Raw genomic sequence first — 288,358 nt, forward strand, 5'->3', positions numbered from 1 at the left:
AAATACAGTCTCACAATCTGAACTAATAAACAAATCAAGGAAAATATTTAAAAATCTCTAGCACAGATACAAAAGTTGCTACTTCATAGTGATTAGCAAAACACTAAGGAACAATTAGATAGCAATGACAACGATAAATAGTAGTTCGCAACCATTGAACCAACTTGTAAAAATACATATAGGCTGACTTCAAAATAAACACTTCTGGTGAAATGAAATGTGATAAAAAAATTTAATGGCCATATATATTTCTTCAAATTATGCACCAAGAAAACTTCCACTTGAGAGATTAATGATGGGTAAAAATCCAAACAGGATTGATTGAAACAGAATTAGTTAGGTATTACAGTTCCTGCGCAACAGTCTTATAATAAATTAACATCAAGGCTCAATTAATACATATATTTTCAAAAATAATTTGTGAAAAAATTTACAAAGACATGGAATGGCTTTTCACAGATGCCCATACTAAACAAAAGCAGGATTGCAATAAATCATTGACAAACCACAATACACACTTAAATAAAAATGACCACAGACAAAACTTCTAGAGTAAAAGATCAGCGGGAGCTTAGTGACACAAAAATGAGATATGCAACACTGTCTACTGTAAAATATTAGGTGATGCTGATTGCTAAACTCCAAAGAAATCAGAGAGCAAACCGGGGAGCAAAAGTCTTCTTATGTACTCATCTACCCAGAAGTCAAACCAGACAAAAACCAGAACACCCATACCCCCTTTACTAGTAGTAATGGCAAACCAACTGACACTAGAAAAAGAAAGAGCAAATTCAGCTCTAGAATATCATTACTAATCCTATCATAAACTTTTAAAAAAGAAATTGACTTAATTGCCTGAAAAACTAATGTCTGCTGACATAAATCAGTTTGGACAACCAAAAGTGGCTTGAATTTGCAATAGTGCAAATTTCATTAATCAAATTTGAAACAAAGATCTAAGTAGATGTGTCAGTAAAACGCATACCATATTTGCACTTTTATTAAATGGTATATTCTCATTTCACAAGGTTATAGCATAGGTATATGTTGTTCAACTAAGTGGATGTTAGATGCTCCATATTTCTAAAAGGTTCAAGGTTCAATGAGTTTAATTTCAATTATGGAGCCCAACCCCTTATCACACTAAGGGTGTCTGCCCTGTTTGCCCTCTCTGTCCTTGGTATGTTATCCGATGAACTACCTTAAATATGATAAAATCATATACACATGAGATATCTAATGATAATCATGTCATCATCAATTGCAATTGCTGTACACAAAAATATTATGAAGTCATTAAAATTGACTCAGAATTAATTTAACTATAAAAATATGCTCATTCATAGATTATTTTAGTATAGGAACTTTTAAATCTCACATAATAAAAGATCTTTTACTCAAAAACACTTCACATTCCGATTTAAGAAATGATCATCATCATTAGATTTTTTTAATTCATCGGAAAATCTAATAAATTACATTTATGAATAAAATTCAAGTAAAAGTTGGATAGCATGGGATACTTGGATTTTATTTCCTCTCCTTGAAAAAAGGAACTAAATATGCATAATTTTTCTACGGTATAATAGCTCACACTGACAGAAGTTTGGGATCATGCAAACACAATGCCACCAGCAAAGAAGGAAGGGAAATTACTCATTGGGAAGAGGACTTGGGGAAAATACTGCAGTAAACTTACTAACATACACTTAGTGATTCAACCCAAAGGTTGCCTTGGATAGATGAGGGCAAGGCTCACCCCAGACTAAATCACAGGTATGTGATATAACACATTCAGGGTGCAGGGGCCAGTTACTTTTCTTGGGCCACATGCACTTTTGAGTATTTCATGTGGGGGTGTCTAAAGGCATCACCTAGAACTTGAACCTGGGAACCTTCAATCACCAACCAAGTGCTCTATTCATTAGACTACTGTAATCCCACAGTTATCAATGAAGGGAGTAAAAAAAACATCAAAACTGGTAACATGGATTATGCATGAACCCACAACAAGGCAGCAATCACAGATCATCATCACATAATGTTTTAATGATTACATTGCACCCTTATATATTTATGAAACATCAATCACAGATAAATTCCACTACTTTCTTCATCTAAAGAAAAGGCAATCAAATTTAAAAATATATATATATATATATAAACCCAAACAAAGGTCAGCCAATATCTATTCCTACAGGTAACAATTAAATACCTTCATACATATAATTAACATTTGAAGTATATATGTACATTACCATGGATTTAAGAAAGACCAATAATGACAGGTAGGAATAACCTGAGGTAGAAAGAAATTCAATAAATATTAAACCTTAAAAAATTTTGTTAAGCCTCAGGTGCATTAATTGGATGTTATTTTTTCCAAGGCATGCATATAACACCGATTTTTTAAAATTCAGACATAGGTTTAATAGTTAAAGAGTCTAATTTTCGATCTTGTCTGTAAAGTCTGTTTTCAAGGGATACAACACTGTTCATGTGTAAAGTTATCACATCAAAGAGCATAAGTCTTTAATCTACACACTATTTGATTCAAGTGTATTGTCAAAAATAACACTTAGTGAGAGAGAGACTTCCAAGGGTCTTGTGAGATATGGCCAACATGTCATATATGGAGGATAAGCATCCCTCATGTCCATTTTCAGATTGACAATGAGTCTTTCCGGAGAAAATGACTATAGTTTCACCTTTACACCATTGTATACATGCAGCTAGTCATGTATGGTGAAGTATTCACTGTGTACACACATTAATGAGGCAGAGAGTGGCTTTTGAAGAAAAAAGATCACTCCTCATCCCAAATACTAGTTACTTCCAATTAAAAAACAATATGATTTGCTCAAAATATTTTTAAGAATAATATTTCACATGAAGTAACCAAACTGGTACTTAAAAGGAGGCATCCTTCCCACTCCACCAGTCTCTTTTCCTGACGAGTTTCTTGATAAAAACTTATGCTCTCTTTTTGAAATTTTCATGGTGTGTAGTAGTCTCCTGTCATCCTATCTTCTTTTAAATAAGAAAATACTGCTCAGTATTTTCTCGATTTTTTCGACATTCAAGATACAGGTAAATGTTATAACGGTCTATTATAAAATTACCTCAAAACAAGACAAAACATAACCCACAGAGCAGGATTGATGATTCCTCAGTTAATGAAACCAACATAAAAAGAAAAAAATGCTAGCACATATATACCTTCTTTGTAATGGTTCTTAGTCAGAATTTTTAAGTATGACACCGCTCCATTAATCTGTAAAAATTGATGGTTCATTCATAACAATATTCCTTTGAATTAGTCTTTCACAGAATCATCTTCTGTCAGTCTTAATTGTCTTCGTCCAATGAGTTCCAATGGCCCACAGTAACCTGTATAAATTTTAACTTACAATATTTACATGATGAGCATATAGTATGTAATCGCAATTGAAACTAACAAATGATCATGCAATAAGCTACAACAACACAAGTAGTATAAATGAATGCATACACACTTGGCCCCATTAGTACAACCTACTGAATGTTATCCGTAGAGTAATACATACCAACACCCAAAATGCCAAAAAGATCCAAACCCATATTATATCACAAAAATTTTACATTTAATAAACCTATCCCTAATATGTAATGATGCTTGACTAGATCAAGAATAAGTAGGGATCTAGATCAGCTAATTCCACCTAGATTGAATTGCTGAATAGCAATGCCCTGAGTATCAACTAGGCAAGCAATACTTGAAGGCCACTTCCTATTAACTGACACAAACTTTCATGACTAGATGGTCACTGAAGCACACTAAGCTGCATTGTAAATACATCATGAGAAAACCATATTAAATTTCATCTGAAGTATGAATCTAAATAATATGAAATAAGAATAATTATAGTCTAATCACCAGTTGATTCTCACCACAAGGCTTGTAGGCTCATAATATTCCATTTTACCAGCCTGTGAGCTGCCTTCCTAGTATTCTACCGATATAACCTAAGAATTAAGCATAGGGCTAATTGAGATTTTGTAAAAATGACAATGTCCATGAAAAAGTGAAAACCCCAACTCAAAAGGGCATCTATCCACCTAACCAAAGAATATAGCTTTGGCAATAATTGGAAATTATTTGTTTTGCCTTGCATTTCCTGTTTACAGACAACACGTCACATAAAGTAGTTACTGGGAAGAAAACTATAATTGAGCATTTATGAATTGGATTAGACTTGAAACACTATATTCCTCTGCTTTATCAGATATTCTTCTCTTGAGAAATGGAAAAATGTAGTGTTATTGATTTTTGGTTAAACCCTATCACAAGTATCAATTAAAACATTTGTTCACAAACCCACAGCATATAAGTTAGTACATACACAAATGCTGAGTTAAAGCAGAGCACAACTATGTAATTTGAAGTACATAAAATGAATAAGTCATAGGTGTTATTACTCAGTCCAGAGATGAGATCAGTGTGTTATTTTGCCTTTTCCCACCATGAACATGAATGTGCAGCACAATTAGTACTTGCTCTACAAAAGATATATGTATCCAGTAAGAGAAAGAATATCCAAGAAGCAGTAAAAAACAGGGAAGTTTAAATATTATGAAAGCAAGGATAACCAACTTCAAATGATCTTGACTACATCACCTCTGCATGAAAATAATTGCCTGTATAATTTTGTTAAGCTCCCAAAACTATGAGCAAAAATGTACTGAAGAATCCTCTTAAGACAGTATCAAATGAAATCTTCCTAAAGGTCAATGAAGTTCTTTAGAAGTCACATTTTTAGAACGGAATGCCACAGATAACACAAAACCTATTTCCACAAATGTTCACAGGAGACTCAGGTACACAAAACCATTGTCCATGAGCCTATAGCCAGCACAGCACCCCAAGTGCACAATATGAGTTTGCAACACAAGTTTATCTGTTATGAACACAAAACAAAACTTCAATGCAGTTTGGAATCCAATGGTAGAATAAGTAACTGTGAAAGACATTAGCACCAAACCAACATTGCAATGCATTCCCACATTCTATAACATCTACTAACGGCCTTATAGCACATTCAGTTTTTGCACTTTAGCCAATATGATATCATTTCAAAATATATGATTCGCAGAGCACTAATTGGAGCGCAATAATATCCTTGGTGACACTTCACGATTTCTTGGTAAAATATACGCAACATTACCTGAAATAAGTTGAAAAAAAGGTGAGCCAAAATAATAAGAATGTCAATGTCAAAAATGTTCAGAAAATAGGAAACAAAAATAAAGAAAAAGACAAATTTAACTTAAAGAAATCAGTGCAAGGAGTTAAACAGGTGTATGTGTCTGAAGTACAGCCTGAAGTGACAATCAAAAGTGACTAAGAACAATTTGACAGAATACCAATATCCATGACAGAATCAAATAGGCACCTCAAAATATGCAACATCAAATGACAATATTAAAGGACTCATTATAACACCAAATCAGAATACAAAGTTTAAAAAAATTTTAACTATGTATTTGATTTTTAGCCACTGCGTAATGGCTATTACTGCGCAGTAGGAATGTATTTCGAACTAAACATGGCTTGCCAGATGAAATTGTCAAGAGACATAGAATGAACTAATGAAAGTAAGGTTCAAGCAAACAATATCCATAATGTTCCATCTGGAAATCCCTAGTTTAACTATAATATCACAATCAGAAGACTTTCATTTCACATTTAAATATTTCCTGACACACAAATATACTGCCATTGCCATTCTCCTATGAGTGCTTTCCTATAAATAATAAAAGGGGAACGTAGCCCAGGCAACTTGGAGCTATTTGCACTTTTCCAAAAACTGTCAATCACATACCTGAACAAATACTTTACTTACAATGATAATAGTAAAAAAAATCATCTCATTTCTGATTATGTTACCTAAATATGAAGAGATGTTGCATAACTACCAAAGAAATGCAACTAAATACTTCAACCTATACATAATATTCAAATTAACAATGAATAACTTTGCAATCTAAAACACTGTTAAACCCTCTACCAAGTTTAGAGATCAGAACAGCAAGAACTTTTAGTTTGAATAATAGATAGCACTGATTCACAGAATAATTTATAGCTGCTCATTCCAAACTAGTGAAAATAGAATTGGCAGACATTATTGAACCCTGAAATTTTCCTTTGATGCTATTTCGCAGGAGAAAAACCATTCGCCTTGACTGGGATCTGAACTTAAATTCACTGCAGTTTATTTTATTAGCTCCATCACTAGGCTACCAAGAGATCTCCTTATGTGGAGATTTACAGGCACGCACAAAGTTGTGGCTTAATCCTTAAGACAGTGGCACTGTATGCAGAAACATGCACGTGGTCTTATAGAGCATAAACCATCTTGTCCTCTAAAATCAACAAAATTATTCAAAGAAAGAAGATACATTGGGAGATCAAGTGGCAGAACACATGACAAAAATTCGGAAGATCCATGTTCAAATCTAGGTCAGGGTGAATGATTTTGCCAGTGTTATTTTCAGACTTTTCCAGTCATAAGTATCACAGCCATTCAGTCAAACAAAGAGTTAGTCACAGTGCTGTGTTCACAGTGCAAAGTAATGACAGAAACATATGCACCTTTGTTCATTTTACGTGCTCAGATAAAATACCTCCAAAAGAAAGAAAATATCAAAGAGAGCTACGTGCAATAGTAAAATCAACTCAAATGAGTCTTCCCTGAAATAGGAGGTGAAATTATGAAGGCAGAAAAAGAAGTGGTACTAAATATAAATCATACTCAAAAGAGGACAGTAATGTAAGAAGGAAACATGAATGCAATAAAAACCTACGGTTTTAAAATATCATTATCAGCTGGGTATATCTCCATTGTTAACATCAGGACTGTAACACAGTTGCACAGCCATTTGAATAGGTATCATAATGTCTCCAATCACAGGTCCATGAATTGTTTCTAGCCGGGGAACGGCCATATAAACTAGAATATACACAAGCAGAGTATTATTTGTCCAGCACAAAAATAATGGGTACAGTAAATATATTACAATAGCACTTAAATTACAAGCAACATACACTAAAATAGTACACAAGAAATAAATAATGAACTTTCATAAAGAGATATTTTCACCTATGTGCCATGAAAATATAAAATTACAAATAAGGAGTTAATCTTGAAGGAATATCATCTTCATTTCAATTCAAAAGAACATCCACTACCAAAGAATTTATGAAAAAGACAAAGCATGCATATAATCCAAAATAACAAAAAAAGGTAATATTTATCAATACAAATCACTCATTTCCTAACAAGATGATATTCAAGGAAATATACAAGTTTGACTTCGTTTCACAAACATACCTTGAGTGAGTACTATGAATATTCACATCCATTCCAGTACCATTTACATACAAGACTCATTACAATAAATTCACTGATTGCATCTCGCAAATCATCTCAAATTATCCTAGATTTTATGAGAAACTCTGGTGAAATAAACTATTACTGTTAAGTCAAGAGGGTGTAGCTAGTGAATTATTATATAGCAAATAAATTAATATTCAATAACATTTTGAACAACTTGTGCGCCAGACAAAGTATTTGAAACCATCTCATCAGAACTTGAACAGTAGACCTGCTTGCAGATAAAAATAAATTTCCAAAAGACTTCTTCCAGGATAATCCAAAATTTTCTTTACATGTTTATTTCTCTTATGCAGAAAACAGCTCTAAAAGTATGGATTCAACGTTCCTAAAATTTTTAGTTTTATTAAAACCAAACTAATAATAAGTAGTTAGAGAATTCTTTATTGATGCAAATAAAAATTTTGTGAGCCTCTGACACATATATTTTGAAAGAGTACCATAAAAAATTGGAAAACTATTCATTTTCTTTACAGGAATTGAGCTTAAGGACCATTTCTACAAGCTTATTGCTTCTTCTGAAGAACAATGCACTCTTATAATGGCATGGAAATCAGTCTTTATATGAAAATTCACCATCATGATAGAGGAATTCATCTTGTTCAATGACATTGCCACTTTTTTCTGAGGCTCTTTTTGCTCCTAGACCACCATTTCACAAGTCACCGCTAAATACTTTGTTAGTAGGCTGTCACTGTTAAGAGGAGGAGGGAAGTATGGAAGAACATTACTTTTGACAGAATTCAAACAAAATAATTGCAGATAAAATATATCACAATTACCGCAAATAGACTAAAAGAAATATATTTTCATACTTATGAGAACCCATCAGTCAACCATTGCCGTAAGGAAGCCTAAAACTAGAAGCCTTAAATTGATATGTTCATAGTAACTGATAGGAAAAAACATGTGTATGATACAAGCAAGAGAAGATCATTAATCCTGTTGAATCCATGTATGTATACATATAAAATCTAATCAGCCCATCGATTACATATTCTACTGATATGTAATAGTAGATCATAATTCTAATAGAAATTTCAAACACTCAAAGCACCTGTATGAATAAACATGAATTTAAATTTAGGACACCATTCCCTTAATACACTTAAGGTAGGAAAGTCAAGGTAGATCAAAATATTTTCTAATTATCTCAATAAAAACTATACTCATACAGCCAACCCACGTTCCCAACAGATGAATCACAAAACCCAACAGTATCATATGGAGTAAATTAAAAATAAAACAACATTTAATTAACAACTCATTTTATTTATGTCTTATCACTCTCTTGGCATTAATAGCAGGAATATCACATGAAATCCATAGTGTTTAAATTGACTAAAATACTGGTCAGGATTCCATTCAAGCACATCCTCAATTGAATGTGCACAAAAGCTCTAATATCACATGCTCAAAATGCCTTTCGAATGTTAGACTAAATGCACTGAATAACTATATAAAAATCTTTACATAAATTAACAGGAAAACAATGAATAATATAATGCTGAAAAAAAATCAGCCATAATAGATTGGTATGCAGAGGAAAGGCATATAAATAGTATTGCGCATGGCTATGAATGGAATACATTAGAGAGCACTTAGTGCACTACTGACAAAGACTCAAAAAATATCAGTCACCATGTATATTTGGTGATGATAGCTGAAAATACTGAAAACTTGTTGTGCAAAGCCCACTAGGGCATCAGGGTAACAAGAAATTACTCTAAATTTACAGAATAACAACTCTAAAGTCCAAATAAAAAATACAACACAGTCAATTCATCAAGTATATGTTTTGGAGATATGATCATTATTACTTACGCACCAAGAACTGTTTTCCTAATTAGAATTTTTGAAGTATTTTAAATGCATATGGCGGATATCATTGAATACTTCATAAAGTTGAGTAAGAAAGGACTTTAGTATTTAGATGTTGCTTAATGTTATATTCATCACAGATAACAATCTCATTCAGCAGCACACAATTCCCAAATTTCTCCATTCCTGAGCAATAATGACAGTTGAATAAATACATTCTTTGAAATAATGCAAATTACCCAACTTGGAAATGAACATTGTGCTTGACTTCACAAACCAATGTTTTCAAAACACCACAAGTGGGCATTGGATGACAGATGGGGGAAACAATACAATTATCACTAATGGATATAAATTAAGGATGAGAGGCATGGTCTGTCCCATCTGTTTGGACAAAGCACTACCCACTGCTAGGGACCTGAGCATATCTTACCCCCCTGCCATCACTGTGAATGGTTGACTGTGACATCAACGTGCCACAAGTCACCCGGTTGAGCACCATGCGCCAACCTCTCTTGCTTTCATAAAAAGCATTAGACTGTTGGCTGACAATGGAGCTTTCATGAAAACGAAAACCACATCAACAAGGATGGCAGAGGTCAGAACCTCATGTCCTGAGCACAGCCGTGGTTCATCCTATATTCCCCATATTTGATACCTGTGTTGTGCCAATAGTAGAGCGCCACAACAACAAAGAAATGCCACCACTGATGAGATGATCCAAGGTAGTCAACTTTTCCTGGAAGATAAAAATATTATACAGATCTTTTTTCCCAACATTTCAATTATAATAAACATTTGAGTGGCAATTATAAGTGTAAATGAAAGAGGAAGCTCAAGCAGCTCAAAAAAGGGTAATTTGTTAACACAGTCAGGGCGGAGCACGTCAATTGATGTGGTCCCATCCAAGCCGAGATATGGAGCATGTCAATTGATGTGCTTTGCCGGACGGACGGACGGAGGGGGCCTTTCTATGCCTCTGTACGTGACTAATATCCACTTCCGAGTCTTCCGATCGTGTGCATGGCCTTCAGCAAGCTTCCCTCTTTCGACCCATGTGCACAGTTTGAAAACAACAGTATTGGAACGGAAGTTATGGTGCGAAAACCTCTCTCTATTTTTCTTTCTTATTTTATCGGCCGATTCTTACGACATTCATGAAAATCGGGCCCACATTGAATGTATTCATGGTTATTTTTATAACAGTTTCTACCTCAGCTCAATGCCAAACTAGTAATTATGCATAGGCAGTGGTAGATCATTGGGGGGGGGGGGGGGGGGGGGGCAGGGGGCAAAGGGAGCTACAGCCACCCCCATTGGGGCGAAACGCACACCAGATAAAATCGAAATTTTTGCGCATTCCCACTTGCACAAAAGTATGTATTTAGTTATATTTTCCGATATATTTACCTGCTTCAATGAATTGAAATACAAATGAGTTTAGTAAACTAGAGTAAACTAAGGGCCTATTTTATATGCTTTTGGTATACATATTACAATCAGATTGGCAGATACAGAGAGGGACAAGGGGAGGAAATAGCCCCCCCCCCCCCCCCCCGGGTATGGACCCCCACTACTGTTGGGAGGTTATCCCCTACTTAGCCCCTGCTGTCCCTATCCTGTACCCGCCACTGTGCATATGGAAAAGATAACGATACAGAAAAGGTCAAGGAAGGAAAAGAAATTTAAGGGATTAGCCAATGAGCTGATAGACATGAAATCAAACGAATAGTATTCATTCGTAAATTCAAGCACAAAGAAAGCAGAGAAAATGTAGGGGTACAGTTTTTTCACCCTTTATGATAGGCAAATTTTATCATCATCAACAGAAAACCTAAGCACAGCGGCTTGGTGACTTCAACCAGATGTCTTCCAGCTGTACAGTTCATTTTAAATATCTTTGCGAAAGAGAGGCAAGCCCAAGCTTTTGGGGGGTGAGGGCAGGCGGACGTGATTTCCTAAAAACCAAACAAAATGCGATAGGCAGAGTCTAGCCCCCAGAACATTCATTTCCTTTCAGACCACCATGGAGTAAGCTTCGTGAGTAAGCTACCTGTGTTGCCAAGTGGGAAGAGTGTTTTTGATGCAGTCTTTCATTTCCATTCACTGACAAAGCCTTTTGAGAAAACATGGCAACGCCCGCCTCTCTCCCTCCATCCCAAATATTGCAGGTCCCAACTCCTGTGGCAACACAGCTCAAAACATTCTGAGCTGCCACGACTGACCAGTTGCAAAGATATTTAAAAAATATCATAGTAGTATAGATATCTAAAATATATTAACCGAGTTTCAAGCACTTTCAGCCACAAAATTTAACCCAAATGGCTAAGCGAGTTGGATTCTGGCTGTAATCCACCTTGAAAATCCAATGTGCAAGTCAAAATCCTGTGGGGCAATTCGATAGCAAGTTGTAATCCAGCCAAAATAGTATAGTTTCACTCATTAGATCATTCTAACTAGATTTCAGCTTAACTCGTGGATGTACAAACTGAAATACAGCTGGAATAAAACTTGCCATTTGAGTTGATGAATCTAGTCAGAATCCAGCATATATGCTAAGTAGGAAGGGGGCAATACTCTCTCTCCTACATTAAAACTTAAATATGAATAAGATCTTAATGTATAAGTGCCTTACCTGAAAACCATCGCTCTGGGATCTTCGATATGTAAATAAAGAAAGCCAATCCACTAATAGCATACATTCCCAGAACGCGGGGCAGTAAAAGCTGAAAAACAGATTTAATAGCGTTAGTTGGAAATCACACAACAAAAGGTGAATAACAACAGGTCTCACAATTATTTGCTCATAGACTTGCTTTCATGGAATCAAAAATTCCACCAAGAGTAATACTGTATGGCAAGGTTCATTAAGGCACGGCCAAATTTGCTACCATATCTTACCTCAACGATTGGGTTCTCCCATCCGCCCATCATTATTGTCCAGTGAATGGTGGGCAACACTCCATATGCAGCCCAACCAACAAAAACCAACAGCTTCATATTGGCACTTACATTAAAACGAGGCACTTGGAGAGCCATTGCAAATGCGAATATAACACAGACTGTTATCAGATAGAATTGCTGCCAGTCCTGAGAAAAATATGTAAAGATACATTAGATACATTTTAATCCCTGAGAATTGAACATTTTGATATCAATAAGTTTTTATGAATATGGGGACAAACCATAAAATTAATTTATCACTTGCCACGTGAAAAAAGACACATAAACTACCTTACCAATTAAAGGGGTGTATAACTTACATCATAATAAACACACTGACTTGATCTCTGATAGCTCAAAAGAGAAGTCTCTCAAGTGTCACCACCAGATCTCGTTCAAATTTTTTCTTGGTGATAGAAAATGAATACCTATGAGATGTAGTTTTGGTTACAGCTCAATACTTTTCAAGATATTAGTGATGGAAAGTACCAGAAAACACATAAATTTATGCAACCCCCAGCAAAACAATATGCCCTTATACACCTTTGCTGGGATAAAGAGCAATGACAGTGTATTGTTCTGAAACAGGATGCATAACTTTACAAATTTCTCTAATACATACTTTCTGTCGCTAAATCTAAAAAAAGGCGACTGTAACCAAAACTACATCTCATGGGTATCCATTTCCTGTCATCTATATTTTATTCACTTCATGTTTGCAGGTGAGCTTTCGTGAGAGCCTGGACACTCTAGGAGGGCTTTGCTGATGGGAGAGGGGCAGTGCGGAGAGAGGAGGAGCAAACTTAACGTTGCCAAATGTACATGGCCGCCCTACTTTGTCACTGAAAACGTGTGAGTCATGGGTTGCCTCAGGTATTTTGGCCCGAGACAATATACCAACTCATTTGAAAGGTATAGGGTGGTTTCCTATTATTTTTTTATTGCCTAAATCGAAAGATTATTATTCCTGGAGTACGTATTTCACGCTCTTAGATTTTTAAATGACGATATCTATTTTTCGCGATTAATGAAAAGTGAAAAATTTGAAGCTCGCGAAAATGCGACAGCTAAGTATGAATGCTGGGAAAACTCCGTGTGACATCGTTCTGGCTCCCGCTGCTGCAAGTGAGGTGACCTTGGGGTGAGGCTTTGAGCGCTGATACGACGCAGGATGCTAGCAGGTAGCAGAGTACCCTGCTAGCTGGTAGCGCTTAGCTTAAATAAGGATTATTAATACCTTATCAAACGAAGGAAACTTTCCGGCCTTCATCATCATCAAGCCAGTTTTAATAGGTGATTATTAAGACATGTTTCCCTGAGCTCTGTGCCTCATGCATGCATTGGTAACCTCAGACGATGTAAAACTCCTATCCTCTCGTGTCGAAACTAGGTCCCTGTGATGTCACGTGGACTGGCATCGCATGGGCGCCAATCTGGCCTTTTTCAAATGAGGATAAAATTGACCATTGCCATTCGCCTAAACCGGTATTTCTAAAACCAAATAATTTGTATATTATGAATACACTAATGGTGGGTAACAAATTGCAATCAATGCCTTTCGTTTTCTTTGATGAAGGAAACTAACCTATTGAGGATAATCCTTTCACAGAAGTCCACAACATTGTCAGCTACCGCCCTGAATGAGACACTGTTGGTGAAAGGCATACTTGGACACATACAAGGAGAACGCGTGCGGTTTGGCAACACTGCTCCACGAGCAGATTCACGATGTTAACTCGACGGAGGTCTGAGAGCGACTGACCAAGGCCACGCCCACTGTTTGCTGATTGGCAAAGCAAGAGTCACTAGTCGATAATCTTTCCTTCCCTCCCCTCCACTTGCTTTAGCCGCACCAGCTCACCCACACAGATAAAATGAACCAGTACATATAGCAAAATTTGACCGATATCTGGTGGTGATACTTGAGAAACTTTCTTGGTCAGTCACATTCCCTTTAATTGGCATCATGCACATTATAAGAGGAAAATTTCACCGAAAATCCAAACCGTATAATACTTGTGACACTCATGTCATTTTGAGCAGAAAAATATTCTACATTTTGAGTTACACACTATTTAAAAATGTGCAATTAATGTGCTGATGAGGTGTAGGTAGACTCACCAGCATAGCAAAGCTGATGACATGCATTTTTCAATATTACTTTATCACCAAAATAGGGTAGTTTCCTTCATCGAAGAAAACGAAAGGCATTGATTGCGATTCGTTACCCACCATTAGCGTATTCATAATACACAAATTATTTGGTTTTGGAAATACCGGTTTAGACGAATGGCAAGGGCCAAATTTTATCCTCATTTGAAAAAGGCCAGATTGGCGCCCATGCGATGCCACTCCACGTGACGTCACAGGGACCTAGTTTCTACACGAGAGGATAGGAGTTATACATAGTCTGAGGTTACCAATGCATGCAAGAGGCACAGAGCTCAGGGGAACATGTCTTAATAATAACCTATTAAAACTGGCTAAGGTCGGAAAGTTTTCTTCGTTTGATAAGGTATTAATAAACCTTATTTAAGCCAAGCGCTACCAGATAGCATGGTACTCAGCTACCCGCTAGCATCCTGCGTCGTATCAGCGCTCAGAGCCTCTCCAAGGTCACCTCACAAGGCGGGAGGGGGAACCAGAAATGTGTCACACAGACTTTTTCCCATCATTCCTTCTTACGCGTCGCGTTTTCGCGCGCTTGAAAATTTTCACTTTTCATTTAATCGCGAAAAATAGATATCGTCATTTGAAAATCTAAAAGCGTGAAATACGTACTCCAGGAGTAATAATCTTTCGATTTAGGCAATAAAAAAATAATAGGAAACCACCCTATTGGGTCCTTAGGTTTGACACAAGAAAGTCTGTGGGGTATCTTTCAATCCAAGCTTTACTCTTATTTAAACCTCTGTTCTGCTGTGCCACACAGCCAGTTTCATGTCTTTTCACTGGTGTGAATGACAACATGCTGACATAATCATACAATCAGATTTCATCCAGAATTTTCCAAATATAATTATGTTTTCTCATATTTCATACAGAAACATCTCAAAGCAAGCTTTACAATAGTTTAACGGTGTAAAAAATTAAATAATAATAATTATTCAATTGACTTGAATGTAGTCTCAAATCAAGAGTTCCAATATTTAATTTGATGGAAAATATAGATGCAAACATGGGTTAAAAACAATGCATGTGAAGAGAATTCGCATCTTTTGCAATAAGAAAATAATTACTTGATAATTTAATCCCAAAAAATATATAGTTCAACTCCAAAATGAAAGTTTAATTCCTTCTTTGAAAACTTTTGATCCCTCAGACTTGCTTCGCTGATAACAGAATATTCGATCCGTCAATCTACATGCTGCATCCATAGTAACATATGAAGATTATTATTCCATGACACCAACACTGACTACTTAGGTGGCATAGATGGCTTTGTGCTACCCAATGCCATGGAGCAAACAGTTAGGCGCAGATACCAATGCACAGCTAGCTGGATTTATCCTAAGCTATTTCACAAATCTGGTTAAGTAACCTGCTTTGTGAAATAGGTCAGGATAAGATTTATCCACAATCAGAGTACAGTACTGGCAGATAATATGGGGGCATTAGGTTTAGCAAAAGTGACCTAGTAACAGAATGAACCAAGCACGTTGACATCAAATAACGTATTTGCAAATAACAGGTTAACAGAGGGAATTATTGTATTAAAATGTGACTTATATGACAGAAAAGAAGTTGTAGTACAATGCTAGCAGGGTTGTCTCTGTTATCCATGTTGGTGTCGTTGATGAGAGTCAAAACAGAGAAATATTGACAGTATGGAGGGTTTTTGATTTAAATGACTTTAAGTTTCATTTAAACGGTGTTAAAAATGTAAAGCAAGTAGAGAAAATTAACCACCCAAAAACCATACCCTTGAAAATCCACGGGGTCTATCCTCACTTAGAAGTTCGAAAGGTATCCAATGGGAGTTGCCACTTTTTTACGGTGGTGAGGAGATAACAGAGGCAGCGGCGAGAATAACAATACCTTGCAATGCCCTCAGAAGTACCCCCATCATGAAGTCTACCATCAACAACAAAACAATGTAAGTCAGTCTACCAGGGGCACTGTGAGCTCATCTAATGTAAAAAGTAGCAAAAAGAAAATCATACATAATACTCACAGGATAGCACCAAAAGGCATAATATACTCCAGACATATAAATTGCGAGGAGGCTAAGAGCGATACCAAAAAGGTCAAATGACAGGAAGCATATATAGTCCTTCTCAGAACGGCAAGAAAATGTGTGGTACAAGGAAGACAATATCATACATGCCTGGAAAGAAAAAGTAAAATTAAAAACCCAACATCGTATACATGGTCCTTTAAGGTCAATAATGACTGTACAATATAATACACCACAATAACTCACCTGGAAGCAGGCAAGTAGAAGTCCAACTATGAGCTTGTCTAGAACAGGTGCATGTATATTCAGCAATACTAAGTCATAGAATGATAGACCAAGAAACAGCATCCAACCGAAAATGTGGCTCCAGATATTTATTGTTTCATTTGTCCACCAAAATATACTGTGAATATTACAGCAATAAATAGCTTGTAGACATTAAAATTGGGCACTCAAAAACTTAGTAGCTAATAAACTTACCTTTCTAAACACATCTTTGTGCTAAGACATCCTCTATAACCAGTCCTGATGTAAGGATTGAATTTCAGGTAGCTAGGAGCATCATTATAAGTAAGAAGAACGGGACATGTATTATCATGGGTAACTTTTTCATCTCGAGGTTTGCTGGGATCCAATAGGTTGTTTGCCTCTTTCTCAGGTCCGCTCTCACCCTGAAACGTAATAAGAATATTTTATTTAGTATTGGAATATAGTTTCAGCGATATAAATCAAGCGCTGGACAATGATATAGGAAATAAGGCCGGTGTACCCGATAAAACCGAAGTCGTAGATTGCCGATATTATCCAAACTAAACATCCTGCCATTATGAAACTATATCATTTCCTTTCGTAAATAAAATGTTGAAAGTACGTAAGCGAGAGAGGAAAGAAACTACCACAAGCTTAAACCATTTTGTGCCACTGAAATCCATACTCTTCGCCTTAGAAACACCATTCTGCACCAAAAATTTCTCTGCAGTCGTCTGCGTCGTCTGCTACGGATATTACGCATATCAAGCTTCGTGCGTTTCATAAACGCTTGTGAGCTAGCGCCAAAAGCGGCCGTTGGTAGCGGGTAGACAGGGAAACATTGTCGTGCACAGTCATTTGTTCTCATCTGTGTCTTTTACTTGTGTTTTGGTCAATATATAGTGAATTTGCCATGAGATCACTTAATTAACAAGTTATTAGGCGCTGTTTTCCCAAGAGATAAGGCTATATTTACGTACTCAAAATGGCCACTGCAGACGTGAGACAGAGTAAGTCTATATTGGTATTATTTTACTGTTGTCGGCAACTTCCTGAAAAGTTTTTCACTGTGATTAATTACCCCATACTTGTAATACCTCTCTGTTTATATTCGAATGATGCTTTTCCAGATTTTTGTATTTGAATTTTTTTTTGAAAATTTTATATGCATATGGACTTGGTATGTTTTTTCTTGGACCCACAATTAAAGTAGTGTTGGTAAGGTTTTCATGGAGTTCTTTAATCAACGAATGGTACTTTAATGAAAACTCCTTTTCAAACGTGTATTTCAGATAAGCGTAGATCTGAGGATTCTGCTGAAGTTGACGGACCACGCAAAGCACCAAAAGACGCTGAACCAGAAAGAAAGACCATCAAATTGTCTGCGCCAATCGCTCCAGTGGGCACTGTCAAGAAAGGCATACAGATCAGACTGAATGCTCAAAATCCGTCTCCTCCAAAAGTAACGTCTAAACCGAAGTCAACGTCCGTTGCTGCTGCATTTTGTCAAGATGATGACGACGAACCGGAGGAAATGCCTCCCGAAGCTCGCATGAGGATGAGAAATATCGGCCGAGACACACCGACATCCACTGGCCCCAATTCGTTCGGTAAAACCAAAAAAGGCTTTTGTGATACCAAAAAAATGTTCGAAAAGAATTTGAATCGAACTGCTGAACAGCATGGGAATGCGAGTAATTGATAAGTCGAAAGTATTAATGTTTTTACTGTTAATTATGTGGTGGACATACTTTCGTATTTCCTTGGAGAATGTAATATTAAGGTAAGCAGCTGAAATCCTTGTTTCAGTCTGTTATCTCAATTCAAAAGCCTAGCACTGTTCTGAAGCTTACTGAGTCATTCGTTTATAACTTATATTGAAGCGTAAGTCGCAGTTTGATGGAATGGTGTATCAAGATGTGTGTTCTCTTTGTTTTAATCATCAGGGTAATTGTTCTCATATATTGAAGGTTTGGACATTCCACTGACTGAAGAAAATTTGCGTCTTTCCAAATGATGTGGAAACAAAAATGTGTGTCAATGAAATCAATGAATGCATATTTGTTTGTATTGTAACGTAAAACATTTTTATACATAAAGTCCTTATCAATGCCTCACCCACTGGATTAAGCATTTTCATTTGAGTTGTGTTTGTCACTTGAAATGATATTAATTGGATATGCATATGATGTAAATTATTTGTTATTGCTTGAAGCGATGCATTATAAAACGTGTATTGTGGTGCACATTTTATGCTCTTTACTTTCATGGTTCATTTTTCCATGCTGGGACAGTCATGGAAGTATTTGTTAGTTCACCTAATTATGTAATGGATACTTCTATGAAGTATTTAAGAAATATCTAAAAACCAGTTACTTTTTTTACTCTCCAGTGTTTGCTGGTTGATGTGGTGGATTATGGATAGTGTGGCTGTCATTTGATTTTTAAATCTCATAAGAATTTGAATATTATTTTCCCAGGTGCACTTCCTTTGATAATCTAATGTAGCATTTTATTTTTTAAATCAGATAATTATTTCAAAGGAAAGGTGCGTAATTTTTTTAAATATTTCCATGTAGTAGCTATGTGTCATGATTGCACATGAGAGAGTGGACTGCATCTCTCTTTCCTGGGTGATCCATTCCACCAAGCGTAACTCCAGATTGAATGCAAAAACACTTCAATTATGTGTAACCTGAGAGTATCATCTGTAAATGGCTTTGTGTAACATGTATTGGCTTGAAAATGATTAGAATCGAAATAGTTGGTTTTATTTTAAATTCTAGAAGGATGATAAAGTTTAATTTATGTGGAATAAAGAGATTAATAAGAATTGGCATTTTATATTCAAATGAATTTATTGCTACTGTTAAATACCATGGTCACATTTAATTTGCTGTTAATATGCTGCCAGATCTGATTCATGCAAGTAATGTTCAGTGGTAAACGTTGAAGTTAATGGAATTAAGAAAACCACAGCAATATTGGTAGTTTTTTAAGAAATCCTATCATGAAAATGTTTTTTGAAAACTTTTCCATCGATTATTTGAATAGTAATCTTTCACCACCTCTGTGCTGACTCATATGATGCCTTATTGAGTTAGGTAGTATGATATATAGCTAAATGCTTGTATTAGTTGTTTGTGGTGGTAATGTACACTCTCAGTTACGAAATGCCAATGTGTTGGACATTTTTTGTTGGTGGCATAGGTGTCTTGTACTTGAAACTCATACTATTCGCATAGAAAAATGAAGAATGGCTGACATTTTGGAGGCCTCTGCTGAAAGCTAACACTGACCTCAGCTGCATTGTTGATGTTTTCCTAGGTAAATACTTCATATAATCCTAATATGTATTGTAACAAAGGATGAATGCAATGGGGCACTTTTTCTGACTATCACGTAGCACTCGTGGGCAATATGATTAAAAGTCAGGGTATCATATAATAATATAATTATTTTCTATTGAGATTCCAATGAAGGGAAAATGTAATGCATAGTTAAAGGAATAACTGCTACATTAGCTGAGGATAATGTAAAGAGTAGCCTCATGACATATAATGTAAATTACCCCTTTTGGAAAATTATAGCTGGAGAGATTTCCCAGGTACATAGGGCTAACACCTGAATCCATGCCTACTTAATGAATATAAAAACTAGGTCTTAAATTTTCTACTTCTATAAGTTGATTTGGGTGACTGATGATGATTCAGGTTAAGTACCTAAAGTTTGTTGACATTCAGATCCCGTAGCATTAGAAAAATGAATGGGATTGATTGTTGACAAATGTTATGACACTTAGTCTGTAACTAAGGTGAATTTAGGTAACTTTAAAGTGGTGGGCCTTATGGGTAGAGAAGTACTAGCATCATCCTGCCCTCAAAATTTACGTTATCATGCGTCAAATGTAGAGTTATATTCCCCTTGAGAGACATATTTATTTAATTGCAGCTCAATGCAGAATAAGTGATTTTAATTTACCGTTAGTTGCATTCTTCGTTTCTTACTCATCCCTCTAAAAACAATACATGCTTAGTCGACATAAACTCTGGTGGTGCTGGAGTTAAGGCCTCGCTTGCTAAATCCAGAGGTCACTGTTTCCAATCTGCCTGGGTGGGTTTTCCACAGGCTATGAATGTGTGTGGAGCTGTTCAAACCAGCAAGTTACTTCAGTGTAAGCGTTGCCTAGCAAATATAGACAAATTCCATATTATTATACTTATGGAGACTATTGAGAGGTCCTAGTCATGTGTGGATGGAAGCTTCTGAGGGTGGGTCATGTTCTGCTATACATTTACTAAAAATAATCTTATTTCCCTCGTTTATGTGGTATTCCTTCTCATTGTCTCTGTTGGTTATTTTTTTAAATGCAAAGGTTGGACATCTTACTTTTATATCCTTTTTTCACTAAAAGATTTTGCCAAAAAGCTCTGATTAACCCGAGCCTGATTGATAACCAAAGATAATTCTCTGATATTGGACACTATCTTTCCTAGTTACAATAACATATCCAAGAGACATATAATAGACTCATGCTAGCAAGAAAATAGACTGTTACTACCTCTAAGCAAGGATGCACCTAACCAACAGCCACAACGTGTTATTACTGCAGAGAGTTGAAATGGAGAATACAATGCCAACAAGTCTACCCTTCCCATCAAGTTTAAGGAAGCAATTAGAATAGCCGTAGAGGAAAGGACCTCTTGGGGGAACATATGTGCCAGGGCTGGAAGCATTTTCGCCTTTGGCTGCTGTGAGTATCTCAGAAAGCTATGTTAATTAATGATGCAATAAAGGCTTGCTAGTGGTTTTGTGTATCCACGTGTGTCATATTGCATATTTGTTCCATATTGCTATACATACTTCAGTTAATTTTTCTTCTTGAGGTAGTGCTTCACTTGTTCATTGGAATGCACACCACTGAAGAATGGGTGCAAAAGAAATGGAGAAAGAATGTGATGGAAACTATTGTCAAATCTAAAATGATTAAAATTACCAGTTATTGATTCCCCTTTTTTTTTAATGTTCCATTTTGGCTTACCCTTATATTAATATGCATGATTGGTGTCCATCGGTAATTGTTTTTTGTTTCTCAATGAAAGGCATCCACATGGGACGAAATGTGGTGCATGAGGTAACTAAGTGATATTTGGTTTCCATGAATTGAATTTCTTGCCTCCGGAAAAATATTTTCTCTCAGATTTAAGGGAATTTTCCCTTCTCCATGCACACATGAAAGTTAGGAGGGGACTCTGGATTACTCTCACACAATAGTACTGCCCTTAATGGTGACAATTTCTACATGCTACTTTTGGCTAAGAGAAAAGTTAAAGTGAACTCTCTTTGAATAGAATAGCAGTTTGGAAGTATATAAGATAAATGTACATGCATACATTAGTGTGAGTAATGACGACTTAATAATTTTCCGCACAATATTTTGATGGAGTTCTTTGGAAAAATATGAAGTTGTCATTATTCTCGCTTAGATGACAATATTCTACTAAGTGCTGGTGATGGTTGAAGCAAATGTGAGTACATATTTGAATACATAAACCTTAACTTCCTGAGCCCATATGGAGAGTTAATCACTAACTTTGCCAAAAGTTTTGGGTTTAAATCACCATCCATGCAGCATTCAAACCTATAGTATTAATGTATTGCCATGTTGAAACCCACTACTAATGCCAGAAAATGTCTGAATTACTTCTCATTTTAGGCATTTTCGTGTAGAATTTTAAAATATTCCTAAATAAAGTGGAAAAACTCGTTTTCCCTGCTTCAACTTAAAAACTCTTTTAAATGGAATAATAGAGTTTACCATGCAAAGAATTCAAAATTTGGTGATGGAATATTTACCAAAATATTCTATCACCAAAAGGGAACTTGAATTTATAGAACTGTATTCATAAGAGATCAATCTCATATCCAGTAGACTGTGTTAAAATTCTATCTTTTCACTTCTGCCTCAAATTAAAAGTACATTAATCTTCCAATAATATCATACTAATGCCTCATATTGTTTCTGGAGAAAAATATGTGGATCATTTTCCTCTTAGAATGGTTTACTATTTCTCTAGCAGCAGTGAATTTCATTCTGCTAGTGGTTGCTGCATTGCCCAAATGATGGCACTGGATTCTTCCATCCTTCCCTTCCGCACCTGTCCCTATCCCGGTGGCGTCAGTGGACTTCTAATAAGGAGGTGCTGCCTTCCTACTGTCCTTACCCCTTCCTAAGGAGTGTATCCCCATGGAACCCCCCCAGGATTTTGTTTCTGTAGTCTATCTACATAGCTTCTTAAAGTTGTCACATCTTATACATTACTGACAACTTTTGATTTTGTCAATTAAGCATTTGTTTTATTGCATCTTCCATGTTATCAGGAGGATAGCTATCAATGAAAAGATCGATTGTAATTTACAATCAGAATCAAACTGAAATAATAGAGTATAGCATACATGCCTTGTATCAAAAATTAATGATCAATGACAATATGGATAAGCAAGGTTTCTCACGCTTCAGCCAATCCAATTTTGACTCAAATATTGCAAAAAGTGGCCTCATGGAGACCAAACGTGAATTAGCTTCCATTCGGGTTCAGTTTTTTATATTGTACTAATCATGTTAATTTATGATACTCTCCCACTCTCTCTGTAAGTTTCAACCATAGAGTGAAAATTTTGATGCTCTCTTCATGAAATATTTTGAAAATAATTAATGTACTAAATTTTAGTTACAAATACTGTACATAGTCATACTAACCTTTTAAAATAATTGCCTATGCAATAAAGTTACCTGGCAACAAATAAAAAATTACAAAAGACGCACAAACTTAGCTACCTATTGCCAAAATTAGCTCTCCAATGAAAGTTTTTATCGCGTTAACTTAAAAAACAATGCTTGAAAATAATTTATGAATGTCTCAAAGCCTATGTATATTGGACCTCTGACGCATCATCGCTGCAAAGGTTTTGCATCTCACTAAGCCGACTCAGTAAGTGATGGTCCGCCCTCTTCCCCAAAAAAAAGGACCTTAATCCACCCCGGATGGCCAAGTCTGAAGAATTCTACTCACGCATTGCACATTGCCTACGCTACAGGAAGTTCCCTTCACAAAAAATTAGGAGTATGCCTAGATCCGCCTCTGACACAGTGTGATAAGCCCTGCATTTAAAGTATTTTTTCGAATTTTTATTATATGTATCCGTTTATTTACAAAAAATACTATTTACTCCTTGGGAGCCTCCATCGTGCGAAGAAAAACGTCATGATATGAAAAAAATTACGCGGATATTCGCTCAGAAAATCATATCAGGCACGCACAAATAAATAAAATGAAAAATTTAGGCAAAAGACAAGATGCTGTATTTGGTCTTATTTTTATTCCTTGCGCATGATCAAGGGATCCACATCACTCTTTCAGCACTTCCTAATCTTTTCCTTGTCACTCTTATTCTTGACATCAAAGGTTCTCCATGTCACAATAGACGTATCTCCAGACGCTGTCTAGCAGGCGACGGAAACGGATGGGGCGACCAATTACCGATGATGTGGCGTGATTGGAGCAAGAATGGCGGAGACCGTCGCGACACTCCGACCTCGTACGTTCGCGACAATAGGTGCCCGGTGATGTCCCAAGACCCTTTGCTAAGATTTTGACCTCTCTAACCGAATTGACGTAACTGATTCAAGCCACGTCCTTTCTCAGGCCAAGAATAACCTCGCCCAATATCTATAACGGAGTTCGTACTCCCTGGAGATGGGACTCGTGGGGTGGCATACGTGGTGTTCAGGGGGTGATCCAAGGAGAAAAATGGGCGATCCCCCAATGTCATCATAATCCAAGAGATATAATTTTTGTTATAAATTTTGAAGGTGAGTGTCCAAGAGCTTACCCAGGATCAAAACTAGAGGGGGGAAAGCAGAGTTCGTTCAATTTGTAACACAGAAAAGGCTAAGGAAACCAAAATTTCAAAAAATTATAACGGCGCTTCATTAGTTTTTAAAATTATTTCCTCGGAAAAAATATTTTTATTTAAATTACATGTCTCATACTAATATCACTTGTCTTGGATTTAAAGAATTTTTTTTAACTTTCTTTAAACTAAATTTAATTTTGCTTCTAGGGGGAGGCAGCTGCAGTTGGAACCTAATTGTGAATTTTACGGTTTTAATTTATGTGCGCATATGCTGATAAGTTATCAATTCCATTACGCATTCTGTAGGGTCACAAACTACGCTCGATATTATGGCCTCAGGCCCACGGATCCCGTATTTCTGGGGGATGCTCTCTACTTCACCCATTCACATTCCTCTAGATTCGCCACTAACACCAGTAAGCCAGCCACTGAATAATTCATGAACGTTGACTGAAGTTTAGTAAAAATCATTCGTTTCTTAGTCGCACTTGGTTTATTTTTGTTCGAAGTACATCAATGCAAACAAGGGCGTACCCAGGATCAAAACTAGAGGGGGGCTAGTCGTGGTCGTTCAAGTTGTAACACAGAAGAGGTTATGAAACCAACATGTCAAAAAAATTATAAAAGCGCTTTATTAGTTTTTAAAATTATTTGCTCGGAAAAATATTTTTATTTTAAACATGCCTTGATGTAATATCACTTTTCTTGGATTGACAGAAAATTGGTTCACAAATTTCGTTTTGAACTAAATTTACTTTTGCCTCAAGGGGGGGGCTGCCACCTGCCCCCTCCTGTCCCCCGCTGGGTACGCCCATGAATGCAAAGATTGTTATTCTAGTATACAATATAGTATATAGAACGGTAAAAAACACGATGAAATGTACCAAATGGCTCTTCTATTATTAGTTTTCTATTCGAAGTAAGAGAAGCCGACGACTTCACGGCTAACGCAAGTGAAGGGATTTAGATAAAATTTCATCATCATGCTCAAGTTGAAAAAAACAACTGAAGGGCAGCGCGCTGTATTATTTCATGCGACAAACTGGTTCTAAACTAGGCCATGAGTTAGGAATAAGAAGAAACGCTCTTAAATCTAATGGAATAAAACACTACAATAATCGGGGTGTGGGAAAAGGTGTTCTTACGCTTACATTGATTGGTGAGTTTACACTTTCAACTAAAAATACTCTTTAGAACATAATCATTCCTTCAGGGGCAGCTTATTTTCGAAGATTTTTGTTTAAGGGTGACCAAAAGCTTCATTCAGGATTTATACCGTTTGAACCCCTAACTAAACGCAAAAATCTTATGTTTTTTCATCTTTTATGGCCTACAACAATGTGCGCAAGCAACAAAACTATTCCTAAGTTCACAAACCAGAGTAAAATAATGGGATATGATAGAGAAAAATATGTTTCGAAAAATTTCGGTTGACTCTAGCGAACCAACAAAATATCGGTTCTTCAGATAAATTTAGTCGTAGATTATGATGTAATTTATGGCTTAAATTTTTTAAACATAGATATGATATACAAGTTTCAATTTGGTAAAAAATAGGAAAAATACATTATTTTTAAATTTATCCCTGGCAAAGGACTATAATTTGAACTATAGCTATAGGATATATTCGGGATTTTCCGAACGTCTGTGAACAAAACATTCGGTCCATGAAGGATGGCAAATCTATGGAACTGAAATCTTGAAGCCATAATCGTGAGGTAAAAACCTTTTACTGCGCTAAATCGGCTAGCATCAAATGTTGCTTCGCGTATTTCATCCTCAAGTTTTATAGAGTATTTTCCATTGTATTCTAAAGGAAAGTATCACGAAAAATTAATTTGTGGAATTAGTATTTCGTTGCCTCTTCCTTTATCGTCATGTCTCCATAGCTATCCATGACAGAAATCCTGCAGTTACGTCAATGGCGTTGATGAAACCCCGAAACATTGCAGTAATGCATTTGTTGACAAGTTTTACCGATGGGCGCAGCAAAATTCCTTTTCACCACTAGCGTTCTATCTCTCCGGCGAGAAAACCTGTTTACGCATGCAGTTATCACCTCTGGTCATAGCGCAATCCTTGTGCAATGCGTTCACCGAGCGGCGAGTTATCTGAAGAGTTTATTAACTAACGGTTTTCCACAATAACAGCGCAGCCATGAGCTTCGAAGAACCAGCAGAGCACAGAATATGGCCAATTTCGTTTTATCCAGCTTGCCGTTTCAACGCATTAAGGACCTTATAGCGGCATCACGGACCTTCTCCTCACTCAAAGGAGGTTTGGAAAGTCGTACCAAGAAAGAAGTCTTTTGACTTATTTTTTTCTGCCAGCTCTCTCCTTTCCCAGTTCACTTTCTTGCTCCGAATACTATTACTACTTTCGCTCACAAATGGACGCCTATCGTAGCCACATTCATAGCCTATGTATCATTCACATGAAATTACCATCCAACTATTGCGAAATTGTGGAAACATTTGCGTTAAATTTGCCGTGTCTTCGCCCATATCTTTATTTGATCATCAATTTCCTACCCCAAATCAACCCTCTCACTGTAAAGAACAAATCGTGAAAATTCATGATATCCAATCAATTTTAGCGCTCCACAATATCGTAATTACCGACTGTGATCAGAATCCTGAGGCACTGAGTACTTAACATTACGGGTAACGAAGGAGAGAATAAACAAAATCCAATCAGTAGTTTTGAAATAGGTTCCTGCGATCAGTGATGCTTATCATGCAAGTCATTCGGGATATATTCCCTCATTCTGCTTGAACAAAAGATTTTACCGCATAGGCATCACTGGTAGTTGGAATGTATATATTACCACTGATTTTTCTTTCTCTCCTTCGTTATCTGCATTTGAAATTCTACACGACTACTTTCTTTTACTAGACTCTGATCGCAGTTGGTAAAACATGAAGCTGTAAAACAGTTTATCGTTAATTATTCACGATTTGTCCTTAGCAATGAGGGTGTAAGATTGACTGAGATGGGCCATTTTTTGTAGCATTGCAGTTAGGCTTAAAATATTGTTTAATTCCCGCAAATATTTCCTTTGTTGAAATTTGAGGTTAAGATATTCGGCTTGTGCATATAATTTCGCTTCATAAAACATATTACCCTGCTTAAAATATTAAATTGCCTTTGGTGATATTTTTCTTTAAAAATTAGCGGTAGCACCGATCGTACCAACGCAAGGGGTTACAGAAATCTTTGATTAAGAAAGACAACAACGTAGTTGCTATAGATTACTTGAATATTAAATTATGCATTTTCAAGATTTATTATGCTGATACGGCCTTCGAAAGTCAAGTGAACTTTAAAAAGATTTAATATTCAGAAGTGAAGATAAAGAGGCGTATGATTGCATTGCTTTAAGAGTTCTCATCCAAGTAATTGACTAGTTTAAAACTTGAATGGACAAATTTTCTATGGATTTTCGACCTCGGCAAGGTGGAGGCTCTGCTGCCTTTCTTGATATCAACTACCTCTCCGAAATTTTGTTTTGCTCCAACGATTTAAATGCCGCAAGGTGGCAATCAGAGCGGATAGGGGGAGTAACGCTTAGGTTGGGCGCACTGCAGGAATTAAATTCAGTAAGCGCTTGAACTAATGTAATGCGATTCCGACGGGAAGAAATTATTCTTCCGTCCAGAGAAAGTCTGGGTTTCTCTATATATAAATCAGAATGGAAAAGCTGGGTCTTTTCCCAGTGGACTGAAATATGCTTCCATCTAAGCAACAGAATCACGAGGGAGTGTGTCTACTAGTACCTTGCAGTTTAATGAGGTAAAAATCGAAAAATATGAGGCTGAAACTGAGATAAAACCGAGAGAACTTTAGGAAAAATTGTTTTCTGTCTGATAGAAAATTTTCTCTATCAAATTCAAGAAAAAATAGCCGGGGAAAATTTACCCAAAAACGATTCGTGAAATTATCCATGCCACTGTGGATCCAGAATTTTATGATAGTTATCTCTTTCGGTTTTTTTTTACAAATAACTTCCGCTGTATAATCCTTCACTTTCACTATTACGAAGTCTATTTTACTTTTAGATCCCTTTTCTATATAATAGGCTTCAAACAACTATTCTCATCGTGAGCGTCATTATTGAATACGGCCTTCAAGGGAAAACAGATGAGAATCTAGTTGCATGCACTGAAAATGCGATAAAAAATATCTTATTCAGGTGAAAACACAATGTTGGCAGGAGAAATATTACCTCAAAGGGGAAATTGAAATTTATTTGCCTGTTTCCGAACGGTTGGTAAATACTTTTGCCATATATTAATTGCAACAGAAGTCTTTTTCCGTCAAGAAACTTGGCTTTGCAATTATCTCCAAATATTTTTATTTTCACCGTAAAGTCGGAAAAGATAAAAGAGCACACGCTTATGACTTCCTGCTCGGTAAAAAAAATTTGCGGAATCACAAAAAACGCTCATTTTTTTATTTTACCGGCTTTGAGCCACGAAAAGACTACCTTTCACTGATTTCAACTGCTCCGTTTACACATTCTTTACCATTTTCTGTAAAACTTGGCTTTAAAAATTTAAATGGTGATTAAAATTAAGTTATATCATTTTTTACGTAAAAAGAAAGTGAGAGAGATCCGTGGGGAGTCTCTCAAATAACTTAATTTGAGTCTGCTTTTCTTTACCTACATTTTCGTGAAGATTATGCATAATTTAAGGAAAAGGCTAGTTAGGGTTTGATAAAATGCTCATCGTACTGACATGATACAACAGTAAAACAAATTATTGAGTTCGAAAATATTTCCGAGAATACTTTACCCTCTCTGATCTTCCGACGCAAATGGATGGATGATATGAATAAATTTTAGTTTTTGATGGTAGTATTAGACCGCTCTTGGGGTGCAATAGAAAGTTGTATTTTCTATGTATTAAGAAAATATGGCAAGAATTACCAGCCTAAAATAGAAGCCATGTATGGAAATCAACTGGCGATTGTACCTGGGCATTATTTCCTGTCATCATATTGCGAAGAGCACAGTTAGATCATGAATCTCAACTGTTAAATTTGTGGGTTATACAACTAATGTTTTGTGATCAAGTAAAAGAATAGATTTTCCTCAAAAATGAATTCATATATCTATGGTAACGGGAACGATGTGTACCTTAGTACACGAGCCTTATTATTTATTCTCAAATTAAAATTTCCATCATAACATCGTGTCTGGGGGATAATAAATAAATTCGTGCATAACCTACCAATCGTTTTCGGTGAAATTTTCACCCCCAATCCCTGTTAGTTGACTACTGTGGTATTTTTCGCTACCTTCGTATCCTCCGACCTGTAATGTTACCTCTAAAATTGAAACATTCTATGAAGATATGTGCTTATTTATAAAGTTTATTTTTAGGGATAATTTGAGACAGGGACGCAGCTAGGAGTTAAGGCTATATTTCAGGTTCAACAAATACTGGGAGGTCTGTGGGGTACGGAATACCCGTCACGGTAAGTGGGAGGTACGGGGGCCCTCCCCCAGACAATTTTTAAGATAAATGGCTCAAAATAGTGAGTTTTACGGATGTGTGAACAGTTTGATGTTTTGTTTGTGAGTCATCCGTCCCCCTAACATTAATTACAAAACCTCTCAAATTAAAGTATTTTTATAAAAATAATTCTCTGAGCTCTGAGGGGGGTTTGTCCCCCCCTCGCTGCTCCACTGATTTAAAATAAGGCAGAGCAACCTAGCCAGTTAAATGGTACGTTACAATATTTTCACGGGATTTTTTTGAGCACGATCAATTTCGTCCTTACAACAATATTCACAAGTAACAACTAACTGCGTCTTGCTCAAATAAGTTAAGTGGAAACATTGCCATGTTTCATTTAGCTGATGTTAATAGCCTCCACCACATCGTACCTCATACCATACAAGACAACCTAACTAGGTTAAGGAACTATCCAATCACAATCGGGACACCCTGATGTATATACGTACATTTTAAAATAGACACAATTTGAGAGGAATTCAAAAAGTTTTTTCACAGTACGTGAAGCACTAAAGTACATCGAAAAGAACACACAAAATAAGCTCAAACGCGAAGACTTTCGACGTCTCCCTGCATCATATTCAAGGCCAGGTTCTTCTCCTTTTATAATTATACGGTGAGAAGCAAGAACAAGTGCGTTACTTTGAGTGATTCGGTGATCCTTATAGCTGTTATTCATTAGCATTGCTAATAAGGGAGCCCATACTTTCTTTCACTCTTTAATTTTACGCCTGAGGTCACTTCACAGACTTTTTATCGGTCTTGACTTTCCCTTGGCCGCATCTTTCCCTTGCATCAGTGGGGTAGCCAGGAATTATATTCGAGGGGGGTCCAAAACCAAGGGGGGAATTTTTTTTAAAAGATAGGGCGCTAAGTAGAGGGTTTAGAACTAATTTTACACTATTCACTATCGAAAAAACTTCATTTATGAAAGAAATATTTTGAAAATTCATGATTTTTTTAATATTTTGTTTTCTTTTATCAAGTAAAGTAATTGTGTTTCTATATATTGCGGGGGGGATCCGATCTCACCGGACCTCCCCCCTCGCTACTCCAATGCCTTGCATCCTCCCACACTCATCCCAAAACCAGGCCGTCTGAGATGGAGAGTAAAACAACGTTTTCGGGGTCAATGAGAGCGAGATGTTCCAAATTATTTCGCAGTCTACGCCCAGCACCGGGATCAATCTAAAGCTTGACTCACACAACCCTCCCTCATGAAAAATCCCAGCAATTACCCGCGCAACGTATTTCAGTGATAAGGGATATTATAAGTCTGGTCGCTGTACTGTTTTTACCCTTTAGCTATCCGTAAAATTTTACTTTTCATGGAACTGTGAGCCCAAAATTCACTGATGGTCATCTTTTTATAATTTCTATTCACATTATCTCCGCAATATTATCACTAAATGCCATTCCATATCAATACTAGGGACTAATTTAACTCAGTTAACACAGCGTCTCGAGGATAAATGTTTTCATTTCTGTTGCGATGAAATTGTATTACTCCTATTAAATTCTTGTTGCTGGGTAAGGGCGTACCCATGATCAAAACTAGGGGGTGCAGGCCATGGTTGTTCAAGTTATAGGTAAGATTTAAGCATGGAAAAGGTGAATGAAACCAACATTTTAAGGAAAATATAACAGCTCTATATTAGTTTTTAAAATTATTTGCTTGAAAAAATATAATTTTCCTTAAAGACATATGCTATTTCTGCTTCTTGGGGGGGGGGGGGCAGCTACCCCCTCCTGTCCCTCGCTGGGTGCGCCCATGTTTCGGGGGCTTCTATTCGTAAACACGCTCCAGCCAACACTTTTTCCTCACGTCCACGGCTCGAGTGAAATCCGCCCCTTCTCATTACACGCGCCACATTTCTCTCTCCCGCCCTCTCACTCCCCAATCGACCCGAAAGTTGCTCTCCCCCACCGCCACCCTCTTGACTTGACTCTCCTCTGCAGCCTTTCAACTGCATCCCGCTCCGTTGCTGCGCTGCCGGCGGATAGCGCGGTTGCAATCGCCCGCGCGGGTCGCTCCCAGGTAACAGGAGCGACGGAGTGCGACGATGAGAAATTTGACAACGCCGCCGCGCGGGGTGGAAGGAGGGCAAGGTGGAGATTCGTGGGCAGGTGAGCGTGGGGAGTTCCATTCGTCAAAACTAGTGATGAGTCGATTCCACTTTTCTTCGATTCCGATTCTTTCAAATCGATTCCCGATTCCAATTCCATCGATTATTCTTCATATTAGCATGTGTAATATTGATTTGTCAGTTGCATGGCTGTGATTAAATTTTAAGAATAGAATGGATGGAAATATCAAAGAATATTAAGTGGCCCAAAGAGTATGTTTATTAAAAATAGCAAATAAATATTATAGTAATATATCGTGAGGTCTTTTTAAAAAGATAAAACACTTATATTATTTCGGGCATACATAGTTCACTTAGATACATGGCACCATGGCTCAGGTGTGAGGCGGCCTTTATACCCCAAGCTTATCGTCTATTTTCAAAATATTTATCTTCCTGGCATCAATGGAATCGAGAATGGAGAAAAATGAAGAAAGGTTTTTCGGGATTCCCACCGGATGGGATATTTGATACGCCGGGAGAATCTTAGATCCTATATTCATCTTATCATTCATATTTATCTTCCTGGAATCGATGGAATCGGAATCGACTTTAGGCGATCGATCCTCGATTCCAATTCCGTGTCATAGAATTGGTGGAATCGAGAATCAAACACCTGAAGTCGTTTCTCGATTCCATTTATTCCAGGAAGATAATTATTTTGAAAATAGACGATAAGCTTTGGGCATAAAGGCCACCACATACCTAAGCCACTGTGCGCTGTGCATTATTAAGTTAAAAACTTGTGTTAGAAACAGTTAAAGTGTTTATTATTTTATTAAATCTGAGGATATAAATCAATAATATTAATTCGCTGTTTTAAAATAATATACACTTTGGGCTACTTAGTCGTTTTTGTTATTTTATTCCATTCAGTTCTTAACTTTTAATGACAGCAATGCTATTGACAAATATCCCACCTGGTGGTATGAATAAGAATCGGTGGAGTCGGAAACGAAAAAAAGTAGAATCGATTCATCTGAAAACCTCGGGAATGAAAACGGGCGAATCTTGCGCCGCTCAGTTTTTAATTGGCAAACTCGCGAAAGGATATGCCGAGGGTTTTCGTCGGAAGAGGGCGCTGAATATGAGCGCCTGATTTTCCAACACAAGGGGAGTACATTGAAGAGGCCCGAATCCGACCCGTGGAATCTTTATTTGTGCTGCCACTATGAGTTGTAAAGCGTTTCCAAAAATGTTCGCAGCGTGTGCGGAGCGATCAATTTATTCTCAATATTTCCAAAGGCCGTTTTACACGGGGCAGGTAATTGCGCAGGTTAGAAGTGCATTTCTTTCTCAATATGCCGTGGAATTGCGCAAATTCACGAACAAAATTAGAAGAGGGGCTAAATGCCATCTCACGTCCACGTATTCTTCATTTTGTTGTTTCAATTCACCGCTTTTCACGACGCAATTTTGACTGCTCCTTCGTGCACACGTCAGATTGTGCTTCGAGTAAAATGGCCTCAACAGGGTAACATCGAAAATGGAAGAAATGACACGGTGGAAAGGATCCATAATAGCAATGAATAGACTTATTATTAAGTCTCCCCTTTAAGACAAATAAGTTAAATAATAAGATAAATATAGGATCTAAGATTCTTATTAAATTATTCTTGTTTTCACACTTGAATAAAAGGTCATAATTTACTGAATGTAAAACTTCATTTAGGTCATTCTGTGATTTTATCACTTTTTACGAGATTGCCTATCTCAATTAATATAAATATTAGGTCAGATATGAATTTTATCTTGTGAAGTTTTATTGATGGCTACACAAGGTTCTGTATATTATCTTCATTAGTTTTTCCAAGGTTGCAAAAATATAACGACTTATGGTCAGGATTGGAAAGTGCCTTCGAACCCGAACCTACGCTCTTTATGACCTGAATGCCTTGTACACCCAGTGCTGCGGTACTAGGTCAAGGGTGGATTTGGTTTTGGGAAAAGTGGTTGTAACAAAAAAAAATAGAAATAAAGGGGAAAGAAGAGTCCGCTTTTTTGTGACGGCAAATCCGGATAAGGACACGATAATCGAATACGCTTTCAATCTTTCTGGTGGGCTGAAACACTGGACTTTCTCTTGAAGTGAATAATTCTTTACACTGACACTGGATAAATATACCTAGAGGCATACATCCTTGAATGATTAAAGTGAAGTTTATATTTATATACATTTACGGGACTCATTTCAACACCATTAAATTTAGTAAGCACCATCAAAAGTCAGCGATCCGATGATTGAATTGATGCAGATCTTCACTGAATTCTCCTACCAGCTGATATTTTAGCATTTACATAATTCTTGTACCTTACGCCCTTTATCAATATCTTATTATCGTTGGTATACAAATACATTTTTACTATGAGTTAAATTCTTTGGAACCTCAGAGATCTTTTCTAGAATGAAAGAGTAAAGCAGGAGAGTATTTACTGAAAGGAACACCCTTAGGGTTTAAAAACATCTCCTCTTCGTGAGGCGGTCTAAAAAGAAAATGCGATAATTCAGAACGGCTGATAATTGTCAATGAATTATTCCATATCTTCCCAGAGAAGGCCCTCAGAATTTAATCTTTGGTGCCTAACTAAACGGATGGTTTCATATAAGCGTAATGATTAAGTGTCATCATTAGCATTCATGGACAGGACTCTATGTAGATGATTTTTGATTATGTGATCTAATGCTGTAACTCAAAAAGTTACGAATACTAGTGGAAGAATAAATTTATCACCACCGTGCACGAGGAATATCTTGTCAAATATTTTTTTTTTATCAACACGGAAGTTTAATTTTTAAGATATTGTTAAGTCGATCCTGGACATAATTCCATTAATTTCATTCAAGACTCTTTCCCACCATGAAATACGTTTATCCTATAAAGAACTGTGTATCTAAAAGCATCTCTCAATGTATTTAAATTGTACAAGAAATGTTAGAATGGCTCAGGTCTTGTCAGGAAATGATTTCGGGTGGAGTGGGCTTATTTTTATGAATTTCATGAATAATTTTGATTAATTTAAGAAACACAATAGCCCATTTAAATCCCGTAAGAGAATAAATTTTAAAATTTCTTGGATAATTCACTTTTACTTATACCACTACTTTTAATACATTTTTAATAAAAAAGTATTCTTATTATTAAGTCTCCCCTTAGTCTCCCTATAGTGAATAGTCCAAGAAATCCTATAATGGGATACCACAAGGTTAAGAATGAGTTAGTGGATTTAGACCAAATTTTAATGCCCAATTGACCATTTAATCGAGAGATTTTTGAAAAATGTATTAACGAACAAAATAAGGTTTTTATACGAACTTCATTTTTTTTATTAAAAATTATCTGCATAGAGTTTTTTCCACGAATACTAATGAAAACACATAATAATTAGGGGTTTCATTAGCTAACCAATGTTGGTCTCATTGGTCGCACTGAATTATTTTGAGAAGGATGGAAAGTTTTCGGGGAGAACTTGAGTTCCTATAGAACCCTCTCTGGCTACTTGCTTAACCAAGACCAATGCTTCGACGTGAACATTTTCTCATGGAATTTATGTGAAATACAGCCCATTTTCGATGTAGCGAATATTGTTGGGCGAAGGCAAGAGCCCCGCCTCAGTCGCGGCATGTGTCATCGTCGAAGAAACTAGACCGAGCGATACACCTGCTCGCGGTCCGAGCAGACCTTTCCCAACAGGCTGCATCCGTGGACCGCTCCGTGAACCACTGGCTCAACGATGGAGATACACGGTCGTCGAATCAAGCTAACGGTTTCCCCACGCCACTCTCATGTCCTCTCGGCCTTTCCTATGAGAGAGAGTTTCGAAAAGCGGAGCAATCTGTGTAGTTGGAAGAGGGGAAAAGGAAGAAATGGATGCCTAGAGAGAATTTTATATCTGGCGCCCGACAGGTGGAACTAGTCTATGTTAGACGGGCTGTTACGTGAAGCGTCTGCACTTTCGCACCCGGAACTGAAAGTGACACCGGAACTATGTAACATAGCATACCTATGAGCTCAATATTACAGGAAACAAGTGCAGTCAAGATATGACTTTAAACTTTCTCGGTTTTCTTTTAGGAATTTCAATGAGAGACCCCTTTGTGATGACATAACCACTGTACAGGTTGATAATTTTATAACACATATGTTTATTATGATTGATGATTTAAAACATTCCACGTTCATTAAAGCAAAACGTTTTGTCAATACTAACGGTACGGGAAAGAGCTACATAGACTGATAAAATAAATTGCATTTTGCTCAAGGAATAACCAGAGAAATCAAAACTCTCAATGATATGTTCTAGAGGAGAAATGGTTAACTGAAGAGTTTCGTAATATTTTGATTGCAGTCGTAATCTCAAAATTACGCCGGATAACTCTTTGTTCCGAGGAGACCAACGAATTGTTGTTGTGGTTGAAAATATTCTCGAATATGCAAAAAAAATCCAAAAAGTAAAAGAAATCCCACAAAAATTATTAGACTGTAAATCTGTAGAATTTTTGGGTCACAGTGCAATATTTCCCACTATATACCTACGCGAATTTTCACTTAACGAACGAGATAAATATGACTTCCATTTACCGAAATACAAGTAACCAAAAGCGTATTCTAAAAATGTTAAAAACGTGTATAAAGCAAGTTATATTATTCCCAGCAATCTGTATTATAATATTGAGCACAAAATTTCGCTTTACACGCGGCAAGGGTTGAGCAACAGCGTAAAATTGGAATCGGTGCTGCTTTTACTAAGAGAGCGCGAAGGAACCCGGAAATAAAAAAGTCTTAAGCTGCTCACAATCAGTAGAAGTTGCTATCTTTCAATGATGAAATATAAAATTTCAAATTCAGTTTGATGAGACTGAAAAACAGTTTAGCCTAATGAAATCCATTGCTTCATTGCAATTAGTTCCCCATCTTAAAAATCTAAACGATTGGTTATTTCCTTCAAATTTGTTTGTATCAAATGACCTAAATATATTTTATGATAATCAAGCACTCAATCCGTATTTTATAGTTCCTCTGTTTTTTCTTTGTAATGTATATGATCAGCCATTAAACAAACGTTCAGTAAGATGGCAAATGGAAATCCGTCAGCATCTGGATCAGGGTGAAAAAAATGTATTTGCTTATTATGATTTTTAATCTGATCTACGTTTGAAGCGACATAACGGCTCGTGGCACTATTTGCCCGTGGAATAAAGGTCGATATATCGGCTCGTGGCACCAAGTGGGTTAAAAATGTCAAAAAGAAGAAATACGTAAATATAAAATAGTTAGAAGAGCGCAGAGGAGAGTCCAGTCGAGGGAGTTAAGTCTATTTACGGATTGTTAACTTAATATAATAATGATGGGATAATAAACGAAATCTGAGAATAATAGAACCGTTCTTAAAATACATGGAAGTGTCAGAAAATTTTCTCTGCGCTGTAAATTTCACTATCGTTAAAATATAATATGTGAGCTCCTACATGGCTTATCGTATGCTTATGGCTTATGGTAGAAGTGCTGCTAAAAGTCCACAAATCAACATCATTTCGAACCAGGATATTCCGACTTCACGCCGAGTACTTCACAATATAAAGCATGGTGAGTTCAATTCGAAAATGAGAGATTATAGTGCGAGTCTAAAGTCAAGGTGAAAGATTTTTCATCTGTGGAATTGTCCCGCATTGAGTGCACTTGCACCGATCTCCCTATTGTTTACCAGTGTCCAGTTCGCTTCTTCACACAAATGCCCTGCAGTGGAACTCAAATAACAAAACTAAGTCAGTGGTGACAGGATGGAGTCATTTTTTTGTTAATTCTCTTACTAATTTCTGGATGCCCAATAGTGTGTATATCAAAAAGTAGAATATTTACTTTTGTTCCTAGATTTTTGCATAACGAAGAAAATTCCTCTACTTTTCTAAATTGTCCATTTAGGCGACATCCTGTACACTTGTGTTGAGCCAATCACATGGGCGAGAATCACAGAAAATGAGATGAGATAGCGTTTAAGGATATTATGGTGAAGAATTTGGGTGAAGCTAAGAGAGGGCGTTTATTACAAAGAAGAGGATGTAGAATGCGCTGGAGTTCTAGAGTAGTTATGGAGAAGGATAGCTATATAATGGATGCAATGAGGAAATAATGAGGAAGCACTTGGCATGGTTAGTGACTCAAGAACCTGCTGAAGGAAAAAGGAGATGAAGCAGATGGTTGATGCAAATTATAAGGAACAAAAGGTCGATGAAAACTTTGATAATTGGCTGAATATGTGGTAAACGTGAAAGGGTAAGCATAATTCAACGCTTCATAGCGAAAGAGTACGATGGTGAAAAAAAGATATTTAATTTTTTTATTAATAATATATAAAACGAAGGCATTAATTGGCCGTAGAAATGGGGTGACTGTTAGAGAGAGACTCATATCTCATGTAATTTATATTGAATTTAACATAAATAAAAACAAAAATGGAACCTCGGCTTGGTGATAAAAATAACAAAAATATAATTAGATTCCATATTTACGCCTCTTATTGAGAGATATGATAACTTGGCCGTTGGAATGGAGTAATTGTTTCATATAATTATTTGAGACTCATATCTCATGTAATTTATATTGAATTTAACATAAATAAAAATAAAAATGGAACCTCGGCTCATGGATAAAAAAATTTAAAAATAATTAGATTCCATTTTTACGTTTCCTCTTGAGAGATGCAATCCCTCTGAATCACGCTGTGTACTTCAAAAGATATGAAGAATTGAGGAGCACTCGTTTGCGTTCGTGCCTAGCCTCATTTTCCGAGAAAGCGATATGATTGAAATTACTCGCGAAGGGCAATCCTTCCAATAAGTTCAAGAATGCAGTAGCATTCATCCAGCTATGGTGGTGACCCAATGACAAGGTAAGACCGGGCAGCGGACAGCACATTCCCGGGGGAAAAATGCCGATGCAACCGAAGTGGTGAGTGCTCGACTGGTAAAGAACAGACACGAGGCGGACTCAGTATTGAACTCACGTAGATTTTTCGCTTGAATGAGTGACCCATAAAACGAATAAGCTGTCAGATTTACGAAAAACATTCAAGTCTAGCTCAAGGAATTCCCAGGCTGAATTATTTTCAATTCTTGATCGCAATTATCTCGTCCATTGAAGTGCAACCTTGAAATCAATCCAGCGAATCGATAATAACTTGGCAGTGGAATGATAAAGGTCAAAGATGCAGGTAAAAGTGAAGAGATTAATTACAATGTTTATTTGTTCTCTTTTGAACGACTCTTAAATGGGAGGAGTTTTTGTAGGCGGTTATTGAAACGTATCAAATAAAAGTACATGCTTCGACTTCCACAGTACCAAACTGAAGTTGGTGCTTGACTTCAGTTGTTCACTGATTCATATTGATATACCGCTCTATTTTCTTGCATGCCTTTCTCAAGCTAATTCGCGTAATTCAAACTGTAAATTCAGTTATTATCGGCCTGATTATATTGTGAGATAACAATTAAATACGTTTATGAAAAGTGCCCAGGCTCAAAATGCTATTGAATTATAAGATTCTTCCAATGCTTTTGCATTCCATGAGATTCGTTCTACCATGCTCAAGCCATCCGATAGGAGAAGATAGGACCTTCTCCAAGCAGAGCATAAGTTGGGGTCGGAGTCATAGAGAAATAAATTTCTCTCGCTGCCACGATTTTAAATCGAACCGTAAATCGAATCTCTTCATTTGCTCCACCCATGACAACCACTTCATCACTCAATTTTACAACGTGATAATGGGAATTAAAAAAAATATTCAATGCCTTTAAGAAAAACAAAATCAAAATACTTTCCAGACCTTGATTTTTAATTTTGAAATTCTTGCTAAACTTTTACAAAATCAAATGAAAAAAACCCACCCTCTGTAGTTTAGTTTCCATCATATAGCGCAATGTTTGATGAACTCGTTTTACTGCAATGCACATGGCATATTTTAGCTCTGTTTCTTCCGAAATGTTCACACGAAAAGCTGCACTGCAAAGCTAGTGCACTGCATCAAGTATATCATGGTATGCGAATTCCTGATGTAGGACTAGCTAGCGTCAGTAAAAGCTCTTGGCAGGACTTTCGACTTCTGCATCGAACCGGTCATTTTAACATAGCAGAAATTTCAGCTGCTCGAGGCGTAATATGAGCTGCACCATCACATACCACCACATAGAAAACTTACACGGTATTAATTTATCTAACTCTAAAGTCGGATGGTGCCATGGGAGCGCTGAGCGATCACGTCAAAATTATGAAGAAAATTGACATCGAAATTGAAATGCATCGAAATTTTGCTGAGATTCTGGAATGGAATGGAATATTGTAGCGAAAATTTTCAATTGATTATTATTTTCGCAAGGGTTGGTAGAAAATAGGGAGTGTTAAAAAATCAAATGTGAAAAATTGCGGTAGATTATGGTACGAGGTTAATCCCACGAGGCAATACAGATAGGGACCTAGAGTTGTCACAAATAATTTAAGATAGCAGCCCTAGCTTCAGTAGTGTTTCGGATCAATCAACACACGCGTAATACACTCCCAACAAGCCACATAGAGACTGCGTCATAATAGAAAAACCACTTAAAATAAATAAATGTGGGTTGCATAATAATTAGGGTGATTTTTCTGACAGCAAATATCATTCACGAATGTCAACTTTTTATTGAAAAGAAGTTGAAAGAAAACCTTGTTATGGCATTTAATGATAAATTTAAGCTTTAATTTCTAATCAAAGTTTATCTATAGCCTTGAAAAAATCCCAGTTCGTAGGGCTAAAGCACATAAAATCAAAAATACTCTCATTATGGGAATTTACCTCGATCATTAGAATGCAGTAAATTGCACATTTCTGAAAGATCTACCCAATCTACTGGATATTTATCCTCCCCAAATCACTTAGAACTACAACTTTATGGGAGACAATATATGTTAAGATTCTTGTTTAAAAAACGTCTATAATCTGCGATGAATCACTCTTTATATGATTAATTTCATCAAAATTTACTTTTAATAGAGGATAAAACTAGCCCATGGATCATTTTAACTCATTTAGTAACTTACAAAATCTCCGTTCTAATCAGATTTAGAAGTGCTGAAATATTTGTCGACCGAGGTAATGTTTTTCCTCTCCAAATCTCTTTTTAATCAGTTTAACTAGAAACAGATATTTTCAAACAGTTTCGAATTGTTGAATATATTTTCTACCTCTTCATCTCGGCTAATTAGTTTGACAATTTCATTCCAGTCAATAACTCAAGAGTATTTTTTTCAAAATCCTAGATAATTTTACACTATCTTTGAGTTCTCATTTGTATGACCAATTCAAGTACACGTCAAAACGTCGAAATGTCAGATGCAGAGGAGAATAAAATGTATTATATAAGAGTGAGGAAAGCATAAATTCGAAAGTTTTCGTTTCACAAGCGAAAAAAATAAAAATATGTCAGGTGGATATTACAGAGCATAAAAATTAAAATATTTCCTTTCAAATATCAAAACTGATATGAATTAGTATAAAAATAAGATGGACATCGTTCTCAAAGTGTAAAAATTTTCAACGCGTGTTATAAATTTTCTGATTTAGAAGCTATTTAAATTCCCATTAATATTTTCTATTGATTTTGACAGTTTAGTACCAATTATCACTATTTATTATTTCATTATTATTTGTTAAACTCTTTTTGCTTTTAAATGTATTGAAAATAATTTTATTTTTCAGATTGTTTAATTTAATCTTTGAGCTAACTAAACTTAAAGTTTCAGCAGCATCCTATTCTCATGTTTTGACTGGACAAAGAAACAACTTTTTGGCAGTAAGGCAATCTGTTATGGTATGAAAATGGTGGCTCAGTATTTCTATAGTTTACTTTAAATTTACTGAAAAAGAAAAATTTAAAATCAAGCACAAATCAGGAAGATGATGTCACAATTAATCAGATATTTTGAAACGCCATTTTTGTGAAAAACATATTGTGGAATGATTACGCGAGAATTAATTGAGGATTATACAGATTTCGCTTTTTGTAAAATTTGAGAGAGGTATGAAAATTGGGAATGTCTAACACTGAAACCCTTTACGAACCCTTTCACTGCGATGCACCCCGTCTCCATCTTCAGTGTCATACCCGACGTCTCTGTCGTCGCAAGTGAGCTTCACCTCACCACCACCAGAGGGTTCACAGATGTCTCCTCCAGCCTCCACCTCTTCCGGTGAGGCGTTGAGAAACTGCATTTCTGGAGACATTTCGAGGATCTTCTGTCGATGGAAGATGTTCGCTAAAAAAAAATCGACGCTGCGACTGCGATTCGATGCGCTGCGGGGTTGTGGATCCTGTATTTTTCAATGTATTCCCGTAGATTCACTCTTCTGGAGGAACTTGAAGGGACGAGGTAGCCAACAGGAAAAGCTTGGGAGTTAATGCTATTCGCTCCACCACGAGAAGCAATTTGATGATTCAGACAGTGCTTTCTATGTCAAAAAGGACAATTGATGAAGAGGTATATCAGAGGTGTGACGAAAATTATAGACGTGAAAAACGAAACTGATATACACAGATATTATTACAACGCAGAAAGGAAAGGGACGAATTTTTGGGGCACTAAAAAAGGAAGAACACTGGTTTAAGATGAAATTCGGATCGGGGTCAGAGGAGTATGGAGATGAAAGTAAGCAATCACAGAGCCGCGGCCTCGTCGACGCTGTGGCGCGTTGATGTCTCCGGCGAAGCGGTCAATTTGGCAGCACTGTCTGGAGCACAAACACCACTTCGCCTGGGTCGTCGACACTCGCGATTGTTTTCGCTCTTTGTTCGAATGCGTTCGGCCACCTCTTCGTCTCTTCTTCCTCGTTCCACGGTGCCAACGCTCTCCGGAGACGTCGAACTCCTGCTAACCTTCGCCGTACGCGAAGGACGGGCGGAATCCTCTTCTTTCCAAAACGATCACTTCATCCGGATGGTCTCCTGGGGGGTGGTACAAGGGGGCAGATCTTCTTTAAGCGGGATGGAAGCCTTTTGGTGATACTCCGTAGGTTTACAGACGAACGTCTCTCGAGCGCTGGAAAGGGGGTCAGTTCCGCGAGAGAGAAGAAGCAAGGAGCTGCCTGTGCAATGACCGTAGCTCCCCACTATGCAGGAACGCTACTGGGGGCAACGTCCACGGTTCTGCTTAGTCTGATTACCGGTCGCAACGTGGGCGGGAGGAATGATGAGTTTTTAGATCTTATTCGGGTTGGACGAGGGGACGAAAACTGCCTCCGTGCGTGATGGGTACAGATATTGAGTATCCACTTGTCTCCCCTTAAGGAAATTTTAGCCTTCGAACAAAAAGGTGGGCGTAGTGAACTGGAGTGTCATAACTTCAAATCTTCTTGGGTAAATAACGCCGGTCACAGTTTGTTCCTCCTTTAATGTGCACTTAATTCCTCCCGTTCTCTCGCCACTTCAATAGCTCTCTATCGGATAGAAACCTAAGCACCCAAGTTAGAAAGGTAGGTGTTGAGAAGCTGCCGCTGGGATATTTTGGAGAGTGAAATCTTCAGCGTCCTCGGCGATGAATGACTCCTCCCCGGTAAATAGCGCCGGAGATTGCTGATTCGTCGCCGATTTCTGTCAACGCAATCTCTTCCGTTCGGTCGCCAACAATTCCTTCCCACACGGTTGATGTCCGAAGCTGACCCCTTCCACTGGCTGTCGTCGACACACGATCGGAGAACCGTAGTTGCTCCGACGGCAACTCAGCGGCGAGTGTGCCCCTTGCCGACGATGGGGAGCCGAGACTCGCGGAGGACGGTTCACTTTCCCTTCCGCAACTTCTCGCGGAGTGGGGATCAGGGAGGGATGGTATGGGGAGGATCTCGTTCCGCTAAGGGGTGGGAGTCTGTTTCGATACAGCCGACTTCGTAACTCCCCACCACTCATCTCCTCCGCCTTTATCATTTTTATTGGTTTGACATGGTTCTGACTTCGGTCACGTTCATTTAGAGAAAAAAACCTCAATTTGTCATCGCATCATTCATAACTTTACAATTTAGTCAAATTATGCATTGAGGTTTCATGGATAAATATATATTATTTATATCACTTTTTGTTCATGAAGCAAAGACTTCTTTTTTTTTCTTTGAACGAGGGGACGAAAACTGCCTCCATGAGTAATGAGAACAGCTATTATTATTATTATTATTTAAGTATTCATCAGATCAAGGTAGGTTTACATGGAGTACTTAAGAAGCATTCTGAGAGCCTCCCCTTCCTTCAAACACTCCATTCTTCAATTCATAGTACTTAAGACCTACCCAATTTTATTCTACTTAAAAATCCTATTCTTTTCCTTCCTCTCCCTCGTTTACCCAACATCCTACCCTCTAAAACTGTTTTCAACATCCCATCCCCGCTAAGTACTCGCTCCATCCATACCTCCTGTCTCCTCCGTATCTCATCTAAAAACTGCTTCTCTTCACCCACCATGTCCAGCACTTCGTCGTTCCTACTCCTCTCCATTTACTTTACCTTCTCCATTCTTCGCCACACCCACATCTCGAATGCCTTCAGTCTTCTCTCGTCCTTCTTCCTAAGTGTCCACGTTTCTGCACCGTAAAGAGCTGCACACCAGATCAGGCTGTTCGCTAACCTATTCTTTAAACTCTTATATAACGATCCTCTTAGAAGCTCCTTCCTGTTCATGAACGCCCCCTTTGCTAACGCAATTCTCTTTCTTATGTCCTTCCTGTTTTATCCGTTTACCTCTAATGTGCTACCCAAATAGTTGAACTGACCTACCTGCTCAAGAGTTTCCTCATCTACTTTTACCTAAATTCTGACATTCCTAGCTCGGTCACATTAGTTTAGAGAGAAAAGTTTAACTTCTACCTACATTCTTAATAATGGTAGGTGCAATTTAGTGAAATTATGGATTAGGGTTTCTTGGACGAATATCTACCGATAATACCACTTGTTTTTTTAAACAAAGCAAGGACTTCTTGTTGTCTTTGCACGAGAGGATGAGGGATTATATCAATTGTATTAATTGCATCAAGAATGAGTCAAAATCACTAAAATCCAATACATATTTTAAGCCCTCACAAACAAAATCGACCCTGAAAATATGCATTCACCAGCCTCATATAGATATTAAGAATTAAGAAAATACTCTTGCTAAATCTGCCACGCTTGGATACGTGGACATACCTGTTATAGTAGAAAAACCTCAAAATCTTACGTTAAACTCTGCCTTATTTGTTTTTATATTGTTTTTAATGTCACAATGGATGCTGTCTGAAGTGCGATACAAACATCTAAAACCTCGATTTTCTCTTTATGACGAACCGTTTATTTTTTTCCTACTCGTACCTATCCTTTCGCAATATTCTCCGAGACAGTTTTTTGACGCTGCATTCGCTTAAAAATCATCAGCGCTTCCCCTCAATTTCTTGAGTCCGCTATCACTGAAGAGCGGAGATTCGTAATGCCAATCGATTGTCGACATTAACATATTCAACATTCCAACAAGTATTTTGGTTCAGCGGTGTTTCTTACCCTCAACATCAAAACTGACAAAAAATGGTAACACATGCATCCTCTCTCTTGAGCAGTCAATTGTTATCTCTTTTGTTCATTTTTTTGTTTCTTTTTTAATCAAATAACACATTCTCGACGAAAATTTTCACCATATGCTTTTCGTATCATCAGAACTTATGTGTAATTCAGCCAAAATTTTATTAAAAATATACCCAAATCTGAATATTGTTTATCCTGGCGAATGACTTGGGACTGGTGTAAATTTTATCATTGCAAATTAATTCTGCAATTCCTCAATCCAAAAGTTTTTCTGAGGCTAAGAATTTGAAACAGACAGTTTAAATGTTACAGTTATTATTAAAGATGCGTTTTCACAAATCAACTAGCGCTGCAAATGGCCTCTTGATATCGCCATTTGGTAATTAAGGAGAATTCCTACAATGCCTCAATCCAAAAGTTTTTCTGAGACTAAGAATTTGAAACAGGCAGTTTAAATGTTACAGTTATTATTAAAGATGCGTTTTCACATACAACTAGCGCTGCAAATGGCCTCTTGATATCGTCATTTGGTAATTAAGGAGAATTTTCAATCTTTTACGTACTTCTCTTTTGGGGTGGCCGCAAGGGAAATTACGCAAAATTTAGGTCATGGTTATTCATGTCTGAGTCGTTGTGGAAACTCGCTCCATCCACCACTTTCTTCTACAAATCATTTTCTCCCTCTCTCCACACAAGTACATGAATTGTATCTGTCCTCAACACGATTTGAAAACACGGGAAAAATCAGCAGGGTATCCTACAGCGATAAAATAGAGTGATTCACGACAAATTTCCGTTGCCATGGGAGGTAGTGGAATAGGTGGAAGCGAAATAAATATGTGCCCAAATATAATATTATAGTTAATAATGATTGGAACTGGCATTAATTTCCCCGGAGGAGAAGACTAAATTTAAACGCAAAAAAATCATCATGTCTTTACTCATGAATGATATTGATTACTCTTTACTCACCCTCTTACTAAATTTCAGTTTTTTTCTGACATTCGCATGGTGAATGTAAAACTAATTCTGAGTATATTATGGTTTGAGTCGAAAAGATCAGTAACACAGGAATTCAGTTCCCATTATCACAAGGGAAATGCTTAAATTAGCCTTCCAGATCCGCCTAAGTATTTAAAATGAATTAATTTGTGGATCTAAGAGCTGTCTATCGTGTCAAAACGACTGTACTGAAATTCAACAGAAAAAAACAACGTAGTTCTTGTTGACTATTACATTGAAAAATAATTCTGTAACCATGGCGTTTATTCTAAATACCTGTACTTGCATTTCAATCGCGTATTCAACGCTCTCATGTCCATAAATAAAATTTCATCCACGCCATCCACGAGAAAAGTTTTTCCCAAACGAATTTGGACAGCATATTCCAAAACTTGTTTTGTCAACCAGAAATCATGTTGGTTAAAACTCGATTAAACTCAAAAACCTTGGAGAGAAGATAATTTATTAAGTGGATGCCAAGAGAGGCCGTGCAGGAATATCAATGGATACGTTATCGATATCAGATTAAAGAATGCCCATTCTATCCCAAATTGAAATCTTGCCATTACGATCCAACGGATCACTTAAAATGCGTAACTTTTTGGGGATGTTCCAAAGAAGAAACTCCAAGCCATTGTCTACTCTTGACCTAGAAACCTGCTCCCAATCTGATACCCCCCCGTATCAGTCCGCGGCTTCACGTAATGTCGTCCACATTAAGATACATAACAAAGCTTTCGTGCCGGAGGCTTGAATGAGCTTGGTAGACACCCAGGAACCAAGTTCGCCGGAGTGCTCTTGCACCTTGAGGATGCGAGTCGTAGCTCATTTGGATGGGCTCGCCATGCCGAACACGTGGGGGGCGATGGGCGTCGTCGCCAAAACAATTGACAGTGCAATCGCGCGTTCGGATAAAGATCAACTTTCACCGCGGCGTGTAACATTCGCGGCGTAATCTCGTAACGTAACCTAACGGCTCCGTTACGTAAGTGGGATTGGATTGGGCCACCAAGGGCTTTGCCCACCGCGTCACATTCACGGGCTTGCCGTATGTGATGCAAATCTCGCGCCACCAGGACTTAATGATGCTGAAAACAGAGAACGACTTTCGACATTTTTTGCAAGCGGTACCAAGCGACAAAGAGGGGGAATTTATGTGCTAGAGATGGAGCTGGGAAAAATACAGGCAGAGGAGTATTTGAAATACAAAATACCACTCCAAATGTATTTGAAATTCAAAATACAAAATACCTTTCACTTGGGTATTTGAAAAATCGAAGCACAAAATAGTATTTTAAATAAGTACAAAATACGCTGTTATGGAACATGCGTTAGCACGCTATGTATAGTTGCAAGCATTCTATTCTAACGAAATAGAAGTAATCTCTGAAGCATAATATTACAGAAATGTCATCAGAGCTATTTCAAAAGTATTTTACAAACGTAATTTTTATTTTAGAGGGAAAATTCCAAAAATTTGTATTTGAAATACATGCTAGAAGACACATTCAGGTCATGTATTTGAATACCAAATATAAATTACAAATGTGTTTTAAATATGTATTTTAAATTTCTTTTCTTTGAAATGCTGCACAGCCCTGATTAGCGAGTATTCTTTTTTCATCACCACTGGTCAACAATCCTAAGATTAGTTCGACGCAGCTTTTCACTCAATTCTCCTATCGGCTAATCTTGTCACACCTACATGTTTATTCTCTTTCATATCATTCTTTACCTGTTCCGTATATTTTGTTCGAGGTCTTTCTTTCCTCTTCTTCCTCACTTTAGAATTTTAAGGAACAGTAATTTCAGAGACCATTTTACAAGACTCTCGGTGACTCCTTCAATCATAATAATCTTCGGTAAAACGAATCAGGCTAGACCTCCGACAATTAACACGCATTATGCTTGTTTTCGAAAAAAATGGGTTGATTCCACTAGTTTCACTCGAATGTCGTAAATTTTATTGATGGCTTTAATGTCATAAATTTGATTGATTTTATCTCAAATTTATTATGGCATTCATTATTGACTCAAAAGTAAATGAATCGGCGAAGAATGAAAGACCAAGTGATTGCGTGACTTAAGATTTTTTTCCTCTTAAAATAGCCTCTGTTTGGAAGCTGAGATATTTCTTGCCAGTCAGGTATATGAATGTAAGTTCATGTGTACCCATTAATAATGTTTCCTTACACTTTCAAAAAACTGCAAAAAGACCTAATTTTTTCGTCCTTAATAGAAAGTGGAGCTCACCAGGTATATATCAGCGAAATGCAGGCTAAAGATGGCCGAGAAAGGCAACTTATTCCTTTCACTATTTGGCCCAAGGCTTCATAGGAAAGCTTGCCGAGCGAGCAGTATCATTTCGCCTGAACTCAACATATGTAAGCTAGCAATCGCAAATCCCCAGTCAAGTGCCAAGATCAACTTTCTAGGTAACCATTCTACATTTTAACCGAAAAAATTGAAATTCCAATGATTTATTACTGTTATTATGCATTGAAAATCTACTCATATTTAATATTTGAGTGATAGAAATCATGAAATATGATATAGCATTAGGAAAGTAGAGGGTAATGCAAGAAACTGGTAGTTGCCGATCATTCCCAGAATTTTAGAGGTGTACTTTACAAAAAATAGGCCAATATCTTGAGTACATCTGAAGCACATTATTGCAGCAGTGTTCAAACCCAATAGCCAATTTCCACTCACGTTGACTTTGATTGCCAATGAAATAAATTCAAATAAAATAAATAACCTATAAATGCATTCAATTAAAGGTAAAGGAAAATTACTTTCATTCAGTCCTTGGGAAGTTGAATAAGACTTTAAAAACAAGTCCATTTTTCATTATTTCTACGATATATGCCATCTATAAATTTGAAACCAGAGTAAGCGTGCATTTTAACTCCGCCTTGTTTTATGTATTAAGGCCGTTTTACACGGGGCACGTACTTGCACAATCTGACGTGTGTACGAATGCACAGTCAAAATTGCGTCGTGTGAAGCGGTGAATTGCTGGAACACATGCGAGAATGCGTGGACGTGAGATGGCAAAATAGCCCCTGTTCTAATTTCGTTCATGCATTCGCGAAATTCCACGCCATTTTCGAAATTAATGCAGTTCTAACCTGCGCAATTCCGTGCCCCGTGTAAAACGGCCTTTACAAGTTATCGCTGAGCGCACGAGGTCAAGGCAAGAAAATAAATGAGTTGTGAAAGCGCTATAAAAAAAACTCAATTCATCGATTTAGGCTTTTAATCAATCCATCGATTTAGGTATTTTTGTCCAAAAATATTTACCTGTCTTCGCAGACTCTACCTACACCCACCAGTATTTCCTTTCTTCTGCTCGCCATTGTTATCCATCATTTTACCGGAGGAATCTTTCTGTCATACCCAAAATCCTTATTCTCATCATGATTTAAAGCAGGGGTCTTCAACTATTTTTAATGCAAGGGCCAAAAATCGATTTCACATCGTCCGGAGGGCCACAGTACTCCACGTTACTTTACTACCACGTCAACAAAATAAAAGAAAACATAATTTCAAAGTGCAATAATCTTTACTGGTTAAAAAGTTAAATCAACCAATGCGATTTTTGACATTGTTTATTTTTGACGAGTTTGTCCATATTTGGTTTTATTTTTGTGCGGTGAGGAAAAGTGGACACTGAGGAAAGAAGACGAGAGAAGTTTGAAGGCATTCGAGATGTGAGCGTGGAGAAGAATGGAGAAGGTGAAATGGACGGAGAGGAAAAGGAACGACGAAGTGCTGGATATGGTTGGCGAGGAGAGGCAGCTTTTAGATGAGATACGGATAAGATAGAATGTATGGATGGAGCGAATACTTAGCGGGAGGGGATGTTGAAAATGGTGTTATAGGGTAAAATGTTACGAAAACGAGGGAGGGGAAGGAAAAGAATAGGATTTTAGATAGATTGAAAGAGAGTCTCACTATAAAGTGAAGAGGGAAGTGCTTTAAGGAAGGGGAGGCTCGCAGAATGCTTCTTAAGTACTCCATGGAAACCTACCTTGATATGTAGAATACTATAATAATAAATATTTTTTCAGCCTCTAGGAGCCGCAAGAAATTAACCGGCGGGCCACATGCGGCCCGGGCGCCGCGGGTCGAACACCCTTGATTTAAATAATGCCTCCCTAGTGGCCCATATTATAAGCAAATACATATCTTTAATTAGCTAGAGATCCATACAAAACCTTAATACCACCTATTATGGGTATCCATTGAAATCACCCATTTACTGGCTGGGTATCGGAAACACACCCAAAATAAATGCTAAATTCGGAATTGATTCTATAAATAAGTAAAAGTGGCAATAGGAATTTTTAACCTGCAATTTTTTTCTTCTACAGCTAAATAATGGTTGCTATTAGTATGTTGAAGCAACCAATGCCAAAGAATATCGCCTTCGTGGAATCTCCAGAGTTAGAGGAAGAGCAATCGTCCTCACTTCTTGACAGCCAATGCCACAGCAGACCGGAAATGGTCTTAGCCCGAGGCCATCCGGAACTAACCTACGCTTCAGCCGTCAAGTTGACACGTGGCGATGACCCTGCGCCCGATACGTGAGATGGTTATAATCCTGGCTTGTATTGAACGTAAGAAGCTGCGCATTCTATTAACTCATGACTTCGGGCTAGATAGACGATGAAACTCAATTTCAATGCCTCATTAACTAATGCGAAAACAAACCTACAATTTTAATCGAAGCTCAAACTGAAGAACTAGGAAAATATATTAAATATGCGTCAGGCTATTTTCCAATGACTGCAGTTTCTTTATCGCCAGATACTATAGTTTCCCTGATTTGTGTTATTTGATAAAATGATACGGTACGGTAGCCATTCTCCGGAACTGAATGATACCAATAAGGACAGCCATTGCCCTCATAGTCTTCGATTACCACTAGAGTAGCTCTTAATGTGGACAGCCACGGTCCCTTCAATAAACACAATGTGTTTAATGGGGAAAATATCTTAAAGATTAATTTCTTTTTTTTTCATTGCCACTGCATTTATTTTTGTTACGAAATACGAAAATTTCTTAAGACATGCGTTTACATGTTTACGGAAAAGCCTTATGCAAAATCAAGGATAAGTTGACTGTGGCGTTAATGATTCGTGCAAACCTCCTCATGAATTACATAATATCTTACGTAGTTCTCAACTCCTGCACAGCTACTTTCAGTATGATGTTGGGACCAAAATTTTACCATTTAACAAATCATTTAGCCTTCAGTGATCGAAGGGTAGTTCCTTTCATTTTATACGCTGTAAAACCGCTTTTTCGAATCGCTCGCCTGATCGCCTCTTTGGTCAAGACTCTGTGGTAAATATGAGCTATAAAGAAAATCTACTCATGCGAGCGATTGAAATTGTACAATCCGAAATTACGTGATGGGTTGTGATGATTCTGATGGACTGATTCTGACCATAACACAGATATGAAGATAGAGGCCCAATAAATAGAGATGTGGAGACAACAGTTCCGTTGAAAACTGTATACTGAGAGAATCAACAATGATGATGATAAGGCTAGCGAATAGGAGAGAGGTCTCAATATTGAGCTAAGATTCTGGTTTCTGCGCAGCCACCTTTTATGCATATTTATTCTGATGTCTGGACCAGGAACTCAAGCTATCGCTTGAACCGGCGCGTCATCGCCGGCAATTCGGCCATGAACTAGGCCGAAACTCGCTTTCTCTTCACCTCCCTCAAAAACCGCTGGACCCGAGGGCGCAGAGACATATCTTTTTTTCCCTTTTGAGAATGCCTCTTGAGTAACCTTTCTTCGGTCTGCATTTTGAAAGTGTTTTCGCACGTGCTACCGCTTCCGTTTGCGTTGCATTCGCAGCTAAAATCCCGGTCTTTAAGTAGATTGGTCCAAGAGCCTTAGTACATGTCAAAATTAAGTACATGAAAACTTCAAAATAGGTATGTCCTCTTGTTGAACCTCACCGAATGGCGGTCACGAAAATAGACCACCCTTCGAAAATAAAATTCATCTTGTCCTTTCCGCACTGAAAATATATTCCCGACCCTGATTCCTGCAGCTATGCAAATGAACATAGGAAAATAATTTTTGTATTCTATTACTTGGTTGAACAAATTTAAGCTTAATACTTTGCAAAGACTATCCGTGCTTTATTTTCTGGAAATTACATTTGGAAATCCGAATTTCTCCATAGCCTCTTCTAACGAATCTTTAGCAAGAATGCTACCATTGTTGATTCATGGTAGAATATGGATGCCGTTTAAGAAAAACTGGTATAATCTTCGAAATGCTTAAAGAATCAGGGGAAAGGTAAAACTTAGGTTCACTATCGGCAAACGTTTTGAATTGCAGTTCTAGACTAGTTGAGCGAGGTGCGGGAAATTCAACAGAAGATTCGAAGGAGACATAGGATTGGGAGTTAGATATCTTAGGGGAGGGTTTTTAAAAAAGCCATAAGAGAGAAAAGAATTTTAAGTAAACGAGGATGGGGAGAGGAGGAAGAGAATACATGATTCATGATTCATAGGTGGAAAATGATAGTGAATAGGCCTCACCGAGAATTGAAGAAGGAATATCAATTTAGAGAGAGGGGCAGGTGGCAAATTCGCAAATTCTCCTTGTAATTATTACTTTAATTTTTTCATTACTTAAGGTTTGGAGAAGAATGAAGAAGAGGAAGGAGAGGAGGACAAAGTTATTGGTATGGTGGGTGAGGAGAGGCAGCTTCTAGGTGAGATAAGGAGGAGACAGAAGGTACGGATGGAGGGAGTACTGAGCGGGAAGGGAATGTTGTAAACAGTATTGGAGGGTAAAATGCTGGGTAAACGAGAGAGAAGAAGGAAGGAAATTGTTTCTTTTTTTTAGATAAAATGAAAGGGATTAGACCGTATTGTGATTTTAAGAGGGAAGTGCTGGAAGGAGGGGTAGGCTATCAAAATGTTTCTTATGTTCTTCATGGAAACCTACCTTAATCGGTAGAATGCTTGTGTTATAATATAATTGATCTTCTGCCTATGAATATATCGTAGTCGCATCCAGAGCCCTCATTATTCTTACTCTGACAACAAGAGAGGGCGATGCGATGGGCACAAAGATTTCGACCGAAAAATGGCCAGAACGGCCGCTTTTCACAACGGTGGTCCACCCGTCACTTCCGCACACCTCGAATATGGAGCAAGAACAGTGGAACAGTGGCAGGCAACAGTCGCTCCCTTTCTCGTGTCGAAACAGCCAGCTTCTGAAAAATCTGCTCTCGAGCATGCACGGGCAAATGCAATTCCAATAACCCACCTCCCCTCTCTCTAAATTGCTATTCCTTCTTCAATTCTCTATGAGGCCTATTCACTATCGTTTTCCACCTATGAATCATGTATTCTCTTCCTCCTCTCCCCTATTCTCGTTTACTTGAAATTATTTTCTCTTTCATGGCTTTTAAAAAACCCCCCCTCAGAGATCTAACTCCAAATCTTATGTCCCCTTCGAATCTCCTGTGGAGAGTGACTCGGATCCAGTGTGACTAATACTTGACGAGAGTGTTGGCTAGAAGTCCTACTTGAAGCTCATTATTTATTTTCTGCCTTAGCTTGATTACTATCTATTGTGCATAAATATTTTTCAGACTTCGCAACGGGTGGTGTTTTCCCTGAAATTTTGATAGATGCATGGTCCATCATCTCCTTGGTCTGTCCTTTCAACTGTGTCCGTATTCGCAACGGGTACATCACCAGGCAACTTTCTAACTTTAACAACACTTAATTTCAAACACCATTTCATTTCATCAGTGGGCAATTTAGAAAATGATGGATTCGGATGATAGCAAATCATAACATTTCCAGTTTCCCTGGAAATGGTGAAATTTCTTTTTTGATGGGAAAGAACATCAGTCATATTCAGGCAAATAATAACATATTCAGTATTATTGACCTTATAATGAGCAGTGGTGAATGGTACAGCACCAACCGACACGAAACCCAAGTAATCTTTCTGCATTTAATTCGTAAGAATAATTTTTAATGATTTAATATCTATCGTTTTTTAATGGACACATCCTGCCACCATTTTAGCCATTTTACGCATTTAAACGTTAAAATTGATCTATTAAGTGGAGATATAAGCGAAAAAAGAGATATCCATAGCGTAACAGTAATCATTTACGACTCTCAAAATATTAACTTGTCCATGAAATTGGAGTGAGGAAAACGGGATTTTTTTAAACTTTCCATTCCTATACATTTTACTTCCACCTTCTTTTAAATGGCAAATATTTTTCCTGAATTTCGTTATTCATCGTAATCGAAAAAACAATTAGAAAAATTTCTACCCTTTATTTGAACTTCTCTAGACATTCCTCTTTCAAAGCATTATTAATTTCCGCTCTCTAAAACCTTATTATCAAATAAAAACCATGAAGCTGTGAGGGGAGACATAAGGATAGTACGGAAGAGAGGTGTAAATAAAATAGAAGCTATAGGAACGTGTTTTAGGTGGAGGATCATTATAGGTGGACCAATAGATAAACTAGTGAGCGAGTAGTGAATCAAGTTCAAAAATATCGAGATCCATTGGAAACAATTTAAAGAGGGAAAGTAGAGTTCATAGGGTAAGAATACCTAATCTTGGACGATGACATCCTACAAAATATATTGTGACGAAAAATTCTGGTTAAAAACAGGGAAGAAAAAAGCCAAGGACTCACTCTGATCAAGTATTGGCAATGGAAATGAAACGTGGTACCTCATATATTAGGGAGTTGAAGAGAATGGAATAAAAAAGAGACTTTTTGAATGCTTTTTTATAACGATGAGGACAAATATTTAAAAGAAAGGGAAAAAGGATTTAAGCAGGAAATGCACAACAGAAGATTCACGAAATAGCATGCAGGCAGAGAGATTCACGAAATAGCACGCAGGTAACAGGGAGACCTTGGGCCTCTCGGAAATCGTCTTTGAGAATTCAAACTTTCTCTTGAGTCAAGGGGAAAAATGTCTCGTCAGATCGGCTTTTGTGCGCACGCACGGTTACTCCTATCTTAAGACATCGAGGCAGGTGCGAGAAATTGGTCAAAAATGGATGTTGAGACCTATTTCGGTTGATGCTCTTCCTCCATTCCCGTGACCAATGCGATGCTCAAACCTTACACCACATGCGGAAGTGGAGCTCTCTCGATAATGGTCGCGGAAATAGTTTGAAATTTTCCTATGCTAGCGGATGACAAACAAGTATGTCTAAATTTTTATTGCTTCTAGGCAGTAATTGACCAACTTTAGTCAGCGAGCCACTTTTGGATTTGAATGACAAAATATTACTGGTGGGAGAGGGTGTACACTATGCAGACTATTGCAAACTTCGTGGCCTATGCTGATACATCGGTTTTCAACCCGGGTGATTTTTCCAAATCATGTATGATTTAAGTGCGATGCTAAGTTTTTTCGAAGACTTTAGTTTAACCAAATCATTCTTAAAGCATACCTTTTCTCTGCCTCTAGTTACGATTTTACGGGAAAAATAATTTCTTTTCTAAAGCTTCCAGAGGAAGAAATTTGAGGCTGAATATAAACCATTTATGAAAAAGAGCTGATGAGAAAATCGTGTTGCATGAGTGCAAAAAAATACCGATAATTTTATGTCTAACAATTTTTATAGCAATGTTTTTACAATAATTTATAGTTAAATCAAAAACAGGAAACATTCAATTATAAATTCGCAAAAAAAGAAACTATAAGTATGGCACAAAATATCAAAACTCCACTGGATACATATTCTTTTAAATTATACATCCATTTTCAGTTGAAGTCCTGTTGTAGATTTAAAAGTAAACCGAAAAGTTGGCCAACATTGCATTTCAATTTTTTCAAGACCTTCACTTCAAGATATTGATTTAATATTAAATATCATAATAATAAAAAATATATTAAATATAAAATAGATCCCGACCTATACTCCAAGATACAAATCGATATTTAATATTAAATCAATATCTTGAAATGAAGGCCTTGAAAAAATTTAAATGCAATGTTCGTAACCTATACTTCAAGACACTAATAAACGTTAAACACCAAGGTCAAGAGAAAGAAAAAACTCAACTATTGAATAAGCTCAAAAACTATTGAACATAGGGGTCAAGTTAAGGAGACAAAAAAAAACTCACTGAATTTAAGACTCGCGAAGATGGAGTGGTATTGGTATTTGAATATCATCTGATTAATTATTAAGCATTACATTTACTTATATTTTCTAGTTCCATCAATAATACCGAAGTTTGAATTTCAATTTTGGCCTCAAATTTTACGCACGGCGCAGCCACCTTGAGCGTTCTTGTATGTTATTTACACTGGAGGCGCACCGCGAGAAAGTGGGTCTGCTGGATGAGGCGCCCATTTCGTCATGAAAGGGGGAGAAGGGGCGGGAAGACGAGCCGATAGAAGGGATGGGCCTGTTTGTTTACATTCAGTCTTCCAGCCGTGCTGGGACGACCTTACTGGAAGACGTGAATGGCTGTAGTGAAAAAGGTCTAAGGGATTCACCCATATAAAACCAATGACCACGCGCATCATATTACAGTGGCCAGTAACTATAAAAACTGACGATGATTGTATAATTGAAACATGTGTAGTACTCGGTTAATAAATTGTGGACAAAACAATATCTTCGTTTATCATTTGCTTTTTTATTATTAAAATCATCGTCATTGACTATACTAACTCAAAAAAAACGTTAGTTTCTATTAGCACCTGAGAATGATTGTATCTTATAACAAAACTCATTTAGGCCCTCAAAGAGAATGCATTAATCCCTCTTTTGCATATTTATTTTGCATTATTCGTGACGAATTATTTCCTCAAAACTTGCGTAATCATCTTGAAAATGTTCAGGCATCTAGAGTAGATTATTTTTCAATGTTTACCTGTACCTCAAATATAAAATGTCACATCTGATAAAGAACTGAAGTAAAATTTTAAATTTGACACGCAGGAAAATGTGAACAAATGGCTGTACTTTGTATACTCTAAACATTTCAATATTAGAGCGTTAGTTTTAATGAGAGATTTTTCGCGGAAAGTGACATGTTGAAACGGAATTAATCGTCCTCTGAACACTCAAATAACTATTGTAGTAAAAGGTAGCTGTACTTTTCCACAAATATTTCAATGCGTACGACGCGTTTCGGTTAACAGAGCCACCATCTTGTACCAGATGATGGTTCTGTGAACCCATATACGTACCACGTATTATAATAACTGTTGAAAAGTGCAACTACCTTACCAACATGTCTAAAACATGCCTGAAACAATTGATTTACTCAAATAACTCCTCATGAAGATATGCTCCGATGGAGCTCAGGGGCGCAGCTAAGAATTAAAGCTGAGGGGCTTTTAGACGCAATTAATACTGGGGATCTGGAATACCCGCCAGGTTAAGCGGGAGGTGCGGGGGCCCTGCCCCAGAACATTTTTAAGATAAATGGTTCAAAGTGGTGAATTTTACGCCTTTCTGAGGGATATTTTTTTTAATCCATACACTATTCTATAAGTCATATAATCCTATTTAGTAAAATTGTTTAAAATACAAACATATCTCTGAGCACTGGGGGGAAGGTGTTTATCCCTCAAAACCCCCCTCGCTGCGCCACTAATGGAGCTAGTACTTACGGGAGAAGATGTTCAAAACAGTGTTAGAGGGTAGAAAGTTGGGTAAACGAGTGAGAGGAAGAAATAAAAAAGGATTTTTAGATAGAATGAAAGGGAGCAGGTCTTATTTTATTTTTACTTTATTCTCAAACCACCGGATACAGCTCTTATTGGCCATTTTATACCGGAGTGTTCAACAAATGTAACAAGTAAACGTACACAAACAATCATGCTCTGGACCGGGGAAACCTACCCAGGTGGGACTCCAACCCGCGACCTCTTTTTAGGCAGGCGAGAACGTTACCCCGCCGCCACCGAGGCCGTAATTTGTTTAGAATTGAAAAGAGAATAAAATAATGGAAGGGGAGTCAACCAGAATGCTATTTAAGTACTCCATTGAAACTTACCTTAAGAGGTATACTTAATTAATAATTATAACTCACAATAGTATAACCCCTGGTATACGTGGGAGCATACGAATGAAACCGAATTAAAGTCACTCCTTGATTTAACCGCCGTGAACCAGGCGTCGCAAGTGGCCGCCAACTGGAAATCGGCTCTTCCCTTTCTTTCGAAAGCAAGCCACAAAACGACGAAGACGGCGTATTACGTTGCTTTCTCTTCCGACCCCGATTCCAGCTGCCCAAAAGGTGCGGTGGGAGGAGGCTGCAAGCATAACGCCCTCCCTACGCTGTATTGTCAAACCTTGCCTTCTCACACCAAATCGTCCCGCTTCCTCAAGCAACTTCGCGAAATATTCGCCACTCATCACGGTCACACAGAGAAATAGTGAGAGAGGTGGCTACGCTGCAGCCTAAAACTGATGCCAACAATAAAATCCGAACTTCAGTAATTATAGGGGAATAAAAAACTTAGAAAATAGAATACTTACATAAGTATTCTATAAAAATTCTGATACTTCCTCTTCGCGAGTGATAACTTAAGCGAAATAAAATGTCTAAAGGCCGTTTTACACGGTACACGGAATTGCGCAATCTGACGTACGTGCGAAGGCGCAATCAAAATTGTGTCGTTTAAAGCGGTGAATTGCTAGAACACATGCGAGAATGTGTGGATGCGAGACGGCAAAATAGCCCCTGTTCTAATTTCGTTCATGCATTCGCGCAATTCCACGTCATTTTAGAAATAAATGCAGCTCTAACCTGCGCAATTCCGTGCCCCGTGTAAAACAGCCTTAACAACAGGAAACAAAATGAAAACAAACGCCAACGTCGAAGTCAGCTTCAATCATGTAAACAACAGGCGACAAACTTTTCATCTCCACAAAAAACTTTGTGGTGAGGAGCTTGCACTGGACCACAAACCTCATGTGCCTCATGAGTAGTGGTGCGTATGCGCAACCTCACGCAGGTAGCTGAAAACTATGTCATGTGAGGGTTCCTCAGGTGAAATTGTAAACAGCGTGAAGTCAGTGGACCGGGTTCATGTTAGGACCAACTGTCACTATGTTGTAACGTGTACAGTGGCGTATCTGTCTACGCATAGAATTTTGCTTCTGCGCATGGCGCCTGTACTGAAACGGCAAAATTCCCCGATCACGTGATGGAGCTGGGTCTGTTTGGCTGATTACGACGATAACTTTTGTTTCCATGCTGTTAATTTCACCAATAAATTTTCAATTCAATAATATGTTTCTCCCTTAACTATAAACTGTTTTATCAAACAAATTTATGATATGATAGATTTAAATTTAAACTTTATTATATTCCACACAGTATTTATTAAACAAACTCTACCAGTTTTGACCTTTACAGATCATTATCATGAGTAACAAGAATTATTTAAAGAGATAAAAGAATTCTTTTACATTTTGATAATGAAATGAAAAGGTCGAAACTGGCAAAGTTTTTGAAATAAATAATACGTGGAAAAAAAAACAAATTTTATTTTTTAATCTATCTTGTCACAATTCCACGAAATTAACTAGCGAACTATAGATATTATTATTCGCAAACAATTTCTATTTTGCTTTTTGAAGACGTAACCCAAAGTCTTAGATAAATTTATTATTTTATCTCAAACAATTTTTCTTTGCTGGGGCAGAATAAGCTAAATGTTGATGGAGATGGAAAATTTTTGACGGATGAGAAGGATCTCGAGAAGTTAACGAGGGGGACCTGCTTTCTCGTCATTTCCAAAGGTTTGAGGGCCTTGGTATTTTCAGAAGCACAAGTGCCGACATGAAAAAAAAATGAATCCTGAAGGTAAAATTACTGTCGAGGTCGCAAAATTTCAAACACAGCGAGCTTTCTCCCGCATCATCGATTGCGAAAACTGTCCTTCGTTGTTCACTATTTCGCGACATTATCGCGTCACCGTTACCTCATGTTGGCCGAAACTTCCCAAGCACGATCAGGAGTGACATGCAAGCACTGTTTGCGGATATTATTCATAGCGTATGTAGCGTAATGATATGTATATGGCGTATCGTGGTCATAGTAATGAAGGTAGTGACGAGGGTAAATGTCGTGTTTTCCACTTTTGTTAAATATCGATTTGACCATGGTAGAAAACCAAGCCAAATAACGACAGTACAGTTCGCTCAACGTCCGCAGAAAAATAACGCTCTTTCAGTCTTAACAGGAAAAAAATTAAGGCTTTTTATCGTGGAACTTCTATTTGAAAATGAAAACAGTAAACTGGTAAACCGCTGACGTGAAGGACGAGATTCCTAGTGGTAATAACAAACGATAGAATCTTAAATTTAATACCAAATTGGTATACCTTCAACAGTTAATTATTTAACCGACCGTGGATTGATTGACAGGAAGTTATTAATAAAATAATAAGGTCCAACTTAATTCACACATCGGTCAACTTTCATATACATATCAATCAACAAATATCGGTTTAGGATCTACTCTAAATCCAAATACAATACATGGAAGCAATTATCCTAAGGTCTACTCCTTTCTACCTCTACATTTATTTCTAAAATGTTTTTGCTAATGCAAAAATTAAAAAAAAAATTATTTACGAAGCGACTCAAATTCAAATTATAACCAAGAAAAGCGATCATGGAGGAAAAATTTTGAAATTTTTCCATCCGAGAGAGTTTTTTGCAGAAAAAACTTTATCTGGCTTCCGACATATTTACCATGGATTTAAGCTTTCAAATCTTCACTTTCACTAGGATTCTAATCCCTGAGAATCAGCAAAAGCATGTTGGCATTAAGTAAACAGCATAAATCTGAGATTAACAAAATTTTCAGTTTTTATCGTACTTCGGTCATTTTACTCTTTGACACTCATTTCATGTGTCTCACATTTATAAAAAATATATAATTTCAAACTCTCTAGTTAGGCTGAGACAAAGTCATGGCAAAATCTCACATTCAACTATCATGATAATGTATCGATATAAGCTCAAAGTGATTATAAGACGGAAGAGTAATGCATCCAACTGATTTATACCATAGCAAACCCTCAAAAATATACATACTTTAAGTTACAAAATAACATTCAAATGCCATTGATAACTCGAAATAGAGTAGCGTCCCCTGCATTAATTAAGAACAAGGAAGAGTGGCTCCCGAAGTGATGAAAGTATTTTTGTTAATGGGAGAAGAAAACCTGTTCTCAAAAAACTGATTGATCAATTTCAGCATTCCAATAGTGAGGAGGAAATCGCTATAATGATATCATTAGATTTCCCTTCCATCGTAACATAGTAATTTGACCACCAAGATTTTTATATTCTGATCATATATATTGCGATACGTTAGTACGATGTATATGCATTCTTTATAACGGTGGAAGACTGGTTGGAGCATAGAGGAGTCATCCATCGGAATATTACATCAAAGCAGATGCAACCATACGGTTATATTCTATCAATGTGCCACAATATACTAAAGACGGCTCAGGAAAAATTTTACGCTTGATAATAAAACTTTTGACTTTTATTGCGCGAAAAAATGTGATCGGTGAACACTTAGTTAATTTTATAATTTAAGGATAAATAAATACTGTATAGAGCGTTGAGAAAATAATTATAAACAAAGAAGAGGGAAATTAAAAGTAATAAAATGCGGACAATGTCTGAAACTATGGAATGTAAATCTATTAATCGTATACGACAAATTATCATTAAATATGATTGGATAATTATCATAATTAGTCAACATAGCCCATTTTATGTTAGATATTGAGCAAATCATCAGTTATATGTAAAGCCTATCTATCGTCGGTTAGTGAAAAATGACGTATTTCATAGCACCAAATATTTATGGAAAATACATTAATGTTATTATAAATGAGCTATAATGTATGATTCCTTCACCATTTTTCACAAATAAAGACTTTTAACTGATGATATCACCCATATTAATAATATAATTAGCTAAAATATGACTACTTTTACCAAATAATCTGTCAGTGAATCGGCCAAACGGTCACGCGCGCTAACAGGCAAGTGAAATGAAGGACGAAAAGTCTTGAAAAATATTTGTATCGGGCTCTTTCTTTGTAAATTTATCACCATTAATACCGCATTTAAATGACTCTCAGTAACTTTACTATTTTGAAATATTATTGATAAGTATTAATAAAAATTTAAAATAGAATCCAAAATTAAACATGTACCTAAGGCCTTTCTCAATTTTCCATTCATGAATATTTCCAAGGATGATTGAAGGTTCACAGTTCTGTGACCTCAATCGGGTACAGTGCTCAAGAACTTCCGTATGCGATGACTTGCAGCATTTTTAAGGGTCAGGTATCAAACGGTCATGAGCAAAGTTTCTCCTTATCCTAGAAATAATTTCTCAAACTAAGAAAGAAATCATTTGATTCCATGAGTATGATTCCATTTCCATTCCCTAGGAAATACGATATACAGACACTTTAAAATAATATCATTCAATTCCATTTAAAATAGACCTTTAATGCCGTTTCCTTCTTTATAAGAAGAAAAAAATGCCTATTTTGATTACAATGTTCAGAGTAATCTTCTTTTTTTTTGTGTTTTCCGCGTAAGTTTCACCTCTGGCTTTTCCCCTCTCGTACTGGAGACTTCCTCAGTATGTATCGGTTATGTAATTGGTAAAGAAACAGTAACGTCTATGAAAAATATCATCATATCATTTTAGGTTATTTCAATGATCCGCAATTGTAATAAATGGTTCACAAAAACTTCACCCAATCAGTAAATTAATATTTTTAAATCGTGTGTTCCTCAATTTTTTCTGAGATTTAATTAATGACGGAACTAAGACAAGGCTTGGTGGGGTTAATGTGGAGATAAATAATTTAAAGATGGCGAATATTAGACGTTTTACGAGCAATCAGCAACTTTGTATATTTTAAAATAGATGTATAGGAGTAAATGGTACGGAAAAAATATTCTTAAAAAACCTTTCAAGGCATCAATTAACTATGGCGTGATGGATACGTGTTCAAGTACATAAAAAAAAATTCGGACGAAAATAATTTTATTTAAATACATATGATTTGCATTATGCATGATTTGTATATGCATCTTAAGACAAATTAATAATTAAACCACATAGATAATTCTAGACGCCAACCAAAATACGATTTTATCAACCCTGGTAAAAAAACCTTAAGTTCTAAACGCTTACTTATAAACTCCTCATAAAAAATGTCTCATATCTGTACTCATTTTCATGCTCACCAACGAATGGATTAATAAATGAGGATGCCTTCGCATTACTAGCCCATTTAAATAATCCATAATTAAAATTCAACTTACTTGTAATTTTTGTGATCAAATAAAAATCATATTTTGAAATGTACTTACGGCAACCACGTTCTCATTAAAATAAAAATAGCCTGCACTGGACAATAGGCCGGCCCTTATTTTTCAGAATTGCGAAAAGTTACGTTTTCCTGGTCTCAAAATGATCCAAATGGTGTTCATATTCACGTGTTTAAATTTGGTTACTTTAAAATAACGGCAACCCGTGCCCCAAGGGCCCTAAGTACTAAGGACCCTCAATTGAGTTTTTTGGGGCCGAAAAAGCACTATTTCTATGTAAAACGTAAAAGTAAAGCCCTTTAGGGCCGATTTTCTGTTTGTTTTAACCTATCTCTAAGCGTTTAGGAGATATCGCCCGTCGTAATGCAATTTCCCCCCTAGGGCGCCACCCCGCACCGCGGCACCGCTGAGGTATGTCCCGCACCACTTACTAGAGACTTCTCCTCAACCCCCTCCCCTCCCTCGGCAAAGACTTTGCTCCTGATGACAAGATTTACATGCTAGTGGTACAGTATTGAATAGGTTGTTCCTCTTGTGTCATGATAAATGTTGTTAAAGCCTATAATGTAAATTTTAACCCTTCAATGCCGTCCTATGTATTGGGTACCGACCCCTTAAACCTTGATTTTTTGCCGCCAAACGGCCGCGAACCATTCCAGCAGGCTTTGTTCCAAAGTGCTTTTTATGTACAAAATATTATAAGCATGTGATAGAAATGTGTCTATGAATAATAAAGGAATGAAGGGATTGAGTAGGGCTTCCAGGGCTCCAACAGTAGATAGAAATATTCAAGGAGAAGAAAGGAGGTAGTAAGTTCACGGATGTAGATCACTGTGGATAGATAGAGATAGTTCTTGTGTATAGTGTGCAAAGGATAGGAAGAGCTAAGTTTTTTAGGATGTAAGGAGAAAAGTGGTGAAATAAATACTTTATCATGAACGTGACGTTCATTTTAAGAATAGACCAACAAGGAAAGGCATGTAATCAAGACTAAATCCAGGCATTGAACTGGTTGGAACAGAAAGTGAATAAATACTCGGCTCAAATTTACCGACAGTGAGAGAAGTACTATGTGTTTTCTCTATCTCCTAATGGGTTCGAAATTTGTAAGACTTAGTGCGAGAAAAACCATGAGAAATGCGTCTCATCCATAGTATAAAACTAGAATTCCTGTTTTTACGGAAAATAAGGCGATTGAAAAGTTAGAAAAATGACGCAAAGAATGGATGAACGTGCAACGGCATAAAGAGAACGCGAACTACGGTGGATATGAAGAGAAGAGAATCTTTCGTAACAAAACTTGATGATTTGCTTGACATTACAAGGAGCGGTACCATTGAATTTTTGACGCGCGAGGAGGAAAGTGCAGTTAATCTCTCGGATAAATGTGCTTGGGCTGAAGAAATAAAGTTCTTACGCAAATAGAGAGGAGAACGAAATGCAGTTATTGGTGGAATATATTTCAATATATTCAAGAAGAAATGAAAAGATGTGGTTCTCCGCTCCTTTTTTTGCATTAGCTCCCATCAGAGACCCGTAGTTCCTACAAAGACTTGTTAATTACGAAAGTGTTAACCTAGACATAGCGAAAGCAGCACAAAAGAGGTTTTCAAACTACTTGTGGTACATGAGTGAGGAGTTGGTAGGCCTGTCCTTCTTTGACGGATCAATTTCTACGTGTGAAAAAAAACGTGATACGCCGTATGTGGTCATGTGTAGGAAAATATGATCCACCGAAGAAGGCATTATATAAACGTAAAGACATGACTAAGGTATCTATACCAAATTTTGTCACCACTAATTCGAGAAAGCTATTTAATGTATTGTAAATATGCATTGCATTCTTTGATGTGAACATACGAGAATGGGATGAACATACAAGAACGATTTGCAAATTATTCGGGGTCATCAAGTGGGAAATGATTGTGCAGCGAGAGGAGTGAAACTAATTCAAGATTATTGGGCAGTCACGTTGAAGGAAGAGAGCTTTCAAAATTTATTACTAAGAGTGACTTTTCATCGCAATACAATCCTTACGTGCGGAAAGGCACTTTCATTTCCAAATGTAGGATGTCAGTGAAAAATTAGAAATACAATGAAAATCTATTTTATTTTGGTTAATGTACCGAAATTCATGGACAGAGTGAAAATAAATTGATCTCTTGGATTGGAAATATTGTTATGGCAATTAAATTCTTTCTAAGGTAAGCACATTTCTTCAGAGGCTAGATCTTGACATCAGGAGCAAAGTCTTTGCCGAGGGAGGGGAGGGGGTTGAGGAGAAGTCTCTAGTAAGTGGTGCGGGACATACGTCAGCGGTGCCGCGGTGCGGGGTGGCGCCCTAGGGGGGAGATTGCATTACGACGGGCGATATCTCCTAAACGCTTAGAGATAGGTTAAAACAAACAGAAAATCGGCCCTAAAGGGCTTTACTTTTACGTTTTACATAGAAATAGTGCTTTTTCGGCCCCAAAAAACTCAATTGAGGGTCCTTAGTACTTAGGGCCCTTGGGGCACGGGTTGCCGTTATTTTAAAGTAACCAAATTTAAACACGTGAATATGAACATCATTTGGATCATTTTGAGACCAGGAAAACATAACTTTTCGCAATTCTGAAAAATAAGGGCCGGCCTACTGGACAACCATCAAGAGTAACTTAATCACTCAACTGATTTGTATACAATTAATGATACCGGGATCGTCAATATTCTAGCGTCATCAAAATTTTCATAACTATATTCATGCCAATAAATACAGCTTCTCCAAATTGCGTAGTGAAATGCCTCCTTTGGAGAAACGATTTGAAATACCTAGCTGGAGACTTTCCCAATATTTACTCAGACCAACTTTGATTTAAGTGCGCAGAATCTCGAAGTTAAAATAAACCGGACAAATACTCACAAGTGCACGTGGGTGATGCTTTCTATTTCAATAGCTCTTGCGGAACTAGGCGTCATAGCTGAATCCAGTTCCTGCCGAGCAAGAGGGAATAAACTTTCGCGAGAATGCCAGCCGAGTAGGTACACAGAGTAAAACTTGGATTTTAACAGCTGGCCTTACTTTCACTTTCCGTACTATTGTACTAGATATCTCTGTCCACACCCTATCCTCAGGAAGTAACATTTATCAAATGCATGGACTCTTATCAGGCTAGCCTGCCCTGCTCTAGACAAGGGTCATGAGTGACCCAATCAATTAACTGAATTTAATTTTAAAACTTCCATCTTATCCCGCTTTCGAAATTTTTGCAATAAAATATTATTCTGTAATATAGGTATTATGCGAGCAATAAAACTATTATGAAAGCTCTGAAATGCCTGAAAATTAGCCATTCATTTAATAATAATTGCTTCTTTTGACTGAAATTTAATGTTTGGGTCGGCTTTTTACTTTATTTGAGGTAGAAATCGAGGATAAAGTTTGTAAATCCATGTCTACTATCTCATTTGCGGTGAAATTAATTATTTTAATGCTAAGTAAATCCACGCCACATATGCTGGCCACATATGCTGGCCTGGACCGGGAATCGAACCACAGACCTTTGGATTTAGATTCAAAGCCAACAATTAGGAATGAAGGGATTTTTTTGCCATAAATATGCTCAAAAACTATTTGATGGAGCCACGACGTGTGTAAAATGAATTGGTTTTCTAAAATACCTAATAATGAGCATTTAATTCTATTTACTCCTTTAAATTGCGGCATCTAAGCCTTTGCTAATTACACATTACAGTAAACTGTTTCGTGACTCAAGTTTCCCAGCATAGACCGTCGCCGTGAGATAATTAAAGGAATCAGGTGAGACAACCAACTTTGCGCCAATATTTTGGAATTGTGCCTGCAGCATGTCAAGGCAATGTTTAGATGTGCTGATGGAAAAAGCATACTTCTCAAGTGATACGGCAGGTAGTAAGTAATCATCAGCAATTGAGATAATATGAAAGGCAATTATGGTAAAAAATATAATTAAGTTTCTTTCCTTCTAACTATGGTGAATTCATGGGAAGAAGAAGGTTACCTCTTCTCAATTCCAAGAGAAAACGTATATTTTCTGAGACTAAATATTTAACACTCTGAAGGCCGAGAATCATTAGTAGATGACGCGCTTAATTAAACCACGACGATCTATTGAGATAAATAGTACATATAATTTTTTATGGATAAATTCTCCCTCAGAAAGACTAAAACTAATACGTTAGCACCAAATTATGATTGGCATTACCCATCCGAATGTTTCAACATACTCTTTTCCTTCTTAACCCACAGAATTTCTTTGATTTCAAAATTTCTGGAACCATTACTGTAAGTTAGCAAAATTTTCCAAAGCGATGATTATTACTGCATTTTTAATTCCTTTTGCATACTTTCGAATGGAATACGAAAAAAACATTCGTCAACGCTTCATCATGCTATGGGGCTAATAACAGCAGATTATCTTCAACGAGTTGTGAAAAATAATGGAAAATTTGTTAATAAATTTGAAAATATGGACTTTAAACTATTATGTGAAGACGCAAGAAAAATTCTGCAAGGATACACCAATAACTGAATTGTATGTAACTTTAAAAAATTTTGCCTTGTTTTCAGAAAAAAATTGTTCTTGTATAAAAAAAATGTACTTGTAAAAACGTACTTGTAATTAAAGAGTGCTAAATGCTGTGACCAATAAAATGTATGAAAAAAACACCAGTTGTATGTAAGGCATTCCTTTGAAAAGCACTAAGTGAGTGAAAAAATTTGCATTTTTCAAATTAATGTTGCACTTTATAACATTACATAGTTGAAACTTAATTCGGCTTGTCTTCTCCTAATGATTCTCATCCCTGGAGAGTTACATTTATGGTCTAAGAAAATAAATCTTTTCTTCTGGACTAGTCACCTCCTTCCTCCTGACATATTCTTCATGCTGCATGGAAGAAATTTCACCATATTTCTTAACATATATACCTTTTACGTGTTGCTACTCCCCCCAAAAAGTCTTACTCTGAACCGCCTCTGCCTGCAAGTGCAGGAAATAAATCAGCTCAGTGCTGACATCGGTATGGAAGACGGGAAAACGTTACAATGTCGGATTGCTCGGTAGTAGAAAGTTCTTGCTTCTCGCAGTAGGGAGCCACAGGTCTGATCACCCAGGAACGTCTGGGAACTGCGTCTGCCTTTCTTCCCATCGACACGTAGGCACCCACGAAAGGTTTTCAAACATTTCACGCTTCGTAATTCTGCGACTACTTCCGCCAGCGTCGAAAGGAGGGCAAAAATACCGGGCGTGTGAACCAGGGGGCTTGATATACATTCGCACAAGACACTCGTCATGCCGTTTCCCTTGAAGATAAGCAATGTTTCAGGGCGCAAAATGGAAACGGTTTCTAGTGTTTTGGTGACCCAAAAATTACGCTCTCAAATGGCAATAATTATTTCGGTTCGCAAAAAAAAATCCATAAAATGTAGTATTTCCTGATTCCCCATTAGTGGTATCCATGTGACGTAAAATGAACACTTTCCTACTGTTAAAAGGGTAAATATCGGTGTTTTCAACAAATTCAAGCACCAATTCTCAATTCAAACTTTTAATTTAATATTTTCTCATCGCAATTATTGGATTTCTGCTTACATTTTTGTCTCCGTTGGTCCATCCTGAAGATGGTTTTAGGCCATTTCATATCCACGCTGCAAATAATAAGCGCCTATTTTTGAAGATGAAGACGTAAAAACTCTCGTTAATCCTATCATAAAAATTATGTTATTTTATTCTTTCCCAATATATATTTTTTCTATAAAATGGCGCTACTTCTGTATTTTTAGAATATTTTAAACAAATAAATAAAGACGCCACGAAAAAGGTAAACATACTTCTCGAGCGAAAATAATGCGCCCTCTTCAATTAATAATGATTTGACAGAGGATTTACCTTATGGGTACCATTGCAGTTCACGTCTCCTTCCGCTGTCAGCCGCTGTTCGACGCTGGACAGCACGGGTTCCGTCTCGGCGATATCTCCTCCCTTAGAATCCAGGGAACTGGGAGCTTGTAGCCTCATGGTGTATGTTTCTCGTTCTGCTGTTGGTGCCTTTTGAAATCAACCACTGCTCACTTCACCGGGGTTTCACCGCTCTTAATCACTCTTATAATTACACTCTCTTGTCCTCTGCCTGGCTTCCTTCGACTTCTCCTGTTACACGGAGCGGCGAAGGAAAATTCCTGATAAAGGTAAAAGAGAAAAGAAATATTAATATGAAAATACTACATTTTAGTTTAAAGACATATTTTCATTAGCCACTTCAGTTAATCTTCCCTGTGTCAATAAAAAAATGCCAGTGAATGGCAGTTTTTTTACTAAAATTAAAAACATCAATTTGAGTAATTAATCAGGCTGACTTTTCTAGCTCGAAATACAGGCAAATGTTGATTATGGCCCAATTAATATATCCTGAATATTCGGACTTGATGGCGTAGGTTAATTAGCAATTCGTCATGAAAAAACTTATCAATAGGAAAAGCTCCGTCCTTTGATGTTATTAATGCTATGAGAAAGTATTTATCCTGTAGGTGTTATTGCAGTTGACGCTTATTTTAGGGTGATAAAAGTACTGTTTTTAGTGTTAGTAGCGTTAATATATAGGGCGGTTCGACGCATATTACATTCTGCTAATATAGCCCAGCATTAAGTAAGCTTAGTAACTACTCTAAGCTCAAGGTACTTTACCGGGCGTAGTTGTTGCGTATTTGGCCCTAAATAGATTGCGACGCACTAGAAAACAAATTGAAAGTGCGTCTGATTGATTAGCATATTGCATAAAGAATAGCGAGCTCTAGAAAGGCGCTTGGGATATGCTTCTTATTCACTTGACTGCCTCATTAGCACAACATCCGTTGATAGGAGTTAACATAGTCTTCATGGTGCTTGATGTGTTGTGAAATTAAATCCTGTTATCTAACAAGCGTTCCCCGCATTTTTTTCCGTCACCGTATCAATAGAGACCTTGAAACGCTAAGCGATTTATCTCAATTATTTCCCACGAAGTACAACAAAATATGTCACAATATCAAGTTAGATCAAGAGGTATCAATTGAAATTTGAGCCGTTGTACGACGCGAACTGAAATATGAAAATTGTTCGAGGTAACTCGATTTTTGTTCCCGTGAATGATTTTTATATGATTGAGAGGGATATTATCATTTTTCCGCATAAGAATATGATCTGTACTATCTCAAAGTATGTTTGTGTTTCTCATCGCTTCAAAATGAACAATTTTGCGAAATATTCGAGGCGCATTGGCCGGAAAAACTGCTATATTACTAGTACTTTCACCCCGTCCTCAGGGCATGCATGACCTGATTGCAACTTAGCCATCTAATCCCAGGGGCACCAGGACAGCATTCTAGGCAAACTGTACGCAGACTGCCAGATTGGAGCCATGCCCCACAGTATAACAAGATCGTAAAGATAGAATTTTGAGGGGTATAGGTGTTCAAACTCACCCGAAATGTTTGGGACATATGGCCATAAGTGTGCTCCCTCCTAATGAACGTCGTCTAGGTGTACTCTTAATAAACCGCCTCCTAAAGAACTCCCTTGAATTTTCTGGCTACAGTATTGCAGTTAATCCCTTCTGTGCTAAAATTTAGCATAATTTGGTTTTTAGGAGCTATAATTTTTTATGTGCCAGCAAACAAAATTCATAGCAGTGGCATAGTAGTTTTTATCTTTCCAAAAAAAATTATATCATAGTAATTCTTGTCAGTTTGCCGATTTGCTTTCTTATAACAATGCCATCGTTATTTTCTTCGAGAACTTTTTTAAACTGTGGTGCAGTATTTACGGGTAAAGTTTACGAAGACAGAAAGCTACATAATTAATAGGTGATTTGCATACCAGTTTTTAAACACCACTTTACTATTTACAGGCATTCATCACAAAGAAGGAGGCTTTAAGAGAAAGGTGGGTCGTAAAGAAACACCAAGGCTACAGACTTTCACTGACAACGTATGCTAGAGAGTCTGTTACTTTTTAGCCTTTTTCACTTCCATTGTGTTCCTAGACTCATTTCACCGACAAACTGTGATTTTCACTATCTTGGTGGATAGGCAAGTGAGCGCGACAGGCCCATTCAAGCGCGGGAAAAATTATAGGAATATGCGGGCATTGAGCACCATAGAAGGAAACGAGGATACCCCATCCGGAGAGAAGTACGGCCAAGAAGCCGTACGGCGATTCGCTATATTTCCGAGCAAAGCGCTAAATTGAGTGCAAGGGAAATACAACAAATTTAGAAAATAATTTTCCTAACATCATATTAATTGGATCAAATAGCAATTAGGATAATCAATCACTGGGATTCTTTGCGACAGTTTAAGCACTCCAAAAATCACTATAGCAACATTCAAAGCCTCCATATTTTCGCAATAAAATATTAGCTCCGATGTCTTATTATGGCTACAGTTTATCATTTTTTTGTTTATTCATTGTTTACAAATGAATATTTTTATTATTAATACGAATATTGTTAATCTAGCTTAGAGGCATGTATGATTTCCATTCGACCGGTCTTTCATCGTGACGTATGACTAGCTTATAACTTATGTTATCACCCAAAAAGTTTCAGGATATTTGGAATGGCGTCATGTCAGCATAACCTTCTATATTAAATACACAAATTCTTCCTCAGCATTTTTCGGATGCAACATTTTTGTGTTTGCAATGCAGTAAAGTATTGACTTGTTTCTATTTCATGCACCTTGAAAATTTCGAGATGGTTGCTCTAGTTTTAAAGTAAATGAAAATAGAAAAAATACTGCCAACCGAGAGGGTTTGACGCTTCCTTTTAAGCTGGTCCAATTCACGGTGGACAGCATTCGACGTTAAATTGAGTGATCGCAGTTGTCATGATACAGACACAGGCAGTATATAAATCCACTGAAGTGCAAGGCCAAAACTTCGGTAGAGAGCAAAGTTAACAAGAAATTAGTGTTCGGTTCCCTTCTCCTCAGAATGAAGAAGAATCGCTTTAAAAGCATCATTTAAAATAGTTTTCAACTTCTTTAAGAAAACTACATCAATGCAAGATACTAATCGTGATGGTCCATAGATTTAAACTAGGCTCTATCGTGAAGCCATTGATACCGTAAGTATTAGAGAAAACTTCTTTATAGATGATGGCCTCTAAATAATCCATAAGTGGAGACACTCACTTTGTAAACATTTTTCCACTGCCTTTCTTTCCTTCACCCCGGATCCCTCTCCTAAACATTCCACCCAAGATATGTTTAATTAACCAACACCAGAAACGAGGACATCGCATCCTTCTGAAGAAGTGACCAGCAGAGGTCATCGGGGCAATACCTGATTAGCATGAGGCAAAACCGTATAAACATGCATATCATCATGAACCGCAAAAGCTTCGATGAATGCATTAAACCACAATCGCCACACAAGTTTCTTTCAACTCTTTCTACAATACGTAAAAAATGACAATACTAAAGAATATTCTGATGCTTAACAAAATCAGCCTACCGATTCACTAAGCTATTCTCCGTAAGATATTAGTTTTTTAAAAACTTTTTGGGCTCTGTCGCCGCGTTAATTTAAAGGGTGGCGCCAACGTTTCCCGACCGATGTTGGTTGCTTTTTCAAGGGAAACTTCGGTAGGATGCTGGTTTCAAGGGAGAGAAGATTCTCTTGAAAAAGCGATCAGCATCATTCGGGAAACGTTTGGGCCACCCGAAATTGGACGCAGCGACATAGCCCAAAAAATTACCCGCGAAATTTTTAACGAAGAGTCACTGTAAGGTGTCTGAAGATAGGTTCCGTCCTCCTTCACATAGCGGTACACAGTCGAAAGTGCACGATGATAAAGTAAAATACGAGGTAAGTATCACATTATGCACTGCTTTCTGGCGACACAATGATAGTCCGTACTCTATACTCATGGTTGGTACCTACCGATTCCTCTCCGCTGCGTGCGCGCGACCTATTGAGCGAAAAAACAATTACGACGAAAGCCGCAATCTGCGAGATGCGACCGTGAAAGGCACATGCTCACTCTCTCCTCACTCGGCCCCTTTGAGAATTAAGGTTTCGGAGTCGAAGAGCGAGCGCGGAACGCGAATCTTTTCGCGGCGCAAAACTAGGGTAAGATGACAACGACGACAATAGGCGAGCAAAAGTGCACTTTGCCAAACGGGTGAGGGTGAAAATAGAACGTTGTGAGGAGGTAAAGGGGATGGGGAAGGGACAGGATGCTGCGTCTCCGCTCCACGAGTACTGCGGCACTGTGGGATGGGAATTGACTTTGCATTCAAAGTACGCATCTCATGAGCGCATCTTGGATATTTGGTCGGAGACGCATGTCAGTTGGTGCGTAAATATTAAGAAAAAACATCACCTTACCCCGGATTTGAATGATGATGGAAAAAATATCGGTCGAAATCGATTTTTCGAGGAAACGATTTTTCAAGTAGCCGATTTTTTTCGATCAATCGATTTTTTATCGAATTAATAACCTCGAATTTACAACAATAATCGAAAATTGAACAAAAAGATCGATTAATCGAAAAATCTATGGCTCTCTTAAAAAAATACAGTTTGTAAATAAACATGTTAATTATTCAATCGAAAAACACTAAAAATAATACTTAAGAGTCGTAGAAAAAGCCTCAAAAACTCTACTCAGAATACATGATTAAATTATTAGAAGTAAATATAAATGCGCGCATACTAAAGTTTTGGGATAAGCGCTTTGAACCATTTGGCTCCATTAAAATGTTTAAAAGATCAACTGTTAGATGCTTTCTTGATGATGGACAGAGGGCCTTTCCAATTTTTCCGGCCTTAGATAGAAGTCTTTCATTCGGGACGGATTAATTTATCAAAGGCTAGTAATAACGCTGCTGACATCAATGATCAATGGTCAATATCGAAGTTGAAAATTCGTGTTTAGATCCAAACTCGAAGATAATGGCTCGATCTCGATTTCCTCGATCTTAAACTCTTATAACTCGATTTTCGGTTTAAATTTTTCCATCATTAGACTACAAGTGAATATAGTGGAGGGTTGTGATCCTAAGAAAACACCACTGTGGGTCGAGAAAATTAGGCCATTCAATGTGAATCTGAAGTATTGTATGCTGCACGAATCCGAATTTTATTAAAAACTTTCATAATTACAATAATATTCTCGATTTGTGAGGAAAAATTGCCATCGATAATACAAATTATTATCTTACCAGTATTAATAGAAATATCACTCTAGTATGCTTAAGATAACGGACGCGGTAAGGTTAGGAAGAAGCTACAGGGAAATTAAAGGGGAGGTCTTGGATAGAGTAAGGTGGAGACGACTTTGGTGTTTGGGACATGCCAGTGTAGAGCAGAAAACCATTTGCTGATGATCACTTTTATGAATAAGGCTTTGTAATGATATTAAATCTAAGAAAATAGACAAGAAATGAGGAGGGGGAATAGAGACATATATCCCCAACTAGATATATATATACATTAGGGTGTTGCTTATGTTGCGATTTTCGAATTTATTTCGGAACACCCCCTCATTTCATGCCAATTGGTGAAAAAATATCCTGTTAAATATTATTGCAATTGGATAACGGGAAGACGTGCCGCATCGCACTCAAAGTTGAGAAATTTTAGTCATTTTTGGCTGTTTTTTCGGATATGAATGGCGATAAGTAGGCGCTGGTATTTTTCAACTGATTTTCTATGGTAACCAACGATACATTGGACATTTAAAATGCTGCACCAAAAATATTTCCCAATTGTGAGCAGTGGATCCCGAGATAAGGCCTCAAGAATGAGCGCGTGCCACTCCAGGTAGACATTTTTGGTGGCACGCATATACCTTCTTTCCCCTGCATACAGAAAATACGTTTGAAAAAATCTACAATAAGAATTGAAGAAAATTCGTTCTCTTCATTCAATTACATCCAAATAAAAAAGCTTCGGGAGCATTATGTATTTTTACACGAAGGAGAAAGATGTGAAGGAATCGATTTTGGAGAATACAGTGACATTAGTGAAGCTGCAAACTCATACTAAACTCATTCTAAACCCTTCCCCCTACTCCATGCATTCGTTTCCTGGCTGCGTCACTGTCCTTGAACACGTTCTCGAACACAATGACGACCAGTATAGAGAATCATCTCTAACGCTGTGTCCTGCGGTTGAAGAGAAACTCAAATGCACTTCCGGGCAAAAGTATCTTTAAGGCCAGCTGCGCCGTAAAATCAATTTCCTCGGCTACGATAGCTATTCAGAAGTGCAAAGCTCGCAACGCGTTGCATGGGAGCCTTATCAAACCAAGGGGGAACCAAATAGTGGCATCGGTATCGATAAACGGGTAGCTATGGCTCTGCGAACTTTTATCGCGGAAAGGTGTTAAGAGTCGAGTCTTTCGTTAAATATTTAAACCTTAATGGCTACCTCAATTTATGCGTGTTAGGTATGAATAGAGCTCTAAACAATAAACTAAATTTTTCACTTCAGGCAATACAAAATCGTAGGTCGATGCACGTGCTGTTCTGCCACAGGATTAAACAAACAAAGGGTCGCCTGATATCGTAATATTTTTCCAATTTAATTTTGGATTAAGGACATCATCAATATTTTAGAATCTGTTTATTAATGGAAATGATAAAAGTATTTTAGGAAAAGTTCTCTCAAAATGACTTTTTTACAAGTGCTTCAAGTTTTATGCTGTACAAAACACATGCAAGCATCAAATTCTGCATTTATTTCGGGTTTCACACGTGTTCCTTAACATACCACCAATGCGTCTCATGCCTAATAATTCAAGACATCGTGCCCTACATTTTGCTGAGAGGATATGGTACCCCCAAGAGAACTCACCGCATCACGCTATTATCAAGATGACCTTGATAGTGAAAAACTACATAGAGTCAATGCCAGATACATATGGGTTCATATCTATGTGATGAGCTAATCAAGCTGGTCCAATAGTTCGCATAGCCGTATCGCAAGTGACATGTGGCTCTGTACTCACTCCCATTTCACACACGAGCAATACTCGGAGAAACTAGATCATAGTTTAACACCCACATAAACATCTCATTCGGAATCAGTACTTTACGACTACTCGTAACCAGATAGGTTTAGCAAGGTCGTGATATCCACAAAGACAATTGGCAGCATAATGGATAAATAATGTTTAAATTTGATGTGATTTATATTCATTGTATCTAAGTTGTGCACGCCTGAAGAGAAAATAGTATGACACACGGGTAACACGAATAAGATATGCATTGATCAATATTTTTCAATTAGTATTTCTCAATTAGAACTTTATTTTTGTATTTTTTTTAAGATATTACCGTGGTGTTTTTTCTTCGGCTTTCGAGGGGATGTTTTCGTTCAATTCTCAATGCAATTAATAAGAAAAATATAATTAATCCGTAGTGAAAATTGATTTCATTTGCGGCTCTGCCCTAGAACCTTTACAAATTTAATTAAATCAAATTAGAACCTTTAATAATAGTGATATTATTTTAAAAAAATGATAGTCCATGGGACATTTACTACCTGGAAAATTCAGTTGAGTAAAATTATTTAAGTCAGAGGAAGCAGAATGATAAACGAGCGAAAGCGAATAGTTAAAATATTTCATCGCACCAAAAACTAAAAAGTATTTCGCTGCACCTCTGGAAATTGAATTTGAGATTATGATTTTTCGCTGTGGAGAGAAAAGTATGCTGTTCAAGTTCGATTTTCCTCTTTATATATTTTTATCGTTAAACTGATAACAATAAGTTAGATGAATTTTTAAATAACGATTGCGCATAATCCAGGTGTGTAATGTAAAAAAAGCGTCTTTGATTTGGAAATGCCTCGCAAATCAACTAACTTCCCTTTCCTAATTGCACACAAACTTTTACACAAGACTTAAAATTAATCGCAAAAAATACTTTGATTCGATACCTCGATTTTTTCCACCATGTTATGAGTGAGCGATAATTTTCTAGACACAAGAATGCCTATTTGTTCCCAAATTTATACTGCACCATTAAACTCCCACGTGGTTAGCCCTGAAAAAGATGCGTAACTTTCGCCTTACATCTACATAATACCCCGCAATATGAATTCAATCCTTTTCAACAATTTATTTTATAAATGTATATTTACAAAAATCCTTAATGAAATGAAAAACTTTGTTGCGTTCCGCCAATCTATTTTCAAGTATTGGGGATGACGGAGCTGCGTTGAAACTAGTCGTACCAAAAATAAATTAGTGGTATACAACGTATGCAACAAAGTTTTTCATTTCATTAAGGATAAAATGAATTTCCACAAAGTAGAAGTTGAGACGATTGGGATAATGCATAAAAATATTAATTTATCATTTGGCCTATATTTAAAATGTAAAACTTAGCCTCTGAGCCGAAATTTTCAAAATCGAGACACAAATCGTGTTCATAAGGGCTTACTCTATATAACCTGAAATTTTCAAGACGATATCGTAGCTTTATGGCAAGTAATACGTCACCAAAATAATACCGGTCAAGCAGAAGGGATGCATTACATTAGGACATGAGAGGATATAGCGCTCTTTTTTAGCATTGACTTCGTACCACACAATTCAGCGCAAAAAATTAAACGACAACGATGTCCTCCTCAAGGATTGCCGCAGGCCACGTGTCGATTGGGTTAAGTAGTGCTTTAAAGAGTTGTGCCCTTGGACTACGCTAGCGTTTATAACGGAAGGATATTTCGCCTGGAGTCGCTCCAAAACCGCGTCCTTCGCCAGAATGGCACGGATAGAACGTAAAGAATAGTGGTTTTGATATTTTAATACTAAAAAAACATGGGTAAAGCTGTGTAGTTGTTAATATTGTTTCAATAATGTATCGATAGATTGCGAAAACATTTTCTTTGACATTCTATAAGATGAATTAGTGTCAATAACATATTTTATGTATGCTTTTTGTTGAAAATGAAAGAAACTTGCACGCTGAGAAGTTTATCCTTCACTATTAAAAATTTAGAAATATTAGAAGCTGATTTGAACAATAATCATACATTAATTTATCGGTAGCGTTTGCATTGGGTTAGTAAGATTCATAGAATTAAAGCCGCGTTAATTTTTTTATCAGCAATGGTCACAAGCAAGCGGCAGATGATAGCATTTTTCGAGGTCTAACATCATTGCATTAAAAAATAAATTGTAAAAAAATGCGATTTTTCAGTTGAATTTTCCCCATTTTAAACTATAAGTTATACTTGGACCCTTCTTCAAAATGTTTCATTTTAAGATGCCATTAATACAATCACCCAAAAAAGTTTTTTTTAATACTCAGTTGTCATAATCTCTGCAAATAAATAGAACCACGACACATTCACAATTGTTATCACTATTCAAAATTTCCTCACTGCATTTCATTCTTTCCGTCCCATTCCCTTTCAATTCCCCGGTAATCTATTTTATTATTTTCGCTAAAATAATTGTTCAGAAGAGATCATTCTCAATACCCTTAGGTCGTCATTTCAAGCAGCATCGAAATAGAAAATTCTGTAGAAAAACACAGGAACCCTAAAACGCAAATGGCGGAAGTGTTAGAGGCTAAGGGAAATACGCCCACGTTTATCTCCATGCATGGCGGTTGCGTAAGGATCGACCTTACATAGATCCATGCTGTTATTATCGTATTGCGAGGCAAGCGATGCAGCTCATTCATCCTAGTGCAGTACGCACTAGTGGTTGGCACACGGATAGCTAGAGTCGTCGCTAGTCTCTTGCGGCGCGAAGATGAGTGATTTGTCGCCTTGTGTGTCCCGCCAGGATTTGGTGAGGTCCCTGGAAACCCTGACTGGGAGGAAAGATGTGGTTCTCTTGGATTACCACGTGAAAAGGGCCTCCAGTTCCGTGGAGGGGTTCGCATCCCTGGTACTCCGTGTCGATGTCTCCTACCGGCTACCAGGGGAAGACAGGGTCCACCCCCACGTGTTCATAGTGAAGACTTTGCCCCAGACCCACCATCACCGGGAGATGATGGCGAGCAGCGGGATATTCTCCCAGGAATGGCTCTTCTTCAGCCGCGTGGCACCCCTGATGATCAAAGCATCGGCTGGTCGCGTCCAAGTCCCGCTGCCAATATGTTACCACGGTTTCTGCACTAAAGACGACGCCAGTTTTTTCCTGGAAGATCTTGTGGCGGCTGGATACCGTGGAGTGAACCGTTCTTACTTCACGGAGGGCTTAGATTATGCCCACAGCAGTGCTGCGATGAAAGCTTTGGGCAAACTTCACGCCCTCTCCGTGGTGGCAGAGAAGTTACTGGATCCTGATAGTGGAGGTTGGGCCGAGTCCATCCGAAATTTCGACGAGGATAAAGTCTTCTATGTCCAGAGACCTGGCGAGCCCCGGTGCCCTTCCCAGGACATGATCGAGGAATTCCTCAGGAACTTCAAGGAGATGTGCAGGGAAACGGAGGGGCTACCAAAGAAGGCCGTGACCTGTGGAGCGTTGGATAAGGTCCTCGACGGAGTATTCCCGTTTTTCTGCAGGATGAGACAGACTCCGCCACGAAATAGACGTGTAATTATCCATGGGGATTGCTGGGTGAACAACATGATGTTCAAGTACGTGAAAGGAGAGGATGGGGCCGATAAACCTGCAGATGTGAAGTTCTTCGACCTGCAGATGACAAGGTGCGGTCATCCGAGCACGGATTTTCTGTACTTTCTGTACATGAGCACCAGGAAAGCGGCGAGGGACAAATACTTCTCTACTCTCGCCGAAGATTATCACAGGTCTTTCGCTGAAACCTTTGGAGCACTGGTTCATGGACCGCCGCCGTATTCCCTGGACGAATTCAAAAAGGACTTGACCGGAAAGTACAAGCTTTATGGCCCTATAATAGGAATCATTCATTCCCCTATGATCATGCTCGGTGACGACTTCTTGCTCCCCAACGCCGAAGATTTGACGGATGAGATGATGAAAGACATTTTCCAATCCGGAGGTACGCAGAAAATCATGCATCGCTTCCGAAATGATCCAAAATTTAGGTCTATGATTGTGGACAACATGATGGAATTTTTAAATTCAGCTCTACCCAATGGACTAGAGTCTGTGGAAACATCACCTATAATACTGAACTCAGATATTTAATCGAAATTTATGAAAATGTATACATTTCAATGACAACCTCTGCCAAACTTCAAACTTAAGGCGCACTCTCCATTAAATAGGTACCACCATTAATAAAAATAAATAGGTTGAACGTAATTTAAGTGCAAATCTTTACAAATTTTAGCATAAAATTTTTCAGTATCGTTTTCAACATTTTGTAAATTATCTGCAGGTAATTTTGTGTTGCCAGAGGAAATGCACTATCATGCAATGTTTTCTCTTCTTTTTCCCGCCACAGACCTCGGCTCTATTGTTGACTATGCTGGGGCTAGTTTCAACATTCCGCTATCAGCTAGCTTCTTTTTTCCGTTCTTATCATAAATCAATAGAAACTAGATGATTCTATCATTTTCTTCGTAAAATACTTTGAAAATGGCAAAATACCTTGCTTTTTCGTACTTGCGGAAACTAAAACTCCCTTTTTTTAATGATAAGGTAGGATTTTTAATATATTTTATATGGCATATATTGACGGACAGATGTTATGCTACATTGTGTTATGTATTACTTCTTTAATATTGTTGCCGACTCACGCAATACTTCTTGAGTTTTTCTGTACGTATTCACTTTCTTCATCTGTTGCCTAGTATTAACTTATTTTCACTTTCCAATAAATTGTTATTGCCTATAAGTACATTTAAGGCTGCATTTTTCCTTTTTCAACACATTTAAAATCAACTCCAATATAAGGGCAAGTGCTATGATGTAGATATATAAGTGTGAAGTTGACAGTTAGTAAATGCAACGCACTAATGTAAAGAGAGTAACTTTATCATGTGGCAACACAGATAAGTATAACTTCCACAACTATACTGAAATCTGTATGGACAAGAATGTACGAGAATAAATCAAACATATCGTCCACGAGGTCATGCTTAACTTTTCATTCTTTAAATCTGGTTCCATAAGAGCAACAGGGGAAAAGTATAGGCATCTTCAATCCTTTGATCTTTATTCAAAGATTAAATATCTACTTAGTTGTAGCTGTTTTTTTTTTCATTTATATCTCACTCCGTATATTCAATGGGTCCTCTTCTGGGGTTCATTTAATTGTTTCCTCCAAAAACACTACATTTTTCATCTATTTCCTCATTATTTCCAGGAAAAAAATCCAAAACTTGGTATCAGAACCTTAATGATATTGCACTGATTACAATGATTTTTTCTCTACTCAGAGTGGCGCAGCGTTGAAATTGACAAAAAATGGCGACGACTCGGACAGTGTTTCTCTCAAGGCGCACAATCCCTTTCCAATAAATATATCCTATAGAATAGCATATCCTATTATATTCAGAATGAAATGCATATTTTTACATGGAAATTTTATGTTGAATATAAGTGTTTTGAGGAGATGCTCTACTCCAATGCCTAATACAATAGTCCTACTCCAGTATATCATGGAAGCAATATTTTTTAATCTATCAACTATAATGTCATTCAGCAATAAATTCTCAGAAAATTATGAACTTTTAATTGATGAATGACTTTATCAGGATTACTAACTTGTTTCCAACCAGCTTCCTGAGAATGCATGATGAGAGGGATGAACCAAGTGGGAATGTGTGAAGCCTTTTCCAAGAAATTATGATTTCGTACTTGGGAAAAATGTGCATTGTGCACTCTTTTCTTTTGTGTTAATTTTTTAACTTGCAGATTCACCTTCAATTGATAATAACTTTTTAGGAATAAAACTTAAAAAAAATAACCTTGCGTTGGTAATTTACTTTTCCTAGAGCATTATTTCGTCCTATATGAAGAACAGGGTAATGATTAGCTTGCGATATCTCACAAAACTTATGTACACGTACAGGTGTTTGAGAAAAATTTTCCATTCGTGGCAGTGAAATGTATAGTTTAATGCATGATGTTCCCATCTCCCTCCGTTCACGTTTAATCTGAATAATATGGTATAGCGTGGTTGTAACGAAAATAAATGAACTCTTATAGTAGGTCTTGACTACTTCAATCATAATTGAATGATTTTTCAGAGATTCTAGAGATCATAATTGAATGTTTTTTTTATATGGTATAGCGTGGATTTAACGAAAATATAAAACTCTTACAGCAGGTCTTGACTACTTCAATCTTAATTGAATCTTTTTTTCTAGAGATTTGATCAACAAATTCCACAATGTCTAAACATAAAATCTCATGTGTGTGAGTGATTAATATGCAGAAAACACCTTCAATATTTGACGAATTGGTGGTTTACACTTGAATGCGTGGACCAAACCTTCAGTAACACATCCACTTTGAAAATAAGCAATGTGTGTAGATTCCTGCTAACAAGGAGACATCGCCAAAGTGATGTTCGGGATCTGCATGCGGATGTTATTTTCTGAAACTATATAGGTAAGGTAGAAAAAGTGTCACGGCTTTCTTCCACATAGGCCCGGGTTCGAGAGATATTCGCTTGTAAAGATTTCGCGCAGCATGACATCCCTTGAGTAATCGCTCCCTCTTACTTACTGCCGTGTTTTTCTCTCTTCTAATTTTTGATATCGCTGTTACATTTTATCCCCATTCGTTTAATTTAGTTACTTCGCGATTTTTTAAATTTAATATAAATTTATGGATTTTAAACGAAACTCCGAATTGTGCCTTACCACGGCGATTACTCAAGGGATGTCATGTTGCGCGAAGTCTTTACAAGCGAATATCTCTCGAACCCGGGCCTATGTAGAAGAAAGCCGTGGCACTTTTTCTACCTTACCTATATAGTTTCAGAAAATAACATCCGTATCCAGATCCTGAACATCACTTTGGCGACGTCTCCTTGTAAGCATTTTTTCACAAATATATTACGCACTTTAGGTATAATAATGGTAGCGGACGTGAGTTGGTGGAAATCTTGCATCGTAGGAGTTGAAGTAATGAAAACTTTTCTTTTTCTTCATGGTTATTTATTTTGTCCGACGATGGTTTCGTTACAGCATAAAATTTTCAAGGTGACCTTAAAAATTTAACAAATTGAATCTTTGAAAGCATAAAACCCTGAAAATTTTACGCTGTAACGGAACCATGGTCGGACAAAATAAATACCATGTATAAAAAGAAAAGTTTTTATTTCTTCAACTCCTATAGAAATTAGGTGCTTTCAAAGTTAGTTCACAGTGGCTGCCAGAACACTGAATTTTCCAGTTTACACGAGGCTTTCTTTCGTTTTGTACCTTGAGAAGAAAGATAAAACTTACTTCAAACTTCAAGTCCCGAGCGATCAGCTATCGCTTGGCATCGGTGGTTAAGACGCGAGCTTTAAGCGATCAGCTGCTCCGGGCAATCGAGCTTCAAGGACAATGGCAAACAAACATTTGCAAGCGCGAGAGAGCTAAATAGAAGGCAGAATCATTGCCCAAGTACAGACTGCGCATTTTCCGCGGCCTCAGAGCCTGTGTACTCTCAGTAGTACCAACGAAGCAACGCAAATCTTATCATTATTAGGATAGCCCAACTGAAACTTACCTAGGAAATCTTTGGAGGATCGGGTTAGGAGAGCGTTTGGCTTCTGATTAAAGGGTTTTCGGTTCAAATTATGGGTAATATTCTGATATAATCATTCAGCAATTAAAAAGTTACCATTTTAAGAAAATTTATTGCTAAATAACATTATAATAGATTGTATTAAAATAATGCTTCAGTGTCCTTCTGGAGGAGGATTTTTGTGGAAGGATGTTTTTTTTTCATCTCAAGAAATTCATAATTAACATCATATTTCCAAGAAATTGATCTGGAGTGTAGCTCTTTACGGTGCGGAAACGTGTACACTTACGAAGAAGGTGAGAGAAGACTGGAGGATTTAGAGATGTGGGTGAGGAGTAAAATGGAGAGAGCTGAAGTGGACGGAGAGGAGGAAGAACGACGAAGTGCGGCACATGGTGGGTGAGGAGAGGCAGCTTTTAGATGAGATACGGAGGTGTGGATGGATGGAGTACTTAGCGGGAAGGGGACGTTGAAAACAGTGTTAGAGGGTAGAACGCTAGGTAAACGAGGGAGGGGAAGGAAGAGAATAGGATTTTTTTAGGTAGAATGAAGGGGAGTAGGCCGTGGCGCCGACTCCATGGGGCCTGAGGGGGCCGGAGCCCCCTCAAAAATTCGTTATGTGGCTGTGTGAAAAAAATTTCTCAGGCTTGTCGATTTTCCCCGGAGTGCCCAGGTATCGAGATTTGAGTTATCAGGGTTCTAATGTTGATCATATGACTCTTCGAAAATGCTTAAAAAACTTAAAACTCACTACTTATAAAATTTCCCGGGGTAAGATCCCCGGTTTGGGCCCTCCCCAATATATTTTTTAAGGCGGCATCCCTGGCCCTACTGTGAATTGAAGAGGGAAGTACACGAAGAAAGAAGAGGCTGCCAGAACGCTTCTCAAGTACTCCATGGAAACCTACCTTAATCGGTATAATACTTGAATTATTACCATATTTCCATGTATAAATATGCATTTCAAACTGAATTTAATAGGATATTGAAGACAATAAACGCCAAAGAATACCTCAAAGAGCCAGGGAAAATAAGTGGTCCGCTATAATGAATGTATGCAACCCACACTCCTGTGTTTTAGTCCGGGATGAGCTATACCCTTGCCTCTTCAAATCAACGTCAGGTTGAGAAACTGTGTGCCTGAATTGAAGCAGGTATTCTGCTGGCGAAGGTAAGCCTAAATATGATATTATAAGAATTGCTACGATCTGTCTTCGCGCCCACATTAAAAATATACTTTTTGATTTGTAATGAGGTCCATTTTTTCTCATCATTTCTGATAGTTGTGGTCCTTTTCTTTCTCTTCCCCCATTACCTCGAATTATTTTCTCTTCCACTGATGGAAATATGTCGGTCGAAATTGATTTTCCAGCAATCGAATTTTAATCTAAATATCTCGACTCTCCATCAAAAATCGGCACTTGAGCCAAAAGATCGCTGAATCGAAAAAAACGGTAATCGATTAATCGAAAAAATTGGCGGTTCTTTAAAAAACTTATGTATCAATAGTTTTTTATTGCTCATACGAAAAACACTCCAAGCACACATTAGAGCAGCAGAGACCTACTCTACTTGAATAATTCGTAGTAAAAATTTACGTATGCAAGCACAAAAAAGTTTTGCGATAGCCGCTTGGAATCATACGGCTTCACTGAAACGTTTAAGAAAGATCAACTGATTACGATGCTTTCTTCATGGCCGAGGGCATGCTTTCCCAATTTGATGGGCCATAGATGAAATTATTTCACTCAGTGGCGTAGCCAGGGGGGGTCCGGGGGGTCCAAACCCCCCCCCCTCCCCCCGAAATATAAAAACACTATTATTTTCCTTCATACAAGAAAACAAAATATTGAAAAATCGTGAATTTAAAAAATATTTCTGTAGCAAATGAAGTTTTTCGATTATAAAAAGGGTTAAAATTAGTTTAAAACCCATTATTTAGTACCCTGTTTTTAAAAAATTTTCGCCCCTGATTTTGGACCCTCCCCGAACGAAATTCCTGGCTACGCTACTGCTTTCACTCGGGACGGATGACATTATCATAGGCCGATAGTGACGCAGCTGAGACCAAACGAAATGGTCAAGAACGAAGTTGAGAAATCAAGTTTGGGTTGAAACTCGAAGATCATGGCTAGATCTTGCTTTCCTCCATCTTTAATTATTAAAATTCGATTTTCGATTTTAATAGAAATGCCAAACTATTCCTTGTTTCTTAACGTCCCCATCCATCTCACACTATCCACTTTTGTCTGCACACCCATTTCTAAAAGGCTCCGAGCTTACTTCCATGCGTCGTCTACAGTATTCACGCTTTCATAGTCCATAAATCACCTCACCCTTTATGCAGCCCCCCACGGAGGGAAAATTAATCCAATATTAGTATGGTAATGATGCATTTTCTCGCGAGAGCATGGTAACTTATGTAAGTGGGTAAAGCGCTTGTCTTCTGATCGAGAGGTCCCGCGTGAAGAACTCGGATAACCCCAAAAAACAAATTCCTTGAAGTGCGAAGTGGCCAAGGTAGAATAACTGCTCCTCAACTCCTACCCCGGCTAAGTGAAACACCTGTGACTTAGTGCGGGGTGAGCTCTACCCTCACATATCCAAACAAACGTTTTAGTTGAGGCACTGGCTGATAGAGGGCATTTTCTGATTTTCAATTCATACAAAAATGAATACATCACCTTGCACCAGACCGCGCGAGTGAAATGCCAAAGTTAAAGTGATGAATTCGATCACTGTAAGCCGATCAACAGTATAGTAACTATGGGGGGTTGAAGAGATATATCCCCCCCCAAAACCCCAGGAAAGTAAAAAAACTATTTAACACTATTGTCTAGTTTTGACATATAATAACTGCATCTGCCTAAAGTTAAATTTTTGGTCCCAAAATTATATAAAATGTATTTCCAGGCATGCCATTTTTTTTCCCGGTCCCCCCGGTGGCTGGGGGAGGGGGGGTGGCCACTCCAGACTATCCCATCCCTCCCCCCCAAAAGCATATTCTTAGTTACGCCACTGCCGATCAAGTATTGATCGAGATTTAAAAAAACTCACATCGTCATCGGTCGACAATTCTGAGATTGTTTCACTCAACTCTTCACTCATTGTTCCATCAGCTTATCTATTCAAACGCTCGAAAGTCTTCTCTATTACATCATTCGCCACTTGTTACAAATGAGGGGGTGTGAAGCTAAGGGGTACAAGTGATTTTTTTCTCAACCGAATAAGGTAAAGTTAATAGTTAGAAGAAATACACAAAAGCTTAGTTGCCAAGGGTTACAAGCGAGTCTCTGATCTGTGCGGACATCGAGTGGAAAATCAAATGCACTACTAAGTATGTAATTGATCTCGTTTTAGTTTTCTATAGCTAATTACGGTGCCTAATTCTGTTTGAAAACAGAAATCACTTGTACCCCTTGGCTTCTCAACCACTCATATACTTCATACAAGACCCTCGTTTACGGTCTCTCCAGGCCTCTTGTCCTTTGATTTCATCAGACCATCAAATCTTATGATGCGGACAAGTGCGGTCTTGAGCTGTCCACTCCTTTTCTTTGGATTTTCGGAATACTTCACTTCCCTCTCACTCTTCTTTGGACTTACTCGTTACACACTCTGTCGATCCATTTCATCATAATAATTTGATCAATTTATGGCAGTACCACATTTCGTTATAGTACCAGCTTTGGCTCTTGATTCCTCTTCCGCTGCTTTCGTCCATGCTACGCGGCCATAAAATAGCAAGCTTCAGATTTCGCTAATGATGAACCTTTTCCTACTAAGCTTATACTCCTACCTATAGAAATAGTCTTATATTTTTAAAATTCTGTTAAAAATGATTACTTTTCCAAGTGTCATTTAGGGCTCAAAAAAGATCTAGGATTATGATCATTGAAACATTTAGGTCACTATTTGTACCACTCTAATTAGTAATACGTCTATTGTTCCTAAAACTTGCCAAAATCTCCAATTTCATCTATTTTGTACGTATTCGCCTGTTTTAAACAAGATACTACGTGAAAAAAATGTGCTACAGACAACCAATAGGTTACCTCTTTACCTAACCAAGAAAATAAATCGCACTGCAATGCTAAATAGCTTTGCTTTGAATGAGTATCATCTACGATTCCAGCTTCAGAATAAAAACTTCACCATATTGCCAGCACACGTATTCACTGCAATGCGCTCCCTTCTGTAAGTGCTCTTTGTCTGTCGGCAAAAAAGATAATCCGTTCAATTTATCAATACTTCAAGTTCCATTGCAATATCAATGGTAAAAATAGAGTTTTCATAATCTTTTTATCAAGGTTATTCAACCCATATCTAGGAACTAGGTTCAATTGAATTGTCCATCACGCAACCATGCGTAATAAAACAATGAATCAAAATGTTCGATTACATTATAAATGTAAATGATGGATATTTTTTATTTCTCGTAATCTTCAATCCGTCGAAAATAAGTCGGGAAAAATGGAGAAATAACATTACCGAAAATATAAATATGGAAATTAGCATATTGGGTATTACATGGACCTGAATGCCTACCTTGATCCCGCTGCATATGAATAGTTATTAGTGGAAAATACCGAATATGATGCCCAGAGGAAAAATAATAATGATATCAAATTGAGAATGAATGATAGCGGTAAAACGTCCTCAAGCTTACGCTAAAATTTAATTACAGCATCGTTTTTATGCTCACTTCTTGAACATGATGAAGGGTGCTGGAGCATCTTACAGCTGTTGCAAATTTTAAAGCCGTGACCAGGCAATTAAGATTCGTATTGGTACGAGAAAATTTGAGAGCGAACATAACCGTTTCAGAAAGACGCGATTAATGTTTTAGAGGACTGATGTTTTAGAGCATGAAATATCAATCCCAGTATGTTAAAAACTCATATTTGTATCATAAACACAATTTTGAAGTATTTATTCCAATTTGATGCATATCAACTAAATTTTTATGCGCATAGTTACAATATGCTCTATATAATATCACTTATATTACCTATAGATGTTTCAAAAATGAATGAGTTGCGTCTACTGTCGATAAATATTCTGCTATAAAAATACTGCCTATAAAAATAGGTCATTCTCCATCTTTCCTCGTCTCATTGCTATTTTTTATTCTGTGATAAAAAATATCAGCCGTATGCACATCATCGATGGCTCATCATACCTGGTTATCTCTGACTAGTTTGGGCCTTAAAAATCTACGGCTTTTCTGATTAGATATTTTATTGATTTAATACTTTGCAATCGATCAAAGAAAAAAGGTTTCGTTTTTCTATTCATTAAGTTCCTTGCTCGCAAGCTTCCACTTAATATTGTGAAAAATAAGTTTAGAGAACTTTTGACTAAATAAATGTAATCATTCTTAATTTCAATGAAAAGACATCACCAACGTAGTGAATTATTGAAAACTCTAATAAAAATCTTCCTTTTAGACAAAATTAATTACGAGTCAAATTATATTCTTCTAAAAAATCACCTCTGAATGGGTTTTATTTCCTGAAAATCCTTTTGAAAAATAAAAATCTGCCATTCGAGTCATGATAGTCAAGGAAATAATTTGTAAAAAAAACTATAACTTCCTGCTTGTAACGGGAGGAATATAATATTTTTTCCTCCAAAAATACTTTTATTATTTTCCTATTAATTAGAGAAAGTATTGACATTTTTTATCTCAATGTTTCATTCTTCCCATTAGTGGCGATTTGAGGAACAGAAAAAGGGGAATATCACCACCAAATCCAAGAGAGACCTATTCCCATTGGCATTAATAATTCAATACTCGGAAATTGAACGCTATTGGTATGTTATGTGAGGAGTCTGCTCCTGGATAGCTGCCCCATATTAAGAAAAATAGAATATTCATTTAAATATAAAAAAATATTACGCAGAGAGCATTAATTTCCTCTCTAGGCACTCAATTATACAAAAACATTTCCCAAGTCACATTAAATTTTCCCTCTCCAAAATATATGCCTCTATCCACCATTCCATTACTAATAAAGTCGCAACGCATGTAACTAAAGCTATTTAATTATAATTAAAAAGTATAATAAAACTATAGGTAAAGGAAAATGTATTTCATTTTTATTAGCAAGTATATTTTAAAGTATTTGATTTTTGCCTCATTTGTCCCTTGGATGAATCGCCTGATGACCACCAAGTAGCGCATGACCCGTTTTAACAAAGAGCCGAGAAGGAAATCATCCTAAGAACTGTAACTGTATCTTATGTGAGGGATAACTGGGCATCCGCAGTCAAATGAGCATTTTTTTCGCGCCTATGTTAGAGAAACGGTCTCGCAGGCCGTGGCCGCTGGAGATGGCTCGTGTCATGGAGTTCGCATAATTTCCGCGAGGTAGCGACACGTTTTACGAATGACTCGCGAGTATTCGCTGAGAGCAGCGCTTTCGTCGGCGGTGGAAACTCGATTTCCCCCGAGTCATCCCGAGGAGGAGGTCAACGATACAAAAGACGGAAAAAGAGCGCCCGCGGAAATACTGTTCCCGTCTCTATGGTAACAGTCTCGTTCTTCCCTATCCTACCTTGCAGTTCGCCACAATCTGGCGGCCTCGGAGGCACGGTTCAACGGCCTTACTAGGAGGGAGTCTCCCAGGTAATCATATCCTTTCTGCAACTGATTTCGGGGGGAGGGCGGAAGCCTAGTCGGTACGGCGTTGGGCTGCGTACCGGGTAGCAACTTCGGTGAATCCTTGATTGTGCGACAAAAACGCACAGCGAATAAAGCGCAAATACCGATATGTGCGAAGAAAGCGCACACGGGCCAATTTGACTGTTTAGGTTAGGGATTACGTTACAAGGAAAAGAATACTTGAGCCGCTTGTAGGGAAGTCATCAAGCAATACAATAGCTAAGGTAGGTACATTCTCTCTCCTATAAAAAGTTGCCATTGGCAAAGCCAAACTTTCACCGGTTTTGAATAAACCTATTTATTCTGATAAGACTTTAAATATATTTAAAAAGTTAACAATAACGAAGTTATAATCATTTTGAATTTAAACACACCTAAATGATTTAAAACAAGTTAGTACATAATTATTTAGCCAGTCCAAAGCCTGTATAAAATGTGATGGGAATCAGAAACTTATTAATTTAACAATTAATTAATTGTTGAAATGTCCAGTGGCGTAGCCACAAACAGTATGCACCTCGTATTTTCTTAGTGCGAAAAATTTCTTATTTATGATGAGATAGGGCTATATTCCATTTTTAACTCCAAGAGGGTAAATTGTGCGCTTTCTTCGCGGTGCGTTTTTTTTCGTGACACTGAATCCTTTGAGTAGGTAGCCCCAAAGCGAAAATCCCACAAGAATGAGGTGGGCCAGGGAAAGTAACTAATTTACCCTAAATGTGTTAATCTCACGCGCCTGACGCTTATTCCGGCGTGTCCTCCACCCTCACCTTTCCTAGACAACGTAAGGGTTGAACCACTGAGAGAGTGGACGACTAATTAATTACCAAGGGGCGGCATTGATTTTGAGTGAGCCGCGGAGTGACGGCGCGCCGTTTAAAAAAAAAGTCCAAGAGTGATTACTTTTAAGTTAATGGAAAATACATTTTCCACGTTTAAGTACATTCTAATAATGCACGAATTTTGAAGTTGGAAAAACTCTCATTGCAAAATTATTGCTTCATAAACCGCACTGATTTTAGGGAATAACATGGAACTTAAAACATTCAAAATATTACTATATTAATTATATTAGGGGTTACGTTACCAGGAAAATAATGCTTGGAGCTGCTTTTAGGTGAGTCATTGCGATAGTATTAAAATATGTATATACCTATTACAACATTTATTACAAATATGTTTACGTTTTTCCATTGATCTTTTTTAAACGCTATGGTTTTCACCTTGGAAAGTATCGTACAGAGAGTGAATTATTCGTATTAACTATCCAGGCGGAACTTATTCACGAAAACTACATTATAGAAATGCATATAAATTTTGAAAAAAAAGTCGTCTAACATATTTATGCGACCCGGCGCTTGTTGTTACGGGAGTTTTACCCACGTGAATCTCATGGATATAATATTTGGGAGAGAATCGAGCCTCCTACTCTCTGTTGCTATTCAGATGCAGTCTGTAGTTTTGGGGGTCGTACATTTGGTCGAGCCCTATCAGATAAGACCGTAATCTGTCCCGCTCTGATAGGCTCGCCTCGCCTCTCCAACCCTTCTCCCTCCATTTTTCCTTCCCATCTTCCTCCTCGTTTCACGATGTCACTTCCAAGGAATTTGGCACTCCGCACTTATAAATGCAATTTTCTAATTCCTTATTCCCTTAAAGTCTTGCATTAATATTTTTATTATGAAATTATTGTAACAGATTAAGGTTGGTTCCCATGGAGTACTTAAGCATTCTGGGAGCCAAGAACTTCCCTCTTTAATTCCCTATACGGCGTACTCCCTTTTATTCTATCTACATATCCTATTCTCTTCCTTTCTCAGCCTCGTGTACCTAACATTCTACCCTCTAACACCCTTTTTCAACATCCTCTCCCCACTAAGTACGCATTTATGATTTGAATCGGATGATACCCAATTTTGGGCTATTTTTAATAAAACTTCCGAAGATGGGATAGGATGCGAAGGAAAATTTGAACGCCAATGAAATTTGTAGAAATGAAAATCTCCGCAATAAGGAAACATAAATTAATTTTCAATCAAATTCCAAAACATTCTTAGAAAGATGGGGGAAAAAACCATGAAATTAAATAATACGACGTTGCTGAATTCTTTGATTACATTTCAGTGGATGAAAAATATGCATTGCTTTTTCACTGCTTAAGGGTCGTTATGTAAGTAAAGATGAGACGGAAATAGCTATTTTTACTTTCATCGGTATTGGCAACCTGTCTTCGGAAATTTTCACTTCAGCCAATTAGTAGCTCAACTGTATCACTCTTCGATTATAGGTACTTTATCATGACCGGAGAAAATAGATTTAGATTTCTGATTTAGTTTTTTTATTTGCCCAGAAGATACATTAAAAAAGATATGCCATGCTAGTACATAAGTTATGTCATGAAAAAATATATGAAAGTACAAACTAATGAAAAAATATGTGTAAGTACAATCTAATGAACAGAAGAAGAAAGAGTAATTTACAGAGTACTCCAAATGAGAATATTAATGGCTATTACCTTGCTTAATTACTGAGCAGTATTTTTTCAGTTGAGGTAAAACACGCTATAAAATTACTTGAACTATGCAATAGGTTTTCTTTGATAGGACTATCGCCTTATTCCATTGACATAGATTAATAATTAGACGACAGTGAATAGCAATTCCGTACTTCTAAATATCCTGATATATGCAACTTGTTTTGCTTCATTTCTCACTACCACATTCAGTGAGTTAGCCTATTAAGGTCTTTGGCTATCGTGTAAGACACATACGCGGGGGTTTCATGAAATTAGGCTATGTATTTCATTAAATATGATTGAAAATTCCCGGTTATCCTGCATCGTCAAATTTCATCAGACACAAACAGACTAATCAGGCACTAACTAAGTTAGGCAGAAGTAAAGAAAAAGTATGTTAGTGCTCATGAAGTATTATTTGTCTGCTGTAAAATCATTTTTGTTTGATGCGGCACCGCTTTTCCTTGGCAAATGATATGGCCTCATTGCACCCGCACGGCACATACGTCCTGGGAATAATGACTAATTAAACTACCGCAACGTAAGACGAGCGATGATGAACCAGCTGTTGACCGCTTTTTCTCACGGCAACAGGGTCATTTGGGGAAAGCGAGAATACAATTTCAAGCATTATAAGACGACATCAGCATGCACATCAACAAAATAATTGGCCATAAAATGGTCGAGGAAATTTCTTTGTGAAAGAGGAAAGTACCGTCGCGAAATCTACCTTTTTTGTAAGTTGAATACTTTATCTCACCATCGTGAATCATATCACATTAAAAAGAAGTTTTCTGGATTGGCTGGGAACAATACATATCGTTGATAAAACTGCTCAGTGATATAAAGCTGGCTGAGATGAAAATCATTACGCCTTCTTTTGTAAAAGTTTATGAAGCCAATATTTGATCAAAGTATCAGGATGCGGTATTTTGGAATCAGCTAATAGCTTTACGGTCTAAATATTATGTTGCCTTCTTTGAAAACTGTCATCATAAGTTTGCGAAATGATTTTTGATGAAATATTATAAGACCGATTTTTGTGGTGAGTTGTATTAGAACTATTTTCCTATCTCAAAATTTTTTATTGCATAATACCCTTTTACTGCGCACTTATACGTGAAACATGCAAGAGCGATGTTTTTAAATTATCGCAAGATAATAATTAAAATAGTCTTCCCAAAAACCATTTGACATCCGTTGAGCGTTGGCATAAAACACTACATGGTATTCTGTCAACTGGCAAGAAAGCTTCCCATTGTTATGGCCAATTGTCTACACTGGACACAAAGAGAAATAAAGTAGATTTTTTAACCGCGGATAAGCCTTGACGAACATAATTTCAGTGGCACTTTTATCTCCACCTAGAAATTACCCAACCCGATATAAAATTCCTCCTCGGTGGCGGTGGGGTAAAGTTCTCGCATGCCATACCAATGGTCGCAGGTTCGAATCCCGCCTGATTAAGTGGTCCCTATCCAGGGCATGGATTTTTGTGTCGTGCTTTGTTAATTCTTCCGTTGTAAAAGCCGCTTAAGTGTTGTTTATGGGGAAGTTGGAAATACAAAAAAAACCTACTCTCTGATACGACAGGACAGGTTCATAATCATGTGAGTTAATTTTTTTTCTTGCTATCAACGAGCTTCTTGGAATCTCAACGTGCATTTCAGTACTAAAGCTTTGTGGTATTTAATTTTGTCGTTCAAAGAACGGAAAAACCATTCTCCTGTAAAAACCTACTGTATGTCACAGGTGTTTTCAAAAATAGTTGTTTTTCCTCTTCAATCATGAGCTAATCGTAAAGCAGCCATTTGAATCGCAATTTCAACTAGTCCTTGCGTGTTCAATTTGCGTCACAAGATATGATTCATTTACGGTATGTCATAAATATGTTGATAGTGATCTTTGTCTTCTTTTGCTAGACCTGACTAACAAGGGCTTATTAGCAAGAGTAATTTGTTTAAATGAACCTTTCTTTTTACCGTCGCAATACCCATATTCTAAAGAAATACTCGTAACACATTATTAAAAGCTCTTGCAAAACAAAAAAAAACACGTAGGGAAGTCCAGGTTGTTGAGAAACGATCTTAATGGAATAGGGCAGCCAAAGCGCTCATTAAATAATTTACTGTCTCTTTTGGAGTCACACTCACAATAAACGACTGCACCAATACGTCACGATTTGCTTCTAAAAATTTCCTCAATAAATTCTCGTGATAACTTTTCATATTTAAAACTTACTTCTAAAATTCTCTTACCCTTCATGCGTAAATAAAATGTTCTAACCACAAAATGAACCAGTGGGTACCATTACTTTTTCAGGGTATGTTATTCATATGACGCCACATCGAACACATGGAACACGCCACAGTAAAAGTAGAAGAGTAGAGAAGCGTCATGAAAAATTGACAAGAAGACGGAACAACCTTACAGGCCATATCTTGAGACATGATGGCCTGATGAAGACAATCGTCGAGGGACGAATAGATGGCAAGAACAGAAAGAAGCAGTGGCGTAACTATGGGGCGATGAGGGGTTAGATCCCCCCCTAAAACCTCACAGAAATTAAAAAAATATTTAAAACGGTAGTCAAGTTTTGACATATAATGCTGTATCTGCTGTAAGTTCAATTCTTAGTGCCAAAATAACATAAAAATTATATTTCCCGGCAGGTCATTTTTTAAAAATTTTACCAGATTTTTCCCTGGGGAGAGGGGACGCTACCCCTCCACATCCCCCCCAAAGGCATATTCCTAGTTACACCACTGTAAAGAAAGATGTGTGAGAGAATAAATACGTAGGTGTGACAATATTAGCTGATAGGAGAATTGAGTGGAGACCTGCGTCAAACCTATCTCAGTATGTTGACCAGTGATGATTATGACGATGATGATGACGCCAAAATAAGTTCTTTTGTTGATTTTATTACGACATATCCGTTATTGCAATGTTGAAGATACTTGGAGAACGGTAATGTTAGTGACATAGGCATTCGCTGGCACGAGAGAATTGATGACGGAGACCTTGAGCAAGCATATTAGAAAAACGTTTGCGAAGAGTCTCAGCGTTGTCTCGCTGCGCGATGGAGAAATTTGGTCTGTGAAGAAAGATGGCGAACATGGCCGAAAGACGTTCACAGGAAAATAGAGGGCCAAAACTTCTTAATGAACATCATTCTCGTAGGAAGCCTTTGCCTAACGTCAAGACTTTCGATTTTAAAACAGGAGAATAAAAATTAACGATACACGTGATTTTGTCCCTATTGGATAAAAATTTATACCAATGAATAATCATACCGATGTCACGAGTACCGACGGGTCTCAAGAGCGACTCCCTCTGTGTGGTATCGGAAATTGAATTTAACATGAAAATTAATAAATCATAACTACCTGGGATTTATTAAATAAATAGCATTTTACAATTTTTATCCGAGTATAATCATCTAGGTTATAGCCATAACGATGCTTCTGCGTCATACTTTTTTGTAACTCCGTGAAAATCTTTAAAATTTTCCTCGAGTTTCATTTTGGTTTCATTGGATTGGTCGCACAATGGTTGAAATAAACAGAAGCTGTAAGTATTAATTGGAAGGATGGATTAAATATCTAACTGGGACTTTATATCCCCTGAGACATGGCAGTCCTGAGACCGGTGCCTTACGATTTTTTATGCATGTACCGACGCTCGTGAGGGTAAACTTTATAAACAATGCGGCGATAGTTAAAATAACGCTTATTCAGAAGTGTAATGTTTTTCACAGAAGTGTAATGTAATTTTTATTTTTGTAAATAGGGTAAGTTTCCTTATAAAAGACACCACACGGTCAGTAACTGTAACCAATCAGTAGTATTCTACGCATATCCTAGTATTAGGTCATTATAGCCCCTTTTCCTGTCTTAATACTGTGGAAATTCAGCGTGAAATAACTTCTGCAAGTCAAAACATAAGCATCTAACTGCAGCTTCATCTTTGTTTTAGCCAGTGTTGCAATTGAAAACCGGCTCTAACAAATATATTCCAGTTTTCATGCGGATTCTTTTAATGGATGCAGATTTTTTAATTGAAAAGAACTCTTGGTGGAATGCCATAATTCTTCCTGTTTAATTCCCCTCGCTGACCTGGCGTAGCTAGACCAACCGGTTTAGAATAATATGATATAAATTTAAATACAAGCCATTTTTCGTACCGCTTGATTGTTTAACCATTATCACAACATTAAAAAGCGCGCATAGCAATGAATAATCATACGGGTGTCACAAGTCCCGACGGGACTCAAAAGTAAATATCTCGGTGTGGTACTGGAAATTGAATTGAGATTGTACCAACGATCGGCATTTCTTGTTGCCTCCAACATTGCCCTCATAATCACTCTATAAAAGGTCATATCAATGTTATATTCCATGATACATATCTACCACTGCTTAAGTTAGTGGCCTACCCTAATAGCCACTAGCGAACAGAATCCCTTAATTCAATATACAGAGAACTAAGCGGTTCAGCGTTAATAAATGAATATTAAATAGTATTTGAATTTCACAAATAGAATATAAATAGAATTTAAATATTTTAACTAGCCGCTCAACCATTTCCTTTCTCATATCTAGAAAACTTCCTTGAGGAACCTTGATTGAGGAACCACTTAATACCCCTCCTAAATTGATAAAAAAGAAGTTATAAGATAATTTTTGAGTAAATCGATCGATTTCAACGAATAAAACATAAGTAAACACTATGGAAGAGTCTCTCTGACTAATAACAGGAGTCATACGTTTTTACTTTCTGCAAAAATGTAAATCATTGTCACTTTTGTTTGGAAGCGAAACTGGTTTGACCACCAAAGAGAAACCAGTAGAATATAGTTCACCGTTCCGGCCTTGCAGCACTTTGCGATCCTCCTTCGCCACTCATACGAAACAAATCATCAAAAGAAACAACGCATACATTTTTAGACTGGAAGGCCTTCCAGGTTAGCTTATCGCTTGAGAACTAAAAATTAAAAGGAATAGGTATGTGATACGTATAAATGCAAGTATAAAATAGGTCATTAACACGCAGTTGAGTTTTACTAACGTGATATAATAAGAGGTATTTCATTTATATTGAATACCTTCATATATTTTACAGCTCTGTCACGGACAAACATTTGATACTGCCGCGTAAATTATATTAACGTCAGTATATTATATTTATTTTTATTGTATGCTATGACAAATCATCTGAAGTTTTTTTTTGTCTCCCTAATGTGCGATTCTGTTTTTTTTTTTCATTTTTACTTGAGTTTATTTTTATTTTCTATGTATTTCTTTGCTTATTGTTGCAAATATAATTGTACCAAGTGTTTTTTATTTTTTGTGTTTCAGCAGGAATTGTTGTATTTTTTATTTGCTCTTATGGGGATACCCAGAGTATTGATAAACTTTCATTCATTCATAGTAAACAAGACTGAAAACGGGATATCAGTTACTGAGCGATAACTAGGTCGGTTGAGGAAGAATTTTGGGGGTCAAGGTCGACGGTGAGAAGGAAGGCGGCTGAGAGCATGCATGGGAGACTTCAACGGCCGAATGACCCCGCAACCCTATAAATATTCAACTCTTGCTAAATTTTCATGTTTTTCGTGAAAGAAAAGCGCAGCAAAAAGGTAAAATTTCTTTTGCAATATTTTTTATGGCTTTTCTATAATTGAGATGTCTTTTGATCCGGCGAAAAACAAGTTGAATTAATTCTAGTACACCGAGACTTGCCACGGTGATAACTTTACGGTATCAACCGCACTGCACAAGCGTGCGAAATTTCACAGAGGAATACATTATTCACCTTGACCGGGATTTGCACCTGGATTCCTCGACTTCTGGCTGAGTGATCTAGCCCATTAAACCACCAAGTCAAGGCAAATGATTTTTTTTCTCTTAAAATAAAAAGAACTTTGTACTAAGTTTCAAAAGGCTTGGAGCTACTCTGTTTCATCAATCTCTTTCCCCAAAGACACTTACTTTCATATTACTTGTATGTAAGTTTAGAACTTTGTAATTTACGAGGTTGCAGAAAAAAATAATAAAGAGTTTATGGTTTCATTATAATGGATGTACGCTACACAGCAATTTTCTCCATCGTCATGCATAAGCGTCTGAATCCTGTTCAAATAGATTGCTTCACGTATGCAGACCAATTAACTTCCTTATTTCACCTTTTTTCTTTGTCTTTCTTCATAATACAAGGAGAGATTTTTCAGTTTAACTCTTAACAAATAGTGTTCACAGTTTAATTGTTCTAAAGGAAACAAACTTTCATCACAGGTTTTTCTATAATTCGCTGAAGTGGATAGTTGTATTCTCCTTTTTTTATTCACGTGGTACTCCTTAGAAAAAGTAACATAATCTAGCTTTATTCTCAGATGTGCGACTAGTTTTGAAACAACCCGCATGCTCATTTTGCTCACTCTTTGTGGATAACACTTGAATAGCAATCCACCCGATCAATTTTCAGTTTCTACTAATAAATGGTTACTAAAGTTTCAGCTGAAAACACTTAAAAGTGACCCTAGTAATTCCTTCTCTTCTTCAAACTCCTCTGTTTCTCTGTCGAATTTAAAACTATTTTCAAAACCTAAAAGAATAAGACGTGAAGTTAAAATCAATATTTGGATAACAGTGACTAAAATCAGTAACTCAAAGACAGAAGCATTTATAAAAAATATATTGTCTCTTAATCGTATGTTAAAATTGGTAGTTCTTTTACATTTGGAGATTAATTATATTACTACTTCTACGATAGCATAAATTTTTAGCAAAGTGTAGTGTATAAACTACCACAGAGCTAGCTGTATAATCATCTATTTAGATGGCTTTTATTTGCTTACAACTGACACCGGAATCCAACTCATGCACCCAGTTTTTTTAGTAGGTCGGCACAACTCATTGCCTACTTAATTCCACCCACAAGCTTCCTACCCATCCTTAACTCGGGGTTTTTATTTGCCGATAATCTACTTCTCAATGATGTCTCTTAATATTGAACGATACCTGAAACTTTTTCCTTTACAACTTAATTTTCAACTCACCTTTATCTCAGAACGAAAATATCCAATTTAAAGTACACTTATATGTGCTGCTATTTATCAAATCGCGAAGTTAAATGTGTGTCTCTGATTCTGCGTGCTAAAATCTTAAAGTCATCATCTCATTGAGTTCAATAAGATTATGAAGATGAGTCATCAACATCTTCTTCCCACGCATGAATCTGGCCGTGACACTGAAGTATGGAAGTATTCTCACCGTCAATCAACCTCCTTCCCCTCTCCTTCGATCTTTGAGCACAATTTACAGTTATTCATACAATACACTTAACAAATCTCTCACCTCATTTCTCGACAAGTTTCTTTATTTAACTAATCCCCTGCTTCGTATTTTTATTTTGCTTCACATCCTCATAATTTTCTCTATCATAGAACATAATGTATTCCTTCCGGTAGGAATTTTACAATCACGCTAGTTTACAATGCTTACCTCACGTTTTTCATTTTTATGTTATTTTTGTTTACATTCATGCTTAAATTGGGTACATATCCTCAAGGGACAAAAACTAATCACCTTTACAATTACGAAGCAGAGCATTATCCGAGTAATTCCTGGCAGTTCTTAATACTGATAATAATCAGATATTAAATCCTACATTTGACGCTTAAACAAGTCAAAATTTCAAAAATGGCATAAGTATTTGATTAAAAAGAGCAAAAAATAATTCTTAGTATCGATAAAAAATTTGACAATTTGGTATTAAGCGATTCTTATGCAACCTGGGATTTTTTGCGTATAACTTTACTTAAATACTAATTAAAGTCGGCAATACACTTGGTTTCTTTAATAAAACGAGCTGATAGCATTTAGTGCTTCCATCCTGGTTTATCTCCATGCAATTTGCTAATCAATTATCTTGTTCTTTACTAACTTTACATACTTCCAAGTGTTCTACTTTCACTGAAAGTGATTAGATGTTTCATATCAATTTTAATTTAATGAAACGAGGTTAAATGTTTCAGTGCATCTACTCGATTCCATAGAAATTTTATGATGGACACTGTTCATTTAATTAAGAGTAGAGAGTCAACAACCTCTCCTCCTCCACAGGGAGTGCATTTTGACCATGACACTGAAGCTTCAGGAGAAAGTGAGGAGGCGAGGGGATGTACCGCGATCATTCAAAACACAATCACCGCAGACTTCCCACCCCGAAGGGCCAAGGCGACCGACTTCCATGCGAAGGCCAAAACTGTGAAGCGCCGACCAATGACCGCTCACGCCGAGAATCACGAGGACTCGGGTGACCAATCAAAAGGCGTCCCTGCCATGTGAGCTTCGTTCGCGCCACGCTCTCCGTTCAATAGCCATCTTCCCTTTCATACTTTCCAACGGTCAGGATAATAGCGAGATGAGACAGTGGAGAGAGGAAAGATATTGTTGGGAGGACTTGGCAGGAATGAGGGCAGATGTCTGCTGTAGCCTGATTGTTCGATTCCCAAAGATGAGCACGATCGCCAAGTCGACTATAAAACGGCATCTATTCAATGAAGTCCGTGAGAATGAAATTAGAAGTGTCTTCAGAGGCAGATTTGGAAGAAAAACTTGTCGCTCTTTCTTTAGAAAGCCTCTAATCGAACAAATTTTCATCGACTCCTCAGATTTGGGGTTATATTTTTCCAAGTAATTGCCTTTGTCAAACACAATAAAGAAATTTTACTGGAAAATTGTGAAAAAATGTTTGTTCTGCTTCAAGATTGTAACTTTCAATAATCACAGCAACTGCTACTTTAAGTAGAGTGCCAGATTTGGGGTTATACTCTTTAATTAAAAAATAAAATATTAATAAGTTCAACAGATTCAGGCTTCAATTGGTGGAAGTTAGACATATTTAAATAAATGAAAGATTATAGCACTTTTCAACAAATTTTTTTACTGCATACAACGCGTTTCGGCTCGCAGAGCCATGTGTCAGGCCTTGTACCAGATGATGGCCTTGTGAGCCGAAATGCGTTGTACGCAGTAAAAAATTTTGCGGAAAAGTGCTAAGATCTTTTATTTATTTAAATAAAATATTAATAATCCCCTTGGTGTAGTTTACAGCTTATTAGACCTTGATACCTGAATTGGATAGTGTAACTAAAATACGCTATAGCCACTTTCTTTTCAGCTAATCTATGCCACTGCATTTTTTGTCGATCTTTTTCTATTTTAGTTCGTTTAAGTTCGTAACTCCTAGTTTGGGGAGCCGTGCCCTAGATTGATAAATCCGCTGGGCACACGGACCTTACCGGTATAATTTTACCACGACCATACCTTGTGTATACGCCTCGCTCGGACAGCTACGGAAACGTGGCCCCAATAGGTCATGTTTCAACTGCGGCCGTCCAAGATCACCAAATGTATTCACCATCTTGGGTAATACGCGGGCTCGGTCGTCAGTCACCGCTATGCACTTTGGCTCGAACGTTCGGAAGTGAAATAGAATCATCTCGCCCCTGTGATCGCGACAGTATTTATGTTGAGGCAGGACATGTTAATCCTAACTCGCTAAAATTAATTAATCTCTGCATCATCACGCTACTAATGATTTGATTTCGTTATGGAAGAAAGTGAAGGAGGGTTAATAAAATTAGAGCAAAAAATTAAAGATTTCAGTGGCATGGCACTCCGACCATTTTCTTACAAACGTAAGAATAGTTATTAAAAATAATTCAAAATTAAGCATTTTTAGTGTGTAGATAATGAATGAGTGATGTCCGCTGTAAACGAGGATATACACTTTCATGCTTTTCGAAAGCTTGAAAAAAAATCATGAAGGACGATAATGATTCTATAACCTCCTACTTACGTCTGGGAAAAAATTGGAAATAACCTTTTTCCAAAACAATTACGATCTATTTGAATCTCTTTTGTGACCTTCAAATAGCCTAGTCCACATAAAAAGAAAGCTAAGTGTATAAATTCAACTGATTCAGGCGTTGTGTAGTGGAAGTTCGACATACTGAAATAAAAGGTGGTTGTACTTTTCCTTTATCGTACCAGATGATGGCTATGTGTGTTAAAACGCGTCGCACGAATGTGGAAAAGTGGAACCACCTTTCATTTCAATACTAAGTATATAAGCTAATATTATCATGAATATTTACCCTTTTTCATCAGGTCAACACCTACTCATGGACACCTTGCCTCCTGGGATTTTGCCAGCTATTCCGGCCCACATTACTGACCACACACCTTAAGCATTAACTTTACAATGAACATATAATGGGTATCGGAAACTCCGTGCATCAAAGACGGACTTCCGATGCTTCCGACTGACCTCGATGTGCCTCCTTCCTCTTCTGCTATTTCCTACCTAGCTTACCTGTTCACCGTCACTTTCCTAGTTTGCCTTGGTCGAGAGTGAATGCTATCAAGAATATACTGAGACCTGTTGGAGCTGTTACGCAATGAGCTGACTCTTGTGTAGACTATGGGTTCCGGAAAACATTTATTGGTCGGCAAGAAGAGAATTTTCATTTTACAGTAGGAAGCAATAAGAGATTTTCTGATAATATAAGTATTTTAGAGCATGTATTTATACAGACGTAATTCTACCTAACTACCTACCTTTAGAATTGGCAACCGGGCATCTTGAACCAAATGCCCCCCAAAAAATACAAAATGATATTCCATTTGCAAAACATGCAAAAGAAAAAGAAACTTTAACTCTGATCTTAAGAATGAATCAGCCGAGCAGAAATTTAGAAAAAAATATTAAGTAATTTTTTTCTTGGAAAACGAAGCAGATCAATAATTTGCTATTGATGAGAGAATTATCTACGATGTTATTAAGCCAATTGATTTATCCCATTGGATGCCCAGGAAAAATATTCATCCGACACGAACATTTTCGAAAAAACTGGAGATACCTATTATTCAAAATAATAGATTCAATTAAATCCTTAAATTAATGGGAAAAAAGAGTTATAAACTCCTTCTTATGGATTATTTGCGCTAACACGATATATTCAAATATTTTTCAATTTTTGATGACGATATAAGTACCTACTCGTTCTGATCTTAAGATTTATTATTAAAAAGAATTTACAATGATCAAGCATTTATTGTGAATACAATGTATAATTTACGCTGTCAATGACGATACATACTTTCATGTTATTCGAAAGTTTGAACAAAATTATGAAGGATGATAAATATTCTATAATACCATAACTTGATCTTCCATAAGCAAATTTACATCGCTGCTCTTAATTAGGTCAATTCTCACTGCGACCGGAAGATAAGCGGATTGGATTATGAGTTGAGCCCTTTATAAGCATCTAAGCAGGAAATATCCCCGCAAGAAGGCTTGCTTATGGACAGGAAGCAATATTTGCATGTATTCATGAATGCCTCCAACCCACATTGCTCCATCGAAGGTTGCGACACTGTTTTGCTTTTCAATAGGTTAGCTCTTCGCCTCGGAATTAGCCCATTCATAGTCCACGAACAGGACAGAACTGTTTCAAAATAAATGCCACTGGTTCGACCGGCAATAATTGCACGTCTTACCCGGGGAAGGACGATGAAGATTCACAACTCCTAAGGTTGAATTTCAGGGACAGCTTTGCGTTTTAATAAATCCAGTGAAACACAAGGAGCTAAAAAGTCCGCGCGTGCAGTCTATTTTTTAGGTTTTCTTTTACTTGAAGCTATCATTCGGGAGGTCACATCGATAACTTTGATATAAAAATGAACTAATGATCAAAAGTTCCTGAAGTATAGGTTTAATAATGCAAAAAGTGTTTTTCCAATATATAATGTAAAAAAAACACATAAAAAAAGAGACACTCACAAAAACTAGCAGACATTTCAACGGGATGACCTGGTATCGGTGCCGAAGGTGAACTGTACCTTCGACACCGAAGATACAGTTCATCCCGTCATACAGGTCATCCCGTTGAAACGTCTGCTAGTTTTTGTGTCTGTTTTTTATATGTTATCTCCAATTAGGATTTCGAACCCTCAGATCTTAAAGCGCAAAATTTTTATCCCTTTTCCACCTTTAATTTGTAATTATTATATAGTTACTAGTGATTTACCTCTGAAAAAGATATTTTTTCATAATCTTAACTTCTACCTCTTAGAACCTCGTCAAGAGCATTTGAGCGGTTTTGCATGATTTTAATTCACCTTCACTATATTATATCCCTCCTCAATTCTGGAACACGATCCAGAAATTCAGCATAAAAACCCAAGGCCTATGCTTACTCTTCTTTTCCACAGAGTATCGAAGTGTTCAGGTTGGCATTCATTACACGTTTCCCAAACTCTTTTTCATATTGCATTCACACAATATTTTTACTACGTCTTTCCTTTCCTCTGACAAGAAACCACAACTAACCGTAAGCTTATCACTCGTTGGAATACATTTAATTCTTATTATGAAATGCAACCTTATCTGTACTCTTTAAACTTCCACAAGGACTTGTACATTTGGCATTGCCATTTGCTAAAATTAAGGGCAGTAGAAACAGGCAACGATAATGGATATCATTCAGTCAATCCGTGCTGATACTCATGAGAATGCATTTATGCAATGAAGCTGATCGCTACAATGAACCTACTGGTGCACATAAGAAGAATAAATCCAAAAATATTTTATTCTACTTCCAGAGAAGCCGATTCGTTATCTACTTCAAAAAACGCAGATTCGGTTCCTTAACAGCTTCGTTGTATAAATCACTCAGGGTGATATTGATAAAATCACACCATTTCAAAGAAAATGGATTACCATTTTTCGCAAAAGCAATTGTTAGCACTCTAAAATATGATGGATAATCCGTATTATCAGCAGAATAAACACTGATTGACCTACGCAGATGTCCTTATTTTTGCATTGACTTCTTCTTGATTACTGATAAGAAAATCTTAAAATAAACCTCGAAAGTGAACTCTTCGATCCCGTGAAATGCCTATTGTAAGAGTATAAATTACCAATGAATTTGCACGCATGGAGTACCTATTCTAGTGGTGACCAAGAGAAATAATCCTGTTTTGCACTTGCCCCAGAAAACTGCAATCATTTATTACCATTTCACTACGCCCAAGTGTTTGGTCAATTTCGTTCTATATGGTGTTCCTTTTTACTTTTTGTGCAATAAAGATATCATAGAAACTTTCCATGGGAAATTCTTAGAACTTTATGGAATTGCACTCCACAAAAACCGCACGTTGTCCTACTTTGGCTGCACAAAAGAAAGTGAAACTCTAGACTCGACGTGAACGCGGCGTCCTTCAAAAGCCCAATTATCCCTTTAATGGTTCTGAGAAAACCACCTTATGACACTTTTTAAAATGGGATGGAATATCACATACTACACTACATAGAATGGGATGGAAGCTGTGACACAGTACGTACATTTTAAATTTTTGATCAAAGTAAATTGAGACATAGACGGTGGATTGAAAGGCATTGAACTACTTTTGGACATCGATGGTTAAATGCCAAACACTCACGCTTCAATACCCCAGTGAAGGGATAAATATTCTGTGAGTAGGGGAAACTTCAAAATATGGGTAAATTTTTACGATAAAAAATTCTCCATATATCGTATATTTTGCCGGTGAGTGTGCATATACCTTCTCTTTGCCCTTGCAAGCTTAATTCATCATTAATATAGTTGAACGTCTCAAAAGCGATCATCAAGTATTTAGAAAGCCAAAGATGAGAGTTTGTAGGTATTTCGGTGGTGCCCTTCGTGAAAATTGTAAAGCACAACAGGAAATACTGAAACAATGACCATTCATATAACAAAGTAATCAAGAAAAATTGCTTATATCCGACGACCTTCCTGGAATACGCCATAGAATCATTTTAAAAAGAACAACGAAGTATGTAGAACGTGCATCACACAATCTAGCGATTGATATAATATCTGCAGAGGAGGAAAAAAACAAGTTTTCTTCAGACGAAAAAAATTGTTTTCAATGTTTCCAGCGTTTAAAAACACGTTCAGTATTTTAACTTGACATATCTCGGAGTGACTTTCAAAGTTGACCAGAATCATAAGGGATGATTATAATATGTAAGTACCACAAGATTGCAAAAATATCTTACACTTTATCTTGACGTCAAGACACTATGCTATCTTAGATGCACCCTGTAGCCGTAAGCATTCGCCGGGATAGGAGCCCGTCATTAATAGGCTACTGTAGACGCGCCGTTCAAGTTCAAGGCGATAATAAACTGCCAAGCTGTTACCACATCATTTTCCTTCGTGCGTCATCTTATCAACGTTCATTACAAATCCATAATATCGAAGACAAAAACTGTAGGAAGCATTTGCGTCGTTATGATGCCCATTATCTCGTTCTCAAGCTCATATGGCACTTCCCAATTTATTGGATATTGGATTGTGGTCCAACTGGCACACACCAATTTCTAGTCCAATATCCTTTTCACAATATTAGACGCAATTTCTTGCCCAATTTAGAATAGGTTCTATTTTCTCGCGGCCAATCTCTAATCAGAAGTCAGTTATGTTGACTCCTAGTGGCCAAAATAAGAAGCTCTTTGCAAAACATTAGGTTTGGCTGTAAAACATTGTTTTTTTTCCGAAAATTCGATGAAGTTTCTAAAATGTTGTCGAAAGGAGTTGGTTCACTATTGGTTGAAGCGTACAAATCACACGAATACTTACACAAAATCATCGAAATACAATGGCGTTCTCTAGCGGGGCATTAGAACACTATATCCGGCTAATATTCGAGCAAATACGTGTCGTACGGTACGTAATGCCCAACATTTTAAACAGTATTGCACGCCGATTTATTGACCAATAAACTGGAAAGTGTCATATGGGCTTCACGAAGGCTTCCGCGGTACTAGGAAAATACATCACTTTTATTCATTTTTATACGGTGTTCACTCATTTCAGACAAGCGTTAAAATTAATCATCTTGTACATCTATCTAGTAAGTAAAATTGACCAGCCTTTGGATAAGAAAATTGACTTCTGAAAATGAAAGCAGCAGATGTTTAATAAGATATTCTGAACGATGAATTTTGGATACTTCGTGAAAGAGATGATACATTATTTTTGTACAATCATAATAGATTTCACCGTAAAAATTACCAAAAAATATATTTTTGAAATACTTGTGAGTCAGATATGCATGAGTTAATCGAAGCGCAGATAAACTACAAGAAAATTGACATATCTGACATGAAAAGGAGAAGAAAAGGAGGACTGCAAAAAAAACTATTTTTTGTAATAAAAAATTATGCAATCATGCATGAGTCAATGGAATGCGCAACGAATGCCTCTTATAATAATCTCGGTTGTGAAATAAAATAAACTGCGGAACTATTAAGATAATAATAAATTTACAAATTCAGGAAAGGAATTTTCACATTTGAACTAGATGCGTTCTCATCCTCGTACCAAACAGGAAGCAGGAATCACTCTTTCTCTCAATGACAGACCTAGATTCCCTCTTCAGATATTACGCTCTGCAAACCAGGGATATGCATCACACAGTTTCCTGCCTTTTAAGGCAAGCAGAAAAGGTCCCGTAAAAAAAAGAGATACTTCGGGAACACTTGACCAAAACATTATTACACGATATGAAAAACTTCCATACCGCACCTCAACAGTGCCACCTAGTGCTCATGTATTTGGGCCACTATGTAGTTTGGTCAATTATTCCTATGCCGTTTTTTATGAATTCTTATGATGAGTTGAAATAAAATTCTAATAATTTATAAAGATATAATTATGTTTAAAAATATTGATAAAACTTGTGGAAAAGTGCAATTGCATTTTATTTTCATGTCTCGAACATCCACTATATAACGCCTGAATCAGTTGAACTTACTAAATACCGATGATTACCTTCCTTAGGAATGATGTTTTGATTGTATTTGAAAACATTTTCAGTCATAGAAACAGCGATCTTGACTCAATATTAATGTAGGTGGCTAATGGCTATACAGTTTAATGCTAGCTGAAATGTTTACTGAAGATTTTATTCTTCCTTCGCTGAAACAACTGAATTAACAAAATAACCCGTAATACGTCTCAAAGTCCGTTTGACAATAGGGCAATGCAGCTAGTATAACTAGTGTTGTAACTTACTAACAAGAACTAGCTTACAGGTAAAATTTCAATCACCACCCCTCACAATTCTCTATGCCTTTCGAACGTCGTCTTAGTCTATTTTTAAAATATTCAAGAAAAACATGGATGCAACTAACGTGGTTTTACAATTAGTGATAAAGAAATAATTTTATATCCTTTCAATAATGGCGATAGTGATGTCGACTCATAAATTTCCACTTGGTCTCGGAGTAAACGAGAGAACAATGGGAACAAATCAAAGAATGTCTTGTTTTAAAGACAGAGGCGTTCTAGGTCCTAGAAAACGGATTCAATGGACCTTGAAAGAGCAGTGAAATCTGGTATCTAGCAATAGAGAGAGCTCAGCGATTTGATGGCTAGGGCTAAAGCGTCACGGAATATTTCTTTGTTGGGCAACACTGTTAAAACTTGCTCATTTAAAAAACGGTGAACTAGCATATAACTAGATAGTGGGATTCAGAAAACCTCAAATCTAGTCCTAGTGAAATTTCATGCTGTGTAGTATTAGAAAAACCATATACTATTTGAACGGAGTGTAGTTAATAACGTCGTCTGCAGGACTTGTGTCAGGAAAAAATGAGCTAAGTTAGATAGAATAAACCATTGATATTCTTGAGTTTCAAGTAGGCATATTTATGAAAAATCATTATGAAAACTCAAAATGTTATTTTTTGTGAGTTTCCAAAACTTACAGTTGATGGAGAATAAAAAATTTGCAAAACAACGCAATTTGGAGAATTTCCATATAAGATTTATATTTCACTATATGAATGCTTTTTTACCACCGCGTCTCTTTTGCAGAGGCAGCATTTGAATGGCGAGGTTTGTAAGTTTCATTTCGCACCATCCTTCTCACAGCTCCTGTCATATTCTAATAGTGCACCAAGATGTCTTCAGGGCCATTTCATCTCAAATCAGGCAGATAGTGCAAAATCATGTCAGGTGACCATCACCGATTTCTCTGAAATTTATATATGTTAAAGCAGTATCCTTATGATGAATAACGATGACTTTATCTCTGCTCAGAACTGAACCGTCATAAAGTTACCGCCCATTGAACATTGCAGTGTCAGGCCTCAGAGTAAAAAATGAAAAATCACATAAATGCTGATTACTAAAAAACCATGGCCCATAAAACAGTGGTTATTCTTTTATTTTGAAGAAAATTCATTTATGCACATTATGGCATAACTTGCAAGTCATTTGAAGCAATAATAAACAAATAGGACTTGTTTAAACAATAAAAATTAGTCATTATTTAACAATTTATTACTAAAAAAGGCCACCTTTTATTTTCTTTAAAATTTCTCAGCGGGTAGTTTAAATGTTCTGCTTTCAATTAAAAAAATAAAAAAAGGTAGTATTTTTATACTTTTTGTTTTAAGGCATGTCAAAGTTAGGCATGTTTACGACTATTTTACACCAAGATTGCATACCTTCAAGGGGGGAAAATGCAGTTTCATTCTACTTAGCATTCATAACAGTGAAAATTTCATATCTGAATGATTGGTTACATCTCTTGACTGAAAGCAAGTCCAATCTTGTTTACTTCCATGGCATCCAATGTGTGCAAAAACCCACTGCTACTGGCTGGAAACGGTGAATGAGTCGCAATTTGCACAGAGTATTTTTCAATGGCAGTTCACGTAAGTCTTTCTTCTACTTTGGGCCATGTGGAACATTTCGATGGACCATGTGGATGCATAAATGAGACACTAATATCATTCTCTTCTAAAGACACTGCAGTGATTTGTGAAATCAGGTTTGACCAGGTTTTTCAGAAACACACAATGAAGTCATTCATGGTGAGATTTTGAGCACTGTACGTCATTATATCTGAATTTGTTAGTGTCACAGCCTGTTTGATTGTGTGGATTACAGAGCGAGCTTTAGTTATCCCGTGTCTGTTAACTACCAAGACATGAAACTGTTGACGCCATGTACAGGTGCTACTTTCACCTAATTATTTTTTGTGTAAATTGAGCTTGTTGAACAAGATTGGACTTGCTTTCAGTCAAGAGATGTAACCAATCATTCAGATATGAAATTTTCACTGTTATGAATGCTAAGTAGAATGAAACTGCATTTTCCCCCCTTGAAGGTATGCAATCTTGGTGTAAAATAGTCGTAAACATGCCTAACTTTGACATGCCTTAAAACAAAAAGTATAAAAATACTACCTTTTTTTATTTTTTTAATTGAAAGCAGAACATTTAAACTACCCGCTGAGAAATTTTAAAGAAAATAAAAGGTGGCCTTTTTTAGTAATAAATTGTTAAATAATGACTAATTTTTATTGTTTAAACAAGTCCTATTTGTTTATTATTGCTTCAAATGACTTGCAAGTTATGCCATAATGTGCATAAATGAATTTTCTTCAAAATAAAAGAATAACCACTGTTTTATGGGCCATGGTTTTTTAGTAATCAGCATTTATGTGATTTTTCATTTTTTACTCTGAGGCCTGACACTGCAATGTTCAATGGGCGGTAACTTTATGACGGTTCAGTTCTGAGCAGAGATAAAGTCATCGTTATTCATCATAAGGATACTGCTTTAACATATATAAATTTCAGAGAAATCGGTGATGGTCACCTGACACCCCTCTGCCTGATTTGAGATGAAATCCCCCTTCATTCACTTTCGAATCTCATAATATTAGTCAAACTACCTCAACATGCGGTTTCACAAGCCCTTAGAATGCCGAAAATATTTCTTGCCGTGGACTGAATATAATACGTAGGGCAAACTTCGATTAAGCACTTTCAAGGGCTGATTGAGTCCTATACACTATAGTGCTGAAGTCTTAACCGAGTCATTCCAGCTATGAATGTAACCGAATGCTTTCATTACCACCGCGCCTCTTTCGCAGAGACAGCATTTGAACGGCAAGGTGTGTAAGTTTTGTCTTGCATTCTACTTCTCATAGCTCGGTCAGCTCCGCCGTTCGGCATTTCGTACCAACAGCAGTTTTTCTGACTATGCCTCCGAGTGGTACCAGTTAATCTCACTCCATGGCTCGATACTGCGTGCCTCTCGTATCACAATGCAGGTTTTGAGAGCTCCAAGATTTATTCTGTTCAGTCCTCACTAGTTAATTGCGGATACAGAAAAAACTCTAGGGGGGGGGGGGCACAAAAGATATCTTGAGTTACCTTTACTTTCATCCTAATAAAAATAATCAAGTTACATGCAGAGTTTACGAAAATTTTTGTCAAATTTATTACGCATGTGTACAAGACAATGCCATCCTATGATATAAAAAAGTTATAATTGTGGTTCTGCAATGTTTGGCAATACGGGCGGGGGTCCGCAAGGGGGGGGGCGCCCCGTGCGCTCCCCATCTGCATCCGCCACTGTCGTTAGTGCAAAACATTTATAAAGACAGATTTTCCATCTATACTTTATAATTTTGGAAACATAATCTGATTGGGTCTATGAGCCATTGGCTAATCAAACCACGAAAAATGCCGCTTAAAACATTATATTGCATTCACTTTTTCAGAAATAAATGTCTAATTTCTCTTTTAAACAAAACTATTTGACTAAAAATACTGTGAGTGGTAAGGCAACATGAGTTCAAACCAAGATCGTACATAAGAGGGTAGATATCCGATACCCTTTATCGTCCGCCGATATCTTAAAAGTTCTTCCCAAATGAGTACTGCCTATCCATCTACTATAAATATCATCCCACCTTAATTTCATTTAAGCATCACGCTAGATTTATTTACATATTTCATCATCGTCATCAGTGATCCACAATCATTAGATTGGTTTGACGCAGCTCTCCACTCAATTCTCTTACCAGCTTATCTTTTCAGACGTATTTATTTCTTCTTTTTCACATCCTTCTGTACTTGTTCCATGCATATTCTTTGCTCGAGATCTTCCTTTTACCTTCTTGACATCTACTTGTCCCTCGACGATTTTTTTTATCGGGTCACCATGCATCAAGATGTGGCCTATAAGGTTGTTCCGTCTTCTTATCACTGTTTTCATGAGGCTTCTCTTCTCTCCTACTACTCTTAGGACTTTCTCATTACTAACTTGGTCGAGCCATTTAATCCTCATCATTCTTCGGCAAAACCACATTTCAAAGGCCTCTACCCTTGAATTCTCTGCGGCCGTCATTGTACAAGCCTCACTTCCGTAGAGAAGCACACTCCATATATATTTATTTATTCACGGTATTTCCATGCTTAACTGCTTACCCACAGCTTACATTGATCTTGCCTTCCATCACCCAAAAGATATAATCCATGTATGCTACTGGTTAAAACACTAGTCGAGCTAAACTGTTCCTGGCTCAACATTGAGGAAAAGTACATTTAACATGCTGAATAAAAGAATCCGTCGGTAATGTTACACTAATTACATAGCAAAACCCGGATAGTTCAACGTTGCCGCTAACAAAATCTTAATATAACTAAGGAATTACGTTCCGTTGAACATGAATCCCTAGCATTGAAACCGATAGGGTATTAATAAACTCGTAGGAAAATTATAGTGTGGTCTTTTCTCTCGGCAGCATTCTTCATGTCAAATCCACATAGGTATGCGATTATTCCGTAATTTACACAAATATACCGCACAAAAAATAACATAAAAAATATGACTCGGTGATTCATATTGATATAACTTCTGTCGTCGTTAATTAAATGGGTAAATCCGTCGAAAAATCAAAGTAATCCCTTGCCTGGAGATAAGTGGCCTCGTTCACGATGGCAAGCAAGCTTACAAAGACTTTGCACCCATGAGAATATTCAATGCATGTGCAAAAAAGCGCCCTTCCCAAGTTCAAAGACCTAACTCTATTCTTACGAATGACTATTTCCATAGAAAAGACAATAAGCAATTGTACGTTCGTCGTGAGGAATTGTCAGAAAGCGCCGCAACCAATTTTTTTTAAATCTTACGACTTGATTCCTGACGTTTTTTCGTGAAAGTTTAATTGACATGTGTTGATTGATAAGTTCATTTGCACACATCTACCCCGATTTAAGGGATTCATCAGAAACCGGTCTTACGTCTTTTTGCGGTTGGTCCAACGCCAAAAGTTATCTGAAAATATTTTCTTCGAGAGTTAAACCAATTAGAAGTATCTGGTGCAGAGTACTTTATAGATGAAAACACAGTCAGTATGAGTAATTTTACGGCTAGCAACACCTCAAACATTACTATCTTCATTGCCGCAAAGGAGGTCTTTGAGCTTAATTAAACGAGAGCTTCGAGCGAGAATCAACATTGCCATTTCGCAATCTAACCCATGTTGAGATTGTTTCAAACAATTACAATAGCACATTTTCAACCAACCTTAATTACTTAATGTCTTTAAAATTCAGAGTGTTAAATACAATATCGAAGAAGCTAGATGGCCGAGAAAATCTGTTTTTATCGTAAGTGCAAAGTGCATCCAAAAATGTTTAAGTTGCCACAGTTCAGTAACTAAGAAGTTGCGGCCCCATTTTCATGGGAAAAAAATGCTTTAAAATATCTCCCCTACCACCTCCTGAAGTACAAAAAAGGGAGAATGGAATGTTATCTGATGTAAGGTCTGAATTCAAGTCTATTCCATTCTCCCTTGATATCTCCCCTCCATTCGAGGGTGGGCAGAGTATATTGCTTAAAAATAATAGTACGTATTTGGGGGTTAAAATTAGTTTACTTAGTCCCCCTTTATTTCAAACTAAATAATTCTTATTGGGAAGTTTAGCTGGGTGCATCTTCCATTTGATGACTCTGGCCTGTCTTCCTCCCATTTCTTCATGGTTTCTTTTCTTAGAAATTTTTTGATGTTTTTCACAATTATATTCTCTGAGCTCATGTCAAAATATTCCCAGTTTCTCCTGTCCGCCATTTTACTTGAGCCATTCTCTCTAACACTCTGCATTTCATAAGTGGGGTGTTAGCGATAATTTGAAGGGCATCAGTGGAAACAGTAGAATAAGCGCCGGTGATCGCAAAGAGGGCCTTTTGCCTCCCAAATAGACTCCTCAGCATAGTTTCTCCTCCTCGCCGCTTCGAAGGAAGGGCGATCTCAAATTTCCGACGCGCAGAATTTCCCGCGCTGGCCTCATTCGTCAGTCGGGTGAAACTTTGCAAAATCATCATCAACCGTCCGTCACAATCGAAATTCGAAGAAAATGGAACGAGCAGGAAGAAAAAAAGAACTTTCCTAGCCTCGCAAGCCCACTGATTTCCGTGTGTCTCGATCGCACGAGGTCTACGCGCCATGACGAAAATGATGCGTCCTCCAAGACTGCGCTTGGCAAAGAAAAGATATTTTTGGGTTTCACTGGTATAGAACGTATTATGTATCCCCATTCCCGCAGCATAAAACATAGGAATCAGTGGCAGATGCAGACAGGGGCGGATTAGGGAGTGGGGAAGTGACGACCCCCCACATAATTTCTGGTGACATTGAAAAGATGGTAATTTTTAAGGTTAGTCTCCTATTTAATTTTTTACTTCACCAGCTCTGCAGACAATGTTTAAAAATAATTAATGAATACCTAAAAGCTGCTTGTGTACGCCATTCAGACATCAGACGCGAGAGGTTGCATGCCTCCAAGGCGTGCGATAAGTGATATTAACTCTTTGCCCCCAAAACATCCATCGAAAACAACGTCTTAAACCGCACATGGATGCAGGTATAAAGTTGAGTTGATTTTTTTTCCCTTACTTTTTCGCTTTTATTTTAAAGAAAATTATCCTGGTTAAATCATCTGAAAAAACAGAAGGAATCCGAGGAAAAATCCGAGGTTGCTGGGTCAGCTTGGTTTAATAGGACTGTAGCGTTTGTTTTCATGTAGTTACTTCAATTAGACATCTAATTGAATAACTACAGAGAAGGAGCATGAGGTTATAAATAAAATCTATTTGAATATTTCATCACCTACGTTTTCGCACCTTCCATTGCAAGTTGGGATTACACATTTGGTCACAGCTTTTGGTTATGCGCAGCCACCTCGAGTGATCTTGTTCCCATACGTTTACGGTGAGGTTAGGAAACCGTCGTAAGGTTATGGAAAGGAAACCTCGCGCATTCAGTTGAAGGCTTCACGGGCTATCATACTCGAAACAGCAGCAAAAGAGCGACATCATATCCACTCTGAAAAGCCCTAAGAATGTGGACCTCCAGCCCTTTATGAAGAGAAAGCGCAACATGAGAAAGAAGATGATGTGACGCGGGGTTTATCGCCGGGTTTTTTTGCCTATCCTCCGAAATTCATCCAGCCTTGACCTCTTACCAACACGCTCTTCGTGACACAGTCTGTCCTTGGTCTTAAACAATAAACAAATTAAAGGTGTAAGAAATTAGTTAAGAATTGATCATCAACAGTTGAAAAACGTCCAAAACATCGTTGAAAAACGCAACCTGTAGAAAGCGTGCTTTAATAAAACTAGGAAAAGCTTACTTTCCGCCATTGACTTTCACCCAAGTTCGAAGTACTAATTCCTCCAAGTTCTATTTCAGCTGCTATTTATACATCTATTGCTTTAATAGTGGCATTACCTATATTAAATTTGACCTTTTTTCAAGACTTTCATGCTTAATAAAGTGGTGGTTACCGGCGCTACTTTTTGAAATTTGCTGAACATACTGAATGAACAACCTAAACTTTGCTTTTCCTCAGAATTTTTTATTAAATCACCACCATGGTTTCAACGGTTAACGTCATCTTCTGGATGGATCAGATCGTCGAAAATATGATCGTGATTTAATAAAAAATTCAGCGGAAAAACATAGATAAAGTTGTTAATTCAACATGAATGTCATTATTAATTTTTAGAGAATAGTAGAGAAATTAAATACGCCTCCTCTCTTTCGGAATTCATGTTTAAAACTCTTCTGACACTAATTAAAATATTTTCATCGGAAACACTCCCAATCTATTTCACCCATTTAATCGCGACAACTTAGTTGCCAAGGCTGGACATATATATTTCTGTGCTTCCTACAGAAAACGTTATTTTTTATGATTTAACACTTCAAAATATCCATTCATCAAAAGAAAACTCCCCGCATTTTCTTTCAAGCAATCATTATGGAAAATACAAAATATAATTCACCTAGAACCATAATGGACATTAATAAATGCTTGTCGTAATTTTCTTTGTGCATTTGCTTATTATGAGTAAACGGTCGGTTTTCTCACACCCCCTGCCACACGCCTCTTCAGGCGGTTTACGGAATAGAATGAAGATGCATATGAAGATGTAGATTTTGAAAAACTATTTTAACTCTTTAATTTCTCTAATTTTAAAACGAATTAAATTAACACCTGATGTTGCATTAAAATATTTCTTACGCTCTCTAATACATTTCTACTGCCTTTTCCATTTGTGTCATGCTATCTCCACCTATGGAAGCAAGACCTATTTTTAGCATGACTTTGCCATATTTGTATTCCTACGATTGTAATTCGGAGACGGGGAAGGCATGCGTTCAGTGCTTGCGAAGGAAGTAAAAGATGTGTCAGATGAGAGATTTGCACAGTAGGAAAATGTAGCGCGAAAGCTAACCTACCGTTTCACTTATTAGCCCCTAGTAATGATGAGTTATCAACTTCTCTCCGAGAGCCTAAAGAAAGACGGACAGAAATTGAACAGTAAGCGAAATACGGGGGGTGGGGGAATTGAAAATGGGTTACTGGCAGAAAATGATGTTGGTGAGAGAAAGTGAGTAGTTCATACGCAGACCTAGATTACATTATTAAGCTGGAATATCAGACTAATTTGTTAGTAATTAGCGCTTGCGGGACCGAAAGTACCGACGAATCAGGACAGAAATTTAAAAAGCAAATCAATTAGAGCTCCAGATGAAGGCCAAGTATCTCAGGAAGGAATGGATACATTTTTTGTGCAGTTTACAGAAATAATAGCTCCCAGTTTACCGCCACCAAGCAGATACAGCGGCTCCTGTTATATGTGTCAACTCTGTCAAAGGCCTATTCATCGGTTCAAGTTTTTACAATAATTTTAATAATTAGTGCGTTATTTTTTCCTTTATAAAAATAGTATGACCTCCAAATTTCTTCATTTTCTTAAAGCGTCAAATATCTTTTACTTCACCGAGAAAAATCTGGGAGTATTACATCAAAACTTGCATCAGAAATAGCAAAAGAGATGAAATCCTGCAAACTTCCCGAAAAGAGCCTGGATAGTATAAGCGTCCCACTCAAATACTTATGGCAATAAATAAAAGGTTTAAAGCCGAAAAGATGTTTGTTATTATTCTATCGCACAATATCAATAAAATTTATTTGGAATAAATCGTGCTCACGATGAAAACAAATTAAAAGTAGAGTGCCTCCATAATAATTTCTCAAGAAAATAAAATCATAATAATTCAGATTTCTACCGATCGAGGAAGGCAGTGCTAGAAAGACAACCTACCAGAGTTTGACTCGGTGATCCCACAGAGATTTGGTTGCTATGGAACTACGCAACTGCATTGAAAGAAACAGAGAGTAAGGAAATATGGAGCACCGTATGTGTGGCTATCTTATGGCTTGCTGAACTCATTCATCACCCCAATAATATTCACCGCATATTTCCTTGCTTTTGCGACTTTATAGGCAAAAAAAGCCATACTTATAAAGCTAAGTGCAAAATTAGCTGCGTTTTTTTATATTTAAAATAGTACAAACAAGTATTTTAAAAAGTACAAACTATATAAATTAGGGAATATTTTTAGGATCACCCAGTGTACTCCATCATAAGAATAGAAAGAAATTTGTGCACAGCTCCAACTATTTTTCTCTTAATTTAATCAGGGTGTTTCGTACGAAGCACAAACTATGGCACATGTTATCCTGCGTCATAGAAATAAAAAAAATAACTGGGTCTCCTTTCCATTTTCGTTTCATGAATTTTTACTAAAGCAATTTGTCTCTTCAAATTTTAAATGCGCCTCAACACGTACACAAGAATGTAAGTTAAAATACATCCTGAAAAACGACCTTTAGGATATAAATTTTGTCTGGTTATTATGAGAAATACAGAAACGGTTCATAGAGGTAGAATAACAGCCAAAGGCAACAGGAGTGTGATAGAAAGGCAATTTATGAACTTTTCTATTCTGTTAATTTTAGTTCATTTACTACCGGGATAGAGGTGATTTAAAAATTAATTTTGCCTAGGATGTGGAAAGCTCCATGATTTAAAAAAAACACAATCTACAATATATATACAAAAAATAGCAATATTTCAAAATGAATGAGTCTTTGAATGTATTTTGTACTCATCCAGTATATCAGTATACACCTAATTAACGAAGAATATATTTTGATTAACAGCTGCAGAAAAATGCTACATTTTTATCCTTCGTAATATGTGAAAAAAAAACCTCAGACAGTAGTATGAATCTTTCCACGAGATCGAATTAAAATTCCGCTCCCTAAAAATTCACAAGTAAATGGGAATATCAATGGTAAAGGTTAAATTCCTCTCTAATGTTACCCACGCGTGTCAGCCTTCCAGCCGGTATGCATTTCAAAGCAATCCACCTTCATACAAATTAATTCCTTGGTCTTATTTTATCATTCAATATCATCCTTGTAGAAATAGGACTAAACTGCTCGATTTTAAATGATACTCAATGCCGAACATGGAAGCCGATAATTCCCTTCAGATAATCGTCACGAGGTCAACGTTAGTAGTATCCCTGGGACTTTGGAACCAGGGGGTGGGGGAGTTCATTGACCGCTACGTCATTGGGTTTTTGGAACCAGGGGGTGGGGGAGTTCATTGACCGCTACGTCATTGGGTTTTTGGAACATGAGGAGGTGGGGGAAGGTCATTGACCGCTTGTGGGGTGGGGGAAGGAGTGGGGGGAAGGCAAGGAGGCCCTTACGTCGTTTGAAAACGAGGGGGGTGAGGAGAAGGGGGAGGGGTTGAGACTGTTTGTCGCCATAGCCTATACCTCACCTGTGCTAAGTGGCCAGAGTGGGATGCGCTAGGTCCCCGCCTCCACAGTTGTTCTATGGAACCGAGAGGGTGTTTTAAGTGGTTTTGGAGCCGGGGGGTGGTTGGGAGGAATTTATTGTCTTCCCTGTAACTTACCGCGTTTTTCAGGCACCACCCGGGCCTTACCCACACGTTGGCATGTCACCTCTCAGGGTCCAGACTCCTTGGCGTCATAATTTTGTGGGACGGGAAGCCCCTCACGCGTTTGCAGGTGCTATTAGGCAAGCGGCCGTTATTTTCCCGTTGGAGGAGTATGGGAAAATGTCGAAGGTTGGATGTGGGGTTGGGTATGACGGGGGATAAACAAACAAGACACAGAAAGCAGAGAGTTCTGTCAACAGTGCTTTATTTCCTTAATTTACAGATCGGCTAATTCCACATAGCTATTATATCTGTGAAAATTTCGGCGCTACATCTGTCGCAAAGAGTGCACGCGCAACTACGGTTGATGCTAACACTCTCTACTGTGAAGGCGTGGGCTTGGTTATCGGGTGAAATTTGAGGGTATCTATCAGCCACTTCGGCCATTATGGCCTCTATGCACTCGGTGCACGCCACGCAGGTACACTGAGTCTGCGAAGTAGTGGGGGCTACATCGCAGCTGAGGAGTAGGTCCGAGTAATTTCCAAGTCTCGGCTCCGACACCTCGATCTGCTGGCATTCCCACCCGCCAGCAGGCTCGTCGACGATTATGGTGTTCGCCGTGCTGTTCAGCTCTCCTACGTCGGGTGTCAGATGCGCGGGGGACCAGAATCCATCAGGGAAATCGCGGTCCGCCGCTACCGGTGTGGAGCAGTGAAAATTATCTCTCTCTCCAGATGGCGACTCCTCAAAATCCGAGTAATCGGACTCCCACGACATATCGTTGACTATGTTCAGCTGAAATAAATGTAATAACCCCCATTAATATAAATAATAAAATATAACGGTGGATATATTTTCAGAGAAAATAAGAGCGCGATAGAGTACCCCCGATCGGGAGGAGTGTCTAGGCTTACCTCGTGCTCGATTTCATCTGAGCTGTCGAACTCCGAACTCCACGAAAGCTGTCGGGCGATCCTAATCTGAAATAGAGATATTATTACCAAATGATTTGAATAGCAATCGTTATCTAAGTCGATGAATGTGTGGAGAGGATAGGACATGGTGCTTACCTCGTGTTCGATATCCTCGTTGGTGTACTTCGGCGATCCAACGTAACCCATGGTAAATAGTTTCTACGGTGCTCGGTGCTAGCGAAGAGTGAGATGCTTCCGTGACCGTTGGGTAGCGCTGAATGACGAGGGTGGAACTTTAAGCACTGATCAGGAGTTTGTGGTAGGGAGAGGAGGGGGTGGAAACGGCGCTCGTCATTGGTCCTTTTCAGGTATTTTTCAAAATCACGCTCAAAAAACGGTTGACAGACCTGTTAATGGATATTCACATGCGTTGTAGAGACCGACATAGGTTCCGCGTCTAAAGTCGAGCTTTCATGGGTCCACGCAAGAAAATGAAAAAAAAAAACTATGACGGTGTCCCAAAAAATGGAATGTTCGGCGGGGTGGAAAAAAAAATCTTGTGGAAAATCAACGAAAACCAATCTATTCCATCTCCGACCACTAGTCGCTAAGAGGGTTTTAACTTACACTGGCGAGTGCATTAATAAAAAAAATCACCTGTGGAATAGGCGAGGAGGTTTACTTTTGACAACATAGTGGAGCGGTTGTTTGAAAAGGGAGTAACAGCTCCTCTGAGGGTTTTCTTTTGACGGCATAACGGATGGGGGTGACTCGAAATCGGCGTGAGAACTCCTCTTCATTCCTCTTGAGAGTGAGAATATTTTCAAGGAGGCGTCGCCCCCTTCCTTTTCTGGTGTTTTCAAAATCTCGCTCTAAGACGGTTGACAGAACTGTTGATGGATATTCACATGCTTTGTAGAGAACGACATAGGTTCCGCGTCTAAAGTCGAGCTTTAAAGGGTCGACGCAAGAAAAAAAAAAACTATGACGCTGTCCCAGAAATGGAATGTTCGGTGCGGTGGAAAAAAAAATCTTGTGGAAAATCAACGAAAACCAATCTACTCCATCTCCGACCACTAGTCGCTAAGAGGGTTTTAACTTACACTGGCGAGTGCATTAATAAAAAAATCACCTGTGGAATAGGCGAGGGGGTTTACTTTTGACAGCATAGTGGAGTGGTTGTTTGAAAAGGGAGTAACAGCTCCTCTGAGGGTTTTCTTTTGACGGCATAGTGGATGGGGGTGACTTGAAATCGGCGTGAGAACTCCTCTTCATTCCTCTCGAGAGTGAGAATATTTTCAAGGAGGCGTCGCCCCACTTGGGTTTCCTATATAAGGGGTAGTTGTCGTACGGTCGATCACTGTATTTTCCGAGAGTTAGCGAGAGATACTCTGTTCTCTGTCTCCACACAGCATTTGTGGGCAAGACTTTTCTCATCGGTGATAAGTCCGAAGTAGCAACTCTAGCCTACGCACTCGCAAGCCGCAGAAGTCAGCATCACCGTAGAGCAAGGAGCTTCTAAGGGGTTTGACCTGAGAGATCGGAGTTCTTACGGGGTTCCGGCTGGAGACACCACTACGCGAGGGAGGAAGCCGACCTGATTGGGGCTGAAAGCCGTGAGTTGTGTTTACAATAAGAAATTTCATCTTTTCGGTGGGGGATTTAAAATCGAGTAGGCGCAATGGAAGCAATTTTTGCGTGTGTACCTGCAAAGGAAATAATTCGCGCCCACCGTGCTGGAGCGTATGACACTGTCTCTCTTTTAAATGTCGCGCTGGACGGTTTAGTTCATCGCATGACAGTGATTAAGGAGGAAGTGGACATGAGCGACTTTGTGAGACTAGTGGGGGACGTTAAGAAGGCTCAAGACGCATCCGTTTCGGAGGTGGCTCGCGAGGAAACTAGCGATGCTAATCAGGCATTGGCTCGCGGCATCGACTCATCATTACCTCTATTAAATGAAGAGTCATTTCTTCACACCCTTGAGACTGGTAACTCTAGCAACGTAGTGGTGGAAGCTTCTCATGCTACGATGAGACCGCCAGCGGCATTCGATGAATTAAATTTAAGTCAAATGGCGAAGGATGTCGCTTCGCGTGACGATCCACTGGGATTCGAGGATGGGGATTCTGTATTTAACTCTCAAAACTTGGAGAGTCTAGAAAATAAATTTATTCGCGATATGGAGGAGGACATCCCTGTACTCACCGGCGAGCTATGGAGCGAGGATAAACAGCTGGAGGGATTTCCAAGTGAACGTTGCGCCTCACCCCCTAACGAAGCAGGGCCGCCTTTAGATCATCGAGACGCTCAGTGGGGGCGGAAGGGGTGAAAACAAATATTTCACCATTATTTCTGAGAATCGTAGCAATCTCAAAGGTTTTCGCCTCCACGGACGCGAAATAGCGTGTGTGCTGAAACCAGTGCCCGAGAATGGAGACCCCATTGAATGGCTCCACGAGTCTTTTGACGCTCTCCTTTCAGAACTCAAGAGTGGAGTACCTCAGAGCAGTAGAGCCGGACTAGCAATAAGCAATTCTGAAAGCCCTGAGAACCCGATTTATATCTCTTATCGACGAGCGGACCAGCTTTCCGCTGAAGTGATATGTAAGAGTGTTGAAAAGGTGGTTCAGTCTAACGAGAACTTTATATTGAGGGGGGTATTACGAGTTACGTTTACTTACGTGGAGATGCCGAACGGCGGTCGACGAGATAAAAATCGATTGTGCACGTTTCACGAGTTTTGCAGAGGAAAGAAATCGATCGTTGTGATTTCAAACGACGATAACCTCTGTTTAGCTAGAGCATTATGCGTTGGAATCTCGCGTCACGTGGACACTGCCGTGATTTTTAAGGCAGTAAAAAGGGGAGGGGGTGTACAGACTGCGAGGGCCCTGGATCTGTGTAAGGGGGCGGGGGTCAACCTTTTGAATGGCGGTGGGATAGAGGATCTAAACGCTTTTCAGGAGCATTTAGAAAATTATAAAATAACCGTCTACGGGGATCGTAGGGGTAGAGAGGTACTCTTTGAGGGTCCCTCTACACTCGCATCGGATGGACGTGCTCGCAGGTACATCGATCTAATTTATGGGGAGAGGCATTTCAATTACATAGCCTCTCTCAAGGGAGCATTCAGCTACGACTACTACTGTAGGAGTTGCAGAGTTGGTTATAGCAACCAATATGCTCATAAATGTAGGTCCGAATGTCCCAGATGCCTCGCATCTCCCCCGTGCGACGCTAGCATAGCGAGTGTGACGTGTGATTCGTGTAAAAGGAAATTTTACGGGGTCGGTTGTTTCGCGAAGCACCTAGAGAGGAGAGGGAGCGGAAGATCGGCTTGTGACATAATTAAATACTGCACGCTCTGCGAAAAAGTCTACAATGTGACTAGTGTGAAGGGGAAGCATGTATGCGGGGAAATATACTGCCACGCCTGCAAGAGTAGACACGAAGCCGGTAAAAATTGCTTCATGTCGCCGGTGGCAAAAACAAACGCGTCCTCGAAAGTAAAATTTATTTATATTTTTTACGATATCGAATGCACGCAAGACACCCCAATGCTTGGAAAATCGGGAAATTTTCTCCATACTCCAAATTTCCTTGTAGCGCAGAAATCATGTGAGACTTGTATCGGTGCGGAATCTCTAGAGCATTGCTCAGGCTGTGGAGAACGCCAACTGATATTTAGCGACTGCGATCCGGTGGCGGAATTTCTGAAGAGTCTGGTGACACTGCGGAAAAAGGGATTTAAAGAGCTTATTTGCATTGCCCACTATGGGAAGGGTTATGACAGCCACTTCGTCATTAAGACAATGGTGGAGAAGATGGGCTGGACACCATCAATAATATCTTCAGGGGGTAAATTGATGTGTATCGAGTATGAAGGAGTAAGATTTATTGACTCAATAAACTTTCTCCCCATGCCGCTATCAAAGCTCCCGTCGGCACTAGGCTTGGACGAGTCGTTATCAAAAGGTTACTTTCCCCATCTGTTCAATACTTATGCGAACAGAGACTACGAAGGACCGATGCCTGCGCAGAGACACTACGGCGTTGAAGGAATGTCACGCCAAGACGCTGGTAAATTTAGCGCTTGGTACGACTCAATGGTTGCTGCGGATTATGTTTTTAGAATGAGATTGGAAATCCGAAAATATTGCATCCAAGATGTGAATATACTGCGCATGGCCTGCAGCAAATTTAGAAAAGACTTTTTAATTTTAAACGAAACTGATCCCTTTCGCGAGGCACTAACGATAGCCAGTGCGTGCATGCGTGTGTTTAGAAAAAATCACCTAAGAGCCAGGGAAATAGCCGTCATCCCACCAGGTGGCTACCGCTGGGGGGACACGCAATCGCGTAAAGCTATACTATGGCTTTTGTCGGAGGAGAGGCGACGGGAGATAAAAATATGTCACGCTGCTAATGGGAGAGAGGTAAAGGTTTTGGGAAGAAAGGTCGACGGATACGTGGAAACAGCTACGGAGATAGAAATCTTCGAATTTCACGGTTGTTTTTTTCACGGATGTCCTAAGTGTTTTAAGAATGGAAGTGAACCAATAGCCAACAGCCCCTCAGAAACAATGCGCTCACGACTGGAATCGACAGAGAGGAGAATGAAGTTCTTCACGGAGAGGGGGTATACCGTAACGCAGAAGTGGGAGTGTGAGTTTCAGAGGGAGATCGATCGCGACAGTGAATTGAGAACATTTGTGACCGAGCATCCGATTTTTCAGGAAGCTCCTTTAAATCCCCGCGACGGCTTTTACGGGGGACGAACTAACGCGGTTAAATTGTATCACAGGGTGAACGAGTCCGAAGGGGAGGAGATCCGATACATAGACATATGCTCGCTCTATCCCTTTGTGAACAAATATAAACCGTACCCGGTGGGTCACCCTGTCGTGTATGTTGGTGACGATTGCCCCCCTTTAGAGGAAGTGGAGGGACTGATAAAGTGTGACGTTCTTCCTCCAAATGAACTATATCTCCCTGTTCTACCCATGAAGGCAAATGGGAAGTTATTCTTCCCTCTCTGTAGAACTTGCGCCTTGAACGAAAATCAAGGAGTTTGTGGCCATGATACAGAGGAGAGGAGCTTAAAGGGCACCTGGGTCACGGACGAGGTGAAGAAGGCTGTCGCGATGGGTTACAAAGTTCTTAAAACACACGAGGTGTGGCATTATAACATCACCAAATATTCTCGAGAAACGGGCGAGGGTGGACTATTCGCCAGCTACATTAACAAGTTTCTGCGTGTTAAACAAGAAGCTAGCGGGTGGCCTACGTGGTGTACCAGCGATGAGCAGAAGGATCGGTATTTACAGCTATTCCACGCTAGGGAAGGAGTCGCCCTCGACCGAAACAACGTTGAATATAACGCTGGAAGAAGATCACTAGCCAAGATATGTCTCAACAGTTTCTGGGGAAAGCTAGGTCAACGCGATAATCTGACACGCACGACAGTAGTCCGAAAACTCGACGATCTCTACACGCTGTTATCAAGTCCAAACGTCGAGGTGCTTCGAATGGTCGAAATTAACGACGAAGTCCTCTACGCCCACTGGGAAGAGGTTGCCGAAGTCGTCACCCCTGCTCCGAGTAGCAACGTTGTTTTAGCCTGCTACACCACAGCCCATGCAAGACTGGAGTTGTATAAATATTTGGAGAAGCTGGAACGCAGGACCTTATACCACGATACAGACTCAGTATTGTTCACGCAGCGCCCCGGAGAGTGGGAGCCTCCAGTGGGAGACTACCTCGGCGACATGACTGATGAACTCTCGCCCCTAGGAGAGGGGTGCTATATTTCAGAGTACGTATCTGGTGGTCCCAAAAACTATGCATACATAGTTCGCTCCAAAATTAATCCCGAATTCGAGAAAAGAGTGTGTAAAGTCCGTGGTGTCACTATAAATTCCTCCAACGACGAAGTGGTGTGCTTCGATACTTTAAAATCGATGGTCCTCGAAGGCGCTCCTGGGCGGCGACTGACATATAAACATAGAATATACAGGACTAATAAGCACGAAGTTGCCACTCGAGAGGAGACTAAACTCTTCAGAGTGGTTTACACTAAGAGGAAACGTGACCTGGACTACGACACCCTGCCATACGGGTTTAAAAAGCGGAGATCTGATGGCAAATAATGTGAAGAAGAAACCTTAATTTTTATTTAAACATTTTTTTATTTACGTCTACATACACACTTATTCCATGCACACCTCTTCCTTATTTTTTTTTATTTTTTTTTTTAAAATTTTATTTATTCACTTTATTTCTTATTTTATTTATTTATTTTTTAATTTTATTTATTTACTTTATTTTTTATTTTATTTAATATTTCCACACACGCACACGCAGAAAGTCACACCTAAATAATTCTCTTTAATTTTCTATATCAGTTATTATTTTGGTCCTCATTTTTCTTTTCTTTATTTTATGTATACATTTATTATTTTTAACCCATTTTTCCCTCCTATGGATCGCCACCTTGTCGCGGTGGAAGGGCTTAAGAATTCCTCGTAGGGGGAGTTCAACTAAGAGTGGTCCACCATTCGTTAAACACACACACACACACACACACACACACACACGCGCACTAACACGCACACCGGTTTAAAGAGAACACGCGGGGGTTGCTGTGATTTGATAATCGATAAAAGCGTAAACACGATCGTCGGCAGCTTATTCGCTGAGATGGAGCTGCGACTGAAGCATCCGTTCTGCGCGATAATTGCGGGGCCTAGCTCGTGCGGTAAGACGTGCTTTACGAGTAGACTTATAAAATTTTCAAAAGAAATGTTCGATGTATCGTTTGCCGACATAATTTGGTGTTACGCGGAATGGCAGCCTTCTTACGAGCCTTTAAAAACCCTTGGTGTCACATTCCACGAGGGACTGCCAGACATGAAGAGTATTCCAGCGTCAAACGCCGCTAAATTAATGATCCTAGATGATTTAATGATGGAAAGTAGTGATAGAGTAGTGGTAGATTTATTCTCCAGGGGTAGTCACCATAGAAATATAAGTATTATCCATCTTACTCAGAATCTGTTTCATCAGGGAAAAGGGGCAAGGGATATTTCACTTAACACCCACTACATTGTATACTTTAAAAATCCTAGGGATAGAAGCCAGATTTTGAGTCTTGCTAGACAGATTTATCCTAGAGATATCAGATTCTTGCAAGATGCGTATGACGACGCAACTGAAGAAGCTCACGGTTATTTATTCATTGATTTAAAACAATCCACACCCAACGCATTACGTTTTCGCACCAGAATATTTCCAGACGATGCGCATCATTATTTCTACCAGCCGAGGAAATGAAATGGAATGCGTCGACGCTAGAATGATAATAAATAGAACCGGATACATGGTAAATGTTTTAGTCGCCATGAAGCAGAGGATAGCTAAACACGTCGATATTCTCAGCTTCATTGCACGCTGTAAGCCCTCGATACGAGCAGCAGTTCTCAAGGCGGCGGACCATGGGCTCACCAGATCAATTTGTGAAATCGTTGATAACACATTGAAAGGGAGAGTGGATTTAACTGTCGCGCAGAAGAAGCGTTTAGCGAGGCACAAAGCCCTACTACGCAAACTCGCGACGGGAAGAGGTTGCTGGCAGAAAAAGAAGAAATTAATTGTGCAATCGGGAGGATTCATTTTACCGCTACTCTTACCAGTGATAAGTGGTGTTATTTCCAGTATTATAAGTAATGGAACACGCTAAGAAAATGGTGCTCGTTCCTCATGAAGCCGTGCATCGCATGAGTAACCCTACCGTTCCGATGACGAGCAACGCTCAAGCACTATCTGCTCTTGACAACGAGATGGAGCGAATTTTACGCACACCCTTGAAATCGGATAGTGAGAAATGGAACCTATACAAACAATGCCTACATCGTTTTCTACACTTCGCGGGAGAGGAACGGAAACCGCTAGTCTTACCGATAGTGGAAAAAGAACTCACTGCCGATGATGAAAGCTCCTCCCCTCTTGGGGTAGAGAGTCGCATTCCCCTTCGGTCCGAAATTCTTAATTCAGTACCGCTGAAATACAGGAGAAGGGCAGAACTTCTATTGAACAGAATCTCTCTGTCAGATAAAATTAGCTGGAGCTCTGATGGAACGGTTACCATCAAAGGTGGTGTTATTCCGGGGTCCAATATCATAGATCTAGTTGGGGATATAATGAGGGAGCGGAAAAATTCAAACCCCATCGGTAACGCCTCCTTTGCGTCGTTATTATTGGAAATAAACACGCCACTTGAATATATAGGGAATCGCCAGCGGCTCCATGTCATTAGTGGATACACGCCGGGAGTGAAAGAAAGTAGGGTGGAAAGAGCGCCGTTCATGCGTCGTAGGACTCAGAGTTCGCCAAAGAGTTCTGCCCCCGCTACGGAGAAGATAATTCAGCGTTGGACCCCATATCGTTTCAAAAAATGAAAAAATCAGTGGACTTAATACTTCGAAATATTTATTACGACCCAGCGCATCCTGCGTCATACTCCGGAGCGGAGAAGCTGTGGAAAGCTGCGCCTCCGACTGTGTCGCGGAATGACGTCAAAATATGGCTCCAGAAACAAGATACATACACGCTTCATAAGCCGCTAAAGCGAAAGTTTCAGAGAAATAGCTATATTGTCGATAATATGGATGATCTATGGCAGGCGGACTTAAATGATATGAAGCATATAAGAAATCAGAACGACGGATTCACTTATATTCTCACCGTTATCGATGCATTTAGTCGCTATGCATGGGCGGTCCCTCTGCGCTCAAAGACAGGCGCAAATGTGACAGAGGGTTTTTATCGAATATTGAAATCAACGAAACGAAAACCTCTCAAACTCATGACCGATAAGGGCAGCGAATTTTTAAACAAAACATTTCAGGACTTTTTAAAAAAGAATTCGATTGGTTATTACCACTCTAATAATCCAGACACCAAATCATCGTTAGTTGAACGCCTAAATAGAACTCTTAAATCTCGGATGTGGCGATATTTTACGATGTACAACACCAAAAGATACGTTGACGTCCTCGCGAAGATCGTAGACGCCTACAATAAATCAAAACACTCTAAAATCAAGATGGCTCCGGTGGACGTTACCGATAATAATATTCTTCAGGTGTGGAATAACGTCCACGGCGCTGCGAAGAAGAAGAAGAGCGTAATAGCACGCCTGAAAGCTGGAGATAGAGTGCGAATAAGTAGAGAGAAGGTGTCATTTCGCAAAGGATACGAATCGAACTGGAGTGAAGAAATATTTATAGTTGAGAGAGTTATTAAGAGGCGCCCGCCAGTTTACGAGATAAAAGATTTAGAAGGCGAAATAATCGAAGGTACTTTTTATGAACCCGAGTTACAAAAAATTACTCTATCTAAATCGAGGAAATTTAAAATAGATAAAATACTTCAAACGAGAGGGAGGGGGGTCAGAAAGGAAGCGTTAGTCAAGTGGAGAGGATATCCCACCAAATTCAACTCGTGGATTCCTGCTTCATCGATAAAGAAGTTATGATGCCTGAAGGGTTCTACCTCACGCTCCCCAGTAACAGCTCTATGTCTAGTCACGGGAGCAACACAACATCTAAATTTACATGCCTTCTGCCTAGAAATATCTCTCTGGACGGGCAGTGGGAGGTCTCTCTCGCCGAGATTCACTTCCCCATGACAATTTGCAACGTTTATGGTAAACAGCGCGAATATTCCGTTAACCATGCTAGTAGCAACGACTCTTATTACAGAAAACTACCGGCGAGTCACTACTCATCTATCGCAGATCTCGTTGACACATTTAACGAAGATCTAAAGAAGATTTCTAGCTCTAACGACGTGAAATTTTCCTACAACGAACGGGGAGTTATTACAGTTGAGGCGAAAGACACAGTTGTTACCCTATCCGAAATTTTGGCGTTGCAACTAGGGTTCGAGCCTGGAGGTGACATTGTGGAGCAGAAAAAAGCTAGGCGCAAACCCGACCTCGATATCGGCTACCCGTCTCAGATATACGTTTATTGCGACATCGTCGAGCCGCAGGTAATAGGCGATACTGTGGCCCCTCTCCTGCGAATAGTTAGTACGGCGGCCGAGAAAAAAAAATTCGGGCTCAACGTTAACCACGTTTTCAGCAGACCATTCTACGTTCCTGCCATGAAGAGAGAGTTTGACACGATAGAAATAGATTTAAGGACTCACGCGGGTCATCCCATACCATTTCTTTATGGGACATCAGCTGTAGTACTTCACTTTCGCAAGCATGGGAGCTATGGTAAAGATGAATAACAACTGCGATCCTTACACTCGCTACTACCTAAATCAGGTTGGAAGTGGGGTGGGATCTGTTTATCAGGGAGTTAGCTATCAAAAAGGTCACGGTATAGGGAAGTTTCTGGGAGGACTCTTTCGTTCAGTGCTACCATTATTGAAAAGTGGCGCTCGCACCGTGGGTCACGAGGCTCTTAGAACCGGGATGAATGTCGTTGGCGACTTGGCCTCGAACGATGCGCAGCCTGTAAAAAGGGTGATACGCAAACGCGTTCTAGAGGCTGGAGAGAATCTCATGAGAAGGGCAGAGAGTAAAATACGTGGCATGACAGGGGGTGGGTATATTCAGAAAACGCGTAAGAGGAAGTCTCAGTCGAAGACTACCACTCGTGGCAGTAAGACATCTACTTCAAAGAAGAAAAAGAAGAATACATCGGCGGCACTCTCGAGAAAGATTTCCAAGCACGGCTTAAAGGATATATTTACCTAGAATGGCTTTCCTACACCATCAGTCCTGCGAATGTGTCAAGTCTGAACTCGATCTTTTTTCAGTGCCACCAACACAAACGAGTATCGAGGATGGTCAGTGGATACACTATAAACCCATTTCTACCCTGTCCGATGACGCTCCTCTAGAGTTCGTAATTCCCGGACATGGTGAAGAGTACTTAGATCTTTCGCATACGCTTATATCCATAACAGCGCGAGTAGAGCGACCGACACAGTTGGCTGTGGACGATTCTGTAATTGGACCGGTAAACCTATGGCTCCATTCTCTATTCTCCCAAGTGGATGTTTTTCTAAATCAAAAATTGGTGACGCCCCCTAGCCATACGTATCCGTATCGAGCATACATTGAAACAATTCTCAATTACGGGCCCGCTGCGAAGACTTCACATCTCACGGAAGCGCTCTGGTACGCTGACACACCCGGGTTAATGGACGATTGTCGTAAAAATACAGGAGCCGTTAAAAGACGTCGATACACCGATGAAGGACGTTCTGTAGAATTAATGGGCCATCTACATTGTGATCTATTCAACCAGGAAAAATTTCTTCTGAACGGAGTAGAGATGCGTCTGAAACTCGTTCGGTCAAAGTCGGAATTTAACATGATGGCTTCGAGAAAATACGACAACGTTAAAGTGAAAATATTGGACGCGGCACTTCTCATTCGTAAAGTGAAAATAAGCCCGTCTGTGTTAATAGGGCACAGTCGCGCTCTAGAAAAATCCACAGCGAAATATCCAATCACACGTGTGGATATTAAGACCGTCACGATTTCGAAGGATGTACAGAGTAAAACTATGGATAACATTTTCTTGGGACAACTTCCAAAGCGCGTGATTATAGGATTTGTCTCAAACGCAGCGTTCAACGGGGAAATGGTATCCAATCCATTTAATTTCCAGAATTTCGGCCTCACATTCTTGTCTCTGTATCTTGATGGGAAACAGATTCCAAACAGGCCGTTGCAACCTGATTTTTCGGGATCTGGCCTCTTCCTACCGGCTTATCACACGCTCTTCTCGGGCACAGGCATTCACTTTCAAGACGATGGCAACGGTATACCCAGGGACGATTATAAGGACGGTAACTTCCTCACCGCATTTGATCTGACACCTGATTTAGAGGCTAACGCCTCTCATTGGAGTCTACAGAGGCATGGAAGCCTTCGTCTGGAAGTAAGATTTAAAACCGCATTGGCCGAGACTATAAACTGTCTGTTGTACGCAGAATTTAATAATATTCTCGAAATTGATCGTCATCGCAATGTCGGGGTAGATTACAGTAGTTAGAAGAAATAAGCGGAGGAGGGGGAGGAAGTTACGCGCTGATAGAAACTATTAACTGTCTAGCTTACCCGTACCCCCTCTTTAATATCGCTCAGAAGATCTATAGCCATTGAAAGTGTATTATAGCGATGTGAAACACGGAGGGAGGTCGCTATGCGAATAGTTTAGGGTATGTTAGTCGGCGAGAGGGGGTGGGTTGGCAGTCGAAGGTGTATATAGCAGGGGTATGCCCACCTCCCTCTCACTCGCTATCGCATCCTCTCACGACGCGGCCCTCTAGTCGGTGCTGTATCTAAGGCCGATCATGACTGCGATAGTGGACATTCAGTGTTTAAAGGGGAAGGGGGGCCTGGTGGTGAAAGAATTATCCATTTTTAGAACTGAATGTCCGGAGGTGAAAACTTGGATATTCAAACCTCCATATAATGGGTTGGAAAGGTGTGACGCGGACCGGAAGCAGGATCAATGGCTTCGCGAAAATCATCATGGACTACTTTGGGAGGACGGGGATATTGATTACGACGATCTCAAATACGTTCTTCACTCGCAGTTATCCGCGTGCGAGCATGTATTTTCAAAGGGACGTGAAAAATGCGAATTCCTTCAGAGAATGTTAAAATACAGAATAGTGCTCGATATGCAAATTCTAGGATGTCCCTCTTTGAGGAAAATAAAATATAAAACCTCAAGAGACGTGTGCAGGATTAATCCTCATCGGAAAAGAGAGTACGAGTGTTCGGCGAGTAATTGCACCAATTTACGGGATTGGTTCTTGAAAAACGGCGAGGATAAATTAATATCCGCTAATTTTCACATTACCTCATACGTTGGGGCCTCGCAACGATTTGCGCTGAACATCGAGCGCCTCGCGAGAGCTGGATTTTTCTATTCAGGCGTGCGCGATGTGGCAGTTTGTTGCATATGCGGTCTCGCTCTGGGGTCTTGGGATTCAAGGGATAGTCCAGAGAAGGAACATCGGCGATGGAATCCTTATTGCCCGCTGGTTACGATCCCCGGTACTTATCGTCCTCCATCCATAAATAGAAATGAAATAAGGTGGCATTCAGCCTCAGAGAGCAGTAGCATTTTCAGCGATGGACAGTATTCAGCTAGACAGGGCCCTGAGCAGTCATAGAGCGACCGCTCCATTCTATGTGGGTGTGTTTGCTGCTGATGAATTGCCTTATAACTGCCGCCACCCCACTGCTCTAATTGTGAATACCGACCCGTCCTGGAAGCAAGGAACGCATTGGATAGCGATATTCATTGATGCTAACGGAAAGGGTGAATATTTCGACAGCTACGGAATACGCCCCTTCATCAAAGAGCATATAAACTTTCTCAACAGGGAGAGTTCATCGTGGCGATATAACAGGAAAGAAATCCAGGGGTGGACATCGGTGACTTGCGGAAATTATTCATCATTGTTTTTATTTTTCCGTTGCATGGGCTATACGATGCGTCAGTTTACTACTTGTTTTAATTCGCGAGCCAGCGGAGAGAACGACTTAGTTATCCGCCATATGTACAATATAATTTTTGGGAGGCACTGTAAGTCGAGTTTTGTAAATAAACGGTCAAAATGTACGCAAATAGGCAGGGCACGAGCTCCCCAAAGTTCTACCCTGTGTTAGGCTCGCGCAGCCGCCATCTTGTTTCCCCTCCTACTCCCCCACTCCACTCTCCCCCTCCATGGCCCGCCCCCCACCGCCGGGCGTGAGGGTATATAGAGGCGCCCTCCAGAGGCAATGCTCACTACCTACTCACACCTAGCATCAGTGTCTCGAGAGCAATGGCCGGAAACGGGGAGACCTTTCGCACGCCCAGGAAACCAACCAGGAGAGGCTCTTCTTCGAGAGGAGGTAGCCGCCCAACCCGCCCCTACTCTCCACGACCACCGAGCAGTGGGAAGTTTCGGCCTCCATCTTATAAGCCATCCTGCAGCCCTGATATCCATGCCATCGAAGAGGAGGCGAGGTCGTCGGAGATGGAGAATAGAGCAACCAACAACCCTAGCGTGCCGGCCGCCGAAGAGGAGGCGAAGTCACCGCAGAGTCAGCGGCCGCGGGACCTAGGAGTTGTTGAATGTGCATATCGCTTGAATTTCTGCGATACCAAGCGAGTTTCAATAGGGTTGGACCTGAAAAACGCGTGCTTCCCCTTCATCGCCATTGCTAAAGTCGGTGGTCAGAGTTTGAAAATAGATTACAGCGACTTTTGTGACTTGATGAAGTGTGAAAGTGTCGTAGCATCGTACTTTTATCGAGATACCGTCCCCCATGCCATCAGCTTCGGGAAAACTGTGTTGAAATTCAAGTCTACATTCGGAATCAAGTCTATTGTTCTCGAGGATGTGAATTCATCTCACGATAACAGCGGTGTGTATCTAGCCAAAACGTCTTGGTATGGACTGTTAAACCTTGCCGAGTGTGTTAGACTCCGCTGGGAGGAACGATGTGAGTGGTCTCCACATGCACAAAAAATATTGGACATGTATGCGGACTCTATTTTTAATGCAGTGGATCGTGAGGAGGGCGAAAATCGCGAGTGCATTAGTTGGGAACAAGTGACGGCTGCTAAAGTGAATCTTGATGAGATAACCGACGCGCCGCCATCCTTGAATATTCAAGCGATTGCTGAAGAGATACACTGTATTCTAAAGACTCACGAAGGAAAAAAATTTCTTGTGGAGAATATCGCAGTCACTCATTCAGATTCTCCGGAATATTGAAAATGTTTATTAATCACTCAGTTCGTTTTTATTTCATTTTGCTGTATCAAACGAATACTCACTCTGAATTGTGTACTGAAAGTGTTTAATAAAATTATATGTGAAATGAACTCTCTGCTTTCTGTGTCTTGTTTGTTTATCCTCCGTCATACCCAACCCCACATCCAACCTTCGACATTTTCCCATACTCCTCCAACGGGAAAATAACGGCCGCTTGCCTAATAGCACCTGCAAACGCGTGAGGGGCTTCCCGTCCCACAAAATTATGACGCCAAGGAGTCTGGACCCTGAGAGGTGACATGCCAACGTGTGGGTAAGGCCCGGGTGGTGCCTGAAAAACGCGGTAAGTTACAGGGAAGACAATAAATTCCTCCCAACCACCCCCCGGCTCCAAAACCACTTAAAACACCCTCTCGGTTCCATAGAACAACTGTGGAGGCGGGGACCTAGCGCATCCCACTCTGGCCACTTAGCACAGGTGAGGTATAGGCTATGGCGACAAACAGTCTCAACCCCTCCCCCTTCTCCTCACCCCCCTCGTTTTCAAACGACGTAAGGGCCTCCTTGCCTTCCCCCCACTCCTTCCCCCACCCCACAAGCGGTCAATGACCTTCCCCCACCTCCTCATGTTCCAAAAACCCAATGACGTAGCGGTCAATGAACTCCCCCACCCCCTGGTTCCAAAAACCCAATGACGTAGCGGTCAATGAACTCCCCCACCCCCTGGTTCCAAAGTCCCAGGGATACTACTAACGTTCGCTCTATAAAACAGAAATGTTCACGCATTATAAGTGGGTGGAATCGGAAGTAGTGTTGGAGACCCTGAAACGTCGTACCAGCAATTTTTATTCACCGGATCTACTAGAGCATTTTTAGATCAATTTCCATGGCTCATACGATTTTCTGCAGCCAACTAGTGCTACAAGATTCTGGAATTGGTTCAAACCTGTTTTTCTTGAGAATGACGCTATAGCCACCGAAACAAGTCGACATCAACATAAAGTTTGTGTTATTTGTGCACTGCTTGAAAAAAACGTGCGGGTGCAAAGTTAAATACACCAAAGGATGAAAAGAAGTTTGCCATGAAAAACAAAAAAAAAATTTTCCATGGCGACCTTCACCCTTCAGTGTATTTCTCTGCGCATTTTTGTTCTACCATAAAAATCTGCTCGTTCCACTAAGTCCGCCAAAATCATTTGACGTCATTGCTATCTTAGACACTACGTAAATGATTACATGAAAACCATTTTAATGGACTATTCATTTCACTCTCCAGCTATTCTTTGAGTTCATTGAACCATCATTACTGCCGACGTGATCCAAGTTGTTCTTCCAAAACAATGAAAGTATATGATGACTCACTTTGTACAGCAAGTCCTAAATTTGGCGCATTTATTTGGCAGTTACCTACTTTGAGAAAGCTAACTGGAATTCATGAAGCTCTGGAATTTAAAGGAACGAGGAGCTGAAATATATTTGACTGAAACTATCCCATCACATAAATTTGTTTTCTAAAATGAGCGGAAAGGTGAGATGTTTTGAGAAAATATTTAGAAATGGTTTTGGTGCTCTCATGTTATAATCAGCAATTGTAAGTAATGACCTATTTTATCTTTTCCAGTTCTTCATGGTACAATTTCTCATACTCACGCACACTTAAACAGATTGAAATTAATTTATGAACAACTATACAGCATGAATAAATCTATTCTTTTAACTTTACTTCATTTACTACCGGGATAGAAGTGAAATTCAATTCATTTAACTACGATACGGAAACATCCATGAATTTTGTAAACACAATTAACAATGGATCTACTAAAAGATAGCAGTATTTCAAAATTAATGAGTCTTTGGATTTAGCCTCTGCCAATCTAGCATGTACATACCTAATTAATGAGGAATATCTTTTGATTAATGGCTGTAGGCAAGTGTTACATTATAACCTGTGCATGATTTAAGCCAAAATAAAGTTTCATGAGAAATATTTTCCCGTGAAAAAAAAATTTTCCTATCGCACTGGGTCTCATTAAACTTAATGCACTAAGGTGAAAAATACCTAGTTTTCTGTTGATAGAATCTTTCAGAGGGTTACTTACTTAAGTTTTCGTTCTGTTACTATGCCTTGGTAGAAATCTTCTTAGGTTTGGTTGCAGCGCCGTTTTTCACCTCGTCCGCATTCAGCGGGAATCACGTGACTAAAACGCCAGCCTCCATTGGCTGCAGATCAGAGTAATCGTCCCGGTCAACCCCATCATCCTCCGCGAAAAGTAACGGAAACGCAATTTTTTCGTATACCGCTGCCAAGGGGTGCAAAAACAATCGCGCGCATTAAGAAATGCATCTCTTCCAACTTTCTTCACCGCAGAGATCTTCTCAACTGGGACGAGGCATTCCCCCGGGATCACGGTCCACGAAGAATCATCACCAGATGAACAGATATAAGAGGACACATCCCCTTTTGATCGGTCGTATTCTACCTTTTGTCGCGACTAATCATGCGTATGAAACTTACCTTCTTTGAAAATTTCAGGGCATAAAGAGGAGAAATATTTATCCGAGGCAATGTAATGTTAACCATGGGAGATACTTATGGCAATGAAGAGACTTTTTGACTTTCACAGCTTGTTCAACACAGGACGACTGGTTTCGGCTGTAACCCATATTTAGATACATTGAAAATTTAATGTACCTATGTTATTCAGGTTTTTCGTCATGCATTACCATTTTTCGAAAGTCAGGCACATTTAAAATTCTATTCAGCCAAAACTGGTCGTTCTGTATAAATTTAACTGTGTAATTCACAAAGTCTCCTCATTGCTATTATGTAGCCCTACAACCACGTCATAACTTCCTGTTTTGATTTAATGAGAATGACTAATCAACACCGCTGAACCAACTGTGCGAAAAATCCACAGAGAGAAAAATCATTCGTCTTGACTGGGGTTCGAACCCGGATCCCCAAATTTCCGGTCAAGTGCTATAGCCAGTTAAGCTACCGATGGACGTTAAGCTACGTATGGACTGCTGAGCATATGATGCCACAAGAAGTACAAATATTGCGCACAGCGCCACAGCCGGAGAGCCGGAACTTAGACCACATAGTGGCGGTCGCTCTTGACTAATTTAAGTATTTATACTTTAATTTGCGCTGTACCAGCCGATGGAAATTCAAGTTAACATTTTTCCTATTTCTGAACTATGAGAATTTTACATATGAGAGTACCAACACATCGGTAGAATTAAGGGGACCCTTCGTCCTCTTGCTTTTATTATTTTTCTTAAGAGGAGACATCACTGCTTTTACACCGTTATTTTTCCGTGACTTACTATTCGATTGAAGGGAACTCTATCATCTTTAAGTTTCAGAGCACATAGTTAACTGTTTTAAAAATTTGACCAGTCTTGGATGAGGCCTGTCAAGAGTTACACCTGTTACCAATCACGTACCACAGCGTGACTGAGTATCCTCCACGCTAGCGTTTCTGGTCATGACTCATCAACACCCAATCCCACCCACGCTAACGAAAATTCGAATGATCTCCGGAAGTTAAATACTTCAATTTCTCAACCTAAAAAGCAGCCATAAAACGATATTGAAATTCATTTTTCGATGATAATTTTTCTCATGAATTAAACAGTTGTCGGTGAAACATGATGAACTTACGGATCACCTTTATGGAGCACCACTTGTTAAAATCCCCTTTTTTTGTTTACGAATGTTCCCTTCCCCAAAATAACTAAAATTTAAAGATAATATCGTTAAGCTGAATTCGTAAAATGCTCTTATGTGAAAACTCGGCAATACCAACTAAGTGGGTAACTTAGCGAGATAACTCATTTATTTATTCCCATACCACAGAAAACAGCTCTACGTGGTCTTTTACCATACACGGGGTTTAAAAAATTTTCAATTTTTTAACGTAAACGAACAACCATGCCCTGAATAGGGGCAACCTTCCAGGCGGGACTCGAACCCGCGACCTCTTACTTGGCAGACGAGGACTTTCCCCGCCGCCATCGAGGCCGTCAACAGGGTGTTAAGGATAGATGAAACCAACATAATGCCTAGGATGTACTTATTTACAACCATTCCTCGAAAGAAAAAACTTAACCTGAATGCCGTCGTCGGATAAAAAACAAAGGGAAAGCGATAATGTGAACGCCCAACGCATCTTTTTCATCCGGCTCCAATCCTTCATCTCGACCAAAACTCCGCGAGTTTAACACTGCCGGCGCCGAGAAACGGGATTTCAGAAAGTGAATCAAAGGGGTGATATTCGCGACGGTGTCGAAGACATGTCATCAGTGAGCGATATTAAAAGTAACGGTGGACTAATTTAGACGCAAAATGACCTCTTATGGACCCTCGATGATAACTTTCATTCACAAGGGGCCGGTTTAATAATATCTGATTAATGCTAACCATAACATGATACTGCCTTCAACTTTACCTAGAGGTGGTTGTACGTTCCAGTTAGTTTCTGTAGAGGATCAGACTTCATCCGAACCAGAACCACCGCCAGGTAAAGTGGAAGGCTATATGATTTTATGGTTAGAGCTAACCATAAATTATTAAATCGGCTGGTTTAACATGAAGGTTTTTTTAGATAGGTGAGGATAGAGTTCATACAGACTTAATCACAGGCTTGTGAATTACAAATTTCAAGGTATGGGCCAAGCGCTCAAGTCACCAAACCACTATCTTCCCCAATTAATAATAAATCCGCAAGTAATAATTATTTTTTAAGGTATTCTACCGGTGAAGGTAAATTCACATGGAATAATTAGCAAATCGCCTAGGATCATACACACTCCCGCATTGAACTTCCCACTTTCATTCAGAATAATGCCCAATTCTTTTCATTCTTCCCGCTCTACATTCATTGCTGCTTATTTCTTTCCATCTTCTTAATCTGCTTCCTTGTTTATTTGATGCTACAGATACGTTTTTTTTTTCAAGGAATCGTGTGATATAGACCACGAGAATCTTACCGCATTCTTCAATTTGAGCGACACTAGCCCGTGAGGGTCTCCCGTTATATGCATTTCCGCGACTTTAATGATTCTGCTCCATGTTTTCAAGGAAGAGATTTTTGGGTAGAGTTTCCCATTTCAATTCCAAGAGTATTATTTCACGTGAACCATCTATCTTGTGCTCCTTCTCTACTTCGATGTATCTTTCTCGGTCGGCCAAACCGGGAGTAATTACGAATTACTTCCGCTAGTGCAGCTCTAGGGGTCAATGGAAGGCGCATGACTTTCCACCGCGACAAGGCTGCAGCCCAAGGAAATAGATAATTATGATATATATTTATGCATATAAATCCGTACAAATCGAAGGTCAGGGGGCAGGTAGAGAAAATAGGTTATGGAAATAGTCTCTACGATAGAAAGGATGCTTCCGCAAATGAATAATAATTATTTACGTTAAATTTATTTCAGGACCTTCGCGCAATTTCTGAAGCCCTGCATAAATTAGTGACTCCGTAGACACAAATGCAAATATATTATCATCAACGGTAATAATTTGCAGAAAAAAAAACATTTCACTTGACTGGGATAAAAACGCGAATCTCCCAATCAAGATATAATCGGTGAGACATGACAATCCTACGTTTAGCTGGTTGCTTACCTGTAGGACTCAAATTTACGTAAAAGCAAGAAAAAGATAGGTTATTTGGCAATGCCACGCTAATCTCAGAGTAAGTGCAAGGTCTAGTCTGATCGAGAAAAAATTACAAATGAAAATATCTAGTAGAAAAAAAATATCTTACTGGAAAATGGTCGATAGAAAATAGGGGTAGGTAATATCGGCTGACAATATTTTTAGTATCATGCAAATTTTTATGGTCCAGTTGATGTTTTAATATCATGCAACAAAGCATAAGAATATACCCGTAATGGCATCCACATCAAAATACTTGTCAGGGGAAAAATGCATTTTTATCTGATTGCATTGAATCAAGAAAATAAGAGAAGAGTTGGACTTGGAGGTGGTTGTAGGTAGAAAATACACTTAGTGGTCGGCGCGATATGTGATTTTTGGTATCGGGCCTTATAGATATAAAGATTTTTATCGGAAAACTATACCTTTCTAACGGTCAACACTTCAGATTAGATACTCGATATAATAAAATATCGTATTATTTTCCAAAATTTCAACACAGCACCCAGGTTTACTGCCTCCCCTACCTCACTATGGATATGTGAAATTCACCTACCAATGGCTTAGCTCAGGGTGAGCTCTGCCCTCATCAAAACAAACCAACCTTCGAGCTGAAGCACTAAATGTACGAGTTCTATTTTATTTGAAGGTTAATGAGTTGATGTTATTCCATCGTCGAACGATGAGGCCTTGGTACATGAGCTGAGCAAAAAACACGAGCAACTTCCAATCGACGTGACCTCTGTTAGATGTCCTATTGCTCTAATGGGTATCGGAAACATTGCCGCCAGGTGGCAGGGATGTTCGTCAGAGGCGAAAGGTGAGTCTGACGCCAAGTGGCAGTGCACCTCCGATGAACTGCAATTACTCTGCATTTTGAGTTAGATTGGAAAGTACCCATAACTTGAGGGAGTCGGCTATTGGAAAATTCTTGGGAGACGTTTCACCTCTACGGGTACAGTTAGAAGAACAAAAGAAAGATGGATTTCGATCGACAGCGTCATTATCCATCGCATGTTAACCTGACCTGCTTACTTTCACAAACTGACGATAGGCGAGAGCGAAGACTAAGCTTTGAAAACATTGCAGCGGCCACATCACCAAGATAAATTTTCTTCCATCATTGTTTACGAGTTCCTCATCAAAGGACTCAGTAATGTTATCAGGGTAAGCACCACGGTGGCAGGGTACTAATACAAAGTAAATATCCGCGAATCCACGGGATTAAATAGTATGTTTTCCTGCTTTATGGTACATCATTATCAAAAAATTACTTATGTTGTACTTGTTAAATATCAGTAAACGATAGATAGTTCTCAAAAACTTGGACATTTTCTACATCGGTAAGCAATCCTATGGTCGATTATTTTGGGTAAATAAAAAGTTCGTGTAAGATTATGAAGTTGATACTTATTCCATCATGCTTAATTTCCACTACGCGACGACTAGTACAATTGAATTAATCCAGAGATTATTTGATAAATCTCACCACTAAAATCTCCAGCTAGCTAACATTTTCAAATTAACGGACTCCTTCCCTTTCTTTTTAAATAGTTTTTTATTGAAATTGGTTGATTCTCGAATTATATCATCCCCAATGAAAATCCTCGTGCAAGAAACCCGCATTGTTTTACCTCTCGACTCTATATTTTAAGGGGTTTTTATATAATGAGATGGAGTTATCTCCAAGACCATAAATAGACAGATTTGCATGACTTTTGATGATATACCAGGGTAAATACTTTCTATGTACAGAAATTCTCCTCGTAGCAAATCGCAACAAATACCACCAATCCCTTGAATTTCGAAACATTACATGTTCATTCAGGAAAGTTTTGCGGAAAATTATTTCTACTCTACATATTGAAAGCTACAAATGCTACTACGAATTTTCCCCATGGATAAATATGCTATAGCATGCAATATACATTCAGAGAGAAATATCGATATAACATCTCTAACAGCCCCAAAAATAGACACAAAAACTATCCATTCCAAAACCTCGCTGGATGGACTTCTATCAATTGGGAATCATATGTTCAATTGTTAATTACCGAACAGCGCATCACATGCCCATTCAGGAAGATATCCTTAATTATTTATTTTCCTCTCACTCACGATAACATGAAACCGGTCGGTGAAAATGTGAACAAGTTTGGTTGTTTGTTATGAAGTGCGTTTGCGTTTGGTGATCTGAAAACAAGCCACTTAAGTTTGGAGATAAGGTCCATATTTAGGCCGAAACAAAGCTGTGGCATGCATTAGAAATGCTCTGAATTTCAGCTTTTTTGTGATTTTTGAGGTCTACTTGTTTCCCACAACTATGCTCTCCGAATTGTTTAAGGCTAAGTTTAAATATGAAATATTCTTTGTAACGAGGACTCTCAAAAGATAAATCCATGAAATTAATTAAACTTCACTTCCTTTAGGAGGAATTGAGGGCATTTAGATCTCAGCCATAAAAATAGAGTAAACAGTATAGATGGGAGAATATTATATATAATATTGTACAGACTTATTAATTTCTCTTGATCTATAAAAATGCAAAAAACAAGAGTAGCTAAGTTGTAAAAAATCATTTTGTGAATTTTATATATTCTTATTAATTTTCAGGCCTCATATTCTCAAAACTCAAATGACTAAAAAAAAGTCTGGGACCACAAGGGAGATATCAGAGATAGAAACGGCTGTAACTGACGCGCAATCCATCGGCTCCATTGGTGAACTATCAATAAAAATTTACTAGCATGCATGATTTAATTTTGCGATAGAGAGCGAGATTACTATTGGCTGAGAAAACTATTAAATTACAGGTACATGTCTAAATATGCCAACGCAATGAAACTTTGGTATGCAATAAGATACTTTGATTGAAAATATGATTTCCAAAATGGCTCCTAGTATGCTTGGCATGATTTTGAGATAGGCAGTTTCTATGTATATCATATGTCCAATTAGAGCACTTGTTTCGTTCTTTTTTTCTGCGGATGGATATTACATATGTCAATATGTACGGTCTGAGAAACAGTTGATGTGATGAATTTTGTAGCTCTAAAAATGGGCAGAGAAAGTGTTTTAGGTCATTTTATGCTGAATGGAATGTGCTATTTCGGAAATAACAGCATCAATTGAAGACTTTGGGCGAACATTTTCGTTGACTTCTCACAATAGAAGAAATAAATAGAAGGCAATGATAATTATCAAATTTATTACCAGGCTTTATAGACAAATTCCTCTCCTGTCTCAGGGTGGACGAATGCTGACGAAAAATGCAACACTCATTTTACGATTCTCACACTCCGAATTATTGTAAATAAACATCACAGTGGTATTGGATGCTGGTAGACACTTAGATATTTAAATGCTGGTGGACGACAGGAGTGAATATATAAGTGCACTATAGGTGGCTGCGCGGTAACCAAAAGCCTAAGCCAAAATTGAGACCCAAAATTTAATATTACAATCGTAAATGGAAGAAGTTGGCCAATAAAATACTTATTAACAGATCATGATATTTCTCCTTCTTCGTCGTGAGCATTGAACTCAATGGGTATAAACATTTCCAATGATGAAAAACAACGGAAAATGAACGCTTTGGTCTTAGTTAGCCAGTCAGATCTATCGTGTGACCTCGGATTTTGCCATTCCAATCGTCAGAGGCTGTCCTAGACAATGATTGGAATTATTCGCTCTGGTTGTCACAACGAGACGTTGTCGACCCAATCGGAATTTGATATGTTTGAAATCCTTCAATCCGGCGAAGAGATGGATCCCCACAGAGAGTCGTCAGAGTGAAAATTTTCAAGAACATCTAATTCCGATCGCGTTGCCAACTACTCGGAATCGACGGCTCGTATTGAAAACCGATCGGAATGATTCCGATGACTGTCAAGCACAATCCTCTTGGCCCCATGTGCGGAAGCCATGGTATATTTCATGTGGTATATTTCAAGCCTGCCGCGTGAAAGGCGATGAAGTTAACATAAATTTCCATGGGAAAACATTTACATAGAGGATTGTGTTCGACATTGATCGGAATTATTCCGAACGGTTGGTTCCGATTGGTTCACATCGCGTTCGGATTATGTTGTGCTTTGAAATTCTCCCTCCGACGACGATATGAGCCCTGCTAATGTGTCGTCAGTATGAAAAATTTCAAGCACAAAAAATTCCGATCATTTTGCAACCAATCGGAATCAACCGTTCGATAATATTACCGATCGGAATACCTACAATCAAGGAGGAACACAGCCCCTAGACCAGGAATTGAATAACGGACCTCTAGCATTCTTGGTCATACATACTGCCAAGCGCGGTGTCATCGCTAGAACGATGTTCTCCTTAGGTAGTGGTTTTTTGGAAGCCCATACTCCTTTTCGTTGTCATCTTGGATGGAACGCACGGGCCTAGAATGAGCTTCGGTAAAATTATGATGGGAATTTAGGAACGAGGGGTGTGCTTCACAATGTTCGGAATTATTCCGACAGGTTTTCATTCCGAACGGTTTATTCCGATTGGTTGCGAGGTGATCGGAAGTTGTTATGCTAAAAAATGTTCGCTCCGACGATTCACTGAGAGTGCTCATATCGTCATCGGAATAAAAATTTTTGAACGCAACGCATTCCGATTGCGTTACAAATCAATCGGAATCCACCGTTCGGAATGATAACCGATCGGAATAATTCCGAATGGATAGTGTGGTGGTCAGCGCAGTGGCCCGGAAAGCGAAAGGTCCGTGGTTCCATTCCTGGTACAGGGGCATATATTCCCTGAGCAATTCATGTGAATCTCTAGTGCATATTTACCCTATGGCGGGGTACCGCGAAGGGCGATCCTCCAGTTAGACTACTCACTTACCGGAAATATCTTAACTGCTAAATCCTGCGGCGGAGGACTGCGGCTGTTGATCTGCCAGCGACGGAAATGCGGAGAGATCTTTCGGAACGGTAGAATCCGCGGGGAACTCCGGTTTGCAGAGCAGCGGTGTCGGGGAGGATGCGATTTCGGGGGAGCTAATAGTTTTTCGGGCGCTCTCCGCAGGACACTTCCCGACCACTGAAGAGGCGTCAGGCGCGAGACGGAGACGGACCGAGACTGGCTGTTGAACGCACCTCGCGATCGCGGCTGGGAGAGTCCTACCCCTCGCTTCCCCGCCCCCTCCCCACGTGCCTCCCCGCTATGTCTTTGGGAGCTAGGACGAGGACGTACGGACGGAACGAAGAATGGGGCAGGGGGGCGGGTGGGGACGGGAAAATGGGGACGGAGGGACCCTCAGATGCTCTGCTCCAAGGAGCACCGCACAGTGGACCCGAACCGGAAAAAAAGGCGAACGAAAGTCATATTTTTTCGACTTTCTTGAAACTCGCGTTACTTACGGTCAAGGGGACAGCATTAAAGAGCCCCAATTACATTGCATAGAAGGTTGATTCCTGTTGCCACTTCGGCCGAATTTTAATCTGTTTTCAAAAATGTCCATGATGCGGTGATGCATTGTCGCAGCGAGGTGGGGAGGGGGTTTGGGGGATAACCCCCCTCCCCCTATAGCTCAGAGAAATTTTTAAGTTTAATCTATTTTACTTAATTGGATCAATATTACTTACACTCAATTGTAAGCATTAATAAAATATCCCTCAGAAGGCCGTAAAACTCACCATTTTGAACCATTTATCCTAAAAAAATTCTGGGGAAGGGCCACCGCACCTCTCGCTTACCCTGGCGGGTATTCCACACGCCCAGGTCCCCCAGTATTAGTGGCGCCTAAAACCCCCCTTGTCTTAATTCCTGGCTGCGCCCCTGTGTGGATGCGATATGGCCACATTCACTTTTATATCTGGAGAATAGATATAATAGTGATAGAAAATAATCACCAGAAGTGTAAAGCACTTAGTGAAATCTTGGATGGATTTTTTTATGGAAATACGTGAGGAAGTGGAATGAATGTTCAAGAGTGAACAATAGATTTCTTAAACGTAATGGAAAGCGGCTCAATTGATTTTCCGAAAAACTTTCTTGAGTGCTTGCAGAGTACATCACTCTTATCCAGTAAGTTTATTGAGTTTATATTCTTGACATTAAGATACTCTTATTATGCATTCGCTGGGAACTGCAGCAAGTACACTGAAAGGCTTCTTTCTTTGAGTGCATTCAGTGGCGCCGACTCCATGGGGCCTGAGGGGGCCCGAGCCCCCTCCAAAATTCGTTATGGGTGCGAGGAAAAAATGTGTCAGGCTTATCGATTTTCCCCGGAGTGTCCAGATATCGAGATTCGAGTTATCAGGGTTCTAATGTTGATCATATGACTCTTCTACAATGCTTAAAAACTTAAAACTCACTACCTATAAATTTCCCGGGGCAAGATCCCCGTTTCGGGCCCCCCCAATATTTTTTTAAGTCGGAATCCCTGAGTGCATTCCATATATTACTACGGAGAATGTGCTTACTGCATGCGCTAACGAACTCTTTAATTAACAAACAAACTTTCTTTCTGGATAAGAGCCGTCCACAATCCAACAATAATTGTTTTTGAAGGGCCTAGGATGGTCATTTAGAGAGGTCGTCAAGAATAATTGTGATGACTTTTCGATATAAGGTACCTGTTTCATCCTTTACCCAGCGATGAGGTACAAGGAGACTACAAGGAGGAGCTCACGAACAAGATTTCATGAAACAGGCTCTCCTTCACACGTATGGTTGTAAAACGACCCTCGTCGGCAGGCTTTAAAATAGGTATGAGAGGCTGGGAAGACAGATTGATTATGGACGGCTATTACCCAGAAAGAGAGTTTTCGTTAATCATGCGTAGCAAGGTTTTCCGGTTGACCTCCGCGTCGTTTCATCTTCATGACGACAGTTTCGCCAGCGTTGCAGCTGGTATCTTCAGGTTCGAAGGACTTGAAGATGCCAGCTGCAACGCCGGCGAAACTGTGGTCATGAAGATGAAACGACGCGGAGGTCAACCCGAAAACCTTGCTACGCATGCTGCACCACCCCGCGAAAGTCTCCATCAACGAGTTTTCGTTAAATTTGTTCAACTCTGACCTCAAATATAATGTTAACGTGAAAGCACAGGAAAGAAATAATCTGACAGGTTAAGCAAAATTTATTTGACAATATGCATGCAAAGTTTCAACTTCCTAGCTCAAAAAAATCGTTTTTGAGGTTTTGGCCAGATTTTTTCGATTCTAGCCCACTATGCGACGTTTCGAAAAACTACTTGCTCTTCATCCTTAGGGGATCTTCTGAATAATTCAGAATGAAAATGAAGAGCAAGTCATTCTTCGAAACGTCGGGGTACATGGAGCCAATTCAGCGGTGGAAAGCCCGAGAACTCTTTCCTCACGTTAATTGTACGTGATAAAATCCTCTAAACCGAGAAACGTAAGGGAGTCGGGTTGGTGTCGTGGCTAGAGTATTGCCCCCCCACCCAGTGGGCTCAGGTTCAAACCCCGGCGACGGCTGAGATTTTTCAGTCTTCCCGAACCCCGCTTAGGTTCTTTGTGGTGGGCACCGAAGTACAGCTCTCCTTCCGTCGGATGGGACGTTAAGCCGTGGTCCGCTTGGCGCCTTTCTTGATCAAAGTTAACTTAAAATCTCATTTTTCTGAGCATTTATTGTGGAAGATCACCAAAGTGATTTCATCTTAAAACTCTATTACAGTCAACACAAATAGCATAAACTTGGAGAGATACAGGCAGGGATGCCGACTTACAAAAAATATTGGGGGGACCCAAACCGGGGATCTTGCCCAAGGAAATTTTATAAGTATTGGGTTTTAAGTTTTTTAAGCATTTTAGAAGAGTCATATGATCAACATTAGAACCCTGATAACTCGAATCTCGATATCTGGACACTCCGGGGAAAATCGACAAGCCTGGCACATTTTTTCCTCACACCCATAGCAAATTTTTGAGGCCCCATGGAGTCGGCGCCACTGGATACAGGTTGGTGTGGTGGCTAGAGTATTGGCCTCCCACCTAGTGGGCTCGGGTTCAAATCTCAGCGGGGTCAAAGAATTTTCAGACTGCCCGATCTCTGCTTGAATATCCTGTGACGTTAAGCAGGGGTCCCCATCAGGGGCGCAGCTAGGAATTAAGGCTGGGGGGCAAAGGCGGATCCAGGGGGGGGCAAGGGGGCACGTGCCCCCCCCCCCAGACCCTTAAAAATATGCTAGATTTTTAATACGGTCCCATTATCATTTCGTTCGTTTTGTATAACGAGGTATCCTTGTGCCCCCCCCTGAACAAAATCATGGATACGGCCTTGCATGTGCCCCTCCCAGAAAGAAATCCTGGATCCGCCCCTGCTGGGGGGGTTTAGGTGCAACTATCACCGGGGTGTGTGGGGGTATGGAATATCCACCAGGATAAACGGTATATGCGAGATTAATATATTGCTGAATTTTAAGATAAATGGTTCAAAATGGTGAGTTTCACGGGCTTTAGGCTTTCCGTGCCACTGAGAAAACCACTTCACTATCCCGGGTCGTTAAATTCAATGTCAATTTTACAGAGGTTCAAGGTACTTACTTACAGGGGCGCAGCCAGGAATTAAGGCTAGGGGGGGTTTTAGACGCAACTAGACCTGGAGTGTGTGGTATACCCGCCAGGGGAAGCTGGAGGTGCGGGGCCCTCCCCCAGAATTTTTTTTAGATAAATGGTTCAAAATGGTGAGTTTTACGGCCTTCTGAGGGATGTTTTTATGATCCTTACATTATTCTATAAGTAATATTAATCAAATGAAGTGAAATGGATTAATCTTAATAGTTTCTCTAGGCTCTAGAGGGGGGTTTTATCTCTAAAAGCCCCCCTCGCTGCGCCACTGCTTACTTACACCAGGGTTGCCCATCCCCCTGAAGTGCTGATAGCGCATTCAACCAAAAGGCAGCACATCCCTCCTTTCCAACATGAAATTTAAAATTAAAATGAAAAATGAACGCTATGGTCGCAGTCAGCCAATAAGACCCATTGTGTGACCTTGGGCTTTGCCACTCCAATCGTCAGGGCTCGTGCTCGACACTGCTCGGAATCATTCCCACAGGTTTTCATTACGAGAGGTCCATTGGTGTCATGGTGCCGGAACGCCGTTCCAGCACATGTTAACTAAAGACATAATAGCCAAATAACACTTTTATAAATTTTGTTGCCTCAAAATTTCTATTTAATAGGTACATTCGCAACCAAAACAAAAACTTTGTGATAAAATGTAAATAATAACTTGTAATAAAAAAAACACAGTAATATTTCACCTCTAAAAAGTTAAGTACAGTGCGTTACGTCATTGCTAATTTTCTATGACGTAACTGGAGAGGTTGACAATGCAATCGGAATTTGATGTGATCGGTGAACTTCCTCACTGCGGGGAAGAGATGATTTCCCTAAGTGAGTCGTAGGAGATAAAATTTTCAAGCACACCTAATTCCGATCGCGCTGCCAACAATTCGGAATCGACTGGTCGGGATGAAAATTCTGATTCCGACCACTGTCAAGCACAGCCCCATGGTCCAGAGAGTACTCCATACCAGGGGGGATGTGCTTGACTCTTTTTGGAATATTTCCGATCGGTTATCATTCCGAACGGTGGATTCCGATTGATTTGTATCGCAATCGGAATGCATTGTGTTCAAAATCCTTTATTCCGATGATGATATGAGCACTTTCAGTGAATCGTAGGAGTGAAAATTTTTTTGCATAACAACTTCCGATCTCCTCGCAACCAATCGGAATAAACCGTTCGTAATGAAAACCTGTCGGAATAATTCCGAACATTGTGAAGCACACCCCTCCAGGGACGCGGCTAGGAATTAAGGCTGGGGGGGGGGGGGTTAGGTGCAACTAATACCGGGGTAAGTAATACCCACCAGGATAAGCGGTAGGTGCGAGATTAATAAATTGCGGAATTTTACGATAAATGGTTCAAAATGGTGAGTTTAACGGCTTTCTGGGAGATAATTTATTAATCCTTACACTATTCTATTGGTAATATCAATCCAATAAAATAAAATGGATTAAACTTAAAAATTTATCTGAGCTCTGGGGGGGGGTTCTATCCCCCAAACCCTCCCCCCCCCCTCGGTGCGCCACCGCTCCATACTCCCTGGACACAGATCATGAACACCCCCCCTAAATTTTATGCTGAATCTGCCCCTGGATCCATCCCTATTAAATTATATGGAGTCTGCACCAGTGGCGCAGCGAGGGTGGGGTTTTGGGGGATAAACCCCCCCCCCCCCCAGAGCTCAGAGAAATTTTTTAGTTTAATCCATTTCACTTAATTAGATTAATATTACTTATAGAATAATGTAAGGATCATAAAAATATCCCTCAGAAGGCCGTAAAACTCACCATTTTGAACCATTTATCTAAAACATTTTCTGGGGGAGGGCCCCGCACCTCCAGCTTCCCCTGGCCCCCTTAGCCCCTATTCCTTAACCCCTAACTCCCCAGTATTAGTTGTGCCTAAACCCCCCCCCCCTTAGCTATAATTCCTAGCTTCGCCCCCGGTCTGCACTATACCTACTTATAGAGAGGGTTTGGGCCAGTGCCTACAAGTCCCAGAGCAATTGATTTCCCTCCCCTTCTGAGCGGTCACGCCTTCCATCGTCCCTTTCTTTCTTCGCCTGCGTCCAATCCGTAAAGGTTCGCATCCACTTCCGGTCATCCGGTGCGCGATATATCCCGCTCAAAGAGGGACATCCCAGTGTTGAAAGGCACTCTCGGAGGACGACCGGGAGGCGGAGTGCAAGGTCGGTGCATTCGCTGCAAGGACAAACAAGATGCGATGCGGCGAGAGGCCGCGCAATTGAGACGAGGCAAGTTCGTGCTCGCGTGGCATCGAAGGAAAACCACAAAATGATTAGATTCTACGCTTCTCACTATGCGCATATGTGAGGAGGGAGCAGCGGCAGATTAAGTCGCCGCCCTCGAAATTTCTGGAAAAATTGAAAAGATCTATGAAATAGCTGTGGTGGAAATGCGATTTATCTATCTACTAGCAAACCACCCGGCGTTGCTCGGGAAGGATAGCGGGCACCTAGAGAAGTGGGGAACTTGGAATTCATGTTCACATGGCAGTATTTTAAGGTAAGGCAACAAAGCAGGTATGATGATGGTCCCACTCAGTGGCGCAGAGCTCAGAGAAATTTTTAAGTTTCATCCATTTTACTTAATGGATTAGTATTACTTATACAATAGTGTTGGGATTAATCAAATATCCCTCAGAAAGCCGTAAAAAAAACGCCATTTTGAACCATTAATCTTAAAATTTTTATGGCGGAAGGCCCCCGCAACTCCCACTTACCCTGGCGGGTATGCAATACCCCCACACCCCAAAGTATTAGTTGCGCCTAAAACCCCCCCTAGCCTTAATTCTTAGCTGCGCCCCTGGTCCCACCCCCCTAATGTCTGTTAACTCAAAATTGAAGTAAAACGGTGAGCGGACGGTGAACGGCGCAAACAATGTAAAAAATCATTTCTGTATGCCGTACGCGGGATTACCCTAAATCCCCCTCCACAACGTCGATCGTTAAGTAAGTCCGTACAAAATTAGACCAAAAACGTCATGTGAACGCGTGCCCCAGCGAAAATGTTTGCATCAACAGGATTAATAGGTAAGTACAGAAACTTTTGAGTTATGATTTCCCTTAGAACGTGTCAAAAGGTGTTCCTACCAGGCAGGATGTCTAACCGCAGAGATTATATGATGTGACGTAACAAACAGTAATGAGAAAACGATGCAAAGAACGCGTCTAACGCAACTGAGAGCAGCACCATGGGGTTTGGGAGCATGAGATGCACTTTAGTACTAACTTTGGTTACCATCCGTGCCGCCCCATAGAAAGGCATAGCAGACAGACAAACATACATCCTCTTTTATACATATGAAAGTGGATGTCTGTTTGTCTGTCCATCATGCGTTTCCACAAGGCTACACGGATTGCTACTAAAGTTAGTACGTAGGTGCATCTCATACTCCAAACGCTCATAGTGCTACCATGATTGTGTCCGACGCGTCCTTTGCGTCGTTTTCTCATTACCGTTTGTTACGTGATGTCTGCACAGCTTCTGTGGTTGGGCATCCTGCTGGATAAGCACACCTCTTGACACCCGCAAAGGGAAAACACAACTCAAATGATTCTACAATTAACAATTAATCCTCATGGTGCACTTTTTGATGCGGTATGTGTTCACACGGCATTATTGGTGTATGCACATGCAGACACACATAACGACCAATGTAGTTGAGCATTGTATAAGCTGTTTTTTCCATTGTTTACTGGTACATATGTATGCCATCATCGTCCTGCTTTTTTCCTTTACCTAAAAATCCTGGCATTTGATCATGAATTCCAAGTTTCTCTCTACTCTGGGCACTCTCCTTCCTGAGCAATGCTGGGTGGCATAGTAGTCCTTGATAAAATGTAAACAGCAAAAGGTAATTTCCTTTCTTATATATATATAATAACTCTTCCACTGACCATGGTGTCAACACTCTATATCATTTTCAAGGTTGTATTTAATGTTATTTTTTCACTTTGAAAATGACATAGATTGTCGAAATCATGGCCGTTAGTAGAGTTATATATTTAAGTGTGGCAAATAATTATTTGTTCGTATTTTATCAAGAAAGATGGTAATTTCTACCGTCGGGTCTAAAAAATTAATTTTATGTCATCAGCTTAACATGAAGGCTTAAAAGCAATTAATGAATCTCTCAAAGTCACTTTTCTACGCATATCAGGCCTCAGACGCAAAATCGTTGCGAGGTATTCATACATCCAAGGCACTGCGGTAAGTACCGTAAGATACTACTTTTGCCCACTTAACTACTTGATCGAACAGAAAATATGTTGAAATCAATAAATTTGATGCTATGCGATACTTAATATATTCCATATTGCTATTTGGGTTATGACTTTATATTACACAAATTTCAGATGCAGCAGTGATACACTAAGTCCCTTGTAATTGCTTTTTTAAGTTGGGCCAATGATGCCTCAACCTGGGGTTACTTTGTCCCATGCATGATACTTCATGGTATTGAATGAAGCTGGTATTTACTGATGGGTCAATGTTACCCCAAGAAGGAAGTTTACCCATAACATTACTTATCCATACTTTTTCAATATTTTGGAACCTTGAAATCTGTAGGAATCAAGACCTTGGTAGGAATCTCTAGTTAGTGCTGCCACCTAATGGTTACAGTAGTCACTATGACAATATATTGACTGAACAAACTGTTTGAAAATAATAAATCTCTTTTTAGATGGTGGATCAAAGTTACCTTAATGGGTCAAAGTAATCTTACAGTAATGAACCACCTCATCCCCACGAAAACAAACAACCTCAATCTGAACATGGGAGAGGAGCGAGATAAACCAACCTACCATGTCCCTCCGAAACGAGGGTAGGTATTAAGGAAAAGCATTAAGTACCGTAGTCTGAATGGGTTCATTCAAACAATGAAAGTTTATTGAAGAATTTGGTTGATGGAAGGGAAAGGTAAGTTATGCATACAAAATTATTTCCACTTTCAAAAGTATCTACAAGTAAGTTAAAATAAGGAATGGTGTTAGGAGGAGGAGATTGACAGCTAAGGTCATTTGCACCATGAGGAAAGGGTAAGGAAGGAAGGATGGAGAGAAACCTTGCGTCGGGCATTAACCTGCTCTAAACAAAAGAACCACAAAGGGGACCACAGCTGAGCATCCCATCTTACGGACTGAGTGCTGCACTTGAAATGTCTTCCGCACAACATTCTAGTAGGCATGGGCGGATCCAGGATTTCTTTCTGGGAGGGGCACAAGCACGGCCGTATCCAGGATTTTGTTCAGGGGGGGGCACAAGGATACCTCGTTATACAAAATGAACGCAATGATAATGGGACCGTATTAAAAATCTTGCATATTTTTAAGGGTCTGGGGGGGGCACGTGCCCCCGTGCCCCCCCCCTGGATCTGCCTATAAGCAATCTAAAAATTCTCTGCCACAGTCAGGATTTGATCCCAAGCTAATGGGAAAGGAAGCTAACACTCTAGCCAGCACATCAACAAATTAGGTAACACGTAAGTTACAAACCGCTTATCATGAGTCATTGACGTCAAAAGACATTAGGTCCATTTACTCGTTCAGGGAGAACTTTTCATTGAGGAAAGGAATCACTCACAACGACGAACCATACGAGAGATATGCAGAAAGCCGAGGAGAAGCGGCGAACTGTGCGACACCACTTCGTGACTTAATCAACTTAACAGAGAAAGCATCAAACTCACCTTTGCCCCTCCTGGCAAAACTCCTTGTGTTCCCACCCTGGTTAAAGCATCCAAATGGAAATGGAAATATGAAATTTCCATTGACATCCATCCAAAATCCAAGGTCCAAAGACAATAAAATTGGTGAACTATGCATGCCATGGTACCCCATCAATTACATTTTCATTGCCATCCAGGCCGCAGCGAGAAAAATTTTTTGGACGAGATCTTGATGAGAGGGGGTTATTGCAAGGGAGGGGGTACAACGGGATAGTGTGAACTTAAGTCCTTATATTTCCAACATATCAGGTGGGTTTGAACCCTCCTCCAATCACAATAGCCTTGATTCATATACATTTAACTAAAATATCATCATTTAAGCTGAGATTATCCGACCTAAGTATAAATCTTGACCCTCTCCTTACAATTATTGATCCATCATCGTGAATTATTACTATTAACTGTAAAGGCTGTCTTACACGGGGCACATAATTGCACAATCTGACATGTGTACAAAATTTTGTCATTTAAAGCATGAATGGCAACATAGCCCGTTCTAATTTTGTTCGTGCAATTGTACACCATAATGAGAAATTAAAGCAGTTCTAACCTCCGAAATTACATGCACAGTGTAAAACTACCTTGAGTACAACATGGCATCCAGCCAATCAAAGCAGAAAAATTCATGCATAATTCCGAGTTTTCCAAGGAAATTTTACAAAATTCAAGGTTAATTTCGCGTGAGATATAAGAATATTAAAACACCCAAAATTACTTCAATACTTCTGAATAATATTAGATTTATGTATTAACAAGCACAAGGAATAGGTTAGTTAACACACATTCTTTTCCAAATTTAAATTTATTCAATGCGAGCCAAGAAGCTGCATCGACCTCAAGACGTCACCTTTGTGTTTTTGGATCTTACTTGAGTTAAGAGGGCTAGACATTTCAATTCTATTGTCTAGTCTGTCATTCCGCGTTTCAATGTTGCTGTAAAAATTCTACTGAGCCACTGCACTTAAAATTACAACAAACACATTTTAGGCCAGAAAATGGTTGTTGAACTAGCAAAATTTTATGTCAAATGAATTTAAAAAAAAGGTAGGAGCAAAAATTCATGAATAAGTCATGCCTAATTCCAGGGACTAAAAACTAACGTACAATTCCTGATTTTGCTGGTTGCTAGGTATCCTGTTTTAATTTTGATAAGCCTAAGACAAGAAGGGTGGGGAAAGCATTGAGTGGTGTGAGACAAGGCCGTCCACTATCGCCCTTGCTATTTATCACGTATGCAGAGAGGAAACTGTGAGGGAGGCGTGGGATGAGTTAGAGGCAGGAGTTTCTGTTGGGGGGTTGACATTCACCTACATCAGATATTTGAATAAGATCAGACATCCCTTTGTCAGATGGCAAGAGGGCTGCACGCACTTAATGATTCATTAGGTAAATGGCGCTAAGAATATTGCATGATAATCAGTGGTGTCATTGCACGGGAATGCCGTTCTAGCACTGGTTAACAACAGACATCATAGTAAAATAACACTTTTATCAATTTTGTTTCCTCAAAATTTCTAATGCATATATACATTCACAGAAAAAAAATTAAAATAAAATTTAAGCAAAAACTTGCAATTTAAAAAACACACAGAGCAATATTTAAATTCTAAATAAGATAAGGAAAGTGTGTTCTGGCACTGCTAATTTTGCCAAGATGGTAATGGTAATTGATTGTAATTAATCAAAAGAAGACAAAATTTATGTTTACTTGAGCATCACAAGCAAGGAGAATGAGTTTTTACATGAAAGTAGTAGAGCTAGTGAAACAGTTTAATATTTGTAAAGACCATCTGAGGAAAATTAAGGACAGGACAATAGTGTTGTAGTTATTTCCGGTTGGCCCCAGAAGTATAACTAGTAATGCTGACCATATTGTAACGGTGTCCACCTTCATAAAGTTTTAAAAGAATCTACGAACATTGTGTAGTAATTAATACTAACCACCTGAAGGACCAGTGATTGACAACACAAAACAAATATAACTGAGAGAAATGTGAAAGCAAATTAGGTGTTCACAAATAGGAAAGGGCCGGTAGGAGAATTTTAATGCACGAGTGTTAAGAAAAGGCTAGTGTAAAGTTTGTTGATCTGGAGTGTTGCGCATTGCAGTACACAGACATGCATGCTAAGATATAAGGACTAGGAAAGGCTGAAGGCCACTCAATAAAATTAAAAAAAAATATTCATGCATGATTACAAGTTTTCCTGGGAAATTTTACTAAATTTCAGGATAATCTTGCAAGATTACTGTGACAGATAAGAATTTTAAAACACCCAAAATTATTTCAATACTTTTACATCATATTATATTAATGTATTTACAAGCACATGGAATAGGTTAGTCAGCACACAAGTGTATTTAAAATTTAAATTCATTCAATGAAAGCAAGGGTATACCCAGGATTAACCCTTAGAAGACCAAGGGAGGGCTAAAAAATGTCCACCTTTTTATTTTTTCAATATTTTAAGTACTCATTCACCCAATAAAGATGTATAACTTCGTTATATTGTCAAATATAGGTTTAAAAAGATACATAAATACATCTTGATGTATATGGAAAATTTTGTTCATACAACGTTATGAGAGTGTAAATACGCGGTGGACACAAAGTAACCCTCCCTTGGTCCAACCTGTGACAAGTTTTTCGACCGAATGGAATCGCGTAATGGGACAAATAGTTTTGTTTGGCATTATAATTTTTATCTTAATTAGTTTAAATTAAGTATTAACATTTATTTTAATTCAACAATAGGCTCCATACTGCATTTATGTATTTAAACTATAGGATGTAATTACTTTGATTTTATTTCACAAATTTCTACTTTACATAGTTTCAATTATTATTCTATTCTAAGAAATCAGAATTCGTAAAAATAGTTTTCAATGTATTTATCTTACATATTGATAAATTTTCTTAGAAAATTTTGAACTGTATGTTTAAAATAAATACTCTCTGTTTCTATTCACTTTGCTTACTCTTATAGGCTCTGCTTGACAGAATTATAAACTGATACATTATATCGAAAAAAAGCTTCAGAATACCCTTCTGAAATTTTGAATATTGAAGTCATTCCCTCTATAATACTTTCACAAAAACCTTTTCAATGTATTTATTTTATTCACTCATGAACAGGAAAGGGCGCAAAGAGCTCTATCCAGCCATTCATGAAGCACCTTTTACAAAATGAATTCTTGCATACCCCCGAAACACTTTGGTTACCTATCTAATCAGACTCGCAAGAATTCGAAGTATTTTACCTTCATGTCAAAATGGAATGCCATTGATGCGAAAATATGAGTGCAACAAGAACTAGCCCACTTTCTTACCGTGATATTAGTGTTTTCAAATTTATGACACACCGGCTAATTTACTCAATACCCTCACCCTCAGCTGCTGCGTGATTTGAACTCTCGCCATTCAAGATGCAATCTGTATACAATATAATGCAATTTATACAATCAGGATACAATCCCAAAATTACCTATCATGCGGTGAGCATTTGCGATGCATGGCATGCTGTCGGCAAAGCTCCTGTGAAATTTTGGCCCTCATGTTGACATCTAGAGCTACTATGCGGTGGCTTTTGAGTGAAAGGGTTTATATCTTTGAAAAGTTTACCTATCTGCTTATCTACTTGACTGAGAGTGACGTGTAATGAGAATTGGAAATTACAAGTGACACAGAATAAATCAGTAATGAAGAATTGAGTGAAACTGTAGTCCATGTTAGTGAAATCAGTTCAAATAATGAAGTAAGGCAGGTGAAGGAAGTGACTTTTGTAGGAAAAAAGGCAGCTAGGAAGATATCGAGTGCGTTGCAAAAATGGCAAGGAAAAACCTGAGTGATCCTCCTCGTGTGACTAGGCGAACCATTCAAAATATATTGCGGAAAAAGCAATTTTTACTACCTGCTGGTAAGGAAAAGGATATGCGCAAGTCATTTGAAAAAATTTCAACCCTGAAATTCTTGACATGATTTTACGGCATACAAATGAAGAAGCAGAACGAGCTCAAAGTCTAAAAATGATACAGTAGAACTAAAATCCTTCGTAGGAGTTTTGATATTGTTCGGTGCAAATAGTGATAGCAAGTTAGAATTGCATGATTGGTGGTTACATACATTTGGAAGGTCCTCCTATATTGCTGCGAAGAGTTGAAACTGATTTCAGGAACTATTGCCTTATTTGATGAAAAGTCTACTCGGGGAAAGACAAAGATGAAAAGACAAAGTTGCGCTTATTTTTCGGTATTCCAAATGGTCAATGGGATATCACCCAAGTATTACATTTGTGAACCCGATATGTTAGTTGATGAAATGTTATCATTGATTAGGGGAAGGTGTAGATTTATAGTATTCATGAAACAATAACCAGGGTAGTATGGGATACTTATAAGAATGCTCACCTACTGTTATGAGAGGTATGTGCTCAACATGGAAATTGTTGCCTCAGAAAATAATGAACCATCAACAAGCAGAGGTTCAAACGAAATAGTGAACGCCTGGTGGTTCCAATCAATAATTACGGGAGAAATATGTCAATGGGTAGATACTGTAATTCTATGGAGCCAGTAGAAGAACTTTATGGATTGACTATGGTTGGAACTATGCAGAGTAACAGAAAACGTATTCCTGAACAATCGAAGGGAACAGCTAGTCAGAAGATTTTTTCAAGTTTGGTTTGAATTTACAGACCCGAGATCTGGAAGTCCACCGGTGACTCTTATCATTCATCACCAAAGAGAAGCCTAAGAAAAATATCGTTTCTCTATCCATACAGCATATAGAAATCTATTCATATCCGATATAAATGTCAGTAATTGTTTCAAAAATAAATGCGACGTAAATTTGCTCTACTACAACACCAAAGGAGGAGTTGATGTTATTGATCAGATGCTATGCAAGTATTCCACCAAAAGATCTACAAGAAGTTGGCCAATCTGTCTTCTTTGCACTAATCGACATTGCTGCCCTAAATGGATTCTCTCTTTTTATACTCATTTTCCTCAGTAAAATATCAAAAAAATTAAAAGGAGACATCATTTAGGCATATTTGTTGGGCCTTGAACTTGTGCGGCTACAATACAGTATTAGTTGGAAAAGACAATAGGTTTACAGAACCACATTTCATTGATGATGGAAGGGGTCGCGGATAGAGAAATACAGCCGTCATATGTTCCTGTCAAAGTACCTAATTGGCACAGGAAGTTTCCACGCATGCAGCAACGCACTCACATCAAAAAGAGGAAAACCAAACAAATTATAAAAAACTATGATTATATGTACTATATGTAACAGTTATATTTGCGGTAAATATGGCATAAAAGTAACGTATACAATACAGGCAATAATGCTGCCTTATCAGAAGATTTGAGTTGATTATTCATTAGTGATTGCTAATGTTAATAATTTTATAACTTTATCGGAATGATATGGCTATTGATAAATAAATACTACGAACAATATAGAACATAATTTTTTTAATTAGGAGACGTATTATGATTTATCATGTACTTTTAAATTAGGTAACTGAAAATGGAGTGGAAAATTTTAGGTTTATTTTAAATAATTATAAAATTGTTGTCCTGGAGTAAGGTTGCAGAAAATTGACTTAAATTTGAAATACTATGCCTTATTGTTATTTTAGATGCACAGTTATCGGTGATTTAGAAACTTAATTTTCAAATAAGAGCATGAAATCCGGAACCTCTGTGAAGAAGTTTTATCATAATTTCGTTTATGAACAGTTTATAAAGATTTGAAAATTTCAATATTTTTATTGCGATTTTATGACTTTCAGCTGGATAAACAACTTTTAAAATGTTTTAACAATGTAAAAACACAATTGTTGAAGACAAATTCTGTTTCATGATTAGTTAAAACGAAAAAATATGAGTGGACATTTTTTGACCCTCCCTTGGGCCACGGTGTAACCGGAAAAAGGTTGGTCCTTTAAGGGTTAAAACTAGGGGTGGGGGGGGCAAGCCAAGGTCGTTCATGATGTAACATTTTAGCACAGAAAAGGTTGATGAAACCAAAATTTAAAGCAGCAATTTCTTAGTTAAAAAAAAACAAAAAGCAAAGCAAAATTTAAAATTATGACAGCAATTTCTTAGTTTTTATTATTATTTGCTTGGATAAATAATGATTTTTACTTAATAATAATATGTAATAATGTTCCCTGTCTTAATGTTTCATACTTATATCATTTTTCTTCAAAAGAAAATTTGTTCAAAACTTTCGATTTGAATTAAATTTATTTTTGCTTCTAGGAGGGGGCAGCTGCTCCCTCCTGCCCCCCGCTGGGTACGCCCATGAATGGAAGCCAAGATGCAGCTTCGACCTCTTTAAGTAGGTGCTGACAACACCTAGCATTCTACACTTCGTGTTTAAGAATCTTACTTGAGTCAAGAGTATATTTAAGAGTACATTTTAATTCTGTTTTCTTGTCTGACATTCTTCGTTTCAATGCAGCCATCAAAATTCTACGAAAATACTGCACTTAAAATTACAACAAGCAGATTACATGCCAGAAAATTGGTGCTGAACTGAAATTTTTTTTTAGCTAAAATGAATTTGAAACAAAAGATTATGAAATTCCTGTTTGAGAAAAAATTCATGCATAATTCCAGGGAGTTAAAGTTCACCAATAGTTCCAGATTTTCTTTGTCACTGGATAATCTGGAGGATATATAGATTCATAGGACTTGGAGGCACTTTTCATTGATATCTTTAAAATTGCACGATATTCCAGAGTAAATAGATGAAATTTTCAGGTTTTTGAAGGGTATTCATTTTTTTGGTCAATATTTGTAGGGTGTGGAGGATATACTTGTTCGTTCATTTATGTTCTTTTTGCATACTTGGGGTAATTTTTGCTTTGGTGTATTTTTTTTGTTTTTTGTTGCAAACAGAATTGTGCCAGGTGTATTTTTATTGCTTGGGGAAGAATTGTTCTGTGTGTTTGCTCTCATGTGGAAACCCAATAAGTAGAGGTCCGTGAAATTCGCGAGACGCGATATCGCGAAATAAAGCGTTTGCCAATAAAACGAAAATTCGCGTTTTCCGCGAATTTTACGCGGAATAGCGAAAATTTCGCATTCAATGTGTCATAATATATTAAAGCCTAACTCTTCGTCATTTAACGCTTCTCATTGTTGATTCGCTCTATACCTCATTAATATTCAAAGATCAATTGGCTTGTTTTGCCTCGCACATATCGCATTCGCGTAATATCGCGCACTGTAGTGATGTCTCCGCCAGAATTTGCCATTAAATTAATTACAGCCTCTGACTTCGATTCACATTTGTCAATCTTAAAATTCTTGGAAATATCTAGAATGACGCACTTTCTCTCGTGAACAATTAGATTTTCTGAATCAATAACGTGCCGAGAGAAATTTAAAACGGCCGCAGAAGAGCGGGAACAAGCTTTCAGAAGTTTCAACGGCACAACGCCGTGGTTTTAAATTACTAAGGTCCCTATGGATGTCTTCAAACGAGTCGAATCGCTCCGTGGACGGCATTGCACCGTCGAAGGCCGCCGTGGTCATCATGGCGCCCATCTCAATCAGGCCCGGCGCGCCGCGGCGGAGCATCTTCTTCGGCGTTAAATACGCACAGTGCTACATTGAATCCGCTTTCAGACGAGACGATTCTCTGGATTTCACAGCGTCATGGCGTGAACGGCGGCCGGCGGAAAGGCGTCTCGTCTGACAGCGGCATAAGCTCACGCGTCCTACGCGCGTCAATGCGCAGCAGTAATTCCGGTGACTCACCACGACGCAGTGAACAGTAATTGGATAACATGTTGCAGGAAAACCTTAAGTGTGGGCTAAATGTAACATTTTTTTAGACTAAAACACGGCCGCTCTCTGGGAACGGAAGCGCTAGCTGTAGGGGAAAGGGGCTTGAAGGAACAGAAAGGATAATAGGAGAGGGGGCGCTACTTACTAGCGGATGGATCGTCGGCTATTCCGCGCTCCACTTAGCTTCAATGCAAAAAAAATTCATTTGGACACACCCCGAGTTCAAGTTTATTTGTTTCGGATTGTGTTGCGTTATTCGTGCTTCTTTCACTGCCTTTCTTGTTCGAATGCAACAGCTGCAATCGTACTAAGCGATTTTGTTGAATCTACCAGCTACCTACCCTCCCTCGGCACCTGGGTGAGGGGTATCAACAGGGAGCTCACCTCAAGAAACATTTTGGCCAAAATGTAAATTAGGTTCAGTGGAACCTCGATCTTTTGTTTTTCAGGGGGGTGAATGAAAAAAAACGATCAATTCAGGAAAGTTTGGCTAGGTTGTCTATGTCCCAGGAAACGCTGAATTTTTTTTAGAGTAATTACGATATTAATTAAAGGATTCAAACAAGATTTTAGCTGATTATAGGAATATTACTCGCACGCTCCGCGCGCTCGTTAAGGGGCTCCGCCCCTTAAAACCCCGGTTCCGGCTTCGCCGTCTACATTTGTGGTCGTTCGAAGACTTTTGAAGTTCGAATAATCTCAACACGGCTAGGGGCCGGCTTCGCCGGCCAGGGGGTAGGAAGGTGCCCCACTCATTCCTCGCTGAAGGGCGGCTTCGCCGCCTGGGGGTTTAGTGTGCCAGAGGGCGAGGGCATTTCGGAACTGTTTCACCGTCATTCGTTTAAGGGGCGGCTTCGCCGCCCAGAGGTGGGGGGAGTCCACAGCGGTTGCGCCGCTTGAACATCGGGGCGGCTACGCCGCCCGGGGGTTGCTCCCCCTCGCCTACGCCAGTTCATTGTTGTGGGGCGCCTTGGGGTTGAGGAGCCCCCCCGCGGCTGCTCCGCCTAGTCCTTATAAATGGTCTTCCCCACCGAGAGGGGTGCCCAGGGGGATTCGGGGATTTTAATGTGTTATGCATGCGGTCACCAAAAGTCCACAGTGATCATGTAGCGATGATTGTAAAAGGTAGTGCAATGCGGATTAATAGTGGCGACAAGTACCCATAAAAGAAGACTTAATGGCAAGTTTTTCATTTTTTTTCGGGGGGTTCCTACGGAATACCGGGGGTTTTATACTTGTGTTAAACCAGTGGTCACTAAACGTTCTTATAAATTCCGTGCCGATAAGTCCTAGGGGACCGGAAGAGTGGTCTTACGATTCTTTTCCCTGGAGAGGCTATTTATTAGAAATTTTTTGGGAGGTTTCACGGGGTTATCGGGGGTTTTAATAAGTGGTAGGGGCACCGGTTAAATTGTGTCGAAAACTATTCGGAAAGGCGAGTTTAAATTTGTTTTATTTTTTTTTCGGCGATGTTCCAAGAGGTAATCGGGGGTGTTCTGGTATTTTTTCCCGTATGGTTTACGGTGGCTCGCCCTCACCAAATATTCCGGATCTAGAGCCCAGAGGGGACGGGTAGTGCGGCGTAATGTTTGCGAGAAGTTCCCAAATAGGAGACTAAATGACACATTTTATATTTGGGGGGGATTTCAGGGGTATACCGGGGGTTTAAATGTGTGTACTCCTGGCGGTCATCATCCATTCACATAAATTCCGTGGGGATGCGTCGTTGGGGGCGGTGGAATAGGCACGAAAAGTACCCAAAAATAGACTTATTTGCAAAATTTTATTTTTGGGGGGGGTGTATGTGGGTTTACCGGGGGTTTTATAGATTTTTACTGCCAGCGGTCATCAATCGTCCACATCAATTCCGTAGCGATGAGTGGTAAGGATTGGAAAAGCGGCGGAATTGTGACGAAAAGTACCCGAAAAGGTTACTTATATGCAAATTTTAATTTTTTTTGGGTTTCGGGGGGCTTGAAGATGACGATACTATATGGTCACATTCATTTACTGTCATATCTAAAAGAAGAGGCTCTATGACATCCATAGTCCTATGACATCCATGACATTTCGAGAGTAATACAATAAAAAGTAAATCTCTCCCCGGAAAAAATTAGTGGTGCCCGCCATTTTTATTTTTTCGCGGTTATATCGATTACATCATTTATTAAATATTTATGTTTTCTAAAAGATAGTGCATAGCTGTATGTAACTACAACGTTTGAAAGAAATCGGTCCGGTTAAAATTGACAAAACCTTGTGTTAATCTTTTGGAAATCGTAATTTTCGGCGATTTTCGGAATACTTTAATTTTTTTCTGAGTATCCAAGCACGATGAAAGAAAATTGTTACCTACATTTCGTAGACAATGTTGTGAACATATATAATAATCATTCTCGTTGTCAAACTCACAGAATTAGGCCGACGGCAGTGGAAAATATGAAATATTTTCCGAGAAATCAATTTTTGGACGCCATTTTGAAAGATTTTAGCATAGAAATTAAATTTAAAAATTACATAAGTAAGTGGCGACATCTATTGGCTTTCATAATATACAACAACGGTCCGTGTGACGGAAATGTTTCGCCTGTATAACGATAACTAGTAAACGGACTCACGGGAAAAAATGGGAAGTACCCGCCATTTTTAATTTTTTGCTGGTTTATCAAAGGCAAAATGTTAAAAACGTTTATATTTTCTAAAACAAAATGATTACTTAAACGTATATAGTAAGTCTAATTGAAATCGGTCGTGTAAAACTGGACGAAATCTTGTGTTAATCTTTTGGAAATTGTACTTTTTGGCGATTCTCGGCATTATTTAATTTTTTTCTCGGCAACCAATGGTGACAAAAACAAATTGTTGCCTAGGTTAAATGACTAATCATGTAAGCATATATAATAATCATTTTCGTTGTGCAACACTCAAAATTAGGTCGATGGCAGCGGAAAGTATGAAGATGTTTCGGAAAAATCATTTTTTGGACGCCATTTTTGCGGCGTTAGACTTAAAATATAACTTTAAAAAATACAAAAGTACGTGGCAGCATTTATTGGCTTTCTAAATGTACAGCAACGACCCGTGTATCACGCAGGATTCGCGCGCAGTAAATTAAAAACCGGAAGACTGTCCCCGATAATAGCCCGATTTCGGCCATTTTGTCGTCCCAGCGACGACACGTGGCGGAAACTTCCGGTTTTCGGATTTTTCCTCCGGATCATTTCGGGTTCCCCGCACGCGTGCCAAATTTCAGCTCTCCAGCACTTCTGGAATTGGCTGGGAATTTGTATCCATGAGTCAGTCAGTCACCACGCCGGCTGTATATAGATAGGATTACTTTATCGAAACACTTAGGTCATATTGTTGATTCGACTAATATCTCTTTCAAATATCCTATAGAGGAACACGCCACCTGCTGAGTGTAGTGCAAAAATGTTTGCACTCCACTCGGCATTTGCACTGCTGTTATGGATTTCTTTCTGATGTCAAATTCTTATCCATCAAATACCATTTCAAGTGCACGCATTTACGAGAGCAATGTGCATGTTATGCCTAAAACAACCGCTTTCGCCGACGCAGTGATTGGAAGTGAGATGGATCACAACGGCCAAAAATAGCTTATTATTCGAAATGTTCCTTTCTAACAATGAGGAACTTGCATGGGTCGTAGATTGCTCTAAAAACTATTTTGAATAAGTCAAATGGATACATTAGCTCGCAAAAATACCTTCAGTTTCTCCATTCAACATCAAAAGAAATAAAAAAATTGCATTTAAAATCGAGAAAAATTTCTCTGAGCCGACCACTGCGCGAAGACACCCGAGCGTTGCCGAGGCCAGGCGTGACGTCATAGGTGCCTAAACAACCGTAGGGAGTAGGGAAATACGCTTAGCGCATGGTGTAAAATTTGTTTTGAGGGAGTATTTAGCCGCTCATCGTCACTTTATTTTGTTCTGTTATTCTTGGGCAAGTTTTCCTATTGCTATTGTGCCTAGATTATTACTTGGGATATTAATAATGCGGCATCGGGGTGATGAAGTACAAGCGTTTCACTTCGTGTGTTTTGGTTATCAGAAAAATGGATGATAACGTTGCCACTCGTTCGAATAGTACACCTGAAATTCATATACGTCTACATAATACCCCGCAAGCCGCCTAAAAGGCGTGTGGCATGGGGTGTTAGGACACCAGCCTTTTTTTAGGACACCAAAAATTGATGCCACGACCCTCATGGAATTTGTTAAGACAAATTATTGCTAAACGTCGGCGGCAAATCGAGTTGTAAAAGAAACTTGTAATACTGGAGGATAACGATCGTAAGCTGTGCTGTTGACATTAGAGTAAGCTGTGCTGTTGAATTTGGCAACGCCGAATTAACGGAGAAGGTAGTCCTATCCGTCGTACGGTACGAATTCACAGCAAAACAGTCTGCACACAATCCACATGTGAGATCGCGAATCGGTTCCGCTGCCAACACACACACAAGCTACAACCTATTTCAATAATATAGGTAAATCCATAAACAATATACTAGCATATACCATAATAATATAGTGGGAAATAGGCAAATACTCTTATCAAAAACTGGATGTCACTATCACATTCTTATATTCATCAAGTACAACTTACAATAACAGAACTCGTTATGATGAATACAACTATTTATTCACTGATTTAAACCCTTAAATTATACCACACAAGTGACATTTCTCACTACTATTCGTTGAAATAATGGAATAACAAACTTCACACACAGTTTTTATTTCAATAGCGTGTTCGTGAAATGTCATATCTACGGTGAACAACGGAGATTAGCACGCCACTGACAATTTTTACACTACTGTTAGACATTTATCGATAGCGTAGTAGCACTTTTTACAATTCAATCACGATGGAACACTGATAACTCATGGCCGATATTTTTCAACCTTGTCAAACTTTGTGCATTACAACCACTGGCACTGTGATTATTAGCAGTAGCTTAACGGGAGATGTCACGTTGAAAATAACACTATTTTTGCACAAAAATGTTCCTAGATGTCTCCAATCAGCGAGCAAAAGTTGCATTGACTGGAATTCACCCCATAATACAAGCACAGACAGTCCTAAACGACGAATTCTCCGGTACCTACGAATAAACGGATGAAGTTATTGTATATAAAAGCTAAGCGGACATTAGTAAACATCAAAATCGTTCTAATTACATACTTAAATGAATGATATGCCGTCGATAACATCAACTTACAATTAACGTATCCCCCTTCCAATGGCCGTGGCTCAGACTCCTACAACGATGTTATTTAGGTATTATAAAATGTTTGGTTTAACTGCTCCAGTTTTATATTTTATGCCCTTACTCAGATATTAATATTATAAATAATGCAAAATACGAGGGCTTCCAAGCCTCTATCGTCGGATATTTATCTTTAAATATAAAATAATCTACACGTCTAACAAACGAAGCTCTCACAACTGCTGGCAACTATTACAAACAATCACAACAATAGCTTCGCGTGATGTTTAGGCACCTTTGACGTCATCGAGGCTTCGTCGGCAGTGGCTTGGGGGGTGAGGGAGTTTTTCCCGCGCTTTAAAATTCGTTATATTTATCATTAAATATCTCGCGAAGGAAAACTCAGATTTACATGCGGTTTTCTTTGTTGTATTCAGAAAATAATTTTCTGTCCGCGTATGAAATAAAAAAAATTCATGCAAGTTCCCCATTAAATTTTTAATATAATTGAGGCAACGTATAAAGCGTGAACAATGTTGCCTTAATCGTTAGCGGCACGCCCACCTGATCCTCAGCTTCATCCCACTTCTTGTTTCCACCAGGTATCTCGCTCTGCCCCCACCCCTGTTGTCATATGCTATATATTATGGTGGACAACCCAAGGCGTTGCAATACTCACGGGCAACTAGACCGGATTCTTTTCTTCATCTTCATTTATTTTCAGTCCATCTTTTAAAGTTCTCACTTGTTTCTTCAGAAGGGCCATGGTCCGAAGACGAAAAAAAATAAGACTAATGAAAATGAAACCGGACTTAGTTGAACCCACACAGAAAACACTCGCTGGTTTGAAGTAAACCTACCCTAGAAAGTACGGAACCACATGTACGAGGTTAAGTTGGGCACTAATGCTATCGCGTATGGCGTAAGCAGAGCATACTGCTGAGGGTGAAGCATGACCATATGACTGCGCAATGAAATTTAAAGAAAAGGCAACTTACCCACTCATTTCTAACGATAAGTAGTGTAGCTCTAGATGAGCAGATGAATTCAGATTGCTAGTAGGGAGAAACAAAATATCCTGAGAAGATATCCCTTCGTTAGCAACTCTGACAGATGAGACTTATAGCATAATTCATAAATTGTAACCTGATGTCCTGTTTATAAAAAATATGCCGCATCAACTACTGAGAAGCTCAGCTGTTAGGATATCGAGATCGTAACATAATAACACCGCCAAGATTTTCTATAACACCGAAATCACAGTTTTAAAACAAAATTAAGCAAAAAATAAAACCATTTTCACAGACCTCTACCAATAAGTGAATAATAACTGATGATTATTATTATTACTACCAGGAATAATTTAGAATTAATCCCACCAGTGCAGTTCTAGGGGTTATAGGAACGTGCGCAAGCCTTTCCACCACGACAAGGCTGTCGCCCAAGGGAAACAAACTGAGCATTAATTAATTTAAAAATCAATACCTTAAATATGGATTCCCCAAATAAAGAATGAAGTCTACTTCATTTGCTATGCTGTGAGCCAGAGAACTAGCCACAAGTATTTAGCTCTAGAGGAGCAGAAGGTATGGTGAAGCCCTTGAGCACTTGAAAGCAGAGGGATAGCAACACGAGATGATCTACTCCTGCCTGATTCATTGCTTAATTCAAATTTTTTAAAAATATTAAGAAACTTATCGCTTAGGTTTCATCGCTGAACTACCTAATATGTACCCTCAAACAACAACACCACACAAGTTGAAATTTAGACATTAGCTCCCTGAGTCAATAAATACACATTTCATCAGACTGAAAATGTCTAATTCTTGGAAAACAAATGTTTGAACAAAAAGATCATACATATATAATATTTATTACAAACTACATTAATCAGGTACATTGAATAATTAATGTACACAGCACTTAGATGTGCATCTGGAGAAATAAGCGTAATATTGAAGACTGCAAACAAAGGAAAAAATACAGTCCCCAAGGAAATAACATAATGATGAGAGGAGGTACCTATCTCCACAAAAATACTTCATCACTGATAAATTATCATCACCAAAAAGTCTGATGATTTCAACATAACTGTTAAAATTCTACCAATCATAAAAGTTCGCTTGTCACTGGATGTTTTAAATCAAGCGACACATTTCAAACCCCAAAAATTCACAAAAAAATAACTATACAACATAGAAAAAGAATAATAATTCACAGCCATGATATTTCTGTAATATCACTCCAATATTTTTTTCTAAATCACAGTTATACTACTTGTCGCATTCAATTCTTCCAGCAAAAGCAGTCTTTTTTTACAAGCTCAACTTGAGATATCTTGCATTATACCTATTGCAATAATGTCTCAGCGTTGACAGACATTAGGATATTAAATTTTTATTCTTCTTCTTATTATTTTTTCTTCTGTTGTGTGCCTGAAAGGCCACTCCGTCCCAACTTTTTACCACTTCTTTAATCTCCCTTTCATTCTTCTCATCCTGCATCCATACCTTATACTTCTGGTTACTTTTAATATCAGCCCACTTTTTCCTGACATCATCATTCACTTCCACTCCATCTTGTCTTTCAGAATGCTCGCCGCCTCCAACAGTAGAGATGTCAGCACTGTCTAAATAGGAAACAGCCTTCTGTTTACCATTCGTGTTCCACTTGCTATAAGTTTTTCTCCAAAATGTCCGCATATTATCTCGCATAATAAAACGTTTGATTTCATTCACAACTTCCTCCGGGGGGTCACGCATAGGTCGCCAATTATCCAACATGCGGACAATGCGAGATTTGTTGAACCTAAGAAGGCGTATCAAACTGAGCACTATGGCTTCCTTTATGGCTGGATCACCTGAAAACAAAAAAATAAAACAATCAAGTAATACATATGTATTAACAACAGACATCATATGCCAACTGCAGCTGTTGCGTGAAAAAATATGAACTCCATTTTAAGACACAGTAACACCTCTATATTTTTCCCAAGGACTGACTAATTATGAATGGGAGTCTTTCATGACTTCTGAAAATTGTTCAGTTATTTACAGGTCCCCTTAAAAATGCTGATTGCTGAAGGAAATTACTATAATTCATAAAAATGCCAGATAAAGTGCAGCCAGGAGTAGGGAAGTGGTGAACCACGCGAAAACGGCCTGCACTGAGAAATGACTGTAGGCACATTATTTTTCATCTTTAGTAAAGGACAAACTTGGCACAGACCAAGGCACCTGGAAGGAAGTCCTGGGCATTGAATTTTTTATAACTTGCACCATAGTTCAAGTACAGTTTCTAATAAAACTTAGGCAATGAAAATAATTTTCCTCTTTACAGGAGTTACCTGACTTTCGCACACAATGTGTTCCTGAAAATGTGTATGAAAGTTGAATGTACATACATGGAATGACATTTTCAGCGATAAATGTTTCATGCTTATTTTTTTTCTTATACACCTATAATATGATGTAATTTTCACGTTAACCATTAGTTATGGCCATTTTGTTCCACATGGGAGCATACCTAACAGTAAATAAGAAAAAAGGTATCCAACTATCCTAACCATTTTAAGTGACTGCTGAATTAACCCTTTTGCTGCTTCAATAGATTTTTCATCGGTTCCATTATTTTGCCTATTATCCAGAAAAAAATGAATTGAATCATTCATTTCACGTCGCTGAATGTCGCCGCACGAATGGACGTAGTTCCGCTAGAATTTCGAGCAGATGACAGCACCTACGACCGAAGGGAGGGTTTTTCGAAAACGTAGATATTTACCCGCATGTCGTGTTGAAAGGAAAAGTTTTTTGAAAGTCGTGGAATATCCCCGCATGTCGCAGGCAATAACCATAATGTTTTTTGCGGGTATTCCCGCTTGTAGCAGCGAAAGGGTTAAGAGAGATCACATCGTTTTCTCTCAAATCATGGTAAAAATCACGCGATAGTGGACCCTTTCTGTTATTATTGAATAATAAATTTATATTCACTAACCCATGCATGTTTGTTTAAACACATACAGCTGACTCCCGATAATCCAGCTACGGCTTATACGGGTTGTGGATTATCCTTGCATAATTTTCACTCTCGCTCAATTTTTTCCGCAATCTTAAAAAAAATCGGATGCAAAAACATCGGAATTACTGCATTAATGTGAGGATACACCATGCTTATTATTTCCGTTAGAATCCCTTTTGCAAAACGGAAGTGATCGCGTGCTAGCTGCATTCACGGGAGCACCGTGTTCCTGTTTTCCAAGCCTCGCAGCGTGCAACCACGCTCCGTGATCACTGAAACACCTCCCGCAGCAGTTTAACCCAGGCAACTTGTGCGAGACGTGACTGCGTGGCATGGTGCCTGACAGTGTAGTTTCCCATGCCGAGCAGTGGTTTTGAAGCATTCATGCAAACCAATTTTCTGTATCCATGATCCCACAGCCACGGATGTGTGGTTTTCGAAACTAGGCCTTACATGGCGCATTAATAATACAAGTACCACCATGATAACGCCACTAATAGGATCACGAACTGTCGAAGAAAGCTCTCATTGAGTCTGGAAAGCACTCTAAAACAGAATAACTGCATAAATAATAATATATTGTTTGTTTTAGGCACATTATGAACATTGCAAGACATTTAAGTGAATGTTTGGGTTATCCGTTTTTTCTGATTATTCGTGCCGAATTTCCCCATCATTATCCCAGATAATCAGGAGTGTACTGTACATATTTTACATAATACACTGAATAAAAAAGTAACTTTCTTCTAAAGTCCTACTCAATAAAAAGATGAACAGAAAACAGCAGAATTGATTGGAAAGATAGCCATTACTAAATTGTAGAGATTATTGAAAAATATGCTCATTACTGAAAATTAGCTATAAAATGTTTATTTGCTGACAATGCTGTCATCTATCATGAAATTAGTGTACACTTTGAGTTTGTAATTCTATCATTGGATTAAAAAAAAAATTCATTTGTGGAGCCAAAAATTAACTTCAAACCTATCGTGGGGAACACATATAAGGAATACTTGTGGCATAGCCAGAAAGAAGTTCGAATTTGTCAAGTGTATTGTGGGAAGATTTATGGATGGGAAAATAAAAGAAAGGTCCTTTTTTGCACTTTTCCAATCACACCTTGAACATGCAGCTACAGTGCAACCTCGATAAAACGAGACCCCACGGTACTCTAATCAATAATCCAGTAAAGCATTAACTCGCTATAGCGAATTGACGCTTTACTGGAGTTGGAGCAAATAATAGGCAATATACCTGTTGCGAACAGTTATAAAGGAACAGGAGTGATGCAGCGGCAGATAAATTTATATCCGATAAACGTAAGCATAAATCCAGACGAAAGGCGATGTGTTTTTGCATCACTAAATTTCCTTACTCAAACAACGACTAAGGCCCAGTTTCACCAACACGGATAATATTCTCTATTATCTCAGTTTTCAAAAACTCGGTTAAAATCATTATCTCAGAAATGTGATGACCGTGTTTCACCAAGGACGTTTTATCCTAGTTTTCAAAAACCGAGATAATCAGAATAAATGATTTGGCTTGTACGTTTTTCATAACTCTGACGTGGGAAAAACAAATGACGGTAAGCAACCGTATGACATGGAATCAGCTTTAATAAGCCGGTAAGTGTACAATCAAGTACAGAGTGATAAAATGAACAGCAACAGTATTAATATAGACAATGAGAGTTCGAAAAGCTCAAATATTAAGTTTTCGTGTAAGGATTTATTAATTTGCCTTACGAAATACCACGCACGGGTAGTAAAAAATAAATAAAAAACAAATAGGGGAACCGCGTTTAGCAAGAGCAAGGAATGCGAGAATATTGCGGTAAAAAAACTTGTAAGCACCTTTGTTTAACGCATCGTTATTTAAAAATGAAAATTTTTAATTTACCGAGACTCCCACATTTAAACAAACACAGTTCTTGGTTATTTTGTGCTACAATAATTAATTACGTCTCACATTGGTAAAATTGCGATTTCGAAGATAACGATGCTGTTACATAGGTATTAATTCAGGAAGAGGACAGAGATAAAAGGTTTTTGTACATATATGTAAGAAAATTCAAAGAAAGGCTTATGAAATTTATGAATACGAACATATTTTGGCAAGAGTTGTCGGAAATATTGGCTCAAGGGGAGCATAGGCATGGGAAAGCTCAAGTTTTAGAGAAAGAAACGTGAAATTTCTTTGACAAGGGGAGATCACGTACCCCATTATGATGATAAAAATTTTTCCTCATGTCTATGCTTGCTACAATTAAAATTATTCATATACTTGTCGCCGTATGATCAAAACGAAGACGAAAAAAAAAAGCCATGCAAAAGTTGCCACGGCGAAGGATCGAACCCTGGTCCCCTGGGCGAGAGTCGACGACGGTACCAATACACCAACTACCCGAGATATGAGATATCGCGCTTGTTTTAGCATTATAAATCGTTATTGAATAAGGCTTGTTAAAAGTACCGCATGAAAATTAATTAATTACAGCCAAACAAAGGCCCATTCATTAGAATCACCACCAGTTTATAGATGTGTTCGCCATTCCGTATGCTATAAAATATACGGCATTGGAAACCTCCACTTCCCCTTGTTAGTAAAATTCGTCTTCTTCAATGAGAGCGAGAACTGCCTTTGCAGTTTCATATGCCATTTTGGGATGAGTAAATAAATGTACTTCACCATATATATTAAAATAATCTGCACGCTCATTTATCCATAATGAACGTGGTCTCCGAATAGAATGTCGATATTCTTCATCGCTGTCATTCGTATTTTCCGAGAGCTGATGAAGCTGCATGCGCGCCATGCCATCTGCCCTCAGATTAACTCGGATAATAAGCTTTGAACTGCGGAATATCGTCAGTAAAAGTATAAACCGAGATAACAGCCCAAAACCGAGTTAATGCATCTGGTGAAACACGATTGTTGTAATATCTCGGTTTTTGATAATATTATCCGAGTTAATTCAATTATCCTCGTTGGTGAAACTGGCCCTAACTATTCAAACAATTTATAAGTGCCGCACTGAATGAAAATCATGCAAAGCATTATTTTTTCAACCATTATGCCAATGCACAACCGACGAAGCCATTTTTCTATGCACTTAATTGGTGCATTTACGTAATCATTCTATTATTTTGGTATTTTCCACTGAAAATTCAAAAATTAACTTAGAGTATGAATTTATTGATTTAACGTTCTCAATAATGACTGAGAAACATGAAAAAGGAATACAGAATTTTTTTAATTAAATAAACTAAAAGTGCAGCATCAGCTCTTCACATATGCCTTCTGTGGCGGCGCCAAATGCAATCTATCCCTGAAATACTCCGCTTTAGGCTTAGGCGTAGCCCCTTTCTCAGAAGTTCCCGCCGACTGGAGTGGGCAAAACCACCCAAACAAAGCTCCTTCTAACTCTACATAGTCTGCATTCCTTGGGCACTTTTATTTTTTTAATTGTGAAGAGCGAATGGGAAGATAAATTAATTTCGACACTCTCATATTATTCTTTATTTTTATTTTCTAGCTTAGACATGTTTGGTGTTTTTTGGCCATGGTGTCTGCCATCAAATGCTTTCTATTCACGCAACTCACGGACGTGCGGGTATGCTGCCGACTGCTTTCTGCCGCCCAAGTAACAAAAGAAGATCAAGTATTCGTGCATGTTAATGCCACAATATTTTTACCAAAATGAACTACTTATTTATCGAACGACAGTTTGCAACATGAATTTGATACATGTTAACTTCATTTCTAACAGATCGCAAGAAATTACAGAGATAAGGGACTCTTGGTGAAGGTTTTCCGCAATCTCTCCGGCGAAACTCTCGCTATGGCAAGTGCCAACACCAAAAGGGCCTCGTAAAAACAAATTTTTTTTCATGCTTATTATAGGGTCAATTGACGGTGCATCGGCTATCTCTCGTAATGGCGGGGGTCTCACAATAGCCCGTACTCGCTTCAACGAGGTTCCACTGTAGTAAGTGGGATCTGGTGCAGAAAGACTTAATCCACAAACTGAATAAAATACAAAGGAAAGCTGCGCGATTCGTCAAAAACTGCTTCAGACAGCATTAACTAGATGTCAAGCGAATTAGACTGGGAGCCGCTAGAGACTCGGAGGCTGTGCGGTTGGCTTTGTTTGCTTGAATAATTGAGAATAGATATCTATAGGAGCAACACGGTGACCATCTTCTTAGAGCCCCACTATATTTCCAGGTCCGACAGAAGAGATAAATTAAGAGAGATATTTTGCTGAACAGATAGATTTGGGAATTTGCTTTTCCTGTGAATCATTAAGGACTTTAATATTTGCTAGTCCTAAATTTGTTTGAGCATTTGCTTTTTATATTTAGATTGCTGGTGTCCTAACACCCCCTGCCACATGCCTTTTTAGGCGGCTTGCGGGATAATATGTGAATGTAGATGAATTGGCAGATTATGAAATAGAAAGAAATGGAGGCTATACCACTAATTGATTAATATTTCAGAACAAATATTATAAACTAAAATAAATGTTAGCAATACTACAATGAAGAAGAATGACAATCACATTGAACAGAAATCCCAAATTAATCAAAACAGTTAATGCTGGTCACTTTCATACCCTCATCATGATCTATACCACTCAAAACCACAAATTCAATTATTTCTACACCTCCACAAACGCTCAACAATCGCCTACCGAATCAAATCCGCTCGTCTAGTAATACTAAGGCTTCTAAATGAGCGGATTTGATTCGGTGGGTGATTGTTGAGTGTTTGTGTAGTGGAGGTATCAATTTGTACAAAGCTAATTTTAAAAATTCACATGAAAATAAAACATACCACATGGCTCCTTATTCAGTATATTTGCCAAATTTTCAATGATGTTTTTGACGGGTCTACAGGTCGGAATAGGGCAGGAACGGCACAGAAAACCTGAAACAGAATATTGAAGTTAAATAGAGAGCACTGAAATGTATCACTGTAAACATCAAGTATATTCTTCAGCCAATCATAGATACACAATCAGAGATAGTAAATATGAACAAATATAAATTCATAAAATGAAAAGTCAACTTCTATTACAGGGAAAAGAATATCCTGACAACTCCATGTAAGGCTATTAGTGAAACATAAAATGAAGCCAATTCCACTGCATATGGCAGCAAGACTCTACAACATTATCCTAGATTGATTGTGATGAATTGTACTGTTGGATTGTATTCATTGAGAACGGTTCCCTTGGGTCTGCTTTAGAATGGCTACAATAGGGTTGTTTCCTTCATCAAAGAAAACGAAAGGCATTGATTGCAATCCATTACCCACCATTAGTGTATTCATAATATACAAATTATTTTGTTTTAGAAATCCCAGTTTAGACGAATGTTAACGGTCAATTTTAACCTCATTTGAAAAAGGCCAGATTGGCAACCATGCGATGCCACTCCACATGACGTCACAGGGACCTAGATGCTATACCAGTAGTCAGAAGTTTTACATCGTCTGAGATTACCAATGCATGCATGAGGCACAGAGCTCAGGGAAACATCTCTTAATATGTAATCACCTATTAAAATTGCCTAAGGTCGGAAAGTTGCCTTTGTTTGATAGGGTATTAATAATCCTTATTTAAGCCAACCACTACCTGCTAGCAGGGTACTCTGCTACATGCGGGCAGCGTTCATTGTAGCAGTGCTCGTAGCCTCTCACCAAGGTGGCCTCACACAATGACAGCCAGAACAAGAATGATGTCACATGGGCTTTACCCAGCATTCAAACTTCGCTGTCGCATTTTCGCGCGTTTGAAAATGTTCACTTTTCATTTTATCGTGAAAAATAAATATCGTCATTTAAAAATCGAAAAGTGTGAAATACGTACTTCAGGAGTAATAATCTTTCGATTTAGGCAATTTAAAAAAATAAGAAACCACCCTATAGGAATAAATTATCATGATTAAGTTAGTACTGCCTCTATCGCTTGGTGAGAAAATCAATTTCTGCTCTGATGGTGAGTGGAGGATGGATCTTAGGTCAAATTCTGATAAAGGCAATATAAAAATGTCCCATTTTCTTCCTTTTTTCACTGTCCAAGTCTGGGACAGAATATCTCAAGCTTGCCCGTCCCAATTTTTACTTATGGTGGTCACCTGAATGGTGACGCATTCATTCATTCACAGTATTGCAACCCTAAGATTGATATACTGCAGTCTTGAATTTATTACAGCCAAAGGCCAGTTCTTCTATCTCCCTGAAGTTCTTCCTCCCCGTACCATTATTAAATTGTCCTAGATACTTGTCTCTGGGGACTTCTCCATCATTTTTTCCTTCCATTTTTATGATTCTCTGCCTAGCTTCTTACATGGCCAATCTACCATGCTCCTTTACACCAAGGACAAAATTAAGGGTGATGTCATTCTTTGGCATACAGTGATCTATTACATATACAGTAGACCCTCTTAAATACAAACATCCTTATTATGAAGTTCTAAGCTACACAAAGCAAACCATTGGTCCAGATGAAAAAGCTAATCCAATCTATAGCAAAAGAAACGTCATTATGTAATTTACATAATTCAAAAATTACTAATATCAGTCCCGGGCTTGGCGGTTACAAAATGAACTCTATTACGACGTTTCACAGGTATGCAATGGCATTTAGGTTGATATTGAGTACGCTACGTTATTATCACTGCGCTATGTTTAAGTTCTCTTCATGCACTATGCCCAAGAGCATTAAATATGGTTCTTACTTCAGCAAGAGTGAGTTTTTTACATGTGAGGGTGACACATTGAATGATCTTCATTTGATGCTTTTGAAATATTCAATTTATCTCCATATCCAGGAATTCATCGCATATTTCCTTTACTCTTCCTTAAATCTTCTTACCTAGCACCTTCTCTTACACTCTGCTGAGTGTCAAACAATTCACTTGTAGTCTCGGACTTGTACTGTGATAAGGAGAAAACAATGAGGCACGTTCGAGTTTCCCTTGTCCAAATTTAGCCTAAAAATGACATGCCATGAGTAAGGAAACCAACTCTCTCGCAGACCTTATATCAGCAGCACAAATTTTGTCATGATGCTGTTGTCCTCTTTCACACTTATAGATTTTTAAATGACGATTTCTATTTTTCGCCATTAAATGAAAAGTGAAAATTTTGAAGAGCACATGCGCCTATTTCTGGTGCTAACACTAAAAAAATCTTTTTTCTATATCAGTGTTACATAGCATTGTTTTATCTACAGTGAAGAATGAAACCCGAAAACTAAAGAAGGGCACCGGGTAGCATCGACCAAATCGAAAGGTTCAGCCAAATTCAAAATTTGTATAAACGAGCATTCAAAATTTGAAAATGTTGAATGCTCGTATCTCTGAAAATTCGTAAAACCAATGTGCATAGGAAGAGGAATAACTGTAGTCCAATTTACGAGCGGTTATTAGTGGGTCACGATGACTCCACAGGAATGAAGCTATTATATGATGTTGTGTGTAAACTGAATAAAGACACATTATTTACGCTCTTGGGCACAGTACACAAGAAGAACTTAAACGTGGCGCGATTATTAAAACTTAGCATAGTGAATATCCTCCTAAATGCTGTTGCGTATGTGTGGAACTTCGTAATAAAGTTCATTTTGGTACCACCAGGACTAGAACCGAGGTTCGTAATATCGTAAAAATGAAAATTTCATAATAACGTTCCTTTTACCATAGCGTGGATATGCCTTTTCGTCGGGACCAACGATTTGCTTCGTAATAATGAGAAATTTTTAATAACATTGTTCGTATTAACAAGAGTCTGCTGCAGTTGCTATTTGCTGCTGACCACAAAATCCTTAGATTAAATTCTTGTACAAATAATTTCAAGATGTTATTTGATTACGTTTTCTGAAATGGACGAGAATTTCTTTAGCGTTAAGATCATTGCTTTTTAACAATAAAGACTGGGAAGTTTAGGGTTGCATGATTTTTTAATGATCTTTCACAGCATAAACTCAATTAGAACATTTTTACTAAATTCCATCTTTAATAGCCACCAAAAATGTTAAACAAGGCCAATAAAGACAGAGATAGGGTGGTTAGAACAAAAGCAAACATTTTTTGCAACTTATTAAAAAGGTTTGAAATTACGAAACCCGATATTATGAAGTGCCAATTTTCCAGTCCCGCTGACTTCATATAATCGAGAGTTTATAGAAACACAGAATTTGTAAATGTTATTACCAATGAGCTTTATGGTCAGAACTGCCACAGGCCTGGAAGGTTCATTAGTCTTCCAAGAACCAATCATGGTCACCAAGTTGCTGCAAAGCACGTTCTTGTGAGTCCACTCCCAACCCTGTCTCTTCGCAATAAGTATTATTGCCGGCTCTAATAGATAGAGATTTTCACCTTCTGAAAATGAGACCACAAAAGTAGATGAAGTAAATTAAGTTCAAAAGTAAATAACTTTATACTAACTACAATACTAATTATTCCATTTTTATCTTAGCGGTGAGTAAATTTAAGAACATTAAGCATCATGCCATACAATTTCCTTGGTAGACAACCACATACGAATCACTGAAGAATATTTGTTACAGATAAAAGATAGTTGTATGGATGCATAACCCGTTTATAAATCAAAGGACGTTTAAGGTTTCTCATTTTAATTAGTGTTCCTATAGTTGACTGTTAAATGTGCTCAAACACATCTGCAAAAACTGCTGAATAGCCTGAGCAGTTAAACTGCCAATTGACTCACCTCTCATGCTTTATGTATGAACTCATCTTGTTCTCTCCACAAAAGGTCATTCGGTTTAAAACAAGAAACATGTATAGGGACACCATTTTCATACAAAAGAGACTTTTATTTCCCTTGAAAAGTAAGCACAATATGTTTTACCTCCCATTTCATCTAGATATATGTATGCATCTTAACTGAAAATGAAGGGAAGCCAAATCTATACATATAAATAATAGAAGATGTCAGTTTGTCGGTCAAAAGCCAAAAACCCAAAAAGCTGCATTAATACCAAAATTATGCTTAACATCACAAAAATGTGCATTCCCCAAATTCATGGAGCCCTATCTAAAACTTATGAGGCCACTCACTCAACCAAACACTCAAACATAATGATTAATGGAGTATTTCAAATAATTGACACCCGAGAAGAAAGCTAGCTTTTTTCCTCAAACAGTCTACAACATATTAGATATTGTTCTGAATTTGTATTTGTCTTCTTCCATTATCGGTCCAAACTTTGTATTCTTAACGGTTAACTAATCTATTTTTTGGACATTTAGTGTTACTACTACACTGAATGCTTTCACTGTCATCTACAAATTAATTTCTTTAAATTCAGAAATTTCATAGTTGCTGGTCGCCATTTTTCCAAATTTATTGTACAACAAAAGAACTTAGGAGAATTAGTAAAAATTTAGAATAATTTAATTTTAATAAGTACAGTGCAACCTCGATAAAATGAGGCCCCACGGTGCACTAATAAATACTTGCTAAAGCGTATTGTCGCTTTGCCGGAGGTGGAGCGAATAGTAGCCAATAAACCTATAGTCAACACCTTAATAGGAACTGGATTGGTGCGGCGATGGAGACATTTTTATCATATACACTTAAGCATAAATCCAGACGAAAGGCGATGTTTTTTTGCATCAGAATTTACTTGCCCTATCAACAAACTAGCATTCAATTTGTAAGTGCCATACTGAATAAAAATCATGCAAGGCATTGCTTTTCCAACCATTATCCCTATACACAACGGAGGAAGCCGCTTTACTGTGTACTTCATGCTTTTATGTGATCATTCTATTATTTTGATATTTTCCTCTGAAAATTCAAACAATTACTGATAAGACTGTATCAAGGTAATTTAAATACCTCAAACGCTTCCATTGCTGTACATTTATTGTTCATGTATGTTTCCCGGAAGTTAACTGAAATGTAGAGCATTTGTTTCTGCAGACGAAAATGCTGGAAGGTGGTAGAACGATCCTGCCTCGGAAGACTTCTTCTATCATCCGATGTAATATCTTCATTATCTACACTAAAGAATCTGCTAAGCATGCATAATGATGTCATAAACATTCCAGTTGTTTAAAAAAAAGTTCCATTTTGGGTGTTACGCCCGCAATGTCATTGAAATAATATGCTGAGCCTATACACAGCACTGCCATAAAAACGATTTGAATTAAAATTGGTGATAAAGAAAAAGAAATTTACTTGATGAAAAATGAAAAATTTAAAGCAAATTTATGCTGATGTCACTCAAGTAACACAAAAGCAAGCTGCAAGAAACTGCGACTAATATAACACGAAAGGGAAAGATGTGCAACAAATAAATGAAAAAGCATATGTATCTGAAGGACAATAAGGCTAAAAAAACTTATACGTATTAATTTATTGATTCAACATTCTCAATAATGACTGCGAAATATGAAAAATAAGGCAGAATTTTTTAAATTAAATAAACTTAAGGTGCAGCATCTGCCTTACACAAACTTCATCGCTAACAGTGCATTACCTTCATCTATAAGCATCATTGCAAGAAACATTCGTACTGCAAGGAAGGATTTATCGGGGAGTAGGTTGTAAAAGAGTTCCATTTTGTCTGCATTATATCATGCAGGGAATACTTCTTAAGATATTCCGCTAGGATCAGAGACCTTTCTTCCATGGCTTCAGGTTTACACCGCAGGCATCACAAGCAATTAGGAAGGGATATAACTCTTTCATGCTTTGAATTAGTATGACCAACCTTCCAAACACCTGAAGTTCTCAATCCTCAATCTATCACTGAAATACTCCGCTTTAGCCTTTAGCATAGCCACTTTCTCAGCAGTTCCCGCAGATTGACGTGGGCAAAACCACCCGAACAAAGCTCCTTCTAATTCTACAAGTTCTGCATTCCCCAGTTGCTTTTGTTTTTAATTGTGAAGAGAAAAGAGGAGATAAATTAACTACGCCACTCTTGTATTGCTCCATTATTTTCTTTATCTGTGTGTGGCATTTTTTGGACATGGTGTCTACCTTCAAATGTTCTCTATTCACGCAACTTACAGATGTCCGGGTATGCTGTCGACTGCTTTCTGGCGCCGGAGGAACAAAAGAAGATCGAAAATTTGTGAATGTTAATGCCACAGTTTTTTCACCGAAATGCACAACTTATTTATCCTACGACGGTTTACCACATGAAATTGAGACTGAGCACTCCATGTTAACTTCGTTTCTTACAGATCGCCAGCAATTACAGAGATAAGGGACTCTTGGTGCAGGTTTTCCGCCTATGGAAACTCTCGCTATGGAAAGTGCATACACCAAAAGGGCCTTGCAAAAACAATTTTTTTTACAAGCTAATCATAGGGTCAATTGATGGTGCTCCAGCTATCTCTCGTAATAGCGGGGGTCTCACAAAAGCCTGTACTCACTTAAATAAAGTTCCACTGTAGCTGTAAGTACAGGTTTCAAATGTTTACTTACAATTTAGTGCCCATCATTTCCAGTAAATCAAACATTACTCTATGCCACATACCATTTAATGCTGCGAGTAGTTCTTCCATGAAAGTATCACATTTTATCTTGTTGCAATCACTATGATACAAGTTGCACAGGATCATTTTCAAGGAATTTCCACACTGGTTGACGGAGGTCATGTGACTGATAGCCATAAAGATACTCTTCTCCAGATAATTGGCCCCTGAAATACAGAAAATAGTAAAAGGTGAGGCAAAAGATAACATTAATCATAAGAAAATTAAATATGTAACTTTCTGTGAAAAAATAAATGAAAATATCTGAAACACCAGAGTGTATTTCAAGATTCATTTATTCCTACATGAGATTATTCTTGCAACATATTCCAACTGGTCAAAGAATGAAATAAATATACGTAAATAATTGATGAGGAAAGGTGCTTACTAACATGTGCTCAAAGCCATTCCGACACAGTGGAGAATTTTCAAAATATATAGACTACAGTGAGTCCTCGTTCTACGTCACCCCGTTTAACGTCATTTCGCGATAACGTCACGAAAATTTTACGACCGTGATTCGTTTATCGTCCCTTCGCTTGGCGATAACGTCACGTATTTTAAATTTCGCGCGAGAAAAAAGGCGAAGTGGCAGGCGTTACAGGTTGTTTGTTTCGTGGGCGGTAATACGGTCAGTCTATTCAAAGTGTAAAAGTTAATTGCGATTACGGTTTTGGCAAATTTTAGCATCAGAGACATTTCTACGAAAATGTCCAAGAGAACAATGTTCACAATAATTTTGGTTCCTGTTACTGCGACGATGTTTCAGCGATGATGATGCCCAGGCGACGCCCGCCCGCCTCAATTCGCAATTAAAACCATCTCTTCGATTTCATAATCCCAGTTTGCCCGCCCTTGCTCATTTCCGCCATTTTGATATCGCTCCTGACCGGTCCGAAAAGAAATTCTCGTAGCGAGGGTAGGGCCTATGGACCGGAGCACCGGATCCCCGGTCTGTAGCGTCTGGTAGCATTCATTGGACTGCACTATAGCGAAGCCGAAAAGCAAATGCGGGAAGATACAAAAATGGAGAAGGATTTACGTCACTTCTGCTATTGTCGTCGATGAAGACAGGAACTCGTATTTATGCCATAGTTTGGCATTCCCATCGTAAAAAATATCCCAGATATGATATGCTAAAATTTTTTCACATTGGAATTGTGAGGTCTAGGAACCGATATTCAATTTTTACATTGTTTTTATGGGATATTATGCTTCGATTAACCTCATTTCGTTTATCGTCACATTTTTCAGGAACGGTAGGTGACGTTAAACAAGGACTCACTGTATAGTAAAAGTTTAATAATTAGGGTTGCTGCAAGAATCCGAATATCCACACTTTTTCTGCAAAAAAATCTTTATCTCCCAAGGACTGTTGGCACTCACTTTTATATTGTTATGCAACATTATTAAAGAGTAAGAGTACATAAAATTCAAAGCCCTTCCAAAGGAAATTTGTATTCCTTTTAAAATGTGTTTTATAATCTCACAGAAAAATAGTAACTTTTGGAGGGAATAGCATATTAAAAAATTGGAGATGAAGAAAAAAAACAATGCTTTTGATGCAGGGAATGTCATTTGAATGTCATAAGAACCTTAGGTTCCTAAAAAAAACAACAAAAATAGTTATGACAAAATAATTTTTTCCAAGGAGTTATTTTACCTCACAATTCTATGACAAATACGCATGCTCCCAGCCTCAGGAAAACATTGAAATTGAATTGGAGAACACAGATTAAGAATGTGTAATGACCAGGGGAAAAAGCAGGAGGGTCATATGACAGAAACAAGCTACATATTTATGAGAAACATATGGACATCTGGGTTCACCAGAGGAGATCAGATGGAATAATTCTTTTTAGTACACCGAAGCATAGCAAGAAAAATTTTGATCTATTCACAGTTAAGTCCATTTTACACTTAAGTCAGTTCATGAGCCAGTTATTAACCTCAGCATGGATGATGTGCCTTACATCCTCAACTATTCAATTGTTTTTATGATTATCTTAAGAGAATGTCTAAATTATTTCGCTAAGTACATTTCTTAGGTTCATATTGTTATATACTCAACCAGTCTTAATGTTCAGCAACAATAAACATGGTTGGACAGAAATTGATTTTCAAATTATAAGTTTCCTCCCTTGAAATGTATTTATATTGCCAGAAGAAAATGAGAAAATAGTGTACATAGGCATTTGTACATACACCAAGTGAATACTATGCAGGTAAGACATACAATCTACCTTTTTTAACATAGTCTATAGTTTGATTCCTCATAGTATATACATAAGTAGTTGATATGTCCAATAAGTGTATCATGATCTTGATTGTGCCTGGAGTGAACATTACTGCAGCACATCATCACACTTTAAGTTCCAATTACATGTTTAAGTTCAGTGCCAAAGCCTTAAGTATCAAAGGCAGTTTGCCGAAACCGAAGCCCATGGATAAACTTATAATTAGATACTAAAGCCAAACAACTACTTAACATCAAAAATTTATCACAACAAGGTAAGTATACAAAAATTAAATCACCTTGATTTGGTTTCTGACGAGGCAATACCTCATGCCACATACTCAGCACCACAGAAATCAATTCCATGGCTTTAGTATTGATACTAAACAGCGCATCAAAGATGAAACAGCGAGCTCTCCAGATATCTCTTTTGGCCATGCACAATGCTGTATACATCCTTGCCAGAGACTTCACCACTTCAGCCTGCAGTCGAGAAAGGAATTAGCAACGACATATATTTGCTTAAGTCATTATGTACTTCCAAAACCAAATCACTAGAGAAACGTTTGAAAAATATATGTGATTACAATCAAATACACAGCCAAAGGAAGTACTGAAGTGAATTTGGGAACAAAGGGTGTCCAAAAAGTCATGAAACGCATTTTAAAAACTTTTAAGAGAAGAAATTCTGACAATTTAATAACTTCAATAAGCAAGATTGACATGCAATTAAACACCCTCCTATCATGGTTGACAAGGAGATACACATACATAATTCTATCATAGAAAGTAAACTCACATCAGGGCAGTGGCCAAGTAGAAATAGAGAGTATTCTATGCCTCTAAATATCACTTCACTTAAATTTTTGAACTGTGGGCAACGTTTTTCCAGGGCCAAAATCAGAGACAATGCTCGCATCTGGAAAGGAGTTACACGAGGTGCCCCAAGCAATGCTGGTCTCTGAACATCATCTTCATCTTCCTTAGATAGCAAGCGAACTAAATGCCTGTAAGTAAAAACAGACTATGTATCACATCATGGCTTCTAATACAATACTCTTCATGTAACGATTATACTAGGACTTCTGATTTGTATATGCCACAGCCTAAACAGCCATTCTTGTGACACCATCAACAGCATTAATGCATAATTGTGTTATGCAACATTAAAAAACTTAACTTACACAAGAGGTTAAATAAAAAATACCAAGATTACTGCAATTCACCAATTAAAAGAGTCACAAAAACTTACTTAGCTATGTGCTTGCATTCGTATTGGTACTCTGGATTACTAATCACTCCCAAAATTTCTGTCAGCACATCACTTCCAAAGCGTTTTTCATTCAGCCTTTTCAATTGTCTCAGCAGCCTATTCTTATCCCTCTTCACAATGACTGGTGCTGGAATTAAGAAATTGCCACAATCAATGCACACAAAATTAACCATAGCATTGCAACAAGTAACTTTATTATTCTTTGGAGTAAAGTACAATCAAGATAAATTTTATCATGAAAAAAATCTTTTGGCTTGGGATAGCAAAGATGATCCCAGCTAAGCCTAATGATTTTTTTTCACAGAGAATTTCATCCTCAAGCAACCAACCAATCATAATGATGATTAACCCCTTAACTGGGGAGAGCGACTGTAGTCGCAAGCGGACTCCGCTCCCCATGTGGGGAGCGCGACTATAGTCGCGCGTGATGTCGCGTCCCAATGTTATGCGGAGAAGGCGTGAATATTCATTCTTTATGCATCATTGCATGTTTTTTGCTTTGTCAGAGGTTCTATACCAATATATTTGAAGTATATTGCCATTTTTGTACAATAGCTTTACTATAAATTTTTTTCGAAAACGGCATCTCCGAAAATCGGTGGATTTGCTCCCCACCAGGTGAAAGATAAGGAAATTTCTGCCCCCAACCAAGGGGTTAAGACTATGTTTTGAGTAATTTTATATCAATAGCATATATAGCCAAAAGTGTTAAGAAATATATATCTGATATAGGACATTCTAAGTGAGCTTATTATGTCCTGCATTCAAAAAACTGATACACAAAACTACTTAGCCCCCAGGATTATTCGTTACTCTTATTCAAAATTGAAATTAAGGAAAATTATCCTAAAGAATACTCGGAGAGAGAGTGAATAGAGAGAGAGATTCCAGAATATTACTCATGTCTTGATCACCACTCAAACTTGACCTGGTTGCCACATTGGCATTACATATTAGACCTCACTCAAGTCCCAACAAAAATTAAGTCGTCAGGTTCCAAGAAATCTAACACCATCACCTCAAGTTTTTAAAATGATACACCAATATAAAAATACCTCCACATGTGATATTGTACTCCAGTAATGGCTAGTTTTTGATGAGCAGCAGACCATGAATGATAATAGTTTTGGTAAATGCATTATCCTATCTATATACAGCCCTTGTGGTGACTGACTCACTCATGGATACAAATTCCCGACCACTTCTAGAAGTGCTGGAGAGCTGAAATTTGGCACGCGTGCGGGGAACCGGAAATGATTCGGAGGAAAAATCCGAAAACCGGAAGTTTCCGCCACGTGTCGTCGCTAGGACGACAAAATGGCCGAAATCGCGCTTTTTCCGGGGACCGTCTTCCGGTTTTTATTTTACTGCGCGCGAACCGTGCGTGCCACACGGAATGTTAATGAATTTTTTGAAAGCTGGTAAATGTAGTAACGTATTTATGTAATGTTATAAGTTTCTTTTAAAGAAATTTGCTGCCAAAATGGCGTCCAAAAATTGGTTTTTCGAAAAATATTTCATAACTTCCGCTCCCCTAGTCGTAATTACAGGTGTAGGATATTGAAAATGATTATTATATATGCTCATAACATAGTCTACGAAATGTAGGTACCGTTTTTCTTTCATCGTCCTTGGTTACTGAGAATAAAATTAAAATATTCCGAAAATCACCGAAAATTACGATTTTCAAAAGATTAACACAAGGTTTTGTCAATTTCAACTCAACCGATTTCTTTCAAACTTTGTAGTTACATACAGCTATGCATTGTCTTTCAGAAGACATAAACAGTTTAATAATTATTTAATGGATTTAACCTCGAAAAATAAAATGGCGGGCACTGCTAATATTTTTCAGGGACTGGTTTGCTTTTTATTGTATTACTTTCGAAATATGGATGTCATAGGGCACAATTCTTTTAGACATGACAGTAAATGAATGTGACCATATAGTACCGTCATCTTTTAACCCCCCGAAACCCCCTAAAAAATTAAAATTAGCATATAAGTAGCCTTGTCGGGTACCTTTCGTCACAATTCCGCCGCTTTTCCAATCCTTACCACTCATCGCTACGGAATTGATGTGGACGATTGATGACCGCTGGCAGTAAAAACCTATAAACCCCCGGTAAACCCACATACATGCCCCCCCCCCAAAAAAATAAAATTTTCAAATAAGTCTACTTTTTCGGTACTTTTCGTGACTATTCCACCGCCCCCAACGACTCATCCCCCCGAAATTTATGTGAATGGATGGTGACCGCCAGGAGTACACACATTTAAACCCCCGGTATCCCCGTGAAATCCCCCCCAAATGTAAAATGTGTCTCCTATTTGGGAACCTCTCGCAAACATTACGCCGCACTACCCGTGCCCTCTGAGCTCTACATCCGGAATATTTGGTGAGGGCGAGCCACCGTAAACCATACGGGAAAAAATACCAGAAAACCCCCGATCACCTCCTGGAACATCGCCGAAAAAATAATTTTAAAGTTGCCTTTCCGAATAGTTTTCGACACAATTTAACCGGTGCCCCTACCACTTATTAAAACCCCCGATAACCCCGTGAAACCTCCCAAAAAATTTCTAATAAATAGCCTCTCCAGGGAAAAGAATCGTAAGACCACTCTTCCGGTCCCCTAGGACTTATCGGCACAGAATTTATGAGAACTATTAGTGACCACTGGTTTAACACAAGTATAAAACCCCCGGTATTCCGTAGGAATCCCCCGAAAAAAAATGAAAAACTTGCCATTAAGTCTTCTTTTATGGGTACTTGTCGCCACTATTAATCCGCATTGCACTACCTTTTACAATCATCGCTACATGATCACTGTGGACTTTTGGTGACCGCATGCATAACACATTAAAATCCCCGAATCCCCCTGGGCACCCCTCTCGGTGGGGAAGACCATTTATAAGGACTAGGCGGAGCAGCCGCGGGGGGGCTCCTCAACCCCAAGGCGGCGAAGCCGCCCCACAACGAGGAACTGGCGTAGGCGAGGGGGAGCTTCAGCAACCCCCGGGCGGCGTAGCCGCCCCGATGTTCAAGCGGCGCAACCGCTGTGGACTCCCCCCACCTCTGGGCGGCGAAGCCGCCCCTTAAACGAATAACGGTGAAACAGTTCCGAAATGCCCTCGCCCTCTGGCACACTAAACCCCCAGGCGGCAAAGCCGCCCTTCAGCGAGGAACGGCGAAGCCGTTCCGAGGAATGAGTGGGGCACCTCCCTACCCCCTGGCCGGCGAAGCCGGCCCCTAGCCGTGTTGAGATTATTCGAACTTCAAAAGTCTTCGAACGACCACAAATGTAGACGGCGAAGCCGGAACCGGGATTTTAAGGGGCGGAGCCCCTTAACGAGCGCGCGGAGCGTGCGAGTTTTGTAAATTATACCACAGTTAATCGGAATGTTACATTTAAACCTCTTTACATCGTAATGGAGGGCACCAAAATTTGGGTAATTTGATGTTTGGAGGTTCAATATAGAGAGGTTTTAGTGATACACACCATTTTTTCATATTCTTCTGAAATGAAAGGCACTACTGTCTTTTAAACCATTATATTTGTGTGTTTAAACTAACATACATGCATTAGTGAACATATATTTATTATTTAATAATAACAGAAAGAGAGCGCTACTGCATTATTTTTACCATGATTTGAGATAAAACAATGTGATCTCTCTTAATTCAGCAGTCACTTAAAATTATTAGTTGGATCCTTTTTTCTAATTTACTGTTAAGTATGCTCTCATATGGAACAAAATCGCCATAACTAATGGTCATCGTGAATTTTACAGTATACTACAGGTGTATGAGAAAAAAAATAAGCGTGAAACATTTATCGCTGAAAATGTCATTCCATGTCCGTAATTGCGACTGGATTAATGGCCTCTAGTTGTCTCAGTACGATTTGCGGAGGTAGTTAGGCCGTCTCGCGGGTGTCTACTTGGTATGATAAGTGGAGGTTTTACGAGATAAAGAGGTTCACTATATGGAGGTTTGCCTATAAATTTATATGTAAATCTGATGGCACCGTAGGGGTGGTATGAAGTATGGAGGTTTACGATGTAAACAGGTTCACTACATAGAGGTTTTACTGTATATGTTTAATACACAACGAGTTTGTAAACTCTGACCTAAAACTGCAGTTCACCAAGAGAATTAGGTAGATGGAAGGAAAAGATAGGTCACGACAAAAAAATCTCCTTACAGCCATCCTCTAATGAGTTTAAAATAAAAACAAGTTGCAATCACCTTACATGAGTTAATGACATCTTTGGACTTTCGGTTCATTCACTCATTTAGATACAACAGCTCAATAGAGTGTAAACAACAACAAAACTAGCTGAAGCTGATTGGAAAGGAAAGAGGAAAAGGAGAGAAATAAAAACAGAGGCCACAGGAAAAGATAAGGAGAGTCAATTAAACCAAGCATATACATCGCATCGAGCATCGATGGGTAAGCAATCAAAGTGAAGAACAATCGGTCAAATAGTTCACCCACTAAGTTCGAAATATAGAACAATTTGGGTCCCCCCAAACCCCAGAAATCCCACGGACTTCTACAGATTAACCATTAAAGTTAAACCCACCCACAAACTCACCTATTTTATTAGGAAATTCTAATTATATAGTACAGAGGAATTCTTCAACACATAAAACAGCCTTCAGAAAGTGTGTACTAACTATTTTAGTATTTAAAAATTACTGTGTATATGTAGCAGTATTTCCATGACTTGTAACTGGAATATGTATATGCAGTGTCTGAGAAACTAGCTACAAATATTTCTATGCTACTAGGGTTCCATCCCAATATTCTTCATGTTAAAATGGTCTCATATAATTCAAATTCTATCATCACAAAAGCCCATTGGAATCCATCCCTTACGCTAAACAATGCCAAAAAATATATATAAACAAGTATAAGAGAAATGTACAGCTCCAGGGACAAATATCTAACCATCCAGGAGCTAAAAATTTTCCAAGTCGAAAACTGACGCCAACTTGGCAATGCCCCTGAACCACTTCTCCATGGCAAAGAACAACAAACAATCCGAGTGACAAGCGAGGAACTTCTTCCCTACCCATCAAAAAGAGTTTGGAAGCTCACTAAAGACGTTTTGACCTACAAATTCTTTGAAGTGTTGCCCTTGGCAATGACCCCCACCCCATCTTTCCTCCCCCATGCTCATCAGCCCCACAAAAACCACTCAATCCTTAAAGGCAAAGTGAACAACCTGGGAAGGAAAAGAAGGAAGTCGGTCGCTAAAGCATTATGTATTTCCCAAGGACTGGGTTGCTGAATAAATGTTTTCCCTATACCGATTAAGGTGGGTTTCTATGGAGTGCTTAAGAAGCATTCTGGGAGCCTGCCCTCCCTTCAGACACTTCCCTCTTCAATTCACAATAAGGCCTACGCCCTTTCCTTCTATCTAAAAACCCTATTCTTAACCATCCTCTCCCTTGTTTACCTAACATTCTACCCATTAGCACCGTTTTCAACATCCCCTCCCAGCTAAGTACTCCCGCCATCAATCCCTTCTGTCTCCTCCATATCTCATCTAAAAGCTTTCTCTCCTCGCCAACCATATCCAGCACTTCGTCGTTCCTTTTCCTCTCCGTCCATTTCACCCTCTCCATTCTTCTCCACACCCACATCTCGAATGCCTCCAGTCTTCTCTCGTCCTCCTGCCTAAGTGTCCATGTTTCCAAACCATAGAGAGCTACACTCCAGATCAGACTCTTCACCTACCTTTTCTTTAAACTCATACATAACAATCCTCTCATAAGCTCCTTCCTGTTCATAAACACCTCTTACCCAATTCGCTTAAGCAAAATAAGATGAAGTTTGCCAAGCCTCTTACAATCACAGGATCCCCACAGATGGATAGAATTTATGGCAATGGTGTGAAAACTAAATGCCTTTCTTGGGAAGCCTTTTCAATGGAACTTCTTTCTTTTTTCAAGTTGCGCTAAATTGATTTTTCTATTGATTACACTTCAACAAAATTTTATTTATTAGGGGCATTTATGGTCCAATGCTTTACAATTAAAAATAATTGCTACGATAAACAAAATACTGATTACATTACCATAAGAATTTTTCATGCCCTTACTTAGTGCATATGTACACAGTAAATATATTATATCCACAGTTAATATAGCAAATGTTACTATGACTTTTTTAAATGTTTTTCTTAATCTTACATGATGCATAGCAAACAATACGTCAAGATTTTAAATATACAAGGAACTATGATGGATGTTTTTTATTCAACCTCCATTTGATTTGTACAATAATCACACATGCAGTAGGTAGACATGATGCGCAGTAGTTCTTTGCGAATCTCCCCCACCACATGCTGTATCACTGCCGAGTTCAAGATGCCATTTTGTGTTGAGCTACAGTCACGTAAACATGGCTACCTCAATTGATTCTTCCACTATGAGTGAAAGAATGTTCCATGTGTATGGAGAAAACTGATTAAGAGACAAGAGTTGCGCATGAGTAGTTCCAGAAATTTAAAGATGGTTTAGTCGATGCACATGATGAAGGGGGACAAGGACGCAAGTCTGTCGCCACAGAACACACAGTGCAACAAGTTGATGAAGTGGTTTGAGAAAACTGTAGGTACACAATTCGTGATTTGTCAGAAAAAAATTCCTGAAATTTCAAGGCCTTCTCTGTACTCAATTGTTAGGCAACAGAAAACTTTCTGCGCACTGGATTCCAAAACAACTGACTGACAGTTGACGCAAGGAAACAAAATAAATATTTGCTGATAAGATATTAACATTGCTACACAATGAGATACTAACAAAACGTCTATTTCATTAAAACACTGAGTCGAAAGATTCCATAAATGTTTTATACTGAATTAATCTATTTCCAAAGGCAAATTTATGGCTTTCCAGATCCAAGATCGCCCTCAAACAGCATAAGCGTGGAGGTTATTTTGATTCTTTCATCATGATGTCACAGGAAAGAGTCACAGACTTTTCTTTGACCTATTTCAAATCCCTTGACTTTTTCTTGATTTCCCAAACCTGTAACAACCTTGCTTTTCCCTCCCCAACCCCATCAATTTCAGGCTGACTTTCCAAAGTCATAGATATTGTAATTGGTTCATTCATCAATTTCTTTTAATTGTTGATTGCATTTCAGTTTGAAAAATGAAGAGAACTGTAGTTTCCATTTTTTTAATTAGTTGCTTCCATCTCCTAATCCATCAATCCTCAAGCTAATAGGGGCAAAATATTTGTGGCATCAACCCTTTCAGGGATAAGTTGATGATGTAACATATACCTGGGGTAGTTTTCCCTGAATGAGTTAATGAACTGAAACCAGTAGAAGACATCATCAACTCATGAAAAGTGGGCTGAAACTTTCAAATTGTTGTAATTTCAACTTAAGAGAGCATGGTTGGATAAGGACGATTTTTTCCACTGCAACTTACCTTTTCCTTCGATTGACCAAACTTTATTCAATAATTGCAATTTTGAGTCTGAGTAAATGACCCCTTTATCGGAATGGCTAACAGAAAAAGCTATCAAAAATCAAGACAATATGACACAAGGACCTTAATTTTAAAGAAATAAAATAAAAGTCTACTCACATTTTTCTGGTTTCTTCTTTACGGCAGCAACAGACTCTTTACACTCTATCAGCAAGCTCTTTAAGTATCCTTCTTTTGCCTTCCAAGCAGAAGAAAGAAGGGTTAATTTTTCCCTCAGTTGGGAAGGTCCAAGTGTGCCTCCATCATCACTGCCACCAGTCCAAATGGCCACACCATTCGAATCTGCCTGTGATGGTGTAATACTGCAACCATCCCCAGTAACAGTAAACTCGATTCCCTCATCAATGATGAACTCAGTACTTATGGCGGCACCCGTTCCATGCAATAAATCCACTGCTAATTCTGCTGCATCCTCAGTGCCTGCATTACCACTGTGAACTGAACAGAGCTCCGTGACATTCTTTTCAGGTGGATGATTTGATGAATCTTCAGGTTTATGTACAGTGTCACAGGAAATGGGCAATTCCTGTACCAAATTTTGTTGTTCATTCACCTTCACATCCCTTGCTGGATTGCTCTTTGGTGTTGAATGATAATCGGGAGTTTCATTGATTTCCCCATCACTAGAATCAGGGAAGTCAATCAATGCATCCACGACGACATCATCGGAGAGAGGTGACAAGGGAGGAACTTCCATCTCCTCCAACATTTTCTCCTCAACTGCAGAAATACTGGAAAGATCTTTCTTTTTCGGGACAGGGCTGGCTTTCAAGGGTGAAATTAACAGAGGTGCTTCCCAAAGGCTTTTAGCCAATATTGGCTTAACATCTGAAATATACAAGTTTGCCATACAATCAGGTTTGCAAAATTTTACACAATAAAACAATTAACTCACACATACCATGTGCAGAGAAAGAGCTAAAAAGCCCTTGCTAAACAAATTAATAGTACACATGCAGTTATTGAGTACAAAATCTACCTTAAAAAACTCCATTACAGATAGAAAAACCCAAATTAGTGCTATCTTACGGTTATGTGACTAATAACGGAGAGGAATACATCTCATTTCACACACAGGCAAAGGAGAATGTGATAAAGTTAATCACTAAATGGTTTTATAAGATAATAGCTGCATGGCTGTGAGGCATAAAAAAGTAATTTACTATGCTCTAATTCCAAGCCATCATTTTCAGTGAGCAAAAAATTTTTATAAATGGTCTTTGCAAATTTTTTCCTCACAGATTTTTTTAAAATTTGGTTCAGATTCCAGCTCTCAGCTGAAGCCATCGGAATGAGAGCCATAGAACTGAACCAATCGTTTCCTAAATACAATAGCTAAGGTTGGTACAGGTATTTAATAAAATATAACACTAAAAAATTATAGACCCTAGCTTTATGCTGTTAATCCAATTTAGTTAATACAGTTAAACCTCTTTACATCGTAATGGAGGGGACCAAAATTTGGGCAATTTGATGTATGGAGGTTCACTATAGAGAGGTTTTAGTGGTAGGCACCATTTTTTCATATCCTTGGGAAATGAAAGGTGCTACTGTCTTTTAAGCCAATATATTAATATATTTAAATATATAGGTATGCATAACTGAACATTTATTTACAATTTAATGATTACACAAAGGTATAAGTAAATTGTTGAAGAGGCCTTTTTAGAAAATAAATATAATCATCCTATGATTAATTAAGTAATTTTCATATTTTTTCATATTTTATGGCAATTAATTGAAAATACTCCTTAATATATCTTTTAGAATTGACTTATCATTCTTATAACATGTGACTTGTTAAAGATTATAAAAAAATAAATAAACACGTGACTGCGGCAAAAAATAGACAAAAAATTGAGCGTAATTTTGAAAATTTTGTTGAATTCCCTCTCTCCAAAATACAATGCACGCAGCGTTCCGAAGAAAAACTCTGTCGAGGGCACACAGAAACGCTTGGTCTGCGAAAGGACGTGATTTCCAGGTGAGAATGCTGGGCGAACTTCTTCAGAATGCGGCGGCGACGGTAAAAAATTTCAATGCCCTACCGCGTATCAGCTAATTAGCTGCCTCCTTCACCTAACACTGCCGCGCATGGATTGATGTTCGTTCAGTATTGCTAGAAATTGACGTCCCGGACTCCCGATGGAATAGTCAGATCTCGCGGCATAAATACGCAGGCAAGACATATGACTGTCGCTAAGCGCAATAAATTTTAAACTACGATCGTTCACGAAAGCATTGAAAAAATTACCAAGGCGGTAGCAAGAAAGTGCTACACCGGGAAATATGGGAATAAAATAATTGCGAAACTGTATTTGATTTATTTCAAGTCGCGGAAAATTCTTGAAATATTTTAATTTTAGAAGCGGAAGTAGCAATGCGGTCGAGTAATTCTGTCTCCATGGATGGGAGTGAAGTTAGTTGAAATATTTCCGTCAGCAAGTGATTATAGGCTGCGCTGGTCGCCTCTTTTATTAACTGAACATAGTATGTAGGCACTTACAAGAAAATAAAGCCATCAGTAAAAGAAAGCGAGTGCTATCGCGCGATTTTGACCATGATTCAAGAGAAAACGATGTGTTCTGTCTTCATTTACCGTCACTTAATATTATTAGGATAATTGGATGCCCTAACTAATGGTGAACGTGAACATTATTAAAGGTGTATAAGAAAAAAATAAGCGTGAAACATTTATCGCTGAAATTGTCATTCCATGTAGGTAATCGCGGCTGCATTAATGGTCTCTAGTTGTCTCGGTACGATTTGCGGAGGTAGTTAGGCCGTCTCGGGGCTGTCTTGTTGGTACGATATATGGAGGTTTTACGAGATAAAGAGGTTCACTATATAGAGGTTTGCCTATAAATTTACATGTAAATCTGACGGGACCAGAGGGTTGGTACGAAGTATGGAGGTTTACGATGTAAAGAGGTTCACTACATAGAGGTTTTACTGTATAGAGCAAACTCCATTGTGCATGATAAATCAACATTACTTCCAAATGAAATATCAATTTTAAGAGCTCAGTATATATATGATCAGGAAATTATCTCCTATTGTGTCATTTGAAACCCTGAAAATGGTTTATTATGCCAAAGTACATGCTCATATTTCCTATGGAATATTGCTTTGGGGAAATTCAACTGCTGCCAAAAAAGCCTTCTCTGCTCAGAAAAAGGCAATTAAGACTATGCATCAAGTTCCTATCCGCACCCCTGGCAAGCCCCTCTTTGCTGCATCAAAAATCCTAACACTCCCTTCTCTCTATATCCTGACATGTGCCAACTTTATTAAAGCAAACCTTGATAAATTTCCTTCTAATGCCACCTTCCACCATCACCACACAAGATCAAGTAATAATATACACCACAAGCAGTACTCCAGCTCCCTCTGTTTAAAGGGTCCCAGGCATTCAGCCTCTGCTATATTTAACAAAATCCCTGACAAAATAAAAGATTGCACCTCAATTTATGTATTTAAGAACAAGCTGAAACTCCTCTCTAAAAAGTACTATTACAGCATTTCCGAATATATGGAAGATAATTTGTAATTATGATAATCTCCATGATGCTAGTTGACATCTTATTTTGTCCATACAATTGTATTGTACTTATTTATTTCATCAATTCTTATGTATTTAGAAAAATTATTTTTATTGTTTCCATGTAAATTGTAAATCTTGATGACACATCATCATTGTATTTTTATTTGATATTTGTATTAGCTTTTTTATGACGTAGCCATGCAATTGTACTCTTGCCAATCGGTGAAATAAATTATTATTATTAGTACATGTAAATGTTGCAATGCTAAATCATGGGTTTCTTGGACAAATATGGCATAGAAATATACAATTAATGACATTGTGCGAGTGGAGAGAAAATCAGTGAAAAGTGAAATTGTAAAAAGAAGACATGGGTCGAAAAGCAGATTTCTCGAACTCCAATATTAAATCATTGCTCGAATATTCAAATATATCGAATTTCGAATACCTCGAATACTTGAACTGCACAAAGCACATTAAGCATAATTTTTTCTTCTATTTCACTTGATGAATAAAAAAGGTACGTATCAAATACATTTTGAAAATCAATTTTTTTATTTTGAATAAATTCCCCCACATTGATTGTTGTTGTTTTACATCAGCTATTTTCGGTTGCACTTTCCTGAGGTATCTGTTTTTGATGGGTGACTTTGTTCAGACAGACTTGTCATCTCAAAAGTCAACTGATTTTTTATCATCTCAGCTTTATTAGAATCTTGGAAATCACTGATTTTGAATCGTACATCAAGAATAGTAGCAAAGTGAATATTTGTTCTTTTTCCAGGAATTCATACCAAGTTTTAGTGGAAAACAGCAAATTATTGACGAAACCTTGTAGATTAATGTGCGAAAACTTCTTATTATCTAGGAAATTAATAATGCTATTCACACGAGGGATAACTTATGAAACTGTGACTGCACTTCCACTAACAAGAAATGCTGCTCCTTCGAAAACATCCAGAACATCAATCAATTGCTTGATAGTATCGCACTGTGATGGAGTTACGTCTACATTAAACTCAGGTTAGAGGCAGCTAATGTTATGACTTGCTTCTGTTCTGGAAGACGTCTCATCATTTGAAAAAGGGAGTACCATCTTGTGGGTTCATCCTGGATGACCATAGAATGAGAAGTGGTGAAAATAATTTTTTGAATGTTTGTGTATTAATTAGAGATGGGTCGAATAGCAGATTTCTCGAATTCGAATATCGAATTCGAATATTAAATCATAGCTCGAATATTCGAATACCTCGAATTTCGAATACCTCGAATACTAAATGATGAATGCTGGAATGTTTGACTCGGTTGCCTATGCAGCAGGCAACACAAGATTTTGGGGAGTAATTTTGATTTCCTTAAAATGATTCGAACAGGAATTTAGCTGATTAATGAATAATTTAATTTTATGGAAACAATTGGGCATATAATTAATTCAACTAACATCGCTTTACCCCCACTCCTGCTGCCAAGTGCTAGCTGACAATCTGAGGCATTTTGCAAAATACAAGCTCTTTTCCACCGGATTTTCTTCAATTATTTTCAGTCCATCTTTGGGAGTTCTCAGGAGATAAGAAGATGAATTGGAATTGCTATCAGGGAGAAACCAAATATTCTGAGAAAATATCCTTTTGTCTGTGACTGTAACAATAAAGATTTATAGCACCACTCATAAATTGTAACTTGATATATGTTTTCGGAAAAAAATACCGCATCAACTTCCGAGAAGCTCTGCTGCTCATATCGAGTTTCGCCAGAATGCTAAGTCTCCGTCCTGTTTTGACATTTATTTCTTTGCGTAAAATGCTTAAATAAACTCAGAAATACGTCGTGTTTGGTCTTATTCTTTTTGAAATTACGCGCACATTACTAATATTTCAATTCAATAAAGGTGTAACATCAATTGACGAAAGTCATTCTTAGACACCCTTTGTGCTAATAGATGACTCATGCAGCGGTTGACCTCCACAGAAATGGGGAACTTCGAAGCTGATAGGAAAAAAAAGGTCAGTGGGGGAGGAAAGGGAGGGCCCGAAATACGTTTCTATTGTTCTCGCGTATTTTTTCGAAGCTAAGGTCTTCGTAATATGATCCCTGCGCGAGCTGTGACCTTTTTTTTATTTTGAAGAAGAGGAAAGCCTCAGTGCTGAATGGAGAGGGATACCGGACCTTGGGAAATGCGCTAATGTAAGTATCCCACGGTACTCACACAGCAGTTGACCTCCAGAAATGGGGAACTTCGAAGCAGGTAGCCAGAAAAAGGTCAGTGGGTGAGAAAAGGGGGGAGGGCGTGAAACACGTTTTTATTGTTCTCGTAACTCGATATTTTTTTCGAAGCAGGGGTCTTCGTAATACGATCCTTGCGCGAGCTGGGACCTTTTGCTTCATTTCGGAGAAGAGGAAAGCGTCAGAGTGGTTGAGGCGAGTGCTGAATGGAGGGGGATAGAGGATCGTGGGAAATGCCCTAAGGTTGCTATCCCACGGCACTGAGTTTCTCCTGGTGGGGGGAATCGGGGATTTTCGGATTTTTTCACCCGACTATTTTCGGTTCCCCTCGTCGAACACTTTTCACCGCTAAAATCCACGAATTTGATGCAATTCGTCAACTTGCGTAAAACGGAGCTGCGAGCACTAAATGACTACAGTTCTCTACATTTTTCCGAGTCACTACCAACGACGTGCGTGCGACAGTGTATGACGCGAAATTCAAGTATTCGAGGTATTCGAGGCGGTACTTTTCGCATAACTATTCGAAATCTCGAATATCGAATACTTTCTAGTATTCGAGGTATTCGAGTATTCGCGGATACTATTCGCACATCTCTAGTATTAATGCATTCAGCCAGGGGCCCACAACTTACTATATATTATTTTAATGAAAATTTCGATCCTTTATCAACTTTGACACGTCATTGCAGAGGTGTCGTTCGGCATAAAGAAATAAAACTGACATCAGGAGAAGCCCGCATACTTGCAGTCTTCGAATTCACGATGATCTTTCCAATGAAAGGAACGGTTCGGGAGCAGTAGCTCAATGCATTACGGAAGGTACCCCAAAAGTCGATATTTTTTCCCGCCATTTTAAATATTTTTGAGGCGTTTCGTGGGGGAAACCGGGGATTTTTGGATTTCTCCCCCCGAATCATTATCAGCTCCCCACGTCGAATGATATCTTTTCACCACTCTAATCCATGAATTTGATTTAGTTAGACAACTTGCCTAAAATGGTGCTGCATGCACTAAATGACAACAGTCCTCTACGTTTCTCCGAGTCAACTACCAATAACGTGCGTGCGACAGCGCATGGTGCAAAATTCAAAGTATTCGAGATCGTACTTATTATTCGAGATCTTGAATACTTTCTAGTATTCGAGGTATTTGAATATTCACGGATAACATTTGCGCATCTTTAGTAAATAATGTGTGCCAAATCAGCTCAGATTGTAATTGGAATCCATTGTAACTCAAACCATCTTAATGTGGGGTTCAACAGTATATGATACCACACTCATTCATTTTTAACTACTATTTAGCCCAAAGATTGGTTGGGTTAGGTAAGGGTTGAGCTCACCCTTAACTAAGCCAGGGGTGTGTGAACTTCAGACAAGGGGGGCCGGTTTCTTTCCCTGGGCCACCTCGCACTTTGAGGATTTTACAGTCTGGCTGCCGAGAGTTGTCTGACGACAGGCAGAGGGCCTAGTTCGCCATAAGAGGTCCGAAACATCACATGTAAACAAAAGGCTTCCGTGAAGAAAGGAGCCGGAAGGGACAACAAGTGCGAAGGGCCAGTGGAAAATTGCTGTCATCATTACCTTTTCATGCTTTTCTTTCCTCCTACAGTCCTCACTGAGAAAAATTGTTAAGACTTTTATCGGTGAATCATACAAATGAAAATGCTGTATGACTAAGTGAGGGTGTGAGGTGCTTAAGGGGGACAGTGACTGGCTACAAACCGTGCTGGCGCAGGGTTCTCTGCCCCTTCTTTTGCTCTTTCATTGGACAACTCTCGCCGGCCAGACTGTAATTTGGGGAGTCTGAAGGCTTCACCTCCAGATAGTGTACCTAAGTGATATAAAAATTTGCTACATACCAATTTCAGCTTTCACCTGATGGTGTTTTGATGCCGTTTCCCCATTATCTAAAGCAGGCGGCAGTCTTTCAGTATTGACCGGTGGGAGCTGACTGTCCTTTGGCAGTTTGTCCACTTCATCTAGCTTTGGCAGTTCCTTCACACTTTCAGAATCCATCCGCCTCATCTTGGTAGACACCTCACAGACTTCCAACTTCCTCTTAGGAGGCCGATGAGTAGTTGGTCCTTCTGCCCTCTCACATGATACTTTTAAATCACTTCCATCAGCACAATTAGGTAAATCTTTGCGAGAATAACCGTCACTTGCACAGTTCGCAATGTTTCTTTGTGCCTTGGGATCAGGGTTTACACTGGCAGGGCGATAGCCTTTCATGATTGACACTATGTTCCGCAATTTGCTTATTTTGCTCACCTTACCTTTCAGCCGAGGCTTGTCCCTGTCACTATTTTTCACTTTTCTTGTACTGGAGCAATGTGCGTTTTTAGTCTTATCGGGAGACGGCTCATTTTCAGTCAAGCTAAAATCAATATCGTCAGCAATAGAAGTTTTGGACCTAGCCTTTGGAGAGTGAGCAATGCGTTTTTTCACAGGTGGGTTATAACACAGTTCACTTGAGACAGGGCTGTCTTTTTCAATGCTCCCTTCACCACTAGTCATTGTAGAACTTTCACTTTTGGTAAGAGCAACAGAGGTTTCAGGGATATCAGCCATGTCTTTATCAATCAAACGAGGCTTGTCACTTTCACTATTTTTCACTTTTCTTGTACTGGAGCAATGTGCGTTTTTAGTCTTATCAGGAGACTGCTCATTTTCAGTCAAGCTAAAATCAATATCGTCAGCAATAGAAGTTTTGGACCTAGCCTTTGGAGAGTGAGCAATGCGTTTTTTCACAGGTGGGTTATAACACAGTTCACTTGAGACAGGGCTGTCTTTTTCAATGCTCCCTTCACCACTAGTCATTGTAGAACTTTCACTTTTGGTAAGAGCAACAGAGGTTTCAGGGATATCAGCCATGTCTTTATCTTTCAAACGAGGCTTGTCCCTTTCACTATTTTTCACTTTTCTTGTACTGGAGCAATGTGCACTTTTATTCTTATCAGGTGAAGGCTCATTTTCAGTCAAGCTAAAATCAATACCATCAGCATTAGAAGTTTTGGATTCAGCCTTTGCAGAGAGAGTGATGCCTTTCTTCACAGGTAGGTTGTGAAGTGGCTCACTTAGATATAAGCTGTCTCCATTGATGCTATCAACACTATTTACTGAGGAACTTAAACTTTTGGTAAGAGTAACAGAGGCTTTAGGGATACCAGCAATGCACTTCTTAGCAGGAGTGAATTCTCGCTCTTGGCTGTCATGTGATTTCTTTTTTATGCTCTCCACGCTGTCATCCATCAATTCTAATTGGGGGGGTTCCAAATGTTCCAACGGTGTGATCCCTTTGGGAGCATTCACAGTGGGCTTTTTAGCAGATCTGTTATTTTTCTTCCTCTTCGTGTTTAACAAAGAATTCTCACTCTCGCATGATGGACTACCAGTTCCATCAAGGAGAGATTCATTTTCAGATGTGCTGTAACCAAGGTGATCAGCATTGGCAGTTTTGGATCTAACGTTTGGAGAGTGAGCAATGGTTTTAGGGATACGAGCAATGCCCTTCTTAGCAGGAGTGAATTCTCGCTCTTGGCTGTCATGCGATTTCTTTTTTATGCTCTCCATGCTGTCATCCATCAATTCTAATTGGGGGGGTTCCAAATGTTCCAACGGTGTGATCCCTTTGGGAGCATTCACAGTGGACTTCTTAGCAGGTCTGTTATTTTTCATCCTCTTCGTGTTTAACAAAGAATTCTCATTCGTGCTTGATGGACTACCAGTTTCATCACTTTGAGACTCATTTTCAGACATTTTGTAACTAAGTTGATCAGCATTGGAACTTTTGGATCTAGTCTTTGGAGAGTGGGCGATGCGTTTCTTCACAGGTGGGTTGTAAAGGGGCTCACTTAGATATAAGCTGTCTCCATCGATGCTTCTCTCCTTACCATTCAGAGTTGAACTTTCAGTAAGAGTAGGACTACTTTTGTACTTAATAGATGATGTGGTTTGAGGGACATTAGAACTGCACTTCTTCGTAGGAGTGAATTCTTGCTCTTGAATGTCATGCGATTCCTTTTCCATATTTTTCATACTGACATCTGACAATGGTTCTTCCTCTACTCGGGGAGGTTCCAAATATTCAAACTGTTCAGTCAGTTTAGCGGAATTTGCAATGTGTTTCTTAGCAAGCCGGTCACTTTTCTTCCTCGTCACATTGGGCACAGAAACTTCTTTCACGTATGATAAATCACCCATCTCATCACAAAGGGACTCCTTTTCAGACATGCTGGAGTCAAGATGATTAGCACTGGAAGTTCTGGATCTAGTCTTTGGAGAGTGAGCAATGCGTTTCTTCACAGGTGGGTTGTAAGATGACTCACTTAAAACCAAGCTGTCTCCATCGATGCTTCTCTCCTCACCGTTCAGATTTGAACTTTCAGAATGGGTAGGACTACTTTTGCACTTATTAGATGATGTGGCTTGGGGGACATCAGAACTGCACTTCTTCGTAGAAGTGAATTCTTGCTCTTGAATGTCATGTGATTCCTTTTCCATATTCTTCATACTGTCATCTGATGCAGATTCATTCTCCTCTTGAGGAGGTTCCAAATATTCCAACTGTGCAATCGGTTCGGCAGAATTTGCAATGCGTTTCTTAGCAAGCCTGTCACTTTTCTTCCTTGTCTCACTTGACACAGAAACCTCTTTCAAGCATGATAGATTATCTGTCTCATCACAAAGGGACTCTTTTTCGGACATGCTGGAATCAAGAAGGCTACCATTTTTCGAAGTTTTGGAACAAATCCTTGGAGAGCGAGCAACACGTTTATTCACAGAAGGGGTATGGTATGGCTCATTTGGGTTAGAGCAGTCTTTATGACTAGAGTTGGAACTCATTGAAGGAGACCATTTATGGACGAGAACAATGCAATTCTTAGATTGTGGTGTAAGTCCTTGTTGTTGACAGTCGAGTGATTTCTCTTTATTACAGTTCATGCTGACATCCAATAGCGATTCAACTACTGGTGAGAGTGGATTCAAAGTTTTACCACTTGAAGTCACTTTAGGGCTAAGGGCAATTTGTTTATTGGCAATACGAGTACGTTCATCCAATTCAGTCCTTCCATCAACACAAATTTCCCCAGAATTTTTTTCATCAAAATCAGAGCTCATACCAAGTTTCCTCGAACAGAATGAGTCATGATGCATATTAGATATACGCTTCTTCAAAGGTAATCCAGATAGATGTTCCTTTAACTCAGATACTTCACCCTTTTCCTCCCCCTTTATAGGCGACTTTAATATACAACCATTTTCCTGATCTTTCCTCAGTTTTCCTACAGGAAAAGTAACTTCAGAGAGATGCTTTTCCTTCTCACTAGGTAAGTCACTGTCCTTGACAATACCTACATTATTTTTGTCCACAGATCTGATACTGGCAGATCTTCTAAAAGTTCTAGAGGCCAGCATGGCTACCACAGATCCTAATGCCTTAGGAACATGAGCAACTGTATCCTCAGTCATGTAACTACCACTCTCATCCAAGCAGTCAACTTCATCAGCCGTTTCCTTTTCGACTAGAGGACTACAGTTGACTGCAATGATCTCTTTGCCCTTCACTTCAGATGATTCTGAGTCACCTTTTGCTGGTGGATAAACACCTTGTTCTGCACCAGATGTCACATTATCTACCTCTTTATTTGAGAGGGATCTGAGTGGAGATTTAGTCACAGAAATGCTCTCACACCCAGATGCAAAGGAAGTTTTTGTCGAGTTGGAAGAAATTAACATTTCTGAAGGCCAATGATGATCTCTTTCCTCAATAATGCTGGTGTCTTTGAGTTCACATTCCTCATTTGATTCAATCTCAGCCATCTTTTTACTTTTTGCTGTTCTTTTTTTATTTCTCTTACAAATCTTAACAGAGTCCACAGCATCCACACCGCTCTCTTTATTCAGACAATGGTCACCCAGTTCTCCATTGAAGCTGTCATCACACTCACTACGCTTATTCTTTGCTCTAGGAGATTTTGAACATGCTGAGGTTTTGGTTGACTTTTCACCTCCTGCTGCAAATGGGGACTCAATGGGATTGATTGCAACCACCTCCCTCAAAGAACTCTTCAGATTTCCATTCTCATTCATCCCATCACATCTTCCAGGGTCATCACCACTGAGCATTTTATTACTCTTCCTATTATTTTTCCTTAATTTAGGGGATGCTGTAGAAACGTTAAGAGCTTCCTTACTGTCTCTTAAATCTGATGTATTATTGTCTTTGCAAGAAGTAATGGTCTCTGTACAAATATCTCCGTCTTCTTCTTTGTTTTTATTGCTCCCATTTTTCCCTACATCTTTTTCATTTGACTCAAGAGATGGCTCACTTTTCCGTTTACCTTTACGGTTACATTTTTTGCTAGGCTTTTGAGTTTTCTTCTTTTTGGCTTCCTGAGGCACCTCCTCGATTATAACTACATCATCACATTCAAGTGTATTAACTAGACTCTGCTTTCTTCTACCAGGAGCTCTAGGGGTTGGAGTTATGGGTAACACTTCATCCACTTCAGATGAGGATAAGGGGAGATCGTCAAGGACATCATTCATCTGAACAAGCTTAGGGTTAGTTGCATTTTCTGGTAGAGATATATCTTTGTCGTCAGCAATTGGTAATTTATCTAGTGCTGGTGGTTCCTGCGGTAAATTATTACCTTTCCTAGAGGGATATGCACGACAAGTCTCTACAGTACCTTTCTGCAAAATCCCTGGCCCAGATGGAGCAGACTGCATTGACAAATGACTTTTTGGAAGTGAGTCACTGGATGAAATTATTTGATTGTTATCATCAGACTCCATTCCATCAACACTATTTGCTAACAATGGCATCATATCCTCAATGGCATCACCATCCTTAGTAATATTCTTCAATTCTTGAGGGGCATCATTAGTTTCGGGCAATTTCAGACAAAATTCGTCTGCCTCCTTACGATTACCACTTGGCCTAAGCTGCATAAATTTAGCTGGAGGCTTAGAGGTACTCTCATCATTTTCCCCTTGAGACTCTTCTGAATCACTCGATGATGTCACTATGGCTTTAGACATAAATGATTTCCTCCCTCCTCGTGTCCGAAGTCCCCTGCCTCGAGAACTCTGTATTTTACTGCTTACTTTCATCCTTTTGCCTTGACCTGACATTTGTCCAACTCTTAACCTCCTTTTTCCGTGATTTTTTCTAAGTAAATTCGCTAATGGTTCATTATCTGATAATGAATCACTAAAATCAGTACCAAACAAATCTTTCTCTGAAAAGTTTCGGGGTAGAGATTTTCCTTTAAACTTCTGGATAGACACTTTCCCCTCGAGCTGTGCATTTTCCTTTGATTCACACAACGGAGACAAAGAAGAGGGTGCTTCAGTCAACAAGTTATCCTCAGCTGATGTCTCAGATAGTTTGGTTGCCACAGAACTCAAACAGGCATCATCAAATGGAGGCAGTCCAATAGCCATTTCAATTAGGTCATCAAGAGTTTCAGCCATTAAGCAATTATCGATGTGAATAGAATCAACCATCTTCTCTTTCATATCCAAGTCAGGTTCTTGACTGGAAGCGACAACTTGCCCAGAATCAACAGAACCAGGTCCTGATACCACTGACCTGGATAATGAACTGTACGCAGATTCATCAGAGAAAGAATGAATGGAAACTCTATCAAGAACTTGCAATTCAGCTTCTTGCTTCATCCTCTGTTTGCAAATCTCCATGGTCTTGTTTTCATTTATATCGGTGTGACAATTGATGATACTTTCCAGCACGGCTTCTGCTTCGTCTGAGAAAGGAAAGGAGCCCAAAGGTATGCCTGCATCCAATAAATGTCCTTTGCTTTCAACAAACATTCCTCCATCATCTGACATATTACCTTTTGGCACTTTGTGAATGTCATCCCCAGGACCCTTGGTAGTGAACAGATTGGCAATGCCCGAATCATTCACCAACCCATTACCATTGACTTTCTCCAATCTAATTCCTTCTTCTGACTTCTCTCCTTCATCTTTCTTCACACAAACTGATGTAGAATTTTCTAACTCATTCATTATGTCACAAATAAAGTTATCCGTGGCCTCTGATGTACAGAAATCCTTTTCTGGTTGAATAGAAGGGAGGTGGCAGATGCTTTCCTGTTGATGACTTGATTGCCTTGGAATATTTTCAAAACCACTTGAGCAGTTGCCTTTGCTGCTACTAAAAGCCTTCTTGACATCCACCTCTGAATGATTGTTATATTCTACAGCAATGCCATTTTCCTTGCACGCAACCAGCCTTAAACTTTCACTGTCAGTATTTCTGGGTAAATCCACCTTCGTAAAGTTTGGAGAGTCGCTGGATCCACTCTGACCTGCTCTAATTAAGGATTCTGCCTTGATGTCGCCAATTGATAATTCCACTAATGGCTTTCCCTCAACATGATCTGATGTATTTTTACCAAAAGCTGCATCAAATACACTACCATTAGGGCTACTTTCCTTATCACTTGAATAACCTCCAGAAGAAAAGCTATCTCGAGAATGTGTGCTGGAAAACAAACTATCCTCAGAGCAACCTAATGAAGGAGCAGTTACCTTGGTGAAACCAGCATTCTCTGTCTCCTGCTTATTTACAATTGTGGTATTTACATCACATATTTTACCATTCTTGTCAGACTTCACTTCTGTTATACTACCTGAAATATTTACTCCATGGCAAGTTGATTCCATCAAATTTTGTGGAGGACCAACACATTGGGTTTCCTGGATAAATACCTGGGAGTCCACAGCCAAACTTTGGCACAAACTAGTTTCACTCAATGAAGATGATGCCCTCACACCCAAGTGGTCTACATGCAAGTCGCTAAGACTAGTGCCTTTATCATTCAATGTTTCACCCTGCAAAACTTGTGTACTTCGGTTGAAAACATCCACACTTTCAAGCTGATCCACTGGTGCGACATTATCTAGCTCCTTACCATTGTCATCCATGTCACTGGAGTCCAAAAGAACGTCAGAGTCAACAGATGTCTCACTACTAGAGAATAAACTATTTTCTGAGCCATTACATAATGTGCTGGAGCCATCACTGCTGACTTCTTCATCCATGCTGGGTAGACAAGGACAGGGTAAGCAATCTTCATTCACTAAAGAATTGATCTCCACTTTCTTTGAAGTTGCTTCAACCTCTTCACTGCAATGATTAAATTTTTTACGCCTACGGTGATCAAAGTTTATATTCAATCTTCTAGGACACAAGTACAAATTGGTGTAGTCAGGAGGAGCAAGGGATCCTAGCTTGTGAAATTTAATATCTGGCCGTTGCTCTCTTTCAGATTTTGACTCATCAACAATTGTCCGAAGCATTTCATAAAATTCTTTAAAGTCACTTCCTCCGAAATTACTGAGAGGTCTTTTGGGAAATGAATATGGGTCTGGATATAACTCCGGTGCCAATTTGCCACAGAGCCTAAACTTGACCCCAGGAAACTGTAACAAAGTATGGCTCCCAAAAAAGAATGGTACTTTCAATCTATTCACTGCCATTCCACCAAAAAAAGACATTATCTTCCCCAGAGGTCCACTGCTAAGTAAATTCTTGCCTTTTTCCAAAGATGACGTCGGAGAGTCGGAGGAACTAATTCTAGACTTTGAATGTCTTTCCACATGCTCTTTACAAGGCGAAAGAGATTTTTTTGCTTCCCCCTTATCTCCAGTTAAGACTTCTTTAAGAGCATTCACTTCATTATTTGCAGTCTTCGGGGTATTAACAACTGAGGATTGGCTAATTTCAACTTTAACAGCATTCTTTCTATCAAGTTTATTCAGTCTGCGGTCCTGCTTGCAAGATCCCCGAGGCTTTTCACGTACTGAAGCTGTATCTTCAGTTGAAGAACATATGCTCTTGTCATTTATGACCAAGGATTCCTTAAAATTGTCCTTAACAAGATTATGAGTACTAAGCATTTTCTCTCCATTTTCCTCATCATTCTTCCCTTGATCTTTCTCACGGACCAAATCCGAATTATAAAGAGGGCTAAGGATTGAGTAAGACAAATTACCAGCTGTTGATTTACCTAAAGATTTCTCAACTTCTTCTGAATCTCCAGACACCACTTCCTCATTAAAAGAATCAGCAATGAGTTTGATTGCTGGTTTCTGGGCTCCAGTCGATTCAACCACTTTCTCACTAGAAGTATTGGACTTTTCTGCAGCCTTAGAAGCAACTGCTGGTTCAACAGTTGAAATGTCCAAACTATGTTCATCACAAAGTGGATCTTCAAGCACACTTTGAGGGTCACTGAGACCATTCTCGAGACTATTCACCACCTTGATCTCTTGATTTTCAGTTGTTCTACTTTCCTTTGGAAGAGAAATTCCACTCAACTGATGAGAGTCAGAAGCAACAGGTACTGAGATAACATCTCTTTGATGACAAGGAACACTTTCTATCTGCACTTGCACCTGCTTCAGATTCAAGGAACCAATGACTTCAACAGCTTGCTCTTTCATTGCGTCCACAGTATTATCTAATGATTCCTTAAAAACATTCTCATCCAATTCCTGCAATACAGGCAATACTGAATCACAGGTATCGGAGGAGTCCGAGTAGTCTACTAGAGAAAAAACTCCCACATTCTCTACACTTTCTTCTTCCCTTTCATTCAATTTTCCACTTTCATCAAGATTGCTACCCAAAGAGCTGTGCTTCTCTTTGCCTTTTCTAACTTCACTACTGTCATTTACAGCATTAGGATCAGTAACCTTGGAATTACTCCGTAACCTAGCACTAAAACGCCTCTGACAATCCACTTTGACTGGTGCCTCCTTGATACTATCAGGTATATTCTGTACAGAAGTATTTTCTTCCACAGACTTTTCTGGATGGTTCATTTCCCTAGGTCTATTTACATCATCTTGATTCACTTTCTTGGCTTCATTACGCTTACCCCTACCTTTCTTTGACCTACTTCCTCGTTTACCAACATTATTTTCGATTTGACCACCAACTGGCTCTTCATCTTTTAACACTGCAGAGGACACATCACAAGACACTTCATTTAAAATATTCACTTCATTCTTTGGAGAATGCTGAATTTCATCAGATGATTCATTACAGTTACTAGCATTCATATTTGAAGCCTCGAAGCTTATTCCACAGTTTTCAATCTCCATGGCACTAAGATCCTTATTGTAAACACTGGAAGAATTTTCTGAGGGAACACTGGTGACATTACCACACACTTCATTTCCAGCTGTTGAGTCACTAATAGTTGTTACACCATTTTCATGGCTTAAGCTGGAAGTCGACAGCCTACTTGTAGCATTTACAGGAAAGTTTGTACTGACGGGAGATGTAGTGGAAATTGCAGTCATTCTTTGGTCCTTTGTTCCACTAATTGACTCACACACAGCAGGAACATCAGCAATCTTTTCAGACAAGTTCTCACAAAGCCTTTCTCCTATAAAAAATACAAAAGAAATTTTTAACAATAATGCTGTAACAGAGAAAACATACAATATAGTAAATACAAGTAATAAAGCTCATAATCCACACATAATAAAACTTTGCCAAATTCCAATAATCACCCCCATATGAAACATGCAACATGTATGAGAATTATGTATTAATGTACATTTGAAAGTAGATTTCCACCCAATTTGGCATCACTAAAACTTTAGGGCCTGAACTTTTTATATATGTTTGCAAGCTCATCTCCTTTAACCGCAAAAAAGATCATATCAGCATAAAGAAGATGGGTCATTCCATGTCAGTTCACCCAGGCATGGCACCCACCGACTCGGATTTTAATGAAATTTTTGTCACTAGCTACTATCACCTATCTAATGACCCATGTAAAATATTTCTTCTCTCACTCTCATAGTTTGCAAGATATGAGGAGTCAAAGTTTGAGATGTTTGCTCAGAAGTGGCGCTAGTGGGAGTCAAATTCCAGAGTGCAGGGCACAGGGTAAAAATTCATAACTCAGAAACCACATAACATATTTGAATGAAATTTTGACCCCTTGTCTATCCAAGTACATAGCTTCCATAGTAATGTCTTTTATTCCCCTTGCATTGTTATGTTGGCCAAAATGATGTCAACAGTTGTTAATTAACCGATTTTTTTAGCTCAAAAACATTACTTCATATTTTCAGAATTATCACCAAAAGGCAGAGCAGTTAACTCATCCAATTTTTTTTTTAAATTGAAGGTTAATATGTGCTCCAATATACTGTGAAATAAAAATGGTGGTGTTTTGACTGCCACTATGAGTATTTCAGGTTTTACTTTTTTTCTGCCCCTGTGAGAGGGATTTTGGACACGTACTGTAAGATAATAAGTATAAGTGTATCCATACCTTCATGAGGATATATTTGAAATATTGGTCAGTAAATCTAAGACCAAACATGTAGTCTAGTGAATGTGGCTCTTGTTCATACAATTTTTTTTAATAGCAATACTTGGCTTGTGGCAGCTGAGGGTAAAAAAATCCAAATGGCTCAGAAATGTGAAATGATGCTTTTTTCCTGGAATTTACCCATTTTTCAAGTGTTTAGTTTATGTAAAAATTGGTATCAAAATACATTAGGCTCTCACTGTGCATTAGAGGATAAATGGAAATACTAATTTAAATAAAATTATTTAAATAATACACTTCAATGTCTTGAAGGCATCTCCCGAACATCTCTGGAGGATCTCTCGGGCAAACTAAACGCTTTACAGTACCACCAATTCCATCACATGGGGATTTTCGATATGGGTGCATAAATTTCACTTTTACATCTTGTTCTTCCTCGTGTTTAGAAAGCACTCATCCAAAAAACCAGTGGTCATCATAAGCACATGCAATGTACAAGTTTGTTAAGATCTGTGAAAAAGTGATTAAATGAGTCCCGCTGAACTGGAGTTGTACAAATTTAGCCTCACTTTCACAGAAGAAGTATGGTCTTCCAAACCCTTAGTGATGGAAGAGCTGGCAGAGCAAATAGTATTACTTATAGATATGTAGCAGGTTGTCACCAATATCCACATTCCTTGATGGCAACTGGAGTATTAAATTTCTATTTCACTGGGAGAGATAATGCTGACATTATGTGCCACCTTGTTTTCTCCCCTGCATCACATATGATTGTATTACATGACAAACTTGAGAAGGTAATACAATCCCACCTATTCAGCCTCACTTTTCAGTGTTATTACATCTCCCCAAGGAATAAGAGAATTAAGTGCAACCTCTAGGAAGAATAAAGTGTTACAATGTATCACAGTGAGGGCATGATAAATCAAAATAGATTCTAGGGTACCACTTTTAGTCTTCTGCCAAGTCTTCTTGTGTAAAGATGCTCCCTGGGTGTCCAAGTATATTCTGTGTGTACGATCAGTGTATTTTTACCTGTACATTAATTGTGTGTGCTATGAGTTAGGCAAAGCTGCTCATTGTGAACTTCGACATTAAAAAAGGTTAGTGTCTCCACTATGCTTCAAAATGAGCAAATTGTTGAACTGTGCAGCATTGGAAAAGTAACTGCATCTGATTGCCTCAAAAAAAGCTACACACCAGTGGTGCAACTGAACAAAATTGAGATCATGAGTATGCTTGAAAAACAGCTGTTATCTCTCAGAAGTGGTGTACCTGGGGAAGTCCTATCCAATGTCTGCGAACGTCACAGAATGTACTATTTGAAAAAGTATGAAACCTACCAAATATATTGTCTTGATCCTTTTAAGAGCCACAAGAAGAAAATATCAAAATCACTGAGAAATGTAAGTCTTGAATTTGCAGAAAAGGCCTGTAAAATCCCAACTCTTCGGAAATTAGTGCCAGGAATGAAAGTATGCCAGCCATGTAGGGAGGAAGTACAGAAACACTCCAGGTTTGGAAATGAGCTTTCTGATGTTGAAGCAGTAGATAGTGACAGCAATGATAGTATTTTGAATTTTGAAACAACAGTATCCCAAGAAAAATCAACTAAGCTACTTAACAGAACGCTGCAAGATATACTTAGAGGAGTCACCTTTAAAATTTCATGGCATATCATCTCACAGAAGGTCAACCTACGCTAAAAGGAAAGTAGAGTCAGCATGCAGTAATTTTAAAAGGAAAGTTAAAAGACTTCTTGATAAAGAATTATCTCCAGAAAAGGATGACCCAAAACTGCCAAAAGAACTACTTCAGAAAGTTCATGATATAGATGTGCTCATAGACTTAACCCGTCAACGCCCACGGGTGCCATAGGGCACCCAGTGCAGTGCTGAGCCAATGCTCCGGCAATGTATTTAATATGTGAATTTTAGCATACCTTTCAGTGCACATACTTAATAGAAGGTTTCCTCCATTATTCAGTCAGTTTGAATTGTGTTCTTTGTGTGAAGTTCATAAGTATCATATTTTTTAAAAGTGAAATATGCGTGAATTTAAAAAAAACTTTGGACGCTGACGGGTTAATCAAACAAAAAGTTGACACATCAAGCACCCATCAAGGAAAGGTACATCTGTTATCATTGGTACCAACTTTATGGAGCAGGAAGAAAGTAATGGAAGAGTTTCATGTGAGTGAGTACACTGCCCGCCAAGCAAGAGAACTTTTCAGAGACAATGGAAAATTAGCTGCACCTGAATTGAGAAAAGGGAAGGCAAAAATAAAACATTACAATTAGTTAGGACTTTCTATGAAAGTGATGAGTACTCAAGAATGATACCTGGAAAGAAAGATTCCATAAGTATTTCCAAAAATGTACATGTTCAGAAGAGATTATTACTTGCTAACTTGAAGGAATTGTATTCCACTTTTAAATTTGACTTCCCCAGAATTAAAATTGGCTTTTCTAAATTCTGCAACCTAGGTCCAAAATGGTTTGTGGTAGCAGGATGTCCTGGAACGCATTCAGTGTGTTTTTGCACAATTCATTAAAATGTCAACCTACTGCTTAGTGCCTGTAATATAGAGGAAACAAGCCAGGACCTAATTGGTTATTTCGTGTGCTCTAGAAATAATAGGGACTGTATACTGCGACATTGCTCTCAGTGTCCTTCACGTGAAAAATTGAAAAGCTTACTGCTGAAAAAGTTTGAAGAATGTGACCCCGGAGATGAAGTTTCATTCAGTCAGTGGTTTTCCAGTGACAGATATCAACTGGTGAAGTTCACGGTGACATTTGATGAGTACCTATCAATTTAAATTCAAAGAGTGGAAAAACTGGTGCCCCATTCATTTATTACGAAGGTACAGGCAAACTACCTTAAGAAAATGAAAGAAAATCTTGGACCCCATGAAGCAGCTGTTCTCTTTGACTTCAGTGAGAGCTACTCATACGTTATCCAGGATGAGGCACAAGGGAATCACTGGACAAGTGATAGTTGTACGGTACACCCTGTTGTGATTTATACTCTAGATCACCTGACTAAACAGCTTATTATTTCAAGTTTATGCATCTTGTCAGATGATTTGGAGCATGATGTAGCTTTTGTTTATGAAACCCAAAGAATAATATTTTGCTTTGTTAAGGAAAATTTTACTTTAGTCAAAAAATTGAGTTACTTTAGTGATGGTTGTGCAGGACGGTACAAGAACTGCAAAATATTTCTCAATCTTTGCAAGCATTACCAGGATTTCTCCTTAATGGCATCATGGACATTCTTTGCTACAGGCAATGGAATATCCCCATGTGATGGAATTGGTGGTATTGTAAAGCATTTAGTTGCCCGAGAGAGCCTCCAGAGATGTTCGGGAGATGCCTTCAACACATTGAAGTGTATTATTTAAATAATTTTATTTAAATTAGTATTTCCATTTATCCTCTAATGCACAGTGAGAGCCTAATGTATTTTGATACCAATTTTTACATTAACTAAACACTTGAAAAATGGGTAAATTCCAGGAAAAAAGCATCATTTCACATTTCTGAGCCATTTGGATTTTTTTACCCTCAGCTGCCACAAGCCAAGTATTGCTATTAAAAAAAATTGTATGAACAAGAGCCACATTCACTAGACTACATGTTTGGTCTTAGATTTACTGACCAATATTTCAAATATATCCTCATGAAGGTATGGATACACTTATACTTATTATCTTACAGTACGTGTCCAAAATCCCTCTCACAGGGGCAGAAAAAAAGTAAAACCTGAAATACTCATAGTGGCAGTCAAAACACCACCATTTTTATTTCACAGTATATTGGAGCACATATTAACCTTCAATTTAAAAAAAAAATTGGATGAGTTAACTGCTCTGCCTTTTGGTGATAATTCTGAAAATATGAAGTAATGTTTTTGAGCTAAAAAAATCGGTTAATTAACAACTGTTGACATCATTTTGGCCAACATAACAATGCAAGGGGAATAAAAGACATTACTATGGAAGCTATGTACTTGGATAGACAAGGGGTCAAAATTTCATTCAAATATGTTATGTGGTTTCTAGTTATGAATTTTTACCCTGTGCCCTGCACTCTGGCATTTGACTCCCACTAGAGCCACTTCTGAGCAAACATCTCAAACTTTGACTCCTCATATCTTGCAAACTATGAGAGTGAGAGAAGAAATATTTTACATGGGTCATTAGATAGGTGATAGTAGCTAGTGCCAAAAATTTCATCAAAATCCGAGTCGGTGGGTGTCATTTTGAAAATTTCTGGGTGATTTGACGTGGAATGACCCAGATACTAATGAAATGACTCTAAATGAATTTCTAGCAAGAGCACTACCACTTACAGCAAAGATTATTGGTTGGTGATTTTCGAAGTACTGATTCAATCCCCTGAGCCTAGTGTGGACATTTTGACTGCACTTGGCTCATTAAATTTCGAGTCAATTAAAATAAACTTGAATGAACCAATTGCACTCAACACAAACTGGGCTCAAAAGTCCCCTAGTTTCTTACATATACCTAATCCTGATTGTGTTGTACATCATATGAGAAAATGTTTTTCGACATCTTGTAAAGCTGATGAATGGAAAATTCTGAGGTGATTTTCACGTCTGAATCACAGTGTCATTCCATACGAAATCAACAACTGTGCAGCACCCACCATGACATTTTTTGACAAAACTTAGAACATTACATATCCCTTCACCAAGATGAAAAAAGCCCAAATACTTTTGACCTTGTTTCCAATGGTTTATCAGTTACACCCTCACAAACTTTAGAAGCCTTCTTAATATTTTCCAATTTCAATTTATGCTTCCCCATGCACACTGCATGACTCAAAAAATTCCTCCTTACTCATTTGTGAATATGTATGTAGTTTCTTTTGAAAATTTTCAGCCTTCAGCAAGGGCATGAGGATTGTAAAAAACATTATATTAGTCTATTAATTTAATTTTTTGCCCAATATAACATTCTTAAACTTCATATTATCAATTTTTTTGGACAAAACATAGTAAACTATGAATCCCAATATGCATTGTCAAAAGGGTTACCCTTTTCGTAATTTATGGGTGATCAATTCTGATAACTTTTGGGCGTTAATTATTGCTAAGGTATATATTTTCATCTTCAGAAGTAAAAATAGTGGCTTTTTCATCCTTTACATAAACAATTACAGCACTTCAAAATTTTCTAAAATGGCTGCCAGCACACAAATTTAAGAGGCCCTAATGAAACGAAGTGTTTGACATTCCAAATACATAATATCATGCTTCAATTAGCACTTAGAAGAAACTTAATATGTATTAGAGTTGTGATACATATTCATGAGTGAAAAACAAAAATGTCAGCTTCTGCAAGTAGAGGTACACTGCTCTTTATTTGTCATCCAAAGTTTCAGATGTTATTTTTATGGATAATTCCAATTAATTTTTCTTATTTGCAACATATCCCTAACTTGTAAAAATATAGTACACACAAGATGAAATATATTTCTGTGAGTACTGGATTGAAAATAATCCTAACGACTGAATTAACAAAAATATTTTCATTTCACCTCTTTTCTGAATTAGTTTACATTTTCTCTCAAAGCATGTTCTCTAGGCAATACTTATACATTTCTTTAATTGGGGTGACAAAGCATTAGATCACATCAAAATAACATAAGCTATTTATTGAAATTGCATAATTTTCTAGAAATGTCAAAGATAAACATCCATTCATCTCCAATAATATCTAATGAGTTTTCAAACAATTTGTTTCCTTTCAACCACCCAACACAAGGCTAACTTAAAAGGCATTTCACCAACCACCCCATCCTGTCCAAGTTGCCACAGAAAAATTCCCTCTGTAATTCAGCATAAGCCCTTACATGCAATGACCCTTCACTGTACACGGGAAGTGTTGGTACACATGAACAATGTTTAAAATTGATAAAGGCTTGTTAGGCTACTTTAAATAAATGTTGATCAAGGAAAGAACTAATTGTCAGCAATACTTACTTGAGATAGCATTTTGTGAGGAGGGTGGTGCAACATCTCCCAATTCCAAAGGCTGCAACAGGGATGGCAGTTCCACACACATTTCTTTCAAAATGGCATCAACACTTAAGCTATTTCCTGAACCTTTAAATACTGTTACACTTTGAATTCTTTTGGGATTCTCCAATACATCAGCAAAGGGAGAACCCTGAGGAGACCCATCCAGGCACCAATCCTCTTCTGAGGAAATATCTGCACTTATCTCAACACTGCCTAAATAACTAGAACTACTTTTACTTCCAATGGATGAAAGCGACGAAAATACCTGGCTGCCAGATAAAACCTCACTTCCAACACTGCTTCCTGAGCTACATTGCTCCCCACAACTCACAGAAATACTTGGACTAGAGACTGTGCTCCCAAAGTTACTTCCATCCCTGACCATTTCATCTGGGGGACTGGTCAGGATGTTGTTGGCACCCTTTGTACTACTGTTTACAGGAGCACCATCAGGTTCACCACCGGCTGGCAGCCAACTGGTATTCTCCGCTTCATTCCTCAATGACTTCACATCAGGGATCATCGCTATGGAGGTCTCTTTCTGTGATTTACTTACGACACCATCACAATGATCTTTTGATTTTGGCAACTGTACTTGAGCCACCAACTTAGATGATGATTTCTTGGGGTCATTTGCTGCAAATGAGAAGGCACATAATGAATAAAGGCTAATATGTAGATTTTCAATTAAGATGTCATCGGCCACTTATGAAGAAACTAACAAGTATAATACATTGATGCATACATTTTACCTTCAACTTTTTGAATTAAATTAGATTCAAAGCTATGAGATTTCCGATTTAAACAAGATTCAGTGATGGTTTTCTTTCCTGTTTTGAAGCGTCAAGTGGTGGAAAAACAATAACAGAATGGTTTAAAATACGTAAATGAGAATAAATTGCTTTTATTACGAAAAAAAACCTGATTTTCAAGGATGCATGCATTCCACTACATACAATGGTTTTTAGGAATCTATGCTCATGTAGTGAGAGTATGCATGGAATCTTGAGACAATGTAATCTGATCAAAAAGTAGGCATCCTCATACATGCATTGGTAATCTCAGACAATGTAAAACTCCTGACTACTCGTATAGCATCTAGGTCCCTGTGACGCAACGTGAAGTGGCATCGCATCTGGCGCCAATCTGGCCTTTTTCAAATGAGGTTAAAATTGACCATTAACATTCGTCTAAACTGGGATTTCTAAAACCAAATAATTTGTATATTATGAATACACAATGGTGGGTAACGAATTGCAATCAATGCCTTTCGTTTTCTTTGATGAAGGAAACTACCCTATTCATGAATGATTCATGCATAATTCCAAGGACTAAAAATTAATGTACAATTCCTGATATTTCCAGTCGCTGGACACCCTGCTTAACCCTTCCAGCCATGGATACAATTTGAAATTATCAACAGAACGTCATGACAGACAACATATAAAAATTATTTGCATGCAGTCAGTCTCCACAAAAACCATATTCAAGAGATAAATGAATTAATCTAAATTATGTCATACTTTGATTCCGAAAATAACGTTCAGAGGCTCACTTCTGCATAAAGTAATGGTTAGCTTGCACCGTGTAAAAAATCAGATAAAGAAACAAGGTAGTCATCATCCACATTATGGCAGTAATTTACGACACGAATCATATGGTCCCTTTCTCCTGAGATTATGATCTATTTCCTGAAAGATTAAGGCCACTACGTATGCCATTTCAAGGTTTTACGACAAAATTTTATTTTCAACAAGTGAACAGGGTTCAAACTGGCTCTCTCACCATTAACTTTACTTTAACTTTGCTAAAAATTCTTTCCTAAATTGCTTCTGATTCTAGCCTCAAGAGTGATGGAACCAAGTACTGAAAAAAATATTCATGCCTAAACGAAATATTTTATTCAGGCATACTCTTTATAATGTCTAATGAATAGGATTTAACACACAAAATGATGAAGAGAAAGTTAAAGCTTTCAATGACCATTCTAAAATGATTCTATGATAAGAGTTTCAAGATATTTCTCCCCTTTTTCAATGAATAAGATAAAAATTTTCTCAAGATGTCATATTCAAAAGATGTCTCATTAAAAGCATAAAATTTAGCGACAAAATAGTTCTGCCTATTTTCCCCAGGGCAACTCTTGAGCTAAATCCCATCCTGTAGGAAAGCACCATGCTTGATCATGCTTATCTCATTATATCTAATGTTTTCATGCTGCATGACAACATTGAAGAAATGCAGAGGTGGCCTTAAACTGAAGGTAATGAGTAACTGTCAAAAAGCCTATAACAATGAACAAAAAATTTGGTGAGTGGTCAATAGAGGAAATTTTTAAAAACACACAACATCAGTACAAATTAAATACTAAAAAGACATACTTTCTCTCCTATCTTCTTCATCCAAATCATCTTCTTCCTTAAGTTCATGTCCAGAGAGTTGGAACTCATACTGCCAGCTTTCAAAAGGCTCCTTGTACTTCTTTGGCAGTAGACCTTCAAGAAGGAATATCACCCATTACTTTCATAGAAGTGGATTGAGATAGTTGTTAGTAATGACATACAGTGAGGAACATATGACATTAATAAATGAGACAGATAAAATAGTAATGGAATAATCAGAAAGAAAAACTTTAAATTCTTCCTCCGATTTCGAGACACCTTTCCCTTAGGCTACAACCTTGTCACATAGGAAAGGCACGCAGGTTCCTATGACACCTACGGCCGCACTGGCAGGAGTAATTCCAGATTACTCCCAGTAAGGCCACCTATGCCAGATAAATCAGATAGGTTCCAAATGAAAGGTAATCCACACGATGATGTCACGTAAAAAACATTAGGAACACGAGTGGGAAATCTCACAAATTACTTCTTCCCTGAATATATGGAGTAGAATACCATGAATTAACGGATAATAGTGAATGGGAGATCGTCAGACTACAGAGGAAGGGTGAGATAAGATAAAAACAGGAATAGCTAAAGGGCCTGAGAAGTCAATCAGCAACCTTGACAGCGGTAGGATAAAGAAGCCGTGGATAGGAAATGGAACTGATAAAAGAAATGGAAGAGAGAAGGAAGTGGAAGAACGTGGATGCATATCATAGCAAAAGGATGAATAGAGACAATAAAGGAAATTAAGAGGGCAAGGGAAGGTGGGTGAAAAAGAGAATGCGAGGAAATGGAAAACTTGCAGAAGGATGGACAGGTAGGCATGCTGTAAGCCTAGGTAAAGTCGCTATCAGGAGGAAAATGAGGGCAAGCCATGTCCAAAGTTGAGGCTAAAGATGGAAGGATGTAAACCAAGAGAGATGAGATGCAGAGTAGATGGAAGGAGTATGAGGAGGAACTGTATGACAGCAGGGGAAGGCCCGAAAGATTGACAATAGAAAAGGAAAGTGCACTGATGGAGGATAATGGTATGGTATTTGGAGGAGGCGACCGACAGCTGAGGTCATTTGCGCCACGGGGGAAGGGTATGGAAGGAAGGGTGGAGAGAAACCCGGCGTCGGCATTAGCCTGCTCTTAACGATAGGCACCAAGGGGACCACGGCTTAACGTCCCATCCGACGGACAGAGTGTTACGCTTGAAATGTCCTCCACATAACACTCCAGCAGGGATCGGGCAGTCCCTGAAAATTCTCTGCCACTGCCGGGATTTGAACCCGGGCCCGCCGGGTGGGAAGCCAACACTCTAGCTACCACACCAACCCGATCCCCCTGGAGGATAATCCTGGACCAGAGATCTAATACAAGGAAATAAAGATACCCCTTTGTCATCTGATGGTTAGGAAAGCAGTTGGTGTGGACAATATGCCACTGGCTGAGGATATGGAGCTTCTAGATGAGATATAGGGGAGTCACAGAGTTTGGATGGAGCGAGCAATGAATGGTGAGGGGACTTTGAAAACAGTATTAGAGGAAAGAACATTAGGTACATGCGGGAAGAAGAAAATATGACTTATAGATACAATGACAGGGAGCAGGCCTTAGTGTGAAATGAAGAGGGAATTCTATAAATAAAGGGGTAACTGCCTCAAAACTTCTTTAATACTTAAGAAGTATCCATCCTTTCTATTTATTGTATTACCTATTCCTCTGGGGTAATTAGGTGAATTTTTAGGTCAATGGAGAAGAATTCACGGCTCTATCAATTTAATTAATTACCCCACATTGATTACTGAGGAGCATAATTTTTACAAATTATCCAGTCAAAAAATGGTGATTATTTTAGGTAGGTCATGTCATCATCATCACTGGTCAACAATCCTAGGATTGGTTTGACGCAGCTCTCCACTCAGTTCTCCTATCAGCTAATCTTTTCACTCCTAATGCAGTAAAATATGTCTTCCATATAAATTGAATTTAGATGCCATTTATAATCATAAACAAAGGGTTACCGATTAGTGATTCAATTCTGTGATGGAAAATTTACCAGAATTTTGGCTAAGAATCCTCATTTGGACCAAAAAAAATTTGAAAGGAGCAATTTTATCACACTTGAACACCTTATGTACAACCTCCATACATCAAAATGAACAAAATCTTGATCCTTTCCATTGAAGTGTAGGGAGGGGTCACTCTCATTAAGTGGCATCACACTGGAGATATTACTTATACCTTTTCAGAACCCATCCATTATATTCTCCTCCTACCACCACACTTAATTATAGCCCACAACAACAATATGAATGGAAGTGGAACACCTTACCAGTAGATATCAAAATCTCACTGAGCTCAATGATAATTTTCAACAATTTTAGCCTCCTCTTCCTCTCTTGAAACTTCTGTTGTGTCACTCTATCAACTTCTTTTTTCAGCTTCCGCACTTTTCCTGCAAGCAAAAATTTTAATACATATTAATAGAAAATAAATATTAATCCTGTTTACAGCTACACTATGCCCATTATAATACCCCAAGAAAATGGAAGAATGACAGAATACTGCTAAACATAAAATACAAAATAGCGGATGCATCCATAAAATGGCTCAACTTTTAATTCATCATTGAATTAAAAGTTGTATATGTTTGTAAATTTTTGTGTCCTTCCGTATGGAGCGAATACGTTTTTCTGAGACTATGGCCCGTATTCTTAGTTGACCCTGCATAAGTGGTGTGATAGTATCATTACCTTTCTGGTGTTACTGTACATTTTAAAATGGCTTGTTTGAGCTTGGCTCCATTAATAATAATAATAATATATTTATTGGTACCACAAGATATGTAATACATATATAGGACCCGTCAAGAATATAAATAAAAGAAAAAAAATATACAAATTTACAAACACAAGAGATTCACAATTAGCAAAAAAAAGCACACACAAAAAAGGACACAGAAAAAAATGTACACATTCAGGAATTTAGATATTCATCAACGGAAAAGAAAATATTACCTAAAAGGTACTGCTTCAATTTAGCTCTAAACTTGCTAGGTACTTTCTCATCTTTCAGAGCAGTTGGTAGTTTATTGTAAATCCTGCAACTCATAGTGACAGGGCCAGTATTAAATATTGAGAGATTGTGATGTATCACCTCAAACTTATCTCGGCTTCTCATACCGTAATCATGAATGTCGAGATTTTTAATAAGTGCTAGCTTGGATTTGTTATCTCTTATTAACATTATGGCACAAAAGATATATATGCAAGGAAGAGGAAGCATTTGAAGTTTTTCAAATAAATTACGACAGCTATCTCTTTTCCTGGCTTTGCAGATGATCCTAACAGCCCATTTTTGTAATTGAAAAACACGGAGGGCTTTAGGCAAGAGACCCCAAGCTAACATGCCATACCTCAGAATACTGTGCATATGAGCATAATAAATTGTCATAACAGTTGGAATATCGGTTAATTGAATCATCCGTTTAATTAGGTAGCATCCAGAGGCAATTGAAGAGGAAATACGGTTTATATGGGAATTCCAGGTGAGAATTTCATTAATAATGAGCCCCAAAAACTTAGTATCATTGGCTCGTTGAAGACTGCAGTCAGAAAACTTGACGTAGAGACTATAATCAATTTTTTTTGCAAAGGATGGAAAGAAACATAAGCAGACTTGGCTTTATTTACGGTAACTTTGTTGGAGGAGCACCAAGTTTCCATATCATTGACAGCATTTTGAGCAGTGACTGCTATATTTCCATCATGTTTAATTAGATGGTTTGTATCATCCGCATACATTAATATCCATTGTAACGTAGATTATTTAATCGAAGCAATCACCGAAATTTGGCCACCATGTTTTTTTAGGGTGTAGGGCTAGTTCGGGTACCCTACATTAAGTAGAACCTGTTTAGTTCAAAAAATGGCCAGTCTTGATGTGACGTATGTAGGGCGAGATCGGTTTATGAAGGGGCTGACGACGTATCCAGGGTCAGTTGGCCGTACAGGGTAGACTAAGAATACGGGCCTATATGGATATTCTCACTGTTGTGAGGTTGTTACATTTTCAATTACCTATGTACAATGACTGGTTTTCATCGATGGAATATAAACTTAATGCGAGACTTTCAGGGCAAAAATAAATACCAGTGTATCCCCACACCCTGGACAAGGACGTTGAAATTTAAGAAAAACAAAAAGAAGCAAAAATATGTTGTCACTTGTGATATAAAAATCACACAAGAGTGAGCAAAACTGATAACATTACAGTTTTGGACAAAAAATAGCTGCAGATATCATGCAAATGTGTGGAATTCACGGAAGTATATAGTTAAATCCTGGTGAAATATAATAGCCTATGGTTGCACACAAAATCTTATCTGAACTTAATATTAAGTCTTCCCCAACTCCAACTGTCACTACAAGTTATTATTTGTGTTACAGATTTGAATAACTATCATGTGGGAGTAATCTGCGTCTGTGGACCATCAGACCACCCAAAACTACATCCCGGAATTGCGTGTATTGAATAATTAGAAAAGTAAGACCAAAAATATTATGATGAACATTATCTTGTTCAGGAGAAATGTGCCAACTAAAGCCAAAGATGCTACCACTGAAATTGTTTCATTACGTAACAACTAAAATATGTCCAAGGGCCTACCCTAATTAATGTTCAATAACCTGTCTACATATACCATAACAGCCAAGCTCACCAGTAAAAACATAAGGAAAAAAACAACATAATCATCATTACAATATGCTGATCCTAGCACAAAATAGTGCAATAAATAACAGGGGTTGAGGAGTATAATACTGCATTAATATTGCATACAAAACATATGAATTTTTCAATAAATAGTCAATAGATAAATACTAATCATATGCCTCACAGTTTGCTAACAATAATTGGAAATTTAAAATTTTAAAGAGAAAGACATTATTGATATCATATTTTTCCACTCTTCACTACATTTAATATTTTGAAATTTATATTCTTATGTCTTAGAATCAGGATTTGATAACACTCCATTATTTGCTGAACTTATTTCTTATGCAGTTGATGCAATTTATGACCCATGTTCCCCCCACCTATAGGTTAATTATCGCCATGGATGTACTCTTTGGATTATTTCGTTTAGACAAAAAGAAATAAAGATTTCCCATAATTAGCAGTGGGCTTAATATATTACTTCTTATCATATTAGTGACTCAGAAAACCATTGAAGTCATGATAAAGTGATTCTTAAAGGTAGTTCTACGATCGAGTGAACAGAACACCATGCAAGAATGGAAAAATGTAAGCTCCATAAAAACACCACCACCTCGTGGATTTCCGGATGAGTATTTTCCTCAATGCACATTTAATGCCCACCCCTATGAAAAAATTGTATAAACCTGTTTCAAAATTTTATACAATTTATAGGTAATTGTATAAAATTTTGAAACAGGTTTATACAATTTTTTCATAGGGGCAAGTATACCATGATGTATTTCAGAGGAGTTTATGGACTTTTAAAATGATGCAATCGGAGTGTCTTCTATTCACACTAATTAATTACCATCGTACTTACTTTGAAGTTTATCAACTTTTTCAAATGCTACTTTTTTATCATTTTCGGATGCTTTTGCCAGTTCATGAAACTGTTTGTTTAGCTGCTCCGAGGCTTGAATAAACAAGTTCGCTTCCTCTAGTTTTTTTCTGTATTCCTGAATCTTCTCTTCTTCCTACAACATAATAATAACGATTATGAGTAATGAATCACAGTTGTAAAAATACAAGCCTAAAAAAATGCGAACACTACCTCCTTCATTGCCAGCTTCTCCTTCAATAACTCCATCAGTCGGGCCTCTCGCTCACCGAGTGTTTTACGGTAGTGACTGTTAACATTCCGCAGCTTGGCATTCTGTCGTCTTAGTTTTTCTTCCAACCTTAAGAAAATGATGACAAATACGCATGTAAAAAATGCTAAGGCGAAAAATAGACAAAGTAAGTACTTATAAAAAACACTTACGGAGTTCTTACAGCCGGTTTATTGGCGGTTTCTAGAGGAACTTCATACTGGTAGCATGGGAACTTTTTAGCCTGAAATTAAACAACAACACACGAGTTAGATTGGAACCGCACTCACCGACACTTGCCTCTTATATCCATTATTGATGCTAGTTACGTTGGTTTCAGCGTCAATATCCGCCAATAATTCATCCAAAAAGGTAGACTCCTCAGACATTTTTAATGTTCACCATATCACACATATAATGCCACCATGAACGCCACAATTTGTACGACGACCACGCCGGTTTACCGCCATGGAAAGCGCAGAAATCCAAGCAATCTGTGAAGAAACAAGTGAATGTATACAACTTTAGCGACATTGTGGTCATGTTTGGAACCGATGTAATTGAATAACGTAATCCATTAAATGTTTCATAGTTTGGTTATTTGGGTATTTGTCAAATAGAATATACATTATAAGCATTTATTATGCTCTAATGTTCGTTAAATAGCATAAGGGACACTATTATGTATTCGTGATTTTTTTCTTAAACCTTGAGCATTTTCAAGGATATGGAAGTAAAATCGCAAACCTCCGTGTGAAAATTATTTATGGAATGAAGAGAGATGTGTCAATGTGAGAAAATGATGTTACTCTAGATACGAGAGTTACGGTATGCAGTTATCAATTATCTTCCGAAGCTACGGTCCACCAAAAGCATATTTATTCATCCACAATGAATAGGAAGCAAGATGGAAAGCATATATGTATATCATTTGCAGGCTAACACGCCTTCAGTACAGGGATGGCAAACATGTTCATGTACTACACTTAATGTATAATACAGACTGTATTGTGAGGAACTTAAATTCTATGCGATCAGAACAGGAATCGATTAGTACTTAATAGTAACGGCATATGTGACTATGTTATCGTAATTTTGGAAAAAAATATACACAGTAGTTTATAGTGATATTCTTCTATTGCTGAGTAAACATGTCTCGCACTATCTTTTCCTCCAAGCCTCCCTAGTCCTCTTAGTTGAATGACCTAATCGATTATTTATTTCCCTATACATCCTTGTGCCCTATTCTTGTGTCCACCTTCTTCGGCTTCCTTCTGTCCTCCATTTCTTTTATCATTTCCTCCATTACACGCGTCTTATTTATCCTTCTCATGTCAACACAGCCAATAGGCTTTTCAGCTGCTTTGCCGATTCCATTTAATATTAACCCACCCTTCTTCCACAGTATGTGTATTTTCAAATCCCTGATGTACACTATTTCCCACTAGATCCTGATATTCTCTCCTCATATTCCCCTGCAGTTCCTCTACATTCCATTTCCTCACCTTTCTAACACCCGTAAGTCTTTTGAATCTTATGCTGCATTTCATAAATACTAGGTTGTGAACCTCGAGGTGATCATCCACCTCGAGATGATCATCAACTGCAGGGAAGCTGCACGAGTTTTTCACACTATTCCTAAACCTCTGTCTTACCATAGTGTAGTCTATCTGATATATGCCCTGGACTCTTCCATGTGTACTTCTGCTCTTTATAATGACGGAACCACATGTTTGTGATGTATAACTTGTAAAATTGTATAACTTGCAAACTTCTGCCTCTTTCCCCTCCGCTTTTGTTCTGTATTCCTAATTTAAATACTCCTATTTCAGTTCCATCCCTCCCTTCCCTGTCTGAAGTATTCCAATCCCTCATCATGACTAGATTTTTCTCACCTGGAGTTTCTCTAATTATTTTCTCACCCTGTTCATACACCTCTACTTCTTCCTCCCTACATGATTGCTATTGAGTATGTAAACTAGATTCACCACAAGGTTGGTGGGTCTCGCCTCAATTTCTACCACCAGAATCCTATCACTTATGTGCTCTATACCAACCACTTGCTTACCCATCTTCCCATTTAATACTAAAGCTACTTTCCTCCACACCATTATATATAACCCTATGCCTTTCACTCCAGCAGTCCCACCATCCTTGCACTCATTCATAGGCGGATCCAGGGGGGGGCACGGGGCCATGTGCACCCCCCCTACACCCTCAAAAATATGCAAGATTTTTAATACCGTCCCATTATCATTGAGTTCATTTTGTATTACGAGGTATCCTTGCGCCCCACCCAGAAAAAATCCTGGATACAGCCTTCCTTGTGCCCCCCCAAAAAGAAATCCTGGATCCGCCCCTGTACTCATTCATACTTATGTACCCATTTACTCTATTGCTCTGCCCAAATGGCTGAACTACTTAACCTGCTCCACTCTGTGCCCATCTACTTTTTTGTTGAGCCTCACATTCCTTACTAATGATGCTTTACATAACTTGTCCTTTTTTGTCTTTTTTACTTTTTTTGTTCCTCCTGTCAGAAAGTAACCTCAGTTTTTTTTCATAAATGATTTGCTAAAGTAGATTTACAAAATTTATTACATGCATCTTAAAACCACGACTTTCCTTCACTTTTCAACAAAATTTCCATGAACATTTAGGCACTTGTCTTACCTATAAACTAACTCTGAAATTCCCTCTGCAATAAATTTCCTGCCTCTGCCTTGAGCCACATCTGATGACTGCATCTTTGAGCTGTTCACCATCCTCAAATCGCTGGGAGCCAAGCCATTTCTCCATAAGCATAAACCCATTCCAGAACAACTCCTTTACTCATAATCTTTGGGCCATACCAAACAGAAAATTCCCAATGAATTGCTGCTGCTAAATATTGTTTCATTGTGAATGAGCGAATAACAACAGAGTAACTTGGAGGGATTTTCAATAGGGCGGTTTCCTATTACTTTTTTATTGCCTAAATCGAAAGATTATTACTCCTAGAGTGCGTGTTTCACGCATTTAGATTTTTAAATGACGATATCTATTTTTTGCGATTAAATGAAAAGTGAAAATTTTCAAGCATGGGAAAACGCGACGGGTAAGTATGAATGCCGGGAAATCTCTCCGTGTGACGTATTTCTCGTTCCCGCTGCTGCCCTGTGAGGTGACCTTGAGGGAGGCTTGAGCGCTGATACGACGCAGGCTGCTAGCGGGTAGCTGAGTACCCTGCTAGCTGGTAGCGCTTGGCTTAAATAATGATTATTAATACCTTATCGAACGAAGAAAACTTTCCGACCTTAGCCAGTTTTAATAAGTGATTATTAAGACATGTTTCCCCGAGCTCTGCGCCTCATGCATGCATTGGTAATCTCAGACGATTTATTGCTCCTATTACTCGTATAGAAACTAGGTCCCTGTGACGTCACGTGGAGTGGCATCGCGTAGGCGCCAATCTGGCCGTTTTCAAATGAGGATAAAAATGGACCATTGCCATTCGTCTAAACTGGGATCTCTAAAACGAAATAATTTGTATATTATGAGTACACTAATGGTGGGTAACGCATCGCAATCAATGCCTTTCGTTTTCTTTGATGAAGGAAACTACCCTATTGCAGCAAACATTTTGATAAGCTACCAAAAAACAACTAGTGCTCAAACAACTTTCACTCTACCACAACTGTACGCTTACTGTCAAGGGCAGATCCAGGATTTTTTTCTCAGGGGGATCACCAGCATCTGACAGGCAAATGGTCTTCTCATATTTGGGATTAAAAACCACAGGCAACAATTTAGCTAAGAACTGTACTCTTAATTTTATTATAAAAGTTATTAATATGGAAATATTTGTAACTTTTATATTAAAAGATAAAATTATTAATATTTGTATTAAAAAGCTCATCCATCTTCTAAGTGTCTGGAGGGGGCACGTGATCCCATGTCCCCCCCCCCCCCCCTAAGTCTGTCTGTGCTGACTGTCCTGCTGTGCGTGCTAATGCAACAGCAGCAGTACCCCCTCCACTTTTCATGTCGTGAGCAAATTGAGGTAACTTTCCAAATGGCCCTCGTATTAATCTTAACTGTTTACCTGACTCATCAGCCAGTGCCTGTAACCTTTTTGTCTCATCATCCATTGATAAGCCTTAAAAATGGTTAATCAATGGCTGATAATCTGCAAACCTCCCTGATTGAAACATACTTCCCCCCAACAAAATTCCCCACTGTTGGGATATTGATTGCTGCTTGGGTCTGCATTCAGCACCTTTCCTCTTTTTCACAAAAGGAAATAAATCTTACTGCTGAAATCTCTCCTCATCTATCCAATGGAAAAGTTTGGAAAACCCTCTACTTCTAACCTCCCCTTGATTCTTCAGGCAGGATGTCATCCACACCTTCCCTACCTTCTTGTTCCCGAGGGCTAAAGTTCCACATCCCTGTTTCATAATTATTCTCATTCATCACATTTTCCTCCTCTGCATTTAATCTCTCTGGTATGTTCCCTCCATCATACAGACCCTTCAGATATTCATTCTACTTATTCTCAACCTCCTATCATTGCATTAACATCCTACCAGACTTTTCCTTAATTTATGGTTTGCCTTGACCTCTACTTCCACCACATAGCTCTGCCATTGCCTACACACTTCAACCCCTCTGTCCTTATGAAACTATTCCACTTATTTGTATTACCTTTTACGTCAATTCACTCTTGCCTTCTGCATTCCTTTCCATAATCTATTGTTTAATTTCCTACCCATGCTTTACTTGCTGTTTCCACAAGGCTGGTTCCAGACATTTTTCTAGTGTAAACGAAAGACAACATTGCATCTACCCCCCTCAAAAATAACCTGAGAGGTAATAGGTAGTAGAGAAGTAGGGATTCTTGTAGGGAATCTCATTAAATAAATAAAAATACTTTAAGAATAAGGGTCAAGACTTAAATATCAGCATGAACTTATAATGTGCTTGCTCTTATATGTTTAATTGCGAGAATATTTTCTGGAATAAATCAACCCTCAACTTAAAACCTCCTTGTTTGATTAGTAGTGAACATTGGACAAGCGCTCAGGCACCCCCTTTGGCTTGATACCTTAAGCGGTCTTGTACTTTGCTTACTGCTTAAACTGACCCTGTCCCTCCACATCCTTCTACTTTTTTCTTTCCTCTTTTTTCTTCCATATTTCTGACTTTTATAAATGTCCCGGACTTTATGTCAATGGCAAAGAACTTGTACAGGGATTTTGATGATAATTACAGCAAGGTATTCAGTGAAATCAAGTCAAGCAGCAGCAGCAGCAGTAGAAGCAGAAATAAAATCAAGTAGCATCAAGTTGGTGCTACCCCATGCCATCCAGCCAGGAAATTCCCACCTTTCAGCTCAAACACAGCAACCTTCTGTGCATTCAACCACAATTTTCATCCGAAGGTTTACCTGAAGCAAAATCTAATTTCCATCTTCCAGACCAATTTTCCAACTCTCTGGTATTTTCCTTGAAAACCTCTGCCATACCATGATGTGATCTATCTGGTGACTGCCAGGATTTTCCTGAGCCCTTCCATGTTTACTTTAGCCTAAAATGATAATTGAACCATGTGCTTTGCTGAAATAATTATTTTGCACAAAGTTGAATAGCTTTTACCGCTGGTCACTTTACATGCCTAATCCTTCTCCTCAGCAGTCCACCTGAAGATTGGTCTGTATAAGTGAGGAAAGAACTCATCCTAGACTCAGGATTTTGTAGATATAGTTGCATATTTTCAGGGACTAAATAATTTTTAGAGTTTCCCACATCCGTTCTGTTTTTAGTGTGTTCATGAGTGTTTTCTACATGGCACCAGGAGGTGGACTACCTTTTGTCTGATTCCTACCCTTCTACCAATTTGGCATGGGTGGCCATAGTGAGATTAATTGAAAAGTCACCCCAATCAGAGCAGCTCCAGGGCCATGGGAAAGTGCAAGCCTTTCCAACATGACAAGGTTGTAGCCGAAATGAAAGGCAAGAAATTATCATCCTTATCAATTATCTTGGGGGATTAAAAGTGTTTTGGATGATGATACTACAAATCAACATTCAAGCTTCCCTGAACTATCAGGATGCAGTATGAGTGACCTATTACAAAGTCTCACTGGCTTTCCTGAAAGATGCACTCCCAATGCCATAAATTTAATGTCTGCCTCCCAGCTCTCAGCATATCTGACAAGGATTATATTGTCACACTCATCATGTGAATGCCTATGCTCCCACCAAAGATAAATAAGTACAGCTATAATTTTTTATATGAGGAGGGATATATTACGGCCATTTTTTGAGGGGGTCAGTTCATTAACAACTCCGGCCTAGCTGGTACACAATACCTCGCAGGGAGGGCTGATATGAGAAGAAAAGTGGCTTTCAATTATTCTTCAAGCATATTAAACATTGTTTGTTACGCAGGTGGAATAAATACTGCAATTGGAGTGCCACCTTAAAAATCAACATCTTTTCAATTTCACCACAAATTACAGGGAGAGCACTCGCCTCTCTTACTCTCCTACGATCCACCACTATGTAGGAAAAATAACTCATCAGGTTTTCTTAGCTCTGGAATATGTAGATATATTTCTGTGGCATTCCCTTTTTTTCTGAAGTAAGGGCATTCAGGAACCAAAATGAAACAGAAGTCATTTACTTATTATAAACAAAATGTTTATTATCTGCTGACAACTCATCATTAAAATAATGAAAGAGGATAACAAATGAGCCATTTTCTAATTGAATTTATAAATCGTGTATCCCAATTATCATAAAATTTACAATATCATGAGCTAGCAGCACAAGTTTCCAAGTGAGAGAACATTAGGGACTCAGGTGCACGGCATTTCACTTTATCTTACATATTCCACAACGCTTCACACTTAAGATGGTACCTTGCAATGTAATCACTCCTTTCAAATTACTCCATGGAAAGGAAACAACAAAAATATCCTCAAAGACCAGGTTGTACAATCAAAAATATACCAAGAAAACGGGGTGACCCAAGTCCCATTTCCAACTCCTTGAGATGTGTTAGCTTACAAGTATGATCTTAGCACAGATTAATGCACTTAAAAAAAAAAGTTGGTGTGAAAAAAAGGGCCATAAGATTTTCCAGACTTCTTAACAGCCATAATAAAGCAAGCAGTCTCTTTCGATTTTCAAACAGCAAAGAAAATGTGTCATGTAAACTTGTACTCTAATCCATTTTCCCTATTGATATAGGTACCACATGAATAGACATTATTCAAATGTGGCCCCAGATGGATCCCAATGGAAGTTAAGACAACTTTATGGCTGAAGGAATATCAAATTTTAATGAAGTAGCAAGATTAAATGAAAGGTGGGATAAAGACATATGACTTGAGATGATTCATTTGTGCTATCTCAAAATTAATTTTTCTGACAAGAACAGTATCAAATCAAGAAATGGTACACAAATATGTGCTGGGAACTCATTAGAACACATCAATAGAACTACATCGGCCAACATAGTCATTTGCAATTGCAATCACATGCAGCCTTCAAAGACAAATGTTCATACACTTATAACTACACATCATTGGAAAACAGTAAAAAATGAAAAGGTTCTGTACAGTACGGGACAGATGATACCTTTCCACTGCATGAAGTATCATGATGAAGCACTTAAATTATTGGGCATAAATAAATGGAGGGTGCAAAGATATACAACAATGTTACTTAACACGATTTTTTCGATTCCGTTGTGACATTGCCGCCATGCTTGTGGTATTCTCTTTGGAACAAGGAAAAGAGGCGCATGCACCAATGTAAAGACTCATACATTCACAGTTAAACAAAAGAAAAAAAACACACAGAGCAATCAATCTCCCCACAAAATACTTGAGACACTCTCACGTGCATATATACAGACATACACATTCAACCATTCCATCTGTTTGACTAGTATTAACATTACATATGTCATGGTTGACGACATCTGCCATGGTTGTACAATATGATTGCTGAATAAATATTATCATTATTATTCGGGGAAATCAAAATTGAAGCCAACCAAAATGGGATGCGTCCACCAAAGGAGGAGGCATGCTTGCACATCTCTGCACAATCTCACTCTCACAACCACATGACTCACAAGTGGAGCTTATTTCAAAATTCAAAAACAACAAAACGAATAAGATTCAAAAACTTTCAAAGAACAATGAGCTCTTCTTTTAAGAAAGTTACAAAAATGAGTCACAATAAATAAATATGAGGAAATTTGGGAAATATGAATCGATGTTCACGTATGATTTGCGTGAAGAGAAAAAAATACACCAAATCATGAAAAAAAGGCTTCATTGAATTTTGTAACACCGCTTAAAATTGAAAAAAATACATACAGTAATCAATTCAGTTACTGGTGAAACAACAGAACAGCTATATTATTATATTATAAACATTCTAACAACATGAATTTTTTTTAAATAAATACAGGACAAAAACAAACTGGTTTGACCAAACAAAGCCCTGCCAATGAAGTACAATATATTTTTACCATTTTGTTTCAATTACAAAAAATTTCAATGATACAATAAAATCCACAAGTTGAGACAGTATTGGCAGTTACAATGGTAAACTATTCAATTCACCAGTCTGTGACACCGAGTAATCAGATTTTTTTTTAATTTAACAATTTTTAGCTCCATATGACAAGAGATTAGATTTTGTGAGACAGTGTGCAATATTTCACACCTTTATACACTCTAAAAAGAACAAAGTTGAAAATGCAGCCTCTTTTTAAAAAAATGGGGAGTTAAATTTACTTTAGGATAAACTTTAAAACCTATTCAAAATCAAATACATGAATTTTCAATTTTGAGTGGTTGACTGATGACTAATTAAGTGGGGATCCACTGGACTTGTGACAATTTTCTGAATACACTCAAAACTCATTCATTCTACTACATTTTCTTGCATAAAACAGACACACACAGTCTCCCAAAATTAGTGAATAGAAATATGAGAACTGTTTTAAGACTGAAACTTTGGTAATTTGTTAAAAAAAAAATTTGGTGACAATTATTTTCCCTATCTTTGGTATTACAGAATATAACATTCAAAAAGTTGCTTATGCCAAAAATAAAGAGAATGCACTATGGTAACTAACCACTTCCCAACACTCGATCTCAAGTGGCTCAACCCATACTTATTCCTTACTTTGTTACTTTTTCTATACCATCTGTAAAATCACTTAAGACCAGTCGAGTTTTAATTTCAGTGTTGCGTGACACAACACGTGATTGGGAAACAGAAATATTTGGAGACGAGATGCCACCAATTGTGTGTTATCACTCTTATTGCCATTGGATTAAGCTAATCATTAGGTTTACTTTAAAATAAATAAGGAACCAAGATGAATGGTGATGGGAGATATAAGCAGGCTTTCATACAGGCAGACAATTTCCTATCTACAAATTTACAGATTTGGTGCTCGTATAATCTCCGCTTTTCAATCCCCACACTAAGATGCTTCATTCTGAGGCAATTATTACTCTTTCAGTCTACATGATTACTGATGAATTGCACTTTAAGCTGGCAAAACACAAGATCTTGACATACAGAGCCAAATGAAAACATAAATCATATCTTGCCTAATCTTACTTCTTAAGAATGAGGGTCATCAAATGATTCCTAACATTTGGCAGTACTTTCTCGACAAGAGCTACTAAAATAAAGAAGCCAACCTGCATGATGTGACTGTCAACTCCCAAAATAAACATACAATTCCTGGCCACTTTTTCTCATGTTGATCAGATATAGTAACGTACACATAGTTACATTGTGCTTTTTGAGCCAATAACTTCCTCTGTACTGTTAAAATTCCCTAAGTACAATTCTTATGTAGAACTAATAATGTTGTCTTCCATTATTGGCTAGGTTGACACAACCTAATATTTAGGTGAATACTGAACTAATTCCTTCAAAAAAGTAGGGAGGATTAATTTCAACCAAAGAAATTATTGCAAGCAGCTAAGACAATCAGACCTGAGATGAATTAATTGGAACTGAAGCCACTGTAGTAAAACTTAGCTAATATAAAATAAGGAAAACTCATTAAATCACAGGAATGTAGTCATCTTCTAAGGAAAATAAGAGGAAAAAAATATGAGGTATGATTGACCCAAGTGAGGAAATTTGGAGAAACAGAGGCCAATGGAAACTGTAGATAATTACAATGAATAAGGAACTGAAGATTCTTCTAGTCTGTCTAGTCCTGCATCTATCACCATTTGCTCCCCACCAAGCATCCACACCAATGATGCACAAATTCAGTCAGTCAAACAAATCTATTCAAAAACACACACACACTCGCTCACATTGAAGACGCAGCACCAAATGCAGCCATTTCTCCATTTAGGGACTCAAAAGGAAGGATCTGACTGTGCCTTTAACTGTCCTCTGGCACCTTCTCGATCAGTTTCATAAGCATGCCTGAGTCGTCGGACATCCAAAGTCATATTACGCATTTTTAAGCAGTCTTTTCGTGTTTTGTCCTTAGCAAACATTTTTTTTCCCTTTCAAAAAATTCCTTTCTGCAGTAAAGAAGAATAAAAAAAATATATTTCCAGCCTTGACGGCAAATTTTTTTATTTCATTGCAATGATCATTACTCATTTGTTACTATTGCCATTGTTCAGCCACAGTTTAGTGTCTGCACGTTTCCCCCCCTTCGTCCCCCACCCAGTTCACTGTCCTTCCCCTCCCACACTCGGGGAACACTTTTATAACTTAAAGAAGCCCCAATTTGTTTAAGTGTCTCTCCTCCTCCTCCTTCTTCTCATCCCTGATCACATTGTATCTATCAAAGAGGGCGTGCACAGTCTTTCTCACTCCTTCCTCTTCTCAAAAAAGCGAAAATGGACGTCACCTGCTGAGCCACCACTAAATTCATTAATGACATAACTTATTTACATAAGAATAAATACACACCCCAAACACTCTCTATTTTAATGTGGCTCACTGGTAAGCATCGTGGGTGGCTCATCACTTGTGGCGACATTTTTCTGGAAAGCTACATTACACAACTTTTCTCATATTTATATGACACCTTGACTTGGACATGTCTATAATGACCCACAAAAACAGGGGGTATCCACCCATCAGGACCTCACTGATTCCTTGGCGGCAGGTAATCCCCTGGGCCATGTGGTGGCGGCGGAGGCAATGGGCGATCCGACCGTGGGTCTGGAGGCCTGTCTCTGTGTCCATGCCTCGGGTCCGCAACCCTGTAAGGCCGCGAGTAGTGAGGGACGGAGAGGGGACTGCTGGAGGGCGGAGAGTCCCACCGCCTGCCCCAGTGTATTGATGAGGGGAAGGGTAAGTGCTCCCCGTGATAGGGTTCGTGGCGGTGGTCTCCAATCTCGGAGACGTAGACCCCGGGACCCTGGTCAACAGGATAAAGCCTCGGAGGCAGGATACTGCTGTGGGTGGGTGCTGGATAGCAGTCCTGCGAGGAAAAGAGAAAGTTGATTTTTAAAACAGGCTCAAGAAACAGCGTTCCAAGCAACACTTTGCGTGTGCCACCAAGCCAAACAACTGGTGGAATATACAACCATTTAAAGTAAAATGAAAAAAAAAGATCAATTCAGTAACATCATTTTATTTAATGCCACCAAGGGTAAAGGAATATTTTCTTGCACTACATCTTGAAAAATTATGATGATATGATGTCTTTAGACTAAGATCATACCAACCCATATGAAGTGGTCAAGGGGTTCAAACCACCCTACTCCCTCGATAGCGAGTACAATGTGATACAGTAAAGTTACTTCAGTGAACTTCACCCAGGAATAATTTTCTGGCTAAGACCTTGCAGGTCTTCATCCCTGATATCAGTCCTAAAAAATTTAATTGATTTTGATAGTTAATAAGTCCCGCAAATAAAATTTACAAAGTATCCCAAAATGAATACGAGTCTAAAATATTTCATGTCTTCCAGTGGAGACCTTGAGTAAGATCTTGTCCATTTGCAGTGGGTAGATGATGACAAAGACATCTCTTGCTGAAACTGACCATGATTTCAGTGTCTTATGTTAGTACAAATGTAAGACTAAAAATCTTCAGTCAGCAGTACCTACTCCATTAAGTATGTGGTCGAATAAGGAGTGAAAATGGGTATATGAAGATAGCAAAACCACAACTTAAAAAATAAATATTAATTATAACTGACAGCTACATGCAAGACCAAGACTCATTGAGGTAGCTTTAATTCTCACGGCATCTTTTGACTTAAAATCAATAAAATACCTTTATCTAAACTAAGTTATGCCAACAAGAGTTCTACAAGATATGCAATCAATTTGTGTCTCAGCCCAAGGGCATTAGTATGAATAGCATAGCCAGAAAAATATTTAATGAGACAAGAATGTTTTGGTTGCATCAAACCTTATTATCATTATCAAATTAATTGAAAATAATTGAAATGTGGCGAAGAATAAATGAATTATTGTACCCAGAATAGTCTCAGCCCTCTACAAATGAATACTTACTGAACTATGGGGATGATGTGAAGTATGTGGGATGGGAACCAATGAAATGGAATGCGGCGGCCTAGTGCTGAAGGGCCGTCGCCTCTCTACTCCATCCACCTGGCTGCAAGGAGGAAAATAAATTTTATGACATAATGCAGATTCAAAGGTTCAATAAATAATTCGAAATGATATCCAAATAATTAAAAATTCTTAGCCCTAATAAATTTAATCCTTCTTTTAAAAATTCAAAGAATATCTCAAATCAGATAATTAAACACAAAAGAAAAGTCCTGATAAGCTTCAAAGAATGTGAAATTTCATGACCCAAGAACATATAGTAAATGTATATAAAAATATGGATAAAATATGTTATTTCATTGAAATGGCCCAATTTGACTGTTCATACTCTTAGATCAATAAAATCAAATTTTGTGATAGCAAAACAATTAAACTCTGCAAGCTTCAAAGCATCATTGTATGGTGCAAGGATTAAATGAATTATTTAATTAAAATAGCCGATTATGATTGCTCGTACTCAGTTTTTGCGTCATCTACTCAAGATGGGGGATTTTTTTTTATATAAAAAAGACGAACTTACCAGGCCCCTGGCTCACAGGGCATATTTGTCTCGCTGTGGGGTTTATGCTTTCTCTTGAAGTGTATGTAGAACGCAAAACAGACGATGACAACGAGAAGAACAGCTATAGTTGCTCCACTTGCTATACTCGCCGTCTCAAGCATCACCCGCCGTCTCGAAGCTAAGGTAGGGAAAAGAAAATAAAATTGGTTAGAGAAAAATGAAATATCAACAATTTTTTACGTTGGTACCTCTAGAACTAGGTATGCGAAAAGAAGAAGCAAAAGAGATAGGCAAATATTTTTTTAAATCATACAAGATACTTTTATACTAAGAATATAGAGAGTGATGACAATGCCACTTAGCTTATTTTTAGCAAATAAAATTTGTATTAAGAAGAAAACTTACGTAAATATGAATTTTCCAGGTCTTTGAATTCGCACCTTTGGCCCATATAACCGTCGGCGCACCTAAGGAGAAAAGGAAGAGAAATCATTAAAAATAGGAAAATATCACCACAAAACCTATAAGCATATTGTTACCGTCAAAAATTTAATTTTACATTAAATTACAGGTACAAAAATATCCAGCCATATTATAACAATCAAATCTTCGATTTCAGGGACGCATATCTATAGATAGTAAATAAAACTGAAAAATGGTAGAATAATGAAAATGTTAACGAATGAAAAGCATCGAATACAATCATGAATTTGCAACTACACGTCACGTGGGAAACATTGGGCCCAATATTTTCATGGGAGGACGGTAAAGTAGATTAACTAGATTTACTAGACTAAATTTACAAGTCACAATTTCACGAAGCCGAAGAATGAGCGGTTGTAAAAATAATCATTTTACAATCGTATATGACCACGTTCATTCCTGGTGCACAATACTTTCTTCCAACACATTCACGTCGGAGATTTTCGAGAAGCAACAAATAACATCGACACATCATTGTATATTACCCGCACACCCGAAAGAATGCATCGGCAGCGGACAAAAAAAGCCGTGTACGCGCACCTTTTACTTCACCTGTGCATTCCAAGAGGGCGGTGGGGAAAGACACGAAGAGAACACTAGCCGACACTGAAAATATTTCTCGGGTACGTGCCTCCCGTGGGAGAGCCGTGAGCAGACTCCATCGCGGAGGATTATGGCAGGGGTTGAAAGTTACAACTTGAAACAGGAACAAAGGAGGGAACCTTTCTACTTCCATCCACATCTCACCGACTCCACTTCCCCATTCTTTGGAGGACCCTTTTCGGGGTAGAGATGAGGGAAACTAAGAGGAATAACCCCCTCCCCCTGGAGTGCTGACGCCGCCACAGCGTAGGAAGGGAGGCACTAATCCCTCGGGCAATTGACCGGTCAGGGCAAGACTAATACTCCCACGCAATACTACCGTACCTCCCAGTTTCTCTCCGCAAAACCTTGATCTCCCCAGAGAGGTACCAGGAAAAACAGAGGTGGAAGATAGGTCCCACTCTCTAGCCTCGTCTGGAATAACCAGCAATTCGATATTTATTTATCTATTTCACGGATAATACCATTTTACAAAATCGAACTGATTAAGAAATTAATAACAACAAGAAAAAAATTAAATGTATAATAAGTGATTATTACAACAAAAAATGTAGACAATAATCAAATGACTCCAAGCAAATGTGGACTAATTCCTGCAAATATTCCAACTTTTCTTCTGAATTAAGCTGAAGATTCATTGAAGAAATATAAGTGCGTAGCAGCAGCACTAAGAGAATAAGATTTTTTTGGATAGAAAGAAAGGGATTGGGCCTCAATGTGACTTGAAGAGAGAGGTACATTTAACGCAGGGGAGGCGGCGAGAATGCTTATTAAATACTCCATGGAAACCTGCCTTTATCGGTAGAGTACTTGAACAATAAGTCATAAACATTCCTGACCAAGTGGAAAACTATCACTTCATTAACCTATCACGCATTTGTACTAAACTCTGGATTTGAGCACATTTTTCAACTACTTCGTCGGAAAGTGACCTACCTATTTCAACCAGACTGACGATACGGAGACATAAAAATGCAGGAGAAAAGGACGAGGTGGCAGGTGAATGTAGGAGGCATTGCTGCGATTTGGTGGCGGGTCCCAGACGCAAGTCTGGAGGCGCCTGGAGGCGGCGAGAAAAGCAAGTGCGGAGGCGTAAACGAGGGCCAGTCCCGACCCACACACGCCTCCCATCCAAAATCAACACCACGCAAATTCTTGTCCTCGGGGGGAAGAATAAATGTCAGCAAATATTGGCGGATTTTCGCTCAACGACTCATAAGTCTTGAAGGCAGTGGTGTGGCCGAGGGGGTTTTGGGATCTGAAACGCATATCAGTACCGAGAAAGGGTAACTATCGAGGACTTATTAATTTCAGATTTGATTGATAAAAAAGGCCTAGTAAAAATTGAATCTATCATTAAAAACACCTTACACGTGAAATGAATAGTGAAGGCTTTTACTTTGTGGAGATCCGTTGCAGAATATGAAGTAAGGATATTTTGCACTGTTCCCAATAAATATTTATTTAAAAATGAGTCAACGTGTGTCACAGAACTGCAGCAGGACCAGTCCTGATTATGCTACGGTGCAGTGAAACATGTTACCTCATTTCTAAATAAATATTTACGTGGAAAAGTGCAAAGTATCGTTACTTCATATCCTACCTCATACTTGTTTATTCATAATAATTTTTATTCTACGATAAGGCAAAATAATTTGACAATTATTATTTAAATTACATTTTCATGCACTAAAATTTTCATTCACAAAAGTTCTATGAAATGTGGAGAAAAAAGATAGAGAGCTCCATCGCAAAAAAGAGAAAAGAGCAAGAAAAAACAATTGAATAGCCCATATTACTGAATATAACGATAAGAAGAAAGCCACGAGAAAATGACGACTTCTCTCGAATACCAAGCGAGTTGTAGAACAAGAATCAAGGCTCAAATGCAGCACCCTATTCCGAAAAAAAACCGATGTCTATATTCGTGGCTTCGACGAAAAGTCAAGACGGGAAAGCGTGGGCGGGAGCGAACATGAAAAAAAAGAATCCGTGGGATGCCAAGAGCAAAGGTCAACACCTCACACGACCGCGCCACCTCTGTTCCCCAACCCCCCTGCAATCAATTCATCAAACACCGCGGTCCCGCGGCCGAGCCACTGCACTTGACCTGGATTTGAAAAGACTACTCGACCAGCATTCCACGCGGAGTGAGGGATGACGAAAAAGGGACGGAAATATGTAGCGGAGATAAATTACTGCAGGGCGCCGAGCCGTTTGCATGTAAAAGACACAGAGCCTGCCGACGAAAAATTTTCACGATGAAGGAAATGGTCGCATGAAAGTGATACCGCAAGGCTCCGTTCACGACCACGTGCCTAGTGAGGACTTGAGAAGGGCTTTTATAGTTCAAGTGGCTCACCTTTTGAGGTACGTAGAGAGATGAAAAAAGCTTATCTCTCTTTATTCTAGCCGATAGAAAGAGGTATGGCAATATATATCCACAACGGTAAGTAGCAGCAAAAGTTATAATCAATTTGAGTGTTGATGCACGGCCTAAATTGTGATTGGCGAAAACTTTCACTCGTAGGAAGGGTCAGAATACGAAAAGTTACGTCAAATACGAGGCCCTAGAATAACTAACATGGAGGATAAGTTTGAAGAACACTATTATACATAATTTTAAAATATTAAACAATAAATACGACGGGAACTGATTTCTAAATATCAGAAAATGAATTTTTGAATTACGGGAAAAGGCGTGAAAAAATACGCGAACGATAAAATTCAGATTACTCGAATCCAAAACCTCCCTCCATTTTTTGCTAATTAATTGCGTTTATGGCTCAATTAGAGAACGAGTCGGATCTGCGCTCTAATGAGCGTAAGAGGGGGCCCGGACATCAGATTGAAAGGTGAAGGGCATAACCGCCGCTGAACGCGGACCAACGGTGGCATCATGTTAACGGTCGCACGCCTCTGTACGTCAAGCCCATGAACTTGCTTGTCATGAGCATAGAAGAATATTTTTAGCGACTTCTCGTAAAACGCTGGGGAGATTATGAGAATTATTTTGACGAGGACACTTTCGGATAAATAAGTTCCTGAGTGATGAATAAGATAGGCATCTGAAAATATAAATCATACGATTTGAACATAAATTTATATAAGACGATAGGTACACAGTTTGCTAGCTACAATGCAAATATATTTTAAAAATTCTAAACGAATGTAAAAGAACTTATATTTTCTAAGGAAAAATATTGGGTTCATCTCAGATGGAATAAAATAGTGCGCGAGATCCATGCACTTTTTTTGTTTGTACGGACGTTTCGCTAAACCAATTTACTCGTACGTACCACGCAGCCACTTATGTATAATTGGCATTGTAGGCAATTTCATTTTTGAGAAAACAGTCATTTCCATTCATTTCAAAAACTGAAAACCCGACTTCCGTATAACTATGAGAAATGGATCACGTTAGCAAATTAAGACGTAAATATATCCCAATATTTCACCTCCGTTTTTATACAATTAATTTGCTGGAAAACATTTCCAAATCGAAACAGAAAACATGACAATAATCTACATAGTCGAAGTCGGTCAATTAGGCCCAATATATGTTCTCGTAATTAATGTTTCAATTTTAGTCGCGTGCGAAGAAGCCGATGATCGTGATTGCATACGTTTACCCCGAGATCCCAGTAACAAATCTTTTTCACGAGGAGCCTTGAAGGAGAAGGGGGATTACATCGGGGCGTAACTGCATATATGCACAAGATCTAAGAGAAACACCGCGCCTAAGTGCCGGCAGAACAACTGACCGTTCTCACGGGCTCCGGTCTTCAATCTGGGCCAGAGCGCTTAGCGGTAGAAAGGGGTGCGACCCACACCGACCGGTGGGTGTTATCGAAGGCAGGGAGTCGACCGACCCACGTGGAATTGCCGATAAAAACCTTTCCCCTTACTCCCCGCTCCCATTTTCCGGTGACATAACCGTGACTTTCTCACGTATGACCGGTGCGCGGCGATTTGTAAAAGCTCGTGAGAGAGTAAGGACTCTGGCGACGCCGCCAGCGTGAAATTGAGACGCTGAATAAATAACATCAGCACTTCAGATTTCCATACGGTATGCGATTAGGGTGATTTTGTAATCACAATCCTAACAACTGTCTGCACCATGATCTCCGATCATCGTCAAAGCGCTGCATGAATGTGCTACCAATTACAGCCGTGCAGTTCGATATCGCGTCCACGGATGCTAACTAATATATCCTGCATATATCAACCACAATTAGAGCTCCATGTAATTCGAGAATCATGATTTTTTTGTATTATTAGCCGCCAGCGCCTATTGAGGAGTATTTTTTTAAATTTTGGGGTAATTATTTATTAACAAAGCATCCTGGAAAATAAAAAAATTGCGCCATGAAAATTGGTGTAGTGATTCACCAGCCACTTCCAGTATAGAGTAAATATAAAATGTAGGCAATAATAGGAAATCTTAGAATCTTTGCGAGTTAAAGAATAATTTAGTTTTTAAAATCGGTTTAAATTGCCACCACCAGTCTGAACAGGAAATGATATTTAAGCAAAACTTAGCCTTTGAGACCGTGGAAGGTTACTCAGGATTTCCACCGGGTTAGGTTCTCCATCACGGCCGACGTTTCGATGAACGAGCCTTCCATCGTCATCAGAGCATCAAATTAGCAGTCAGCATGCCGTGATAACGATGAACGACTCGTTCATCGAAACGTCGGCCGTGAAGGAGACCCTGACCCGGTGGAAAGCCCGAATAAACTTCAACGATACTATACACAGGGAAAGCCTGCGATCATTCTTTAGCCTATGACACTAGTGGCGCAGCGTGGGGGGTTTGGGGGATAACACCACACCCCCCCCCCAGAGCTCAGAGATATTTTTACATTTAATCCATTTCACTTAACTGGATTAATATTACTTATAGAATAGTGTAAATATTAATAAAGTATCACTCAGAAGGCCGTAAAACTCACCATTTTGAACCATTTAACTAAAACTTTTTCTAGGGGAGGGCCCCCGAACCACCCGCTTACCCTGGCGAGTATTCCACACCCTCAGACAACCCAGTGTTTTGCGCCCTAAACCTCCCCTAGCCTTAATTCCTAGCTGCGCCCCTGTATGAGACCCTCCCTCATGAGACTCCCTAATAAGACTCCCTCTCCCTCGCACTTTCCTCCTCGCAGAAAATTTGAAACGAAAGTAAATTTAACTCGACGAATCCGTTTGACAGCTACGTTGAAAGATTCATGCGTACATACCCGGGAGCTGAAAGACACTTTTTTTTTACGGGCAATCGCGTAAAAAAAGCAGACAACACGACGACCAGTTTATAGTGCACCCAAAACACGCACCCTAAACACGCACCCAAAGCGAACGCACGCGGAACAGCGACCGAGGATGAAAATATTCGAGAAATAGAGATGACGCGAGCGAGAGAAAGTTCCGGAGGTGTGGGGGAATATTGTGTGTGTGTGTGCGTGAGAGAGATATAGAAAGAAAGAGAGAGAGGAGGTGGTAAGGGCGTGGGAGACAGTGAGAGAGAGAGAGAGAACGAAAAAAAAATAAAAGAGATAAAGAAAAAGGACTCGATTTATTTTTTCACCAACTTTTATTTTTTTAAAGGGACGCGGAGGAGGTGGGGGAGCCGTGAGGAGAGATGGAAATTGTGGAATGGGAGGCAAGAGAGAGAAGGGCGCTAGCCGGAGACCTCATACAGACACACACAGTCCGCAAGGGCGGGGCGCCGTACACGTCCAACGAGATAAAGCAGCGCTGGGGCCGAGAGCTGACTTTCCCACGGGCCGCCAGGTCCACACCGGTACACACATACTCACTCTCTCGTTCACTACATACCTATGTGATAAATATGTGTGTGCACGCGTTCAAATATATATGATACCAGAAATACCCGGCAGACCTCCTATACCTATATAGGTACCTCAGCATTTACATTAAAACTATCCGGAATAGGAAGTTATTATTTTTTAATTTTATATGATTTGATGCTACTAACCTAAAGCCAATACCATAAAGACATAATTCATTTGAGCCTTCAGAATTCAATCCAATTCTAACAGAAAATATATTATGCACAATTCAAACTTCGTGATTTTCAAATTACAAAATTATTTTATATAATCACAATGTTTAAAAAAAATATTATTGTCATGGGCTCCTCAAGAATATAATAAAAATATGCTAGCGCTCTTTCTTAGAAAACAGGTATTTTCCGCTAAAACCATGATTAAGACAGACACGAATGACAAAATAACACCGAATGAATGAATTAAAATTTTGACTTACTTAGCAAACTCACACAAATTTTAGCCCTTATATTTAGAAAAAGTAGCATTAAAAAGGAAAAAATTAAATCAATACACTGAACCAAATTGACTAGCTCATATACCAACTGGAGAGGGACCCTGAGGACCAGGTACAACCAAATTAGAGAGCAAAAAAAGCTTCTCCTTCAAAAATACATTACGCTTACTTTCATAGTGGCTGGGGCAACAGTGCTGAAGTCTACCGACCTCGTTTATAAAAACATCCTCTTTTATATAAACAGATAGATATATAATATAGATAATAAACACACTGTCCCATCGATATATAGGTATATATGTATACACGGGCGCACTCCGCCCTGTCGCCCGCTATCGGAACCGAGGCGCCCGCCGATAAACAAACTCGCCCGCCCTCCCTACATCAAAGACAATTATCTCCTTCCGTCTGTACCATTCCATAGAACCGCCCCACCCCATCCAAAATAAGGACGTTGGAAGGAGGTACATATTTCGAGAGCCAGTTTAGGCGCCTGGGACGCCAGGGAGTGAGTAAGCGGCCGAGTATTTGCCGTGAACACGAACATAGGCGGTGGATTTGTTAGGCCAGCCCACTTGGGTGATCTTGAAACCTCCCATTCAAATGACTCAGGGAAACTTTCAGATGCTGTTGCTAGGATTACATACGAAAAAAATAGGCATGTATATTACAGGCCGAAGGCGAAATTCAACGTTACGAACCAGCACTCACTCACCTCATCAGCTGAAATAGATGCTGAACCTACAGTTTTGAAACGATTAAAAATACCCGCTACCTTTGCGTGCATTTCTTATAAATTTCCACTGGTCTGCAATTTTATCGCCAATAAATCACGCACGGATATAATTATTCTAGTAATCATGTCGTTCGAATGACCAAATACGCTAAAATGGTAATTAACACCATAACGATAAGTTGTGAGGCTTAGAAACATTTCGCATCTATTTCAATCATTTTCATGGCATAAATTGCATGAGAAATGTCTCTAATTATAATGAGCATGATTATCATAATTATAATTGATTGATTGGCATGAACATCTGGCATGACTAAAGAAGTACATCCCGCGTTTCCACGCACGACGATGTATAGCCTAATGTGAATCTAAAAATTACGTGAAATATGAAAAATTTAGGATTTCAGAGGAGATTTCGGTAAAACCAATAATTTTCCTCGACGTTCACACACATCACGGAATCACTGCAAAGGTTGGACAGGAAGGGTGTATGGGAAAAAGGAATAAGCCAACATTTCGCGCCGCCCGGGATGTATAAGGTTCTGACAGTAGCCACGGAGAGGGAGGAGTCTGGGCGAGAGGAGAAAGGAATGTCAACTAGGGCCGCAAGTGGCTTTAATTCTCTCCTCCGACGCGCCAATAAATTTGCGACGGAATTCTCGCCTCCGTGGGAAACTTCCCTTTCGGACGGGCCACTGAATTTGCGAAACAAATGCCTTGCAGTCCCACTGCCATCCTTAGCAACTCACAGGCCAATCAGCTGGGGAGACAGACTATCTTCTTTTCCCTTCCTCAAAGATATCAGGTTGTTACACCAGTATCACCAAGGATTGGTAGAGTTATCCGTACACATCTCATTGGAATACAACAACACTTCGATTTGAAACTTACTCTCTCAGCGGACTTAGCAATAGTAAAATATTCTCCCAATGACTTCACAAAAAACTTGAGGCCGAGGCGTCCAATTTGTCTAACCTATCTGGGCCACCAACGTCTATCTCGGGGTATTCCCGGTAGAGGAAGGTAAAAAGCCCATGATGATGGGATTAAATTCCACCGATGAATACGATAGATGCGAAAAATACGCTCAGAGATAGGTAATCTCACGGCAAATCACCCAAGTCAGGTCCACAAGCGAAGGACTACGGAGCAAACGTATTGGGCAAATACGGACTATTAAACTCTTAAAGATAAGGGAAACGCGTAAAGATAACAAAGGAGAAGACGCTCCCATTACGAAAGATCAAAGTCCCTTAATTACATCAGGCCCAGTTCATTATGCAATGAAATTCCAACACTACTATCTACACGAGTTACCGGCAGGGCTTTACGCTTTCTCGCTTTGAGATAATCTATCGCGGAAGATAATCGTGAACACAACCGTAAAACACTCCAGATTTTGAGATATAATTCCTTCCTCTATATGGGTGGGAATACCTGTCCAGCTAGAAACCAAGTCTCCAAAGCCTTTCATTAAAATCGCTGCCGAAGACAAAATTGCTGCAGTTATTGACGCCCTTATGAAGTTTCCATGTACCTTAAACCTAATTCCACGATGCAAAGAAGAGAGCAACGAGGTAAATCGCGAATAATTTTTCCGAGAGGGATATACTGTTTATAATTTCTCATGAAAAACTCCGCATCCTCAACAGGTGAGAAAATGGAATGAAATACAAATAACTAAGTTTTTTTTTCGATTAAAAATGCTTATAATATAAATCAATAGTTTAAAGAGAGAGACACTCTTTCGTTAACGGAATTGCTCGAAAATTTTTCTTCACGACATAAGAATTTGCATTTGCTTAGATAATACATGTCAAAGTAAATCAATTCACTTGAGATACATACGAACAGACAAATGGCCTGGTACACATTTCAGAAACGGCCAAAAATATTTTGACTTCATCTCGGGGTATTGATTACTTAAAATTTCTATTTTAACTGGTATCACTGATCTCTAGTCACCTAGGTTGTATTTATTAGTGAGACATAATTCAATGAGTCAGTGAAAATCAAGCGATTCCGTATCTAGATTGATTCCCCTTTGCAGTCAGCCAATTCACGTGCTCCAAATATATGGCAAGACTCCTGAACACAAAGCAATGGCAATCAACAGAGCAGATACGATGATGCCAACGGCAATACGCGCGCTGCCCATGAGAGGACATGAACCCAGCTAACCCCAAAGGAAACTATCGGAAGAGGAAGACGGACGGTTGTGCGTCACTGAGGGGGACACAGAGGTCATTGAAGGGGGTCCTCTTCCCTCCTCACAGACATCAATACTAGTGACACGCACTTCCCCTAACAAACCGTGCGCACGAGTGATCGCGGATGACCTCCGAGCAAATAAAAACAGAGCCCTACAGGTCAAAAGTCAGGGGTGCCGAGTTATGAAAAATATTGGGGGGGGCCCTCAGGCCCCATGGAGTCGGCGCCACTGTCAAAAGTAGTAGCCAAAACTGACAGAAACATTGAAACCCCCGACAACAATATTTTTATGTAAATTTGAAAATGAAAAAAGTTAGCGTCTTATATACATACTATTAAATAGATTTTTATAAGGTCCTGAGGCTCTGAATGTGCGCAAATAACTCGGATACTGGGACCCAAAGGAAAACAGAGATAAAAAACTAGTGTTATTAATAATATGCAAGAGAAGAACATTTGAAATATTTTGGATGGAGGGATTGCTAACCCCAAAGTTCTAAGAAGCGTTGAGGAGGGAAAAGAAGTGATAAATTAGCAAAGAAGGGACGCCATGATACGTCATCGTATAGGTCACTCATGGTGGATCACTACTTAAGTGAAAAAAAAGATAAAAAGTCCGTGCTGGAAGAGGTTGACCAAGAAAAGAATACCTTGAGGAGATGATAGAAAGAAGAAGACATTCAGGCATCAGGAGACTAGCTTTGGAAAGACGCAATTTGAGCGCACAACAATCTTAGGGTTAAGATTGAGAAAGGCACCAGAAGGTCGATAAAAATTGAACCTACGCGAAGTTTCGGCCGTGAAATGGCCCTCTTCAGCAAAATTTCTTCGGGGGTCGATAAAAATTGAATGTATGCGTATTTCGACCATGAAGTGGCCCTATTCATCAAAATTTCTCAGGCACATATGTAAAATCCGCTGAGCTCTATCACTCCTCTCCACTTGGGGCTAAGGAAGAGTCTAAGGAGAGGAATAAGATGGGTGGATACTCACTCGCAATTGTACAGGAGGGACTCCCCGATCTTGACGGTGAAGCAGGTAGCCCCGTTGAGGCAGTACCAGGCGGCGTAGGCGGGCGGGCAGGCGTACGTGTGGAATGTGATGTTGGGGCGGGCTGTGGGACTGGGCGCCCGAGGTTTGGGTGTTGATCGGCTCGAACACGCCTCTGGAAAATAAAACAAAGAACATGCAATGAGGTGGCTATTCAAAGATAGAAACGTTCACATAAATATTGATAATTATCATAACATATTTAGTCAAAGATATCATTTTTGTTAATGCTGGTACATGTCTATTTTCCACTATTTATAAAGTCCGCCTTCGAGGTTACCGAAAGCTCCTTTCATTTTTCATATGTGATTAATATGTAGTAATAAACATTTTTAATATTAAATCAACATGAAAATACCGCGTAAACTCACCGTCTATATTAGATTATACCTTGGAGGATAATTACAAGTTTAGTCCAAGTAATTTTTATGAAATTCTCATGACATCAGATTTCCGTAATTTTATCACTATTTTGGGGAACAATTCAAATATTTTGAAAGTTAAACGATGTTAAAACATCCATAATGTAAATAAAGAACTTGAATTTTATTAAATTTGATGTATTTAAAGGAATAAATGATTTTTATACTAGTAGCGACATCTGTGATATCGATGTATTTAACTAGATACCTCACAATATGAAGTAATAATAATTTTTTATTTCACTGTTCTGCGTTGATTACAAACTACAATATATAATTCCATTGCCTACCATCTCATATAAAAAGAACCGCAGAAAAAATAAATGGAGGACAGGAGCATGACATTAAGAAAATAAATGGAGTTGGAAGGGGTTAAGCTTTCGCGGGGCGCGTGAATGAAGGGGCCGCAGGGCCGTGATTCCATTCACGGGGAGCCGAGTAGCGTACTGGCGAGTGCGCTGGTAGACGCGCGTGCCTACGCGGAGAAACTTTATGTTCCACCCACATAACGGACGTCGTGCGTGCCTTTCCTCCTCGGGACACGCCCCCCCACCAATCTCTGCAGGCCCCCAGCCGACAGGCTAAACTCAATCGAGACAGCAGTAGGTACCACGATGCACACCGTCACCACTCGTCACCTTGCCAACCAAACAAATAATCGCCACTCATCCATTCAGTTTTCTTTGTAAAATATTAGGTCGCATTAATTTGCCCGAGGGGCAGACTGCAGCATGAAAAATAGGGATCAATTAGCATTTACCTCTGAGAAAAGAAAAATTACAAAACGTACCATTAAGGATAACGATAAGCAAGCATTACAAAATATAACATACATGAACTGTAACTGAGTGATGGTCAAAATTAGGTGATAATTACGAATTCCTTAAGGTGAGCATTAAATAACCTACAATTAATGTGGAAAATTCTTAAGAAAATTCATAATAAAATCACTCAATTCAAACGAAAAGCAGTAATGGAATAAAAAATCGAAGTATTACCACTTTATATAGCCCTGAAAATTAACTTAAGTACTCTAATATCCATTTCGCGATGGATACGTTACGTGAGCTGCGATTGCTGGGATATTTATCGGATGTACTCGTTCGTAATACGCCGAGTTGTTACGAACGATACTTCGGGAACTTGAATCCACGCCGGCGCGCGTGATTTCGCGGTGTGCACCACAGACGACAGTATGTGCCGAAGCACATTACGATGGCGGGAACGTCGGCAGTTTGAGCGGGTCATCACCACTCACACCCGCGGGAAGAGGAGCTTCCGGTGAAGATGGTAAAAGGAATGGCGAAGGCTCCTCCGCTCCGGAAATGGTGAGGGTGGGCAGTCGAGGAAGGGGGTGGGGAGGAGGGTCTTGAGTGCGATGCGTGGATAGCAGCGGTAGATAGTAATAGGGATAGGTACGCGGAGCATGAATGACGTCGCAACTGTTGGGGCAGGTGCTGTCGGGGTGCCTACGAGCTAAGCTAACAGCAATCCGCCCGCACCAAGCGCTTCATTTCTCATCCATTGATTGGTATATCAATAGGGTAGTTTCCTTCATCAAAGAAAACGAAAGGCATTTATTGCGATTCGTTACCCACCATTACTGTATTCATAATATACAAATTATTTCGTTTTAGAAATCCCAGTTCAGACGAATGGCAATGGTCCATTTTTATCCTCATTTGAAAACGGCCAGATTGGCGCCCACGCGATGCCACTCCACGTGACGTCACAGGGACCTAGTTTCTATACGAGTAGATAGAAGTTATACATCGTCTGAGATTACCAATGCATGCATGAGGCGCAGAGCTCAGGGAAACATGTCTTAATAATCATTTATTAAAACTGGCTAAGGTCGGAAAGTTTTCTTCATTTGATAAGGTATTAATAATCATTATTTAAGCCAAGCGCTACCAGCCAGCAGGGTACTCAGCTACCCGCTAGCAGCCTGCGTCGTATCAGCGCTCAACTCGCCTCAAGGTCACCTCACGGGGCGGCAGCGGGAACCAGAAATACGCCACACGGAAAGATTTCCCGGCATTTATACTTACGCGTCGCGTTTCCGCGCTCTTGAAAATTTTCACTTTTCATTTAATCGCGAAAAATAGATATCGTCATTTAAAAATCTAAAAGCGTGAAATACGTACTCCAGGAGTAATAATCTTTCGATTTAGGCAATAAAAAAATAATAGGAAACCACCCTATTACCGCGTCAGAACATGCTTTGATTGGTATTTCAACAACATTCGATCGGCACTCACTAAAATGCTACGAATTTGGCGAAAACTGGGATGTTGTATCAATAAACTAACGTCAATGTTGTTATTTTTATCACTTTGTAGCGCACAATTAATTTAAAAAAATAAGTGGTTGAAACATAAAATGGTTAAATATGACTAGCCAAAAACAGCTTGATGTAATTGAGATATATCAAGTGGGGGCTTTCAGAAATGATGGTGTCATTTGTAAATTACAATTTTCTTACCAAGACAAAAAAAACCTCATGCCATCGGTGTCTTTTTATGTCTAACCGCGAGTGACTGTTCCAAAAGAGAAATATTATTAGGCTAAATGTGACGTTCGTACAATAATGTGATTTTATGCAGTTGCATTTATAGTTTACTACAGACGCATTAAGTTTAAATGTCGACTTCGGAAAAACAAAGGCCTCGAACCAGAAAAACTCAATGGTAGGACAGCAAAGAGCACCACCTTTTTTCATTCTTAGATATGCCGCTGTGTTACAACACTTATGGTTACTTTGAGACAATTGCCGCCTCACTCCAGTTTGACCCCTTTTATTTCACTTCCTCCGTCACGCTGGCTCATCACGGAGAGCATAAAATCTCCAGACTGCAACCGTGAGAGCTTCCCGCATCGAAGCTCGTTAAAAAGTACGCAAAGCCCTTACAGAGAAGACCTGGCATAAATAAGCTTACTCTCATTAGAAAACTAGAGGCAATTAATTAGCTAAAATGTTATGAAGAGTCATTAAAATCATGGGTGTATTTGTGCCTGAAACGAGATAAATTGACACAAATGACAAAAAAACTTAAAATGTTGTAACGTATGGTTAAAACATGACGCAAATGGTAGTTATAGCATATGTAAATGATCCCCTACCATGTCAGTACAAGTCGATTAAATGAACCAAGCTTGCTTGAAAGAACGCCTCTAGGGAACTCAAAGATAGGTAATAAGTAGCGCCTAAGAAGAGACGATGTATTACCTTTGAAACCAAACGAGAGACAAGAGATTTCAATGACTGACTACTGAAATTGGCTTAGTTCTCGACACGGTCGTATAAGCGGTCATTTGAAAGCTAGTGGTGAAAAGAATCACACTGAGGACAAATATCTCGCCTTAAATTATGCTCGAACAATAGTTTATACTACATGATGCTGTATGAAGGGTAAACAATGGCTTTAAAACGTTTTTCAACTTAAATTTATCAGTAGCCATGAGCTGAGATTGGGGGCTATTTCACTCATCGTTGCGGGTCGTATTAAACCGGATTGCGTGGAAATAAATTGTTGATAAAGTGACGTGCGGCTTCACTCATATTTGCGCATTAATTATCAGTAGCAGAGAGCTGTGATTGGGAATTATTTTACACATCGGTGCGGGTCATGATAAACCGGGTTTAGCGGAAATAAATTGATGTTAAAGAGCCGTGCGGCTTCACCAAGGACTAGGCAAATCCTTGGGCGACGAAGCAGCGGGAGAAAATCAACAAAGGATACCAAAAGGATGAGGGAATGCGGAGCGGAGGGGAGGTGGTTGGAGAGGGGTGGGGAGGAAAAGAGGTAAAGCGGAGGAAGGGCGGGGGGAGGGAGGGGAGGGTAGACGAAAGGAATGAGGATTTCAGAGTCAACTATTTGGGTGGCCTCCTCTGCCCAACAGCGTCCATCGTGCTCTGACTTAATGAAGCGATGGAGGAGGAGGAGCCGGGATGCTGTGGGAGGAGACGTCAGGGGTGGAAGGAGAGAGAGAGAAAAAGATAGAGAGAAACCCAAGCGGGCACGGTGGCGATGCTAAATTATACCGGTCCGGGGGTTCAGGAGGGATATCCGAACGTGTTCCCGTTTCGGGGGAGAAATGTCAATGGTCAATCGGAAAAAGCAGCGGCACGTATCGGAGAGGACCCCTGAAAAGGGGGGAGGAGACCGGGTGGGCGTATGGGACCGGTCCCGAGTCCCGGCCTTTATTAAGGGAGCTATCTGAGGAATCTTCCAGTTAATAACTTACGCATCAGCGTAAAGAACTTGAGCGGTCTCTTACAGGGGGACCGAATTCCACCCGTGGATAGAGTGAGACGAGGGAGTTTATCGGGAAAAAGCGGTGACTTCTACGCCCGTGGAAATGGTTGAGGGGTTGGACCCGCTTCCCCGTCGAGATATACCGCGGTGCTATCCCTGTAATTAATTGGAAAAGCGACAAAAAAAGGTCCAGCCGGAAAAAAAACATGAAGCTGCGACAAGCCATAGAGATAGTGTCACTAAAAAAGGCTATACTAATGAAAAGGCTAGCGACGTTAAGAGGGCATTTTATTCATGCCAATGAGGTATATATTCCTCTGTTATCCTGCTAAATTTAGCAACGAAATTATAAATTATGATTAGTGTTATAATAATGTATATCATTTATTTATTATAGTATTCTAGCGATTAAGGTAGGTTTCCATGGAGTACTTAGGAGTAGTCTGGGAGCCTCCCTTTCCTTCCAGCACTGTCTTCTTCAATTCACTGTCAGGCCTAATTTCTTTCAATCTATCTAAAAATCTTATTCTCTTCCTTCCCCTCCCTCGTTTACCTAACATTCTACCCTCTAACACCGTTTTCAACATCCCCTCCCCGCTAAGCACTCTCCCCATCCAAACTTTCTGTCTCCTCCGTATCGCATTTAAAGGTTAGTATTATACCCATGTGCCTAACTTAAGTAGAAACTGCATGCAAAATTTCTACATTATCTATGCAGACCGTCTCTATTCGGGAACATCTTGAGGATGTCAACATACAGCCATAGAGTAACACTGCACAAAGCAATGGCGTAATACAACATAAAACTATAGAGTACACTCTGTCATGCAGCATCAGCCCTACGCCAAAAAACGAATACAAAATATCTCCAGAAAAATAATTATCCATCCTTCCGAATATATTTTTGCGAGTGTCAGCGAGTGACCCTAGTCAAAGAGACCAGAAACGGCCCACGAACGATACTAAGGGCCGAAGGAGGAGAAAGGAAAACATGCAACCAATTCCAGGAGTGCTCCTCACAGCACTTCAGAGAGAGAGAGAACAGTTTCTGGTAAATGACAGAAAACGGAACGCACGAGGAACAAAGGTGAGAGACGCAGAGAGCCGAGGAGGGCGAGGAAAAACAGAAAGAATGCGGAGACGGTCCGCGCTTTGGTAAAGAGCGTGAAGTAGATACGTGCGTGACAATGAAGCGAGGCAGATTAGAGCTCTCGCCTCTTAAACCACTCCGATATTTTACGGAAAGGCACGAAAAGAACAGAAAAAGGTAGGCGATGAACATTTTTGTGGAGGGCCTTGGGTTCATAGGACCGTTGGGCGCGAACCAACTCCGGTGTGAAGAGTACTTTCATATATATATATATAACCCTCGGATGGGCGGTCACACAGAGATTAAGGAAAGAAAAACACCTTTACGCGATAGGTATATATATAGGTACGACAGAAAAGCGGCAGGTTGAAACGCCACCTATTGTCCGTTAACGAAGGGTGAATTCTACATGCCAAGCACCCCACTTCGGATCTTAAATGGACTTTCGGTAACAGGGGATGTTATTATCGCCAAATGGCCCGAAAAAGGGTCCACTGAACTGGAGGCAGTATACAGGACAGAATGCACCAAACATAAGCGGTTGCCGTGTGCCTTGAAGGTTAAACCCAGACTTTAAAATAGCAGTTAATTCGTGGAAGTCAGTGGATAAAAATGCGCTTAAAAAAACGCGACCAGAATATAGAAAATAAACCTTGGGAAGGTACCAATTGCACTATCGCTGGACCTTCAAAGCCAATACTGTCGGAGATAAGTGACGTATAGGCGTTAGGGCATCGATATCGACTCTAATTTGGGAATAAATGTTACAATAATAGGGACTGATGATTTAAAAGAGGGCCTTTGATGATTATAAGAGAGAAAAAAAGAAAAAAAAGACTGAGGAACTAATTACGAGAGCAGCAGGGGAATAAAAATGTTTACCTCCACCCATTCGCCACTTCGTCCCTAGTGGGGAAGAGCACTACTAATAACTTACCCCATTACATTAAAACTTAACCTGCTTGAAGAAGTTCACGCATTTTAATTTATTCTGGCTTGATCCGTGAAATTATCCCTGTAAATCTGCCTAAAGCCACTTAAGATATATTTTCACGTGTGGGAATGAAACCTATCTTTGGTATACCACTGAAAATAGCGATTATGCACATTAGTCTCACGTGAATTCAAATTAGAGCAATTGCTACGTGAAGTAACTTCGAGGACTTGAGCGTGATAAAGGTCAAATCTTCTCCCTTCGTCACACGCTGACGGCCAACCATAACGGTAAATGAGATGCTCCGATGGATGCGTACAATTAATATGCGTAACGCCGAAGTCTTTTGAAGCGATTCAAAGTTCATGCTCGCGTACCACGACAACGAAGTAACGGGAAGATGGCATGAAAAAGGAAATTAAACAAAAGTGAGAGAAAGCTTTCAGTTTTAGGACTACAGTGACCGGTTTATCGGGGTTTAAGGTTACACTTTAATCATCTGCCTGAAGACGTTGCATTACTGTATCAACTTTTAGTAATTGATTATGAATATTTTGCGGACAACACACTAAAATACAACTGTACCATTTAGCATTTCTAAGATCAGGAAAATTATAATTTTCAGACAAAGAAAAAGAGAAAACAGTAATCCCGATTACCTACACAAGGCAGACACCCAAGTAGTACTAAAATGGTGGAAAATTGTTCTAGTTGGACATAGGAGTTGAAAATAATATTGGAAAATTATCTTTGATTTTTACATCTCATAATATCCCTATCCCTCGAAATATTTGCAAATAAATAAAAATGCTTATGGTGAAGCAAAGTATCTAAATCGATGAGTCGGTGTAAAATCTAAAGATCCAAGCGGGATGGAGTGAAATATTTCCATAATGAAATAAACACTTGCGATTTTCCACGATCAAAAAATTTATTACGACCGAGGTTTAGATGTTTCTGCATTATCTTTAAGGAACTTGAAGATGATAAGGTAACATACCGCAATTCATTTTATGATCGTGGAAAATTGCAAGTTTTTACATCAAGATGAGTCGATGGTTTACAGATTCTACTGTTCAGCAGAGAAACCCAGAGGCGACTACCAGGAAACGCGGGGAATGTGCAGGTGAGGAAGGCGAGATGAGGTGACAAACTAGGTTGAACGGTCGAGGGGATAACTCGAGAGCAAAGGCGGCAAACGACAGAGAGTTGACAAGCGTTTAAGTCATTTATGATCGCCCCGCAGAGGTCGGGCAGAGGCAAGGGAGAGTGCCTGGGTCACACCTCCAAGGGATTAGCGGACGAAGTGCAAGAGGAGTCGACATGACATATCTGCTCCGTGGACAAATCCCCAGAGGCACAGGTGACAAACATGGAGGGAGGTCCCAGAGTCCCAAGAATTCGGTCGGCACGGAAGAAAACGAAGAAGAGCAGTACAGACGTGAAGAGAGCACGTTTTCTCATTACTTTTCCCAATACCTTTCCATACGACTCTAACATCAAAGCCATCGCTGGACGGAAAATCGGAAGAAGAATTAGGATACGCACTCAATCACCAATCTGTGTCGAAAAGAAGGATTTTCAAAAATTAGGAAAGGAGAAAAAACGCAGAGACTATTTGTCCTTATACCAATGCGGATAGAGAATTACTGCAGTAAATAGAAAGTATGCTCGGTTGTGAAGAATGAAATTGGAATGAGATTGGAAGGATATAACGATAGGAATTTGAAGATTTTTTTTAATTTAAAGAAGATAAAACAATCGAAAAATATATTAGTACACTTTCTACGTTTAAATAAAAAGATTTATCGAGTATAGCCCGGGTTCCGCAACAAAAGGCATCAAGCAGTATTATATGACAATAACAGAGTCGATTGGTAACCAAAATATTTTCGAAGGACCGTGTACTATTTTATTTTACAATGAAATGAACCTCCATTTAGTTATTCTCAAAAACAGTGACCACAGAAAATCAAGCTTTTCTACAGTTTCCCCAGTATATTGAAGAGGACAATGCTTAGATTTGCGGTGGAAGCTCCTTAAGTGGCTATTTTCGAAGTAGCGCCGCAACGGCCCTTTCCTTCCAATGCGACTTCTTCTTCGTCTTGGACACTCCGCCCTAAAGTAGTGTTCATTAACACCCTGACTCAAAAGAGGAGTCAAATTGAGGAGGGAGAGTTGGGGAGGAAAGGGCGAAGCTGGCCATTCCCCCCTACCCCCTTCCTACATGGACCCAGTCATCGAAATGAGGGATACGCCCTGGGCCGTGGGAGCCAGCCTAACATCGGTGGAGCGTTCTCAGGGACTCCAACACTGGCCAAAGCTCCACACCTTTTCGTATTCTTTCGCTCACGGTATTTAATGTATTAACAATATTAAACAATCAAACGTTCTCGTATGGAAAATAAGTGAATAAGCTATCATCTCTGAGTATTCAAAAAATAAGGTTTCTTGGTTGGATAATTATAACTTGTACCAATTATTTTTTTTTATTAAAGTGACCCAGGTATCGATGAACAATTATCATCATCAGGCTAAAATTATTATCTGATTATTATAAAACCTTAAAATGGAATAATACGACGTTAAAAACGAGATAGTTTTATTCAAAATATTGCAACTCCAAAAATAATTTTACCAATTTCAACGAGTTAAATTACTTTAAAAATATCGCAGTCAATTACAAGAATCAAATACCATTCATGAAAGGAACTAGACCAAGTTACAGAAAATTTTCATTCGAAGTAATGAAAATTCTGTAAGAAGCTAACACAAGAGAAGCTACTGGAGAGTAAGTTTCAAACAAAAATTTTAATACATTAGAATTAGTACTGGAAATAATTTCATAAATAACTTATGAATTAAAATGCAACTCTCAAATGAAACAATGGCAAAGCTATTAAGGTTTACCTTACGCGTTCCCTCGACGTATTTTCCCCAGGATTAATAGGATAGAAGTATTCAGTAAGCAACGGTTACTTTCAGAAAACAACAATGATTTGGTTACGAGTAAGATTTAAATATTTAAAAATGTAACGACTGCAAGTAATATAACCAAACATGCAAACCTTTCCGGATACTTTTACAAAGTTACGATCCATATCGGCCAACCATCTCTGACTAACCCTTCAATGGGAAGTGGTTGCGCAGAGTATGCGGCAATTTTTTTCTCTCTCACCACGCTCCGAGGCAGCCACACTCCGTGGCACCATGCTAATGCTTGAAACGAGTGCACTCACGGACGCTAATTGAATGCGCTCGCGGCCATTAGCGGACGCCTCAATTGCCGCTTGAATAATTGCACCGACGATGCACCCACCTTCCATCGTGAAATGAAAATTTCACACCCAGTCGAGTTCCTTCATTAATAATTTTAAATGGAGAGCGAGGGAATAGGGAGAATGAAAACAACGGAGAAGTCTTGACGGGTTCTCCTCCGGATCACGATTTTAACATACTGAAGCTGCGATTCAGGTCTAAAAGTTTCTCGGGTATTCAACCTGGAAATATCTTAAATGAATGAGATCTACCCCATGCCCGAAGATGATAAATTGGTATTTAGAAGGCCAGAGTATGTGAAACTAGTCGATTTCCGAAACTTCGACATATACGGCGCAGAAAACTAGGGAGGAAAGCCGAAAGACACTTGCTTATCAAATATGCTGGGGAAAATGTTATTTTTAGAAAGTATTACATTCTTTGTGGATATTACTAAATCTTTAAAACGAGAATAGATACGCTGTGTGACACGAATATATTTCTAGTGCAATTTACGCTGATAGAGACTCGGGTAAATATGACGAATATGTGACGATAAGACCATTGGACATTGGGGAGCGGCATATAGTATACAAAAAAGGTAATCATCAACAGTAAAATTGGAAGTAAACAACCGGAATGATTGAGAATTTACGTTTTGCTTACTCATGAAAGCAATAAGCCATTCTAAAACCGGTAGAAACGAGATGAGTAGTCAATACTCGATATAATAAAGAAAGTTCCCCAGGCACAGATTCACGAGAAGTTCATTTGTTGGAAATCGAAATCAGACGAGAATGGTCACAAATTCACCGCCTCCATGATATACACGTCCCGCCGTTTCCGCGCAAAATTACACTCGAGGACGATTGAAGAAAATTTACGAGACGAGCTCATTCAGAGCTTAATCAATTTCTCCGCCGTCAACCGGAGACAAGAGAGGTTAATTCACCAGACCAAACCAATTACGTGCCATTATTCGGGTCGGCGATTTACTTGAATACCCCCGCACCCTGCCAGCAGCCAGGACCCTCAAAAGCCTATCCCGACACTTGGTTGGGACAGCAACCGGAGGAGAATCCATAATTTGTTTTCCCTTTCATTATCTCCGGAGCGGAGGGGAGGCGAAGTGCAGTCATGAATCAACTGAGATGGCTCGCAAGTTGGAAGCAGGTTCAGGAAACCAGGCTCAGGAGCGCAGAGAAAGTGGAAGATATATCAAAATGAAACCCAGAAAATGTTCTTCCTTAAAAGAGAATTAAATTTCACTGCACAATTCACATAATTTAGAGTAGTGTAGAATGAAATATCAACGGCTCTTTTACCAAATTATTGGTAGGGTAATGAAAACTGAGGGGCAATTAATGCACAAAAACGAATTAGAGTGAAGCACGGAAGAAAATTAAGATGCCCTCTTACACGGAAGAAAAGGATTAAAAATTGAACGGTAGAAGAATTATAAATTTCCTTATTAAAACCGAAGCACATGTGAACATTAGAAAAAATGATTACCAGACAAAAAATTTGACTAACAACTGCGGAATATTGGAAAACTGTAATGAAATACGGAAATTAAATTTAAGTTTGTAGTGCGCGGAGAAAAAAGTACCCCACAAGGCGTCTCATACGATTCAAGAGGGACAAGACACCCCTGAGCTGCTCTTCGCCTAACCCCTGGGAGGGACCCTTAGTATACGTAAGGATACACTCTGGTGGTATTCAACCCATAACCCTTAGGAAGTACTTGGGGGACATCATTACTCACACCCTTTTCGCCTTGCTAAAGGAACAGCTTCGTAGGAAGAGGGTGAACTGTAAAAGAAATGAGGGTTCAAGAGGGATATAGTCTCTACGTAATGGATGGCTTGGGAATTGAGGAGAGGGGGTTGGGAACACAGTGAGGGATGGTGAAGGATTGCAGTTCAGTGAAGAGGCGCATTTCTTAAATGAACTGCGTGAAGATTGCCGTTAATAGCATCAAGTCGGCAATCAAATTATTTCCCAGGGGACGGTAAGCGATTGCTCGAGGCTCTTAAGGCGCGTGTGCTTAATTTCTCAAGGGCGAAACAAAATTAATGCTCCTTCAAAGCAAATGGGTGCAAATGATCGGGGAGGAATCAAAGAAACCTACGGTATTCCGTCTAAGTCGACCTCCAGCCGATCAATGAATAATAAAGAAGCACAGCCAAGCTGAATTACTACCAATAGCACCGCCCGGTAGCAATATAAATAACAGAAAAATCACTAACAAAAAGTACGGGTAAGCAAAGAAAGACTAAAAACGAAGAAAACATTCTAGATGAGATTCGGAAGAGACAGAAGGTGTAGATGGAGCGAGTACTTAAAGTGTAAAGGGAATGTTGAAAAGAGTGTTAGAGGGCTGAATGTCGGTACACAAGGGAGAGGAAGGAAGAGGATAGGATTTTTAAATTGAATGAAAGGGAGTAGGCTTTATTGTGAATTGAAGAGGGAAGTACATGAAGGAAGGGGAGGCTACCAGAATGCTTCGTTAGTACACCGTGGATGCCTACCTCAAACGGTACATATTGCTATTTTGTTATATTATTACGCCATTTTCAGTAAATAAATACATATTAAAATTTTTATTGATCAAAACGAGAGGTAGGCGTCTAGCAACTTATTTTTAGCCAATTCAACAGAACAAAAAAGATCAACGAAAAAATGATATTATAAAATCATATTCAGATTTCAGATAAATATAATTTTCAGCAAGGAAGGATCAATATTTTTTTAAACGAAATTCAGGAAAACAGAGGCTAATTTAATTAGATTGCACAGAGAATCGACCATTTCCATAAAATATACAGTCACTCAAGGCAACAATCGCGCTACACGCGATACAAAACCCTAGGTGGAGATGCGAGCAGAGATCAGAGATTTGCAGCGGAAAGGGGAGAAGAATATGGTGGGCCGTACTGAGGAGGGGAGGGGAGAGAATCCCCCTTTAGAGGCGGCCTTCCCAGAGGCGAGGACATCCTCCTCCAAGGGAGAGAGAGAGAGAGGAATTCTGAGGGGGAGGGGGCGGCCGGGTGGAATGCCCCCTTCCCCTCGCAAATCTCCCCCCTCCTCACTTACCCTTTCCAGCCCTTGAAGGGCACGCGACCCCCCTCCACCCCTCCTCGCGCGTCCTTGGGCCATCTTCCCCTTTCACTCTCATGCGCGAGGCGAAGGGCGTGATTGCGCTCATACGGTCGCGATCAAGTTTAAACCCGATGGAACATCATTGAACTTAGGAACTTAACGGTAAAAAGGACAAAGGGTAATTTTCGAAGCTAAATTATAAGCGAGTATCACAAATTCCATCAGTAAAAAAATCTAGTGCCCCCCTAAAGAATTCATGAAAGAATCCCCTAACGATTGTAACGAGTTAAAACACACGTAGAATCTGTAATTATTCTTAAAATAGAAGGTGTTCACATTGTCACCGGACTACGTTCCGGAACTTGTACTAGACTTTTCCTCAGACGTTTAATAAATATTTGTTCTGAAAAACTTGACACGGGAATCAGTTCACTGTCCTCCGCAGATGTGGTTGGATTTTTCGCGGGACACGAGACAAAGGGTAATTTTCGAAGCAAAATTATCAAAACTCATTCAGGTATAATAAGTGCCATCAGTCGAGAAATCTAGTGCTTACCTATTCATGAATGCATCCCCTAAAGCTTGTAATTATATATACCATTCTGTATTTTTTCTAAAAATAAATATCTGAAAAATTCCTAGCAAATCTTACCTTCAATAATTACCGTAATAGCAGCGTAAAAAGTAAAGGAAATCTAAGGAGGCTAATGGCTAAGGTGGCTCAATCGTGAAATTTTGATCACAGCTCGAAACAAATACATTTTACATAGAGCGAGGCATGGCCAAAGGGAGTGGAAGCGCTCCAAACTTGGTGCTACAGAACAATGATGAGGATAAAATGGATTGACCAAGTGAGAAATGAGGAAGTCTTCAAAAGAATGGGAAAAAAGGAAGAGAAATCAAACCATGAGAAGAATAAGGGACAACTTAATCGGTCACATCATGACATCTCATGATCCGATCGGATTTTAAAATGCTCTTCCCATAACATGTGATAGGGTAAGCTGCGTATTTTTTAAATAATCTCTATATGGCGGAATACAATTAGAGGAGCATAATTCTCATTTGCCACGAGAAAGTTATTGTGTTCATTTTTTAGTGGAACTAGTAGCATATCGTCTTTTCGCCAGGCGTATAAAATCTTACAACCTTACGCTATGATCTTTAAACATTCAGGACATAAAGAGTAGACCCAGTCAGAATTAACCTGTATCTCAAATATGAAATTTTTTAAGTATTGAAAGGACAGAGAGATTACACTTTTCCACAGGTTTATTATTGAAAGTACGACGCGTTTCGACCGTCAGGTCATTATGAAGCACAACTTGTACTATTATAGGATGTCATTCCACTATATCTCGCCTGCTTCTGTTATTTTTATGAAAATTTTACCCACAAATTTACTCAGAGGCGAAAACTCCACATTTGAGATACAGGCGATCACTGACAAGGGGCTCTTCTACATACCCTGGCGATTCCACGATGATATCACAAGTTTTAATCAAACAATACACCCAGAAAAGAGTCGCTTGACGTCGATCATTCCCAGAATGCGTCAGCCAGTCCTGAAACGCGCGATTTCGCGTTCCAGGAACCCGCGAGATGGTCCCGGACCGCGAATTGTAAGGTGGGAAGAGGGGGAACGCAAGGATAAAGGGAAGAAAGGAGCTGTGTGGGCAACATTTTTCCCCCTCACCCGATTGCATGAACTTGCGGAGGTGGAGGGGAAGTTGTATCGGCGAGAGAGGAGGAGGCAAGAATGGATCCGCGGAGGATGTCGAACAAAAAGCGATCGTCCTCATCATCTTCATCCTCTGGAGGCCGCCACCTGTGAGCTGCCAGCCCGACCCCCTCCCCTCCGCCCTCCCATGGGGGGGGGGGGGGCAGGGGAAGGGGACGATATAAGACAAGAGAAAGTGGCAGAGTGAGGGCGGGAGGAGAATCCTTAATGGAATCGGCGAGAGATTTCCCCATCCCCCATATTGGGAGAGGAGGAAAGAGCAAGATTGAAACAGGAGACGAAGGGCAGCGAGGAGAAATCGATGAAGAAGCTCATTGAGCATCGATACGTAGTACGCACAATGTACCATGGGTAAAAATTTACCGTTAGTAAAAATTTAGCAATGGCACAAGTATACCAAAGATAAAAATTTATCCAAATTCTCCATTGTATTATTATTTGCAATTACTGGAATCGGAGGAGGAGAGTAAAAATCCTTGCTTTTGGAGCTGAAGGCAACAGGTTCGAGTCCTGACTCGCGGCGTCCTGATACTTATGACTGAAGTAAATTATAGCGTGATATATCAGTAAACTTGACTTGAGGATAATTTAAAGTTACAGTGAAGCAAAGTATAACGTTCTGTGTCACTAGTTCCTCAGATTCATGAAATAATCAACTCCAGTTTTCACACTCCTGACAAATGCAACAATAATTCAACTTTACATACTCGTCATTATTCTGTTATTTGGGAAGCAGGATCACTAGTGACGGGAGAAGAAAGAAAGAAATAATAAGCAGAATAGCCCAACCGAAGAGAGCATTCCACCAAAAGAGAGACCAGCTTACAGTGGGAAACTTAAATATGGAAGGAAACTATTTATAAGAACCTATATTTGGAGTATTCTCCTATATGCAAGTGAGGCATGAACAATGACAGCACCGGAGAAATCAAGGGAAGAGGCCTTCGAAATGTAGTGCAGCAGAAAAATGATGAGAATCAAATGGATCGACCGAGTTAGCAACGAGGAAGTTCTAAGAAGAGTAGAAGAGAAGCCTCATGAAAACCTTAACAAGAAGACGAAACAACCTTATAGGCCACATCTTGAGGCATGATGGCCTGATGAAGACAGTCGTCGAACAAAATATACGGAACAGATAAAGAAAGACGTGAAAGAGAAGAAATACGTAGGTGTGAAAAGATTAGCTGATAGGAGAATTGAGTGGAGAGCTGCGTCAAACCAATCTTAGGATTTTTGACCACTGACGATGATGATACTCGTAATACGACAGTCGCCTCTTTGGGAGAATTGCTATTTTCCAAAACTTTCTGAAAGTCATCGGTCAACTCATAAAAATATATTGGAATAAACTCTTGCAGTTTTCCACGATTATAAAAATAATTATGAACTAGGTTTAGATGCTACTACATCAGGTCGAAATGAATTTTATAAACGTGGTAAATTGCAATTATATATTTCAATACGGTACAATTCTACTCCGTAACGCTTGAATATTCGGATTTTAATCCTAAAAAAAAAAAAACCATTCAGTTTCCACCCATCGATCCCACAAGGTACAACGACGCCTCCGAAGCTTCTTCTCGGTGCAAGAGAAGTTCTCCGCGGGGCGATACGTGGCGAGCCAGCCCACGGGGGTGGATCCGAACACCCGGCCCGCGATGGGCGAAGAGAAAAATACCCTCCCTCTCGAAAAGCGGCAAAAACAGCGAGCGCCCTCCCATACATACATAAAGCTCTGCATCCCGATACAACCCCTTCACTACCACCCCCCTCCTCCAACCCCCTCTCGCGCCGGGGGAAGGAGACCCGCCTCGACCGCCAACAACCTCCCCCTTGCAAGCGCGGAGAGGGGCTTTTGTCGTGCACGTGGGTTGAAGACGGGTCCCCCGCCCGGCAGCCCACCCCCAATACATACTAATGATGCGTGCTCCCGGCGCGTGTAATGGCGTGTGGAAGCATCAATGGTGGAAGCAGGCGGAGGAAAAACCTCCCCTAACGGGAAGGGGGATGTACATACCCCTCTGAGGGGGGGAGAGCGCGTGTAGTAACGTCTCGGCCGGCTGAATGGGATCCACTTCGCAGACGGAGAGAGTCCTGGCATCTTGCCCCTCGTAATGCCACCGAGACAATGGATCGGATTATGATAGTCGAAGATGGGGAGTAACCGTATCAAATTTCAAATGCGTAGTGTCTGATAAAACTTTATGGGATAATTTTACTTGTTATCGTTGCACTGAAAAGATAACATTGCGAATTTGAAGTGTAATTGCTGCTCCTTACAACAACAGCAAATTTACGAAACTGTGCATCACATAATGCGTTCACTCAATTGCGGCAAGTCGTACTGATAGTATTCCCACTCGTTACTACATGATGAAATGGGTTGGGTCACAATCATACATCTAATATATGTTAATTAAAAATTTCAATCATTCATTTCAATCCACTCTTTACTCCCTGAAAGTTATCATTTGTAATCCTACAAATATTGAATAAAAACGACCGCGACCAATGAATGAACGTGCTTTTATAATTCTCTCTCATAAGAGACATTCAGATGACAATTGCATTAACACTCGTCGTTTGAAGGACAACTTCGGGAATAAAGCTTTTCGCTCCGCAAAATGCATTGGTATCTGTAAGAGAAAAAACCACGCATTTGACGCCGTAGAACAAAAATGAAAGTGTAAACGTACCAAATAAGATAAAGGAGAAAGAAATGAAAACATTTGAGCGAACACTAGAACTGGAAACGGGGATAGGTTGTATTCAAAACAATATTTTGGCGATGAAACCACGGCCCAGAATTGGAGGCTGCAAGTGAGAAGTGAGGATAATCCTTCAATTCCATCCCAAGATTGTGAATTCCCTCGTCGGAACGTGAGGAATTCCATTCCCCGTGGCCACTAAATTCTTTTTATCTCCAAAGAGCATCGCCACCGTTTCTGAATTTCTCTCTGTATAGGCAAACTATCACTAACACAGTAACCAGAAAAACAACCTGACCAGGTCCTACAAACGATAAAATAAGAGATATTCTACCAAATGTATAGATATATGAAATACTTTTTCCCTCGAACAATAAAGGGCCTTAAAAATTTAAGGTCGTAGTCAAATCACCCTTCAAACGGTTAAATAAATGTATTGATAGCTTTTTGTATTCCACACAGTTTTATTTGGTACAACCTCGAACGAATTAATCACTCCTCAAACGGTACTTCGTCTTGGTTATGACACAGAAGGGTTGAAACAGGTTGAAGTTTTAAAGCTGTGTGAAAATTGACGTTTTCATCATGTTTATTCAACCAAGAGCAAGTTCAAGTTCCATATAGTTAGAACGCTACTCTTGAACACAATTGAACTATTGAAGACAATTTCTACCAACGCACACCATAATTATTTTTAGCACGCATAGGAGTTCATGAATAGTGTCATAACACATGCCGTCTCACGCAAATTCGTCAAAAACTGCTTAGGGCGTACAGACAGCGTATCCCAGACGTCAAGCGAATTAGGCCGGGAGGCGCTGGTGACTTGGGGGTTGCGCGCCAGGCTTAGATTGCTTGAACAATTGAGAATGGAGCGACACGGAGAACATAATTTAGAGCCCCACTATATTTCCAGGTCCAACAAATGCGATAAATTAAGGGAGATATTTTGCCGAACGGATAGATATGCCAATTCCTTTTCCCCCGAGCCATAAAGGACTTTAATAAATGTCAGTCGTAATTTCGTTATAGCATTTCATTTTTTATGTGCAAATGGCTGGTGTCCTAACACCCCCTGCCACACGCCTTATAGGCAGCGGGTAGTATGTAGACGTAGATGTAGAATTGAGCTGGAAATGGGTTCAGTACGCAGATTAATCCGAACCCCACGCAGCTTTTGATCACCTATTTCAACTGAAGATAAACATTACAACGCCCACCATAATTATTTTTAGTACAAATAGGGGTAGATGGTTAGTGTCCTAACACTTACCGCCACGCGCCTATTATGCTGGCATGTGGTTTATTATGTAGACGAACCCGAGCTTAACGCAGCTTTTGATCGCCTATTCCATCCCCACAGGTGAGGAGATCGAAGCCACGCAGCGGTGAGCGAACATTCAGGAGGAGCAGAAGAAAAAGAAGCGGCGGCAGACACTCGTGGTGTGGGGAGAAGGAATAATATGAGAAAGAGAAGACGACCTGTTTCCGGAGGGGGGTAGGGGGCAAGAGCACGCGACTAGCACCGGACGCGGGCAATGAAATGTCCGAGCAAAAAAGGCTGGAATGCGGAGGATGAGATGGGGAGGAGGTGGGGGAAAGACTTCTGCTGGAGGGGAGGGTGCAGGGAGCAGAGAAGGGGGAGGATGAGTGTAGAACAGGATCGGGTTAAAAAAAAGAGAGGAACACCGCTCCGGAGAAACAAGAGAGACCGAAGAGATGCTAGACTGCTCGGAGGTATAATGCAACATTAAATACCTCGTGTAGTCTAGTCCATATTTACACTTGAACACACAAGGCTCGGATAAGGAATAATAGCGCACGCTGATAGGACTATAGATTGAACTCAATAGGATGTTTTGAGATGAAACTAAGCACGAAAATTTGATATTGTCCAAGTATAGTGAATTCCTACGCTATAGGATTGTCGGGATAGAACACCGGCGTAGTTTCAGTTGTGAAAGTGAATGGTTTTTTTATTGCGGACAATGGAATAATTGGTATTCCTGCAATGTGTACCCACTTTAAAAACTAGAAGCTGAAAAAAGAGGATGCTTAAATAGCACAAGCGAACATTAGAAATTGGAATAGGGAAAATTATCGGATTGAAAATTATCGGACTATGGGATTATTTTAGGGAAGATAAACACCGAAAAATCAAGTATAAGGACCGAATCGAAGGAGTTCATCATCTCTCAAACACGTATATTGGTGAAATACCTAATTTAATGAATAAGAAAAACACTGGTATTGTAAAATCAAGTAAAACCAAGCACACGATAGTTGATCAGGGAGAGTAACTACAGTAGTTAAAGAAAAAAGTAAACAGGATCCTTGGGCTCAATATTAAAAACCTAAATTCCGAGAGGGTTCGAAGGCAAAAAGAGATACATGGAAGATAAACGAATTAGTTGGGAAAAAAATATCAGACGTAACAGAAGCACGTTAGCTTCAACGGCGGTGGGTCTACGATTCCAAGGCAAAATGAATTAGGCGGCATCAGAAAGGGGTGAATCGGATCCCAAAAATATCTTCCTCGGATGCGAGAATGCACTTAAATACGGGCTTCGACCCCACCAATCATCCTTTCCGTCTGAATCCCATGATCCACTGCGGCGACCGTAAGGTTTCCTCATCCTCCAAATCCAAAAAGCACTCAGGAAATCGATGTAGCACCTGCGCACCAAAATGATTTAATTGGTAAATAAAGAGAAAGTTGGGAAATAAAAATAAAACGCTCGCTTAAGCAACAAATTTTTCAATACAAGGGTAGTTAGGAAGGGAAAATAGGGATGATTACCTACGTATTACAGCGATAGGGCTGATAAAACTCACTCCGAATTGAAACATTACGTTTATAAACTTGGATACCCACACTACGAAAAAATGTTCAGAGGACGTTGGACGCTGTGTAGCTAAGAGAGAACATTGAGTTCCATATTAACGTTATAAGGGTATTTCATACAATTATTTTGATGCAGTTAAAAATTGAAAATCGGAAGTGAGGAAATCGGTTAGCACATTTGCACTAACTACATCAGAAATACTGAAGCGCTTCAAAAAAGCGTTGTAAAGTGTCCCCATTCCTAGAGCGATATTGAGCTCCATTGAATGCTAACGCAATTGGGACCAAGATTGGCGAAGACTGGAATTAATTTGACAGTGACGTAAAAATATTTTCCACTAACAAGAAGAATCTCCACTCCCTGAACAGCCTTCCATGAAATTACCACGGGCATAATTTCCGTATTTAGAAAGTTTCCCGACCTCACGGAAAAAGGCCGAAGAACTCCAGGTACGTTATCCATTGAGGAGGATGGACATCTCTGACTAATTCTCAAGCAAGCGGGCACATTTTTCCTCGGAACGACACGAGGAAATGATAAGAGCGCGAAAAAGACCTTGATTCGGCCAACGGTTCAAGCCTCCCCCTACGCTTATTTGCGCTTCGCGGGAGCCCGTCCATTCACCACTCGGGAGAGAAAACGGAGGTGTGACGCATGGGGCAATTGGCGAGGCGGAAGGCATGCTTCCCGGGAGGAGGCGATCTCAAGAGGCGGAACTAAAATCGATCACCGGTGCCATTAGCCCGCTTCCTACACCCGTGGCCAGGCCCGCGGTCCGGATGCGATATCGCCTGCGCTTCCGCCTAGACCTTGAGTAGAAGTAGACTTAGGATTACGTCATGAAAGTGAAAGAGCTAGGTCGCACACTGGGTGGTCTATTTCAACGGTGCAGAAGGTAGCGGGACAACTGCACTGATGCGCGTGAAATTGGAGTGGCATCGCAGAACACGAGTTCCTCGGTTAGTGATCTTCACAGAGATTCAGTATGCAATGCGACTACGACAAAATCCAGGTTTCGAATCGGGATTTCCACCGGGTCAGGTTCTCCATCACGGCCGGCGATGAACAAGGCGTCCATCGTCATCAGGACATTTCGATATAACCTTCCACGATAACGTCGGGAAAGCCTGCGATCATTCTTCAAGGTTTCGAACTTTGGTGCCACTCTTGTCCCAATCTTCACGTATTTTACATATGCTTCTTAGAGAAAACATAAACAAGAGCGCACAGAGTGACTTGCAGTTCCAAAACCAGAGGCAAAACTGAAACCACACCTTCAGAACTATTTTGGGATACACAAAAAAAGAATAGCATCATTACATTTTCTTCAAATACGGTTACAACTCCTTCGTGGTAGTAAATTTCAAGGAAATAAAATTTTCCAAATGCTATAGACGACTTCCTTATCCTTGGACCACAACCTTGCCGCGGTGGAAAGGCTTGCACGCACCGCACCTACCTCAATCGGTAGAATACTTTAATAAAATTAAAAAAAAGACTTGAACAAAAACCCTTTGGTAGTAATAAACTGTTTAATTTCTCCTGGTGAATACTATTGATGAATTCTTCTCGGATTCTCAGCCAGATTAATTATTTCATATAAGCCAACGTTACGAAAGAATTAACCTGGCTGAGAACCCGAGAAGAATTCACCTATGGTAGTAGTTAGTATTTACGTAAGTAGCAGGCCTATAATACTATCACGTGATCTTGAATTTTGTCACTTCAATCTTGGTACCATACGCAGTAGACGGAAATGGCTCACGTGCATATTTACTATGAGATATTTACCACACCCAGGTTGGGTAGGAAAAATTATAAAAGGCAATGAAGGACAAAAGAAAAAATACTCCCACAGCTAAAATTTTCGATGGCCCCACCACCTTCCTCGTAGTTAGGAACATTGACTCATTGAATTCATTGCCTTCTACACTTTTTCTTACCCAACCTGGGTTACATTTGCGGTAAGCATCTCAGTATCTCATCGAGGAATATCAAGAAATATCTACCACGAGATATGTGCATATGAGAGCAGGAACGGCCACGCGGGAGAATTCGCAACGACGGAGAGACGAGGAGAACGCAAAACACGGGAATGCGAATGCCACCGAGAGAGCAGCGGGAATTACGTCTCATAAAAATCGGATCACGGCTTTATTAGCACAACACCGCCAAGCAACGCGTCGGCACGGAACACGCCCGGGGGAGATCCGCCCGCTATCCCACACATTCTTCCCTTTCAAATATCTCTCCGAGTGCCAAGGCTCGCCATTCAAGCGGTGCAGGGCAGTGTCAGGCAATCAAATTCGCCAAGTTCACCAGAAAGGATAACTCCCTAACATTCCATTTACCACACGACTCTCTTCGTTGGAAAAACGAAAAGTCGTGATTATAAGCAAGAAATTAATTACGTGAAAATAGAACCATACATGGTCATTTTTCACTAATGAGTCGAGGAAAAAATTGACCAACGCTTTTTAATGTTGTGGAAGAGTTTTGCTGAAGCTAACACAATATTATAAGGTATGCGCGTTTTAATTGAGTACATGATTTCCAGACCGGCGATTTTTTTAGGGTTCATCGCAATTATTAAAAGACAGCAACACAGTATCTAACTTTTGCTCTTCACTGATCGACCACAAGGTTTTCGCGAAAGTACCAATGACACAGCAGTCACTAAAATGATAGAAAAAGGGACGGCGATTCCTATCATTTACACCATGACTGAACCTACAAGAGAGAAATAAGAGGTGATTCAGGATCAACCCTCGAAGATAAAACAGGGAAGGCAAATTTTCGATTGGCGTCAAATCAAAACGGAATTTATGAACAGCCACGTCCGCGTGTAATCCAGGAATACAGCGTTTCACGGTCATTACCATTCGTCACGTCCGGGTTGAAAAATTCCTCGCAAGTACTCACTCCGCCGAGCGGAATAAAAATCCCCGCGATGATAAAGATGGCAAACGAGTCGATTCCTCTTCGTAAAAGCAATGAAATCCCCCCACGAGACACGAGCACAGATTTATTGCCCACTGTCCAGCCTACCGTACCAATAGCATCCAGCATCGCACCGGCCTCTCCCCTCTGACTCTCCCGCGGACTGCAGCACTGAACGGACCAGCAAAACGGCGAAGAATATGGCCAAACTAAAAAAAACTGAGGAATTCCCAACGTGTATATGTATCGTAGACGAGGACAACAACAAAAACCTGTCGTGGGGACGGGTTAAGAATCACTAAACGATGGAGAAGGTGAGGTACTGTCTCTGCACATGCCTCGATCCTCGGTAAAAGTACCTACGCATAATAGGAGCGCTCTACTGGGCTGCGTAGTAACCACCATCCCAACACTGAAACCACGAGAATATTGGAATATATCGATATGATCGTTAATAAAAGGAGTAAACTAATGCCTTACGCTCAGGTTCACATTATAGCCTAATACTGCTTACAGAGCGTGAGTTCAACAGTTAATGAAAATAAAAATTCAAATAAGAAGAAACGGAATCACGCTTACAATTTATACAACCCCACAGACAGAATAAGCCATTGAGATCATCCTCATCAAATAAAGAACGCGGAGTGTAGATGGAATAGGATTTTACATTTTCGCCAGTTCGGAGAAAACAAAAGTCTCTCCACTTTATTCGGGGGGAATCACTAAGTGGCGATTTTCAACCCAAAAGTTCGTTCAGATTGATGAGGGGCAGAGCTTAAACAAGACTGAACCGGAAGAATACGAATTTTATACACTCCAATCGTATAGGCCAGTTCCTTTCACAAAATCCAGTACGGAGCACAAGTATTACGATTACCGAGTAACACAAGAATTGCTGGTTTGAGCCTGCGACCATCGGATTCGGAGTCAAGCACTCCAACCTACGCCCCGCGACCGCGAAGAGAACATGGCAAAAACGAAATAAAACAAAAAAGAATCGAGGAATTCCAGACGCTAATACATCCCGGAGTACGGCAACAATAACCCCGTCGCGGAGACGAGCGAGGAATCGTAAGGCGAAGAAGCAGGAGAGGTGGTGTTGGTGAGGTACCGTCCTTCCACGCGACTCGGCCCCCGGTAACATACCAGCCTCATCTTGATGAGGATGAGACAGGGAGGAGGCGGAGGGGGAAGGGATCAAATGCCTTACCTAAAGGAGGAGGAGTTGAAAGCGGCGGCGCACAATCCTTAGCACGTGAGCCAGCTGCCGTACCCCCCATCCCCGACCCACTCCCTGCCCCCCGGCTGGCACACGCCACCCCCAGAAGCCTCCATCCACCTCCTCCTTGCCTACACAACTCATCACCTTTCTCCACCGGCCGACGCTTCAGTTTATACGAGAGAGCCTCCACCACCTCCTCCTCCTCCGCCCTCTGGAGGCTGCCTACGACGCCGGTGGCTGCTGACTCGAAAAAGAGAACTCCCGAAGAACGTGATGCGGTTCGGAAAAATCGCCCTGCCTCTTACCCCTCCCATTTGGCGAGTAGTCGCATCAGTCCGCCCGACGGCTCGCGCCTGGCGAATTAATATTTATGCCCCCCCTGGGCACGCGGACGGGTGTACCTGTGCAAGGGAACGTTAATGACTGAAACAGATTTAATCGCGCTCGCCGTGCAAGAGTCTGGGAGGGAGACGTGGTCTCCGATGGAATTCTTGGACCGTTTCTGTAAGTGCCAACGATGCTATCATTCTATCATCAACACGTATATAGATTGCATTATGTCAAATTCTCGTCATTAACACCTCCTACCACCTAATTGTACTTTAGTTACTTTTAAGCCACGTATTATAGTCTATTGATAATTTGAAACCAGCATCGTGACCTTAGTCAATAGTGACAACATTGAGATCAGCAGAGGTTGTGAAACTGAGCAAATTATACATTATCCTCAAACTACCTACTATCATCATAAACCTATTTCACCTATCTGGAAAAATGTTATACTTAAAAGTTTACGCTATATTAACAATTTTCCAGTAAAACTGCCAAAGAATTTTTTTCTGAAATGCCGAAGTGTACTACACTAGAAGATACGGTTTAACTTAGAAATAGTATCTTCAATAGATTTCATTAGGTTTCGCAGAGTGACAATTCAATCGAGACGATATTGTTCGTCCAATAAATATATGCTGGAAAAGAAATAAATACTCGTCACTTAATTAGTCGTATCCCTAATGCAAGTAATTTCCCCACCGACAGATGCCGCCCCATAAACGGCGACCAATGAACTACGGAGAGGGTCCCGGTTGGGAGCAAGGAGAGAGCAGGGGTTTAGGGACAAAAAAAAAACCATGGGCGCCAGATCGCGACTTCACCCGAGGTCCCATTGTTCTACAGAGTGATGGAAGGCGGGGGAGAGGGTCGAGGGGAAAAGATGCAGGATGGAGATAGGTTGATGAGGAGGGGGTGGGGAGGTGGGCAGGGCAGGCAGGGGAGTTTAACGGCCGAGGCCACCCATCGACCGAGGTGTCGGGTTCCCCCCACGGCGAACTGCACACCCCCGAGCGCAACCCAATACACGCGTCGGCAGCCGACTCACCGACCTCCGAGGAAGACGCCACGCGCCGCCGAAGAGTCCAAGGAGGGCCCGCGGAGGAGAGACCGACCACCCCGAGGGCGAAGGAACCACGGAGTGACGGATATTACCCAATGGGAGGGGACAAAGTGCTAATACCTAAATTTTGTAAAAAATTTAGGAGCTTCAATTATTTTCATATAATATGCTTCTTCCGTTTGAATTAAAACAAGAGTGCTGCAGAGTTAGATGAGGTCAGCAGCGGATCCAGGATAGGGACAAGGGGTGGCTCTCATCTCCCTTATATATTCGTCAACTAAGCAAAATAACCATTTTATCTATTGCATATTGGATACCCATCGGGGGCTATAGGCCCCTAGCCTCTCTCTGGATCCGCCACTGGTTGGGTCCAGAAGATTTTTAGTAGGAATTCAAGGTGTAGCATTTATTAAGGATGATTATAGTAATTAATTATAATTAGGATGTATAGAATCTTTTTTTGCCCTAATATAGAGTGAAAATCAAACATTCTAATATTTCGCATGATTTTCATAAAGGATTAAAATTTCCAAATAATTGCATAAATAGTCACACTCTGAGAGGCTTGTCAAGGAAAAAATTTGCAATAAAAACCTCCAGTACATACATTTCTCAGCAGAAATGAAGACTGGGTGAAATGCAAACTAAAACTTCCTAATTCTTAATAGCAAGCCACTTCATTTCCACTATGATTACTCAAACCAGTTGGTGGTCACACGCGAAGGAGTTAATTGAAGAAATCAAGAGGGATGAATCGTCATTTTGGAAGAAACCTTAGGGAATGACTTGCTTTTACTGATAAAGAGGAAATACTTAAGTCCAAGAATAGGCTTACTACCGTTATAGAACGTTGCTGCACGAAATTATAAAATCGCATCCGCATGAAATGAGCGAAAAATATTTTACGCCCGACTTCAGAGCTTTTTCATCGTTACAAATGACATTGTGGGGTTAATGGTGCGCTTTTCGCAGACAATTTCTGAATCTCCCATCATCCAAAACATAAGGAATTATGAATAGGATCGTTGGTAGTCTCATTGTGAAATATAGTTGGGTGTAGAATTTGCTATGATAAAGAAATAACAATCAGAAATGAAATAAATGGGATGAAAATGAATTCCGGTCCTACAGGTACCCGCCAATGCCTTCTTTCTACACAAAACAAGACTTTAGTAAGGGGGGGAGGTCAAAGAGTTCAAATCCCCCCGATACGTTGGGAAGATACAGTCTTATGTGTATCCCCTCCAAGTAAGCCCCCGCGAAAATATATTTTTTCTCCAAATAACCTTGAATAATTGATAATAAAAAATTGATGCATAAGTATTAAAAATAATGCGGTATGGGGAGAAGTAAGGACCGCACTCGCCCAACTCATGTTGTGAGCTATAATATAACATAAAGATGCAGCAGGTACTCGAAGCAAACTAACAAACACAACGTAAAACGTAAACAAGGCTAGGAAAAATGAAATTGATTCCGGGGATATATACATATCGTATGACTTGAATGATTCGAATGATGGCACTTAGTGAGGAGATATGAACGAGGGAACAAGGCCCGCCGCAACCTGATTAGCAAACAAGGCAAATAAGTCAAATAAACAAGGCAAGGGACTATGAAATTGATTCCGGGGATATATTCATACATATTGTACGACGTGAATGATAGCGTTTAGTGAGGAGACGTGAACGAGGCCCACCGCAAGCTGATTAGAAATGAGTAGTAGGTACCCTGCGCAGCGAAGACCCTGGCGCTTGGAGGAAATAAACACGGCGGATGGAAGAAGAGAATGGGTGGGTGGGGGGAGCATTTTTCGTTGGCCATCTGCTGCCCCTTCCGCCCCCCCAAAAACTCCCAGAATGCAACCGTTCTGCCCCCGACATCCCGTCAGGCCTCCTTCACCGACGCCCCCTCACCTGGCGCGCACCGTGCTGCCCCGCCGCGGCGGCGGCCACAAGCTACACTGTTAATGCATCGGCCCGCAGCGCGCCGCTCCTGTTTTGTTTTTTTATATACCCTGCACCGCTTAAGGCCGATCGGAGAACGATCATTCAAACTGTATAGCCGTACAGCCTCATTCATTCCATCAGAGTTGAAGTGAAGAGGGTGGGGATTACGGTTATAAAGGCGCGGAGTTCAGGGGCAAAGCAAATAGCAACGTTGATACCTGATAAAATATAGAGATAGAATGGGTGCCCTTCGGAGTTACACGAAATGAATTGCGAATACAACACAAGGTGCTTTCCCAAAGTTACTGGCTTAAGAGAACTACCACATCCGACTGATCTACGGTCACAGTATATTTACTATGACATTGATTCGTAATAGTTTCACCGCTAGTAGTAACAGTGAATATGTACCTAAGGTCAACTCAACACTTAATCATGATTAGTATTCATCAGCTGGTGGTAACCTTGACTCCTACCACTCTTTGGTGAGAGATGTAACGCACCGAATGCGTTTGCAGTATACATCTTTATAATAGGATTTAGTACTTCAGAAAAGGGACGGTGCGTTCTTATGAAATACAGAAAATAAAACGTACTTTGCATTTTAGATAGTGTCAGTTGGGGTATGTATGAGGTTTAGTTAGCCACTCAAACCGTGCCGACCAAAATATTGCCCAAATGTAAGAAAGAAAATTTCAGAAACATTAAGAATGCTGAAGAACAGGAAAACAAGAACAGCTTTTAAACCAAGCAATCATTAAGGATGGACAATTAAAAGGAGAAGATACCAATAAAACTCTTCTGGAATGGTCAATAAAATACCTTCGCCAAAGTTGATCCAACAAAATTACATCAAAATCATTATTTAATGTAAAGTACCCAAAGAATATTACTCTTCCATCGAGAATGCAAAATTTAGCAGTCCAAACTTGAATTGGATGAATATTTCCGAGCAATGTATTTCATCAACAAAACGGATTGATAAAAAGGCTACAACCAAACCGTGTCCCACCTCACTTCAAAGAAATACTTTCGATCGATACACAGTGCATTCACGTAGCCTCTGCGCTATCTCATCAGCGTACTCGACTCCAATCTAGAAGCCTAAGAGTAAACTTCAAAAGACTTCGATAAGATAAGATAACCTCGAGGTCCAACACCACATCCAGAAAAGAGAAACAGAAACTGTCACTTTATACTCACATTTATAACTGAAAGACTTGATAATTTTGTTCAGCCGCCGAAAGAGAGAAACATTGAAAGATATTTCACTACTAAAACAACAGAACAGGGTGAAACAGAACATCACGGTTTCGGTCCTAATGTTATAAATTCCATTCCACGACTTCATTCAGAGTTCCTTTCAAATGCCTTCAAGTGAAGTAACTGCAAACGGTATGGATCTCTCAACTACAGCCAATGGCAGACATTATTGTACCTTCCAATAGTAGGCCTTAACAATATTAAATATCCTCTACTATCGATTCTCTATACTCAAAGAGTCTCAGCCATGATTAAAAGAAAGTTTCACCTATTAGTCAGGCTCAGGGAAAGCCTAATTACGCCAGGCTACATGGTCAAGAACAGGTTCAGGTCAACGATGTTTATATTACACAGCTGCATCATAGAAAATGTAGGCATAGAATTAATAAAAATACAGCCAGCGTTTCTATGTGTAATCTCAGGGATTCAGCATTGCTTTGAGAGGTTTTCCTCCATTATTGATCGCTGAAGTCACGAATGAGGTTTTGGCCACGCTATAGCAATCATAATTAACATCTTCATCCGCTAATTCCCCCTCCTGCGCTCGAGTCTACGAGAGCTGACGAGAAAGGCCGCATTCTCAGCCGCCAAGTCACTTGAAACAAACTACAGTGCCAGGTGAAGTATGATCGCAGGCTTTCCCGGTGTATAGAATTGTGGACGGCTACTCGGGCTTTCCACCGGGTCAGGTTCTCCAGCCACCACCATGAACCGTGACACTGGCTACACACAGCTCCTCATGGAAACCGGTGCTGAGGAGCATTCGAGAGGAACGAGCAAAAAGGCGGGAATTTCTCGAGCAATCACATAACCCCTGCCCCGGTTGATACCGCCGTCATCCGTATATAAGGAGGACGATTTCACTGTAAATAGCTATAACTCTACCTTACTGTAAATATGTTCATGTACACTGCAGTACGGAAATAAACCTTTTGAACTTGAACAAGATTCGAAATGCCCTGATGACGATGGACAAGTCGTTCATCGAAACGTCGGCCGAGATGGTGCTGAAGAACCTGACCCGGTGGAAATCCCGAGTAACCTTCCACAGCACCAGGTGACGCTCTTTACGAGGGGGATAGAGTGCACCTTAATCGTCGTTTCATTTTTCAATTAAAGGAACCTCGCAGAGGGGGTGGAAGGGACAAGATCCTGTCCATTCTGGACACAAATTGAACCCTCCCCCACCTCCTCCAACCCTGCTGGTGTTTTTCGAGCCAAGGAGCGTGCCGGCCACCAGCCAAAACCCCTCCCCATCTCCTCCACCCTTTAAAAGGATTCCGCCTGCCCCCGAGGAGTAGGAGAAGCGGGGGCGGAAGGACGTAGGCTGTTTCCAGCGCACTGCCCCCACGGCTTCTCTCGCTCCGCGGGGGGCGGGAATGGGGGAGGCGGGGTGTGCCTGCCGTCCGCGGGGGCCCTCGCACAAAGGGGGCGGGTGAGCTACCGGACACGGGGGCCACCGCCACCACCTGTCGCCCCCGCACCGTGCCTCCGCATTCTCATAAACTTCCACCTCCAAAATAATTCATCCCGTTACCCAGAGACGAGAAGTGTGTGTGCAGCCCTGGGATCGTCTTCCGGTCGGCACACATTTCATCCGCGATCCTGCTCGCAAGCACGTGGACCAAAACAAGTCCGCAGTCAAAACGCCACACACTCAAGTATAAAATAAAAGCTTTTATCTAAATACACGTGTCTGTGTAGGTAAAGGATGTTTTATCGCCCGAAATACATTGGGAGGTGGTTGAAGGAAATGCTCCACACAAGTATAAAACCAAATACTTTGTCGAAATAAACATGGTTATGGATGAGTAAATTTTATCACCCGGGAATCTTCAGGAGGTGGAAGAAAAAAAAACAATCTAAAGAAGTTTTTGAACTATGGACAAAGGTCGCAGCTCCTAGTTACTTAAATTTGTCGACGAAAACATTTCTCAGATACATTTCCTTCGTCACGTATGTGCTATAAATCAATAGGAACTTAATATCATAATGGTTTTCGAATATTTGGGGATATTGCTAAGGAGTATTTTTCATGATAACGACTTTATTACCAATAAAAATAGAAAAATTGTGGCATTTTATTTTTATTGTCGCGCGAGAAAAATATATTTACCGGCAACGACTAATTTTGCGGCAAAGATCACAAATTAAAACTACCGACGGAAAAATAATTTTAAGTTCACTACATCGTGAATTAACTTATTCTCCGTGGGAAGAATAAGAAAAAAAAATTTCCCAAGTTACCAAGGTCATTACAAGACCTATAAGAATTAAAGCCCTATTTACAGGCTAAGAACAAACAAGCCGATATGGGCTCGAACTGGGTCACCCGAATGTAGAGGACGCCTCGTGTAGCTGGCGAGATCCCTAGAACGGCTGCCATAACACGTGCTCGCTTGAATATTGTAATGGAGAAATTTCCATCGTTAAGTTCCCCTTTATTCAGTCATCACCGGACGAAAAGTGGAACCATTCTGGAAGCGAGCCATTACCCGATGATAACCCATCGACGTGGAGCGAGCATTAGGAAAACCATCCATATCAGGTTCCGAAGGGGTAACTCTCGTTATAACCGCATGTGGGCGGAGAAAATTATTACCTAGACATCGAATCATCCATCTTCACTACTTTAAGTCCACGACTACGGAAAGCTGTTAAGTCCGAAAATCAATTGTATGAAGACACGAGACTCGATATATCCGATTACGCCCAAGAATAGGGGAAAAATACGGGCTCACTCACTCAGTCCGAAGGTTAGTATAGGTGAGGGTAGAGTTCACCTCGGACTAAACCACAGGCGCATGAGTTTTATGCATTTAGGGTAGGGGGCAGTTGTTTCCTCGCACAAAGAGGATATTGTTAGGTAGTGCCCCCAGGTTTCACCTGGGCTTTGAACCAGGGACACCGCGATCAGCAGCCAAACGCTCTGCCCACTTAGCTACCATGCCCCCAAAATTTGCTGGATAGAGGCATAAAAAAGAAGTACATCGGAAAACCTAATGGGACAAATTCAAAATTATTTCCAGAACAAACGAAAATTTTCGTGCACTGTCACCACGTTGAATCAACACGAGTTCCACAAATTATGAGGAACGATAGTTGAGAAGCTACAAAAATTTCAATAAGAAAGTATGTGATACCACTATATTTTTTCATAACGGTCCGTCTGTTTGATCGAAAAGAATATTTTTAACGACTTCATCGAGCGAAGCTACAGGCACGTCAGGTCGTGTAACTCCTTACACTTTACGGTCCGATAGTTGATTATGGTGGCGCACTTCTGGTTCATACGGAGTGAAAAGTTGAGGAAATTACGTGAGACATGGCCAAGTAGGCGGAAGATCGGATAACTGGAAGACCTCGATCTCGTCAACAACCGAATCAAAAAGAGATGGTGGATTCGTGGTTGATTGGGTTACGCTATTATGGAAAACAGGGGAAGGAAAGAGGGGTGCAAAACGACGAATACGGTAGCACAATACCATAAATAAATGGGTCGCTATAATTCATGGTAAAAGCTTAAAATTTATTAACACCAAATTATTTATTACTTAAAAGATGATAATAACTAGTATCAGAATACCTCTTAATACAAGCGATTCTAAATAAATCAATGAGGTATTAATAACATTTTAAGACGTAGATTTCACTCATATTTAATACATTTCTTAAAAATTAGAAACTTTAAATGATACTAATGACTAATACTAATAACTAATAATAATATTAATTTAATACTAATGACTCTTTTTGTAAATACCACCAAATAACTGTGACAAAATGTTGGTAGGATTTACCACCCCCATTAGATATGGAACGTTCTGAAAAAGCATTTATACCGAATGTACTTTAAATAATTACGAGCAACTACTTGAAAAAAAGTGATTTACCTTCCTTGACCTGTAGAAAACTTTAAAAAATAATCTATTTCTTGGCTCACTACAGTCGGCATTGAAGTACGATAAAGGCAATCCACTAGGCAAGTACCTGTCCCAATTCCCTAGGTGGCTCAGAGCCTGTCATCTCCACCGCCCTACCATGACTCCCGTCCCACTATGGACCCAAGAAGAAATTCGATGAACACGATGAGGCCCAAAGATACGCATCGGCTATCATCGCCCTCAACACACGGCTAGATGAACGGGCACGGGGTGCATATGAGTTGGCCTCACCAAACGCAGTGAGGGTAGGAGGAAGGGTTTTCTCCGAAGTCGAAGGGACACCTCGTCACCTGGTCCCGTAGACGCGGGAGTATACGGTGTCGCTTTGGGGGCTGTGACATGTGGCCGCCGGCGAAAAATAAAAAGACCGAGGAGAGGGAGGGGTGGACACAAGACGTCCGACTGCTAGCCGCCCACGCAGTCAGGAAGGAAGCCGTCCTGGGCCGCGATTACCATACGCTGTCCTGCACTCGTTCAAAACATTTTGGCACGACTGGCTGAAGGGAGACACTTCAGGGATGGGGCGAGTGAGGCATAGTTAGAGGTACTTCCTCAAAGCGTCTTATATCAAAAAGGGACAAAGAACATGAGAAAGAAAACAAATACTAAACTTCCAACATTAATACGGATGTGCATTTAAAAACATTACTCACATGATCGGTCTGAATACCTTTCTCTCCGATATTTGTTTTAAATTTCATTTTTTATTACGGTTTTCATTGAGGTGGGATGACATTTTCTCCTTCTTCTATCAAAAAGAGACAAATAATATGGAAATGAAATGGGAATAACAAATTTCCAAAATTAATTCAGGAGTGAACTACATTAATCACACAACAATTTTATGTACCAACCTCTTTTTTCCGTTATCTGATTCATATTTAACTCCTCGATTAAGGTTTCCATTGAGCTTGGATAACTTTTTACCAGCTTTTTGAAAATAAAAATTTGTTTCCGGAGACTTAAATAGTTATTTTCTTAACTGGAGACCTACAACTATAATCTACAACTCTACAATATGAAATAATGACTTAGTTTCTCGCTTAAATAATCTATTAATTCAATCCATCATTTAGCTAACTGACATATCCATATAAAATGAGAGATAATGTAAACTCTACGTCTCTCAAACCACATTATCAGTCGTATTATGGGATCCCAATACGATGATTTCATTACTACTAGCGAAAACCAGGAGAAGTTGGAACTAGTACTCTTTAAACAGCGGACACCCTGCGTGACTCTTATTGTCTTATATAGACAACCTGACACGGTCCGTGCAGGAGATATGGTGTTCTATTACCTAAAACTCCACTGTCCACCACTGAAACATTGCTTATCTCTGCCACTATTACGAAAATCTCCTGGACCACGTGTCCTCAGCAGCATAGCGTCCATTCTCTTACTACTCCACTGGGCCAGACAATCACCCAACCAAAACCCTCCCGCCAACGCTTGTAAAGAGACACGTCCTCTTCCTTTAATGAACCCTCCGGGGAGGGCCTATTAAGTGAGTAAGAGTTCGAGAGAAGCGCCCGTGCCCGAGGACGAGGAAAAAAAAAAGAGTTAAAACTTCATGAGCCTGGACGTGGGGGACGAGATGAGCAAAGGATAATCCGAAAATGGACTCTCACGCAGGAGGAGGAGGAGGGAAAAAATCCAGTCCAAACCCTTTCCCTAAAGTCCCTGAGGTGAGTGGTAAGGGGCCCACCTACTGAGGAAAGCAAAGTAGGCCCCTTGTGTCTAACCTCGGATACCGGGAACCGTCAAACAAGGCTGGGCACACCTACGGGGGCGTGGGCAAATGTCTCCATTAGAGCTGGCCGAAAGGAAGGGACGGATAATCGGTCGGCTTCTCCTCTTTAGCCCTCGGCTAATGCCCCGTTCCCACTACTGGGATTCGTACGAAGGTAATTTTCGAGTTAACAGTTTCAAAAGCGTTATTTTCGTAGTGGGAACTCTCCGTAATGGGTTCTCAAG

The 288,358-nt window shown here is 39.1% G+C and overlaps 7 protein-coding genes and 1 long non-coding RNA gene across 16 annotated transcripts in view; 4 read left to right on the forward strand and 4 right to left on the reverse strand.

Moving 5' to 3' along the window:
* Positions 1-387: 387 nt before the first annotated feature.
* Positions 388-147,643, reverse strand: LOC124161054 (progestin and adipoQ receptor family member 3). 6 transcript variants are annotated; one of them, XM_046537217.1, is made up of 10 exons: positions 147,411-147,643; positions 70,049-70,338; positions 16,855-17,045; positions 16,621-16,777; positions 16,372-16,524; positions 12,156-12,344; positions 11,890-11,980; positions 9,913-9,993; positions 6,844-6,989; positions 388-5,204 (listed from the first exon to the last, which is right to left on the reverse strand). In XM_046537217.1, exons 2-9 carry the CDS (start codon positions 70,175-70,177, stop codon positions 6,862-6,864), a joined length of 1,119 nt encoding a protein of 372 aa, XP_046393173.1. In that variant the 5' UTR covers positions 70,178-70,338; positions 147,411-147,643; the 3' UTR covers positions 388-5,204; positions 6,844-6,861. The 6 variants fall into 6 exon arrangements, with proteins under 6 accessions (XP_046393173.1, XP_046393174.1, XP_046393175.1 ...); XM_046537218.1 differs by lacking the exon at positions 147,411-147,643 and adding an exon at positions 74,081-74,181; XM_046537219.1 differs by lacking the exon at positions 147,411-147,643 and adding an exon at positions 71,620-72,278.
* LOC124161057 (PEST proteolytic signal-containing nuclear protein-like) lies at positions 17,478-19,456 on the forward strand. Its single transcript, XM_046537224.1, has 2 exons — positions 17,478-17,633; positions 17,916-19,456. The coding sequence occupies exons 1-2, from the start codon at positions 17,609-17,611 to the stop codon at positions 18,323-18,325; spliced, it is 435 nt and encodes a 144-aa protein (XP_046393180.1). The 5' UTR covers positions 17,478-17,608; the 3' UTR covers positions 18,326-19,456.
* LOC124161058 lies at positions 20,396-23,485 on the forward strand. Its single transcript, XR_006865309.1, has 3 exons — positions 20,396-20,894; positions 21,120-21,376; positions 22,725-23,485. It is a non-coding gene; the product is annotated as an uncharacterized LOC124161058 (long non-coding RNA).
* LOC124161053 lies at positions 79,837-82,163 on the forward strand. Its single transcript, XM_046537215.1, has one exon. The coding sequence runs from the start codon at positions 79,911-79,913 to the stop codon at positions 81,273-81,275; it is 1,365 nt and encodes a 454-aa protein (XP_046393171.1). The 5' UTR covers positions 79,837-79,910; the 3' UTR covers positions 81,276-82,163.
* Positions 121,426-122,587, reverse strand: LOC124161055. Of its 2 annotated transcripts, XM_046537223.1 has the most exons (3): positions 122,231-122,585; positions 122,075-122,140; positions 121,426-121,955 (listed from the first exon to the last, which is right to left on the reverse strand). In XM_046537223.1, the coding sequence occupies exons 1-3, from the start codon at positions 122,279-122,281 to the stop codon at positions 121,446-121,448; spliced, it is 627 nt and encodes a 208-aa protein (XP_046393179.1). In that variant the 5' UTR covers positions 122,282-122,585; the 3' UTR covers positions 121,426-121,445. The 2 variants fall into 2 exon arrangements, with proteins under 2 accessions (XP_046393179.1, XP_046393178.1); XM_046537222.1 differs by having other exon boundaries at positions 122,075-122,587.
* Positions 126,661-128,226, forward strand: LOC124161413. Its single transcript, XM_046537730.1, has one exon. The coding sequence runs from the start codon at positions 126,661-126,663 to the stop codon at positions 128,224-128,226; it is 1,566 nt and encodes a 521-aa protein (XP_046393686.1).
* Positions 147,644-171,751: 24,108 nt separating the features above from the next.
* On the reverse strand, positions 171,752-229,308 carry LOC124161059. Of its 2 annotated transcripts, XM_046537225.1 has the most exons (16): positions 229,166-229,308; positions 229,010-229,080; positions 228,800-228,926; positions 228,569-228,722; positions 225,323-225,445; positions 222,997-223,110; positions 220,577-221,251; positions 204,095-213,664; positions 196,563-197,291; positions 188,928-189,075; positions 188,475-188,682; positions 187,975-188,158; positions 185,442-185,606; positions 182,137-182,307; positions 178,754-178,846; positions 171,752-172,757 (listed from the first exon to the last, which is right to left on the reverse strand). In XM_046537225.1, the coding sequence occupies exons 1-16, from the start codon at positions 229,223-229,225 to the stop codon at positions 172,279-172,281; spliced, it is 13,071 nt and encodes a 4,356-aa protein (XP_046393181.1). In that variant the 5' UTR covers positions 229,226-229,308; the 3' UTR covers positions 171,752-172,278. The 2 variants fall into 2 exon arrangements, with proteins under 2 accessions (XP_046393181.1, XP_046393182.1); XM_046537226.1 differs by lacking the exons at positions 171,752-172,757; positions 178,754-178,846; positions 182,137-182,307; ... (2 more) ...; positions 188,475-188,682; positions 188,928-189,075 and having other exon boundaries at positions 196,749-196,901; positions 197,017-197,291.
* Positions 229,309-235,497: 6,189 nt separating this feature from the next.
* LOC124161060 overlaps positions 235,498-288,358 on the reverse strand; it is a 926,716-nt gene continuing 873,855 nt past the window's right edge. For both annotated transcript variants that reach the window (XM_046537229.1, XM_046537228.1), the window contains 5 exons: positions 253,251-253,422; positions 242,327-242,388; positions 241,940-242,099; positions 241,360-241,462; positions 235,498-240,317 (listed from right to left, as the gene is read on the reverse strand). In XM_046537229.1, coding sequence (XP_046393185.1) covers positions 239,979-240,317; positions 241,360-241,462; positions 241,940-242,099; positions 242,327-242,388; positions 253,251-253,422 — 836 coding nt within the window. In that variant the 3' untranslated portion in view covers positions 235,498-239,978. The remainder of the gene's footprint in view (positions 240,318-241,359; positions 241,463-241,939; positions 242,100-242,326; positions 242,389-253,250; positions 253,423-288,358) is intronic.

The sequence above is a fragment of the Ischnura elegans genome, chromosome 6 (genome assembly GCF_921293095.1).
Source record: "Ischnura elegans chromosome 6, ioIscEleg1.1, whole genome shotgun sequence".
Lineage (NCBI taxonomy): Eukaryota > Metazoa > Arthropoda > Insecta > Odonata > Coenagrionidae > Ischnura > Ischnura elegans.

Coding starts and splice junctions, on each gene's coding strand:
- LOC124161057 (XM_046537224.1), top strand. CDS start 17,609: ATGGCCACTGCAGACGTGAGACAGA. Junction 17,634..17,915: donor CACTGCAGACGTGAGACAGA/GTAAGTCTATAT, acceptor CGTGTATTTCAG/ATAAGCGTAGATCTGAGGAT.
- LOC124161054 (XM_046537216.1), bottom strand. CDS start 42,442: ATGTCTCCAGAAATGCAGTTTCTCAACGCCTCACCGGAAGAGGTGGAG. Junction 16,525..16,620: donor TTCTACTTGCCTGCTTCCAG/GTGAGTTATTGT, acceptor TTTTCTTTCCAG/GCATGTATGATATTGTCTTC. Junction 9,994..11,889: donor CCCAGAGCGATGGTTTTCAG/GTAAGGCACTTA, acceptor TTTATCTTCCAG/GAAAAGTTGACTACCTTGGA.
- LOC124161053 (XM_046537215.1), top strand. CDS start 79,911: ATGAGTGATTTGTCGCCTTGTGTGTCCCGCCAGGATTTGGTGAGGTCC.
- LOC124161055 (XM_046537222.1), bottom strand. CDS start 122,281: ATGGGTTACGTTGGATCGCCGAAGTACACCAACGAGGATATCGAACAC. Junction 121,956..122,074: donor CAGATGAAATCGAGCACGAG/GTAAGCCTAGAC, acceptor CATTTATTTCAG/CTGAACATAGTCAACGATAT.
- LOC124161413 (XM_046537730.1), top strand. CDS start 126,661: ATGCGCTCACGACTGGAATCGACAGAGAGGAGAATGAAGTTCTTCACG.
- LOC124161059 (XM_046537225.1), bottom strand. CDS start 229,225: ATGTCTGAGGAGTCTACCTTTTTGGATGAATTATTGGCGGATATTGAC. Junction 188,683..188,927: donor GAATGCAAGCACATAGCTAA/GTAAGTTTTTGT, acceptor TTTTACTTACAG/GCATTTAGTTCGCTTGCTAT. Junction 188,159..188,474: donor TACTTGGCCACTGCCCTGAT/GTGAGTTTACTT, acceptor TCTCGACTGCAG/GCTGAAGTGGTGAAGTCTCT.